The sequence below is a fragment of the Falco peregrinus genome, chromosome 5 (genome assembly GCF_023634155.1).
Source record: "Falco peregrinus isolate bFalPer1 chromosome 5, bFalPer1.pri, whole genome shotgun sequence".
In the NCBI taxonomy this organism is placed as follows: domain Eukaryota; kingdom Metazoa; phylum Chordata; class Aves; order Falconiformes; family Falconidae; genus Falco; species Falco peregrinus.
In genome coordinates this window covers 61546412-61783585 of record NC_073725.1, presented here as the reverse complement: position 1 = coordinate 61783585, position 237174 = coordinate 61546412, and the positions used below count along the sequence as shown (strand labels likewise).

Here is a 237174-nt window from a genome sequence, read left to right as displayed (position 1 = left end):
AGCTCCTCAGCATCCCAGCTTGTTCCTGTAGAAGAGTAAAGGGAAGGGAAAGCATTCAACCCTCCCACCTCATCAGAGAACACCGTCACCAACAGTGGAAAGTGCACTTACTCCATCCACTTTCTGCACCTCATGCAGGCTGCTTCCTCCTGGGCACTTAGCAAATGCCCTAGACCACAAGTCTGTTTGGAACATGACTCTGAAGGACTGCTTGTCACCCATTAATTTACATGATGGTGAACCAACCCACCACCACCACACCCCACAAGCTGGAACAGTTTCAAACTCGGGCCAAATTTTGTTCCACACCTAATTTCTACAGCCTTTCCCATGTCTAAAAGTGGCACAGATTAAAATGCACAAAACCCAGACTCGGAACCAGCCCAGAGCTTGGGCATGTTTGGACACAGAGCCAAATCCCAGCTTTGCAGTACTGGCCCATCTCTGCTGTTCACCTCTGACTCCCCATCTTTGCATGCTGCTTTACTTCTGGTTTCAGGTCAGGATTGCCAGTTTACAGAAACAGCTCTCACCTCCTCCGTGGGCATCAGGGCTTCCTTCAGCCGTGGGTATCAGGTGTGACTCTCAGCCCATCACCTTAGTATTTACAGCACTGTAACTCTGCTTGAGTTATTCCTGGTCAATACTGAGATAAATGAGTGGTTAATCAAGAACAGAGTGGCCTGATGAGCCTCAGATGCACTTGTCCTGTGTCCTCTTTGCCTTACCTGTACCTCCGAGTCCCTATCTTGGGAAAAGGACAATGGATTGGCATTTTTTCTTCCTCTTCAGTGCAGGAAGGGAAATGGGGCAAAAGATCTAACCCCCAAGGACCGGTAAGAGTGTTTTCATGGCAACGCAATCATGGCTGTTGCGTAGTTCATGCCTGGACATCTATGTAGAGGAAGCAGAGTGCTGTTCTCTCTCTGCACGTCAGCTTATTCCCGGGAACCAAAGGAGGGAGTATGCAGAAGAGGCAGGGAACAGAGCTTAATCCCATCAGAGAGAAAACAGGAGGAAATGATGCCTCCAAGGGTTGACTCTGAGTCATGGCGTCTCCTGGGACTACTCCTAGGCTGGTGCAGTTTATGCATCACCCATTTGTCTCAGGGCTGTGCCCAAGGGCACAAGCAAGCTTTGCTTATTGATGGAGGCACTTCTATCAATGCTCTGCAAAAAAAAAGCTGCAATGAAATGAGAGCAGAGACACAGAAGGGAGGGAAGGAGAGAGGAAGAGATCAAGAAGAGAGGCAAAGAAAAAAAGGGGGAGAAAACCAATCAATCTTACCTGTACATGTGAACATCGCACCCAATGGATGGCCATACACCAACAGGTTAGAAAGCAATAGATGAATAAAAACTGAGAGAAAGATGGACCAATTAATGAATGTGTGACTGATTTTTGTAATACAGTCTGGGAGAAAAGGAAAAACTGATCATTATGGCAAATAGAGAAGGAAGCCACTTCAGGGGGAAATTGCCACAATAGCACAAGCTGTCGAGAAAGCAAACGCTGAAGAAAATCACATATGCGGTGGAAGATATTGATGAATTGGAAAAGATGGGACAAGGGAAGATATATCTGATCTACTGAATGTGACACAGTGCTAGCAGTCACAGCCAGAGATGTTAGACATGTCCCACCAGGTACTTCTGTCAGTGAATTGTGCCCCAACAGCAAAGATGCAAATCATTGCAGGTCACAGTCCCTGTCAGTCCATTGACTTCAGCAGGGTCACACCCACAACTTACTTAACCCCAATATTTTTAAGCAAGGTGGTTTCAAACTCCTTTTACACCATACTGGTGAAGAAGTGGGTTGAAAGATTTGGCTTCCATGCATGGGCGCTAGACTTTGACCCCAGCCCATCCACAGCACGCTAATATCCACTGTTTCTGCTTTGGCACCAGAACCAAGCCCAATATCACTAACAGGTGAAGCTCTTTGGGAAACACGGGGGTGAAAAAAAACAAACTAGGCGTTTGCTGAGTAATTGCTTCTTGAGGTGAACAAACAGATTTTTGACTGCAGCAGTGGAATTTGTTTCATCTGGCCATGTCATCTACTCTAAGCTATTTATCTAGTTTTCTGCTGGGATCAATGGCAAGAAACAAACCAGTCCAGAAGGTGATGAATTATAGCCTAGGATGGTATCTAAACTATGCTGGGTAAATTGCCCTCTGGTGTACCTCTGTCTTTTTTCTGACTTTAGCTCATGAGCTCATACTAGATTATGAGCTCTTTGAAGGGTACAGTCTGATGATGTGAAGTTCACCATGAGTCAAGGAGGTGAAGCTACAATCTGATCATCAACTGAGATGGGCTGGAAGTTGTACTCCATTCAGAGCTGGGGTCAGGCTTGAAACAGCTGAGTTGATAGGGACTTCCACCCCATTCAAGGGATTTTTAATGAAGCCTATACATACTGTTCGGTTTTATTATGGGATTAGTCATCCACCATGACAATATAATGTAAGGGAATGAGCAGCTGTTACTAAAGTCAATGAAACATGCCTGTGTGAATTCTGTTAATCACCCCAAGAGCACCTGAAGGTCCTAGTCATGGGTCTGACTCTGGCCACCCATGAGGAGAGAATAGAGAGAGCCAGCCAAGGTTCTGGGAGCACGCTGAGTGCCCATGCCAGGCCCACAACTGACCCCATGGCTTTGGAGAAGGGACTTGGGCCATTGTACACAAATACATATGAATTCAGGAAGTGTCTCTGGGAAACCAAGATCCCATTCCACTGCCTATACTAGATGTATGTCTCAAGCCAGGATTGCCACAGTAGTGGTGTGAAAGATCAAGTGGATGATGAGCGAGGTGCCATCCCTTGCTCTGAATCGTCATGCCTATGTTGAGCCTCATTTAGAAGATGAACTAAACTTAGTTCTACAACCCAGAGCCGTCTTCTGCCTGAGGTTCTCCCATTCTGTGACAATGATAGGGCCTCCCTGACGGAGGGGACTTATGGTTTCACTCAATAATAGAAGCATCTGGTGACATTTTAGGTGCCCTACAATATCCTATTGGGATCCATCTGTTGCTTCAATGACATAGTATTCCCACAAGCCTTAAACCTGGGCAGATATGTCAGAGACTGTAGGGTGTCCAAAATGACATGAGGTGCCAATGTGTAGACAGTTGAATTGTGCACTTCTCTGGAAATGGTTTTCTGTCAAAGTTTCCCCTCCACCTCGGCTGAGCTGGGTAATGCACCAGTCTATGATCAAAAGGAAAAGATCATTTCCCACAAAAGGGAGCTGGCCAACTCAGCCTCCATGATCCATGGTGTCCTTCCCTTCAGTCTTCACTTCTGATGAGGTTTGTCCTCAGGCAGATGGTTTGTATCAGGGATGTGTCTGGCAGTACCAGGGAAAAGGGAGAAGATATTATCCAACCAAGTAACACAGATGTAAAAAATAAAAATAAAAAAGGAACATAACTCCATCCTCTTACATGCTGCTATCCAACCTTTCCTTTAGCTGAACAGATGGGTTTGATGGGCCCCATCAGTTCCACCTTCAACCTCATTAAAGACAGTGGAGTTACCTGCGAGGGGTGAATTTGGCCTCATCTCTTCTCTTTCTATGAAAGAAATGGAATGTTTAGAGGTTTGGGGTTTTTTTCTTGTTTTAGTTTAGTTTTAGAATTTGGGGCTTCTCTTTCTCAGAGAAAAGAAAAACACAGGGTGGGAAATGCATGAAAGTTTCTATTACTTGACCCCTGATGTATCTCTTATGGCTAAGTGTCATGCTCAGCACTGACAGTCTTCTCCAAAGCATTTTGAAGTTCCCAGAATTGTTTCCGCTCCTTATGAGCATCTCCATGTGCAGAACTAAAGCAGTCAGGATTTAATCATGGGAGGGGGCGGCAGCAACAACCACACCACAAAATGCAATATGGTGCAGAAGTCTCTGAGCCGGCACCAACCATATCAGCCCTGCAGACAGAGGTGCAGTAGCCTTAGCTGAGCACTGCAGGATTTCTGTATCAGCAAACCTCAGAGAGCAGTTTCTTCTGCCACTCAATCTAAAATATTTTTGGTGTTTTCAGTGCATTCAGATACATTGCCACAGAGATGTCCATGGATTATAATACATTTGTCATGTGTGTTCATACACTTGTCATGCCCCCATCCTTAAATTCTAATACAGGAGAAACGCTATGAGCTTTGGGTCACATTTTTAGCTTCAAAGAGGGGTTTCAGTGCTGAAAATCCAGAGTCTGATGTTCCTGGGGATATTCAAGGTTACATACAGCATGAGCACTCCGCAGGAGCTAGGAGTTGTGAATCCAGTCCTAGGTTCTGCACTATGAAAATTACTCTAGGCTTCCCTTGATGCCTTAATGATATTGCTTTGGGAAGATAAAACAGGGCCATGAAAAGGCACTGAATCAAACTGCCCTGCAGATACCAGCCGTTGCACCTGGTTAAATAGGTTGTCCATAGGAAACTGACAGCCAGCTCTTCCAGAGACCTGCTCCAGAGCTGACACTGCTGAGAAGGCAATGCTTTGCCATCACAGGTGTACTGAGTGGGACGTTCACTCAGGTCTGTCAGTCGTGTGCCCAAACAGCTGTTTGGATGAGAAGCTGTAGAGGGAGCATTAGATGATGGGAGAGAAGGTGGGCTGGGTGGGAGGAGATCCCATCTCTTCCTCATAGCTATATATCTCCTATTTCCTACCTCCCTCCAAGATAAATCTTGGCTGTTATAGTAGGGACTTCTTAGTATGGGAGCACGTCTTTTCTAGATTTTTCATCTCTCACTGGGCAGTAACAGTGGGATCTAGCTTGCTTTTTGCTGAATTGTTTTCTTCATGGCTAGTTCGCCCATGTTCCTGTTGCCTGCCCTCTCTTGTGTGCTCCAACAAGAGCTACTGATGTGCACTCAATCACTACTCAGCAAGGGCACAGGACACTCCTGCCTCAGGCCCCTGTTAACTGCTGTGGGGTGCAGATACTTCCATTTGGTGGGGAACAGAGGCTCCCATGGCCTCCATTTTTAGAAAAGGGTGTTTGGTCCTCGTTCCTGACATGTCTGGATCTTCATGGACTTAGACAAGTCATTCCTCTCCCACTTTGCTGCAGTTTGCAGAGGTGTCTTTGGTGCATTTCCACCTTGGAGAGAGAGACTTTCCAAAGCAAAACAAGAGTCCAAAACTCCCAGGCAGTGGTACCTAGGGTGGGATTCAGATTATAAAGTGAGATGCTTAAATGCAGGTATCTACATGTGAGTTAGGTGCTTTAACTCCCATACAAGCCCAGTGATGGGCTGGATCCATTTTACTAAACATAGCATCTAGGGCTGAACTAAATTATTGAAGATAGGTCTCTAAAGCCATTTGTGATGCTCCAGGGTACCCCACTGGCTTCTAGAAGCTACTCTGAAAGATTGTGGGCTTCCTTTAAGTCCCATGACCTATCTGCCAGCTTCAGAAACCCCAGCGTATCTCAGATGGCAGTAGATGCCTGAGGGTGAGCAACTCAGTCAAGCTCCTGGTCAATAAGCAGTGGAGGCTAGAGAGCAATTCAGCTGCCCAAATTGAAGTGTCTGCTGTAGGACAAGCTGAACCACTCTCTGGACTCCACTGCCCGTGCTGACCAGATCTCCATCAGGTATGGGTGCTTGGATGTCTAACTCACATGGAGGCACATGCTTGTGGGCTTCTATAAGTGTGTGTCTTAATCTATGAGCTGGATCCCACTCCAGATTCCTAACTCTCATGTCTTTAGAGACTTTAAGATGATTCAATTATGCTTTCACTAAAAACTGATATAAATCAGAAGCCATTATGTCCATAATGCCAGACTTACTACTTTATCAAAGGGAGCAGAGGGCAAACCTATTCTGTAAGAATAATTATTTGAATCTACACTACTGACTGGTATGTAATGGGTTTGACCCCCAAGGGAGCATCTCTGCTTTTGCTGTTGGTGAGCACCCAGTGAAAACGGACAAGTTCCACCAAGGCCAAATCCTGCTGTTATATAAATACCATCCAGATAGAGAAAGCTCCTGAAGCACAACAGTCACAAGGGTCTTTTCCACAGGACTTGGTCTCCTCCTCTGTTTCTGTAGACCTTTCTTTTCTCACACATGCTCTGTGGACCAAGGGATGTCTCGGACAGCCCTGCATGGGAGTGGAGAGTGGGGAAGGTGTGAGGAGATGCTTTCCTCATTTTCCTTTCTTTCCCAAGTTTCTTCTTATTATTTATTAGTATTTATTTATTTCTCACTATTCATTCCACTCCACCAAAAATACTGAAGGCACGTCTGCTACAGGCATAGGCTAGCAAACAGCTGAGTATCACTCATGGTTTTAAGGGAAGGCACCATCTTGTCAGATCTCCTTTCCAACATGCACTTGCAACCCACTGCTACCACTTGGAAAGCAGAGGAGGCCTGAGCCTTTCCAAGGCAGGCCCCCCCAAACCTCCAGAAATCCTCCTGTGGGTGATTAAATCCTCCCCACCGAAACCCTGGTTCCCATCGGTGTGTGCTACTCCAGCCCTGGTTGCCCCATTGCCCACCTGTCCCCAGCTGACTGCAGCTCAGCCTTACACCCCTTAATCTCAGTGGAGACCCACTTGATCTATCACTTATGGCATCACTTTCTGTCACTCCCAGGACAAAACCTGCCTGAACAAGACCTGTCGTAGCTTTGGACTATCTGACAAGCCCACCAGCAGTGTGGAAGACATAAAACACAGACCTGTAGCACCCCAGGGGATTCCCCCATGGTACAAAACATGTTTGTCCAGCAGTCATGGACAAGTATTTTCTTGTGGGTGGGTTTTTTCACTATTGCTTTCCCTTCCCACAGACTGTCTGCCTGATTACATCGCCTTCTTCAAAGCTACATCACTGTCTGTAACCCTTCCCCAGCCTGCCCCTGCCCTCACCCCACTTGAGCACCCCTTTGTACAGATTGCATGTATGATACAACTTGAAATTCCAAAGCTATTGTACAAAGTAGGATTGTCACCATTTTTTCCTCAGTATTTTGTTAAGTCTGATGATTTTTTTTATGATTATTTATTTTATGAATAAATGTATATATTAGTAAGAGTATATATTTGCGGAAATAACTCATCGGGACAGTGTTGTTGCTCTGCTGTTGTGCTTGTGACCTCATTGGCTTTTACCCTATTTTCTACTGACAGCACACTAGCGATGTCTTGTAACTGTTTTTTGTTACCAGTTAAGTTTGATAGATGTGTTAACTTTATAATGAAAATTAAAAAAAAAAAAAAAGCATTAATTTTAATCTGTGTTTGGGTATTTTTCCCACCATTCCACAGTTTTGATGGGATGGTGTTTCATATCATGGGCTGAAATACAGCTGGGGAGAAGTGGGGAACAAATGTGCCTTCCTCCTGTAGGCAGAAGTCATGATTTGGAAGAAGAGATGCCACCTGACTTGGCACCATTTAAGCCACGCCCAGCTGCTGTGGTAGGTGACAATCCAATTATGAGTAAACCATGTACACTTAAACAAGCCTATTTCTCCACTAAGCATCACTAGGACAGGGGCCCCAGTTTCCTTCCAAGAGTCCAGCTGTAATGTGAAGACAGGTGGCTGAAATATATGCATCTTGCTTCAAACATCGAGAGGACAAAGACCAGCCACATGGCTACTCATGGCTGAAAGCTGGTACGTGGTAAGCCACTACCACCTCAGCTCATGAGTACTGTAAATATTCCTTCTCTGGAGCAAGAAAAGCCCAACATGGGCAAGACATCACTTTGCACAATGCCCCTGGAAGGCTCTAAGAAATTTTATTTTGGTTCTGCCATTTCAGGCCATTTTCTTCCTCTATTGGCACACTGGGTTGAGAGCCCAATTTTTTAGTACCTTGGGCACAGTCAGGCTGGAAAAGTTAATAGTTCGCAGGGACCGAGCATCAGGATACACACAGGAGGAGACACTGTGACAACAGGATGGAGAACCCATGTTCCTTTCACTGGAGCCTACCATGACTGGCCTTTCATTGCACCTGCCATGGACTGCGTACGGAGAAATCTGTTCCCAAAAGAAACCCTGCAGCAGCCTTTCCCATTCCTCTGTCCTTAGTGAGGAATGGCATCCTCATGAAATGGGCTCATTTGATTCAGAAAGCAGCACAGCTTCAACTTCAAACTTTCCGTTTGACTGGGTTGGCTGCAGAGGAGATGGGTTGGCTACAGAGGTGATGGGCTGTGTTGCAGAGGTGATGGGCTGGTTGCAGAGGTGATGGGTTGGCTGCAGAGGAGACAGCTGTAGGCAGACAGGGCAGCATTTCCAGTGGCTCTGTACTTATTCACCTCCCACCCCACTCATACAAACAGAAACAGATCAGATCCCACAGGTCTTGTGGCACTGATTTAGGAGAAATTCAAGCCACCCAACTTTATCCCTCATAGAACAGGTATCTCCTCTAAGCTTGTCCTTGATGACTCCTTTATAGCCAATGGAGAGATTTGAGCACATCCAGAGATTGATCCCACTTATTTAAAACATAGAGAATATAGTTGGTATAAATCACCTTCTAGAGACATCTGCTTTTCTACAGAGACTCTAAATGAACACATCTATTAACAAAAAAAGACCTTTCCTATGACAAGGGACTGGAAGACAAGTAGCATACCGTGATGTCCCAGACAAAATATTCCCCCCCCCCCCCCAAACCCACACCCACACCTTGCTTTGAATGACACAGGTCAAACACCACAGAGAGCTTTCAGCATACCAGACTCAGCATATTTTCCAGAAATAAATGATAAACATTCTTATTATTAAGAGCCCTTGAGATAAGCTTATTTGTTAAGCTGTGTTGCCTGCTTCACCAGGTTTGAGCAAGAGCCTTTTTTTTTTATTTTTTTTCCAGCTTAAATAGGAAAAACTAAGAAATGAGTGGACATCTCAGTCACTTTTGCCTTATATGTGCTATTAACCCCTACAGACCCTTTCTTTTATGAACTAAAGAAAATCTGGTGTTGATAAAGCACTGCTACCCCATGACTTGGACTTTTCATCACTAGGAAACAGTAGAGGTCATATCTTTTGCAGAGCAATCTTCTTCCCCTCTATGGGTAGGTAGCACAGCCTAACTGTAGCCACATTTAACCATGGCAATGGGCTTTGCTTGTGACAACCTAGGTCACAGAAGTCGCCTAAAATTGTTCCACTGCCAAGTGGCAGCTATTTGATACACAGAGCCAAGGGTCTAACCTCATTCCCAAAAATAATTTAAGGATTGATGTGCACACAGGTCTGGGTGCAGAGAGGTAGTAGAGCATCCAACTTCCTGTAATCAGCAGTTGAGAGCTCCGCATTTCTTCATCAAGAAACAGTGCACTGAACTTGGCCAAAGGTTTGGTTCCAAGCAAAAAGTCAGTACTGACCACGCTGTTCCTAAGCAAAACCACGGCCAAGTTCACACATCACATTGCTGGTAGTACTACATCATCTCTCCCGACTGCTTTCCTTGCACAGGCTTCCTAGTTGCATATGAACAGTAACTCAAACCAGTCTGGGATGTGCCACATTCACCGCCCATGTACAAATTGGTCTGTGGATGCAGAATGAGCCCAAGGCTTCTGAGAGCCCCCTGAGTCCTTGTGCACCAGTCTGGTGGAAACAAACCACCCATAGTCAGACAAATCTGCATGTGAACAAGGCCTCCAAAGCCTCCATGAGCTTGCAGACTTGCCACACAGGCTTCACTGATGGCAAGGAGTGGGATTCAACTCACAGGTTCAAACACACAAATTTAGGTGCCCACAGAACAACAAATAGGCATATGATGCCCTCCAGGCATTTTAATGTCCTCCAGGGGCTGTTCCAGAGCCACCATGGGTGTCCTGCAGGTCTGAATCATGTCTGGCAGCTCCAGGAAGATGCCTCAGATACCCCAAGACATGTCAAAAGGCACTAGATGTTTTAGTCAAGTAAATTGAGACCAATTTGCCTAAATTTGAGGTCTGACTTTCAAATTCCCGTTAGTAAAGTCTAACGAGGGATTCATTTCACCATGAGGTCTGAGTGCTGCCTTCTGTCACTGAGGGTCTGCGATATCATATGGGCTTGGAACATATAATGCTACAGACTCTTCAGGAGATACATGTCCTTCTGGACTGGCAGGTGGATAACCGGGGGAATTACACTAAGATACCATAGATGGTACCAGACACCCGTGTTTAGACAAGCACGCTGAAAATTCAGTCTCCACTGGCTGTAATGGGAGCCGAGGCTCTCCGAGCACATGTAGGCAGTGCACTACTTATTGCTGCCTGAATTTAGATGTCTTAATCTGCAAGTTGAATCCCGCTTGAGCAATCGGTCCAATACAGCATCCTTTGAAGCTGCGAAAAACCAGCTGAAAGCAATTCCTGACCAGCAGCTAACCAGGCCATAAAGAAATAAGCTGTGACCCAAAATAATTTGAAAGCTTTGCCATCTCATTGCTACCCAGCCTGGCTTTGGAATTTGCTTACAGATCTCTTTTATTTGCAGGTGTGGATTTTTTTTTCCCCATCATATAGTCATTTGGAGGCACATAGCCAGATTTGCATTCCACAGGGCTACAATCCGGTCTGGGATTTGCCTGCGAGTGTCAACAGGTGAAGTGTTAACTAATGAACTTGGTGGTGTTAAGGTGAGGTCAGCTCAGTTTCTCTGCAAGTTGGTTTTGTGCAAGGACAGCAAGCTTAAAAAGACTCTAACAGTGATCTAAAAGAGATCTGTGCTCTGGACCTGACCCTTTGAAACCTTGTTCTATTCTCCCTGGCTCGTGCACATCCCAATACCCTGAATTTCATCTGCTCTTTTGTCAAAGGCAGTAGAGCAAGGCTGTGTTGAGTATCTCTTACCAAGCACCTGAGCTCTGAGGAATAAAGTGATTTTTTTCCCTATGATATTTTCCCCTGGGATATGTGAGGCCATAGTCATTCTCAATTCTGCAGCACCGGTGTGTGTGGGAAACAGTGGTGGTAGTGATGGGGTGCCAACTTGTTAGAATGAGAATTTCTTTCATGCAGGCATCCAAGGAGAGTCTTGAACCTGTTTTTTCTGTCCTAATCAATGCAGTTGGTTTATGCAGGCAGCATCTTTCATCCCCGGAATATCAAGGTCCTTATGCAAAATGGCATAGCTTCAGTGAGAAAAAGCATCTCATAACAGCCACACAGCAAGGACAACTGGCAGCGTATGGAAATCCAAGTGCAAGCCTCCCCTCCCTATCAGACAGAGACTTGAACCTACAGCCAGTATCCTGGGTGAGTCACCAGCTGTTTCTGAGTGACTGATAGCTCTAACCTAGTCTTGAGCAACCTCACTGGAATTCTGATTTCAACAAACTCCTGGTTTCCAGCGGAAAAATGCTTCCTCTGAAATTGCTGCTCCCTCTCTGTTCCTCATGCTGCTCCCTCTCAAGCCATACACCTGCATCCGAGTGCTCTCAACAATAAAAAAGCAACTTTGGTCCGACCCATTCTTTAGACCCAAGTTCACAGCAGAGATTACACAGTAGCCTTTGGCTAGTCAATGTGAATGAAAGATGGGTGAGTTTTTTGACAAAGACTTATCCCTTTGCACATAGACGTGATGAGATAGTGTTATTTTCCACATTGCTTACCCGGGCCAGAATAGCAGGCTGGACTTTGTAGGGGATTTCTCTCAGGCGTGCTTTCCACAGTGTCCATTGGGACAGTAGGGTGTCTCAATGAAGTGGAGAGGGCAGAACAAGTAAATAGTTCCTGAATTGGGTAAGGGAAGGACTTTGGCTGACATTAACAGCTAAATCAATAAGTACAGTTGTTACTGGTTCAGCCACAGAGTGGGAACACCATCCCCCAAGCACAGCAGTCACCCAGGAGTTTGGCACATGGAAGGCTGGCAAGGAGCTAACCTTTAGACTTGTTAATGAATGATAATTGAGTGGTCCTCAAGAGCTCTGAATAAGTTCCCCAGCTGCTGTTACGGGCTGGCAGGGACTGCTTGACACACCTCAACGTAGCAGCAGATGTTGTTCCTGCAGGGGAGAGGAAGGCTACACATTAAAAGGCAGCAGACATTCCAAATTCATATGGAATAAAATGCAACCAAAAGGCCGGCTGCGCAACTTTGTTGAATTTTTTTTCCCTCCCCTTTAATTAGGATGCTTCCATATCTGAGGAACACAATAAGATCCAGGTGCCATTGTTATTATGATACCCTCAATCATAATCTCCTTCTTGTGAGGGTGTCTCTGGGCTCATCATGGCTGAAGACCAACCCTAGTGCTGGGGGATGTACAAATGCAGAATGAAGTGGTGACCCTGCCCTAAAGAACTTCCAGTCCAAGTGACCAGGTTTTATATAACCCTGTTTACATTCATCAGTGATGCTGATAGATAAAAATAGCTCCTAGCCATGGCTGTAGGCTGCCTGAGCCCATTTGCCTGTAGACACAACCATACCCAAGGAGCCCACAAAGCTGTACATGTCAAGCACATGCCATGCAAGTCACCTGAACACAAGCATAGTGTCAAGTTAGTAACAGTAACAATGATGGCTTAACTACAGAAAAGCAACGTCCGCCTTTTAGCATCATTTATCAAACATGCCAAGGAAATTACTTTTTTTCACTTGTGGCTTACAATTAGTACAATCCAATAAAAAAGTTACAGTTCTGCTAGCTCACCAAGCATGTGGTTACACCTCGCTGGCATAAAGAGGTGGGAACTGCTCTGTAAGCAGAGGCCATAGGGTGCAAGCTGGCATGATCTGCAAAAGAAATCCTTGGAGCAGCCATGCCTGGGGAGACAATAGGGCTGAGAGGTGAATATAGAACAAATATCCACCGTTTCTCATCATATTAAAACTAGGAGCCATCTACTGTAATTAGCAGCTTGAAAACAATAGAAAAGAGTGTTTCTTCTCATGGGAGGTAGTTTGACAGCAGAAATCTCTGCTGCAGGGAGCTGTGGATATTTAAATCTACCTGAGTTTAAAAAGCGACCAGACAAAATTCACTAAAGAAAAATGCATGAGGAATTTTTACACTCCAAGATACAGCTCTTCAATCAGAAATCCCAGCCGGGGGTTGCTGGGAGTTGGGCATATGCCAGTGGAAATATCACCCTGTGTTTGTCCTGTTCTGCTCTTCCTCAGGCACCTACACTTGGCCTCTGTCAGAGACAGGAGACGGGGCCAACACAACTTTCTGTCTGATCCAGCACAGCTGATCGTATATTCATCGACATGTAAATGTCCATGAAACACACTTGGGAAGACTAATATTCTTTCTATGCATCAGCGGTGAATGACTTCCAGGAAAAAGCTGTTTTATTCTTTCAGTCTGGCTAGAAATCCTGAAGACACTGGTCATGTCACCTAACTTTGAAAAGATTAAAAGTCTAACAAACCTTTACAGCCAAGAGGGAGAACAGGACATGTCCAGCGAGTGATTGGCATGGCCAGCCTTGGCTGTGTGTTTTAAGAGATGAATCTCCCCCTAAGGGTGACTCTCCTCTCCCTTGACTACAAAGCAAACCTGGGCTGACTAACTTGGACCTGTGCATCTAACTTTTAGAGGTGTAAATTAGGGCTGATGAAACGATCCCAAAACTGCAAGCCTCACCTCAAATTTGCAGGAATCTCAGCTGTGAGGTGGAAGATGAAAAAAGTACCAAAAAAAGGTATTGAAGGCTAAAGAAAATGCACATATATTTCAATATTACTTTGTATGGGCTAACTCCATTTTGGCACCAAAATTTCCTTTAAACCCCCCAGGTTTACATGCCCGCTCCTGCCCCCCAAAATAGTCCTCCTTGAGAAGTTAAAATGCTTTCCATAAGTAGAAGTTTTTGATAATCACAGGGCCTGAAGAATGAAGGTCACTTCTAACTAGGGAGACACTTGTAACTGAGGACACCAAAGCAATTTCCATTTCTGACCCAAAAATGGCCTTAACGTCTGTCCAGACCATGAATCAATACATCCTTAGTGGGAGTAATCTGAACAGACTCTACTCAGCTGCTGAAGAAGCACAACAGGCTTGGGTTGAGTCAGCTGGATTTTGACCCTGTGGTTGCAAGGAATCTAGGCAGTTCAAACCTAGTGCGCATCTTGCTAAGCCTTCCTTAGCAAGGACACTTTCAGAGTGTGCCGAGTGATGAGTGGACTCCTCTTCCAGATCCAAAGTCATAAGAGCTGTTGTCTTTTCACTTCCACAAGAGAAGGGCTTCCTGGCAGATTCAGGAGCTGATTGTAAATCCAAATTGGGGGTGACTTTGAAAAGTAAATTTAAGGGGCTGTAACTCCACAAGTACCACAAACTCAGCTCATGCTGCAGTTTTTTAGGAAAGATGTGACTGTCCTGCAGAAGAAGAGAGAACATGCTTTGGGAAAAAAGATCTAACACATTAGGAACTGAAGTCACTCACAAATGGTGAGGACAGAGGAAGCTGCACTTACTTATTCCAGGGCCATGATCTCTTAGCGTCAGAAATGTGCAGTCTCCCCTTTTGTTTGCAATACCCTAAAATGTCAGGCTGACATGATGGTCTCTAACCATAAACTTCTCAAAATAAACAGCAGGCAAAAGTTGCTTCAGACTCCAGACTGAGTATAGGGTATCTGAAGGATGAAAAGCTTGAGAACCAGCAGTCAGCAGAAACAATGCATGTTGGAAATTAGTCCTCTCTAGTCTTGTTCTCCATGCTCTATATTCATGGCTGGATTTCTTCGACTACTACGTCTTAGTCCCCATTTTGAAGCCCTTCATTAAAGACCACCACTTCCATAAAGCTCCTCTGACCTCCTCAGCGACCTTCTTAGTACTAATCTTTCAACAGCGCTGTCATGTATAGTCATGGGCAGACAAAACCCTTTGATTTACAAAGCTACAGAGAATATCTATTCCAGTCTCCTCAACCCAAGGAGATGCATCAAACACCACCCCTGAAGCAGAGTATCTCCTGAGGTGGTGTAAAGCCAACTCCCGGCAGAAGGTGTTTAATAAAGACAAGCGTTAGAAACGGCAAATGAGGATTTTTTTCTGTATGACTTGGAGTTCCAGTTTTGTCTTCCTTGTTCACCAGGGTAGCATGGAGAGACATCTGGTGGCTGAATGATTCTTCGCAAGCAAGCACATCCTCCCGGGCTGTGCCTGCTGTGCTGGTGTCTCAAGAAGGATGTTTATCTTCCCGGACACAGGCTTCATGTGTATCTTCCCAGGCACAGTGCCGTTCAGTTTGCTGGAAGCACCGTCACACCTCCCACTTCAATCATAGATCTGCCATTCAATAAAAAAGAGCCCAAAATGTGTCTGACAAGACAACGGATGTCTTCTTGATGCCTCAGACACTGGATTTCACTGGAAACTGCTGACAGCACTGAAATGAACTGGGGATGGTTCTCACCGCTCACTCCACTGAGGCGATGAATGGTACAGTGACTGTAGACTGGAACAGGGACAAGTCTAGGTCTGTAACGCTTGTGTAAACCGCCTCTTATCACCAGCATATGCAATTCCTTCTGCTCTAAAAATTCTGTTGCCTACCATCCCTGTCCTGGGGAATGCACATGAGCAGTTGCATGACTATTGTCCGGGTAGAGGACAACAGCCAGCAGGTGTGTATTGTCCCCTACGCTGCAATGCTAGTCACAGTGTTCAGCTGTTACCTTCAAACAGAGCCTAGATTCTGCAATTATATTGTCTCCATTGTGCTCGGGGCTATACAAACACAAAAAAAGGCTCAAATCTCAGAGATATGTTGCACAGCTTTAGTGCAGCAAAGGCGTTCAACGCAGTTGGTACTAAGGTGTCTTTCTGCCACAATGGTCTCAAGAAAATTCTTTTTTTTATTTCTATTATGGCATAATCAAAGCTGGGCTACTGTGCATGTACATAATGATAGGCACTGTGTGCCCCATAGATGTTAAAAATAGATAGGAAAGATAAATAACACAAACCCTATCTACAAAGAATGAAAATATCTCGGGGGGGGGTGGTGGTGGTGCAGAGAAACAGGGAATACAAACAAAATCTTAAGAATTCCAGTCCTGGCTTCAAGCCCATCTCCCTCATCCCAGTCTTCTTTCTGCCCTCTCTCATTTCACTTCAGAGGACATCCAAGGAATGGTGATCAGTCAGGTCTTGATTTCTCCTTTCCTAACGAAAATATGGGAAAAAAGGGGTTTTTTCCCACCGGGCTTCATAAGAAGCTCCTCTGCACTCAGCAGCAGAGTTTCAGGTGGAGCAGAGGGTTGGTTAACCCCCGCAGTCCTCCAGAGCAAAAGCTGACTAAAGAGAAGAGTCACAGCATTCAAACCAGCAGCTGGAAAGTAATCCTACAGAAGCACTGCCAGTGATTCCTCCTAATCCTCCACTGTATGACTAGCGTAGAAACCTTCTCAAGATCTTTAGGTCTTAGACCTGCAGCACTGATGGAGAGGACACACCTTTACTGGTTCCAGTTAATCTGTCCAGACTCTAAAGCTGAAGAGTCACCAGTATATGATTTCTTTATGGAATTGTCTACTCGTGGAATGGAAAAAAAAAAAAAGGCAAGAAAAAAATGTACCACAATTAGCTTCGTTCTCAGCTGGTGGCCCACACTACATTGTTTTCCCGTGGTTCTTGGCACCCCAAGCACTGAAGTACAGCACAGCGCTGGCTGACTATCACTATCCCTATTTGCTAAGGGATTCACTAAGGTACACAGGTCTGTTAGTAGCTGTCGTAGGCTGTAAAGTACCCACCACCAAAAGCGTTCCCATAGCAACACACACTCTTTGTTCACCTGTGTTAGACAAGGGTTTTAGATCAGCACTTCAGCCTGGTTCAGAAGGCTAAAAGTGACAGCACAATGATGGACTGACCTACTCATGAGGTCATGTTAGGCATCAAAACTGTGACAACAGTTCTCCATGGTCTTCCACCACTATTTCTTGGATAGTGAATCAACACCTACAAAAATTCCCCAAGTCAACTTTGCTTTAGGCAAGCTGGAGCACTTCCTTATGCTAGGACCAGGTTGGTTTCTTCACCAGCTGTAGTCCAAACTCCTGAGCGTAACTGAACTCTCCTGCCAGTGATGCCTCCCAGTGGTGGCATTTGATTTTGGGTAGTGAGCCTGCAGAAACAGGGATGAGGTTTACTGTATAGGTTGCCTTCTCTGAACTGCATGCCTTCACCCGCTGTCCACCAAGGCAGTAGACAGCAGATGTCAGGATAATTAACCTACACTGCCCTTCCAGCTCTGTGACCACAGCAAACACAGTATTTCTATCCACACCTTCTCTGATGGAGTAGAGTGCACTTAACTTTATTTCACAAATGAGGAGCTGAAGCACAAAGACCCAAAAGACGAGTCATTTCACCTGACTTTGGTCTTCTCAAATTCAGGTATCAAGCCTCTTGCTACCCTCGGGAGAGACAGATGGGCATGCCTCACTCTGCAAAGCTTGCTGAAATGAGTCTTTGATTTGCCACACCTTGAGCTTACAGTCTTGGACTGCCTCTGACACCGACGGGATAAATCACTTGCTAGACAACTAGATCTCTCCAATTAACTGTAGAAGGTTCAAGACTAGCTTGGATTAGGCATTATTTTTTGATAGGCAATGTGAGGTAGGTCCTACATCAAATAATTTCCCCAATGTTGCGTTTGCGTCACAGGGATTGAATCCCCTTCATCCCAAGGGCCAGTCTTTCAACCTAACCCTTGTAAGATGCCTTCTGGCAACAAGGAGAAACATTTGATCCATGTATTGAGTAGGGAATCGGTCTTGCAACACACTAACCTTTCAGCCCATATTCTCCAGAGCCATCCATTGACATCCTTAGGAACTGTATTTCACATAAGGCCAACCTGTACAAATGCTTGTACCTGGAAAAGGCCCCTGAGGTTCATTCTGAGCATAGCTTGATGAGATAAGGCTCAGCCTACGTCACAGCTAGGAGGCTGAAAAACCATTTACCACCACAGGGCACAATCTAATCTACATACTTCATTTGTCTGATCTCTCCTAATTTTGACTAATCTAGATGAAAAGAAGATCTTGTGTACCCAGAAGCACATCTCTTTGCTCCAGTTGTATCAGATGGCCTAATAAAAAAATATTCTGCCTCCCCACAAACTCTGACTGGCCCATATCTATTCTAGCATTGATTTTCCTCAGCATTAATAAAGCATCTTTCACCACAAGGTCGAGGGTATGACCAGTTTCCCCAACAATACTTGACTAGAGGAGAACATCCTCACTCTCTTCTCTCCCCCCAAAGCTGCTATATTTACTCATTTTCCATCCAAGTGGTAGAAACCATGCAGGCATGCGTCCTCTGGGGTACTGTCCCGGGAGGTCCTGTGGCTCAGAGATGCTTTCTGATGCTGCCTGAAGGTAGCGTGTTATTTTGTTTTATCATTCCCCATGGGTCATACATGGTTAACGAAAAAGAAGCATCAACTCCATCATGGACAGGATGGATGCTTCTGCAGGCAGGTCACTACCAGGCAGCGGTGGCCAGCTTCCCAGCCGAAGGCAAGGGCCAGTTGATCCACTTAAACACACACTAAATCCAGCAGAGAACATGCAGGTGGTGGGAACTGAGCCACACAAAAGACACTGCTTGGCAAGAGGTAACGATGTAGGGAAATTCATGAGAAGGTGGTAACTTCTAAGAAGCTCAGATACACAACCGAACTCAGGTGCCAAGATTTTGTCTACAGGTGACCTGCTGGCATTTTAAACCTTTATCACAGGGACTGCAACAACTTTTACCTTAGGTGTGTTCAGCCCTGCAAAAGCAATGTGTACCCTGACCTGAACTGGGGAGGGTGAGTCCCACCCCCTGTCTGAGAACAGAAGTCACCTGAAGAAGGATTTGTTTCATCACCACTCTTGCAAATCTAGATTAAGCTCTGAATTTTGGCTTCCTTTGTAATCGGCAGAGAGGCAAATGTTAACACAAAGCGGTTTGCCCACCCTAGGATACCTGAGGGAGCTGAGACCAACAGCCTTCTGGAGCACCCTATCACCCCAACACCTGCAGAGAGACACGGTGTCCAGCCAGCTCACACTGGGCAGGGCATTTTAGGCAACTACATTTTACTGAGGAATACCCTATTTTTGCTGGGGGCATGTAACGACATGATGCTGCAGATCAGAGCATGATCTGAGCAGGGCATTAGTGCAGCCATGCTGGTTCTGACCCTCCTGATATCAGGGTTCCCCATACATCACCATGTGCTGTTCCACACATACGTGTTTCAGTTGCAAAATAACAAGTGCTTTCCTGAACAGGGTAATTCATCTGGAATAAAATCTCTTTCCTCTGGAATAGTGACACCATAGAAAGCTAATTCTAAAATAGCTATTCTGGTCACATTTGCCATGAAGACAAGTCCTAAGGAGATGTAAAACTGGCACCACAAACCTTAGCTTCGTATCCCCTGTAGTGAATTTCTCAAAGAATGTCTATTGTCTTGCTTGCCTCTGACTGAGAGATGATAAAACCAAGGAGCTGAGGGGAGCACAGAAAGGAAAAGCTCTGCTGTGTAGAGAGTATTGCACGTTGCATGGGAAATCTGGGCTCTTTTCTGGCAAATGTATTTTAATTACCTCCTTTTGTTTATAGGACCATTTCATGTAGCATACCACAGCACTGCCCTTGCCAAGCAGCCTAGCTTCTCCAGTCATTTCCCTGCTAAAATTACAAGATCTGTTTAAAAATCATGACATCTTAGAAATAGTTTGTGCTGGATTCATGCAATTTGTTTTCTATTTTCTGAGTCCTTGTGAGGTTCTTTGTCAAAGCTGATTCCAAGTACTAAAAATCCAGGGAAGAGGTTTTGTTTCTTTTCTACTTATCACACGGCTGAGAATGGGAATGCTATGGATAGTGTTCAGATATAAAAGGTCTGCAACATAATCATAAAGAACCATAAACAAGAAAGAAATCAGCCAAAAGGTAGTAAGAATTCAGCATTGCACACAAAGATATATACAAAAGGTGGCATATTAATAGTCACATTTGTTCATCCTGATGTTGATGTAGGTGGAGAAAGCACCTTTTATAATTCACATCCAGTGAACACTGTGAACAAACATATGTAAGAGCCCTTGAACGAAACTATTAAACTTTTTCTAAGGTTATACAGACCCTTTGTTTTTCACATTACAAAAAGTAATCTGTATGTGAATTATGTACCAAAACAGTGTCAGTGGAAGCTCTACAAACTCCCACTTTAATGAATACCCATTAAGGATGACATGATTTTCACCAGAAAAAAAATCATCTGTCAAAATCTCTTCTGCCAATTGTCACCCTTAACTGACGTGTGCTTCAGGGAGAGCAGGCAGAGGCTCTGTGCAAGAGGCACACACTGAAGTATAATTTATTTCAGCAAAATTCAGAAGGCATCCAAAATGAAAAACGTTTGCCTGAACAAACAGCTGAACAATTTCTGGCTGGGTGTTATTTGCTTGTGGACTACTCACAAGTGCAAAAGAAAGAGCTAGATTTGTCGGATTATTTTTTGCTGTGCTGGGTCTGCCAAGCATGTCTTACTCTCCTTGCAATTTTCCCATCATTTTTGCCGTTACATTCCGTTTATCCAGGATGGTCCTTGTGCATGTGAGCAGCTCTGTCGATTCTAGTCAGAACCTTGCATGAGTAAGGATTACTTATGGCAAGGCAGCCAGAAAAAGGTCTGATCCCCCAGCTATCTCCAGGCAGGGACCTTTCATTTTTAAATTGTTAATAAAGGGACGTGTGCACCACCAGCAACCACCACCCACCTATTTAACAAACTTAAGTGTGAAATTGGATCCTTCCCGTTTAGCCTGGATTTGCCTTTGATGCAGTTCCAGAGCTTAGGTTGCCTTATTTGCCTTTAATTTCTAATCCAGGCATATAGCCAAGTTTAGGACACATTGTCTCCTGTATTACAATATCTTCAGCACTGGCTGTAGCAGTTACAAGAGCATCCTACAGCTCAAGAACAGCTCAAATAGATCAGACCAAAAGGCTCCTGAGCCCCAAAACTAGTCTCCAAGAGCAGACAAAAGAGGACAGTTAGAGATGACCACAAGTAACAGGACACTTTGAGAAGGATCCCTTCTCCTGCTGACCCGACTTGTCCGATCTCCAAGCTTGTGAAGAGGCAGGCTGAGTGTTACCAGGATGAGACATGTCCTTGAGAAGGTTTTGCTGCATCAAACACCATTGCGGTGTTTCCGTAGCCCCATCCAGGTGTTCCTCCTTCATCCTAATCTCAGACGTCCCAAAAGGGGGTGTTGAGGAGTGGCTGTGGGGTCAGGAATGGGCATCACAGTGGGGAAAGTCACAGGGCACCTGATGGACAGTGCAGGGTGCTCTCTCCTGCATATCCATCCACAGGAGGTGGCCGTTCAGCAGGTATAGGTGATATTTCTGTCTGATGCTTGAAAACGGGCAGAGAAGGATGCAGGACACCAGCCACTCATTCATCGTAAACAAGGTGAGGTTTAGCTAACTAGGAAAGCGGGCGTAAGGCCACGAGCTAATGTCTGTGGGATTTCTACGATAGAGCAATGCTATTCCCTAGAAGGGAGTATTCTTATCATCTACCCTGAAAGATCTGAGGATGTTTTTTGACTTGAAAAGGGCCAGGAGCAACATTACACAAAGGCAGTGCAAGTGTTTTTCTGGGATGTTGCACCATGATCTCAGATGGAAAACATGATGATGCTCTGTCCTTCCCCAAAGCAGACAGCTGAAGAGGAAAGATCCTGGGGTGGGATGAGGAATAAACACCTTCTCTAAAGCAAGGTAATCAACAGCTTCTCTGTGTCTGGCTCATCACAAGATGTTTTAGTGTCTTGGGCTGTAGTGTAATATCCACCTACACTGGTGGTGACTCACCTGTGAGATCCCTCACCACCAGCAACCTCAGCTCCATTCTTCTCCCACCATTGTCGGTGATTCAAGCAAGCAGGGGTGGACTTGTCCTCCTGATGAGTGCCAGGAGAACAAAAAAAGTCCTTGCATACCTCCCTCCCAAGCCAGTGTTATGCCAGGGATAGAGACAACTCTATCCCTGGGAGTCCACAACAACAACAAAAAAGACCCAACTCGAGAAAATACCTAAATAATTCAACATCTCCCTCCTCCTAGCTGGCAAGGGAGCCCTGAATACCCACGCCTTTCCCCCAGTTTAAAACATCTCAGGCTTCCTGACTGAACTTGGCTGAGGTCTAAAAACATGAATAAGCTTCCCCTGTCTGAAAGCCAACTGGCAAGGACAGCTTGGATGGGACCCTCCGTTTGTTACGGGAAAAAATGGCTGGTCCAGTTCTCCTTGTTAAGCGGCGCACTGTTGGTCGGGAAATAAAGACAGAAGGTCTGTTTGTAACACTGAACACACAATCCCTTCCAGCCTCAAAGACACTGAGGCGGCAGAAAATCTACTCCATTCACCAAGATGACCTAGTTCTGTTGTTAATAGGTTAGACTGGAGCAAAGTTGAGGGAGAATATCCTGATTAGAGGGATCTCCCACAATGGGAGAGTGAGTACCCTTTTGTCCTTTAATTTTCACCCCATACCCTAATACTGGGCTTGCTATCAACATTATAACTCGGCAGGTTACAGGCTTGTCCAGTTTACCTCCGCCTAACTCAGCCAGTGTCAAGTTTACACCAGGAGCAGATCCGGCATTGCGCTTTGTCACCCCATCCCTGGTGCTGGCCGGCTGGCATGGAGGGGGGTTGTTTTGACAAGTTGTTGTGGGGGGTTATTTTATCCCTTCTCCTTCTTCTGTTCCATTCCTGAGAAAGCCTTGAAAAGGTGGCAGCAGCTTTGCCTTCCCCACACAAAGCAGCCATGGCCATGGGCTTTTGTCTACCCTGCAAAGATGGGGTGCAGCCCAGCTCCCCACAACCAGTTGCTCTGCAGGCTGGAGAGACCGGCAGCACAGCTGGGTTCCACGTCCACCCTGTGGCCGGGGCCCTTTTCCTCCCATCACCAACACAATGCTGCTCCTCAGCCCATTTAGAATCAGCGCATGCAGCAGAGAAAGAGCCCAGAAAAGATATCGCCCACAAATGGAAAGCTACTTGCTCCCTAGACACAAGAGGAGGAGAGTGATAAAATTGCTTGTCTGTATCTGCCTTAATGGATTGAGGATGGATGGAGAGACAGGCAGGGATTCCCTTCTTGTCCTTTCATGACATTAAAATGCCCCAATTAAATACCTTCTCTGAATTTAAAATGTACAGGCATTTAAAAACATGACACATATAGCCAGCCTGTTGAACAATGTCCTAACAATTTATTAACCACTAATAAATGTTAAAAATAAAAGCTTGAAAGCAAATATTTCCCTTTCCTCTTCCCTTCTCTATTGGTGACTGTTAATAAAGGATTTCATCACCCATTTTACATCCTGCTTAAAAAAGAAGGGGCTTTCCTGATAACAGATGCCCCTCTGGCCAACTGGCAAGGAAAAGGGGATTGTATGAGGTATATAAATGTATTTCAGAAGACAGCCAACAAAAACAGGGAGAGGGGGAGAGAGAAAGAGAGAGGGAGGGAGGAAGAGGAGGAGGAGAAGGGAAAAAAAAAAAAAAAAAAAGAACCTGAAAGGATTAGAAATTAAAAGGAAAGTATTTTGTGCTGAGCTAAATATTATTTTGTTTCCATTGAAAGGGTTAAGAAAACAAAGACAGAGTTGACAATTTCTCCCGACTGGAAGCTGGGAATGGCCCACGGTGGCACAATGCTATTATTCTTGCATGGGCCCATTCTCACTGGATTTTCCACAAAATCTTTAATAATTTGATTCTTTTCAGCCTCAGCAGCCAGCTGAGCTCTTTAAGAAACAGTAACAAAAACCCAGAGAAAAACCCACTACTGAGAGGGGAGCTTTGGCGGAGAGCTGAGCTGAAGCCGATTAGTTTGGCCTGAATAGAGCCAGCCGGGTCCTCGAGCTCTTGCTCAGCCTGGAGCCCTCTGTTTCATTCATTGCAGTACAATATCACCACCAGAGCCCAGGCCTAGACACTAAATTACACTATTATAAACTAGATTGATACACAAACTTTCCCTCCCAGGCTGAGTAGGGGACTTTTTCAACAATGTTGGTTTTTTTTTTTTTTTTGGGGGGGGGGGGGGGGGATGGTGGTGAGCTCAGGGTCTATTCAGGCGTTTTGAAGTATGGCCATTCATATCGAGCATATCAATTCTTAATGGTGCCACACACACAATTTGCAAACACGGGGGATACAATCCTGCGGGTTCCCCGGCGGGAGGGCTGCAGGCGCTCGGCGGAGGCTTGCGGGGGTTTTGGCGGGGTTATCTCCCCAAAGACCCAGCAGGACGGGAGCCTTTCACCGGCTGCGGACGGCTGGCATTGTCTCCAGGAATTCACATTGGAGCATGGACGGGTCGCCGGCATTAAGTGGGAAATGCAGGCGTTTGACCCTCATCTGGGCATCCCTGAGCATCACCTCTCGCCAGTCCTCACATCCCCCAGATGCACCCCTTGGGCAGGCGACAGGTGCACTTTCTAAATGTGTATTTTGGGGGGAAGGGAAGAAAAAAATAAACATCCCCAAGGTCCCTCTGAGGGACCCTCCTCTTTCATTTTGAAAGGCAAGTCTGGATTTGGCCACATGTTCCCAAAGACCATTGCAAATGCAGAATTTGCAAGGCTGACCCCGGGTGCAGGTGCACGGTGTGTCTTTCAACCACACCAAACCTCAGCAGCTCAGGATGGCAAAATCTGGTTAGATCACACAGCCTTTTGCTAGCCAGGGACAAGCCTTCCTACAGCTGCTTTTTCTTTCCCCTTCAAAAATACTAAATCCTTCTTTAGGAGAGACAAGGGTCCTCAGCAAGGAGTCCTCAGCTTTACCACCTCCTCCTTCAGCCAGGATGAAACCTCCTCCTTGTAACACATTGCTCATTTCAGGCTCTAAAACATGAAATTACAAATACTGCTTTGAAAAGAAGCAGGTCTGAGGAACTGATGGGAGAGGGAAGAAATGATCTTAAGGAAGAGTGGTTTATATATCAGAAAACATGCTGTGCATCCCCATCCCACAGCCCCTCATCCTTGCAGACAGTGCTTAGGTTGCAAAACGCCATCCGAACACACAAGACCCAACGCTGTGCGTGGAGAGCTCTGCGTAAGCCTCTCTGTATTAATTTCCCAGTATATTTTTGGCTAGGAGCTGCACATCTCCATTAATTCTTCTGATGAATTGTTCCTTAGGACCTATCTACCTTAATCCCTGCCTAGGCTGTTGTTTTCTTGCCATCACTGCAATTATTGTTATTAAAGCAGATGCCATTAAAAAAAAACAAAAAACCAAAAACAACAAAAACAAACAAAAGGAGTAAGGATGGTCTTTTTGCTGATTTTACCTGGGAAAAATGCAAGGAAAAAAAAAAATCCTCTGTTTCCTTGCCCATGCTGGCACTCATGGAACTTATTTTCCTCAACTTTTTCGTTTCTTTTCTGAAAGCCACATTCATCAATGGAAACAATCTCACTCTCCGCCACCTCCAAACCTCAGGCTCCCCAAATGATCTGAATATATTAAATGCAACACAAAAAGAGCAGCAACCCAACATGCAAATTAAATTAAAGCTCACTCTCCACAAGAGGGAAATAAACAAACAAACAAAACCCCCACAGCTTATATATACACAAAGAGGAGAAATTAAAAGAGATTTAACAGTTCTGAGGAATTTGGACTGTTTTCAATAGTTTTCCTGAATGGGAGTTGTTACATGACATCAGCACCGATTCTAATATTGGTCATTTCTGGAAGAGAGAGCTTTTCACCAATCATTCATTAACCGGAAAGTCTTTTGGGTAGTTTCCACTTAATATCTTTTGGATGCTGCGGACAGGCCATAATAAACATCAAGGAAGGGAGTCTTGGCAATGATTGTCAATGCTATTTTCATCATTCCAAAGACTTCATGGGGCAAATTTGGTACACGGCTGCACCAGATTTCTAGCTTTGGAAACCCTCTAATTAAGATGGCACGATTACGAAGCGATGGCAGCACGACAGAAACCGTGGGTTGCTCTCCGGCGTCAGGATCCTCTGGCTTTGTGTTGTCCTGCCTGTGTCTGTGGGGAGGTTTTATCATGTGAATGCAGAGAGCGTGCTTGTGTGCACTACGTGGCCCGTGTGGCTGGGAGCGATATGTAAAACTGAATTAGGGCAGAAGAAATAATTAGCATTGCAGCACATGGAGGAATGACCCTAAAACATCTGAAAGCTGTGGCTGCTTGCAGAGAGAAACAAAGGAGCCCAAGAAGAGAAGAAAGCAGCAATTAGAAAGGAGAGAATGAGCTGGGGTGTTGAACCACAGATCTGTAAATGGACACAAATTGTCCTGATTATTTTTTTTTCCTGCTTTCCTCACAGGAATGCCAGTTTCAGGAAAAGTCATATAGAAAGGATTATATGAGCCCTGCAAATCCAAGAGCTAGGGTCCAATCTCTGCATTTTAAGGCTAGTGCAAGGTGTTAATTAAATGAATTCCTGATACCCACTAAGGTCAATGAAATAGATGTCTGTGAAGTCACCAGATATTTTCTTTCTATTGCATGATTTTTGGACATGGTACAATTACAAATTTCTTCTCAAAATCAGACATCTCCCATGTTCCAACAACTTGCTGGTAGCAAGACAAAAATCATGCCAAGCAAAAGGCAGAGAAAGAGATGGCTGTGAAATGGCTCATCAGCTGTTTGGCAGTGTCACGAGCTTCTAGCCCGGCAGGAAAGCAGCATTGGTCCATGGGCTGGCTCCAAACCAGAAGCACGAGGCAGCTGCCTCCTCCGAGCGGGTGACAGACAAGGGAGTTGGGAGCAGCACCTTGGCTATCGAAACATATACCTTGACACCAGAAATGGCTGCATCAGTTCTCTGATAGCGGAGCTGACGCCCAGCCTGGGCCATTTCCAACCTGCCAAAGACAGATCTTGCACTTCAGGGGGGAAGAGGGTGGGAGAGAAAGCAGAAGACAGGCAGTAGATTGCATTGACGTTGTGGGCTTGCTTAATAACTAGGGTAGGTACCCCAAAAGCCTCTAAAAAGGGAGGGGGAAAAAAATGCCCTCAAAACTTCTGGACGTCCCTGCCATTACATGGTGCCCGTCGGGAAGTGCATGGCATGTCTCTTGTCTTTTGCTGCCAAAATACCGTTAGCAAGCAGGTCCCAGGCTAACGCAAGCCCCAGCTTAGGGAAAGCCAGTGGTGGGAACCAACAAGCACAAGGAGGGCAACGTGGGACTGATGCAAACCAAAGGGTTTCATTTCCCAAAGAAAAGAAACAGGGGACTAGGGATAGCCCCCGTGGGGGACAGGATGCCAAGCAGGAATGTCTCATCTTGCCGAGTCCCCCCCCACCCTCTGACACCCAACTTCCCTGGAAGGGCATTGTCATGGCAAGTTGGACGAGTGCCCAGAGGGGGAATAAGGGGACTATTGTGGAGGCACACTTAGGGCCTGGGGCAGCTGCGGGCTATCTGCATGTGTCCTGCCAAATCACTCAGCCACCTCCCTGCACCTCAGCATCCCTCTCTGTGCAGTGGGGTTTGCAGCACTGCCATCCCTCCGAGAGCATCCCTACGGTAGCAGGGACATTCAAGTTTCAGAGATGCTCCCACGCCAAGGTGGCTGTCTACATCTACCCTTAATGTACAAAGTTAGGGCTAGTTGTTAAACACTTCTGCTTCACCTCCCTATACCCTGAAACATGAGCATTTTTAAGAGCTCAGAGGTCCAAGCAGACCTTCAGATGCTTTTATCACTTTTCTAAAGTGCTTTATTTCTCTTTTTTTTTTTTTTTCTCTTTTCTTCTTTATGATAGCACAGTAGTGTCCTGCAGCAAGGAGTTCCCTAGATGGGGACATTCCGCTACAGCCGTGCATGGCTTGTGTGGGGCTTGCATCCCTCCCTTTCACCCTGACGGGAACCCAGATGATCTATCCTCGGCACAAATACCTGTCATACCACGGTTGTGCCTCTCCTTCCCAGCACAGACAGATGCTTTCTCCAGGCTCCTTTTACCTTTTACGGAACTGCAGCACCACAGCAAGCCAGGTCGTGCCCTGCATGAAAGCCCCTACAACCCTTTAGTCTCCAGGAGGCTGGTGGAGCTGAGCAAAGGGCAGAGTCAGGCCCTGGGGGTGCTGGGTGGCCCCCTCCAGCAGGCAATCAAACGTCTTGTGTGACTCCTGGAGCCAGCCCAGCCAAGGTTCCAGACTGCTTCCTCACACCACCACCACCACCCCACACCCACAATTTCTTTTTTTGCTGCATTTTTCTGGCACTTCCTAACGTGTCTTTTCTTGCATTACATTTCTCAAGGAAGGCTGCCTGATGAACAGCAAATCATTATTAATTCCTCAGGTATTCACTCTAATACAATTAACCCTCTGTACGCCACACCCCAGGTTGCACATCCCCAGGGGATGATCCCTCCAGTCCCCACCTGTCCCCACCACCTCCACAGTGGTGTTCAAAACCCAGTCCATGGACAAAAAAAATGCATGAGAGAGGGATCTGCTGTCCTCCAGGCAACAGTTAAGAAAGATCATTCATCTCTGCTGGACATGAGGGTTCAGAGACCCTGTTAAGAGTTCATCCTCATCCTTCCAAGGTTTTTAAATGACAGCGTCCCCAGCCTCATGTCCACAAAGGTGTTCTCTTGCATTGCCCTCAGCAGGAGGCACCTAAGGCGTTTGGAGGGTCTTCTAGTCTAAACGGTCAAGAGAAGTGAGGGCAAAGTGCCTGTTTCTTTTCTGGGGAAGCCAATGTGGTCAGAGAAGGAATGACACTGCCAAGCTTTTGTCTAAGCCCAGACTATCCCTTGCTGTCTTGAGACCTGCCTTATCCTGGTCAGAAAGGCACTCCTTTAGGGTCCCCTGATATAAGGATTTTTTTCATAGTTCTTCACCACTGTTGGACGGCCTCTTTTCTATAAGATCTAAGGCTTTCTGTAGGGAATGTCTCTGGGTGTCCCTCAAAAGCACATACTGATGGGATTTTTCTGAGCACTACACAGGAATTTTTTCCCCTGCCAACCCCTGCAAGGGGCTTTGGTGTTTCTGCCTACCACTGCACTGGGACAAGGAGGATGAATGATGCTGTCACGAGGGGAAGAGTTGACAAGTAGAAAAAGTCCTGGAGATGGTGGCTGGAAGAGACCTCTGGATGCCATCCTGTCATTCCCCCTTTCCAGTGTTAGAAACAGCACATGGAAGAGTTAAAAGTCAAGTCTGCAATGAAAAAAACTTACACTGAAATAGAAAATGTCTTGAGGTCTGAGTCCTCTCCTGCAGTGGGGTAAAAAAGACAGTGTAATGCAGGAGGGGAGAGAACTTAAAGCCCTTTCAAACAAAACTACATTGCAGCTCCCAAAGCTCAGCTCAGAGCTGTGGCTCACCATCCCTGGCTTGCCGGTGGAGAAACTGAGGGAGGGAGACTGGCTAAAAGAAGACACCAGATGAAATGGCACACGGACCTAATGGCTCACCTACCCTCTTTGGAAGTCACCCTCCACCCAGTGACCTGAGGGGCTGCTGGTAAGTATCTTTTTTATGGTGGTGGCTGGAGAAACCAAGACATTTACCTGGTGCATGGACCATCACATCCCTCTTTCCCATGGCCAGGGGTAAGGACATCAGAGCTACAGCTCTCCATCGTCCACAGAAAAGCAAAGAGGCAGAGCAGCCCCACTGCTCTCTAGCAGCCACAGCATCGAAATCAGGTCTTTCGAGAGCAGAGCCCAAACAACCTCTGAAGGAGAAGGTCTTTGCAAAGCTGGTTAGCAAATACCAACTTTTTCTCAACACCATCCAGCAATTCCTATAGGGAAAAGGTAACAGTAATTACTCCAGTGTTAACACTCTGAGAGGGGAGAAAACCATGTTCCAGGTCTGGGTCGTTCAAATTTTAAAAAACAGAAAAGGTTGGTGAGGGGAGCAACACCCGTGATCCAAGCCAAAACCACGGAATCAGCCTCAGATTTGGGCCCGATCCCTCCTTGCTCCTGCTGCACTGGGAAAACAGCTCACAGCCATTTTGCTCCAGTGGGAATAACCAGAGGAAGAGCAGAATCCAGCCCATGCCAGGCTGTCAACAGGACTCCTAATGCACTGGGTTTGCTGCTCTGGGTGCTTGGCTGGTGAATCGGGAGCTACAAGGCAAACTGGGATCCAGTTCAACCTCCAGTGGTCCAAGAGTGACCCAGGGCAGGAGGGGGAAACCCAGCTGCCAGTCCCTGCCCCTGCTCCAGCCAGGCTGTCCTCAGCTTAGCATCCCTGCAGCTCGTCATGCAGTATTTCTTGACCTGCACCACTGCCAAGGAAGGAAAACGCGGATTGCCAGCCTTGTCGGGCTGCAGTCTGCGTACCAAGGACCCTGCCCCAAGCCTGGCTATCATCTGCTGCAGCAAAAGGTGGGGAAAGTCCCAGTGAGGACTTGGAAAGCCCGAAAGGATGTGGGACTGCCACCTCCCCAGCAACGTGGATTTGCTCTAGCATCCCAGAAAAAAAAGCCAGCCCTGAGATACAGGGGCTTGTTGACTTTTAACACCACCTGGGGAGGGGTGGGGGGGTGGGGGGAGGAAACAGAGAAACAAACCCAGAGAAGGAGGGCGAAAACAAGAGGTTTATAGCCTGTCTTGAAAAGCCCTAAAAAAAAAAGAGTGAAATTCTTGGCTCCCCTCACACCTATTAGCCTAGGAAATGGTGCCTGGTCTCCGCTGGGACCTGACTGAGACCAAAGGCAAGTCGACCTGTTAGCAGGTACTTGAGAGAGGGGCTGCTGGCTGGATTGGGCTGGAGGCGTGAGAAGCTCCCCCCACCTCCCCCATTCAGGTCTCCTAATGACCATATAAAAGGGTTGGGGGCGGCTTTCAGGGCAATCAGCTCCCTCCCAAGCATCCAGCGCACAAAAAAACACGGCCATAACGCCCTCTCCCCCTGCCAAGGCGAACAGCCCAGAGGGACGGCGTTCCTGCATATCTATACATCCCTACCGCTGTGGTGGGGGCTATTTGAACCATTTTCCTAAACTGGGGATGTGTCACACTCCAGGTCGAATAATTCAGCCTTTGATGTTGGTGAGCACTGCAACATCGTGCAGGGGCTGTTTGGGCAGCAGCTGGCTGTGGCATCCCAGATGTTTGTCCCCACATAAAGCAAACCCAAGTACACAAGTTTTGTAGCAAAATTGCTTTTGCTTTCCTGCAGACAGGCATTGGTAACTCCTGCAGTGAAAACAAGAGCCTGGCAAAGTTATTTTTCTTCATCCATCATCTTTTTTTTTCACCACGTGCCCCTGGTCCTGAAATGCATTACAAGATTCTGACAGTTTAACTGGTGGGTTTGATTTTCTTTCATTTTGTTATGTAGGGGGAAAATCTGTCAGTGGAGGATCAGAGGAAAATGGAAATGTTTCATTTCAGCATTTCCAAAGGAAGAGGTATGGTTTCTGATCATCAACGTGCCTCAATGCCACTTTTGTTATTAAATTCTTTTTTTAACACTTTATTTTTTTTTTAAGAAATGGATGTTTAAAATGAGTGAAAAAACGGAACTGACTGTCTGTCAGCTCAGAGTAATTTTCTTTCCACTCATTTAGTTGATTAAGAACAACACTTTTGGTTTTCACAGCGTCACTGCCCTTTTTATTTTCTTTTACTTGTTTGGGGGGTGACCTTTTGCTGAATGAAGAAAAATCTGTTTCACCATAAGGCATCAAGTTTGCAACTGGATCACTCACACTTGCACAGTCTAGGAGGTCAGACCCAGCATCCAACCTCCTGGATCTGCCTAGGCCCTCCCTATGCTCCATGAGAAGACCCAGACATCCCATGTAACTTAGACACCTTCTTCCATCCCTTTCCCCATTCCCTACCTTCCAAATTTAGGCTAAACCTTGAACTTTGCTTCAAAGCTGAATGCTCTTTAGCATAAGATGTGCTTGTGAGGCTGAAGTACACAAATGCACCCCTGGTTTTCTCTTCCAGGGAGAGGTCAGGGTGGTCCCTGGTGATCTACAGATCCCTCCCAGATCCCAGAAGTCACTGGACCTGTGGAAAGGCCTGCCAAGTGGCTGAGTCACCAATCTCTCTCTTATCCCCTCCACCCTGTTCCTGTTCTTAAACCTTTCTCAGGTCAGAGTGTTTAACGTGGTGGGGGTTGATTTTGTATTTTTCTCTCTTTTCTCTTCTCTTCTCTTCTCTTCTCTTCTCTTCTCTTCTCTTCTCTTCTCTTCTCTTCTCTTCTCTTCTCTTCTCTTCTCTTCTCTTTCTCTTCTCTTCTCTTCTCTTCTCTTCTTTTTGCTTTGCTTTGCTTTTATTTTCTTTTATTTTCTTCTCTTTTCATTTTTCTTTTCTTCTTTCTCCTTTTTTTCTTTTTTATCTCTCCTCTCCTCTCCCCTCCTCTCCTCTCCTCTCCTCTCCTCTCCTCTCCTCTCCTCTCCTCTCCTCTCCTCTCCTCTCCTCTCCTCTCCTCTCCTCTCCTCTCCTCTCCTCTCCTCTCCTCTCCTCTCCTCTCCTCTCCTCTCTTCTCTTCTCCTTTCCCCCTTCCCCCGTCACTTCAGGCCTGGAACTGGGACGTTCTGCACAATCAGATCCTCCAACTTTCAAATCCCCTGGGTTTGTTTCTATTGATTGCCTGCAAGCAACACTTTCTCCTCCAGAAAATAGGAGGGGGTGGTGGTGGTGGTGGTGAAGAAAACAAAAGCAACCAAAAATGAAAACAGGCAGCTCATCTCTCCAGTCACAACCTGCAGGAAGTGTTTATTGAAGCTCTGATTTCAAAAGGAATGGATGCTGCTTGCTAAGTCGTTCCTACCTTACACCACGACAGCGTTAGCAATTATTTAAGCAACAGCCAGTTGTGCGTATTCCCCGTGATAAATCACACAACTCTGCTTTCCTAGCTGCCTGTATCAGTTTGCCTTCCCAAAAAAACCGCAAGCACCGAAGGCTCCGGAGCTGCAGCAAGCTCCCTGCAGGGGGAACACTGCCTGCACGCAGCGACCCACCAGGCGAGGTGGCTCCCGGCTGGCTCCGAGCCCCTGCACAGCCCTTCCACCGCCCTGCACAGCCCTTCCACCGCCCTGTAGCCCTTCCACCGCTCTGCACAGCCCTTCCACCGCCCTGCACAGCCCTTCCACCGCCCTGTAGCCCTTCCACCGCTCTGCACAGCCCTTCCACCGCCCTGCACAGCCCTTCCACCACCCTGTAGCCCTTCCACCACCCTGCACAGCCCTTCCACCGCCCATCTGAGCCCTATGGCCTCACCTGCTCATCTTCATTCAACCTTTCTGAGCTGAGGAAGCAATACCAGCTCTGATTTCTTTAAAAAGCAAGACTCCGGTTGAGGATAAGTGATTCACCCAAGGTCATCCAAGAAATCTGTGGCACGGGAGTCCCTTCCCCACTCTCTCTCTCACCCACAGGCAGTGCCCCAACTTCAGAGCCATCCTTTGGTTGCCTTTCTCAGCAATGAAATGGTTGCTGTTCAGTGTTTTGAAATGTTGTTATGAGACAGTTCAAGCAATTATGGAAAGACCGAGCAAAGGACCTTGCACAGTGCAATGTGGCTCTGCACACGGCTGGGAGGCGACCAGAACTGAGGTGCTGTGGGGCCTTGGAGAACAGTGACAGATGGAGAAGTTTTTCCAGTGAAGTTTGATGAAAAGGCCAGTCTATCACAAAACCCAGGAAATTCTCCTGAATTCCCAAGAGAAGCCACACCAGCCCTGTTCCAACCTGCAGCTGGATTGCTACCATGTTGCCATCTCTTGGGGTTTTCTGAGCATATCCTGATATTGCGGCTGGTTGCACAGCCCCATGCTCCTTCTGTCACCTTTCCAGGTATCATTTTCTTTTTGTTCTTCTTCTGTCTTGCCTTCTTGCTTTCTTCCTCTCTATTTCTCCCTCCCTTTCTTTTCTAACTGCTAACGGCCAACCTTGATGACTATGAGGAAGACTTAACTTACGAGCCCAAATCAGTATTCAACAAAAGACAATCTACTTTAGTCTTACGGATTTTAAACCAGCCTTCTTTTCCAGAGGGAGCCAATCTCATGGCTATGGAAAGCTTGTGCTGGTCAGCAACAACCAACGCCATCGTCACCCCGGGGACCACCCTGGAAATGAGCTGGATAAAGCGGAGGTGAGCTGGCCCAGGAGGACACATAGACCTGCCTGCATGACAAGCCTTGCCTACTACACCAGCCGCAGGAGCACATAGTGCCTCTGCTTTCTCCTGCTGCTGTCACCCAAGCTTCTCCTGATGGTTTCCATCTTTCCTGTATGCTCCTCCTCAACCAAGGCCACGACTCTTGCCTGCGGAGGTCTGTGCCTGTACCATATTGCTGTCCTCTTGCTGCTAGTTTGTAGTTACAGACTCAAAGGACTGGGGAACCACACTCTGTTGGGTGCACCCTGCACCAGGGAGGTGTTTCAGGGTACATCACCCTTCTACTTGGAGAGAGTCAAAATTTGCCCTAAGCAAGTAGATCTAATGTCCAAGTTGGATCCAACTCAGACACCAGTCCTGCTTTGAGCAGGAGGCTGGTCAGGGACCTCCCAACATCTCCCAGTTTAAATGGTTCTGTGAATGTGTCTAAACCATTGTCTGTAACCACTTTGGATATGAGTGAGACAGCTATTATTATAGCTTGAATATTTAAACATCTGGACCATGCTATAAAGATTTCTTACGTTATTAATTCACCCTTGTATTCCCTATTCACTTGTTTCATCATGTATTAAATCAGAATATTCCTCACATTTTGCAAAAACTTTAAAAAACATTTCTAAATGTATAATTCAGCCCTGTTAGGATGCATAGGAACTAAGCTGGTTCAAACATGCTTTGCCAAGCAAGTGTCTTACATTTAAGCACTTATATGCAAGGATATTAATTTTCTTTAGCACTTCATAAATGTACAAGAATTGAACACCAAAAAAGACCATGACGTTTTCAAGTGTGATGCCCTGCACATTGAATTTCAACCAAATACAGGAAGGACAAAAACCATCATGCACCTCAGGAAAAGCTCAGGAGAGATCATGGTTTTCCTACCACCCTATAAATCATTGCTTCAAACAAAACCCTGTAAATCCAGGATGAAACTGGCACCCCAGCCCCAGAGGGGAGAAGAGTCCCTAGGTAGCTTCGTGCAATCCCAGACACAACATTGTCTTCTTAATATGCACATTAATATTGCATTATATGAAGGTTCTTGGATGCATTTGGCTTTTTTGGTAGGGTTCCCTGTACTGGATTTTTGTCCCTCATTACTAAATTCAGACTTTCCCCCTCCCTGGTCCCCCTGCACAGTCTCATAGCAGCACTCCAGGAGAAGAACACAGCCCTGATCCACTCAGGTACACAAACAGCTGTCACAGAGATGCCTTTGATGTTCCTTTTCTTCCCAAGAACAGCTGGAAGTTCAAAGCATTTATCAAAAAGCCAAGGAAATTCCATCACCATGTAAATGTAAGATTTAAAAAAAAATAACTTTTTGGATAGAGGTTGCTGGGAAGGCTTAATCTAACCTCTCGTTCCCTCTTGAAACCCCAAGGTTTCAGACACATGAGGTTCAGATACAAACCAGATTGTATCCTGCTGGCAAAAGGGCAAAAGATGGCACTAAGCTAGGGAAAGTCTTCCCCTGGAAATCCCTGCTGTGTAAGGAGTAGTGATCAGATGGCTGTTTTGCAAGATTTTGCTTGTCCTCCAGAAAACTGGTACAGGAAAAAACCCTCTCAGATATGTCCAGGAGACTGTTGGCAAGGCCATTCCAGCTGTTGGCCACCTCCTTACTCTGGTGGGGTTTAAACTCTTGAGCTTAAGTTCACATACCTGACTTCCAAGTTTTGAGTTCCCACCACCCAGAAAAAAAAACACATTTCAGCGTGCCTGCTAGAAGCAATAATCCCATCACATAACACCATCTCGCCATCAGGACAGAACACAGTTTTGCTGAGATGAAGACCTGCATCTCCCACTGGAAAGGTGCAGAAGTCAATGCTAAGACTGAAATACTCAGCTCTGTATTTACTCCCGTCTCAGCAGTCCTGATGCGTCTACATGAGGTCAGCTTGTACTGGGCATGTACCAGTTCTTGCTTTGCATTGATTTATTTTGCCAGTGGTGGGTGCAGAGGAAGGCTCAGCATGTGTTGATGGGTAAGAGAAAGAAAACGACAGTTCAGAGAGGGACTGAGGGGCTGTAACAAACATTTGGTCTGCCCTACAGCACAGGCCAAAGGATTCCCCTTCCATCAGACTGTGACCCCAGGTTTTGCTTCAGCATCTTCTCCCTCCCTATTTAATGGCATCTTAAACATCACCTGTTTAAAAGTTGGATGTTTATCCCAGCTGGAAAGGCTTTCCCTAGCTTCTAGAGACAAACAGGGGGGCTGAAACACCCTCCTGGGGCAACTCTGCCTTATTTCTGCTTTGAATTAATCTGGGTTTTCATCTCCCCCTGCTTGTCTTCGGGTGGTTCCCTGGCAGATCGAAGAGCCCTTGAGCAGGCAGCGCTCACCCCCCAGGGAGGCTGCTGTGAAGGCACCTCTTAACACCCTCCTTTGGAAAACCAACAGGCACTTCCCCAGGGAAGGTAGTGAGAGCCTCTGCAGCAGAGGGAAGCGGGGAGGGGGGGGGGGCGGTGAAACCAGCACGCCTAAGGACGATGGCCATAAGGCTGGTACCACTGTTTATCTTTGCAAGACACAGGGTGCCAGGCTCAGACGGAGGGTCCCAGCTGAGTGTCTTCCTCCTTGCTGAGCCCAAATGATACTGCTCGTGCTGCTGCCTTCAGCTATTGTTCCTGGGTATGGTTTCTCACTTTGACCCCCCAAAAAGCACCTAGTAATGGGGGTCACTTTTTCCTTCCTGCTCTGCAGCTGCTGTTTGCTGCTCATCCAACAGTTCTGCAATCTGCCAGAGCAACAGCCAGCTGGTGGGTCTTGTGCAAGGAGAGGGAAAAAAAAATCCCCAGCCCATAAATAAAGAAGGAAATATAAAAGGCAAGAATTGCTCAAAGCGATGGCTTGCAAATAAGTATTTTCAGTCACCTCTACTGACCAGACAGGTTATTCAGAGTACTTCCAGCCCTAGAGATGACATTTGACATGACATGTACCTGAGATGTATCATTTAGGTCACTGTGCTAAAGCACAAGACACCCCCCCTTCCACCTCCTCCCCTCCTCTGTGCCCCTCAGGGAATCTAAGAAGTTCAGGGTCTTTAAAGCTGAATTCCCCTCACAAGAGTTCAGCACCTTTCAACCTTTTCAGACCTATTACAGGAAGAAAACTGAGTGGAAGGAGTGTGGAGGGCAGGAGGGAGGGTCAGGGGGGTTATTCCAAGGCAGGTTATTTACAGGCAGGTTTGGAAGCTGAAGAGAAAAGAGACTTTTTGCATTGGTTGGAAGAGAGATAAAAGTCATTAGAGTGGTTCATCTCCAGGGCCAGTGGCCAAGCATAGCCTCCTTCTAAAAGCCTTATAAATGCACCTTTAATTCTGCAATAATCCATGCATAATTAAGAGATAAAGTCAACAGAGCAGGCTGGATAATCACGAGATACCAACTTACTGGTTTAAAACTAAAACCAAAGAGCTCAGGAAACAAAGGCAGAGTACCCTACCCAGTCATGACCAACTGATTCGCTCCTCCAGATGTGCTCAGGGTTCAGTTTGTGTAATCTGCCTGACCTGGTGCTGAACAGCAGTTTGGGATGGGGAGGTCCTAGTTGAGTCCCAAACAACCCCATGTGCATGATCGGGTCAGCTCCTCTGACCACAGCCTACAATAGCAGGAGCATCCATCCATGAGGTTCAGTTCTCCAGTCAAAATCCTTTGGTATTCATATTTCTGCCTTGTTATTTCCTTCCTCTGCACACTTTTCCACAACTCCCTAAACCCCTCAGTTCAGAGCAATGCAATAAAGCCATCAGTATATGAGGGATATGGTCCTGAGCAGGACACAGAATCAAATAAGAATCTCATTCAGAAGCTGCAAGCAGGCAGATGGGACATTATGATGGTCAAACATTCCCTTATACCACTAGGAAAAGCTTTCTAGGTCCATCCGTAGTGATACTTACAATGAAGACAGGGCAAAATGACAGGCAAACGGAGCTGCAAGGAAGATGAAGATGTTTGGTCTATTGCCCACATGGTGTTCATGTTGTCTCCAGAGTATGGTCTGGCTGGGACCCGGCTGGGAGCCAGGAGAGGTGACAGTGATGGACTGGCTAGGAGCAGGAACCACAATATACCTCCTATTCCCACCTGTACTGTGGGTGACAAACAAGCCAGGGCCTTCAAAAAGCAATGTCTCCCAGCAGCAGGTCAAGCATGGCTCAATCCTAACATACTGGAGATGGAGCCAGGAGGGGCTGTTGAGGTTGGCATTGCTGCATCACAGGTACTCGCTGCTCCCCACTGCAGCCTGCCCACCATGGAGCAACAGTGCTCCTGGGATGCATCTTCTGGCTGTGAGTTACTCTGAAAGTTCCCCCTCCTCTGCCTGAAATGAGAAGAAAATAGTCTGTGGCCTGCAGGCACACCGTGAATCTCTGGGAAGTTGGACACTTTTCATACAACTAGTCCAGGGTGATATTTCTAAAAGGTCCCTTCACCTTGTCAGAGACCAATAAGGCAGAGGCAGTGGTAGACATGGTCCATACACATCTACGTTGCACCTCAGAGAGGCTCCCACTCAAGTGGCAAGTGTTTCCATCAGTGTCTTTCTTCACAAGGTTCCTCCAGCTCCATAGGGCTTAACCCAGAAAGCATTATCCTGTGGTTAGCTCACCCAGCCAGGTTCACTCCTCCAACACACCCAGCTGTAGGACACAGCCCTCCAACAACTCTGTCCTTTAACTTCCCATAAAATACAGAACATGCCCTACTCCACTGTATTACATGTCCTTTAGTTTGGCTACACAAATTGTTTTCACACTTGCCATTGCCTGTGCATTCAGTGTCACAAATATCTTGACTGATATTCAGAGCTCCTCCTCTATGCAAATATTTCAGTTAAAGCCTCAAGTCTTGTTTGGGCTATTTGGATCTCAAGTTCCATGTGCGCATTAGGTTGCTGTTTTTATTGCTCTGACTTGCTGAGTTATTCAGCATTTTAGCCTAGCATCATCCATGCAAAGTCTGGCTGTTTTCTGATTTGCACATAAATAATTTATGAACAACTGCAGCCTAACTGCATCTCCATAGTGGTTTACATTATGCTGTGTCCACCAGCCCTGACTACTCTCACTGGAAGGACAAGCAGAGATGACTGCAAGCAATCTGAGCCCAAACTCAGACCGTGGATGCTGAGTGTCATGGACCAAGTCTGGAGACTATCTCGTGACCTTACAGCACCATAGCAACATCGATGGACAGCCTACATCTTGAAAGGTCACCCAAGATCAGCAAAATTCCTCTTTAAGTCAGAGCTCATGCTCCATGGACAACATGCTTTGAAGGAGAACATCTTCCAATTTGTCAGAAGTTGGGAATGAATTAAAAACATCTGCGGTTGTTCTGCTGTAGTTTGAGATTTAATAGTGACAATTGGTCGCATTGGCTTCATTCATAGTCAATTAAGGGGAACAAATCTAAGTATTTCATCCCATCTAAATGTCAGAGAAGCATCCTTAGAGATGTCTACTTCTATCAATTAGACATGAAAGTAAGGAGTCTTATTTGGCATGGAATATTTTGATGCTTGAAGATGGGTAAAATTATTCAGTAGCAAAACTTCAGGAACAACAGGTCTCCCTTGTAAGACATTTGTTAATTTGTGGCTTTACCCCACATTTTTCTTGCTCCATCCTAGATGTATCTTCCACCTGTGTATTTTTCTGTCCCCACTGTTTCCAATGTCCTTAGGAGCAAAGTGCAGACTGCTTCTCCTCCTTACGTCCAGAAAGCCTTGGAAAAAAGGAGTTCTGAAGGTTAGGTGGACATTAAAAAAACATGTAAACATAAAGCTTTCAGTGAAGCTCTTTTCATGCTCTGCTAGAAACGGATACAGCTTCCTTCAGAAGTCATTCGTTGGGTACCAAAACTGTATTTTCCCATCATTTCACCTACACCTTCTACAAAAAAGAGAAAACCCTCATCCTGGTCATGTTGCATCTCACGTCTTACATTTCATATCTATTGTTTCTGCTGTCTTTGGGACCATGGACAGTTTCTCTCCATGACCTTCTGCAGCAGTCCTTTGCTCCAGCTTTGCTTTCCAAAGTCCACTCAGGCCCTTGGGAGGAGTTTTGCTGGCCACTGGGCTTTGCCACACACCAAACACCTGTGTTCATTAGAAAACAGCAGTACTGGGGAAAAAAAACCAAACCTTCACTCCCAGCCCCCCACCCCACCTTGTCCCAGCCCATCTGCCGAATATAAAAGAGCATTCTAATCTAATTAATCTAACCATTGCCTGTCACGGCTGGAAGGCAATTTTGAAAGGCTATCACCTTGTGTTTTACTTTGTCTTGAAAATTAATCTCCTCAAAGCAAAGGGACTTCCCACTCCCCCAAGCCCTGCAACCCTTCATCTTTCTTCTTAACCAGTTGCTGGCGCATGTGCCTCACGAGCTGGGTGTAAGGATGTGTAAGAGGGAGGTGTCCCCTCCTCCTCTCCTGCCATACAAAAGCAGACTTGTGAGAGGAGATGCTGCTCAACCAGCACTTCTCCCACCACAGAAGGACTCAGAAGGAGTTGCAGCTCCCCAGCCTCTCTGCAGTGAAGCAATTACCCTATCTCTTCCATCACCCAGAACTTTTCTCTGCCTTTTTCCCTCTCCTTTTTTTTTTTTTTTTTTTTTTTTTGCGGGGGTGTGGGTGGGTGACTAAGATTAAAAGATCTCACAGGCTCAGAGAGAAGAAAGAGCCTCCAGTCCATCTCCACCTCAGCAATTATAAACAAGGGAATAGGGTGGGTTGCACACTGTTATTGACTTAAGCACTTTGGAAAGGTCATCTTCAAGGTCTGAACCTTCCCTTTCCTACTCCAAGCTCACCTGGGCCCATTAAGAAGGAATTTCTGGTCCATCCTGTATTTCATTTTGGGCCCACTGGCACTTCTGAGGAGTAATAGACAAGGTGGAGAGGGAGGAGGTGGGATGGGGGGTACAGAGGGGAAAATGAAGACAGGTGGGGGGAAAGAGAAGTCATTGAGAGACTTCAAAGTAGAACAAAGGCCCATCCAGATGTGAATAATTGCTAGGTCAGCAAGTTAATCACAGGCGAGGGCTACACTGTGAGCCATCCCTGGTCACTTCACAGGGGCAAGAAGGGGAGGGGGGGGACAAACAAAAAGGGAGAGATATAGAAACACAGCTTTGATATGGCAAAGAAGAAGCCTGAGAAATACATTTTCCAGGTGATTATGTGAATAATGAGCCAACCTCTGTTTTATTAAGGGCATGCAGAGCCTGTAATTGCAGATGGGCTGCAGCTGGCAGGGTAGCGATGGAGGCACCAGCCTTGCATACGCCTCCTGCTCACTCCAGGTACCTGCAGCGCAGCAAATCCTCCACCTCACCACCTGCTGGAGGGCTTCTGGCCATGTCCACCACAACATCAAGGCTTTCAAATCTTAGCGTGGTGGGAGGGAACGATTAAGATTTTGTTCTTGTGTCTTCGAGTGAATGATGACTCCAACATCCTCTAACCAAGGGTTGAGAAGATGCTGGCTCGTCATCTTTGCCTTTTTTTTTTCCCCATCCCATGTTCTTGTGCTGCAGCACCAGCTGTGTTTATCTTGGTAATGTTTTTCTTCTAAAGAAGGCCACACTGTTTCACTAACTAGAGACAAAACAGCTTCCCACGTGGCTTTTCACTTTTCACTGTGTAAATAAACATCCAGCATCTAAATAGCTGGGGGTGATACAATGCTGCTGATGTCTGCATGTTCAGGTAATATAAAGGAAGTTTCTTATTGCAATTGCATGAGGTGCAGTGTTATTACAGAGCAGTAGCTGGTAGCTCTTCTTTCCTAAGTTCATTTTTAAACTGATGTTTCTCACAAAAATTTATATTTTTATCATATATTCTTCTTATAATATCGGACTCCCTTCCAGAATTAAATGACATACCTTTCCTAGGATCTGTGATTTGCTCCATAGGCATGCGTTTGGTGGGGTATTTTGTTTCGGTAGGGTTGTGACCCTGTTTTTAGTGCCATGCTGCACAGGGTCGGTGCTAATGAGGATGCAGGGGAGAAGTGGCTCTGCCTCTGGAGCAGGTGACACTCCAGTTTGCAGCAGGATTTCTGTCCAGGACTCAGGCAGGTTTCTGCCTCCTACAGCCTCCTCCTGATGACAGAGCATCCCCTCGGGCTGTGAAATGACATTTCTTCATCCACCCCATCAATCCCCTTCCACCCACCACCTCCAGCACCTGTGCCAGGATCTACCATTCCTAATTTGGAGATGTTTGGACATAGTCATTCCCCTATCAGCTCCTTCTTGGAGCTGCTCCAGCTGGGACCTCACCACTGCCACAAAAACTTACACAGGAAACCAGGATGAGGTTCCCCTTTTAGCAGTCGGATTCCCCACCTGCATCCCAGCCGGAGCAGTTTGTACCAGGGACCTTCCAGACTTGCATCTCACCTGCCCTGAAGACCACAGTGCAGATCTCAGACCTCTGATCCACAAATCCAGGCAAGTCAGGTGTTTGGATTTGTAAAGGACGGGCAGATACTCCATCCCCTGGACTCCCTCTGAAGTGATTCTCCTTTAATGTAATTTGTGGGATACTCACAGGGAATACAAAGGCAGTGGGCAGCTACAAAGGCTGGAGGTCATAGTAGAAGAGAGAGGAGTTCCTTACCTAAAAATTGTTTCCTGAGAAAAGCACATGCATAAGTGGACAGAGTTAATGGTCTATTTTTGGACACCCAACTAAGAAACTGTAGACAAGCTGGAAGATTCAGAGTAGAGAGAGGAAAATTGTAAGGTACTTAGAAAAAAATGAGCCATAAGGAAGCGTAGAAGGGTTTTGGTGGTCTGGAAAAGAGGAGGCTGAAAACTGGGAGCAGAGACTCTCACTCAGTGGAGGGTTTAAGAACAAAGGTTAAACAAGAGTCTGTCCAAAACATCTAAGCTTGTGATGAAAAGCAGCTATTGATAACAAGTATTTGTCCCATACAGCCTCTGATGGATCTCAGTCATGTTATTTTTGTGTCCAAGAACTTTGTGGGATCTCCACAGGACAATGAAGAATACGATACCTGTGGAGGTAAACAGCCCCAAATCATCATATTTAAAAAATAAATGTTGGAACCATAGCAGGCCTCAAATTACGAGAGGATAAGACCTCAGGTCTCGGTGCAGGGAAGGTCTGAAACAACACTGCAGATCCCACATGAGTCCAAGCTATAAGGACAGTCAAGAAATGGTGCTTTCAGGCTGTGCAGAGTGAGGAGCAAAGGACACCATGGCCATTGAGTCTCTGTAGGGCTCAGTACCACACTCGCTTTCTCACACCACTTTTGCCATCTTCTTTACAGAGTCTTTTGCTCCCAGCTGCCAGAACCCGGGGAGGGTTCATTTCTTCCCCATCCACTCTACTGCTGGGTTAATTGCAAAGAGCGCTTCATCAGAGGCACCCATGAATTCAATAAAGTCTCTATAGCTGAGCCTGAAGAGATGGTCCTGCGCCAGTCATCGCTTAGAGCTGCTATTTGACTTTGGCACTACCACTGCCTCATAAACACTTTTTTGGCCTCCACCTCATAAACATCTCATAAACAACTATTTGGCTTGGTGTGGGTCTCCAAATTAGTGTTTATAGCCATGCAGAGAGCAAGCTGTTTGCATAAGTAATCCTGAAACAAAACTTGCCTTCTCAGCCAAAAAAAACCACCAAACAAAGGTGGTGGCTGGGCTGCATCTGCTGACTTGCTGCACATGCACAAGGGACATCAGTGCCACCAGACCTCACATGGCATAACCCAAGGGAGAAGATCTGCTCCTACCAACTAGGCTCTTAATTTCTCAAGTTAAGGAATATATTTCATTTTCTAGAACTAGGATGATCTGTGGATTCCAGGTGCTTGGGAATAATGTAATCATACAGAGCTGAACAAGTCTGATATTCAAGCTAGCACAAGCCAGCAGAGTGCAGGCAGCAGGGATGGGGTTCATCTCAGCTCGCCTCAGATGCGAGCAGCTCACACAGGAATCCTCCCAGGGTCAGCAGGGGAAAATAAGCACCATTAGAGAGCAGCTTATCTGATTTATTTTAGACGGTTCTGCTTGGGCAGGCAAATCCTAACCCAGGCATTGTAGAAAGAGGACGAGAAATCCAGCAATGTGGAACAGGGATTTGCAACACGAAGGGGACAGAGTGAGAAAGTTTGAGATCCATTGCACTATTGCACAGTTGTTCAAGAAGGAGATAAATTTAGACTCTATGATTTCTAGTGTTTTCTTTCAGCAGGTCTCAGCTCCCTGAGTCCTGTGATTATAACAGCTTTATTAGAAGTCTTCAAGCTGCTGCCTTTTCTGGAGGAGAAGAAATTGGTTGAAGTCTCATGCTGGAAGTTCTGAGACCCCAAGGCAAGTGCAATGCCCTCAAAATATGCAGTTCTTTTCAAATTTTCATTATAGTCACCTGCACGTTGCCATTTGTGAGCCTGAAAACAATGCCCTGACAACTCATGGAACATCTATGTGTTCCAGGGCCAGGTACGCTCAGGGGTGATTTCATTTCCTTCCTCCCACTCTCCATCACCTTCACCACAAGCTCTTTAAGTAAGGTAGGAGCTGCCCCTCTTCAGCTGCCAAGCTAGCAAACCAGAAAAGGCATGGATCTGAGGATCGTTCAGCCATGATCAGCTGAATTTTTAGCACAGCCCCTGGCACTGATCAGCCCTGCACAGTGACTGCTTCAGTTCAGGAGACTGAGGAGGGCAGTTTGGGTGCAGTCACATCATTTTCAAAAGAAAGTGAGTATTGATGCAAGCCATGTTGTGCCAGTTGACCACACAACCAAAGAACAGCTCTTGACCCATGCACAAATGCGGAGTTTAAGCTCCTGCACTAAAACGAGCACAGTGGAGACTTCATTTCATTAAGGACTGAGATGTTACTATAAAAACAAAGCTTTAAAATGGGAATATAAATATCTGCCCTCTCAGCTTCCAGTCACCTGTAGTTCATCTTAGCCAATGGTGGTACCTTCGTCCATCATCCTCTTGCTCAGTTGTGCTCCAATATCAACACAAAATTTCTCAGAAATATTTCTCATTTTGGGGTTTCAAAAGGTTTACAAAGGTGAGCACCAGATGGAGAAACCAAGCAAGGGACTGAAAAAAATGTCAGCACTATCTCCCCTATAGCTCTTTCAGGGATATTGCTTAGTGAAACCTGAGTGAAATGGAAACTTTGGCTGGGTGCAAAGATTCCACCAGTGGAGTGAACATCAAATTCAGCACCAGGATCATGTTGAAAGAGCTGGAAGCAAGTGTCCCACCATGAGAAAAAAACAACCCTACTATTACCTTCAATGAAAGAGTCACTTGTTCAGCTCCAGTGGTTTGCTTTGAGTATGGAGGTCCTGGCATAGCAGTCTTCTGTGGCTCCTATTCTTCTTTAGGCAGGGTTATTTCGATTGCCCAGATGGCACAGAAATCCGCTCCACTCTTGCATCTTACAAACCAGTGCAGGCAGGACACAGAAGACCCAGTTCCATTTGCATAAAAGGCTGGGAATCACCACCAGCAGGAGAAACTATGGCTAAAGAGAGGGAGAGATCACATGCAGAGACCAGTCAAGGTAAGGAGGTATCACAACCCAACCCGTGTGTTTATTTATTCTTGTTCTATGGGAAAGTCAAGGAAAAGATCAGGAAGGCAATGAAATGAGATGATATTGTATATGACTCTGTGCGTTTGTGTGTGATGTAGGACAGGGTAGAAATGCTGCTCTTTTCCTATTAGCTTCTACTACAGTGGTCACTGTTTCATTAAGCTGATCAGCCAAATGAACACCTTTGCACTTTTTTTTTTTTTTTTCAAACCCAACAAACCAGCTAGCAGTATGGGCTGCAGTGTGGGCAGCAAGAAAAATCAGATATACACAAAATTATGAAAACCTACCACATATATCGTAATTCCTGACCTAAATAATCCAGAGACACTATAGGGTTACATTTTTGTGCTCTCCTTGGAGCTCTAAACATAGATAGAGGCACATATAATCCTGCTGGAAGGAATTTTGAGAAATCTACTCCATCTCTCCGCCCTAAGCAAGATCGACTCTACCTTAAATATAACATCCCTTCGAGGAGGTTCCTAATTGCCTTGTTCTTATCACAGTCGTCGAGCTGCTGCAATACAGCATGAAAAGGAGTTTTCATGCTTCTCACTGTCAGAGAGGAAATATGATTCACTGTGATGAATTATAGATTTGTGTAAGTAATTGCCCTTCTCAGACATTTGGTTGCTGTGACATCACTTTGTCTACTAATCATATCCTTTGTCGGAGGAGGTAGTGCTGCAGGCCCAATCTCTGAGAACCTCCAACTAATCTTGTAAATGGGATGAAGAAAAATATAGAAGGATGTGAGATTTTTCTTTGCAAATGGGGTGAAATGAAGATTTTATAAATATAGCTGTTCAGCTTTTCCTGCAGCAGTTTTGAAGTCTGACAGTTCACAGCCCACAAAAACAGTCCTATATAAATGCTAGTAATTCTTGTCTTCAGTTTTTCCATTGCAGGACCAAGTTAATTTTAATTGCCCCTTTGCTCTCAGGTTAGACAGAACTCCATAAGAAACCTAAGTGGAGGCAACATTTCCATGGGGCACTGCCCAGCCAAATTGAACGTATTTCTTGTACAGCTCTTGAGGAGTGGCAGAGGAAGATTGCATCCTTGGTGGGCCACAAGATGGGAGGAGCATCAGTTCCTGCAGAAAGCTGCCAAACCCACCCAGACCAGACTGACCCAACGTAAAGTCCAGGTACAGAAGGGACAGAAACTTACTGCTCTTGTGCTATCAAAGATCAGCTTGCATGGGGGAATAAAAGAAAAATTAATAAGGCCAAGTTTGGTGTGTTAGCAAGCCAGATAAAAAATTCACCTTTGGCTTACAGATTGTTCAAAACAGAGAAAATAGAGCCAATACCATGTTGCCTATCAGAATGCCCAGGGTTTGCCTCCATCAGATTTTCAGTGGCCCTTATTAGTGATATTTGCCAGTTACCATTTACTGCTTACGAACAACAACAAAAATCTGGAAGCCTTTCAAGCAAATTTTCATTTTCATTGCTTCAGTCCCTCCTTCCTAAGTTTGAATATGTATCATGATAAATAATTTTCCTCATTGACTATGAAATTTAAGTGCTGGTCTCATGATGCCAGGATCAGTTTTGATCAAGTCATCTTCTAAAAATTCCTGTCTTCAGCCATAGACTCATAGAACAACTGAGGTTAGAAGAGACAGAGTTGGCCATTTGACATGTCCTGCTAATTTAAGATGTGGAGACATTCACTCAGATGAGAAATACATTTGAAATCTTACCCTGGCACTAGCATGGGTGGGAAAGAAGATCAAGATAAGGACATTTGTCCCTTCAGACCAAGGCTGAAGCAGTCAGTGTCTTGAGTCTATGACCACACAGCAGCAATATTTAGTTGGTGCTGTACTTCGCATTTCTGCAGCCTCTTTCCATCAAGGTTCTCCGAGCACCATGTTAACCCTGAGCAGAAACTTTTGTCAGCATCTGGGGTGAAAGCAGGGATCATCATTCCCACAATACAGAAGAAAAGACAACGCCAAGGTGGCACAGAATGTCTTTGAATAGAACTCATACCTCTAGTGAGCAATTTCAGTTTTGATTAGCAAGACTACTAGTCTTCTCGTACCTTCTCATGTCACCATCTAGCTGAACTTCATGGAAAGGTACACTTACCCCTGAGGGAAAAATACCCTATATCCTATAGTCCTGCTCTTAGGATTGGGAACTGGGTTTAGGATTCACCACCTCTACTGAAATGCTTAGTCTTATCTGGTCATCCAGGGCTCGGTTCACTTGAGATGCCTTGGGATCCCTCCTGGCATCCCACCAGTGCAGGGTCTCCGATACATGTGCCATGGCTGCCAATGTTTTTGGTTGTTGTAGATAGTTCAAGGCACCTCAAAGGGCGCTGAAGTCTCATTTCAGACAAATTAACATGGCCCCAGACTTTGTGGTCCATGGGAAAAGGGTCCCACCTATGGAGGATGCAGTGAATCACCCTCTGAAGGTACTGACCTGTCTCCATTGACTACGGAGACAGCCTGAATGAGCAGCTTAGAGGAAAAGCCTAATTTTCAAGGGGCTAAAGTTAGGGGAACTCACTTCCCCCTTTTAAAGATATCCACCTTCAGGAGCGGCAGCTGACTAGATTAGGACTCTAACCACAAGCGTCTTATTCTTGCTTCTGTTGTAAACTTGCTCAGGGGTATTTGCACGCCCCTGCACGCTCCCCTTGCCTGGGGCAGGAACACTTCCTTTGTTGTCTTCTGTGTCTGTTTAGACTTCGAGGTCTTCGGGGCAGGGACTCTCCTTCCCTGCTTGTCTGTAGAGCACCTAACACCGCAGGACTCGGATCATGGTTGAGCCTCTAACTCAAAGAGTAAATAACAATAATATGCATTAGCTGTTAAATAGGGGAATTAGGGGTTAGCTTATATGTAAGCACCGTACATAGTGTAATGATATCCTCGTGCTTAAAGCAACTGGATCCTTCCATTATTAAAGCAGCAGGCGAACTGATGTTTGATCTACAGGGCTAATTCTAGTTTTTGGAGACATCAAACAGCTGCTTTTCTTTATTCTTGGCAAATGCGCATGTTATAAGCAAATCTGAAATTACCAGGTTCACAAGTTGAGTTTCATGCAGAGAAATGTTTACTTTGATGCCAGAGAACCTGGCTCATTTCCATTTACAGTAAATGAGGAAGAAAATTGATTTGCAGCAGCAGGAGGGGTGTCAAACCTTTATTGCTGCTCAGGACATGTATGCACTGCTAACCAGGAAGATAATTAACCTAAATTAACCTTCTGCCTTAAGATGAGTCATAGTTTGGGGAGGGGGGAAGGTGGGAAGTGAGGTTGGAGAGGGTGTAGGGAGGAGTATAGTGCTGTAGAGCTGTATGGACATGTCCTGTGCATTTCCAAGCAAAAACGATGGGCCCATGTAGCAACTGATTAGGTTTAAATGGAAATTCTGTATGGGCATTTTCACCTTGTGAAGGAAGAAAAAAAAAAAAAAAGTGCTTTCAATTAGGGATGGACTGTGAATTGTGTAAGTTGTGTCTGTAAAGTGGGGAAGAAAGCTGGATTTCCAGGTGCTGCTGACAGCTGTTGGGTTAGCCCAGCCAGAAGCAGCAAGCTGCAGTTAGTGTATTCGACCAGCCATTAACGCTGTCCCCTCTTCAACACGGACGAAAAGCTGTGCTTGCCACTGGAGAAGGGCTTTGGTGCTTTGGTCAACCAGCTGTGTTCATCATATTTTAAAAACAAAGGTTATCCATCTCCTAGAGCAATGGTGGCTCTGGGCGTAGCATCTCACAGGTGTTGTGGGCATCCCACAACACAGGCTGGCAGTTAGACCAGCCAAACAGGATTTGTGATGGCTGGTCATAGGGGTGGTCCTACACCCAGGAAAACAAGAGGAAGATCATGTCATTGCTCTGTGCCTCTGTTTTCCCCATTTGTATAATGAGGATTATTTACTAGCTGTATCTGCAGATCAATCTAAGAGCTCTTGTTGAAGGGCTACAGGGTGGGGAGGGGGGAAGGAGGAGAGCTGCCAGTGGTGGGACTCTCTGCTCTGGACCATGTGGATGAGGTGGTTCCCAGGCTGTGGGTATGAACTGTGCTGCTGTTACCCACCTGCCCAAAAGCTCTTCCATGATCACCCCAAGCTCCTCCAGGGCGAGCAGCAGGTGAGGCTGAAACCTCCGTTATCTGGGGTCCAGGCCCTGGATATCATTTGGGTCACGCCAGAGAAAAGTGAAATGTTACTATTTTTTACTATTTTGCACTTCCTTCACCATTAGGTGCTACTTGGACAAATCCAAGGCTGATTTTTAATATTTTTTTTTTCATTGCTTTTTTTGTTTGGGGAGTCTAAGGGCTTCAGATGCCCAAATGCCTTTGACCCAGCTGCTGTAGAAAATCCAAGTCCTGGGCTATCAGCAGAAAACTCCAGTGTGGCAAGCAGAGTCCCTCGGCCGGAGGGAGGCTGCCCCTGGCTCTGTAAAGATGGGTTCCCTGCTGACATCCCATGGGAACAGCCCTGGGTCTGTGCCCACAGCTTAGCACTCCCCAACACACATCCTCAGAGACACCCCACATTCACCAGAGCCCATCCCCATGCCCCACTTCCCAGCTGAAAGTGCAACCTTCATTTCAATGAGGCTGTGAGGAGCTCATACCCAGTTAATCCTCATTCCCACCAGCCATTTCACATACCAAGATTCCTCCCCTTTATAGATAACATCCAGGGTACTGGGGAGAAAACATCCATTTCAGGGAAACCAATCCCAGGCTAAAGGCACATGGGCTGAGAGAGGGACAGGCAAAGCTGATCGAAGAGCCTTGCCACTCAGCCTGGACCTCACAGGAGGTCTCAGCTTCCAGCTGAAGGACAGGTAACCTGTGTGAACCCTGTGTACCACCCATCCTCCCCTTTGAGCAGTGGAGATAACCCATCCTTCTTCACTAAAAGCAGGTGTGAAGATGCAGACACTGTTGTGGTGAGGAGTGGGTTGATACCTCGGTATGGTGAGCAATCAAGCAACCGCTTCTCTGGTGGCTCTGTTCCACCCTCTGTGAAGGGGGAGAAGTGCTCAGTGAGACAACACAGTTTTGATTCATCTAAGATGGTTTTGTGGGAGAACTCATGCTGATTTAAACAAAAGGGTTTTGGGAAAACAAGGGAACATCTCAAAAAGTGAAAACTTGATTCTTTTTTCACTTCTAATTTCTTGCCTTTAAATAATCCCACAAATATTAAGTAATTAAAATCACCCATGGAGAGCTTAGAAACAATACTAAACTTAGAAACAATACCAAAAAAAAAAAATAATGATCACTTTGGAGTCAAATACAGAATTCCATTCATCTCAAAGCAAAATGGTTTTGACATTTTTTTGGTTCTCTGAACACTTTGGAAGCCAGTGAACCAAAAACAGCAGTTGTGTGCACCACCTTCCACCTGCCCAGCAAAAACTCCAATAGCTGAGAAACCTGATGTCAGAGCAAACACATCCTGCACCTCTGGCTTTATCTACCTGGCCAAATGCATCCAAAGATGTTGGCTGTTAGGAGGACATTATCTGTGATTTTAAAGCACACAATCCACCCCCTCCTTCCCCCCATTAACTATTTAAGCTCACTGGCCACTTTCAGCTAAATCCACCAAGAGGTTAGCAGTCCTACAGATTAAGTCCCCTCCACGTCCTGGTAGACCTGTACAGGATCTGCAAGCAACATGCTGCATGCACTTTCCAAGCTCCCAACAGGGTCTCCCTCCTCTAAAACAAACAGGATTTCTTTTGAAGTCTGGCTGTCTGTTCCCGGGCCAATAAAGTTCTTCAATTTCCCAGCAAGAAGGTAAAGGTGGTGAAAGGTGTTAGCAAGCACGTCCTTGTGAACTGCAATTAGCAGCTGGGTGAAGGGGGAAAGTGTTGGCAGAACAAGGGGAGGCGATGGCTGTCTCACCTCACTTGGGATGGGCCAGATGGGCCAGGCATGAGCCCCAACACCAGGGCTGGAGACAGTCTGGCAAGTCAGCCCCAGGCCACCTGAGCCCTAAGGGAGGCAGAGGGGTTTCCTTACACCATATCTCATCCTACTGGTGACACTGGAAGAGGGTTGGATGATCGAAAGAGAATAGGACCTATTTGCAGACAGTTCAGCAAAGGATGTAGATACCTGGTCTGCTGTAGAAAATAGAGCCATGATAATCTTCTGTAGTCTCATGGGCTGTGTTTTGCATAAGAATGGCCACAGAACCAGCCCTAAGCCCATCTCACCCACCCTCCAGCCATTAACCAGGAAAAGACATCCATCACAGGCAGTAAGACCTGTAGTTTTTAGGGCTTTCTTGACTGCTCCGTTGTCCCCAAAGGATGTGGCTGTGGAGGGAAGCAGCTTTGCTTCAGAAATGGTGGGATGAGTTACATATAGAGGGAAGCAGTGTGGCCACTGTGAGAAAAAGGACGTGCCAATGTTGCTCTGTTAAAGGTATTCCAAGCAATTTCCCCAGGTAGTCATGCTTCTCTGCAAAGAAGAGGGAAGGAGGAGGGGGAAGAGTCATGAAACTCCTTAACATAGTTTTTGGTGTCTAATCCTCCAGAAATGATTCACACCGAGTTCTCACAGGAGCTGGTGGCAGTTTTGGTATAGACTTGGTGACAGACCCTAAGCAACACACCCTTCTGGGACTTGCCCAGTTGCCTCCACCTGATCCCACCTTTCAATGAAGTCAGTGTCAAGCAAACAGGACAACCAAGGACATCCACAGAGTCAAACTCTAATCACACCTTTAAACCTGCTGCAGAAGCAACCAGACAGGGCACTCTACAACAAACAGCATCACATTTATATAGTAGCTCTGATATCAGGCTGTCAGCTAGGGAGCATATGTCTTTTTTCAGGACTCATGTGGACCAAACATGCAAGAAACTGGGGGTTTGCACATCTGTTTTTATCAACAGACAGTTCACTTGTACGAACACATCCAGTCTAAGGGCAAGGCGAACCCTATTCAATATTAAGCCACTAAAAGACAGGGGAATAGTTTGAGGACTGGCTAGCAGCCAATGAGGTTTGCAAAACAGTGGAATCTAATAAAAATAATAGAAATATTTAAAGGCAGTTGCTTCATTTTATAAAGAAGCACCTGCAATGATTACCCAAAACATTTGCAGGTGGAAAAAGGGCTGAGCACGTCACTGGTGTTAATATTTTTGCTCAGAGGGCAAATTAGGCATTGTAATTGTGAAGAATCATTGGAGCTATTTCAGTAATGGGATGACTCTGATAATGAAGGATGATTCCTTTAGATCCCCTTTAGTGTGTTAGCCTGCAAAGCCAAGGCTTGGGTGTATTAAAAACCTAACATCAAGGTGAAAGGTGTTCTCTGCAGCCAGGAACCATATACCAAGGATCATTTACCTGCTTCAGCCTGTTAATGTCTTGAGAAAATAGAGGCTAATTCACCTAAAACCCCTACAGCCAATCCCTCAGCTGATACAACTCAGCCCATTTCCACTGACTTCAGTAGGAAGCTGCCATTCCATGCCAGCTGAGCATCTGGCCTGTTGGATTTTAGTTTGGGTGCTGATTCATCACCTCCTAATGTCTGGCTGGATCCCAGAGCGCTAAGGTGTAGCTTCAAAGCACAGCAAACAAAGAATAGAAACGCACAAGGAAAGAGAGATGTTAAGTCCACATCTTCGTCTGAGGGCAGCCTCCAAACAGAGCTACAGGAGCAGCCTGGCCTCCAGCCTATTACAAAAAGTATTGGGAGCAGAATCAAATGTTCTCTTTAAAATTAGGTGCATTTAAGCACACACCCCCAGTCCTTGCTCTCCTGGTTCCCAGCAGGACGTAGCCACCCTTCTGGACCTGACTCAAAGCCCACTCAGTGGAAAGTGGAGTGGAAAGACTCTATTTTCCATAAAATTTACACCGAGCACTACTAAAAATTATTTAAAGAGATGGCAAGGAGGAGTGATCCTCTGATTGTGTTTCACATGGTCATCACGCAGTTTCTTGGCATTGAAGAACAGATGCATTGAAGAGCCTGGGACACAGAAGATTGTAAACTCATTTGGGGCATCACGGACCCAAATAGCTTAGAAAGCTAAATATGGAAGAGATCAGGGATATAGTGTTCAACGTCTTGCTAGATGTGCAAGCAAATGAAGAGTATCCTGGAGAAACACAAGGCTCATCAGGGATGCTCACTCCTGAGCCCCACTGGCAGTGGCTGTATTGTCTCTTAACTACGCCAAAAAGTGACCTTGAAGGTGCAGTGTGGCTTGAGCTGTGACATCCGCACCGTCCCTGCGACAGGGCTCACGTTGGATCCAAGCTCCCCCTTTCACCTGATGTTCAGGAAGCCAGATGGGTCACTGCAGGTTCAAAGCCAGCAGTTAGCAGGTGGACCAGATGGGACACCAGGAAATCTGAAATGAGGGCAAGCTGTCTCGACACTGTGATGCACTGTGGAGAAGTTGGAGCTGTCTGTTCATGACAGCAGGAGAAATGCCACTATCAGGCATGAAGCTGAGACTCCCCATTAGAGTCCAATGAGACCTTTCAGCACACAACTGTCATTTCCCAAAGGAAGCCAGACCTATTTTTTCAACCTGTTCTACACATGGTCTCTTGGATAATTTCCATCCATGGAGAAAGATGAGTGGAGGGGAGTACTCCTTCAGTTGAGAACTTCAGCCTTAAGAGAGGATCCACAAATCCTCTGATGACAGACTTTTTGCAAGGGTCTATAACAACAGGACAAGGGGAAATGTTTTTAAACTGAAAGAGGGCAGATGTAGGTTATATATCAGGAAGAAATTCCTTACTGTGAGGGCGGTGAGGCACTGGAACAGGCTGCCCAGAGCAGCTGTGGATGATGCCCCAGCCCTGGCAGTGCCCAAGGCCAGGCTGGATGGGTCTCGGAGTCACCTGGGCTGGTGGAAGGTGTCCCTGCCTGTGGCAGGGGGCTGGAACGAGATGGTCTTTAAGGTCTCTTCCAACCCAAACCATCTGATGATTCTATGAAATTTAGAAAAGACTTTTGATATAGAAGGTGGAGAAGGTGTCATATAGGTATCATCTGGTGATGATGTGCGAACACATGAGATAAAGCCATCTGGTTCTGAGGTAGTCCTCATGGACTCCTTTTACAGACCATGGAAATCTGGTTAGTACCATCAGTGGAGCACAATTTTTCTCATCCCAAGGCAGACAGCTGAACCTCATCTTTAGTTCCCCTGGCTTTGGGACCTTCGGAGGGGTAAATTGTCCTGCAGAGAACACAACAAACATGAATTAAAGAGCAGTCTGATAATGTTGGTCCCAAAACTTAAAGACTTCTTTACAACTCTGGCAGAGGCTGATAGCCCTCCTCTGCTGAAGGAGCAGATTCCAGGACCACAGCCATCTGAGGGCTGCAACTTTCTTTGCAAAGAAGATAACTCATAAGTCCTTTAGGGCTTTGCACCATTGCTCATCAGTACAGCAAGTGAGTCAATAAGGGCTTCAGAGATGGCTTAGCTACAGTTCAGGGGACTAACATCTGCTGACTTTAACTGCCAAATAGTGAGTTTTTCTAAAGTAGTAGTTACACCTCTCATGCCTGTTGGTTGCCATCTGAGTGAAAAAGTTGGATGCACCTTTTCCTTTGAGGAGCTGAGCCTTGGTGCTGATAGATGGGCACAGACAGCTAACTAAGCCAAATATCCAGCCAGCTTTTGTGTATAGGCATCAAACTTTCTGAGAGGTCTGTAGATGCCTTCCAAAATGTGGTATTGCTGTATAGTACAAGGCTCTCTAACAGCAGATGCGTCCTTAATCTAACAAACAGAACTGAGCATTGAATGCTCTAGGAGCTAATAGATAAAGCTCCTATACTGGATTGCTTTCATGTGACTAAATGTGGTGGACGTCTGTCCGAGCTAACCTCATTCAACTGCCTTTACGGTCAGCATGGATTTCGCCAGCAAAGTCGTTGGAGCTATGGATGCATTCACTCCATCCTAAAGCAGATATCTAGAATAAAACAGATGACTCAGCTGGGGCTAGAAATACAGCATACCCTGTCAATCTGGAGTAGAATTTATTTACTAGCTAATGAGATAAATTCATTAAATCAAGGCCATCCTTTTTTTCTCCAAAATGTATTTTGGCTTGGGATTTAAATCTTGCCTCTGGAATCACTGGGTGGAGCCCTTTGTCTTGTGTGATGCCAGGGATCAGACCAGATGATAATTTGTGTTCTTACGTCCCAGTTTTAGAAGTCCAGGAATTTATTGTTTTATTCTTGAATCTTATGGCTCAGAGTCTGCAGTTGCCCAACAAGTGCAACCATGTGACTAGTTTGCAAAGATCAGTTGAAGGCTATTCCCCTGTAAGGTTTGTTCTGCATGTCTGTTCTCTTAGGTTCTGGGCATGACAGGAGACAGATGGGCCCTGCTACCTGCAGGAACTTTTGCATCTGAACGTTTTCCCTCATGACAGGACAGAGCACTAGAGCAGCCTGTCCTCAGGAGACACTTGCTTAATTGCACAGAGTCAGCAGGTTGAGGCCTTTGGAGGAGTTTTGGATAACATCCCGTGCCTCGCTGCCTCTCACCTTGCACAGCCATGCCAAGTGCCCTCCAAAGCCTACTGAAGCCTGCTGCTGCTGCTGCATCACCAAGGGGTGTTGGACCAGGTTCACAAACCTGAGCACCATTAAGAGAAAATACTACCAATATCAGCATTCTCCACTCACTTACACCTACTTTGCATTTTAAATACCAGTAAATGACTGCCCAAGGGAACAGAGAATCAGACCCATCAATGTGAGTATATTTCAGCAACCCAGATCCCAGGAATTCTGGAAGTTCACCAGCATTAGGGATTATTAATGCATATTGAAAAATAGCTGGAAATCTACCCAGCATTGTTAAAGAATCACTTAATTATTATTAATTGAGTCACAGAGGGCAGGCAGGCAAGTTTATGAAACTGATACACTGAATAACCATAGACTTTAGACGACGAGATCACTGGATGCCAAGGTTTGTAATTAAACTGTGGCCCAGGAATGGGTGCTGAGGCTGCTGCATTCAGCAAGTGCCCTCTGCTGGACTCGGGTCCCAGCTGGGATCATGCCTCCTGCATCCAGCCTGCAAACTTCTCTGCAAGGCTGGGTGCACCACGGCATCCTTCCAGCGTGACTTCCAGCTGACTGCCCTTTACAGCAATCACCTCCCATTAGATTTTTCAGTAAGAGCAATTATTCAGGAAAAAAAACCCAACCACCAAACTATTAAGTTACACCCCATGTCGCCACAGCTTGGTTAGACTTGAAAAGAGGGTGCAGCTCTGAAAAGTTCATTGCCCTTTCCGATCCCATTCCCACCCGCTCGCCTTGGTGACTGGGAAATGTCCATCTCTGCGGGTTAGCTCACAATGACTAAAGCAGGTGGGGTATGCATGGTGAGGAGATATGAAGTGAGAGAAATGAGCGCAATTAAATAACCGCTTTCAACACCCAGGTCCCAGGGCCTTATTTAGCTAATTAAGCCGTGCATTCCCCTGAGGTGTTCCTAGCACTCTCAAGAGCAGTGTCAAGGTCAAATTGCTGCTGACCGTTCATAATGGTCCATGCTGACCATTCTTAATTCATTCTGCCAAGTCACGAGAGCATTGGGGTTCCCTAGCTGGGGAGTGCTGCGACTAGGGTGCCAGGGTGCTCTCTCATAGTGTCTGTGAGGACACACTGCTGACCAAGCCCAAAGCTACCTGAACACCTCCTCTTCCCCAGTTTTGTCCCATCAACAAGCATATGCTATATAAAAGTCCTAGAACCCTAACAGGTCATCAGGGGACACAAGTATTCTGCTGGCCACCACCAAGTGACCCTGGGTAAGATGCTTTCTGTGCTTTTTGCTCCATTCATGTTTCCCATCTCCCTCACCCGTTTTGGCTGCCAGGTACTCAAGGCAGGAACCGTCTCTCATTAGGTCGACATGTAGAACCTAGCACAGCAAGGCCTCTAGGCATGCTTATAATGCAAACAGAAAGATTAGATCCAGTCTGGCCTCTCTTTCAATGCTGTAGGCAGCAGAAGAGTGTAGTGTTTGCCTCTTATCTGGAGTCTTGGGGGATTGGCCCAACATATTGACATAAACTGCTGCCAATGTCAGTTACACTAAGAAAAACGGGTTATAAAATGTGTTGGCTCAGGAGCAAGATCAGAGTCCTGGTAAGGCATCCCTCTGCGGAGCCGGTAACCTCCCATGGAGAGGAAGGGACCGTCCAAGCCAGTCACAGCTTTAGACCCCCAAAAGAACAGGGTGCCTAGGTAGGAGTCTGTAACTCAGCGAGGCTTCAAGCCAAAGACTGTGGGAGGGCTGGGGAGAGGTCCTCAGTGGGCTCAGGGTGCTGCAGGCACCTGCAGAGCTGTTCAGAGACATAGGTAAAGCAATTCTTGAAAATCTTGCTGGGAATCAAAAAGTTAGAGAGGCAAAAGGCATATGTCACAGTAATCTCAAATGAAAAACTGCATTTTCATATTAAGCAATGTCATAAGAAAATGAGAGTGCAAAAAATGCTTTACTGAGTCAGACATGCAGTTTGTGTAGCTCAGTAACCTGGCAGTGAACACAGCAATAGGAGACGTTCTCCATGGAGGCCACTTTCTGTGGTCATTGCCCTCATGTTGCCCCAGCATCCAAAACCATCACACAGGAATGCTGGAGGGTACACCTCTGCCTGCTCCTATACCTATCTATGGGTGGACCTGTTGTCCACAAATTTGTCTAGCCCTTTTTTGAACCTAATGATACTATCTGCCTCAACAACCTTCCCTAGCAACAGATTCCAGGAGTTCATCAATGGCTTTTGTGTGTTTATGAATTAAAATTCCAGAGAGTCATCTCCAGACTCAGACACCCACGTGCAGACTGTCTCCATGGACGCTGGGTGTCAGGGCTCCCACTGCAGTCCATTCTGTGGTGCCTCGCACCAAGTGAGATGCCCTCAGGCTATGGCTGCAAAGGGCCCTGGAGTTCCCAAAGCTCTTGTGCCACATTTGTCCACCCTGCTCAGGGATCTGCAATCCCACATGGCACCATGCATCCACCATGTGAGTAGCTCAGCTGAGCCTTTCAGCAGCAGATCCCGGAGATCCCTGTGCATCTCACCCACAGACTTTGTTGGCTGTATTGCTGTGGGCTCCAGTGACCAGATCTTTATTGATTATTGGGATATCTCAGGCACCAGCTTACATGGTGTAGACTTCTAAATGCAGGTACCTGAGTCTGGAACTGAAGCCTACCAGGAAACGTATTTTAATTAGAAGAGGGAACTTTGAAATTTAGCCAAAATTGAAAATTTTGTTTCTCAGATACTGTTTTCTATTTTTAAGTGAGGAGATTAACCAAAGACATCAGGCTCACAGCACAAAGGGACTTCAGACCTGCACTCCAACCTCCTGCTCAAAGCAGGGCCAGCTGTGAGGTCAAACCAGACTGCTTTAACTACAAAATCACAAAACCTTTCACTACAGAATTACAGAACGAGGTCCAGTGCTAAGAAGCCTGGTTTGATTGCCCAGGTCTCTGGCAAGTATTTCCTCCAGATGTGAGGGGCAGCTCTGAGTGTGTGCGTAATGGCAGCGTAACTGCCTGTCACCACAGTGATGATGTCTGCTGGTGAGGCATGAAAGGGAAGAAATCAGGAAACCTTCACAACTGCACAAGAAGGAAGTGCAGACCAGAAGCTGGCATGAACTGATGACCACCAGGATTCTACAAAGAACAAGACAACCATGTCCTCAAGCACCTTCCTGCTCTGTAGGGGAGGCTGGATCCATGCACGTGGAAGCTGCGACCTGAGCGATGTAGGCTGGACCGCACACCAGAGAAATCCCTTTAACAAGGATGGTAAGTTTGTACATCATGTGTAGCATCCCAAGGAGAGGAATTCCTTACGGGCCTCATCTTACAGCAAAGGAGGAACAGATTCAAATGGTCAAATAGCAGTAGCTTCAATAGGAGAGCCTTTACATGAGTCAATATGTGAACTATTCAAGAGTGTTTCTACTTACCGATTTAAAATCTACAATCCTTATCAACAAGGAGAGAGACCATACTAGCTTTTCTTTAAGCCAGATTAAGAAGGAAAGTAAAAGTAGGTATTTAAGATAAGGAATAAAACAGTGAATTGTTGTATTAAAATAAAAGCAGTGTAATGTGTGGAGAAAGAAAGACATTTTTGTCCTAACTAGAGCTCAGGAGTGGAGAAAATCAATAAGGCAAGTAAAGGACTTGAAGAAATATTTATAGTCAGCAGAGTCAAGGTTGAAGAGAAGGTGCTTTTCTTGTATGAGCAACAAAAGAAACCCTGACGAGAGCATTAATTCGTTACTCTAGGGGAATGGTGGAACCACGGATAATAACCAAGAAAAGCACTGTGTGTCCAATAAATACTTCAGTTCTGCATGTTGAGAAAAAGCTGCACAAGCTACTTCTACCACACACTGCTGATGATCACACTTACCATAAGTGTGGCTCTAACCATAAGCAAGGGAGATGGTAATCAGCATCTCCCACAGCTAGCCATTAATAAATCTGCAGATTTAGATCATTTACATCCAGGAGTTTTTAAAGAGTTGGCCAAGAAGGGATTGGAGCCTATTCAAAAGTCTTTGAACCCCAGGGAAGTTCTAGAGGACCAGAAGAAAATGAACATTCTGCCGGTGTTTTAAAAGAGGAGACAGGACAACACGGGTTCTAGATTGCCAGCCTGCCATTAATCCCAGAAAAAAAATAATGGAATAGCTCATATGAGATTTGTTTATTATGGAATCAAAGGAAGGTAATATAATTGCTGCCAATCAACTTGGGTTTATGAAAAATAGATCTTGTCAAATTAATTTGATGTATTTTCTGATAAGAGCACAAGCGTGGTTAATAAGGAGAAGAGTGCTGATGTAATTTTACTTAGATTTTCCTCAAGGCAACTGCCTGGGTACTGTATGATACTTTGATTAAGAAACTGGTGTACCAAACATGGCACACATTAAAGGGATTAAAAACTGGCTAACGTAGGTCTCGAAGCGTAACTCTAAACATGGGATCATTGCCAGATGGGTGTGTTCCTGGTCAGGTCCCACAGGGAATGGTTCCTCAGCACAGATTTTCACATTTTCTCTATGTCCTGGGGAAAAAAAAAATAATCAGAAAATTCTGGTGACAACACAGGGGCTACCAGATCAGCATCTAAGAAAGGGGCTGAGATCAGTGGTATGGAGCAAAGGTCTTGTTTGATAAGATGGGGGCAGGCAGATTGCAAGCAGATGAGGGCCAAATGTAAAGGCAGATGTGCAGAAGCAAAAATGTGGCCATATAACCCCTGCCATATACCCCCTGCTGGAAGAGACCTGGGCATCATAGCAGACAACCTGATCTGCTTGCAACTGGGATCCACTGCTGAAAAGTCTAGTGCTCTTGGATGCCAGAAAGGAGGAAATGTTGCATTTATGGGATGTCCTCATTACCCCACGTTGCAGGTAGCAGCAACCCCTGGGTTGCTTCTGCAGGCAGTGGAGGGAGGGAGATGCTTTTGCTGGGCAGGATCCAAAGCAAGCTACCAGAGCTGGTGAGGGAGATGCTGAATGGCCCATCACTCCCCCAAGGGAGCAAAAGGACATAAACCCGTTAAGCCCTCCTGACGCCCGAGCCAGGCTGCACATGGTAGGGGTGAAACCCCCCACCCCACACTCTTCCTCCCAGACTGCAAACCGGGCACTGCTGCTGAAACAGTAGGGAACACAACCCCCAAAGGATGTCATTGAATCAAAGAGGAGTTGGAGAGAAGTTCTAGGACTGGAGGCAAGGTAGGAAACCCTTGGAAAAGGGCTGGAAAAAAGATTGGAAAAGCTCCTTAGAGGAGCTCAGCCCACCAACTCAATGGACAGAAGGATGATAGTTTGTGAGCCCATGAGTCGTCTATTGAATGGATGTTCAGTAATAGCTCTTCAGTCTGTCACACAAAGGTATGAGAAGTTTTAAATGTCAAAAACCAGTGTTAGATATAATCAAAACCCAAACATGGCACATATCTTAATACTGAATTTGACTGATGAAACAATGTAACAGAAAAGACAATTCACATCACACAGATTAAAAGGATGGACAAATGTTTAATCAAAATATATTTTCTAGTTCAACCAGGAATTTATGCAGTGTCCTCCTCCGGCTTTTCTTACACAGAGGCCTGGGAGAGTAATCTCAGCCCTTCTCTCTGGCCCTTTAAACTCCGTCCCTAAACTGAGGCAGAGGATGGGGAGGAAGGCTGTCCTCTGAAGACCACAGAAGCATCATTACATGAGTCACTCCCAGTCCAGTCAGACATTTGCACAGCCACCGTCATATGGGAATGCAACGTGAGCTGCCTGAAAAAAGAATTACACCTGTGAAGACCACTATTTGCAGAAGTCTTCTCATCTCTTCTGTCAAGGGAGGGATTCCTTTGCATTTTTCTCATTTTCTTTCCTCCTCCTTTCCATATGTGCATGCACATACACTCACTCCATTGCACCTCTGCTGTGCAGACGGGCTGGGAGAGCTGGGGCTGTCCAACCCGGAGAAGGGAAGGCTGCAGGGAGACCTTATTGCAGCCTCCCAGCACCTAAAGGGGCCGACAGGAAAGCTGGAGAGGGGCTTACTACAAGGACCTGTAGTAACAGGACAAGGGGGAATGGCTTTAAACTGAAAGAGGGGAGATTTAGATGAGATATTAGGAAGAAATCCTTCCCTGTGAGGGGGATGAGGTGCCAGCGCAGGTTGCCCGGAGCAGCTGTGGGTACCCCAGCCCTGGCAGTGCCCAAGGCCAGGCTGGATGGGGCTGGGAGCCACTGGGGCTGGGGGAAGGGGGCCCTGCGCGTGGCAGGGGTGGGACTGGGGGGTCTCTTCCAACCCAAGCCATTCTAGGGTTCTATGATTCTACAAAATAGCAACATCTTCATAAAGCAGCACTAACAATGGCAGATTTGGCCATCTATCTCTGTTGAGAATGAGTCCCCACCCCCTCACCTTCCCATCTCGTCTGCCACCATGGCCCAGCCCGATTTTTAGGCTCATATAGCAGTTAGAGCAGCTGTGACTCAAACCCTTCAGTGGTAACTGGATTAAGGAATATTTTGTACTATCACTGTGTTATTTCGGAACCTTCTTATATTTATACCTAACACATAAATAACCAGCAGCTCCACAGGAATTCAGCTCTGGGACCAAATCTATTGGAGGGATAAACCCACCAAAATCAGATAAGTCTACAAAAGGGGAGGTCTCTGGGGCTGGGGATGCTCCCCACACTGCTGTGCACCATCGTAACCTCTTCCTATTTCTTGCCCATGGACCATTTCTTCTTTGCAGTTTGCACGTAGAGGACCTAGCACAAGTCAGGCCCTTTGCCTGGTCTGGACCTGGACTCTTTCATGGCCTCAGCAACATGGGAGGATGTCATCCCCACCAACCATCCCCTTCCAGGGAGAGCAGAAGGCCATTGAGCTGACTGTGATGATGGGCATCTAAAGCAAGAAGAGCCCACACTTTGTGTTGGACACTGAGCACACCAGCGGGATTACACCCTTCAGCCAAGGTACTAGACAGCATGGCATCAGGGAGCAGCATCACCCCATGACGATCCCTCAACCCACAACGCCCCATACCAGGTACAACCAATCCAAGGGGTGGTGGGGAGCCCCCTGCTCCTTCAGCAAGCCCTGGTGCTTACTGAGGGCTGCCTAATGAAATCTGCTCAGGAAAGCTATTTATAAAGATATTTATCATGCAGATATCATTCAAACTAATCAGTTCCTAAGACAGCACCATAATCTCTCCGCATGTCAGAGCAGTGCACAGATCATTCCAGGGAGAGGTCGGGGAGCAGGAGATTAGAGCCAAGCCCAGCTATTGGCCGTGGCAGCTCAAAGCCACAGTGGGCTCAGTGAAGCCAATTACACCACAGAAGTGCCTATAAATCAATCACAAATCAAATAAAGCAGAAAGCATTGCTTACATGCTGTGGTTTCTACCACCCACTGCTGTGAGGATCACAGCCTCCTCGGATTCACACAGTGCTCAGCATGCCGGAGACCTGCTCCGACCGACCACGTAAACTGTGCCAGGGATGGGGGTCCGCTTGTTCGTTTGGCTGATGGCACTTTTAGCAATGCAGGCAGCTGCCTGCGCTGCCATTGCTGCTCCAGAGTCAGGACCCAGACCCACCGTAGCCCTTTCCCCCTCCCATGCTGACTCCAGGTCATGTAATTGGGTTGCAAAGCTATATAAACCCTTTCCATACAGGCTGCATTTAACCCCGCGATATATCTGTATATGTTTTTCTTTGCTCTTCATGCTATTTGAAGACAGCTACATATGCAGACATTAGACACACATATACCGCATACATATACAATTTTGATTTTGTGTGTTTGTGTGGAGCCATATGCACATTATATGTAGCTTTATGTGCTATATGTGCATATGTGGGTTATTTATTTCTTCGCTTATTTCTATGCAGAGGAGCATGCACAAGGCACGACAGCAGGCTAACTGGCAGGTCTCAGACCATTCAGTCTTGCAGGCGTGGCTGCAGGTCAGAGGGTTTTCTCTAGGGCTCCTGAATTTTTCATGTTGCAAGAGTATCCCATTCATCTCCGCTCACTTTAACCTCTAAATGTGGGGCACACCTAGGCATTTGGGGCCTCTCTCCTATCAGTAGGCTATTTTCAGACGGCAAGTCATTCCCATCTGTCTGGGGGACCTATTTTAACCAGGATATGCCACTCTTGGGGATGCTCATCTCTATCCATTGACTCCAGAAAGGGCCAAGGGAGTGGCTTAAGCTACCTGTCTCCCTTCTGACAACATGAAATCAGTCCTACCCAGTGTAGGTACCACATCATCTCTCTGGCTGTGAACTGCAGTTTACTGTGATCACAGAAGGAATAAACAGGGAAACGGAGTCGGCAAGGACAATAATTATATAACCAATGTTAACAAATTGATGCAGATATTTAAGATAAAGGTTCATTTTTCAAAAGCACCTACTTATCCAGCACCCCGAACTCTACTTCCAAAGGTGGTGAGGCTGACATGGCAGTTGGAGTCAGGAATGTGCTTCTGATGGACCATCAGTTCTTTCTCAGGAGCCTTTGGAAATTTTCACCAAAATCCATCCGGGGAAGAAATACTTCAAAAGAATTTGTTCTTTGTCCCAAGTGTTTTAATCATTGCAAAGGCACCATCTTCCCAGGCAAGAACTGTACATCACGCTCAGCCTTGGCTCTAAAGAGATGCATTTACACAAGGAAGAGTTCTTATATGAGAGGCCATACCCTCGCAAGGCATTAAACATGTATTTAATGTGGTGGTGTTTACAAAAGAGGCAGAAGTTTGTTGAGTCATTTATGGCTGGCAACTGAGTCTGGTGAAAAAAAGATTGGGGCTTGGGGAGCCAAGGGAGGTAGAGAAGGGCCAGGTACACTCACCGTGTTAATTCCTATAGGGTCTTCATTCCAAGACCCAGTGCTCAGTGTCAGACACGGCAGGCAGTGACGGCTGGTGAGAAGCAGGGATGGGATTTTTGGGTAGGAAAATGCCACTATCAAGAAGTTGCAAAACATCGTTGCTTTGAGATGGGACACCATGGTGGGACCCCACCAAAACTTCACCACCTCGGCATGGAAAAATGCCACGCCGTCACAGAAAGCAAATTTGTTCCTTCAGACCCAAGCCAGCTGCTGAGGGAGGGCACAGGGTGTTTCACAATACCTGCAGCCTGGCTGTGCTAATGGCATAACCTGTTTTTCTACAGCTGTTGCCCAGCACAGTTTCTCCCTTGTGGTACCATTATGCTGGGCCACTCCAGGACAGCATCCCTGCTCCCCTCCAGCTGACAGCCCTTTGAAGGAGCTGAGCCCTGGGTTTATCTCTGGGATTTTTCTAATGAGCTCTTAAACCTTCTATCAATGACACATTCCATCAGTGGATCAAGGCACCTAAATAAAATTGACATAAGGCAAGGCCTTTTAATTATCCAATTATTTTGTTTCAAGCAGCAGCTGGTAAAAAGTAAAAAGACTTAGTGTTCTTCTTTCGTCTCTGTTGACATAAAATCAAGGATCAAAGCCCCTTAATTTTTGGTCTCTGATTTTTCTTTCCTTGATTTAAACATGCCTGTTATGAGTTCAGCGGCCTTCCTGCCCCCTTTCTTATTTAGCAGTGATTAGTGAGTGGTGAAGCTGCAAAGCCTCCGAGTTTGCTGTCATGAGACAAAGCCCTCACCGTGCTGGGTGCTGACGGGGTGCAGAATAGGCCAGCAGCTCATCATCAAAACAGTTTGCAATCTCAGGAGAGAGACAGGGAAGATTTGCTGATGGGGAGCTAACACAGGTAGAGATGCAGGGTTGCGTGGGAAGCATTTGGGAGACACGAGTGCCCGGTGTAGGTCACATTTCTCTGTTCAGGGACCTTCTGGAGGTGCTGGTTTGAACTTCCACGTGTGTTGGATCCCCTGTGACAAAGCAGACTGGAGATTTCAAGTCCTGCTTGCCAATTTTCTCCACCTTTACAGAGCAACCTAGATCCAGCTTGAATATCCCCCAGGTTTGTTCCACACTAAGAAGAACAGATACTCAGTGGATACTCACGATCAGACCCTTTTTGCAGCAGGCTTCATCTACAGCTGCAGAGAGAAAGAGAAACCTCCTCCCAGTGTGCAACTTCGGCCACCCCAGGTCTGACCTGCCACTGGAGAGGTCTGTCCCTCTCCAAGGGAATGGTGACTCCGGGTTTCAAGGAGGTGGGAGAGATCTGGGCATAAGTTCTACCCTAGTATAGCATAAAACATAATGCAACTCAGCTTCCTAATTTCTCTTTCCTGAGCCTGGACCTGCAGGTGTGCTGGACTGTGAGTCCCTAACATAGGACACAGAGAGTCCATATGCATGTGCATGCATGGACACGGACATGCATGCACGCATGGACACTTGTGAGGGGTAGCATGAGCCCCAGAGAAGGTTTCCAATGGTCTGACTTAACAGAAGAGGCTCTGCGTGAGTTGATATGGAGCAGAGAGGTGGTGGCAGAGCTCCATGCAGGACACCCCACCAGCATGAGCACAGATGCTTGCACAGACCAGAGCTTGTCAGCGTGGGCTCCTGCATGCATGAGCATGCCCCTGGGTCTGCACTCCCGGGCAGCACAGGGAAAAGTCTGTGTTAATGCAGGTGTCTCTATGGATGAGATCCAGCAGACACTAACACTGTGCAGGAGGAGGTCTCTTTAGAGAGCTCTACCAGCCAAGCAATCCCAGCAGCTCCTGCTGCTAGGTGGGCATACCACCCAAATCAGCAAGCAAGTGCTTTGGCTGATGCCAGGTACTCCCAGCTCCTCCTGTGACATTGGATGTCCTTCAATCAAAACCTTTTTGGCCTCTCTTTTGCAAGACTGGTATAAAAAGGATTTTACAGCCCTGCCAAGTTTGTCACACTGGCATGAGCTTTTTGCAGACAGACCTGGTCTGAAATTATTCTTGTCATTCAGTGCAGCCACGTTGGAGGACCTGCTTTCTCTTATCCAGTGTTCCCAAACCCATAGGAAAAGACTTCTCTTACTGGGGTAAGAGAGGTCTTTTGCAGACTCTAGGTTCCTGGCCACCAGGATAACCTTGCTCAGTTATACTCCATCTCCCTTTCCCTAGCTGCAGCTGTAAAGAAAAAAAAAAAAAAAAAAAGCCACAGACAAGGGATGCCAATGCCAAACCATCCTTTGGGTGGGAGGTGGGGCATGTTAGCCTCCCCAATCAATCCCTCCAACATGACACTTCATGAGTCCTTGTGAACACATGACGTGTTCTAAATCAGCTCGTGTGCCTGGTGTCTGGACATTAACACTGTGTGCAGTCCCTCCTAGGATGAAGCCCTGGTTGACCCCATGCTGGTTTTACGAGGGGGCTTTGCTTAGGATATTGGCTAATTGTAGGGCTCCTGCTGGCAAAGCCAAGAAAGCATTTGGTCATTCCTTCAGCTGTGAAATGTGATGTCCAGAGGAACTGGACAGTAAACATCACTTCTATCATCAACCACGCATTTCACTATCAATGCCTCCAAGGTGAAACTGTTGCCTCCACCAGCTCTTCTTCCTCAGCCTTGTCCTGTTGTGGGTCTGGCTCCTTCTATGTCCTTGGGCAAGTCCCTTTGCCTTGGGCTATTTAATTTTGCAACACAGAAAGGTGTATTTGGGTTCCAAAGGTCTAGATAACAATGCCAAAATGAGTGTGATAAACATGTGTGTCCATGTCTACAATACAAACCAGATTCAGCCTGGCTGAATCAGTTGCCCTGGCTCTACCAAGAACATGAGTACAACTGAGATGCTGTGTTCACTGTCAAAAATAGGTCCCCTTGGGACAGATGAAAAGCTCTGCTAGGAGATAAAAACCTTGGGAATGATCCAACCCTCCTAACTTTGAACATCCAGACAAGGTGCAACCTTCTCTGATGTGTCCTCAGTCCCCGTCTGACACAGACTGAACCTTTTCCTCAAGAGTTTCCCATTTCTTTTTATAGGCAACAAAGTGAGATGCAGGTGACTGCCTCAGACTCCCAAATAAACCCTGTGGGCACAAAGAGGCGGGTGAGAAGAATCCCACCCTTACTGAATTTGCTGGACTTCCATTCAAGCCAAGGCAGCTGAGATTCCTCTGTGTATTTTCTGAGTTGCTGCTGGTGGTGGCTTCAGGTTTCCCACAAGAGCCATGAGATCCAGGGTGCTATTTAGTAGGGACATGATCATGGGAGAACAGACACATCAGGAAGTCTGGGGCCAGGGTTTGAATCTGAAAAATCTTGGATGTGGACTGAGGATTCGAAGAAGCCTGAGAAGCAGTGGGCTGTTGGGCAAATTTAGACCTCAAAGTGAGTCTCCATCTCCAGGGATGGAGATTTCATCTTGGACTAAGAAGAACAACAGCTTTTGGGGAAAAGAGACCCAGAGCTGTGTATCGAGTGTTCCCACAAACCAGATTTTGAGGTGTGGTAGACTACTTGAAACAGGCTAGCTCACATCGAAGTGATATGAGAAGCTCAGATAGAAATGGGTGTTCCAGAGATTCTCCAGCTGCCTTCCCCATCTCAAAGGCAGCAACTAAAATCATATTAGTAATCCCAGGTTACTCCTTTCAAAATTAAAGAGTAATTAAAGAAGTGCTCCACAGGATGCCAAGGCAAAGGTTAGCACTGGGAGGAGGAAGGAGGAACATCTATTTTACACAGCAGATGGAGTGACAAACTGTAATGAACACCTGGGGGCAACAGGCAAGGATTTGGAAAGGCAAATATTTCTATTGTGAATTAAATATCAGTTTGGTCAGAGGATCATTAAAAATATGCTTTCACCTGCTCCTAATTATTTTCCCCACTACAATAGGTGTTTGTTTCCACTCACAGGAAGACGGGGCTGTAAGACCCAGCATGCAAAGGGTGGAATTTGCCTCTCTGAAATAGCTCTGACCTGCTCACACGCAGGGGCTTCATAGGGGCAAAAGTCCCCTGCATAAAGGTGCTTTTTACTCCCATGTGAAGCTCAGAGCACCTGAGAAATTGCCCAGGTGAAGGTGGGCCCTGGCCAGGCTGAGCCCCACGGTGCTGCCAGCTGGCTCTGCCTCCTGCCCCACTGCCCCAGAGGTGGCTGCAACCCTGCTGCAGGTCCAGCCCTCCCACCTCCTGGTGAGCAGGCAGCCTTGTTCATGCATCTCTGCAAACACAACTGTGCATGGAGAGCTCTTTGCAGTTCCTAATGCATTCAAAAATCATCACAAAAATAAAAAAAAAAAAAAAGAAAAAGAAAGAAATTAAAAAACATTTTTAAGCCTCCAAAACAAACGCTCTTTTCAACTCACTGGCAATTACAGAGAGGTCCTGATCCTTTCTGCATGTACTGTCAAACAAGTTTTCAGTAGGATTCAATAAAGTGATCTGACATTTCTTTGGAGATCTTTACACACGGTAGCTCAAGCCAGGAAAGAACTTTACTTCTGGCAGCTATGTGAATATTTTATTTTGCCCAAAGCTAGACAGGTGTGATCAAGAAGAACAGGGGGAAAAATATATTAGCAAAAGGCCTTTCAGTGGCAATACAGGTGTTTGCTGGAGTGCAGTTGGTTTGGGTTGTGTGTTGGTGTTGGTTTTTTGGGTTTTTTTTTAAGAAGAAAATGTTAGCAGGGCAAGATTAAAGGCACAGTACATTTATTTCTCATAGACTGAAAGTTAAGAAAGCATTTAACAAAGAGGTTACAGTGCTGGGTGATGAAGTTACTAATTCTGAATTTCTAACCACCAGCTGTCAGCCTTTGCCACTGAAAAGGGTATTTCGAACCAGATCTGCAGCAGGGATTAAGCTCCTCATTCCCATAAGCTTGATGAGACTTTGGCACATTAGATATGCCCTGGATCTGAGCCCTTCTCATCAAGCATTGGGCAGTCACTAAAGAGTTAATGGAGTTTATAATTCACAGAACAAGTCAATACACTTATTCAAATAGTTACAGAAAGGTCACAGGCTGAGATGCCTGAAACTCGCTTAAGCAACAATTTTTTTGCTCCTAGGGTAAGACGTAACACAGGACACATTTCCTGGAAGAAGTCGGAGATGCTGTTGAAGTACCAGGACTGGGGGAAGAAGCTGCACGAGTTGTTTGAGATCTAGGAAGCCAACTCCAAACTCAGAGGCTTAGGAATCATAGAATCAGAGTCATAGAATGTTTTTGGGTTGGAAGGGCCCTTAAAGACCCCCCAGTCCCACTCCTGCCACGCGCAGGGCCCCCTTCCCCCAGCCCCAGTGGCTCCCAGCCCCGTCCAGCCTGGCCTTGGGCACTGCCAGGGCTGGGGCACCCACAGCTGCTCTGGGCAGCCCGTGCCGGCGCCTCGCCGCCCTCACAGGGAAGGATTTCTCCCTCAGCTCTGATCTCCATCTGCCCTCTCTCAGCGCAAAGCCGTTCCCCCTTGTCCTGGCGCTGCAGGCCCTTGGGAAAAGCCCCTCCCCAGCTTCCTCGCCGGCCCCTTTGGGTGCTGGAAGGTGCTCCAGGGTCTCCAGGAGCCTTCCCTTCTCCGGGCTGAACAGCCCCAGCGCTCCCAGCCCGGCTGCGCAGCAGAGGGGCTCCAGCCCTCTGGCCATCTCCGTGGCCTCCTCTGGACTCATAGTGCTTTAAAGAGATGAAGAAGTGGCTTGAGCAAAATTTGTAATCAAGGGAATGTAGAAGGGTCTTTAATTCAGCATTAAGGACAAAGTGTAACAGAGTGGCTGGGACCAACCTTGACAGCCTTGAAGGGGTCTAGCAGGAGTGAGACCCCCTGAAACACACTTGCAGCCTCTGCCCTTGGAGATGCTGGACAGCCTGGGACCATGCCTGCAGCTCAGCTTTAGAAGACACCAAACAGCAAAGGTGGAGGACAGCTGGTCTGGAGGAAGGTAGCGGCTGGCCCGTGGGCCAGGTTCCTGTCATTGAGGAGGGAGAAGGCACACCTAACGTGCCTGACCACCTCCAGCAGGAATGGCCTGCTGAGGTCATGCACAATGTCAATGGCAAATACAGGGTGACAGACCCCTAAATCAGGTCACAAACACACACATACACAAATTTTAAGACTGGTCCCCAGTGATACCATGCTAATATTTAGTACCCAGCTATATTAATAAGTACTTTATTTGTACAATATAATAGACCTCTTAACATTACAGAATAGGTCCCCAAATACCTGACCTCACACCATTTAGTGTGAAATTCCATCTTTCCAGTTCATAACCTCCATGGTCTGTTTTATCCTCACACCCATGTACACAGGTTCCAGCAACAGCAGTGCCGCGTCCACTAAGGTCCCTGTCACACAGACGGACAAGGTGCCAGCCTACAGCCTGGGCTCTGACCTGGTGTTTCACAAGCATGAGTGAGAGCAGCCCTGTTGAACAGGGAGAAGGAGAAGGAGAAGGAGAAGGAGAAGGAGAAGGAGAAGGAGAAGGAGAAGGAGAAGGAGAAGGAGAAGGAGAAGGAGAAGGAGAAGGAGAAGGAGAAGGAGAAGGAGAAGGAGAAGGAGAAGGAGAAGGAGAAGGAGAAGGAGAAGGAGAAGGAGGAGAGAGAGAGGAAGAGGGAAAATAAAAATTAACAAAAGGAAAGAAGAAGAAAGAAAGAGAGAAGGAGAAAGAGAGAAAGAGAAGGAAAAATTAAAAAGGAAAGAGAAAAGGAAAAAAGGCATTTTAAGAAGTGGAATCACTACGATATAACTGGAAGGGACCTTGAGGGTGTCCCTCAGCCAGTGTAGTCTCTGTTGGGGGAATTGTTCCCCATTTGTTGGCTTCCTGAACTGCCCCACTCAGTGGCCACAGAAGTGCTGTGTGCAGCACAAGGCAAGATGCCTACGCAAAAATTAGCTGAGTAATTCCCACGCAGCCTTCAGCTGAATCTGTTCTTCAACTGAGCAAATGCAAGAATTATATATATCTCAGGGCCGGGACAGCCCACAGCTCTCCTAACCTTCCAAATACTCACACACTGAGTCAGGATTAAAGTAATAAATGTGATAGATGCTTTCTCTAATGTGTCATAGCAGTAGCTGGTGGATACTGTACCTTTAGGTGTCCACCCTTCACCAAGAAATGCAAAAGAGGAGGAAGAGGATTACGATGGGCACCTTGTCCCTTTGGCTTGGAAAAGCCAGTTGGCTAAATGGCTAAAAATCATCTGCACCTGACAAAGTATTTCTAAGTGCAAATATTTTATTCATTGAAAACACTGCTTTGTGTGGACCAAACCTATGCACCATGTTGTGTGTTTTCTACCTATGTTTTATAGGCAGCATGGTGTTCCACCAAAGGAGATAGCATTCTCCTTGCCGTGTAGAGGAAAAGAGTAAACAGGATAATAGACACCCTACCAGTCCAGCTTGGTATATAGTGTGGGGATGTCAGTCGCTGCTCTGGGTACCCCAGCACTGCTGGATCCTCTCCAGCTGGTAGTTTGGAAGGGGGAGAAGGCCAGGTTTGCTCAGTGCTCATGCACATGCCTACTTGCCCAGAGAACAGACCCTGGGCCCTGCACCTGACCCAGCCAGGTCTATACCATCAGTTCTAGCAGCAATGAAACAAAGTCAACTTGAGGGTCATGTGATGACCCAGGGCTACCCCTATATGGGTTCAAACCTTCACGAGATGTTTTGTGAAGAACCCCAGGCTCCCTGTGTAGTCACTGGAGGGAAAAGGTACATTTCATCTCTTCTTTAGGCTAAGGCAAGTCTCACTTTGGCTGTATCAATCACACACGCATGGCACCAGTGAGGCACGATGGATCCCAACTGCCGTAACTGAATAAGAAATATCTCTAAGAGCCTTCAGAAGAATTGCAAAATGATAGGTGCCTCTGGGAGGTGACTCAGGGCAAAACCCCAGCTTAGGAGCTCCAAATATCCTTCTGGAGGAAGCTCTCCCCTGAAGACAGAGGGACCCCAGGCAGATGAGACGGTAGTTCAACCATCTTACTGAGATGCCTTCATCTGGATAGTGCCTACTCTGTGACACCTGCTAAAGAGGGTTGGCCCACAGCATGTCCTCATGCTTTCTCAGGAGGAGATGGAAGCTTTGGAGCTGCTCAGCACAGACAGGATAGTACAGGATACAGAGTGCCAAGGTCGTTACTCAAACACAGGGAGTACTGGAGGTATCTGGCATGGGTTCAGTAATGCCTTGGGCTGTAGAGAAGGTTAGGGACCAACAGCCCTGGTGTGACATGCCACCTGTACATGCTGCAGGGACTGTGCTTCCACAGAGAGCCCTGCTTTCTTGCAAGATGAATTGTAGATTGGACCACACCAATATCGTCTCTCAGCCACAGGGAGAGCATGACCTGCAAGTGTATAAATCACTGGTTGGAGGTCAACCTGAGGTGAGCTCAGCACCTTCAGTTAAAGGAAAAAAGAAAGGTGATTCGTGTCAAACACTACCTATTATGGGAGAGTGACAACAACCTGGGAAACCCGGAGAGAAGCCACATGGCAATAAGAACCCAAAGTCTCACCTTGCATTGACGTGGCACTCCCCAGGAAGTCACTTCTCTGAGTCACGAACCCTGAGCAACTAAGTCACCAAACTTTACTGCTTGTGATTCCCCAGGCCACAGAGAAATATTACCTATGTGCCAGTAAAAGCGATGACTGGACAGCACGTGGTACATTTTGCATCTGGGAAACTGAGGCAGGAGGCTTTGCCTGCACTGCCAGCCAAGCAGGGGGCCGAGTTGCCTCCAGCCTCACGACTGGCCCAAGTTCCTCATAGGAAAACCCACCCTCCACATTTCCAAAGGGGATTTACAGTCCCAAGAATGAGGTTTTTTGCAGCCATGTGCCTTACACCCATGGTTGAGAAGGTGCCACCCCGCATTACTAAAAATACCTGGTTTTATTTTGGGGAGGGCAGTAAGATAAAGCCACTTTCCTTGCTGTTTAGGGAACAGCCCCTTACTGAAGAGAGGGCTCCTTGCTCAGAAAGCTGCAGGATCTAAGGAGCCTCTCAAGAGCCTTTTAATTATGTTTGAAATAGAACAGGTCTCTCTCTTTGGGGAACATCATGAGACCCGAGAGCAGAAAAAAGCTGAGAGAGCTGGTCCCCACCGACTCCCAGCTCCAAGCCAAACAGGTTTGGCCAGCTCTAATTAAGGTAATTAATATCCTCAAGCCTGTTATTAAGCAAGAAGCAGTAAAAGGGAGTCTCCTCTTTACCTTGGGGTCCTGCTGAACGCCTCAGCCCTACAAGCAGCCCATTGTCAGCTGTGGGGCCAGATCCTGCCACCCAGGTAATGGTAGGAAGTCACCGGACAAGCACCCATCCCCTTCTCGGTACTGAGAAGCCAATTGCACACTATGTCCCAACACCTGTATGGGCCACAGTGATGGTTGGTGAGATATTTAGGTAGTGGGAGGTGTGGCTTAAAAGGTGGCCCAGCTTCTTCACTGTTCCCCAACAAACAGGGTAGGTCAGGTGGGACCATCCATAGAGCAGGGTCAGGTCTGCATATCACCCCCAGAGACTTGGAGGCTGAATTTGGAGTTGAATTTGGACCTTTGGCCAGCAGACTGATGAACACAAAGGAGCACTGAAAAGGAGGCTTATTTCAAAGACCCTGGTGGACCTTCAAAATAAAATAATTAAAAGGACACAAACTGAAATACAAGAGATTCCATTTAAATGTAAGAAAAAGCTTTTTCACTGTGAAAGTGGTCAGTGGACTGGGTTGCCCAGAGAGGCTGTGGAGCCCCCAGCCTTGGAGATATGCAAAACCCAATGGGACGTGGTCCTGTGCAGTCTGCTTCAGATGGCCCTGCTTGAGCAGAGGTTTGAACTAGACTATCTCCAAAGATCTCTGTCAACCTCAGCTCTTCCATGATTCTGTGAAATCATATGGATAGTCAACAACCATATGCAGCAAATTAAATGATTGCATAACATATACCATGGCAGAACACAATGTATTCCAGTCCTTCCTTGGCTGCTGGGACACCAGCCAGCCAGCCCTGCTGATGCAGAAGGAAAACACAAGAAGCTCAAAGCAAGGTGCAGTGCCTGTCCCTGGTGCACAGCATGTGCAGAAGAGATGCCCTGCCACCAACCTCCCCTTTTGCTGGTGCAAAACAAGGACCTGACAATACTTTTTAACCTCATACCTGTCCGTTCAAGCCCTTCCTCCCCCCGCTCCCCGCCCCCAGGTAGGAAAATTCCTCCCAGAGGAAAGCACTGTTGCAATCTATTTTGGTTCTCAGTCAAGTGCAAAAGTTTGGTATTTTTCCACTGGAAATTATTCTCTGATGCCTTCTTTCAAACATGCCTAGAAGGAAAATTTGCTTTGCCACTGCTGGCCTGTGAGAGCCCAAGATGTCAAGCTGCCCACCGGAATGTGGGGTCTGATACTGGCGAGTGAGTGACCTTGCAGGAGATGAGCAGCCCCTGGAGCAGCATGCCTACAGAATGGCTCAAAGAAAGCCCCTTAAAGAAGGGGAAAAAAAAGAAAGAAAAAGAGTGTTAGGGCTCAGAAAAGCAAGCAGCAATGTGGTCCTGGACAGGTTCCCAGCTCTGAATGAGACAGAGGTAAGTCCCTGTGATACCTGCACAAAGCAGGTGGTTGCAGCTGGCTCTGTTCAGCTGTTTCATCGAGAAACCACTTTGAGTCCAGAAATGGCACGACTGACAGACATTAGCCACAGCAGCTGCTATTCTGAGCTTGAGAAACCCCATCCCCATAATCTGCAGGTACCGTCTCGATCAAAATTTATACTTCCACAGGGTTTGTCAAGTTTTGCTAATCTATGGGGCTTCCTTGAGCTGCCAGTGATGGTCACTGCAATGGAAAGCTTCAAAGACAAACCAGCCACATCTCAGGCGCAAGGCAGGACATGGCAGTGGTTGTGTGCTTGGTGGGTTATCCGTGAAGATGGGCTGTTACAGGATTTGGCTTCTGCACTTCAACTGGTTTCTCCATGTGCGAACAGCAGGGGTTCCTCCCTGGAGGAATACACTTCTGTTTTGCTTTTGCAGGAGGACAAAATCCTCAACGCTAACACCATTGCTAATGTTCTTGCCCCCAACATGCGTCAGCTGACACCAGCAAAACCAGCATCTGCTCCTGGGAGGGACAGACCACTGTGGTCTCAGCTTTCAGCTGTGGCAAACACACCGATGTGGGCCTGGAAAATTTCATCCCAAGTACTTAACATTTGACAGTTTGAAGAAACTGGAAATACCAACTTCTAATAGGAAGTGTCAGACCACCCTCCATCAGAGACAGAGAGAAACCACGACACAGTGCAAGCTACAGCCTGCTGCTCTCCCAACCATCTGCTGCTTGTGACCCCCCTCACAAAACAGAAACGGGCATGTGATCTCCACACGAGGACTCACATCGGCAGGAAGATGCTCCTCACACTTGGAGAGATTGAAGGCACTTGGTGGGACCTCAGGGCCATGTCTGTGTCCTGGGGCACTCAGGAAAGCATGCTGCCATGGTGGGGGCAGAGACCTGCCCAGATCCAGCTGTGCCAGCCCCAGGGCAGGCACTGAGTGAGACTCAGGCTGGCCACGGTCCCCCAGGCAGGTCATCTCTTTGGGTGGTCAGCAGGGCTCCATGCTGCAGCCCTAACTGCTGCCTGCTGACATATCTCATGTTGCCAACACACTGCCCTGGGATTGCAGCTGTTTGCAAGATGCAGCCCTTCTTTGTGCAGCCCTGCCTGCTCTTGCCGGAGCCAGTCTGCCCCCCTGCCCTCTTCCACCTCCTTCCTCCCATTTGCCAGTGCCCCCTCTTTGCTCCCAGACCTCCCTGACACCAGAGCTCTGTCCTCTGACACTGCCTACACGACGTGAATGCCACCCAATGCACTCTTGCAGTGCAGTGTGTTCACATAACATGGCTCTCGGTGGGTTCCCAAGCTTGGCTGCTCCTAGGGCCATTTCATACATCACCACCCCCCTTTCTCCTGCTCTCCTGGAAGATGCCACCACCTCCTGTCCCTTCTTCTCTTGCTCCCAGGTCTTTAGGGTCACCCTGGTTGTGCGCCACCTCCACTCTAGAGCAAGATAACACCTTTCCCCAAGCAAAACTGGCTCTTGGCAAAGGCAGCACGGGCACTGACTGCACCAGGTTAGCTCTATGCTATCCCTAAAAGCCTCACATCATGACACCAAGAACATAGCACCCACTCCTTGGCGCTAAGGCAGCCAAAACCCATCCATCTGGGAACTGGGGGCTGAGCAAACAGCCCTGACTCTGTGCCATCCAGCCCTCCAACCCTCCAGCAAAGGGGGCTGCATCTAAACTGCCTCCTAGGGCGAGCCTGTGGTCTGTAGTCCTCTCCCTGCTTCATGGAGATTGCCTGGGAGAGCTCTGGCTGGCCCAGGTCCAAACCACATCGATGACAAACTCAAACGAATTTCAGATCATGGACAATTGAGTTCCCGTGAACTGCAAAGGAGTCCCATCCATGCCGCCTGCGGGAACAGTCACCACCCTGTCCTCAAGTCCTGCTAGCTGGCACAGGTCAAGTTAATGGCTTAGACCACACCATGGGTTGGAGCAGATGACCTCTGCAGGTCCCCTCCCACCCAAATAATTATTCTATAGGTCTAGGGCAGTCACAAGAAAGAGAAGAGTCCTCCTACAAAGGACTTCAAAGCCCTTCAGCAGTCAACTTCTCCATCCTGATCAGGCACCAATCTTCACTTGCACCAGCTTCACACCCTAGCAGTGCTGGAGAAGAAAGGCACATTCATTACTTAGAACACAACCTGCTGAAGCTATACAGGTAAAGATAAAACATTTATGTATCAGTGGAAAAGATAATAAAGAAATCATTTTAAAAAAAATCAACCTTTGCATAAGATGGGTGTTGCTCTGTAGAACAAAGGACAAAATTTCAGCAGGTTTCGAAAGCAAACTGGACATCGATACAGGTGAAGATGCAGAAGGGTAACCTCTGCGGTGTCCAGCAGGGGGAGCAGAACCAGCCCTCCAGTGACTGGCATCTCAGGGTGGGATTCTGGACACGAGATCTTTCTTCATTTGGAGATATCTGCTGCCTTTTTTCCTTCCTTTCCTACTCACGTATGAGTTTGTGGGCTCAGAGCCTGATTCAAAGTCTGCGATAGCTTTGCATTGACTTCAAGAAGCTTTAGATCATGAACAGAGTGAAATCAAAACCAACATCTCTGAGCTTCCTAAAGAGAAATTCCCTCTCTTAACATTTCTGAACCAAGCAAACACTTTAGCACAGTGGCTGCTTTCAAGGGTGGGCTCAGGTACACCTTCAATGCCGTCAAGTACATTTGCCACAGCAGAGGAGGAAGCTCTTCACATGAGTATGGGCTTTTTTGGTTGGTGGAGGACAAATCTCTTTAACAAAAAGTGTCTGAATGGATAAACATCCTTCCTCAACATAGTCCTGACCCGATAAGGTCCCAGCACTAGACAGGCAGAATCTCTCCAGAAAGTTTCTCTCATGCCCTCTTGGGCAGACGCCAGTTACTCAACCTGGGTAATAATTTGCTTCGCGAGTAAGTACGCCCAGATCCCTCATGTCTGACCTGTGTCCTTGCTAGAAAATTTATACGATCAGGGAACCACGCCGGCACCAAGAGTGGCCATTTGACAGAGCCCTGCTCCCACGGGGATGTCCACATTAGCTTGTCCATCACCTGCTGCCAGGTTAGCAATGGGGGCTCGCAGCATCCCCAGGATGCTAATATGCGCTACAACTGGTGTAGAAAGTGAGGAAATCGATGCGTAGTGTCATTCCCATGAAGATGATCATACCGCCGGGGAAAGTCTGATTATATCATACATTTCTGGCTAGAGGAAAATGGGAGGTAAGTGTGCCAGCAGAGGGAGTTTGCCGGCTCATGAGCCTGCTGGAGCAGAGAGCCAACAATCTGTCAAGAGAGATGGAGAGGAAATGTACAAACACCAGATCTATATTTTTTTAAACGGATTAATTAAATCAAACCAATTCACATCACTTCATGCATTCAGCAGCCCATCACGAAGCAAAACAAAGGGGGGGGGGGGGGGAAAGGAGAAAAATAGAGACAGGCCAACTCCACTACCTCCGATTAAGCCAATGCAAATTCTGCACCCTGTGAAGCCCGAGGCTGCCAGCCTCCCCTCCGTGCCCTACCGAAGGATGCACAACGTGCTAGGGAAGCCCATCCAGATGCCTGCAGGGAGAGACAAGTGGCTAATTAGAGTCCTGACCATGAAGGGCGCTCACCAGCTCTCTGAGGGACTCTCCCAAAAAACAAAAATACACTGCCAAAGAAAAAGCATGCCAAGCACAAGCTGGGAGCTCCAGTCATGCCATTCTTCTCCCCTTTTTTTTTTGTTGTTTGGGTTTTTTGGTGTTTTGTTGTTTTTTTTTTTTATTTTCCTGGTGGTGCGATAATTTTTTACTAATTATCATCTTCAGTTGCCAGGTCTTAACCAAGTCATAGCAGCACAGGGCTGGCAACTCAAATATTCAGCAGCTGACAAGCGAGGGAGCCCTGAGAAAGATGAGCGGATCGGGAACAGAGAGGATTTCAAACACGTGTAATCGTTTTAGCCATCTAGACTTTGGAGGCAGCCTTTTTCTTTCAGTCAACTTTGAATTTGTAGCATCCAGGTTTTCCAAGGTCTTCCATGCTTCTTTACGAGATAAAAGCTGCTGGTTTCTCAAAAGGAAAGTCATGATTTCTCCTGAATTCCAGAGCTGGCACGGCAAGAGGAGAAATACCAAGAGCCCCAAGAACGACACAGTGGTTGGCAATGCTGAAACCATATTCCCCAGAAAAAAAAAATTGTGGGGAAAAAAAAATGCTGAAAAAAATTACTGGGTAGACAGCCCTCCTGAGGTTTTCCCTGAATCAATGGTATTTATTTTGAGGTTCAAAATAACTGAGAAGCTTTGAATCTGCTCCTAGCATTTTTTGCAAGTGAGAAACCGGGGCCCAGGATGATCAAATCTTTTTTGTTTGTGAGCACAGCTATGAATTTTTTTATCCCTGTTTGGGGCTCTCTGGCTGCTTTCATTTGGACTTGCCTTGTGAGAGGTTCCTAAACTCAGCTTTAGTGATGGGCCTAAAACCAGCAGCCAATTTTCAACTGCAGAATTAGGCTTCAAAATGCAGTCATTTAGCAGCAATAGTTAAAACAACCCCTGAATTTCTCATTCTTATCTTGACCACCTTTCATCCTGCCATACAGGAACCAAATGTACTATGAACTGTTTTCATAGACGACACTCCACCTTTTGTCACCTTTCAAAGTCTTTTTGGAAGAGGTTCCTATCTCCATTTCACTTCTTATCCTCAATTAACTTTATCCCCCTGAAGTCCCCACTGAAATATTTTTGCCATGGGCTAAATCAAACCTTTATTTGCAGAAATCCAGAAAGGACAAAGGCTTTCTGCAATATTTTTATACTTTCCTTTGCTAGTTTATTCCACTTGGGCTTACCAGGCAAAATTATCATCCAGTATAGGCCACCAAAAATTTTATTCAGAGAGCAGCTGAGCGTGAGGTTGTGTTTTGAACAATTTTTTGAGTGTTTTTCCTTTTCATAAAGAAAGAGCGCTTTCCTAGGCACATCTCAGTTCATACCAAACTTGCAAGGAAATATTCTTTTGTCCCAGGATATCTAATAAAGCAAAGGAGAAATGTCCATCCCCAGAGTAGTTCGTACCCGTTCCAATGAGTAATTAAGTGCTTGCACAATCAAATCTCTCCCTTCCTTGAAGAGTTTACGACAAGGGCAAGACAGAGGGTAGAAAGAGTCTTGAACTTGGATCTCTGACCTTAGGATGGGTTGATCCGTTCACCAGTCATCCTCCCATAATGCTGCTCATTGCTCTTTACTTGGCAGCCTGGAGCTCACCTTGCTGAGGAATGAGAAAATTTCTACTGTTACAATTTCCCAGCCTGGAATATAATTATTTCCCACCTCTCAAGCTGGAAGGCACCGATGCACCCCACACAACCCACTGGCTCCTGAAAGGGATGGGAATAAAAACCCATTCTCGTTCTTGTGGAGGATCCTCCCAGGGCACTGGGGTAAGGGACATGGGAACAGGAGCCTGGGTGGCCCTGCTAGTGTCAAGCCAAGCTTTTCAGAAGTCTTTAAACAGTATTTAGGGCTGGATTTGCTGGCAGATTTTTTATTATTTTAATGTGGAGTATTTCTTTCTTGGCACTCAAAAGGCTTCAAATCAATTACTTAATCTGGCAGATTTGCATCAGTAAATCATCCAAGTGTATTGGCCAAAAGGGGTGGGCAAGAAAAAAAAAAAAGGGGGGGGGGGGGGGGGAATAAACTCCTGGTTTCGAATCTAAATAACCATGTTGCTTGACAGCTAGAGGAGTGGGCTTGCAATTCACCCATTGACTAATAACCCCAGACCACACATCTGGTGTAATATTTTCCACCCCACACAGAGCCCACGTGGCCAGGCTGCATCTGTGCAAGAAGAAAATGAGTGCATATGCTCTAGTGAGGGCCTAGAGTATGGTCCCACCACTACTAGTTGCAACTGAGGTGGGATTCATCCCACCTAACATTAGGGATGAAAGTCACTCATCCAAATTGAGGTGCCCACGGTAAATGTCTTTTTAGGCACTTGGCATCTGAGCTCCCATTGAAACCAGTGGAGGTGCTGGACTTTGTCCAGGCACCTAAACTTCAGAAAACTCAATGTGAAGGACTATTTCCATAATGACCTGAGCTCCTGAGCAAAGACATGTTGAAAACCTTTGCCCTACTTTCAACTGTCCTTTCCAACCATCATCCAAGGAGGCAGCAGCCTGCAGAGGTAGACTCAAGCATCGCCAGTGTTTGGGATTACCTGTCTGCCTGGATCGGCTCCATACGATACAAACACAAGCACGCTGAAAATGCCAGGAATTGCCCCATTTTGCTTCAGGGAGGGCCGTAATTAGATAATGTCTGTACCGCGCTGGGAGACGATGACATGAGAGAAGCCACAGCACTGCAAAGCATTAGAAGCATTTCAGAGCTGGGTTTGTCACTCAAGAGGTAAACGATCCGGGGGGAAGATGGCAGCTTGCCACAAAAATGTTCCCGATCTCCACATGGCATTCAGAGCCTAATGCCTCAGACATGTCCCAACACGGAACATGAAGCCTGACACACTTTGCAGTGTTTAACACCATGTCTGGGGGCTGGAAAGGCCTGGAGTGGGCAGGCGTCCGTTCAAACCCACGGCAGCATCTCCCCGGGGAGTTCCAGTGGAGAAACCAAATGCTGCATGAAAAAAAGGATCCAATGGCTCAACCCAGAATCAGCCAATCCTGCGTAGTTCAAGGGCTTAAAGGACCACGTTGGCTGGGAACACCATTGCCCAAGATAGAAATAACTGTAAGAGGGAAGCCACAGATTTGGTGGGATGAGTTCTCTCAGGAAGGTGCCTCTCTCCATTGATGGTGGTGGTCGCCCAAATGGGAACATCTTCAGAAGGGAAGTTGGAGATTTGGTGGGACAAATTGCCTTGGGAAAGTCCCTCTTTCCATTGGCCATGTCCAGGGAGAGGGTTTGTTTTTATCTCAGGGCATGAATCTGGTGCTCAGTGGGGGCACCCTGGAGCAGAGGAGAGGCTGTAAAATGGACCTTATGTCAGGTAAAAAAGACAAAATAAAAGAAAGCAATCCTTCAAGCATGGAAGCATTTTGGGTTTGGAAATAATGATTTGTTAACCCCAAGGTAGACCAAGTGAATACCACAGAATAAGGTGGAGCAGGCTGCTGGGTGGAGGAGAAATATGGGGTAGGATGTGGGTCAGTGCTCTATTTGGGACACACGCTACCCCTTACTCGGGGGACCCTCTCAACCACGTGTCATGTGTAACAGGAGTAGATCCAGCACCTTGGGAGATTTCAGGCTGTAGCCCAGGTGCAGCTGTACAAAAGTGTTGCTCATTCAGAAATAACCATCTCCACTCCATCGGCATAGAGGAGGCACAGAGAGATGGGGATGCAAAATCAGAAGAACCAACAGGATCGTCTTTTCTCAAGTGCCAAAGGATTCATGCCAGGGAATTGCACTAAAGGCAGTTTATGCTACAGTCTTGCTGGCCGGGGTCAAGATAAGCACATCCAGCACTCCCACAGAGACAAAGACAAAGCACAAGCCAAATCAAAATGGGACTTAAACACCAGCTCACGGGAAACAGGTTTGGAGGGCTTTTCCAAACCAAGAGACAGGGAATTCACTTGTTGCTCAATTAATGTGCAGGAGGTAAAGCAAACCCTCCCTCCTTTCCCACACATCACCTCCTGCCTTTCAGCCAGGTGGGTAACATGCTTTGGCACCAGCAGAGCTCCCCAGCTCATCTGGAAAGACCACAGCTCCTCAAGTGTGTCCATGCACATATTAAAAGCACCTGTGCATTGCTCCTGCAAAGTCATCCCAGAAAGGAGATCTCCTCCCCTGATGATGTGTTGGATCAAGCAGAGGTGAGAGGGCACACTGGGCTCAACAGATCAGTGTGATCCTGGTCTTCAAGTGATTTAATGTCAACTCCACTTTGGACCACGCAAGGGTTTCTCCAGGGCAGACCCCAGGCATATTTGAACATGGGGACAGGTGACTCCAGGGTACATGCCCAGCATGAACTGGAAAGCAGTTTCAATCCTTCCCCCATGCTTGGTTCACCAACATTGTCCCAACAGGCTTTACACCTTTGAGCACCCCAAACACAGGCTTAAGCAGAACCCCAGCGCTGCAACAGGCACTCATTCCCACCTGAGTAGCACCCGGTCCTGGATCCTGGTCTACAGCCCCATAACGCAACCATTATTTTGGATGGTGGTGGTAGCATTGGAAGTCCTGGGGTCTGTCCCACTTGTAGCCAAAGGAGCTGCTCCAAAATGGACATCCTGGTCTCCCTTGCTGCACCCGCAGACCCCTGGAGCAAGTTTCCTGCCCTTGGCTGAGCTGACATGCATGAGCTGAAGAACCCACCGCACTGAAAGAGCTTTCTGAAGGCTCAGGCATGGTGGCAGCCACATTGGAAAAAACTCCTGGGCTTTACAGAGCTGACGAGTGGGGTAAAAAGCCCCATTTTACCACACAAAAATCCCAGCTGCTCTGAGAGGGACTCAGTGGGCCGGGAGACATCTCCTGGGAAGCAACAGCAGGGGAAAAAAAGGAGGATTATTCCCCATTTGCTAAAATAAACAGATTATCTGGGCAGCCTGGGAGATTATCCTGCACACCAAGTGTAGCTGCCACAAAGTGCCTCTCTGGCACCTTCAGCTCATCAATACCTTTAGGGTTTGGGCCACTGAAGAGGAACATGTCAGAATTCAACTTTTCCTTGCAAAACCAGCAATATTCCCAAATAAACAACTCTCAGTCCCTTTGTGCCCAGCTTTCCCTAGGAAGTCTAAAGTGCCACAGGTCACTTTTTTCAAGGTGGAAAGGTGGGGATGGTCCCAACTGGCTTTATCAAGGAGGTGCCAACATCCTCTGCTGGCCTCCCGGCCCTGTTGACCACCAGAGCCCTCAGTCTGGCACATCATGGATAAGCCCAGGGAGCCACACTGGCACCATCCCAGGACATGGCGGGTCCGTACAGAGCAATGGTAGTACTGAGACATTCCATCAGCATCATGCTTACAGGGAGGATTTTTTCCACTGGCTTCACAAGACAAATTTAAAGAGTGGGAAAGGCCGGACAATGCACATGCAGCAAAGGTGATTGATGCAGTTTGAGTTACAGTGGTCAGGAAATAACACAACACAAACTAGCAAGCAGCAAAAATCTTTACCACTGGTCAAACTCTACTGTCCACATGGTTTCTCCATCCTCCAGAGGCCAGACCACACTCCTCCTTGTCTCTACTTCATCCAGGCTTTTCTCCCACACTCTTCAGAGCTATTTAACCACTTTGCTGTAGGATCACAGCTGCACATCGTCAAAGCAAGGCCACAGCTGTATATTATCAATGTCAATCAACCCACTGTCTTCATTGCCCTACAGGTGATGAAACTGCAAGTGGAGTACGGAGCCAGGGAAATGTGCAGGACACAAAGGGAGAGGAGGAGAAGGTGACCTCCCCGCTCAGGGTGAAGTCAGGGTGAGCCTGACCATGGAAAATGCATGCAGGTGGTCCAGGGGGTCTTGACAGAAAAGATGATGGGGCTGTTACTCCTAATTGCTACAAGCAAGCTGCCTTTGGCTGTCTCACTTTCCCTACCTGTTCATATAGGGTAAACACCAGCCTTGCACCATTTGAGGCAGAAGGTGCCTTTTCACGTGTCTGTCTTCACCTGCACAGCTTCAGCTAAAACGCTCTTTGGGCGGATGTGATAAGGTGATGCCAAGGCTGTCTGCCAGCCTGCCCAGCAGCAACAAGCCAGTTTGACAGCCAGGCAGGACAGGGAAAGAGGAGAAGTATGGCTGGCTGGCTGTCTTGGAGCAAGGCAAGACAGTGAGGACATCCATGGATTTTTTCTGAAACATCTGGTCACATATAAGAGGTGGCCAAGAAGCAAGGGTGGTCCACAGCTCCTTACCATGCCTAGCATCATTCTGCAAAACCCAGTCCCCTGTTCCAGGAACTGTTTTAGTGGGTAAAACCCTGGAAACTTGCCTCCCTCCGGGTGTGCAGGGTGATGGGTGAGAGGGGACATTTTGGGGTCCTTGCACATCACTTAGAGAGGGGCTTATTCTTCAGGGACTCACTGGCATCTCCTGGGAGAATGAAATTTCCAGGGATGTTGTAATTGACCACAGATCATAATCATCATAATTGTAATTAATATTATTGTTTTTAATAACAATAATTGGTCTAATAACAATAATTGGTCTAATACTACTTGTTATCTAAGATATTGCTGCCAATAACTGCTCTAAGATGTAACTGAAGGAGGCAGTGGCGGGGGTGATAGTGACTTTCTCAGGCCAAAACCAGTGGGTTTTGTTCTCTGAACTGCCTCACAGAGACCTCTCAGAGCTCTGCATCAGCGGTGGAAATAAAAGATGTTCCTCCTGGGACAGCAGCAGGGCCAGGCGGAGTGTCCTCCTGCAGCTGAGCAAGTCCCTCACCTAGCAGGGACGCTGGCACCCACCAGCCTTCAGGGTCCACATTGCTAGGTTTTATAGTGAATTATCAGTAGCTTTGTGGTCTGCTCCAGAGTTCTTTGCTGTGGCTTGGACACAGGAACTGAGGAGCTCTTCATTGCCACCTGGACATGCAAAAAGGGTCAGCTGCAGTCACCTGAGATTTTCCTGACGGAAAACCATCTCATTAAGAAACTCCCAGTTAGGGATGTCCAGATGGTTGCAGAGGAGACAGGTGGGAAGAGATATGGACATGAAGGTGGTGGGCAGTGTTGGAAGGAGCTCTTGTTCACCACCCATCACTTCGGGGGGGAAAAAGAGCTTTTATTATTCTCAGTGATTAATATTATTAATTATTCTCATCACCAACCACCATGCTCCCCCCCTCCCGTGCTGGCACCCATGTGCTCTGAAAGTAAATTTGCTTTGCAAGGAGGCTTAAAAATGTGCACTTTGAGTGGAAGGGAATAGACCCAACTCGTTTACACAAACAAGCAGGAGAACAGGCTTGTCACATTCCAGGCGTGTTTCCCCCGGCCACCAGCCCCCTCCCACTCCAGTAAAGGAAAAGCTCTTTTTTCAAAAGAAATCCAGCACAGAAAGCTCTCCATCTGCAATAATCCGGAGGGAAATCTATTTGCAGCGAGATTTGTACACACATACAGGTTATATTTGAGCTCCCAGGGCGATTTTTACATCCTTGCCTCACCTGGCAGCGCAAAGCGGAGGAGATGAATGTTCGACCCCCCAAATAGCAGCTGCTCGGCGGGGGGGGGCTGTCATCATGTCATTCCCTTCCCTGAGCAAGGTGGGATGGCCCCAGTCCAGGCTGGGAAAGCATTTAGTGTCCAAAAGACAGGAGCTACCCACTGTTAGGGAATGGTTCTGGGCCCACGTTTGCCAGGAAGGCTCCAGTGAATCCCACCAGCATCCTAGTGATGCTCTCTTGGGACATCTCTGTCTATGAGCCCGGAGGGGAGCCACAGCCTTGGTTTGCAGGACTGGGAAAGAAGAAAATCCAGGAGGAAAATCAGATAAGGCGCATTCCTGGGTGCACATTACTGAAATGATTTCACAGTGCAGCGCTAATGCCCATACTTGACCGGGGAGCCACACAAATCTACTTGATTTATAGAGATGGAGGTGCAGGCAGAGGGAGGCCAAGAAGGGTGGTTCCCCCCACCTCCGTGCCCCCTGGCTGGTAGCTCGAGGAACAGTGACAATGTCTCTCTTGTGCTTGAAGTGCTGCACAAGAAAAAATGGGAAATGCCAGGAGAGCGATAAGCAGCGTTCCAGCCAGGAAGGCAAACTCAGCACGCGCCCATCACTCCTCGGCTGTTTGCTGGCCAGCCGGGTGCCCTCCACAAAGCCATTCTGGGATGGAAAAGCAGCCCATGGTTCAACTGCACCCCACACTTCAGGTTGTCCCTGCTTCGACCCAGAGAGACCAGGCACCAGTAACTATCGATTTTCATCAGTCCTCCCACCTCCCCAGGTGCACCAGGTCCCCTCCATCCACCTCCTGACACCAAACTGATTTTCCCTCTCTTTTTTGGATACTCAGCAGAGAAAAATTCAGACTGTCATAACTATGTTCAGAGCATCCCTGTGGGAGGACAGTTTGATAGGTCTCATTTTGCATAAGGGGAAACTGAGGCACAAAAGTGCCAGGAGGACTTCCATCTTCAGGGCCTGTAGCCATGCCTGAGCATGGGCTGGAAGCTCCTGGGGTGATGCCTGACCTCCCCTGGGAGAAATTTCTTTGCCTTCACGCTTCAAGCTGGCGGGGGAATTCAGAGGGGTGGGACACGAACAGCCCCTGGGATCCAGCCCGAACAGCTGGGACTTGGGGCTGTTTGTTCTCTGCGCTGGTCTGGCAGAGAGAAGAGAAACTGGGGTCACAGCAAGGGCTTCAAAACATGAGCTACCACCTCCCGCATGCTCCCTGCCTCAGTTTCCCCCAGTTTACCTCCTGGGGGATGAACTTTGCTTTGATACCCACCCCCACCCCCACCCCAGAAATCCCATGGGAACGCAGTGATTTCACCTGCCACCCTGGCCGGCAATGCCACTCTGGCAGCCTGGGTGTTCCTCAGCAGTGCTGCCTCAATCTGCCCTGGCTTCGCCCGCAGGAGCACAGCCTGGGGTGCTGTGATTATCAGCTAAAACCTGCTGCCCTGGGTTTTGCTGCTATCGTGCAGACATACCAAGCCACTGACTTCTACCTTTGTCCATCGCAGTGGTGGAGTTTCCTGGCTTGCTGCTTGTTTATGCATGTTTCCTTCTCCAGCCATGACTCAAGCCTCAGGTATTTGAGAATTTGGTCATTACGGAGCTAACCCACCTTCCCAGCACTGGGAGTGAGTTTTGAAGCCCTCAGTTAAGGCGAGCACCCAAGCTCCCACCAGCCAGGGCTACGGCATGGCTTCTCCTGCCCCGGGCTTTGCACCCCAGCATGCTGGAGAAGCCTGCAGGGTCTAGTTGCCCAGACATGGGCCTTGACCCCAGAGGAAGGTTTTGGGTGGTGGGGCCAGGACAGAGAAGTCAGACCCACATCTGCCTTCATGGAGAGGTCCAGTCTGAGGAGGAACAAGCAGCTCCATCTCCTGTAGGGGCTGGCAGATGCCCTCTTGGTTGGGGGTCAAAGGTATGTGGTCTTGGGGCTCAGTATAGGGATGGTGCAGGACATAGGCACAAGATCCTACACTTGATTGCTTGCTCCTTGATATGCTCCTATAATGACTTCCTATGAAAACCACTCAAAGCCACACTGATGCCCAGATCCACCCATCAAAGAGCAGGAGTTTGGCTGAGCTGCCCCAGTTGGGAGCTGGACGCTTTCTGGAGTCCAGGCACCTCCAGGAACCAAACAGCCCATCTCAGCTGCAGAACTCCACCAATTGTCAAGGACAAATAGGAGCTGAATACAGGCACAGCTGCCAAGGGCCCAAAATCCAGGAGGGTGGATTCAAAACTGTGCCAATGAGATGAAGAGAGCTGTTGCGGTTCACCTTGCACAAGATTCAAGGCCAGGTCAGGTCTTGACCCTTGGCTTTCCAACCTGGTGAAGATGATACTTTCATTGGCCCGTTAGGGACCACTCAGCTCTTGGTCCTGCTCTTTCCAAGATGGTGAGGATGATGGGCCCATGGGGTAGAGGAGGTGCGGGTGGACTGTGTAAAGCTACTTAGGGCCATTAAAATCTATTAGTGTCCTCACAGAGATGACAAGGATGATCACTATCATCAGGGTCATGTGTCCTGCTGCACCATGGAGAGGAGAGTCTCTGGGTACCAACCACGTCTGGGTAGATCCCTGGCATGCCAGCCCCACAAAAGGCTGATGTAAAGGCTCTCCTGTAATTCACATCAGCACATCACACCACGGAGATACAACCTAGGTGAGATACAGCCCACAGGTGGCACAGCATCCATGGGAGGAGAAGGAAAGTCACACAAGTAAGACATCAACCATTCCTAACACAGAAGTAGCCTTGTAATAATACCCCAGGGAGCTCCAAACACTTTGTCAGCACGTCCTGTAGCTCACAGCACCTTTGAAGAACTGGGGTGTCTGCTGACAGCTTTCACACTCAGAGGGAAACTGAGGCACCAACTTGCAGGGAGCCCCATCCTGGAGGCTCCTGCTCACTGGCTGAAGAAGGTAGTTCTTACAGACACGACCAGGGCTGAGGGACCAGACCACAGCATGTGTGTCCTCTTGAATCACCAGGGAAAAAGCATTTTGCTCATTAAATCTGTCCCATTAGGTCCAACAACAAATGTGGCACATGGATGAGAGGTGGGAAATGTGTCAGAGAAGAAGGAATATGCAGAAGTGCTTACCCCTTTGCTCTGCATATTCAGAGCACCTATGGCAGGTAGGGACAAGCCAGCATGGCCATGCCCTGTGCCACCCCAGCGGCCTCCAATGCGAGAACCAAGGATCCCCCTTAGCCCTGGAGAGCCCCACCACCACCACCTCCTTGCAGCCAGCTCATCCATAAAGCAGGACGGCCACCGCCACCAGACACCCAGGCACGAACGCCCTGTGTTTCGGCCACAGATATCCATCCGTCACCTCTTAATCCCCAGCCTTTGACCTTCTGCCTTTGTGCAGCCCAGGAAAACCGCACGTGTTAAGGCAACAAGGAAATGACCCGGAGCCTGATCCCCCTGATCCATGCTTCACCGCCGGCATGGGCAATGTCCCCCGGCGCCAGGACCCTAATCCCTCGGCCACCGCAGCTGGGCAGCTGATGGAGGGACTGTGTCCACTGCAGGACACTGAGCACCACCAGGGGTGGCAACCTGCGGAATGCTGGAAAAAAAAACCAGTTGTTCTGCCCCAAATTCCCTTCGGGGCCCAGATGCAAGGCAAGGAAGGAGTGAATTAAAGATCAAGCTATTTTTGCTTCTTCAAGTCTAGGGTCACTGCTCCATCTAGTGTCGGAAACGTCCCTCCGGCTGGCAGTGTCACTGATGGGCAGGGACAGGCCAGCAGCCTGGCCAACAGGTCACCAAAGCCTTCCTGGAGGAACACAAAGCCCTGGTGATTTTATTCTGCTTGGGTTTTGGCTTGGGGGGTGGGGGTGGGGTGTCTTTTCTTTGTTGTTGTTGTTGTTGTTGTATTACTAGGAGGAGCTTTTCTCTCTCATATACCCCACAAGCTTTGCCAGGTCATCTGCAAAGGGGCTGTGGAAGGAGCCTGAGTGTGTGACCACATCTGAGCGCTCAAGCATGGGCAGTCCGTTTATTCCCACCTGGCATCTCGTAGGTGACACCCCGCTCTCCAAACGAAGCTGCTGTGGTTCAGGGGCAGTCGGGAAAACCCTCCAGCAAAGCACCTCGAGGGGAAGCTGCTGCCACAATGTGGAGGAGTTTGCAGTGCCCATGACAAGCAGCAATGCCATCAGTTGCGTTCAGATTTAACGCTTTTTCCTTGTGAGAAGGCAGCGATGCCTCTCTCCAAGGCATTTGAGCAGGAAGGATTATTTCAATTTCTACAGCAAAATAAGGAAAATCTCCACGTGTCCATTAAACCTGCACCCTTGGGCCAGGCTGGGCAGCAGACATCTCAGACTAGCCTGGGATGAAGATTTTCTGAAGTTTTGGGGTGAAACAGAGGAAACAGACTCCTTTTTCTAAAATAGCCCAAACTGACCATTTTGGGGCCACCTGTGTCTATGGGTCACCATCTCTGCAAAAAACCCTGGGTCATGGGAAAGGGAGGAGAAAAGACCCCACCCAGCACCTTCAGAGAGCTGGAGTGTTTTGATCCTGCTTCAGGAGAAACAGGAGCAGGTCATACCACCCACCATGTGGCACCCAAAAATTGCAGAGCTGATGTTGGGAACGAAAGTGTCTTCTCTAGTTAGCAGGGTGAGACGGGCTGTTGGGGCAACTCTGGGCACAGTTCTAGTTTGCATCCCCTGGAGAAACCTGATGTTGCAGAGCATTTCTGAAAAATAAAATATTTTTAAGAAATAGAAAATAACTCTCTAAAACAGTCACACTACCAAAATAAACTGGATTTGTTTAGCTTACAAATAATACAAACCACTTGCAAATTGTTTTGATAAAATGACTGTGACAGGAAATCGAACATTTCACAGAATTTTTAAAAATGCTGGAACGGGAGTGAAATTTTAATTATTTAGGAAGCACAGCCCATAGGTCTGGGTTGTTGCCAGAACAGGACCTCCTCCAAAACCTGCAGCAGTATTCCAGCTGCCAGGAGAGCTGAGATGATGACTCCTTGCTTTGATAAAACCTTCCAGCTATTATAGAAACAGTAAGAACCTCCAAACCCAGGGACAGATAGGATAAGACAAGAGATTCCTCATGTCATAGGATAACTCAGGTGGGAAGGGACCTCAGGAGGTCTCCAGTGGAACCTCTTGCCCAAAGCACAGTGCGTGATCGGGTCAGACCAAGTTGTGCAGGACTTTACCCAGTTGGGGCCTGAAAGCCTTCAAGGATGGAGATGTCCCAGCTCTCTGGGCAATTGACTGTTGCTGGACTGGGCAGTGCTTCACTCCTGGTGCTTGGGACAACAGTGTAAGAACACTGGAGGTAACCTGCCCCCAAACAGTAGCCCTGATTGCTATTAATGAAGTACATGGCTTAATCCCTACTAAAACTACTGGTGTTAACCGTTTTTGCTGCTAACCACAGCCTGTCTTTGAGTCTCCCTTCCACCCAGAGCCTCAACAGCCCTCCAGCAGCAGCAGTCTCCATCATCTGCTGAGATGGCATTATCAGGGCATTTCCCCTCCCCCTCTCTGATTTAGCCTGGGTTTCTCACCCCCCATTGCTCACATTGCTGGGATGCCTCAGGGCCCCCCAAGGAGGGACCAAGCAACATCAAACTCCCTACCTGACTGCTGATCTTGGACAGTTTGCCCAAGCCAAGTTCTACCCCAGTTCTCCTTCTGTTTGTCCCTGCCTTTTTCTGCCCATGCATTTCCAGTTGTTTTGGTGTTGTTCTTTTTCCTCAAGGTGTTTATCTCTCTTGATGCTCTTAAAAAAGGCTTTTCCTGATGTTAAACGCAGTGATGGACACCACGGGGCAGTGAGAGCCCACTTTGGACACATCACTGGCCAACACACAATCTTTGAGACATTTTCTCTACTGTCAAATACCACTGAAACTTATCAAGTATGAAACAAAAGCTACTTGGGAAGAAACAGGGTGGTAGACACCAGACAGCCAGCAATAAACACGGGGGTTTTACTTTCCCCACAAAAGCAGAGTAAATAGCCATCATATTCAGCTGCAGATCTGGTTTCCCTGGAGGTTGGTGGGAAGTGGGATAATGTGGTGGATGTGTTATGGGAGGGCTCTGGAGCAGGCAGGAGGCATGGGAGGCAGCTGTGGTCAAGGCAGCCCCGGCCCTGTGCTGGTGTTGCAGGTAAAAAAATTATTGCCCACAAATGGGGTGAGGCACCAGCACAGGCTGCCCAGAGCAGCTGTGGGTGCCCCAGCCCTGGCAGTGCCCAAGGCCAGGCTGAACGGGGCTGGGAGCCACCGGGGCTGGGGGAAGGGGTCCCTGCCCGTGGCAGGGGGGTGGAACTAGATGGTCTTTAATTGGTTTGGAACTAGATTGGTCCCTTCCAACCTAAACCGTTCTATGATTAACAGATTTGGGGTCTGCTGGATTTTTTAATGAGTTAGATGTATATCCCACAGGTGAAACGTGTCTCACCCCCTCCCCTTGTTCCTACAGCCTCCCTCATGGCAATATCTTGACTATGCCGTCTCCTCTTCCTCTTTTCCTGGATGTCATATGAGCATCAGGTCTCCTGGAGAAAATACATGGGCCACCACCTCCTGGCAGGCTGGTGGGCATCAGCCACCAAGTTTGTGGGCTTTGACAGGGACCAATAGACAAGGTGATGTGGTCACACGTATCTAATTTATTTTAGGAAACCAAATCAACAAAAATATTGGTGCCCCCTTTGGCCAACCAAGTTGGCTTTTCAGGGATGGCTGAGACATAGTAAGAGCTTTTGGGGCAAAAAGAGACAGGGAGCCTGGGCTTGGCTTGAACTGGGTGCAGAAGATACCCTGGCCGTACCCCTCAGCATGGAGGTGGCTCAAGGTGAAACCAACCACCCCAGTCTTAGAAAGCCATCAGGTATTGGAACTCCAGTCTTTGCTAGCCCAACTCTCCATCCAGCTTTGACACCCTGATGGCCTCGCACAGATGAGAGCGTGGTCTCTGCTGTCACCTCCCCAGAGCTGCTCCCCATGGGATGCTGGGTGCCACCTGTGCCAATCCTCCCTCCTGTCCTCATCTCTGGTCCAGCACATCCCTTTGGCATGGGTAAACTTCTGGTGGGGATGAAGTGACAAGATAAGAGAGCCCAGCAGGGCCACCCATCCCCAGATAGTGATGGCAGAGGATGCCAGTGCTGTGTTAGGGGGGCAGATGACACCTGACATCAACTCCTTTAAAATGCTGCTGACTCCTCCTCTGCTGCTTCTCTGGCCAGATGCACAGACATACGTATAGCTGTACCCTCACACCATAGGGTCACAGTCCTGGCTGAAGTCTGCACCATCGGGGGGGACATAGGGATAAGACAAACCAATTCATAGGGTAACCCGAGGGGATGTCAATGCACCCACTGCAGACATGAATCTGCCAGATTTCTGCACACAGGCGAAGCAAAAAGCCCAAATGAAGAAAAGCAGATCTGTTTCCTTTGCTTACTCCATTTTCAGAGCTGTAAGTGTACACCATGAGAAATTCGGGAGCCTGTGGGTTAATAATCCCACAAGTGTTTGCCAAATGATGATTTCACCCAGCAGAGCTCCACTGCTCCCCAAATAATTCATCCTCTTGATTTGTCCCAGCTAGCGGTGGGGTGGTGGTGGAGGATGCTGTACGGGCAGTGGGTTTGGCTTCCCATAGAGCATGTCCCAAGCCCCAAAACACAGTCCAGAGCTCACAGAGGGAAACTGAGGCACAGAGAGCTGCAATGACTTCCTGGGGTCTGTTTAGCTTCTGACTGTCACTGAGCTGTCACCCAGGTCACCCCCTGCCTTGTGACCTCCTCTGGGGATGGCATGGCCTTGCGAAGGAGGTGATGGGGTAACCAGGGGGATGGAAGCATCACTCCCATGTGGCAGGTGGTCCTCAGCCACTGGTGTCTTAGGGTCAGGAGAGGGGTAGGGAATTTTGGGGTCCAGGCGTTTAGCAGCATGTGATGCATCATCCCTTCTTGCTCTACAAACAGTAAGAAAGGGAGGAAAAGCTGCAGGAACAGGGGCTGACAGGGTCCCAGACCATTGCACAAGCCCCTCTGCGCATCCCATCTCCTCGGCCCAGCCTCGCACACCTCCTCTCTGCCTTGGTGCCACCAAGGATTTTAACCAGATCATACCTTAAAGATGGGGCATCCAGCCAGGGCTGTATCAGGAAGGGCTGAATGTGCTTTTGGCCTCCCCCCCTCCCAAATACAATTCCCCAGCCAATGGTTATTTTGAATGGGGGGGGTTGCCCACAACATAAGATAGCCTAGCCCTGGGGTATTTATATCGGCATTACATACTATGAATGCTTTGAGACAAGAAGTTACATAGAAAATGCCTTTTGTCCAGCCACACAATCTCCTTTTTTGTTCCGAGGGGCCAAGATAATTGGAGCTGCGAAGCGCTACCTTAACACCCTTCCACCGGTCATGGACTTAATTCTAGGGAGAATAACTCCCCGCAGTTATTGCTATAAAGCAACGCAGTGATTCAGAGAAACCTTTTCACTTGCCGATGCCGGGGGGGACCACCCAGGCACTGGGAGGACAAAGCCACCCTCGCGCCCGCTGCGAGGGGCAGAGCGGACCTGGCTCGGTGGGGATGGATGGTCTTGCAGTGGTCCCCCCCATCTCGGGGCAGGGATCCAGCTTGGAGCCCCAGCCTGGTGATGTGTATGCCCCGTGCATTGCACGAGGATAAGGCACGTGCAGAAGAGGAAGCCGGCCTGGCTGGAGGCTTTGCTGGCTCTGCGACCAGTGTGTGTGCAAAGGTTGAAAGATTCATTTTTTAGGGGTCACACACAGGCAACCACCCACTCACTGCCACCTCTCCCCCGACTGCTGCGCTCATGCACCAGCTGCAGAGGCATTTGCCAGCTAATGCATGCAAATCTATGCATATAAATACATAGAAATGTATGTTAAGAAAAAAGGAAAAAAAAAATCCACCCTTTCTTTTGCAGCCTTCATCTGGTTTCTACCCACACGGAACAGGGCTGGAGAGCTTCCCCTTCTCCCATCCCCTTGTCCCCTGGCACACGTTATTCTCAGACATCAGCTCCCTGACCCTCTCGAAGAGCAACTGTCCAGAAACATAAATTAACTTCAGCAGAAAAAAAACCATCCCATAGGAGGGCTGAGATGCATCCTCTTTCCCAGCTGGCTGGCTGTGTTGTGCCTGGTCCCCAAGGGATGCTTGACATGAAAGTACCAGCATCCCTCACCTTGATGGAGAGAAAAGATTCATCCCTCCCATGTCGGGGTCCGGAGGGCTTCTCTGCCACTGACGTCTTGCCTGTATGGCCTTGGTCCCATCACTTGTCCCTGTCGCCCTTTGGTCCCATATTTGCACAAGACACAGGTCTGGACTGAGGGTGTAAGCAAAGGATGGATGGCTGCTCCCATAGAGATTTCGCTCAGTGTTTGGGAAAGGCATTTTTCCATCTGCTGCTGAACTGGGCTGAAGTGAACCTATAGACTAACAATCCTGTGGAGGGGACACACACCAGCCAGCCACGTGAGAGCCCTCCCTTAAAAAGTAAGCTAGAAAAAGAAAGAAAGAAAGAAAGAAAGAAAGAAACAAACAAACAAACAAACAGAAAACGAGGGGGAAATATGTTAATTAGGAAGCACAGACTATTAAGAGACTGTCTAAGGTTCCACAGGGAATCACCACTGCACAGAAATAAGGATAAAGCAGTCAGGCTGTGGCTGGCTGCTCATCTGCCCCAGCTCCATAACGTCGCAGCGATCCAGCTTCAGCATCAAACACGTGGAGGTCTCTGGGGTCGTTTGAGCCCTATAGACCTTCCAAAATTTAATATCTGCGGGGAGGAGAGATGTTCTTAGCAGGGCCACAGGGAAGGGGAAGGCTGCTCCACCCCTCTATTAGACACTGGAGAAACCCTACAGGTTAACATGTCCGGGCAATTGTTTTTTGACGTTTTCCTGCTGAATGCAACGTCTGCTGGTTCATCGATAGGACATTTTGTGCAAGCTCATCTCAGCGACACCCCAGGGTGCTCAGGCTGGGTATGGGTGCTGCCGAGCACCCAGTGCATCCCAGCCACGGCGTCTTTGCAAAGCCGCTGCTGCCATCTGCTGCAAGAGATCTCTCTGTGAGCCAGCAGGGGGAAAAAAGGCTGAAAAACTTCTTTGGAGCCAACCTTTCCACCGCTGCAGTTCGGGCAGGCCTCTGTGCCTCAGTTTACCTGCGGTGGGGTGGCCGTCTGTCCAGATTCGAGTGCAAATTCACAGAATTTTAGATTTCAGCATCAGCTGTGTCTTGAAATGGCTGGCACAGTTATGTTGTCAAAGGTTTGTTCTTTTTAATGCACGAAAATAGCACGGGCAGCTCATCCGTTCCCCCTCCAGGAGGAAATACAGACACTTTCCAACGGGACAAGTCCTTCCCTGTGAGCACGTTTGCTCACTAAAAGCAAAATGAGCAGAAAAAGGCCACGTCTGATGCTGTTTCTCCCTGGAGAAGAGTGGTCAAAACATTCAGCTTTAGCAGTTTTTGAACTGGCTGTTTTTTCTTTTTTTCCCCTCTTTTTCTCCCAATTTTCCACGGTCTCCTACTTGATCTCAAGCCAGCCATGGCCAGAATCCACCCTCTGGGCTGGTATTGCCAAGAGCTGCCAGGCATTACTATTTGGTTACAAATTTTAATTTTCTCAGAAGCTGTGCTTTTGCTTTCATTTCAGTTTGGAAAAGGTATGAAAGGGAAAAAAAAAAAAAAAAAAAAGAAATGAAAGTGCAAAAACTTCCTTCTCACAGAAGAGCAAGTCCTTCCCTTGCCCTGCTCTAATGCAAAGAGCAACCCTGGCTGCATCGAGCATTTAAAAAAAAATGTTAGGGAGGTCCCTAATGGCTGAAACCAGGGGAGCAGCCAGCATCACCCCAGCACAGCCTCCAGTCCCCTGCAAACAGGATCAGACCCTGTGGGAGCTCAACACTGAACTCAAGGGGCTGCCTTGAGTACCAGGGGAAAAGTCAGGATGATGGTTTCTGGTTTAGGAGATGCCGTGAGGACAAATGTTCTGGAAAGATCTTTATTTCAGGACATCTTGGAGGAGCTGGCGGAGGGATTTCAAGCCAAGGAAACTCAATGCTGTAGTTTGTTCCCTGGAAAAAAAGGATTTAGGTCCAGACTCCTCCCGGGAGGTATCAAACGGAGTGGCTGAAGTCAGATGTGACCAGTCCAAGCTCCTCCACAGGAGCCAGCGGGGTGGAGGAGCTTCCAGGGTGACTCAGGCTCGGGATCTCATGGATGAATGGCTGCTCATGTGATGGCCAGCTGGGACTTTCCTCCACCAAAAGGCACAGTCTACACCCTAGGAGAAAGACCTTTCAGAAGACAAGGGTCTAGAAGAGTAGCATTTCACAGCTAAAGGAATTCCAAGTGACACATCCCAAACCCACGCCTTCCCCTCTGCTGAAGCCACCAGCCAACCTTCCTACCTGGACCAGGGGAAAAAGATCTCTACAAAAAGACATATTCCCACCTGACCTTCATCTCCCTGCATCAACCAAGCGACCCATCCCAAAGCTACATCCCCACCACACTCATGCCATGGCCAAGAGCCAAGCCCGTGATGGGCTTTGCTGGCCCCCAGCTCTACATAGTCCACCTGGCAAGCATATGTTCCTTAGTTGTTTTATAATTACGGATTTCACACCTCCAGAGGTACGTGGCTTCAGGTCCTGGATGCTGGCTGCAAGTGGGTTAGGAGAACTGCCCGGCATCCAGCACCTGCCCCACCAAGGGCCCCAAATCTCCATTTTTTTCCCCCATTTTCCCATGCCTGCCTCTCACACAGTGATGGGAAGAGGTGGATGGTCCCACCCAGCCTCTCCATCTCACGTCACCAGGACCTAACCCAGGAAGCCCCCCATGGCCAGCTCATATGTGTCTTTGAAAAATAAAATAGGGAACCAACCTCTATTTTGGCTGCAGAGGCAGACGTTTATTTTCACAGCATCAGCTCTAATTAGTGACCAGCAGTGCCCCTCGGACCCTGTCAGAGGATCAGGGAAGGGTGGAGCAATTTCAACAGCACCAGCATCAGTGATAACATTATCTTCTGGGTACCCCGCTCTCACCCGGGTGAGTTTTCAAAGGTTACAGAGTTTATTATTAAAAGACTGATTCATTATATTTGCCTTTGTAACTGCATCACAGTATGGGCTTAAATGTTAATTGTAATCTATTTCTTGAGGAAAAATCACAGCTGTTTCCCTAGAGATAAGCATGGCGCACACGCTGCAAATGTACAGGAGTAATGTAAAGTAAATGGGTGTTTGTCCGAGGGACTGCAGAGGACAGACTGTAGCACAGGGTGGGCACAGGTTTTCCGCTGCATCCTGGAGGGGGATAAAAAAAGACACCCCAGGATCTCAACCACCTGGCCAGTCCTTGCTTGGGAGCTGGTAGATCAAGTCCTTCCTCTGTTGCCATGTGGTCTTGGGCAAGGAGATGTCCTTGCAGATGATGTCCTAGCTAAGGAGACCTCTCAGGGTTCTTGTTTGTGACGGTTAGGTACCACATAGGGCTACTGATGGATGTTATGGCCAGCCCATGGCAGATCTCCTACTTCCGCCAGGGATGCTCCGAGTCACAGCTGGATTAAGAGTCCTTGAGGGTTTTTTTCTCTCGTGAACTCCGGTGGACCTCTGTGAGTTTTTAGCACTGACAGCATTCCCCAGGAAGGATGCCCTCATCTGCGGTTAAATGGGAGGATGCTCAGGCCTTACTGCACCATTCAAGCCAGGGGCCTAGGTTAACTTACACTTGAATTTCAGCAGATGGGACCTTGAGATCAATGCTTTGATCACTTTCTTCTCTGAATTGCATGCCCAGTCCTGCTGCTGAGGTCAAACTGCCTTTGACTTCAGCAGATTTGCCTTGGGTCAGAGAAAAATCTCATGATCCATCTCACGGGAGCCCACAAGCAAGATCTGCTAAGCCCCAAGAAGTGGTGGAAGCTGCTGTAGGAGCCCGTCACGTGCATTCCATCCTTACAGATCTTGCTCAGGGCAAGAAGGGGGAAATTTCTCAGATGTGGGTTTGTGGGACAGTGTAGCAGCTTTAAAACAGAGGGGTCTCTGATTCGGGGAATAGCTCTGAGACCACTCAAATCTCACTTGCGCTCTGCATAAAGTGCAGAATGTCAGCCCAGGACCTCTCTCATCCCTCTAGCCCTGCTCTTTTTTCTCCTGCCACATAGATCTGATTAAATGAAGACACAACACCCAATTGACACTGAAGGCTCCTCTGAAGGTCTCTGGTCCAACACTGCTCACAGCAGGGCTGAATTCGGCACTGGCTCAGGTTGCTCAGGCCCTCATCTCCTAGGAAGAAGAGATCTCCACTGGAGCCAGACCCCTGGGGAGATCGAGTCAGTCCTGCTGCTGGAGATTAAAGCCCAGCTCATCTCAGGTATCTAGGAAAGGGTGGTTGAATCACATCTTCAGGTCCCTGCTTCTCTGAAATGACTGTAAAAGGAGGTGGTAGATGTCCCAACCCTGCAAACATCCAAGACCAGGTTAGACGGGGCTCTGAGCAACCTGGTCTAGTTGAAGATGTCCCTGCTCATGGCAGGAGGTTTGGACTAGATGACCTTCAAAGGTCCTTTCCAACACAAACCATTCTACAATTCTATGATAAAAGGAAGTAGGGAATGATCTTGGTGGGGGATCACTACCTTGTAGAGATGCAAAATGAAATTATATGATCCCGTCCTGCAATGACTTAGGCATTCATCACCTTTTTACCTTCTTTCTGTACCATACTTTTCTCCTAACCCCAAAGCCTTCTCTATGGTCCTTCCTCCAGCAGCCCCCTGACTCCAACTCCTGCCTTGCACACCTTGGTGCAAACAGCCCAGGGTTTCCCTTGCACATTGGCAGTTCTCGCTACTGCCGTTACCAGCTGCAGTTTTGTTGCAATGTGCATCTTCAGATTTCCAGAAAAATTACACTGGAAGAGCAAAGCTCTTTAAGGTGACGTTTTTCCAGCCTGGACAACCCAGAGCAGCCATGACATCTCAGGCAGTTTCACAGAAGCTGGACCCCAATAGCCACCGTCTGGGTTTCTTTCTTCCCCCATCATGCAGGTGTCCAGTGAGCGTATGTGACCTGACAGTGATGTTTTAATTAGGCTGGTTTCCATCTTTCTTCTTGCAAGTGAAACAATCGCTGTCATTCTTGCAGGCGGTCAAAGTTCACCATGGGCCTGGGACAGCTGTGACATTGATGGGCGGGTCCCAGGGCAACCGCCGTCTTCTCCTCTGACACAAGTTGTCAGGTTTGGGCATATCAATTAGTGTCTGCACAACTTAATGAGGTTTCGATGATGGAGAACAGCCAAGATTTCATTCCCATCCGGGAAAACACCGATAATAACCTCGATACCTCTGGTGTGACATTTTCTTCTAGATCTCTGTAGCCAAGTGACTTCACATGGAAAGCTGGAGCGCTCTCCACTTTTACAGCTCATTTGCTGGGAATTCTGGCTGGAAAAGGCCAGGGGTGACAGGACACAATATTAGTGTTTCAGAGGTAGCAGCTTCTTTAGAAAACCAAGGCATTTCAGAGCACTCTGCCACTAGAGGTGAAGTATTTCAGCTGAGCATCTAAATTCCAGGTTTTCTGTGCATGGTCATTAAAGGCAGAGGGGTATGTGCCACATCACAACCTACATGGTAGTGTGGTACCCTGGTGATGGACAGACAGCTTTCTGTGATGGAGCTCCATAAAATTGCACAAAGCTCTCCAAATGGGATATTGTAATGCTCCTACCTTTTGCCTTTACACTTGGAGAGCATCTCTCCTCCAGGAGACACCTTGGAATAGCTCTGGCAGTGTCCGGTGGGCTGCGGGTAGGACCAGGCGAGGGAATATGCTCTGGCATTGCTGCACTGCCCGTCCCAGAGACGAAACTGGTCCCAGAGACCAGACCCAATCCAGCACACCCCACAAGACTTCACTGGAAGGGAAGTGCTGCCCATTGAACTCAGTTGCATTGACCCAGGCTGGCCCACAAAGTTAGTCTGAGCAGGCTGAGCCCCAGCAGAGTTGGATCATCGGTTCACAGCCCTGAAAGGGATCCCAGAATCTTCTGAAGGTCTTCATAAACGCCAGTGGACAAGGACTAACATCTGACTCCTGTGCTTGTGCCGGGTTTCTCTGCAGGCTGAATTCCAGCCCTGCGATGGCTGCAGAGGAAAGCAGTGCACCATCCATGCAAAGTCACAGTGCATCAGATACCCCTCTGCAAAGCTGTACCAACACCAGCCTAGAAACGTGCTGTTAAAACAAGGCCTGTGACCTCCCAAAATGGTTGCAAATCTTCCTTTCTTCAAAGCCTTAGGAAGCCCTTGTCCCAAACAAATGCTGTGAGGTTGCACCATGGCCTCCTTGCTCTTCTGGGACCTGTGGTGCCTGGAGGGATGTCTCCAGCTTTGGGACACAGTGCCCAAGTGGTGGGCACAGTGGATCAGTCTATCACAAATCAAGCAACCAGCTGCCTCCAGCACATAGCCACTGAACAGGAGGGACTGTGGGACCTTTAGATGACTCCCCAGTTGATGGCATTTCTAATCCTCACAGCAGCTAAAGTTTCCCAGGTCACAGAAGTGAATATATTTGTGCATGAGCATCGAGGATCCAAGAAAGACCAGGAGGACCTGATCTCACCAAATACTTCAAGCTGCAGGTAGGCACATGCACCTGCCATGAAGACGTGGAAACACCAGTGAGGAATGGTTGGTGTCCTTTGGGGATGCTCAAAGACAGGGGACAATGGTGCTTGTTCATATCTCCACCCCACGTAGATGTGAGCCCCATGGAGACACTCCATGAAGCTGCACTTCCAGCTGCAGCACCGTCAGTGCAGATCTGATCGCAGCTCTGCCACGTTACCTCCAACATTAAAATGCTGCCACAGAATAAACCCAAAATCACAGAAGGTGGAGGGAGAGACCAACTATTTACACTAACAACCAATGCCACTATCAGGTTGTGAGTCTTGAACTGCTCAGCTCCCCAGACAAGAGGCCCTCATGGGTCAAATACCAACACTCCTAAAACACAAGCATCCTCCTGGCTCAAAGCTGTGAGCCATCAGGAGCTGCTGCAAGTCGGTGGGCACAGTATCTCCCCACACATGCTTGTGGATTTGGCTCATCATCCCCTTTGTGGGGAGGCCTGGCTGCTTCAAAAGGAGGGGAAAAGAGGACAGCAGCACTTTGTGAAGATATCCCAGGTGCACGCACAGGAATGTTTTTCTGCTGCTGCTGCAGATGGCAAAAATGCTGTCAGGTGTAGTCAGTGCTGGTGGTAACACCACTACATTTTAAGTGCTCTGCAGAGAAGACACAGGCAGTGAGCACTCCTTGACCACAGATGTTTGAGTTACAGAGGCAGGCTGAGCAGGTCACAGGGTGTTTTTCAGGCAAAGCATCCTGCCAGCATGCATTTTCCAACCTAAATGCAGGGTAAATCAAGCGCTTGGGGTCGAAACAATGTGGGGGGCATGGTGAATCCTTGCCCGTCATCTCAGGAGGGATCCCACTGGCTGAATGTGGACATCTCCCCTGGAGCCCCCCCTCAACAGGCGATGGAGATGATGTCTGGGGCAGGATGGGTGAATGGTCCTCTTTATCTCCATGACCTGAGGAACAATTCTCCAGCAGGGACAACTGCCCTGGAGAAGATGAAGGGAAGAAGGATAGATAGATGACAGTGGAGGAACCAACTTGTCCTTCCCCATCTGTCTCCCCTGGGTACCAAAAGACACCACCAAGACTGCTCAGAGAGGGCATCATCCCCCTGCAGATGCAGCCAAGCTTTATCCAGAGGTGTCAGCAATTAGCAACGCTGATGTTAGACAAAGCTCTTCTCACCAGCAGGTTACACAGCACGTCACCGAGTCATGAAGTGCAGCTATTTCCAAATTAAGGAGAAAAAAGTGAGGCGGAGAGAGCTGCAGCAATTTGCCCAACATCCCTGGGGAGCTGGTGTCACCAGCAGAGAGCTGATCTGCTTTGTTCGCTTTCCAGGCTTCAGTCCCACACCTGAGATGCTCTCAAAAATGTTCTGACCACCACCTAAGTCAGCTCTGAGGGGAGAAACCATGGCGAAATAAAAGCTCTTGCTGCAAATACACTCACTTTGCTGCCTCTCGGGGAAGCCATTTAGCATTTAGCTTGCTTTTCTCTCCGCTTCCACCTTCCTTTTGCTGCCAGGATGGTAAAATATGAGCAGCAAGATTAGATCTGTTGGCTTTTCAACAGCCCAGACCCACATATAGGTGATCACAGGACCACAAATCCAAGGAATAATTGCTATTTTTTTGGTATATGAGGTAGCAAATTGCTGGGGGAGGTGGGGAGTAATTTCTCAGTTCCTGTGAGTAACTGCAACTCCCACCCCAATGCGAGAGGCTCAAAGGTGAGAAAACCCTGATGCAACAACACGGCTTCACAGAGCAGGAGCTGCAGATCAGTGATCAACCCTGGTGTCCTTCAGCCCCTTCCACGTGGGTGCCCAGCCTGGCGTCACCCCAAAATGACTTCACCATCGCCACCAGGAGGGATTCAGTGGCCAGACATTGCTGCCACCAGCTCAGAGGTCTCCACCACCCCATGACACCAGACACCAGCAGGTTACCATCAAGCAGTATCCCTGTGCTAAAGAGAACTTGCCCACGCTGAGGGAAAAGATTATTTTTGGGGTCCCTGGAGTTAGAACAAAACCAGCCCGTGGTATTTTTTCCTGGGGCAGATGCAAAAGGAAAAGCATCGCTTGGGCAAGCATTTTGTGACTCCAGATGGTATTTTTATAACCTCAGAATATCGCCTTGCACATACACTTTTTTTTTTTTTTTTTTTCAAAAGGCAGCAAGAACAGGGTGTAGTTCAGCCAGATTTGTCATCCGAGGCTCCCGTCAGGGGAGGAAACTCTCAAGCTCTAAAGGAGCCATCCAGGAAAAGCCAAAAGGGCCTTCTGCAACTCTGGGAGCACCCGGCAAAGGAGCCAAGCTACCCTGAGGGGGATCCCTACCTGTTTCATCTTTCTCCCACATCAGCTTTTCACAGAAAAGAGAAAGCAAGCGACACAACTGCTCTCCCAGCTGCAAAAAAAAGGAGGCCTCTTTCTTCCCATAAATGTCATGAGTCACCAGGCAAAGTGTTCGTCTCGCATCACGGCAGCCGCCACTAATGAATCCGATGGACAGGGCCAAATTTCTACCAGTTTCTCATGCACAGCCTCAACTTGGGTCTCCACTGGGATGATAATGAAATCATATATCATGAATGATATATCACAGATAACAATACTGAAATTAACGCCCCTCAACTCGCTTTGCATCCCAGCTGGCACCTCCATTAGCTGGATTTTCACTGGGGAGGGTAAGTGATGGGATGGTGGGATGAGCATCTTCTCCCCCCAGCCCTGTGAGCTAAAGCAAGGAACTTCTCTGGGTTAAAAATAAAGCAAGAAGGGGGGGGGGGGGGGGGGGGGGGGAGAAAAAAGGAAAAGAAAAAGAAAAAAAAGAGAGAGAAGGGTTATTTTTAACCCAGAGCAGTGCCCTGATCTGGTTCACCGTCCAGGCATGGAGACAGGCCTGTAGAGCAAGCGGTGGCTTGGCTTGGTGATGGCCAGGAGGGGACTGGGGATGGGGGATAAATGTATTAACAGGGTTTTGCTGTCGCCTTGAGAGCAGCTTCCCATCATCAGCCCAACACAAACACCCAGAGCACGGCCTCTCAGCACAGCTCCTGCTCCAGGGCTCCCCCAAAATATCCCTAGCCAGCAAGGACAGAGGCAGATAAATATTCCCCAGAAGCCCTAAGCAAGTGCAAAATCTCCTTTCCTTAATTTTAGGATTTAATTTGCATTTTAGGTTCAGCTCTCTTAAACCAGATCCTGAAGGGTGCCATGCCCTAATGGCTCACAAACCCAGCGTTGCCCAAAGAGCCCGCACCAAAGGGATGGGGACATCTGCGATCCCAGTGGTAGTTGTCCATGCTGCTGGAGGTGGGCAGCAATCTGTTCACTGCAACAGTTATTCTCTTCCTGAAATCCCATGTTTGAGACAGGTCGGCTTTTGCAGTAAGTGAAAAAATAATAAATTTGCTTTCTCGGTGTCTTTGCCATTGCTTTCTTAGACTGTCGGTGCTCTGGCTGCTTTTTGACTGTCTGGGGAGATTGTAATGCAATTTAGATGCTTCCTTCAGTAAAATATTAATAATATTAATCACACCCGCCTCATGCACAGGCACAGGGCAGGTTTCGCCTCCAGCCTAGGCTCCCTCCTGGCTTTTCTCAGCCCTGTTGCTGCCATTTCTCTGGCATGTGACCCAATTTTTTAGGAAAAGAAGCTTCTGGGCTCACGTCCATCTGTCTGTCTGCCTTCTCTCACCTCTGTGTAGTGTTTTCAGCCTCATTTGACAGGGGAATGGAGGTCTTTGAGGTACACATTTCCTATAATCCCCCCCCCATCAAGGGGGAAATCTAGAGATCAGCAGTTTCTGTGGCTTCCCGTTGACTTCCAAAACTCCTCTTCCCGTCTTTAATATTAGCCCAATGCAGCACATGACAGCTATTTACTTTAGTTACCCCCAAAACAGAAAGGAAACGATCCTAAATTTACCCTACACACATGCTAACAGTTGTTTCTACATCGACCTCTTCAGCTTTCAAACCATGTGTTTATTTATATATATATATTTTTTTTTCTATGTGTAGTTAAAAAATTGCTCTGTGCTGACCTACTCCCTCCCACCCATCTCAGTATTGTTAAGGCGGAAAAATTAAAAAGGTTTTTCCCTGTGTAAGGAAACTGAGGCATGGAGGGGCTGGAGCAGCACCCAGTACTCTCCATCCTGTGCATCCTCTCCATCCGTTTTGTGTTTTCCAGTACCAAAAACAGTGAAAATTTTACCAAATCTTTTTGTCCCAAAAGTGAACCCATTTTTGAGCCACCCAGCAAAGGGGACCCCCCTGTAGCCCCATTTTGGATCAAAGGCCCTTAAGGATTTTATTTGACTATGGAGCAAAACCAGGGATAACCAGCGGCTGCTGCTGAAGGTGAGGAGCACCCCGGCACCACCGCACGTGCACGAACCCCGCTATAGGGTGCACGGCCAGCTCTCTAACATATAGATATATGGCGCGCACATCCCAACGCGTGCAGGCCCCGGGAAGGCGTGTGTGCGCTGCAGCGCATCCAACGAGGCACACACGCATCCCCACGCATGCAGCGCTGCGGGCCATGTGCACGCGGCACAGCACCCATGCACCCATCCTGCAAGGCAGGCGCCCACCCCAGCACACGGCCGGGCGCGGAGCGGCGCTGCGCGGGCCGGGCGTGACGCCACTGCGGGTTTCTGCTCATTCTGCCAGGCGACAGGCTGCGCGGCGCGGATCAGCCCCCCCGTCCCCGCCGCCGCACACGGTGCGCAGTGTCCCCGGCCCCGCGCGCGCCCCGCCCCGCCCCGCATCCGGTCACGCGCCAGCTGGGAGGAGGGAGGCTGGCCGGGTGCGTGGCCAGGCGGGAGGGCACGCCCCGCTCCCTCGCGCACGCCTTCCCCGAGCGGCCGCTCCCTACCTCGGCCCCGCCCATTCCCCGCTCGGCTCCGCCCTCCCCCGGTGCCCTCCTCGGTTACCCGTGGTGCCGCGCGCGGGGCTGGCACTGACGTGGCCGCGGAGCGCCGCCATCTTGTGTGCCTGGGCGGAGAGCGGCCGAGAGGCGCAGGGGGGAGCCGGCTCCGAGCGGGACAGACCGAGGACAAGCCAGACCTACTGCCCGGGGCAGCAGCTCGACGCCGGTGGGTTCACCGACACCTTCGCCCTCCCTCCTTCCAGCCCCTTCCCCGCCGGCCCGCTCCCCCGCCCACACCCTGCGGGAGGCGGCGGCCCGCGGCCGGCTGTGAGGCGCCGAGGCCTTGTCGCTGAGGGGAGGAGGCGGCGTGCCCGGGGTGAGCGGGCCCGGTCGTTTCTTTCCAGCCGTCCTTCTCCCCCCACCGCCGCCCTGGTTCGGCGGCTGCCGGCGGAGGAGCGAGCCGCAGGCAGGCCGCAGCGCAGGCCTTGGGGAGCGCGGGCCTGGTAGCGTGGCAGCCCTGTCTGCACACACACACACCGCCTGTGGGGCAGGGTGGCTGGGCCGGGTTAGGGGGGTACCAGCCTTTTTGGGCCCTGCTGGGGAGGCGTGGGCACGGCGGGAGGGGGCACCGCTCCGGCTTCCCGACAGCTGCCCAGGGCCCGGCGCCGCTCCCCCTACCGGAGGCATTGGGCGGGATGGGCTTCTCCTCCCTCCGTTCCCCAACTCGCACATTCCGGCCTCAGCCCTGCCCGTGAACGGGTCGGAGGAGAGGCGTTTCCTCGTTTTCCTCCCCCCGAAAACCCTCATCGTAGCGGAGACCTAGTAGCCCCGTTGGGGAAATGGGGCTTGGATGAAACTCGTAGGAGAGGGGTTCTTTTCCTTTAAGCCGTCGGGTGCTGAGTAGGGCTTTCAACTAGTTGGACTGAGGCGGGTGGTGGTAAGGAGTTGAGCTTTAGCCTGGAGCAAACTGCGTTTGCCATCCATGGCTTGGGTTTGATGGTCTAACGAGATCAGTTTTCCTTGGCGTAGCAGCTCCCGGTGGTAGGATATTATATGCTGTCTGAAAATACTATATCTTGTCTCTGTGAGTAGTTAACATGATACTTCGGGCTGATAACCTCTGTCTGATAAAATGATAGGCCAGCTATGCGAACCTTTTCACGGAGGAGTCCATTTGCCCCAGTGCAGCATGACTAAAACTCTGCTGGGTCATAAAACTGCCTAAATGCTGTGTTTGACATTGACCTTGTTGCTTTGCTGCTAGGCTCTTGCCAAACCGAATTCCACAGGTTGATTAGAGTTGCATCCAGAGGTCTTGTTTTGAAATGTAGCTTTGTCAATAACTAAAATGCAAACTATTTATATAACACTTTGAACTTTGTTTTGCAAGCAGCAAGGCTAACAGCACCCCTTTGCAGGATATTCTATTAACCTTATTTTTCAGGCAAAGAAATTGAGTCAAAGTAAATTGTCCAAGGTCATTTAGCAGTATCGTTATTACTATTTTTGCTACTGATTTGGAGCGAGCACTTTGCTAGGAAAAAGGAACTGCAGCTGAACTAGAGGATTGCTACTTGGTTTTTGTTTATGGGTTTTGTAATCAAATCGTTGGTATAAGCACGCATAGCCTTACAGATATAGAAGGGGATACTCTGAAAGGAAAGTTTATGTGCTCGGTATGATGCCACTGATTTCCTCTGTTAAAAACATCTGCAGTGCTGGAGAACCCTGTTGGACTGCTTTCCCTGTTGTAGTAATTACGTTGGGTGAAAGGGTGAGGAAACTCGCCTCACTTGAACCTCTTAAACTCAGTTGCTTTGCCAAGTTTATTGATGCTTCTACTGTGGTAGAGCTTCAGGAGTAAAAATGGCTCAAACAGATGTCATCTCCACTCAGAACAGCCTTTGCTGCTGCTGTGGTCTGTGATATACGTAATAGTTGCTGGATCATGTTTAAAAGGCAAACACCTGAGCGTAAATCGGTCCCCGGTGGTCTGAGGCATTTGCTGAATGTTGAGGACTGCCTAGTTGCGAAATACAGTTGGAATCTGAAAAGGGACTGGGCAGGAGTGGTGCATTTTCGCTCAGTGCGCATAGTTCCCTGTGTGTTAGTCATGCTGACTGAGTCGGGGGCAGGACTGGTCACAGCTTTTCAAGGCAAACAACATGTGTGTGGGAGTAGGGGGCTGGATTGTAGTCCTTATAATTGACCAAATTGTATTGTGCTCCGGTTACACCTGTTTGAAAGCCAGCTTTAAGCAGTAGCATTTCTACTTCTTGCTGAGGTATATTTATCAGATAAACTATTGATTACGTTAACTGCTGGAATTAGGAAAAGCTCACAGCCCAAGATTCCAGCCCAAGATTCCAGCTGAATTTGCAGTGGTGAAGTTTAAAGAACCACTTTTCTTGAAAATTAAGTTTGCTTTAGAAGTAAGAGCTGCTGAGATGTGTAAAGAAGGACTTTCAAGCAATATTTTTTTTTAATGGATTTCAGCAGCTTTCAGAAGGATCTAGATTGCCTTACAGTGGATAAATTTGGTGAACATAAGTTAACTTTTTCTGGAAAGGAATAGTTCCGATTCTTTTTTTAGAAGTCTTTTGAAAGTTTGCTGCTGGAATGTTATAGAGCTTGTATTAGAGCTAGCACTGTCCTCAGCCATTATTCCCTTTCTTTAACTGATGAGTAAAGAAGTTTATAATCAGCTTCCTACTACAGCAGCTGTTTTTCTGTGTTATTCAGCATTTTTTTCTTTCTGCTTGTGAGTATCCAATTTTATTTCTTGTTTCTAACACATGCAAACATTGAAGGACTATGGTGCTGCTTCTGCTGATACTTCAATTCTATTAAAACTCTCATGTCTAATATAGCTCTTTTTCATACACTGATCTTGTACCTAACAACTAGCTGCGTAGGCTCTGCTTTGATGTTTCCCCAAACCCAATTTCATTACCCAAGCTCTCATGTGAGTTCTTGCCATTTCTACTATGAGTGTAAATGTTGACTTACTGCCCAGTTACTGGGAATGAATGACAGGTTATTTGGCTTAAAATTTAAGATTTTGAATTTGTGAATTGTTCAGTCTCAAAAAAACCCTGTGCAACACTTACCTGAAAAGAAATGCTTTGTAATAACCAGTTCTCACAGCAGTATGCTGGCTGTTTAACAGGTGATTGTGAAGTTGCAGTCCAAACTTGGGTGTCACAACTGCATTGTCGGCACCACTTTATTTCCTGAGCAGCTACAGGCAGTTCGCAGGGAGGTGATGGATGTGCTTTATCTAAAAGCATGAACAGTGGTCTCCTGTACTTTTCCACCTGTCAACCTGTTCTTTAAATAAAATATTTTTCAGACCAGATATGTGTTTTTCCTCTATGTTAGCTTGCATGCAGTTGGGTTACATGTGGTAGTGTATAACTGCTTAAAACAGTTAGAGATTTTGCTGTGAAACAGAAGTACCTTGCTTCCTGTGCCCAAAGGTGAGAATAAGGGAGTAACTGATCTGGGTTTTGAGTGTCAGGTCAAGTAACTGCCCTCTTTGCTAGATGCTGACTTTTTTTTTTCTTCTGACCAGTATTTTAGTTGCTCTTGTGCCTGAGAAATAGGCATGACGCCAAAGGAAGTTTTCAGTCTTTTGCCCTTGTGATCTTGTAAGTGGAAATATTTTGTTTTCCTGCCACTCTGAGTCCAGTACTCTCAAGAGAATGTCACAGCATGTGGAAAATGCGCTATCTGGGTAATGTGTATAGACAGCAAGATGTTCAACCTACTTAAAGGTTGAACAGAGGTGCTGCATAACAAGCAGCTCTGTGTTGGGTTTTTTCACCCAGCTTCTCGTTTGCGGTCGACTTGTCCTCAGTCTGTCTTGAACCATGCAGTGTGCATCTAGGTGCTCTTTAGTTGGTCACTGGAAGCCTTCAGTGGCGAAGTCCAACTACACCTCTTTAGATGCAAGTACAGTTATATATCTTTAACTTTGATTTCACATGAAGCTTCAATGCCAGTACCATTCCTCTAACTTCTCGCAAAAGACAAATAACAAGGTTATGATTGTTTAGGACACCATTTCCATCTCACACTTGGCAGAAGCACCCCCAGTGTGAAGTGGGGAAAATTATTGCAGTGGTGGGTTTTGATCTCCACAGTTAACACTCCCCTAGTTTTAATGGGTACAACTATACAGGAGTTGGGACTTACTGTTAATGAAGAGCTCTGAGAAGAGGTTCTTGAGGAGGCCTTTTATTACAAGGGTATATAAATCCAAGATAATCCCTGCGGTGAAGAAAGAACCTGGCCGCCTTGTTAGCTACTCTAACAAGTTTATGTCTAGTGATGTTAGTATGGTCTAAAGTCTCAGTTAATTCAAACCAAAATTATTTGAGTTAAATTCCAGGTTTAAGGCCCCAAAGTTAAAGGGCTTGAGTTGATAAGTAGTCGTCTTTCACTCAGGTTATCAGATGTGGAAGGCCAGTAAACAACTCCTAAAAATAGTTGAATGTAACTGTACTGAAATAGTTCTGTATTGGGCCACCCTGGCTATATATAAAGAAGTGTTTTGATCAGGAGTGTTTTTCGAAATTTGCTGTAACAGAACACTTTACTCTGTAAAGAAATTACTTCAAGTTCAAAACAATGCAGATGTACTTAACAGACTGTGCCTGCTGAGTGGTGATGTGACATACTGTGGTGATAGATTAATCCTAAATTTTAGCAGTGTTCTATTCTTGTTGAATCACTTCTCACATTCGCTTCTAAATAGTGCTTTATACTGTAAAGAACAGGCTGCCAAGTTAGATTTGCACTTTATTTGCCAGTTGTTCTTGTATGTAACACCAGTAACAGTTGTTGAACTTGATGGTGTTTGTGGTTTTTTTAAAGGCATTCTCACCTCTTGTTTACACACAGATTTGATCTTTTGTGTGAATATTTTGTTCTCTTGACGACTTAAAACCTTCTAAAATGCTATAAATTAGAAACATGATACAGGCTGACTGGTGGTATTGGACTGGATTTCAAATCAGTACTTCTGTTAAATAAAAAATTGATCAATTTTTGTTCTCCTGTGACTGATGCAACTAGTATATTAATAACAGGTTAGGAATTACGGGTTTGGGGTTTTCCTAATTGTGTTAGAGGTGGAGTTACTGCTTAGGCCAATGTCAAGTAGACTTTCCTTTAAACGAAAGTCAGTTGTCTTGATAAGCGCACCAGTTTTACTTGCCATAGGCATCTAAGCAAATAGAACAAGGTGCAGAAAGCCACTGGGAAGAAGCTTTTTGGTAAACATGCAACTGTTAGGGGTTTTAGCTTGTGATTTAGCATTAGTATTTTGACTGATGATAGCAGTGTTAATGCAGTATGTCATTGGTAGCGCCACCATGTTTCTCTCTCCTTGAAACGGGCATTTAAAACAAGATATGAACGCTCTAGGGAGATGTGATAGTTCCCAGAGACAACAGATGCCCTCTGTACCTCTCCATCCAGTGTGCTGTGCAGAGAAGGGGCAAAAAATTAAGCCTGTCTTGACTGATGTTAATTGCTGCTGGTATTTTTCAGCTATATAGAACAGATTGCCGAAATGATTGTGCCCAGCAAGTTTAGTTATGCCATTGAAAAGTTTTGAGCATTATTTTTTCACTGTGGGAGCCTTACGTGGTAAGTGCTGGTATGTAACAGTGAAATAAATGTATTTCTATACTGTGGGCATAATATGACTCAATAATGCATATGGCATTCTCAGTCTTAGCCTCTATGGGATCTTAGCCTTTTGTCTACTATGGGATGTGTAAAGGAATGGTGTAAACCTGAATGAAACAGTGGCATTTACCACAACTTGTGGCTCAGTGAAGTTTAAACACTATGTGGTCAGAAAGAATTTTTCCAGAGGTACGAAATTAAGGTTATGCAGAGATTTCAAGATGTAGCTATACTTTCTTTGATGTGCAGCATACCTTCTGGTCACACTTCTGTGGGATGGCTTGTTAACTAACAGCTCATGCAAGAAGTTTGGAGGTCAAGAAGTGTTTGACTTCTCAAGATAAGCAGCCTGAATGAAATGACATTAAAATGCATTAACGTACGGTTAAATATAAAATGCTGCAGAAGATTGTGTTCAATGATCTTTGGCCTTGAGATATTCCTCAGAGCTCTTACTCTAACCACCTACAATTAATAAAAGCAAATTCATGTTCTTACTCAAGGGCCATATTGCTTTAACAGACACTGTGCTGTCTGCAATTGCAGACATTCATTCGTTTCTAACTCATTACATAGAACCTTTCTGAAAAAGGCTGCCTGTTCTCCTAATTGCTTATCTAAATGTATCACTTACTAGAAAACAGGCAGCTGAAAATACCTTGTTTCCTGAAACAAAACTATAGTCTTACCCAGTTGAATGTCCTTCTTGCTGTTTACCAGTGGCAAGTTATATCTTACCTGAACCTGCCTAACAGGTTTTTACTGCTGTGAGGATCTTGAGGTGGAGTAGACTACTGTAGGGCTGTGCTTCAGGGCTGCGATGGGCAGGGAGAAACAAGAGTCATACAGGCAGTTCAGTTTTGGGGTGATCTGGGTTTGTTGAAGGGGTGGTGAGCTTCCATTTCTAGAAGCTGAAGTCACGCTGTGGGAGCGTGCATGCTAAGTGCTGCAAAAATAGTCTGTGCTATTTATTCAAATTGTTCCATTTCATACACAGATCTTCCTGCTTAGCCTGATAGATGCCCCTTTTGAAGACGTGCTGAAGTACTATGGGCAGTACTACAGCAAGCCATATTATTTTAAGTTTTCAGGCATTTTATTGAAGTTGTGCTTCTAAAATGATCGGTGCAGCCATTACTGAAAACATTTGGGTTGAGGAAAAGAAAAGGTTAAGCTTCAGTATAGAATATAGGCAATGTATTGGTAAGTCTTGATACAGATCGTGAATGTTGAAGATGCCTGAAAAGTGCTGGGATTGCTTGGTTAACCTAAAAGGGTCTTAAGCTTCGTCATATTTTCAGACTGTATGTTAGTTCTCGTGGTCCAACTAATGGACTGAAATGGGAATTAAAGTAAACAGATTCAGCTCTGAAGTACAGTGGAAGTAATCGCATGATCCCTCAGCTGAGTTGTATTAATGGGTGGCAGCGAAGTCCTGGGAAGCAGCTCTAAACTGTCCCAGCAGATTCTGCTGTTGTAGTGTCTGTGCTGCTTGACAGCAGGAATGGTCTGAAAAGCAGAGACCTGATGGCTGGTCACAGTTGTGATGATGATTTGGTTGAGGATTTTAATGATACCAAGGAAGGAAATTTAGGTGTCATTTGGGGTTTTATTTTTTGGTTTTGGGTTGTTCTGTTGGGTTTTTTTTAGATAATATAAGGGAATGAAATAATGGCAGGGGCAGTGTAGGGAGAGGAGTATAATGTACCAAACCATGGGAGTAGGGTTTCTTTTTCTGTGGCAGGAGACGAATGTGATTCTAGCTGCAGGTCAGAGGATGGTCCTGCTGATGGTGAAGACAGAGACCCTGTCTTTTGCCTCAGCAGTATCAGAGTCACTGGGGAACCACAACAGCTTGTGGGAGTCCTGCAGATGGGTTTCTCCTAGTATTTTTCTTTTAGACAGCAATGATTCAGCTGCTTTCTAGTCAACACCTGGACATGCTTGTCTTGCAGGTGTGGGCTGTAAACTACATTTCACTGCCTATAAAAAAAAAATTAGGGCTTTCTGCAATGTCACCTACCCTGAACTACCGAATAAGTAACAGAAGTGGTTTGCATGGTAAGAATGTGGAAGAGAGTAAGAAGGAAATGGAGACCAAGTGCTTAAATGCATCTCAACTTACTGTCATTCATTTAAAAACAAAAAAGTAAAAATATGGAGGATCAGGGGTGGAGGGCAGACCTGACCGGAAAATAGCTGCCAGGAAAACAAGGATCTAATGGGGTTCGCTACTGTTAGCGCCAAGTGTAACTTGTTCAGCAGACTGCGACTTCTCCAGGGTGGGGAAGGATGTCGTGCACCTAAATGCTAAGATTTTGCTGTGTTACTTAATTACTGCTATTGATCCAAGCATTTAATAACCTGTTCTACTTTCAAATGTGCAGAAAGGAAAGAAATGCATTCTTCCGCAGGGCTTCTAAGGTCTTCTTGCTACGAAAGTTCTTACACTCATTTTGGAGGGTTACAAGAGCTCTGATGAAAGGTTCAACCCTGACTTGCTTTTCAGGTGAAGTAGAAGATAGAGGTAGCAGGAGCAGCCAGACAAAGGAAAGCTTTGCAGCCTCCCTCCCCTCCAGCCCAGTAAGAGTTGCTGTTGTGGCCTGGGAAGTGAGATTTCCTGCTGTGTGAGTGATTTGGATAAATAGGAACTCTAGCAAAACTGTTTTCTCTACTTCCTAATTAACTTTCCTGTTTATACAGCTTTCGTATGTTCAAGTGGGAGTTGAATATTCATGGTCATGCTACAGAAATGTGAAGGAAATGGTGGAATAATGGAACTTTTAAACCTTCTGTTTGGTTTCAATTCACAAGCTGCTCTGTCAGGTTTATAGACAGGCTTAATTTTAAAGTTTTGGTAAAAATAAATTTATCTTTCACTCAAGTTACTTCAGCAAGTTGATGTGGTCGCTGATGTCATTCAGGAACTCTGGAGTGGACTTTGAACTTCACTGTGGAGTTCCTTGTGTTAAGACATGTGACTTAGTTAACGTTACAGTGCTTAACTTCTGGGTTAAAAATTGTCTCCAGCAAAACTTCCTGAGAAGAGCAGAACTGCTTAGAGCTCTCGCACTGCTGAGTGAGGAAACCAGACTTCATACGTCCCTAGCATAGAGCTAAACAGAGTGGGACAAGATTTTTGTTGTGGTGTGCTTTTTCAGTTCAAAGGTTGGTTTAATGGTCTTAAATAGATACTCTGTAAAGTCTGTTTCCATCGAGAATTTTGCTTCAAGCACACAGCTTCATCATGAAATACAGAATATCATAGAATCCCAGAATGGTTTGGGTTGGAAGGGATCATAAAGACCATCTAGTTCCAACCCCCTGCCACATGCAGGGCCCCCAGCTCCCAGCCCCGTCCAGCCTGGCCTTGGGCACTGCCAGGGCTGGGGCACCCACAGCTGCTCTGGGCAGCCCGTGCCGGCGCCTCGCCGCCCTCACAGGGAAGGATTTCTCCCTCAGCTCTGATCTCCATCTGCCCTCTCTCAGCGCAAAGCCGTTCCCCCTTGTCCTGGCGCTGCAGGCCCTTGGGAAAAGCCCCTCCCCAGCTTCCTCGCCGGCCCCTTTGGGTGCTGGAAGGTGCTCCAGGGTCTCCAGGAGCCTTCCCTTCTCCGGGCTGAACAGCCCCAGCGCTCCCAGCCCGGCTGCACAGCAGAGGGGCTCCAGCCCTCTGAGTGTGTTCGTCGCCTCCGCTGGGCCTGCTCCAACAGGTCCGTGTCCTCCTTGTGCTGAGGACCCCAGAGCTGGATGCAGTATGCCAAGTAGGGACCATATATATCTTCAAAAGAAGATTCAAACTTCCTGTTGTACTTTATGTGGTGTGACTTGGTTTACAGGAGACCCATCCTTTGAATGTTACACACCTTGGATACATGTGCTTCTGTTGCTCTAAGCTTGTATTTTCAGTTGGGCTTGGTGTTGTCTTTTTAAACTGACATCCGAGAGCTTCTAGACAAAGCAGTGGTAGATGTGTGAACTGTCACTATCACCATGTAACATCCTCATCAACGCTTCACTGTAAAGCTTTCAGGCTGCTTTTTTCATGCCTTATGTGAACAGAATAATAGTGCTCTTGGTTTTTTTTATACTTGGTCTGGTTTTTAACTTGCTGTAAACTACATAGCAGTAAGTTTGGAAAGGGGGGAAACTTGTGGTGAGGTAGATGCTGTCCCAAGGGCACAGAGAGTGTCTGTTAGGGTTGGAGTGGAGAGGCAGTTCCTCCAGTTCCTCAACAGGAAGCTCCTGGTGATGTTAATCACTTCCAAGGTCCAAGCAGAAATGTTTGCAGTGAAGGAAGAAGCATTCATTTCTAAACCTGCCTCTCAATGTGGCTATTAATTTTCTATAGTTAAATTTCAGTAAATGTGGTTCTGCTTCCTACAGAGGGTCTCCCTGCAACGTTAATTACAGTAATACTGCTTTGTGTTTACATTGTGTTTGCAGGCTGTTTCAACCTCAAATACCTCTCAGGGTTGAGAGGAAGGAAACTGTTTTGAGTAGGAGAGAATCCAACCTGTATTCTGAGCTTCCTTTGCAAAAGAAGGTCCAGCTATTGGTACGCTAAGCAGCAGAGAGATGAGCACACATCTAAAACTTTAACTGCAGGTTGATTAGAAAAATTACATTTTGTGGTTCACTTTTAGGCTGCAGATACTTTGTCCCCTGTTGTTATGGGATAATTTATCTGAAGTGGTCGGTTGCCTTGAAAGCAAACCATGAATTTTGCAAACAAAAGTTTGAGAACAGGGTTTAATACTGACATCTCTAAAAGGATATTTGAATGATATAAAGCACTCAAAGCAGTGTCATTTTTATGGACACCATTTTGGCATGACTGTTCATCTTTGTATTGCTGAAGTATGGGGAAAAATCATGTGTGGTGGTGGCTGGGGTGACTATAAAGGATTCATATTAACTGATAATTTGTTTGGTTGTTGATTATGCCATGGTAACCGATGAGTGATACTGTGATCTTTCTCCTCTAGACTTCAGTGGCCAGTGAGAACATATCTCAAACATGGGAAATATTTTTGCTAACCTCTTCAAAGGCCTTTTTGGCAAAAAAGAAATGCGTATTCTAATGGTCGGTCTGGATGCTGCGGGAAAGACTACTATTTTGTACAAACTTAAACTTGGTGAAATAGTAACTACTATTCCTACTATAGGTAAGATTTTTTACACTTTCGTAACTGCTTGCTTTGAGATTTGGGTCTTATTGTTCATAGCAGTATCTTATCTCAGCAGTCACTCTGTTGATTTAAGTGACTTGACTCTCAGAACAAACAATTGATAAAACCATGGTATGAAGATGGCACAGCCAAATGTTCCAGCATGAGAGGAGATTATATGACTGTTGTTTTTTCACTCCATTCCTTCTCTTCAGTCACTTGTGGAACAAGCTTTTATGGGCCACAGAAGGGCAGTCCACACTCTTAAGCGTGTTGTGGTGTCAGGCAGATTAGACTGAGAAGCAGTGGGTGTCACGTTTTTTGAGGATGACTGTGAGAATAGTGTGACCGGAGACATACCTTATTTGCAGTCCTTAAAGCCCAGGGGTTTTTAGATGCAACATAGTTTGCTCTGTATAAAATACTGCTGCTCAGGTAGCAATTACAGCTGCTGTTCATTAGTTTGATTGGGGTGGGAGCAGGAGTTCCAGAGAACCCATGTTTGGCTGCTTTGAGGGTTTCAGTGTAGACTCTGTATTTAAAGTGGATTTAAATTCTAAGATAACTTTTTTTAATGGTAACATTCTGAATATGACTTGGTCAATACAATAGGTCCAGGGCCAGCTATGTTTAACTGAGATTTTTGCCACAATTTCTGTTTTAGGTTTCAATGTGGAAACAGTAGAATACAAGAACATTAGCTTCACAGTCTGGGATGTAGGCGGTCAGGATAAGATCAGACCACTCTGGCGCCATTATTTTCAGAACACACAAGGTGAGTCCAAACACTTAAAATCACAGCTTTCCAGAATCTAAAAGGTTCTTTTTAATGTCCTTACTAAGTTGGGGTTTTTTTTTTGCAAATGGACGGAGTGGGGTGGGGAATTACTGATTATTATTATAAAAGGATGTGTTTATATGCTGCTCTGGCTCTTCTGTTAAGCTAGTGCAGGTTCAAAGAGAGATGGGATGGGAAGAAATCTAGAAACCAGTCTTCCTTGTCCATCAGACTTGAAGTGAGATCAGAATTTTGCTTTTCTTCTGTAAGCATCACAGGGCTCTGTCTTCATTTCAAAGCCAAGTCTTTACTACAAGCTCTAACAGCCCCATGAACTGAGAGTCTGTCATTTCTTCCACTGCTGTGCCTTTATAAATGCATGCATTTGAGTCCTGTCACAGGATTTCAAGAATTGCTACTCACTGGAAAATATCAAGTGGTTTGTGTAGATGAAGCACACAAGTTCCTAAAACACGAATGCAAACTAACACTCGCTTTCAGCAAGAACAGACTTTCTTTCAATCATGAGATGACAGTAATAATTCAGTATATATCAGAAAAATACCATTTCCTTGTTTTGCATTATTTTCTCTTTAATGCTTAGTTCTGACCTCCATAGGTATTTATCATTTGTAAATAACTTCTGGTGTATGCTTATTTTGATTGTTTGCTTATTTTTAGGTCTGATTTTTGTGGTTGACAGTAATGACAGAGAACGAGTGAATGAGGCCAGAGAAGAGCTTATGAGAATGTTGGCAGAAGATGAGCTTAGAGATGCTGTTTTACTAGTGTTTGCTAACAAACAGGTATGTCCAAGATAGGTGTCTTTCTGTAAGAACTTTTGAAAACTTACAACATATTTGTGAGTGCTAGATACTGAACTTGACATTCATGTTTTCAGTGTAATAATAGATAAGATCACAGTAAATGTCCAGAGTTATTGAGGACAACAAACCCATAGATTAAATTAGCCTGTTCTCATCTGAAAGGAGCATCCTTCTAAATAGTCTTGGCTAATAGAAATCCTTGTATTTTCAGTTTTAAGGAAGAATTCTACCAGCTTGATTTTTAAATTTTTTTTAAGGTTCGCTTGGCTCAAGTATGGCACCCTGCCCAAGCTTCCTCCAAACAGAGAGGAAGGCAAGAAGAATGCCAGAACCTCCCTGAATTCTTCAGTTGGAGTGTTTGAAGGCACTGCTGGTGTTGGTGAAAGCACTGGGCTGACTTTTAATGTACTTGTATTGCCTCTAGGCCCAGCTGATAGTTCTGCCTTTTATTGCTTGTAAAGGCCTTGGCAGCTTAAACCCAAATGTTGAGGGTCTTAACTATGACTTGTGAATTTACAGAAGGATTGGCATCCTTTGTCAATTGCACAGGCTCTATTGGGAAGGGTAAAGAAGCTGTAAGTCTTGTCTAGGAACAGGAAAGGTAGACTATAAACAGAAGCAGTACTAAGCCAAGTACTGCTTTGTGACAAAAGTTGATCTTAAATCGTAACTGCAGTTGCAGAAAAACATTTCCTGAGTGGAAAGTGAATGAAACAGACCTTGAATTGTAAGCAGTTTGGGGTCAACACTGAGGTGCTTGATGACTTGATCCAAATGTCAGCTGCCTGGCTTCTGCTTTCTGAAGAGGAATATTCCATAATACGTGCTTTTTGATCGTGTTGTTAAATCTTTGAGACTTTGTCAGTTTAGGGAAAATAGCTTGAATATAGAAGTAATCCAGTGAGTTTTTCTGAGAGAAGTTCTAAGAGCTTTTGACTTTCTTTTAATGGTTTTAAAGCTGATGATCAAAAACTGTTTAGGGAGGCAGGCATTTCTTGTCAGCAACTGGGGGAGAAAATGACTCTTCTTCCTTCCCTCAGGACCTGCCGAATGCGATGAATGCAGCAGAAATCACAGACAAACTTGGACTGCATTCTCTTCGTCACAGGAACTGGTATATCCAGGCAACCTGTGCCACTAGTGGAGATGGTCTCTATGAAGGACTGGACTGGTTGTCCAATCAGCTCCGAAACCAGAAATGAAACCATAAACCTTCCTCTTCCCTCTTTTTCCACCCCTCCCTCTTATTTCCTCCTATTCGCCCTTTGCTTTACTCTAATGTGGCAAACTGTGCTACTTTGTGGTATTGAGTGCCGGAAGCTGTTTTCATTTCTTTTGTCACAGTATATATTGCATCATGCTGTAAATGTGGCAAATACAAGCCTGAAAACAGTTAGGTTTCTTATTTAATGTAAATAGTTTTTGTTTCCAATGAGGCAGTTTCTGGTACTCCTATGCAATATTACTCAGCTTTTTTATTGTAAAGAATCAACTCACTGTTAGTACTTGGAAGGGATTTAAGTGGGTTAACATAAGGGTTGCCAGTGGTCCTTGTGCAGTAGAGCTGAATACTATCTCAGTTGGGTTGTGAGATCTGTGAGATCCATTTTGGCGGTTGGTTTTTAACCTGAATTCTGTATTTTTTTTAAATAGTCAAGGAAAAGTAAAAACACTTCAACATACAAACGTTTGACATAGCTTCTGCTGTTCTAGTTCTAATGTGGTGATTTTTGATTCTTTTGAAATGCTGAAGCAATGATCGACACTCAATTAGCTTCATCCGGTTAAAAAACAGGTCACAGTTAATAGATCTCTGGCTCTTTCTGTAGCTCATAGTATGTGCTCATATTTGTTCATACTTGTTAAAAGGTTTGTCAGACCTGGTTTAGATGAGCTTGCAGACTCATGCTAAACATCTGACTTTTGGTTCAGGTGGGATTTATTGCTTCCATTGAACTTGAATAATTTCCAGAAGTTTAGCCTGTCGTATTTGTCAAAAGTGTTTTGTACTTTTCTTGTGTGTAAACCACTCCAGAAGGCAAACTTTTCCACAGAAAGCACAGCCTGTACTAGACCTAAGCTCTATAGGCAGAAAGTACTGTACTTTAACGTAAGAATTGCCATGAAAAACACCAAACATCTATGTATAGTGTCTAGGAAAAAAAAGCATGAGAGTTTGGAGAGTCATTCCACTCTAGAAGTATTCAATCCCATTTTGGAACAATCCCATATCTGTATATGTGTGAAAACCCTTGGCATCCCTCATACTGCAAGGTTCAGATTTGCCATCAGAAAAAAAGACCTCTTTACTTTTCTTTTGTATTTTGATAAACACTGAAGAAGCTGGAGCTGTTAAACTTTAACTTGAGGAACTATCAGAACTGGTTTATTTAGTGTTGTGGAAACCTTTATTGCTTTCAATACACAATTAGTAATCAACTGTTTTGTATACTTGTTTTCAGTTTTCATTTCGACAAACAAGCACTGTAATTAAAGCTATTAGAATAAAATCTCTTAACTATTTCATGTTTTTTATGCCTTGCTGTTCATTTGATCATCTTGGCAGAATCATAAAGAAATACTTGTTGAATAAAAAGTTTCATGAAACTTGCACTGGTATCATGTTGTTTTGTATCATCTTTGTTACAGTACCGTGTCCTTAGATGAACACAAATCCAACCAGGATTTTGCCACATGACAATTTCAGGACATCGCCTGTATTTTCCAAATAATGTGTGGTCCCTAGCTGGGACTGCTGTGGTGAGGAGGTGGGCAGCAGTTCTTCGGTGCTGTTGGCCGGGGGTAGTTGGCTTCTGCTGCAGTCCCTTCATTGCCTCAGGGGCATCTGTTGAACTTCTTGAGTAGTCCCATCACTTCCCAGAACAGATTGCTTTACCTGCTGATCCCACTTGATAATAGGATTGGTGGACTAGCAGTTTTGGAGGGGGGTGGGGTGGGTGGGGAATGGAAGTCTGCCTTCCTAAACATTTTGTTTTGCGTTTATTCTGTTCTGCAGTCCTCTCTGGACCTGGCACAGAGCTCCTCCCAGCTGATCACCCTGCCTTCCCCTGTCAGCTACAGCTTCTCTTCACTGAAGGGCACGCTTGGGCTGCTGGCCAGCTACTTGGCTGCTTTCCTGGCCGGAGTTGCAGCAGATTCCCCATTACACAGGCTGGAAAACTGTCAGATGAAAGGTGCATTGTGCAGGTTAGAGAGCGATCTCCCTGGTGCGGAAACCTGGGGCTTCGGATGGGTATCAGAGGGGGACGGTGGCTGTGCCAGGAGGAGACAGGCTGTTAACCTGGCATCTGCTTTCTTGGTGTCAAATGAGAGCTGGCCTGTTGGATGATCTCATGATCTCTGTTCAACAGATTACACTTCTCTTCGCTCCCCAGGTTTTTGTTTCCTCTCGGAATCCTTCAAGCAACATGGCAGCTGCTTAACGTGTACGCACAGGCCAGCCCTCGGGCCGAGCCTCAGCGCGTGAAGCTGTCTCTGCCCTTCTGTCTTCAGCTGCGACAGCTGCAGGGGGCTCAGCTTTTTCCAGGATTCCCAGCAAGGGCTGCCTGAGCCCCGTGTCTGTCGTTGGCGCTTGTCTCTGTAGTAGAGGGTAAAGAGTATTGAGCAAACAGGGGGATTACAAAACTCCTGTAAGTCAGGTTATTCTTGCCTTGAATTTCAAGCTCTGAATCAGGATGTGTGTGTGCCTAATAGGGCAGGACATCTATTTATTCCTGTTCTGGGTGGGAATTGAAGGGCCAGCTCTTCTGCTGGAGTCGCTTTGTGCCACTGAAATAAGCAGAGCCCCCCACTCATCTTTTGTCCCCCACCCCTAAAAAGGTGGAAGATCGGTGGTGACACGGCACCCTGACCCCAGTGGCAGCAGAGATGCTCCTCTGAAGCAAAACCTGGTTTTTACCTGAGGCGTGTCGGCACAGTGTCCAGCTGCACTGCAGATCCAGCTCCTCTGCACAGAATTTGCTGCTGGCCAGGGCTGGAAGGAGGAGAAGATGGGGAGTGTGCTGATGTTATCTGAGATCAGCATGCGTCTGCTGGGGCGGCACAGGCTTTGCTCTGTTCTGGGCTCTGCCAGGCCCCCGGGGATTTTAGCCACACATCCAGCGGGCAGAAGGCAGCTTGGGCCTGGGAGAAGGGGTGAGCAGAAGCACTCGCTCCTTTCGGCTGGGCCAAATGCTGCAGCTGGCATGGTTCTTCCTCAGTTCACTCAGGAACTGGTGCAGCAGCTCGGTGGTGAGGTAGCTGGGGTGGGTTGGGGCCAGGCTCCTTCACCTCCACTCAGCTCATTTTTATCTCGTCTGTATTTCTCAGACTTGCTCAGATGGCAGTTCTGAGTATGAAATAGGCACAGGCACCCCCTTCAGACAGCGCGGGGTGTAGGACCTGCTGCCCGGTTCCTCCGTGTGGGGTCACAAGTGGGGGCTGAAGGAGAGGATGCAGCCAGAGTGACACAGACCACTGGGGGGGTTAATCGCTGGCCCTCCCTGTGCTCATTCACAAGCTGGGGGGACAAACCCGGAGCCCTCTCTGTCCCCCCCTTATCCCCATGAGCTGTGCTGCTCCATCCATCCTGTGTTCCTGGGGTGGGTGAAGCTCCTGTGGTCCCATGAATGGTTTCACAGGGCTTGTGGAAAGCAAGGGGAGGAGAGGCTGAGCTGTGGGGTCGGGGAGGTGGCTCACAGCGTGAAGCATGGCTGTGCAGCCAGGCGGTAAATGGGGGGTGAATTCTTTGCAGGTCCAGGAGCAGAGAACAGAGGCACAGCCTTCCCGGGAGGCAAGGGCAAAGCTGGGGAGGGGCAGCTCTCCAGGCCAGGCTGAACCATGCCAGGACAGCCATGCCACAGCCCCTCTGGCACCCGGCCTGACATGTCAACGCCCTCTGGCACCAGCTGCCCCTTCATGACATGTGCTTAGAGCTGGGAGTGCGAATCATCCCAGCAGAGCCCAGCCCACTGGGAGACATAGGCAGGGGAAGTGGGAGCCCGTGGAGGGAGCATGACAGAGCAGGATGCTGGTTTCTTTGCTTCTTGTGGTGTTTCAGCTCTCCTTAGTTCCCTTTTCAGCCTGGAGCTGCCAGCACTGAGTCCCCGTTAAGCACAAGCCTGCTCCACTATCCCCACCGCTGACCTGCACTGGGACACTCCCAGTAAGCACTAGTGGCAGCCTGGACCCCCAAAATCCCCAGGAGGGTGACCCCGAGTTCAGTCTGATGAGTGCCAGCAGTGTCAGAGCCTCCAGCCAGGGAACACCTGGGCTCGGGGCTATCCCAATTGTGCCACGTGGGTTGCACGTGGACAGTCACTCAGTGGGTCCCTGGGCTGCATCTGGGGTGCAGCTGCTCAGACCAAGAGAAATGACCCTGTGACCTTGCCAAGAGGGTTGTCAACCCCCCAAAAAATCTGGGGGGGGCGGAGGTCACCAAAGCTTGCAGTTGCTCTGCAGCATCTCCTGCTGCCTGCATCGGTGGGGTTAAGCACGTGCTTGCAGCCCGGGCGGGGAGCGGGACAGAAGGGCTTTATTGCAGCTCATCACCCCGATCCCGCTGCATCCCCCCCATGAATGCTGCCCTTGTTGGACAGGGCAAGCCTGGTCCCACCCTGCACTGCAGCACGGCTCCGCACCCTGTCCCTCCTGCCCGGCTGCGGGCAGGGCAGTGGTACAGCCGGCGAGATGGCAGAAGACACCCCCAACGCTGCCAAAGCGCAAACCAAGGCCAGTTGCCAGCCCGAGGCTTTTGTCTGCCAAGACACACAAAACCGCCCTGTCTTAAGCAGGAGAAATTGCATCATTAATTACACAAACGAGGCCCTTGTGCTTGGCACGGCCACTCTGTCAGTCGGCGATGCTCCAGCCCAGAGTTGCTTGGGACAACCCCTTCCCATTTGGATCAATATTTCTATTTATTGATGTAGAATTCCCCTTTCTCTGTGCACCAAGTACATAAATACTCATGTTTTGAGGTTTAAAATCCTGGATGGGAATGGAGCTTGCTGCTCCCTGCCACAGGGTGGACACGACCAGGGCAAATGTCTACGGAAAACGCCCCAGTCCCATCCATCTTCCCCTCAACAGCTGAGGAATTATTTCAGAGGTTCTCTTTGCAGCCACTGATTAGGGCAGTTTACTTTTTTTAATCCAAAAAAAGTTGGGTTTTGACCAAAAGGAACATTCCATCACCCTTGCCCACAGCTGCCCGAGTCACAAAGCCCCTGATTTTCCCTGATCTTGGGCTGGGACAGCACTCATCCCTAGGGGAGGGGCTGCTCTGTCCCCACACAGGGGATACTGCCGGAGGACCCCATGGCATGGACATCCTGATTTATGCCACCCCACAGGAATTTGGGGAGATGGACCCACCTCTGCTTCATGTCCCACCAGGGAGACAGCAGCTTCTACTTGGGTCTCCTAAATTAAAAGCTTTTGGGGATGGGAGGGGTGAATGTCACCTCAGGGCAGCCTGGCCAGGGCTCTGCCCTCTCCTGGGAGTTCCAGGTGGGGTGTCCTGAGTGCTCCCCTGCTTGTGTGTGTGCCCTATGGAGAGTATGTGATGTCCCATGTGGAGCACCCATCACCCCATGGAGAGGACATCAACCTACAGAGAAGACCCATGACCCTTGAAGAGCACCCATCACCCATGGAGGGCATCACCGCTCCATGGAAAGCACATGTGGCCCCATGGGGAGCACCCATCACCCCATGGGGAGCACCCTTGTGACATGAAGAGCACCCGTCACCCCATGGGGAGCAGAGGTGGCCCTGTGGAGAGCCCCACAGCCTGGCCATTGTAAAGCCATCGGCTCCAAGATGCAAAACCCTCCCAGTAGTGAGCGAGTCCCTGCTTTTATTTTGCAGCTAATGAACATAAGGGAGGGTTTAAGGAAAAAAACTTCAGCTGCTTCACTGGCAGTTACTTGAGGCCATGGAAAGAAGGTATTAAAAATACTAAAATAATAATAATAGCATCCAAATTCTCTTCACATAAACACGAAGCATCTGCAGCATTCCCAGCATCGCAGCCAGAACCATCCCAGCACCAGCACCCACTCACGGCATCCTCCGTGCTAAATCACACCTGGATAGATGGATCCAGGGAGCGAGGAGAAGGGCGCCTGGGCACCTGCTGCCCCCCCCCCCACACCCCGGTCGGGGGCAACAGCGAAGGGAGCAACGGCGAGGGGAGCTGCGGTGCTGCCCCAGGTTGGAGGCAGGAGCTGCGGGCAGGGAAGGGGCAGCTGGCATCACAAAACAAAATGCCTTGTGCCAGGCTCAGCCCTGCAACTGCAGAGCTGCAGCTTTTTTAATTTAATAACCTTAAAAAAATAGATAGCTTATGTGAAACCCTGGAAAAACACCGGGTTCCCTCTCAGTCCTCCGCATCAGCGTTGCCTGACCCCATGGGACGAAGGGGACCTGCTCCTGCTCCTCTTCCTCCCCTTGCGCCGCGGGGACGGGTCCCGACCACGGCCGTCCCTGCTCCGGCTCCACCGACGGGCAGGACGGTGCTCGGGGCTCCTGCCCAGGTCCCTGCTGCTGGCAGAGGAATCTGTGTCATGCCGACGCCGGCAGCCATGCCGCGATGTCTCGGGGCACTGCTGGGTTTTCCTTCGGTGGTGCCTACGGGGATGGAGCGATAAGTGACAGCAGGGACATCAGGGAAAGGCTAATTCCAGGGATGAAAAAGGGATTTTGAGAGCCAGGAGAAGCTGACAGGGCATCCTGATGCCAGCCATCACCGTGTGGCTCTCCTGAATCCTTCATCCCATTTTCCAGTGATGATGGTTCATGTCTAGGGTTCAGCCCCCAGCCCAACCCAGCTACCTCTCATCCTGGTCCGGAGAAGAATCAGAGGACGTGGGGGCAGCATCCCTCTTGTGATGCTTGTCCTTCTTCTTCTCTTTCTTATGTTTCTTCTTTTTCTTCTTCTTTTTCTCCTTTTTGGATTTCTTGCCACTCTCTGGACTGCGAGGAAAAGAGCAAGCAGTGAGGATCCCTATACTGCACATCCCTCTGGCTCCTCCAAAAACACATCCCCATCCTTCCTTCCAGCTGCATCCCACCATGTCCCTCCCTGATGAAAGAGAAGCTCCCAGGAAAAAAAAAAAAAAAAAAAAAAAAAAGGAAGGAAAGAAAGGAAGGCAAAGCAGGCAGAAAAGAAAGGAATGCTGAGAAGAAGGGGAAAGAAGAGGGAACAGTGAAAGACCAAAGAGAAACAAACAAAAAGACACAAAAAAACAGAGAAACAAAAAAGAAACAAAGTTGAAACAAAAAAGAAACAAAGTTGAAACAAAAAAGAAACAAAGTTGAAACAAAAAAGAAACAAAGTTGAAACAAAAAAGAAACAAAGTTGAAACAAAGTTACAACAGTCAAAACAAAATTGAAACAAAAAGAAACAAAGTCGAAAAAAAAGAAACAAAGTCAAAAAAAAAAAGACGGCAAAAGCAGGGGCGGTGGGGGCATGGGAGGGGGCACAGGCAGGCACCCCCCAGCCCGCTGCCACACGCAGGTTCCACAAACCGTTCCCCCCTCACCGGCCATCCCTGGCGGTTTCCCACCAGCAGGGTCCCCTCACCATTTCTCCTCCACCTTCTCCTCCTTCTCCTGTTTCTTCTTGGAGCCAGACATCTCGGGGCTGCTGGAGACTTTCTGGTGCTGGGGTTGGGGGAAGGGGAAATACGGAGTCAGTCTGTGAGCCAGCAGCTCTGAGTTACAAAAAAAGAGGCTTTCTCCCATTACAAATTAAATTTGAAAAAAATAAATAAAATTGGAAAAATCCAAATTAAAAATTACAGCTGGGAAAAAATAAATAAAAATTATTTTTGGTAAAAATAAATAAATTTAAATGTGGAGAAACTAAAAATTAAATTACATTTGGAAAAATAAAAATAAACACAAATTTAATTTGGAATAAAATAAGAGTAAATAAAAAATAAATCAAATTTGGAAAAAAACCTAAAATACCCACAAGAGCTGCTTTCAAGTTAACAAATTATCTCTGTGCACACAGGGAACGGGGAGCTTTTGCAGGTCTCTGTGCTACAACCACCAGCTTTGTTTTTAAATAAAATCTCCTGAGTGAGGGGCAGGGCTTTCTGCCCTTCCTGTCTTTTATGAAACTTCAGGAGGTTTAAAAATTTTGTTTCTTAAAAGAATTAAAATTAAATTTCTGAAAATAATTACATTTCTTAAAATCATTCAACTAAAATTTATTGAAGTAAACCTATTAAAAGAATTAAAATTAAATTTATTTAAAATAATTACATTTATTAAAACATTTTAAATTAAATTTATCTAAAACATTAAATAAATAAAAATATTTATTAGGCTGGCACCGTACTGTGAAGACAGAGAGCCCCATCTTGGCTGCCTCCTTGTCCTCCTTGGAGAGCATCACCCGGCCAGCGCTGCCGCTGGGGAGAGACATTGCCACGGTGAACCACAAAAATAAAAGAAAACCACAGAAAAAACAGAGAGAAATGGCAAAATTAAATCTAATTGCCCCGAAACAGGGTGGTTTGGTGCAGGACCCCCCCCCACCCCGTGAGCCGTACCTGGAGCTGCCCAAGCCCACCACCCGGTCCACATCCTTCTCGTCGCGCTCGGCGCCGTCCCGCTTGCACACCTCAGCCAGGTCCTGCAGGGGGGAGAGCAGCCCGTGTCCCCCAAACCAGCGAAATGGGGGGGGACACTGGGAGGGGCTGAAGGGGGGGGGGCAAGGAACCTCGTGAAGCCGAGCCAAGGCAGGGGCAGGGTCCTGCTGGGGAGGGGAGCCCCCGGCACCAGCACAGGCTGGGGGTCACTGCTGAGAGCCGACCTGGGGCTGCTGGTGGGCAGCAGGTTGCCCCTGGGTCAGCTGTGTGCCCTGGTGGCCAAGGGGCCAGTGGGGTCCTGGGGGGGTGTTGGGAGAAGCGTGGCTGGCAGGTGGAGGGAGGTGGTCCCCCTCCTCTGCTCTGCCCTGGGGAGGCTGTGTCTGGAGTGCTGTGTCTAGTGCTGGGCTGCCCAATTTGAGACTGGGAGCTACTGGACAGGGGCCAGCAGAGGCTGTGAGGATGATGAAGAACGGAGGATGGAGCATCTCCCTGCTGAGGGCAGGCTGGGAGCGCTGGGGCTGCTCAGCTGAAGAGCAGACTGAGGGGACCTCACCAATGTCTACAAGGATCTTCAGGGCGAGTGTCAAGGGGACAGGGACAGGCCCTTCCCAGCAGCAGGACAAGGGACAACGGGCACAGGCTGCACCATGAGAAGTTCCTTCTGAACATGAGAAAGAACTTTGAGGGTGACAAACGCTGGCACAGGCTGCCCAGAGAAGCTGTGGGGTCTCCTCTGGAAGCATCCCAACCTGCCCGGATGCGACCTGCTGCAGCCTGCCCCAGGAGAACCTCCTTGAGCAGGGGGTTGGACTAAGTGGTCTCCAGAGGTCCCCTCCCACCCCCACCACACCATGATGCCCTGACACCACACAGCAAAGCCAGGGGGACACATGGCTCCCCCCTTACCTCCTTGCTGAGGCCGGTAGGCTGTCTCTTCACATTCTTGTAGCCCCTATAGAAACAAAAGTGGGTGATGCAGGGTAGTGGGGGATGATGCCTCCCACCCCTTATTTTTCGGGGGTTGGGGGGGGTGTGTGCAGACTCACAGGGCTGCCATCATGGCTTCCTGCTCAGCCAGGCGGACGGCGGCCAGCTCTTCCTCGCGGGACACCGGGGGGGCTGTCTCCTTCTTGCCCTTGGTGTACCAGGTCAGGTCCTTCCCCTTCTGCCACCGGCCCACCGGTGCCATCAGGGAGTTCCCTGTGGGGGACAAGACACCCCCCCAGCACCATCACACCCAAACCCCTCCATCTGCATCCCAAAACCATGTCAGGTGGACAGGGAGGATGGGGATGGGAGGGACGGGGGGGAGGGGACACGGCCAAGGTCAGCCCTTACCCAGGTAGTTTTCGCGCTGTTTGTCTGTCTTGACATCCTCCCAGCTGAACTGGTCCTGGCCCCCCCGGACCCCTCCTCGGGATGAGCCGAACATGGTGCCAGACCCAACGGTGCTGTCGGGGAGGGGCTGGTGACCTGCAAAGGGATCAGCCCTTGGTTTGCCCCCCCCTCCAGCTCCTCTGTTTGACCCTGGGGGGGCTGATGGAGGGGGGGAAATGTGCACCCCCTGCCCGCGGGGCGGGGGGGTGTGTGGTAAGCAAAGCGCAGGGGGCGTTGCACAGCCGGGGAGGGGGGTTTGTACCCAGAGGGGCGTATGGCTTGGGGGGCGCACAGCCTGGGGTGGGGGAAATTGCCCAAGGGGAGGTGTCAGCGTGGGCGTGGGGTACGGGGGCTGGGGTGGGGTGTCATTCCCCGGGGGAAATTGCACGACCTGGAGGAGGCGGAGCGGTGGGGGGGAATTGCACAGCTGGAAGGTGGGTATTGCACGGCCCGGGGGCGATGGGGGGGTGCGTGGTCATGGGGAAAGAGTTACACGGTCGCGGGTTGCATGGCCTGGGGTGGGGGCAGCTACTGCCCGGTCGGGGAGAGTTGCAGGGGCTGGCGGGGGGTTACGCAGCCCCCGGGGGTGCTGCACGGCCTGAGCGAGGAATTGCATTGCCCGGGGGGGTGTTGCATGGCCGGGGGCGGGGGAGGGAAAGCACGGTCGGCGGGTGGTTTGCGCTGTCTGGGGGGGAATTGCACGGCTCGGGGGGCGGAGGGGGGATTTGCATGGCCCAAGGGGGAAGGAGTTGCAGGGTCGGAGGGGGGTGTTGTCGCACGGCCCGGGGGCGGCGGGGGTTGCACGGTCGGAGGGGGCAGTTGCAGGGCCCGGGGGGTGTTGCATAGCCTGGGGGGAGCTGCATAGCCCGGATAGGTGGGGGGGCTGCTGCATGGCCAGGGGACGGACGGACACCCCACCCCCCCCAGCACGCACCTCCCGCGCCGCTCCGGGCCCCGCGCGCCCGGCCGCTACCACCGCGCACAGCAGGGCGGGGGGGAGGCAGGCCAGTCCGGTTTGCGAAGCGGGCTGTACCACCGCACCACCGAGCGCGGGGGGGGAGAGGGAGGAGCCGTGGCGCTCCCAGCGGTGCCACCCCAGCTACGACCTGAGGCAACCCCTCGCCACAGAAGCGCACAACGACGACTCGTTTCCCAGCTTTATTTCTTTTTTTATTTCAGACCCTCACTTCTTCCAGAACCGCTTATAGGTTTCCATGTCGATGGCCTCAAAGGTCTCCTCCGGCTTGGCCTTCGCCCTGCTGGGGAACTGCCTCCGCAGCCGGGCCTTGCGCTCCGCCTCGGGCAGCGTGCTGCTGTCCAGGGGCAGCTGAGGGGATCGGCGTGAAATCCTCAGGGCCTCGCCTCACCCCCAGCCTCCCCCCTCTTCCCTCCCCTCCTGCCTTACCATTAGGATCTTCTTTGGCTCTTTGTAGCGCAGGTGGATGGTGGAACCGTCAGTCTTGACCAGGAGGACAGGATAGAGCCGGCCGTAGAGCTGCCTGCGGAGGTGGGAGACCGAGGTGCGATTGGAGTTGTGGCGGCAGGAGGTGGCGAGCCCCGGCAGCAGCCTGGGGCCAGCAGCGAGGCGCAGGGCGCTGGTGGGAAGGCAAAGGGGACAGCGTCAGTCAGGGCTGTGGCAGCGGGAGATGTCGCCGTGGCGGGTGACAGGATGGAGAACACCAACCTCCATCACCTCAAGAAACCTGGCCCCATGGAGGCTCCTGCAGAAGGAGCCAGCTGCCCTCCTGGGGCCTCATGGCCGCTGCCACCATGCTCACCTCAGTGCCTGGCTGGCGGCTGCCATCTCGGCGCAGGTGAGCAAAGGCAGATCCTCCGTGTAGGCCCCTGGCAGGTAGAGCACGAGGTGCGGCAGCCTCCTGGGGGACACTGAGCTCTCCTGGGCTGCCCATGAGGCGATGGTCCCATGTCCCCCTCGCAGCACACCCCCCTCAGGGCCCCCCTCCATCACGTATCAGCCCCATGATGGCTCCCTCTGCCATGGCTCGGCCCCATAACGGCTCCCCCCGCCCGCGCCATGGTTCAGCCCCAGGATGACTCCCCCCGCCCGCGCCATGGTTCACCCCCACAATGGCTCCCCCCACCCCCATCGTGGTTCGGCCCAAGACAGCTCCCGCCCCGCTCCCCGCAGTGGTTCAGCGCAGGGTGACGCCCCCATCGGCTCTCCCCACCGCGCTGTGGTTCGGCCCAACGCGCCCCCGCTCCCCGCCGCGGCCTGGCCCAGACCTGCCCGTGCCCCCCCCGCAGCCACCATCACGAGTGCGCCCCCCCCGCCCCGCACTGACCGCTCGCTCGCCCCCCCCGCCCGGCCGCGCTCGTGGGCTGTCCCGCCGCCCTCCGCTCACGTGTCAGCGCCCTCCGGTGACGTCAGGGCGCGCGGCGGGAGCGCGGGGGCTGCTGGGATCGGCACCCCCTCACACACGCCCCCCGCCCCCCCCACCCCCATGAGCTGGCGGCGGCTGCGCGGCGCCATCGCCTGGGCGGCGGGTGAGCGCGCGGCCGGGCGGCCGCGGGGTGCGGAGCTCCCGCCCGCCCGCCCTGAGGGCCCGGCCCGGGGGGAGCCCGGCCGCCCGGGGCGCCGAGTGCCGGGGGGGAGCCCTCGGCTGGGGGGGACTGGAACCCCCTGTCGGGGGGGCCTTGGCTGAGGGGGGCGGGGTGCTGTGCCTTTGGGGTCCCTCTGCTGAGGGGGGGCGGGGGTGCTGAGCCTGAGGGGTTCCTTGGCTGAGGGGGGCTGGAACCCTCTGAAGGGGTGCCTCGGTTGAGGGAGGCCAGGACACCGAACCTCTGGGGGGGGCCTCAGCTGAGGGGGGTCCCTTGGCTGAGGGTGGCTGGAACCCCCTGAGGGGGGTCCCTCGGCTGAAGGGGGCCAAGGCTGCAGAGTCCCTCATGCAGGTTGCTAGTCTGAGGGTGCTGTGCCTGCCACAGAGGCCCCTGGCTGGAGGAGGGAGCTGAGCCCCAGCAGGCCTGGGGATGCTGGGCTCCTCCATCACCCCTCTGAGTACTGCATGTGCCACTCTGTCCGCATGCGGTGGCAGTGGGACAGACTTGAACCCCACCGGGCTGTCCCTGGGCTGTTGGTGTCCCTTCTCTCTAGCCACACCAGGTCCCCATCATAGCGCTGCTTGGTGGTGGCTCTTGAGATGTCCAGTCCCCCCTCCCTGCTTAGATAATCTGAACAAGGATTTGTGCGCCGTACCGGCTGGGGTTTGTGGGTACCGTGCAAGATGATGAGGTAACACCAGGCTTTGGGGTAAGCACCCTTCAGGTATCCAAGAATAAATCTCTGTGTGGTGAAACCCAATGTACATGTGGGAAAGCAAATGGCAAAACCACACTTGCCTGAGCTTCCCCCCCTGTAGAAATTTACCCAGGTGGGTAAGATGGCCAGTGGGTTGGTTAAACTGGTCCAGTTTTGCAGTAGGACACAGTCTTGGAGTGGCTCTTGGCTTCATCTGTGGCCTGGCCCTAGATGATTTCTGCAGGGACCTTGAGCAAGCGGTTCTTGTTCTTTCAGCCGCATCATTGCTTCCTGCAAAGAGCGCAGTGCAAATCAGTGGAGGGTCTAATTAATGCTTTTTAGGTAATTGTTTGCAGGGAGAAGGTGGCTGATTGTTCCTGCCAGCTCTGCTTAATGTAGTGGGGATGCTCTGCATCTTTTTCAGTACTGCGAATAATTCCCTTTATTTAAGCAACCCGCTGGCTGTCAAGCTAGGACCTCTGAGCCCAGCTGTCCTGAGGGACATCCTGCTCCTTGCAGACGTAGAGATGTTTGTTGAGTGTTTGCCTGTTCTCAGATAATACTAAATTGCCTTGTGTTGCTGCAGCTGGCCAGGCCGGGTTTTCGGAAAGCATCCCTAAACAGAAAGGTGGGAGTGGTGGCTTTATAAGGAACCTGCTAAAAATAGGGAATGGGATTATAATCCTAATCTGTGAGACCTTTCTTGGGGCTGCAGGGAAACTGTCCTTTAATCTTCTTTTGTACTCTGTAAGGGGGGTTTACCTTCTCTGTAAAGCCTCTGCTAATCGGCATTAACTTTCTTTAACTCTTGTGGTGTCTGTCCTTTGCTTTACTGGTTGCATTGCCACCTCCCAGTTAAAATCCAGGGCAAATTTAGCAGACAGGAGCAGACCAAGAAATGTTCCTCACCCTACTGGCAATCTCCTGCATCCTCCTTCAGTGAGCACCTTGTCTTTTTGCAGCCCAGCAGGGTTTATGTGGCTGTTTGTCCTCTGTCCCAGGTGTGACACCTCCCCAAATATCTGGCTGGTTGACTCCAGGCCACTGTGGTTTTGGTGATACGTGGTGGTTTGGCTGGATCCAAAACCATTTTAGGAGTAACCCAGTGGAAGTGAGAGATGCTCTGGGCTAGGTGTTTGCGGATTGGCTGCTCTGAAAATGCCAAAATCAGAGCAAGAGAGAAAAAAAATTGAGCTTCTGCTCAAAATAAGTATGTACTTACAATGTTACTGTTGCAGGCAGTTTGAAAATGTGACACATGGGTGTCTTGCTGGGCTGGGAACAAAACAGGAGATCTGTATCCGCCAGATCTGGTTTCTCAGGCTTTTTTTGTGTGCTTTACTTGTGGTTTTTGAGGGCTTCATGTTGCCAGAGGGAGAGGATCTGTGTTTGACAGGGCTGGGGGAGCACAGAGAGAAGCCTGGTGAGGGCTGTAATATCAGTGTGCAGACTGGCTCGTTGTTAGGAGTGATTCCTCGGGGTCAGGGTGTATGTTTAACTAAATCTGGTGGAGGTGAGGGCACCTGCTCCCACATCTGTGCTGCTCACGGCTTGAGGCAGTGATCATCTCTGTTCATGCTCCCAGGACATGTTCTTCCTTCCCCCCTCCAACCCTGAGCAGCCACCGCCAAAATCCCACAACATGCCAGGTAGTGGGTGCCTTCTAAAAATGCTCTGTGGAAGCTGGTTTTTGCACTGCGTTGGCACAGATTCCCAGTATGCCAGCTGGGTGTTTGCTGTCTACCACTCACGAGGGCCCAGCCCCTGCATCTGGTAGTGGAAATGGCTTTTTTTTTTTTTTTCCCTTACAAGTTTTGTTTTCCTCTGCAGCTCTCCAGCAAAGGAGAAGGGACACATTTGGACGGAAGCAAGAGGAAGTATCTGCAGGCCTCTTGGTTTATTTTTAGCTTGTTTCCCAAAGAAGTGAGACCTGTGGTGGCAACCTGCGTGTCTTTTCTTACTTTAGTTCCGAGTATTTGGGGGGGGGGGGGAAGGGAGTAAGGCATCTCCATCTTGCCCTGATGCCCCACCAATGCTTTTTCAGGCAGAAAAGCAGCAGCACCCCCCAGCCAGGGTGGCACAAACCCTGAAGGGTCCCACCACAGAGCTTGTGGGATGTGATCCGTGGAGGCTTGGGTGCAGATCCATGTGGGCAAGGGAAGGGACCACCCTGTCGTCTTTGTGGTGGATAAGTAGCCTAATAGTTGACCTGAGGCGAAGCAGTGGCTGCAGAGACAGGTTGTGCCTTTTGCCAAAGCACCAGGCTGGCATGTGCCAGCACCAGTCAGCCTGTTAGGGATGTTTGATGCAGCTTTACTGGCTGGGGAGAGCAGGGAGCGGAGAAGAAACCACGAGAGCAGATTAAAGACCATTGGATGATTTTCATTGGCCATTTTAAAATTACGGCTCAGTAATTAAGGCTTTAGGCAGCTCACAAATAGCCCAGCTTCCTACCGGCTCACTCGTGTTGTCAGCTGTCGCTGCTGTGAGGAGCTGGACTTTATATAGCTTGGCTGAAAGGGAGTAAAAGCAAAAGGTAAGGATGCATTGGAGCTTGCTCCCATCCAGCGTTCTGCCCATTCCTCTTACCCCTTCTGACTTTGTCCGGGGTGGAATGAAGTGATTATAAGTTATTTCAGCAGCTTTAAATTCTCCTTTTCCTATCGGTGCCTGGTAAAGCACAGATGAAATTTTGAAGGGGAAGAGAGCAAAGCTCTTTTCCCTCCAGCTGGGATGTGAGCATCCTGGCTGGGATCTGCAGGCAGGGCCGGAACTTGTGCATGTGGAACCTGTTGGCACAGCTGGATCATGGTGGAGGGGAAACTGTGGAACACCAGGACACAGTCTGTGCAGGCATCCAGATGTCACGGGCGGAGGCTTTCAGTGGCAGCTGAGGAAGCCAGCGTGTGATGAAAGAGTAGCGTTTGGGAGCAGGCTTGTTGTGAACGTGTTGATAAATAACTGGGGGTGTTTAGTCTGGAGAACAGGAGGCTCAGGGGGACCCTCTTGCTCTCTACAACTACCTGAAAGGAGTTTGTAGCGAGGTGGGGGGTCAGTCTCTTCTCCCAGATGACAAGCGATAGCATGAGAGGAAATGGCCTCAAGTTGCACCAGGAAAGGTTTAGTTTGGATATTAGGAAAAATTTCTTCAATGAAGGGGTTGTCAAGCACTGGAACAGGCTGCCCAGGGAGGTGGTAGAATCACCATCCCTGGAGGCAGATGTGGTGGTTAGGGACATGGTTTAGTGGTGGGGTGGGCTTGGCAGTGCTGGGTTAACAGTTGGATTTGATGATCTTAAAGGTCTTTTCCAACCTTGACCATGTTTCCAACAAAAGACCATGTTTCTATGATCCTGTTGAAGTGTGCTGGGATGACTGGAGGGTACTGAACTTTGTGTAGCTCCTCTTTCTCCTCTGGCGTGGTTTGCAAACAATGGTTAGGGCTCACCCGGTTTATTTCTGTGGGCAAGAGGAACTGGTGGGGGCAGGAGAAAGGGAGATGCTTTGGACAACTTGGCAAGGGCTTTTCTGCTTCCTTGCCGCAAGTGCTAAACAGCATTTCACTGGTGAGGAGCTGCAGGAGGGCGTGCTTTCTTCTCGGTATTGAACATATAGGCAAGCCCTGTGTTATTTGGAAATTATCAAAGCTCGAGGACTAAGGGAAAGGCAGGACAGGTCCCTAAGAGGACTTTCTAGTGTCCTCGCTGTGTTTTTTGGATGATGGAGCCTAATCCAGCAACGTGGCCATGCACATGTGATGGGACTGGTCCTCCGAGGGCTCTGAAGAATGTCTGATCTGGTGGATCTCTGGGGCTGCAGCACCTGGAGGTCATAACAGCAAAAAAAAAAGTTTCCTTTTGGGTGGTTGAATGTGAGTGGTTTTATGCCCATGTTAGCTGATGCTGGCATCTACTTAGACTTTGTGGTGTTTATCCTTTGTACGGGCTTGGATAAACTTGGTCAAGCAAGTATAAAGGATCCTAGGGGAACTGAGGGAAAACTCATAGCTGTAGTACTGCCTGATAGATGTCTGCGTGATCACGGAGCTCTGCAGGAGGGATTTAGGGATAAGGAGGTATCCAGTCACGCAGGCTGGGGTCAGGGAGGCAGCCCGGCTAGATTAGCCTGCTGCACGATGCACGGCTGATTTTGTAAGAGATGGCATTTGGCTTAAGGCTGTTTAAAAAGTGCTTTGTAAGGTCGGAGTGACATTGCTATGATCTAATTTAAAATGGAAAGGTGTTATACTGTCTGTTGGCTGATTGCTCCTGAGGCCACACCCAGACTATGAGGTTAAAAAAAATATGCATTTCCAGAGGCTTTACTGCTTGCAGAAAGTAACTGTTTTTAAATAGGAAGAGTAGGTTTGTTTGGTTTGTCCCGCTCTTGTCATCACCTCTGGTTTAGAAGCTGCTGAATTTCTGTTGATGGATGAGGCTCCCCAGTGATACCCCCTGCCCTGTTGTACAGGATTTTCTTCTTTATTCACATGTTGATAATTAACCTTTCTTCCTCTCCAGAGAGGCAGGCATATGAAAACACCCGTATTTTTTCTTTCTGGCTGAAGAAACAACTGCAGAAAGGTCTGTGTGGCCCTAGGCTGCCTTTTTTTTTTTTCCTGTACGAGGAAACAACCCCTTCTCTGTTGCCAGGAGACACCTTGAGCTGGAGCTAGTGCTCCAGGAAATATGGAAATAAACCCCAAAACAAGTTTGTGTCCCAGATCACACCCGTGTTCAGACCACTGTTGCAAGGCTTTGGGGTTTAGTGGTGGAGGACATGCTGGGCTTCTGGGTCCAGACTTCAGTGCGTTGTTTGCTTATGGTAAATAAAGGCTTTGTGTGTGCATATTTGTCACAGGAATGACAGGAAATATTTAACTGTCCATCATAGGCTTGTAGTTGTACTTGTTAGGATGCAAATGGGCAACACAAGAGCTGTGGTGGTCTCGTGGGCATCCTATCCCTTGCTTGGCACTGCACGTGGATAACACTGGCTGACTGCTGCCCTGTTTTCTTGCCAGCATCTCCTGCAAACTGTCCTTGAGGCCTCTCCCTGTGAGAGGCAAGTGGCTCTGACTATACCTTTGTCAGTAAGGGCAAGTATTAAGCTGGCATTGCTCAGCATGTGTGGATGTCCCATGATGTTCCCAGATGCCACCAGGCACAGACAGCATTTTCCTTCTGTTAGGAAAATTTTTCCCTAGGATTCCCTAGTTCTCTGTCCCAACCGTGGTGACAGAAAACAGAGCTAGGACAGATCTGTCTTGAGTTATCCCAGTTTAGTGGCAGCTGGAGCCCAGTTTCCTCCTCCTTTGGGTTTGTGTCCTATGAGTTTAACCTTGGTCCCTTGAGAACATGTCCCTTGAGAATGAGTGTTCATGCTGCAGTGATAATGTCCTCTATTTGTCTGAGGTATTTGCTCCCCAGGTAAGCATTCGGGCCAGCAGCAGGGCAAGGTGAAGCTGTCCTGCTGCCTTGCTGGTGGCCTCTGCTGTCTGCTTTCCAAAACTATAATCCGATTCCTCAGGGCTCCTAATGCAGATCTTTTGCAGTGGTGCTGAGGTGACAGCTCTCGCTGTTTGCTGACAGTTTGCTAATTTAACAATTGTTTGAATTTCCCTGGTATTTCCTGCACCCCCAGTTAATTTTTATCAGCCCTAGGCTTGTCATTGCTCATAATTTCAGATTTGCCTGCAGAAACTTGTATCCGAGGGTAAAGAATAGATGCTTGTTTTGTGGGGCTGAGCACCCCTGGGAATCCATAGCTGTTTTTTCATGGGTGTTTCTAACCAGATCCGTATTTTTCTGTCTCTCTAGCCATGCAGGGCCCGAGACCAGTGGTTCTGAGTGGCCCGTCGGGTGCAGGGAAGAGCACTTTGTTAAAGAAGTTGCTCAAAGATTATGAGAACATCTTCGGCTTCAGCGTCTCCCGTGAGTATCCGTATGTCTCTGGGGAAGGGCAGCGGGAGGAGTTCAGGACTGCTAGCTCAGAGCCTGCTTCTGTAGCTGTATTCTTGCCCCAAGTAATGGGCTTCCATGGCTTGTCTGTGTCCTAATCTGTCTGTGGGCTCTTTGGGATGTTTAAATAAGTCAAGACACCGTTTGCTACTGGTACTGAGTGGCAAGTCTTAAGATTTGTACCTCTAAACACAGCTCAGAGAAGTAATGAGATATTCCTGAGTGATTCTTGACCCTGAAAGTAACAAAATCTCCCACACAGCTGTACTTCAAAAGCCAAGTCTTTCCATCCACCTGTGGGAGCTGAGAAGGATTTTAATAGCCCAGGGGCTGCACACCAGAGCCTCAGATTTTAAAATTAAAGAGTTTTGTGAAGCCCATCTCATTACTGTGTCAGTCAGTGAAACAGTTTGCCTCATCACCTGCATGCATTCCTCCTCCTGCCTTTGCTCTGGTGGTTTGTTGACTACTTCTATGTTGGCCACGAAGGACTGGCCAAGGGTGCTTTTTTTTTTCTGCCTGGGATGGTTCCCTGTAATGTGAAAATAACCCTTGGCCAGCTGGCTCAGTTCGCTCATGCTGGGCTTCAGGCAGTGCTGAAATCTTCCTGTGTCCACAACAGAGTTAAGTGCAAGGAATTTTCTTTGGGCAGCTTGCCTGCTACAATACTAATTTTGTTTCCTTTTTCTTGAGTGACTTTAAAGGTCACCCTCAGAGTCTGGGCTGTGTCCACCATGCATTGGCCTGATTTTCCTTGGAGCTCTGCAAAATGTTTTTAAGTATATCACCAAAATGTTTTTTACTGTCCTAATGCTTTGGATACTGCAGGTGAAATCCTTGCTTTGAGATCTGGATTCATTCCACAATGAAAAAGCAAATACTGGATGCTTAAAAAATTAAGGTTACTGGAGATGAAAAAAAATTGTCTTTCCTTTTGTGTGTTCCATCCTATGCTCTTGATTCAACTGAACCTCTCATCTCACTCCAAACTAAATGTTATGATTTTCCCCAAGGTTGCATCTTAGTAGATGTTTTTTTCTTAAATTTCCATAGGCCTCTTAGACTTTAGCAAATGATGCTTTATAAAAACTTACAGGTGATCAGAACCTTGTTGTGTTAGGTTAACTCCTGCCAGTCCCAAATGAAATAATTGGCGTTGCCCTCCGTGATGATTGTCAGCTCCTTTCTGGTTTGCAGAGCATGTCTTTAACTTCCTGCAGGGTTCGAAGGCTGTCTGATTTATTCACCTACCTCATGCAGGTGTGTGCCCTTATTCATTAAATCTGGCTATTTTAAGCACCTATGTAGGTGCTGCATGATCTTTTGAAATGAAGATAACTCTGTGAAGTAGGGCACTGCTAATTCCCCTGAACTGAGGCAGAGGCCTGAATAACATGTCTGGGGTTACACAGGAAGGCTGTACCAGAGCTGAAAACTTAAGCCCAGCCTTGTAAATCCCAGACTGGCTGCTCAGCCTCTAACAATCTTAATTGATTGTTTTCAGATGATCTAGGATTCTTGGATTAAAGACCAATCCTGCATGCCATCATGTGTTAGACACTAGCTGATTCTGGAAGCTTTGATCATTTTAAACAGAGGATCAGTTTACTGTGTGATTGCCTTAATCTGCTGCATATGTGCTTTTATTTCTTTGATACTATTACTTCCTTGGGTCATCTACAAAATTTACAAGGCTGGTTTTTTGCTTACAGATACCACAAGGCAGCCAAGACCTGGGGAAGAAAATGGCAAAGGTGAGAGTGTTGCAGTTGAGCCTGTCTCATTGGACTCTGCAAATAATTCCTCTGAAAAATTTAAAGTTCTTATGTGAAGGGCATGCACAAATCCCTTTTAGCAGATAAGTTAATCCTGTGTTTATAGGGTGCATTTCCTTAGGCAGACATTCAGTAATGACATACTTGAAAGCATGTATGTATATATGTATATAAATATGCATACATACACGTACTTTTGTGCTTCAGAGTGCCATGCATTGGAAAGAAGATAATGGAGCTGGATGGACTTGGTGGAACAAACCCAAAATTTAATTAAGCGGTGAAATGTAAACAGAGGCAGAGCATGTGCTGCCAGTTTTCTTTTCTAGACACCGTCCCTGTGACTTGCTGGCTGAGATTTTCAAAGCAGGGCTCTTGGTTTAAGGGCCCTGGGCCATACCTGGGCATTGAGTGGCTTGATTATCTGAAGTGTCAGGTAGCTCTGGTGAGGTACCTCAAACGCACACTGCTTTGGGAAATGCAGCTACTTAATGAGATGCCTTTATCTGTATTAACAGCTTCTGGCCAGCTGCTGTTTTTTTTTTTTTGTGGTTTGTTTGGATATTTTGGAAGGAATCAAATGAGGTTTGTTCTTAATTTCCAATGGCAGTTTTCACACTGAGGTGAAAGGGAGGTATTTTAACAACAGATAAACATTCTTCTTCATTTCATTTTGATGTTCCCTTTTATCTCCCTCTCTCTCTCTCTCTCATGTCCCATTCTAGTCTTTAATGCTTTCAAATTAAGGGCCTTGGTAGTCCTGCTGTAATGTGTACCACACCTGTGGGGAGTGGGAGGAGTTTCCCACTGCACCGGAAAGGGTATGAAAAAGTGGGTACAGCAGCATTTTTGGCCACACAGAAAGCTCCAAAACATTTTGAGCAGGTGTCTGGGCTACTGGTGTGGAGAGGAGTTGCTGTACACAGTAATTAGGAAGTAGATATCTGCAGTCTGCCAATGTTGTCCAAAGCAGATTTTAAGTTGCTTCTCCCCTCAGCACCCATGGGTGTCATTTTGATCATGAACTGTACCTTCAACGCTGTTAATTTCTGGCTATTTTTCCCATTTTCCCTATCCAGATTACCACTTTGTGACCAGAGAGGAAATGCAGAAAGAAATTGATGCTGGTGAATTCATCGAACATGCAGAGTTCTCTGGAAATATGTACGGGACGAGGTATGCAGTTCAGGTGCTGTCGCTGCTGAACCCAGGTGGCGCTGGGACCTGAGATGATGGTGAAGGAAAAAAAATATTTAAACATAGCGACACTGCTTTCCCCCAAACACACAGATTCTTGCCATAAGCAAAGCGTTTCATTTTTACAGCAGGGTCCGTGTCAGCTTTCTTAAGATGGCAAAATTAACTTCTGCAGAGAGTTAAATCCTCATTGTGTTATGAGATTCTTTATAGCCTCCGGTGTTTGAGGGCCGCTGAAGTAGTTCATATGCTTAACGCTTTTCTTGCACAGGGGTGATTTTCACAGACTGTTTGTACTCCTTAATATTTTGCAAGTGCTTGCAGAGAGTAGTGGGCAGAATGGAGGCTACCCTCATTGTCCCTGTGTTACCTGATGGTCTGAACACAGTGAATTCAGGAGCAGAAGCCATAACTGTATTGGCTGGTGCGAAATAAGTACGTGTGCTGCTTTGGTAAAGTGGCTGCTTACAAACAGATAAATTGCATGGCACCCTTGACTGGGGTTAAAGAGTTAGGTGGATTTTAAAATAGCATTGCCCTCGGCGTTGGAGCTGATGATCAATAAAACATTAAGCTGCAATGTTAATTAGAAGTCAGATATCTTACATAATTATTGTGAGAAAATTGTGGTGCTATAGTGTAGGACCTGCTAAGGAGGGAAGTTAAATGTTTCTTGAGATATTGAATTAGTTATGTTAAAAAAATTTGCCTGAAATGGTTTTCAGGAAGACTTATATTTCTTAAAGAGCTGAATGTGCTTTTTTGAGATTTTTTTAGAGACAGCAAAGTTTCTGAGGGTGGTTTCCTTATGGAAGGTGCCAGCATAAGGCCGCCCCAGTCTGAACATGCTGTAGGTATAAAACTCTGAAGGAGCAGTTGGTGATTTTGCATTTCAGTAACGTAACTGTTTCAATGTGTCGCTCACTGCGGTCACCACAGCTAAGGGCAGCCTTGCAGGGGTCTGGCTGTGCTCCCTCAGAGGCTGATGGAGGAGCACAATCCCCTGCCCTGGCCTTGATGCTTGCAGTATTGCTGGTTTGGCAAGAGAAGGGAAACCTGACAGCTCATCTTCCAAATACCCAGCACCAAGGAGACAACTGAGTTCAGGCTCTTTAAGCCCTGGCTTCATCCTGTGTAGGACAGGCTTCCTTCCTTCATGTGTGTCCTGCTTAATCCAGCTGGCTGCAGTGTGGAGGAGACAGCTGCTCTCTGATGCCTGATGTGTAGGTGGGGTTGATTTTGGTACCTTTTCCTGAGAGTGGGTGCTGAAAAGACATCTTAAGCCAATTAACTTGAAAACTGCAGGAATGTGATACTTCAACCAAATTAAATTATGAGCTCAGGTTTGTTTCTGTCATCTTTGGTCCCCTCTGCATATTAATGCTGTGTGTGCTCTGCCTGTGGTGGTGGCCATGTGAGGTTGGAGGCTGAAATCAACTCAAAGCATCTCAGCAGTAAATTCCCCTACGTTAGGGGAAGAGATACCATCTTTAATGACATACAAGAACCACCACTTAAAACATATTTTCTTGATTTTGCATCTTGTGACTGAGGCAAGTGCATCTCCATCGAGCATCCTTCAGGAGAGTGCATGGGTACAGAAGTTGGTGGATCTCTGCAGGAGGAAAGTTCTCAGTGTTTTTGCTCTTTGGTGAAGGTTGCTCCTGTCTTTGTCAAAGGCAGGAGCTGCACAGACTGTACCCAAGCCACACTGCCCATGGGATAGTCATCCATTTCCACACCTTCTTTCATGGTTTTGCCAGTCTGTCTAGCAGGAGGCAGCAGGTCCCTGCTTCACCCTGGGAACCCAGAGGACACCTGGGGAAAGAGAAATTGTTTAGCAAGAGCAGGGCAGGTGCTTTCTTCTCTTCTGCCACAATTTGGACATGGGAACCCTGTGAGGTGAAGACCTGCTGCTGGAGGGGGATAGGCCAAGCCACCACTGCTGTGGCTGTATACTCTGACCCCTTCCCTCTTTGCTCTGTTCTCAGTAAAGGTGCAGTGCAGGCTGTTCAGGCCCAGAACCAGATCTGCGTCCTTGACATTGACATCCAGGGTGTGAAGAACATCAAGAAGACAGACCTGAACCCCATCTACATCTCTGTGCAGCCTCCGTCCATAGACATCTTGGTGAGCGACCGCCTTCCTTTGCCGTTAGGCAGTTAGAGGTAATCAGCGTCTTGCTCTGAAGCGATGGGGGTTCTCCCCTCATTGATTCATCTGTATGTTTTTAAGGGCCGTAGAACAGGCGGGGAGGACATTTCTGAGCACACTGTTACCTCTGCCCAGCCCAGCTCCCCAGTCTCTGGCTCCCAGGGATAAATCTTCCTCTGCTGTTTTTTTGAGTCCCTCCTGTACAGTTCCCACACCTTGATGTGTTTGCCTGTATTGGGTTATTGATTCCATTGCAGCGTGCCCAGCCTTTAAATGCATAAGTTATGCTTAATACTGGGGAGAGAAGGAGATATTTGTGCTGAAATTTGGCTCCAGCAATTAAAGTTAAACTGAGGGAGGTTGTTTCTCTGCAGCACCAAAAATCCTATACCCCTCTGATCTTGCAGGACCCTGTATAATGACTGCAGTGTGCAGAAGTTAAATGACTGTCATGATTCAGAGAGGGATGTGAACACAGACACGCAAGTTGCTGAGGCTGTGCAAGGAGTATGTGGCAGGGAAGACCATGACTCCTGGCTCGCCCTTCACACTCTCAGTAGATCAGTTAGTCTGTATTTCTTGCTGAGTTTGTGGAGGAGGAAGCCAACAGCACCAGGTGCCAGAGCCCAACAGAGAGATTTTGTCTCCCAGCAGTACTGGCAAAAAAAACCCAGACCACAGGATAGGGGGATAAGAGACTGGGAACCTTAGCTCCGGGTAGGAGATCCTGAGCCCAAACTGAGCTTGGCTTCTGGTTTGCTCTGGGCTTTAAATGAGGCCCGTTGCCCTTTACAGTGTTCCCTCGCATGCCCGTGGTCGCTGGCAGTAGTTAACAGCAGCCAGCGCTGGCTTTGTGGGTTAGGGGGTGGTTTCTGTGTGCAGCATTTTGAACACGTTTCTTTAATATATTTGTCATTGGGTTTAGGAAAAAAGACTACGTGACCGAAAGACTGAGACAGAAGAAACTTTACTGAAGCGTTTGGCTGCAGCCCGTGTAGATTTGGAACTTAGTAAGTCCAGGGGACTTTGAGTGATGCGTGCAGGGAGAGGGGATGCGTTGGTGATTTAGGAACTGGTTTTTGCATGAATATCTGACTTGTGTTCTCCAAGGGGTGTGTGTGGCAGGGCTTTGGACATTAGCTGAGTTTGATCTAAGCACCATTGTATATCATTTCCCGCTGCAGTTACTTGTGGATAGTTGGCAGAGAAGCGCATTAGCAGTGGCAGAAATCGTAATATTATAATGCCACAGGATCTCGGGCACGCACTGGAGATGACACAGGGAAGAAACGTGGTTTTTTAACTCCACTGTCCTTGTCTCCTTCCCCAGGTAAAGAGCCTGGCCTTTTCGACTTGGTCATTATTAATGATGATTTAGAAAAAGCCTATTCCGAATTGAAGGAGGTACTCCTGGAGGTGAGTCATTCAGGGCTTTTCTGCCTTGCTTCCCAGGCAGGCATGACCTCTGGGCTGAGCAGGTGAGGGTTTGTCTATAGGTAACCACCGAAATGTGACCTCATATCCATACTTGATCTGGTTTGAGCTGCCGAGTGGCATAGCTGAGCACAGATCACGTGTGAGTGATGATGAATCAAGTGGCCTAAGAGTGGGAAAGGGATCCAGCATAATACTGGATTAGGGGCAAAATAAAAATACATCCCTGGACAGTATGGAAGGAGTGTGCTATTTTTTTAAGAGCCTTTTAAGTCAAATTTGCCTTGTCCCTAAAGGTTTGGGTGCAAGCTCTGGGCTTGCTCCCATGATGCTGTGGAGCTGGGCTGAGGAGATGATTGTTTGTGAAGCTGTGAAAACTAGTGAGTTGTAACCAAGGAGTGGGAGATGCTCAGTTGTTTTACTGATCTCCTTGCAGGAAATCAAGAAGACCCAAGAATCCAGGAAGTCCTGAGCTGAGCCTGCTTGGACCTTTTAACTTTGCACATCATTCCTGAAGCACGTCACACTATTTTATTCTGAGAGACATTCCCTTTAGGCTGATCCTCCTCCCTGGTTACTCTAGGATATTTCTATTAAAAGGAAAGAAAATGAAACCTGGTTGCGCTTGTGTTTCTGTTTGCCACACACTCAGCGTGTGCTCTCCCAGGTTTGTACCTCAGGCAGGTGCTCTGGAAGCGATTGCACAGCATCTGCTGCCAAAGGGCAGAGCTGTTCTGCGAGGCTGTAGAGGAGCTGTCTGGGCAGCTGTGGCTCCAGCACATGGCTTAGGAGCCCACTGGCAGTATTTTTGGAGGTCCATGTTGTGCCAGTGAATGCTGCTCAATAACAGGGAGCTGTTTAGATTGATGTGACCCCCCCATTTCCACCTGCAGACAAAGGGACTCCTGCCTTTACCGGCACCTGACGTCACAAGTGTTGGCATCCTCTTGTCCCTCTGGTTCCCACTTCCTTTTGCAGATCTGGGTACAGCTCCTCCAGGCGTTTCTGATCGTATGTGCCTGCCACCCTCAGCCTCTGCAGTGTGGTGGTGTGTTGCTGTGGCAGAGCGGTATGTCAGTGCAGCTCGGCTGCTCTAACCACAGTCCTTGTGAACAGATGGGTTTGTTTAGTAAGCCAAGAGAAGGGAATGGTTGTGGGATATGATCTATCTGCTGCCTTTTTTTCTGAGGGAAAAGTACGGTGAGCTTCTCCTCTGCCATCCTGGCAGCAATCTTGTAATTCACATGTGCTTGTTGTTCCACTCAAGTTTAGGTGCAGGTAGATTTTTTTAGATGCTCTTATATTAAGATTTCCTTCCTGAGCTGTGCAGCCTTTTTGGTTGATGTGCTTGAGGGCAGCAATAAATCCCTTTTCCTAGGAGGGATCCAGCTGATGTGTAGCCACTGTCCCTTGTACTGGTCTCTGGCTTGAGACGTGGAGAGCTTTGCCTGACAAGGGCTGGGAGGATGCTTTGCACTTCACTTCCCCAGCTTTCTTCAGCCTTAATATTGATGTTTTCATGTAACTTCTGAGCCCTTTGGTCCCTCCAGCAGGTCGTATCCTGAGTCTCCTTGGAGGGGCTGGTTCCTCACTGCGCCCCTGTGTTCAAAGCACCCCAGCCTTCGCCAGAGGTGAGTGTAGGGGAGAGATGAGGGATGTTGCTTCTGGTTATTAACCATCATTAACCATCACCAGGTGGTTAACCTGGTTTTGGGCCGCAGGGAGGGAACAGTTGCGGCAAACAGCTGTGTGTGGGACAGCCACTTGCAGGGTCACTTGTGCCAGAGCCTGTTGTCCTGGCGGATGCAGGCACTGTGTGTTTGATCCTGGACAAATGGCAAATCCATCAGAGAGAGCTGCCATCCCACAGGTGGTGGCTTCCAGCTGACTCCCCCCGCACCAAACCCAGATCAAGCTGGTGTCGTGCAGGCCACCAACGGCTGGACCATACAATGCCAGGCTCCGGTATTTTCTCGCCAAAACCATGTCTTACTACAGCAGGTTTGTACCTTACACCCAACTGCTGGGTTTCATCCTCTTCATATCCCATCTTGCCAGTTTACCCAGCTGCTCTGCTCCAGTACGCTTACAGTACTTCTTGGTCCAGGCCACCTCCTAATTTGCTGAGCTCCATCTTCCACGTTATGGACAGCAGTAAGCAGAACCAGACCTTGGGCAACCCTTTTAGTATCTCGCATTCAGGAAGATGATTATTTTGATCATTCACCTCTCTTGAGCCATTATAAATATATTCCTAGATTAGACTGAAATACTCCTTTCTGTTGTCATGAGTTTCATGTTGTGAGGTTCTAGCTTTGGTTAAACGAGCAAGAAAATGCTCCCCAAAACTTTTCCAGGAATGGCCCTGCTTGACAGCATCTGGCTTTCCCCATCCTGATGGTGTGAACCGCTGTGGCCAGGCTGTTCCTGTGGTGGTGAGTGATAGACTTGATTTTATTTTCTTTTTCTGAATTGTGGGGTTTCATCATGTTTTGAGGGATGCATTTGCAATGGGGAAACATCCCCTCTAGATGGCAGAAATGACAGCAGGAAAGCGCAGGGGGCCTGCGCTGCCGAGCAGCAAGACACGGAGGTGCAGGACACGGCGCTGACCTCAGTCCGGTGGTCTCCAGCCACTGCATGGGACCTGCAGAGCTGTCAGATGGAAATGCCCAGCCGCTGCCGGCTCAGCCCTCCTGCCGACGCCCCGAGAGGTGCACGGCTGCCAGCCCCCAGCCCAGCCTTCCAGCATCCCTCTGGGAGAGGTGAGTGGTGCCTGGGAACAGGAAGGGACGATGCTTCAGCTGTGTGGCCACGCTGCCAGCACTTGGAAAATGGGGGGGGGGGGGGGGGGGGGAGGAAGTCATTTAGCTGATTGTCCCCCTTCCCTGGTAGGGAAGTCCTAAATAACCCACCCTATATCGGGTGACCTGCTTTTAGCGGCTGCTGCTGTGTCTGCCAGACCAAAGCAGCGAACGCCTGGATGCCCAGCACTAATGTGAGGTGACGGGGTGGCCACTGGCATGGCAATGGGTAGCGGAAGGACCAGGAGTGGGTTGCTGGAGCTGGGCTGGTCGCCGAATGGGTGATGTAGCTGTTGAGTCTCTCTCGCGAGTTGTTTTTGGGTGCTGTCAGCAGTGCCCCTCTCAGGGTTTGATGTTTTGGAGGAGCCACACTGCTCATGGAATCTCGTAACCAGGTGGGTGAAGCACCTGTTGAAATGAGTTTCATTTCTGTATCCTCAGAAATGAGATGTCTATTTTATTGCATTTGCAAACATAAATACCTTTCTGGATCCATTGTTTTGGTACCGGCTCATGGGGGATGCAGCCATGCAGGCATCTTTGGGGCAGGCAGGGACAGTCCTGAGCATTGCAGTTGTGGCGGCCACTGAACTTGGCATCCTACACAGCTGTGAGCGGCAGCTCCTGGTGCTCGATGTGGGGCTGGCGATGGGATCGAGGGATCACTGGCAAAGGGAGGCTGCAGGAGTATCCCTGCCCCGGGGTTTTCTGTGATTCAAGATGCCAGTCCTGAGGGACCCTCTTTCCCACCCAGGAGATCTTCCAGGCAGGAAGGGGCTGAACATACCAACCAACAGGTTTGGAGCATTTTGGGGTGAAGGTGGGTGAGGTGAAGGACAAGAGGAAGCTCACGCAATCCAGTGTGGTTTTATTTACATGTCCCAACAGCCATTAAAAATCTCATCACCTGGCCCCATGGGACAACAGGGATGAATTTCTCTCCCCAGGCATGGCCCTGAGTCTGGCTGAGATGTCAGTTGCTCCATCTCAGGCTACACCCAAGTGAAAGAACGGGCTTGCTCCTGGGTTGCTTGCAGAAATGTCAGAAAAAAGGATTTTTTTAATATATATATATATATATGAGGCACACATACATAGATACGTATTTTCACTGTTCCATCAGACTGGGATAAAACTGGACAGATTTCGGCTCTGTGAGATGCTTTGGGAAGTGCGGTAGCGCTTTACCCTGCCTCCCTGCAAGAGGAAGAAGCTGGAGGAGGAAGGCTTATCCGCACAAGAAGGGTGCGTGGGATGGTATGAGGAGCCACACCGGGGAAAAGCTGGCATAAAACCTTCCTCCAGGGCTCTCCCCAGCTGGGGTTGAGGGTATTTTGGAACTCAAAAACCAATAAACCCCTGTAGCACTTTTACTTCAAAGTAGTTGCTTTGCAGTCTCGCTTTTGTGTTTTTTGCTGAATCCAGGCTGACACACAGCTTCTGGGGCAGGAGCTGATCACTTCTTCCAACCTCCTGCTCATCCAAGGTCTTTGGCAATAGAAATACCCCTTCAAGGGGCAAACGTGGCATTGGTGACTTTAGACGCAGAGGTGACCTCTGCTCCAACTCAATGGCACCAAGATACAGCCTGGGAAGGACCAGTGGTGCGTGAGGGCAGGCAGTCCCTGAAGCTGGTGCCCACATCCTCCTGGGGGAAGCCAAGAAAGGCTGGAGCCTCACTCCAGGAGAGCTCCAAGCAGCCAAAATTAGCCCAAAGCCCATCTGCCTGGGGCTCCTTCCAGCATCACATCCCTCTCTGATGATCCCACGGTCCACAGGCTTGTCCTTGCCATGGCTTTTCTTGGTATCTCAGTGCTTTTAGAGGCAGCCCTGATTTTCAAGCTTGCTTTTGTGCCATTGCAAAAAGGCACCGCAGGGCAGAGCCAGCCTGGGAAATAATTGGGCAGCCAGCGTATAAAATAAGCAATGAGGGGGAAAAAAGAAGTAGGAATAACGGTGGATTTCTTGCTTGTCCATCAGTGCCTGGCTCAGTCTGCGTGTGTGCTTCCGATCGCAAGCACGGGGATTTAGCATCCCAGGTGCAAAAGTGCGATGGGATGTGCTCCCATTGGTGCGTGGGGATGGCATGGATGGGTAGGGCTGTGGCTACAGCGCCCCAAGTGCTGTCAGAAGTAGTTACTGGGGGAGATAAACCTTACTGCAAGCCAGCCTGGGCTCCTTAAATGCATTTAGGACCTTCTGGAGAGGTTGTTCAGCATATCAGTGGTGTTAGTGCTGGCTGGGGGGTCTCAGCCCACCAGCTTTTCTGGCAAAAAACTTTTTTTTTTTTTCCTACTATATCCAGCACCTGTGTTTCTGTTGGTATGCAGCAAACCTCTTCTAGGAAATCTTCTAGCAGCCTGCATGCCTCAAACCAGGGCCGAGAGCCTTACTGCAGGGGGGTCAGGGTGTCAGCCCTCACTCAGGGGTCACCCCTCCGCAGTGGAGCTGTGGGATGAGACACGCTGGCGCTCCCCAACCTGCCACAGTGCAAAACCCTCTGGCTTCTTGCATGCCACGTGAAGCCACCTGACTTTGTGCTGGAGCAGATGAGGAGCATGCCCGTGGGAGGTGGGCTTGGTGGGCTGGGGGTAGCTTTCCCCACCTGGGGAATCCAGCCATGCTGGATTGTGGGATTTTTTCCAGGGGGCTCTAGCTGAGATTGGTCTGATGCCAGGTGATGTGGTCCCTGCCCGGGGATGCTGATGCCCTTTTCATGTTTTCCCACAGGACACTGAGGTGACAGTCACGTGCCAGCTGCTGCTGCCTCACACTGAGACAGGCTTGTCCTTGCCGTGGCTTGACTGAGACACCCACCAGCACCACCAACACCGACAACAGGTAGGTCTCATATAACAACAACAGCTAATAACTCTCACTGGGGCTAATTGACCCTGGTGGGACCTGTGCTAGCACCCCTTGGCCAAGACGCTGCTCCTTGGGGACTCATTTTCCCTGACCGTGATGCTGCTGGAAAGCAAGTTGTGGGGGAGGACACAGTTTTCTTTCTAGCACAGGGTATCGAGGAGCATCCCGTCGGTACCTCATGATCCAAGGTGCTTGTAGGAATCGTGCTGTCTCCAGCTCCATCAGCTCCATGAGGATAAAAGCTGCCCTGGCAGCCAGACCAGGAGCCAGGATGTGCCTGCCTTGCTGGGCACTGTATTTGGGTCAGCCTCATCGACTGGGTGTGCAACAGTGTTGTCCCTGGAGAGTGCGGGATGCTGATCCATAAACCTGACTGGCTCTGGATGGGGGGAACATGCTACAAGGAGCACCAGCTGGGGCAGAACGCCGGCATCAACACCATGCTCCCTGTTTCTCAAGCTCAGCCCTGCTCTCAGGCTTCAAAAATGGGAAGAAAAAAAGGCTCAGCTTTTTCCAACAATAGCAGCTGTGATTCCCCTTGTCCTGGATGTGGCTCCAGCCCCATAAATAGCCAGAAGCCATCTGCAATTCAGATTGTGTGCGAGGCAACTGGTACAACCGGATGCTTGTGAAGTAAGGGGCACATCCCCCTCCTGATGCCTGATTTATCACTCCCCAGGCACCAAAGGAGGGAGGAACAGGATGTTTTCCTGGATTTTACTTACCCCATTCTGGCTGCCAGAGATGTGAGGAGGTGATAAAAAGAAGGGAGGCAGGGAAGGCAAAATGCTGGTACCCAGGTGGAGCTTGGTGAATACTTATAATATATATGATTTTTTAATTATTATTTCTCTTGTAGAGAGAATTGTTTTATTGAACCCATGTTGGGAGCAGACCCCTGAGAGCCAGATCCAGTGGATGCAGGGAAGGACAGGGCGGCTGTCCCCTCGCAGTGGCCAATGCCTTTTTCAATTTACATTAATTTGCAGATCTTCCCTTGAAGCTCGGGGAGGGAGGGGGGGGGGGGGCGTGGTGTTACTGCTCCTGTTTGCTATGAAGCAAGTCTTGCTGATGGAAAGCAATGTGCCTTCGTGGTGGGCATCCAGTTGCCCTCCTGGAACAGCCTTTTCAATGATCACTGACTTTGGTCTTGCAGCCGTGGCATGGGGATGTTTGATCACGTCCAAAGCCAGAAAGGAAGAGCTAGGGAGCTTTTGCTGAATTCAGTGGTTTTTAAGTGGATCCAGCCAAAGCCCAGCTGATAGCAGAGATGAGTTAATGTCCCTGGCTCCCTAACACAAAGCCAGCACGGAGCTGATGGGGACTGAGCCCTGCTGGGAAAACACTCCAAAAAGCCAAGTGCAGTGCTCCCCACTATTCCAACTAGCAATGTGCTGACCTGGATGTACTAGGTATAGGGTGGGGACGAAACAAAAAAACGCTTGTAAATTTTCGTTGGAAGTGCAGGATACTCGAGCTGCATGCCTTGTTTTTGAACATTGTGGTGGTCCCACGGATGCCTCCCGGACATGGTAGCATGGACTGGAGAGAGAAAACAGCACCCTGAATCAGGTGGAGAGGGGAGACTGGTGTCACTGCCCACACCAGTGGATTAATCGTCCTGCCTGAGGTGCCACGGCCAGTACCCGTTGGGGGAGAGAGCTTGTCGGGCTGCTCCTCTGGATGATGAGGATGACCTCACATGTTTCATTGATTGGGTATCTGATTGCTAATTATTACTGTAGCTTGACCTGTGGAGGCTAGCAAGCCATAATGTCTGCAGTCAGCCAGCATGAACATCTTCGTGGCTTCAAACCTGGGCTGAACATCCCTTCTGCTCCCTCCCCCTGCTCCTGGGCTCCCACGTGCTGCCTCTGCCAGCATCCCTGGGGAGCAGCCCAGCTCCCTCACAGCAGCTCTTCCACACTTTGTTTGCCTTTATGGACCATGGGTTTTTTCACCCCTTTCTCCCCTGAAGCCTGGATGCTGTTCCTGGGGGCCATCCCCCTGCAGCTTCACCCCAGCAGCTTTAGGACCTGCTCCTAACCTGCAGACACCAGGGCTGGCAGGTAGGAGCAAGAATAAAGCAGATGGCACTGCTGTGGTAGCATCTCTGGGCTCTTTGCTGTTTTTATTGCTGAAATCCAACCTGATCACCCTTGTCCTATCCACTGTGATGGGGAAGAAATTTCACTGGTCTTTTTACAGCAGCTCCTGGTGTTTCTAAAGACAGGCAGGATTTTTCCTTCGTGCCTTCCTATCATCCTAGCTGCAGCCAATGTAGCGCCTCTGAGAAGAGTTTGGCTCTGTTTTCTTGCCACTTTCCCATTTAATAGTTGTATTTATCAATAAGGTCTCCTCTGCTGTTCTCCAGTCTGACCAGAGCCAGCTTAGCCTCCCCTCACGCATCCCATCCTCCAGCCCTGACCGTCTCGGTGGCCACCACCAGACCCTCTCCAGTTCCTCAGTGTGCTCCTCCACTGGATGCAGCACCCAGATGTGAAGTCCCTGGAAGGATCCCTGCAAATTACCACCTGCAGCATCCCTCTGTTTTATCAGTGCGCTGTTAACACCTGTTCTCAATCCAATCTTGCCATTGTCTTTGTACCCCTGATGATGTATTTTTATCTAAGATCCTATTTCCTTCCTGCAGGAACCTCACACCAAGCAATAGCGCAATGGCGTTGGCAAGGCACAACTGAGATGTCTCCTGTCCCTAGGTCTGTTATCTTGCCCTAGGAGCAAGCCAGTCTCCTGGTCCTCTCCAGCAGTGGGACAAAGCTTTATGGGAGGTTGCAGAGGAGCAGAAGCTTCACCCCGTGCCACCGCATGCAGGAGCCTCAGCTCTGGAGGGGACAATGACAGCATTGAGCGCGGGCGCTGAAACGCTGCCGTATTGTGCCTGGCAGAGAGATGCCCGGGAATAATCGCCTCCTCCTTGGCTTTGTTGCAGGGCTGTGGCTGGTCATGCTGTAGGGCTTTCTCCTGCCCCGAAGGCCTCCGGTTATGCGGTGAAGACCTACAGCTCAGACGCACCTTTTTTTCCTGGCTGTGAAAGGTATGGCTCGTCTCATTCCCTCCTTCCTGAGGCACAACTCTGGGGATATAACTGATGGGGAGGAAAAGGGGGATTTGGGGGAAAAAGGATGCTCTGTTCTTCATGCTGGGGGGCCATGTCACTCTTTCATTGATCCTTGTAATATATTTTGCAGATATTTATATATAATACAATTTTAATGTAACATATTTATGTAGTATACGTAAAGTTGATGTAGAGCGCCATGCAAATTGTCTTGCTACTTTTTATGCCTGTAAAATGTTTTGTTTTAAATACATGCTTAAGCTACACGAAATCCAACTCCGCTTGGGGTCTGGGCAATCCCTTAAAATTTGGATCCAGGGTTTTGCCTGAAACTGTTTTAAACAAGGCTGAATGTGACTTTGCTCTGGGTCCAAAACAGATCAAGGCGGGGGTTTTTTTTAGAAGCATATTTAAGGTTGTTTTCAGGTTGGGCACCTACAAAAGGATTCTCCTCAACAGTTTCTAGTAAGGGTGTTTTCCTTGCCCAAAATCTGCTTGAAAACCTCTCGTTTGGGCTGACATTTTGGCTTGTGACTGTGTCAAGGGCAGCACCAGCTGCAGGAGCAAGCACTGCGGCGATGCCTCCCTTCTCTCTCTTCCTCCTCCACCCCCAGAGCAACCTATGAGCTAATTTTCTCTTGAAAACCCCTCCTGGGAACAGATACCCCCTGCACAGTCAGCCAGGCTGTTTCCCAACTTGTTCTTCCTCTAAAGCAGCTGGAGAGAAGAAACACACTTGAAAAATCAGAGGATGAAAAACTTGGCTGCCCTATCCCAGCTGTGCCGGGGAGCAAGGACATCCCTTCTCCTTAAAACTGGGAAAAACAAGTTATTTTGAGTAGTTTCACATGGTGGGTGCTACTTAAGAAATGCCGAGGGACATGCTTTGGGTCCCTGTAGGATTAGGATGTTGAAGAACCACCAGACTGTAAAGGTTTAGAGCCATCTTCATGCTGGATTTGTGAAGTCTGGGGGAGGTTCTTTAACTGCACCAAGCAAAACCTTGCTGATTCGGACTCCCAGAAGCCAAATCTCGCCTCGCAGCACGGGGCCTTTAAAGAAAACATCAATTATTGTGAGATCAATCATAAAGTCACGCAAGCTGGCAACACGAAGGAACAGATAACAATGCACCAAAGGTTGGGTTGTAGCCTCTGGATGGGGGCAATGATTTGATCTCTGCTTGTTGTGTTCAAGTTTGGGGTAACCTCACTGCCCTCTTTGGAGACCTGCATGGGGGCGGGGGGGGAGGGAAGAAAAACCCTCTGGCAGAGGAGGAGGGGCTGGAGCAGGAGGAAATTGTCCCCTCTATTCCATTCCAGCTGTTATCCACAGAACAGGGCGATGCTTCCAGCCACCCCCCCAGCCCTGCAAAATGGGGCTGGGAAGGGAGCAGAGTGATGAGAAAGCTCTGGAATGGGGCTGGCAGGGAGCCCCTGGCCAACATAAAATACCAAAATTGTAAAATTTGAGCAACAGGCACAGCTTTGGGCTGTTCAGTTTGATGTAAGTCACAGGGGGGGAAAAAGAGGGTTTTGATGTTGGCACCGTGTGTCACTGCAGCTGTAAGGACAGATCGAGTTTGCAGCCGACTTTCCTTTCTGTTTCACCCCTGCTTGAACAGAAAGGAAAAGTTCAGACAAGAAGGAAGCATTTCTTATCCCGTGGCAGCACCTCCGCTTCCCACCTCCCCTCCTGCACCAAGGAGCTCTCTTTTTGCTGTTACTAGCCCTAAACCTTTAGACGATTTGATTTATTTGAATTTTTCCCCAGGCATTGCTCTTGGCTCCTGAAAACATCGCCACATTCTCATTTTTTCTGGACTTTTTTTGGGTGCTTAGAAAGAAAAAATAGAAGGAAGGGGAAGAAATCCTTGGCGTCCCAGGGAACGATGGGTTTGCAGCGTCAGACTTGGAGGAGCTCTCCCGTCTCAGAAAGCTTCCCCAGTGGAGGTCTCCACGTCATCGTCTCCCGGCTGGTGCAGCGGGAAGAGAGCTGGGTTCGAAGGGGTGGGAGGGAGGAAAAGCAGCGGCCAGGGAGCTCGGGACAGGGCGCTGCCTGCAGCTCTGCACACCACAGCGTGGAAGGATGGGATGGTTTTGCAAAGGACTGAGCCCAGCGCTTCTCCGTATGTTACTTTTTGGTTTGTTTTATTTTGGTTTTTCTTCCCCTCTGCTTTATTTTGATATTTTACTGGATGGTTTTAGCTTGGCTGATTATAGGCGTTTTGCAGACTCCCTTCCTCTGCTTCGATCTACCTCTGTTCCCACCCTGCTCTCCCCAGCTCTTCGTTTTCTGCCCTTTCCCCATCACTTGGGTGGGGAATGCGTTTGCCATGACCTAACGTTCGCATATTGCTTTTCCTGCTGGTGGTAAGAGACATAACACCCCTATTTGGCATCACTTTGTGTGCACTTTGTGGGCATAAATCATCCCTGTCACACAGGGCAGTGCAAATCCATCTCCAGGGAGTCTGGGATTAAACAGTCGGTTTATTTAATTTAAATAAACCAGTTTCTTTAAATACATCTGTTTAATTTGAAAACTTTTTGCTGATGGAAACCCCAACATGCTCTGGGACCTTCTGACCGGTCCCCATCCCAAACCTCCTGTTTATCTTAGGCCACCAGAGGTGGGGAGAGGAAGATGCTTCAGGGTCTGGTTTTCCTGCTAGTCCTTCTCTCTGTCCCTTGGGTTATATTTCTGAGACTCCTGGTTGCACAGTAGATTTTGGGGTCTGCAGCCTGCTTGCTTTGGAGCGTCAGCTTAGGTGGTACCTGTTCATGCATCATGAGCTGCTGTTTGGAGACCGGCACCCCTAGGAGCTCAGCCCAGCAGAAGATATGGTTTTGCAGCTGGTGTCTCTAACCTATCGACAAAAGATCCATTGATAAGTGTATGTTCTCTGTAAGGTGCTTTGTATTGTTTGGTTTCTTAAAATAATGTCTGAGGATGTGAGCACACTTTCCATCCTCACATCTCAAAGCACCCCATAAAGGATGTCTGGGGAAACTGAGGCACGGGGAGGGCAGTGGCTCGGCAGCATCACCACCAGCAGGAGCTGAACCTGCTCCTTGGTGGCCTTATCTTTTTGGCTAACCAGCCTTCCTTGAGAGAAAAGTCTCCTGTTGGCTACCAAACACACAGGATGCTCCTTTGGGGTGGGATCTCCTCCAACTTGTATCCATCGTCAACACCTCTCGGTCTTTAGGTGAGGCTCGTGTAGAGATGCTGTTGTGTTCCTGTAGCCTTTATTGGTTCCATCCTCATTAGAACCCTAAGACCTTCCTTGTGGTTGATGGGTGACCCTTGGCTACATCCTTCCTACTCCAGGTTGATGGTACATTTGTAGCAAACGGTAGCTTTTGTCTAAAGGGATCCTTGGAGAGTGGGGCTGGAAGGATGCCCTGAGCCCTCCTGGTCCCTGCTGTGTCCTGTGCATGGTAGGGAGGCACTTCACATGCTGGGGGCTGTATCACTTCCCATCACAAAATGCCCTTTCCATCTATACCAAGCACAGGGGCTTGGCTTAATAAATTTATTTAAGCTGTGCTTAATGGGAGAGCACCATGTCCTCTCCTAGCAGGGGTTGAGTGAATACCCCCATATCCCAACCAGAGGGAAACAGAGTCCCTTGGATTTTAGGGGCCCACAGACACCACCTCCTTTCACCCAGATTACTTTGAAATGCCACAGGAGGGCAACCTGTCCTCTGTCCAAAGCCTCCTTAGAAAGTCAGAGGAAGGAAATTTGATGTAACCCAGCGCAAGTGAGTCACGAGAGGGTGGTGGTGGGAGAAAGGGGCATGTCACAGACAGGGACTCTGTGCCTTGTACTCCTGCAAGCTGTGAGAGCTATTTCTGAGACAATCCTTGGGTGTTGTCCAAGACCAAAATACCAGAAGATTTTTTTTTTTTTTTGGTGTGTGTAATAAGGAAACCCCTCCTTCCCCAGTAATGCACTGTGGAGGTGGACTGCGGCATGCGGCATCCACCGTATTTCTGCAGGTCCAAGCGCTTGCAGAGGATTCTCCTTTGCCATAACTTACGGCTTCTTTGGAACTCTTCCACCCCAAGCTCATCAAACCAGTCCAAGAGTCATTTTTAAGGCTGTGCAGCTTCCTTTGACCCACTCTGTTTCTTGGAGATCTTGGTGATCGGCCACATAAACAGCTGGTGTTTCTGCTTCTTGATGTCAGGGGAAAAAAAAACAACTTTGTGCGGGCTTACTGCACGCTATCAGTGCAACCTGGGGCCATAGGAATAGAGATAGGGGAAATGGATAGCAAACAAGGAGCCCCATCCTATAAATTAAGGCATAAGGGGTAAATTGCTATTTCACTTACTTCAATTTTGCTAGAGTGCTTTGTTTATCTCCCTGCCTCTGCCTTTTTTTCGGTGCTGTGGGGTGTCCCATCAGCTCTCTGGTTGCCTCCCCAGAAGGTGGGAACCCCAGGGCTGCCTGCCAGCCCCATGTCCCGACCTCAGGTGCCCTGGGCTGTCCCTAGAGCATAGGTGGCTCTAGAAGGGCAAGTCAAGCCCTTGAGCAGGGTCTCAGAAGAGCTTCTCCAAGAGCTGCACACTTTCTTCTGTGGTCTGCCTTCTTGCTCACCCTGGGGGCAGAGCAGTCTCCTGGGTAGGATGCCATCTTCTCCTGGTCACCAGTGGGTGCAGAGATGTGGGAGATATTGAGCAAGCGGGGACTGATGGGGATCCAGAGGGTGAGTTGTGCAATCACAGGACAACAGAGGCTGAAGGTACCTCAGGATGTCAAGGCGCAAGGACAACTTTTGACATTGAATGAAGCTGCTCAGGGCCCTGTCCAGTTGAGTTATCTCAAAGGGTGGAGATCCCACCAGCTCCCTGTGCCAATTTTTTCATGGAGAATTTTTTTATTTCATATCCAGCTGAAATTTTTTGGCTTCATCTTGTTGTTTCATTGTGTACTCTTGAGATGCATCCGGCCCACCTTCTCTATAACCTCCCACAAGGCAGCTGCACACACCCGTAAGATCTTCCCTTTCTCTTCACCAGGCTGATCTGACACAGCTCGCTCAGTCTCTCCTTGGACATCCCATTCTCCCACCCACAACCAATTCAGAAGCCTCTGCAGGACTCACTCCAGTACCCTTCTTGCACTGGGGAGCCCCAAACAGGACAGAGTATCCAGTTGTGGCCTTACAAGGGCAGAACCCAGGGGATGATAGCAGCGCTCAGCCCGGCGGCTACAGTCTTGCTGTGACAGCCCAACATCGGGGCAGCCTTCTCTGCTGCAAGGACATGCTGCTGGTTCATGCCCCACTGGACCACCAAGACCCCTGGTCCTTGCCTGCAGAGCTGCTCCCCAGCCAGTCATTTCCCACTGTCCTGTGTCCCGTCCCCAGCCAGGGCCACCGTTCTGCTGTTGCCTCTGCTGAACTTCACCTGGGTGCCACCAGCCTGTTTCTCCAGCTTTGCTGAGGTCTCCCCAGCTGGGACTGGCCCCAAACTGGCTCCCATCATGCTGATCATTAATGACACTCAACAAGCCTTGGCCCCGCTTGTCATCCGTCAGGGATGCCACCACCACCTGGCCTCTGCTGGGAGGGGACCAGCAGCACCAGGGGGTGACAGGGTAGCACCAGTTGCTTCACGGGGCTGGGGTGGTGTTGGAGTCATGAAGCCCTTTTTTCTTCTGAGTGAATTTACATGCAGCAGCCTCACTTCCACAGATAAGACCTAATTCAACACAGCAAGGACTGAGGGATCTCTGCATCTCCTGAGGCTGTTTCTGCTTTGCTTTGTTATTTCTGACCCTTTTTAATACCCTCTTGCACACACACTCAGTCGAGAGCCTTGTCTGCTTTGTGCAGGGTGCCGTTCAAGCATGGTGGCCAGCAGTCAGCCACAGACTGCACGTGTGAGCCCACCAGAGGGCTGCTGGGGGGATGTAAATAGGTAAAATCATGGGGAAACAGCCCAGAAACACGGCTTGTCTCCCACTGCGGCCGAGCCGCCAGGCTGAAGCATCACTGCCAGCTCCAGCCCAGCCCTCAGCATCTTTGGGTGCTTGAATCCCTTCTCCTTCTGCCCCTCTGCATCAATGCAGAGTTAATCCAACCCACGACTCAAAGTGATGCTCCCCACCAGTTTCCGTCCCGGAGAACGCCCTACTGTGCATCTGGAAGCCTCTGCTTTGGAAACATGATGCCAGTTCAAACATGAGCCTGTGCCAAATTCCTCCAGGCACATTTTTATCATCCCCCTTTTTTTTTTCCTGCTGGGGACAATGGTATTGCTCTCTGCTCTGCCCAGCCCTTTCCTCTGTGCTCCCAGACAGAAATAGTTAACCAGGTTCACTAAGAAGTTTATGTCCTGGTTTCCTTTCCAGGGCAGGCAGCTCCCCCCTCCCTCCCCCCTGCCCTTCTCTCTGCTCCGAGCCCTGGGGAGGAGCTGCTATCTAGTGACATGATGCAAGAGCAGACGATGTCTCCCTGGCTCTGGCAGTGTTTTGGTGACCTGGTGGCCTGTGCAAGCACTGCCAGGTCCCCTGGGGCTTTCTGCAGCAGGAGAGCAGCCCTTTGCTCTCCTCTCGTGATCGGTGGGATGGGAGCACCTCGTGGCTCTGGGGAAGATGTGAGCCAGCCCCAGCTCTGCAGAGTTTCAAGTCAAACTAGATCAAGCTAATAAGAAGGAAGCAATGCTGGAGAAGAAGAGGGGAGGAGAGAGAGAAAAGATGACACCACGGGCATTGCAAAGCAATCCTTCCTGTAGCAAGAACCTCATTTGCCAGCGCGGCTTCTCCTGGGGTTGTGGTTGGGTCCCCTGGGAAAGGGGAGACTGCCGGGGCCAGGACCCTGTGCTGACCCCAGCACCCAGACTCTATGGGCTGTATACGGGACACCCCGGGCCCGTTTTGGTTGCCCCCACATAGGTGTTTAGGGTCATCCGAGATGCCACAACCCATTAGCGTTGCTGGGGCTGCAGGGAAGGCTGCTGGCTCGCGGGATGCTCCAGCTGCTGGAGCAGCAATAGGGAGGAGCTGCTCAGTGCTCATGTAGCCGCTTCTCCAAGGGCACCCAGAGGAAAGCTGCTATTCAATGGAGCTTTGTTACGTGCTTGGCTTGGCTTTGCAGGAGGTGGTCATTTTCAGGCTGCAAATTCCCCAGACAAAGCATTTTTCATGCTGCAGGACCAGGGGGAGATGGGCGAGAAGAGATCAGCCTTAGCTTCAGCTCCTGGTTGAATGGATGCACAGGTTTGCACAGGACGGACACAGATCGGTGGGGAATGTTGGTTTGGTGGAGCATGAGACATCCCGCCACCCTGGCTGGGGTGTGGAGACCTGCCCGGCATTCCCATGTGAGCAGAGAGGTGAGGAGCTCCAGCAAAGCTGTCCTGGGCATCCCCAGGCTGGTGAGACAGACTGCGTGCCGCCGTGATTTTGGGAGAGGGGGAGGATCCCTGTGCCTTCTCCTTTGGCTCCAGCCTGGGAGACGGCCAGGGGCTGCAGCACTGTGGGGCTTTCATCAGGCAGGACCCGCAGCAAAGAGACCAGAGGTGGGTCTGCCCCCGGTGTGGGGGCCGCCCCAGACCTCCCCCTTCTTGGCTCTCCAGGTTGCTGTAGGGTTTGACTGAGGCTGTTTCTGCCTGGAGATCAGAGAAAGCTCCGCTGCCAAACACAGGAGGTTTTGATCTCCTGCTTTAGCCCTCAAGGTCAGCGTGAGCTGTGAGGGTCCGTGGGGTACCTCTGAAGCTGCTTTGCAAGATAACTTTACTCCTGGCTGTTAAGAGTGGAGATGGATGCAGCCAAGCCAAAAAAGCAGGCAGCTTTCTGGAAGAAATACTGTGTCTAACAGCAAACACGTGCAAGGTTCCGCATGCTGGCCTGGACATGTGTGGGTGTGGAGCTCATTTATTTAGTTCTCGGTGAGCAGAGCTTGCCCAGAGATCCCGAGGTGGGAGGATGAGAAGGAAGCTCTGCTCCCAGAAGCTGATTTCTTGCAAGCTTTTGCACTGCATGTCTCTCTTTCTCCCCAGTTCCGTGGCTGCAGAGCCTCCTGGCAGCCCACAGCACTTTTTTTAGCCATTCCAGAAAATGTTAATAGAGCTAGTAAGGGTGAACTCTGGTGCGTGATTTACAGGGAGTGTTTTTATAGTGTTTATGTTGGCAGGCTGTTGTTTATGTACAATTTGAAACATTCACCGAAGCCTCTTATCGCTGAAGCTTAAAAACAACAGAGCACTGATGAAAGTCCTGCACTAATTGAAGAAGGGTTGATTTAGGGCTCGGGCTGCCCAGCAGCTGTGCAAAACGCCTGGCTCCTGCCTGGTTCAAAGAGGTTGCTGCAGCCTGCAGTCCCCATGGGGAAGGAGAGGTGATTTCACCCATCAGTGTGGTGGGGATCCATCCAGACTTAGCTGTTACGCCAATGAAGGCCATATCTGGCACCAAGAGAGCCAGACTGTGGTGTCCGGGGCTCCCGTCCGTGTGCTCACAGCCTCCTTGGCCTGGCAGAACAAGGTGATCAGCAGATGCAGGAGGCATCAGCTTGAGAAACCTCCAAAAGGGATTCATAGATCTTGGAATGGTTTGGATGCCATGGGCATCAGCTTGAGAAACCTCCAAAAGGGATTCATAGATCTTGGAATGGTTTGGATGCCATGGGCAGGGCCCCCTTCCCCCAGCCCCGGTGGCTCCCAGCCCCGTCCAGCCTGGCCTTGGGCACTGCCAGGGCTGGGGCACCCACAGCTGCTCTGGGCAGCCCGTGCCGGTGCCTCGCCGCCCTCACAGGGAAGGATTTCTTCATAATATCTCATCTAAATCTCCCCCTTTTCAGTTTAACACCATTCCCCCTTGTCCTATCGCTACAGGTTGCTTAAATGTGCTTTTTTTATAACCCAGACCCGCTCACCCATGCACTCAGATAGGGGCCAATACCTTGTACTGGCATTAATAATGCAGCTGGCTTCCATTCCTGTCACTCCTCTCCTTATGCCTTTGCTAGGAGCTCAGTGGCACAACTCATGTTTTAGTAAAATCAGTGCCTTTGAGTGAGATCCCATCAGCACTTGTGGGATTTAGAGTAATCTAACCTCACAGGCGTCTCACAAAAACACTCTGCTGCTCTTCTAGCATATTCCCCTGAAGGGCAGGACTGTCCCTCTCCCATTAGACCTGCAGTCAACGTCTGGGAGTGAAACTTCTTCAGGTGCCAGCAGTGGGTCATCCTGGAGCATAAGGAAGCGATTTATCCACCTGCTGCAAGGCACCTACGTTACAGTCAGTTCCTGACCCTCCAGTCGTGTCCCCCTTCCCTCCTTCATCACCACGGGTGCTACGGAGAAGTGGGTGAACAGTGGGGTGCAAGCAGCACCTTTGTGCGGGATGGATAATATTAAGGGTAGTTAAAAATGTAAACTATTGGGACAGAGTTGCAGGAGGATACCACATGTTGGACAGGGTGTGTTTCTGCTCCCCTGGTTCCTGAGAGCACATAGTGAAATCCGGAGGAGCAGAGAGAAGAGCTGGAAACTGAGCTCTGTCCCACACCAGCCCTCGGAGGTCAAGCAGATGTTAAGCTCAGCTCCAGGGAGGGTTGAACACCTAGGGTTAGGCAACTAAATCCCATCCAAGTGCCTTAAAAACAGTCTTGGAGGGTACCACGAGGGATCTTTTCCTTTTGAGGAGAAGCCACCATGCTGCACGTGGTCCTGCCTCCACGTTACCCCACAATTGCTCCACACCTCTGCAACCCTTTTCCTAGAAACGTCTACTGGGACTCCCCTTCCAGGCAAAAGGGCACCTTATTCCAGGCCAGTTGGTTAGGAAAGATCCAGAGTTGCTTTAGGCATCCTAGTAGATGTATCCTACTAGGTGTGACCTACTAGAAAGGGAGGGAGAGAAAGCCATAGGATTAGAGGCACACCTACATGCCTCCAGCACAGATGCACATACGAGAAAATAGAGCAAATTCGGTTGAAAGTGGTTTAGTGGAGCAGGCAGCCTTCTATTTTAAGAGATTTCTGATACCTCTCAGTCTGGGCTGCACCACACAAGTTTTGGTTTTTTTTTTTTAATAAAAAAAACACAATCAAAAAACCAACTACCACACACATACACACTTCCGCTACTGGCAGTAAAATTTTGGCTGGCATGTGTGAACCTCTATTAACCTGTGGCCCGTGTTAATGTACTGGTACAGAGACAAGCCTTACAGTAGGAGAGTCCATCCTGCTGTTATTCCTTGTAATGGGAAGCTTCCAAAAAACAAGCCAAAACAAATATTTGTAGCAAAGGCAGGGGCTGGCTGGAGGGAGCCGCTGCAGGCAGGAATGCTGCTGCCACCAGGCAGGAGGTGATATCATCTGGATTCCTTCGCTGAGGAATGCAGGATTTGCCTTCTTCCCTGCCAGTAATTGCTTTTCAAAAACAGACCTGCCCAGGGATGCGCGGTTCACCCGTCCCCTTCCACTGCACAGCAGAGAGGCTGGAGGTCCCCCCTGTCCCCTTCTTTTCCATCGCGTTAATGGGGCTATTGCATGGACAGGCTTGAAAAAGGATGAAATTGGTCATTCTCCGAATTGCAGGTAAAAGCCTCCCAAAATTCCATAAGCAGGAGCTAGACAGAAGTCTGGGCAGGGACTGGAGCTGGTGGAGGAGTGATGGCATCTCCTCAGGGCTGGCCAGGATGGGGCAGGTGACGGGTTGAGTATGTGTGTGACTTCTCTGCTGGGCAGACTTGGCTGAGAGCTGCAAGAGGAGGCGCTGTGCACTGCTCCGTGATGACCCATTTCTTGGTCCCGTGAAGCCCACTGACCACGTCATGTGGTTTTGAATGCAGGACTTTGGTGTGTTGGCTAAAGTGTGTTGGACCTGAAGGTCTTTATAGGTCCCTTCCAACTTGAGATATGCGGTGATACTATGATTCCATGACTGGAATGGATATCCTGACATGCAGAGCATCCTGGCTAACCAGCCTACACCTTGCTCAGTCTGGAAGGGCTAACTCTTAATCAAAGCCATAATTCCCCCCCTCCATGCAGTCCTTGGCTTCTCCTTTGGGTGGAGTACCCCCACATCCCATCTCCAGCCCCTTGAGCTTACACCCCTCCACCCCTGCCTCTGCATTGGCTCCAACTTCAGCAAACACTGCTGGAAATTAATAACGGTCACTAACGTTCATATGTCATCAGCACTTCCACCAGCATCGGCGACAGTAAAGGGGTCAGTTCCTGTGGGATGGAGGCTGTTGCCGTCATTTCAATAGGTGGAACTAGGTGTAGTTCAGCTGCCCCCATAATGAGTCCAACGGGGTGATTTAGTGGTTGGAAAAGCCTGAAGTTTTTGCTCTCAGCGCCTGAGAGAGGATGGCTGGCAGGAAACGAAAACGCCATTCTCCAAGGCAGGGGTGGTTTTGCTCTTGGACTGATTCTTTAATTTTCCACCAGGTTTTGGAAATTCTTGGCTATTACAACTGGACAATTAAATCAAGGGCAGACAAGAAGGGCTCCAGCCAAAGGAGAAAACCCACTTGGTCAGCTGAATTTTTGAAACAGGGGCGGAGTGAGGACCTTTGAATGGATAGTGGCAGAGCAAGGGCTGTCTGGGGTCTGGATCTGCAGTCCTAAAGATGGTGAGATGTGACATTAGGTGTGCCAGGAGAAGGCCTGTTCATTTTTGGAGCCAGCAGCGTAGAAAAAACCCGTGGGGATGGACACAAAGGGGAGCCTGGGATGATGGTAGGGCGGTGCAATGACGTTTTCTCAAGGCTACAAGCAGAAGAGACGCATCTAAGCAGGAGGCAATGATGTAGCTTGTTGGGGTCAAGTCCCACACGGGACAGCATGGCAGTGTCATGGGAGAGACCCTCTATGGGACCTCCTGGGCTTGGTTTGGATACTAACTCCTACCAGGCAAGTCCCGTTGCACATCATGTGTCGGCCACCCTCCGTCACAGGGCTGTGGCTGGTGCTAGCGGTCGGGGCTGTGGCTCATGGTTTGCAGGACTCTTACTGCTTGAGAGAAGGCAAAACTGTATCTCCCTTGTGCTGTTGCCTTTGGGAGAGGTGGAAATAAGGGTGCCTTCATCAGTTCTGCCTGGAGCCACCCTAGAGACAGCAGAGAGCTGGACGAGCAGCGCTGACATGGGCTCCAGTGGGTTGAGATGCAGGCTCCCAGGCTTTGAGGCCAGTAGCGACTCAAAATGCAGTTAGAGGAAAAAGATGACGATGGATGAAGATCTGTTTTCAGATGGTGCAAGTAAGCTCCCAGGCCCTGTATTCATCATGGGGCAGTGAGCTGGGTACCACCAGTGGGACTCTGCTCCTCTGGCTCCAGCTCCTCGTGGCTGCACACATGGCCCACAGGGCTCTGACCTGTCCATCTGTGTGCAGGCTGACCCGTCCTAGTAGCAATAAGCTAGGGGTTTGGTTCATGTCCTTTCAGTTGTTGCTTCTTAGTCTTTCTCAGAAACACAGATGTTGTTGTGGTTTCTCATTTATTTCTGTCTGGAGGCTAAAGGGAGGATGATTTGGAGAGGAAGGGAGGGAAAGAACCAGAGATGGAAAGAGTGACTTTTCAAGAAGAGCCTCCTACAACTTCTTCTTTCCTCAGCTTCTGGTAATGGTCAGGTCACTGACTGCAGCTATTCAGTCCAGAAACCTTCCAGGGGGTTTCCTGGAATACCAAATTGTGGTGGGCTGGGTGCCCAGCCCATGATCCACAGCGAAGAGGATGGACCTCAGCTGGCCAGCAGCAAACCTAGATGTGTCCCAGCCGCTGCCTGTAGGTCAGAGGCCTTGAGTTGGCATTTCTAAGGGCTACTTCTTGCAAAGTGGAGGAGGGTCAGGGTATTTTCCTTTTGCACCCTCTTTTCATAGTTTTCCATGCTGTTTACCCCTCTAAACTTAGCAATGGTCAAATGAGCAGAGGAGGCTGAACCTGCTCTGGGCTGGCAGAGGGCATGGAAGAAAAGAATTGTGAGCACGAGACTGGGAGACTAGGAAGGGTCTTGCTGCGTGTCTGGGAGGGGTTTAGTATTATTGCGGGCTGAACTGTGACAGTAGCATCCTCTATGTCCCATCCCCAGCCTCACAGTGGAGCTTCACACATCCCTGCTTGGGCACCAGCCAAGAACCTGTTATGGAGGTGTTTGACCCCTGTGCAAGCCCTGGTGATGCCAGGGGTATCTGCTCTGGCAGCAGGAGCCTACCGCATCCCAGTGGGTGGTGGAGGGTTTGCTGCGAGCAGGGTAGCATGCACCTGAGCTGCTCACTTCTCTAGCAAAACCTGCCCCCATGCCCCCATGTGCCTGGTGCTGTCTTGGGAAGATCTCTACCTTCACGACCAGCCTGTTGTGTAAGCAAAAGGAGAAAATCCTCAGCGCGCTGCCCACCTGGCTCAGGATGTGGATCAGCCCCAAGCACTGGAGCATCGTTGGCTCAGACCCACGGCCCTGCCTGTCCATGAACTGCAGAGGTTCCCCTGTGTAAAAGGCGTGGAAGGGCTGTCCATCTCCTCCTCCTCCTGCATCTCCCTTCCTTCCCCTTCTGCTTCAACATGCTCATTCATGAAAAAATATCTGTTGGATGGACATGGGGAAAGGAATTAATGTTGGCGCATTGCTTCCCGCACGTTGGCCAAGGGATGCTGTAGGCTCAGAGGGTTTTAATCTTTGTTTTCACAGCTGGATTTGACCTTATCCTTTATTCTCTCTAGCCTTTTGTTGGTGCTCGCTCCCTGGAGCAACCTATTGCAAAGCAGTGTGCGCACTCACGTTGGAGCACAACCTGCTGCTGGCTTCCTGAGGGGCAGCGAGCGTGGCTGTTCACCTCGGGACTGACAACCTGCACAGCCCTGTGTGTTCATTAAAGGCTGAGAGACCGTAAGAGATTATGCTGTCCTACAGCAGGGGCCATGCAGCATGTCCTGGAGGGCAATGCCACAGGGAGAAAGGTGCCATCCCATGGTGGTCCTCTGAGAACACTTGGCTGCAGCCCAGATCTGCTGGCTCCTTCCACCCTGACACTGCATGGGGTGAAGGCAGCTGGGTAGCAGGGACCAGTTTGGTCCATCCTTTGCTAGGAGGGGCAGGCAGCAAGGGTGCGGGGTGTCTGCCTTAGCCCTGTGCATGAAGCGTGATGGGACCATGGCAAACCCTCAGGCTCATGGTCCCGACCTAAGGACACCATGAGTTGCAGGGGTGGTGGTGTAGGGTTTGTTGGAGGTGGTGCACAGACTGGTAGTGGTGGTGTAGGGTTTGGTGGAGGTTGTGTATGTTTTGATGGAGGTGGTGTATGGTGTAGTGGTGGTGTAAGGCTAGGTGGTGCTGGTGTAGGGTTTGGTGGGGCTGGTGTAGGCTTTGGTGGGGCTGGTCTAGGTTTTGTGGTGCTGGTGTAGGATTTTGTGGTGCTCGTGTAGGGTTTTGTGGGGCTGGTGTAGGGTTTTGTGGGGCTGGTGTAGGGTTTTGTGGGGCTGGTGTAGGGTTTGGTGGGGCTGGTGTAGGTTTTGTGGTGCTGATGTAGGGTTTTGTGGTGCTGGTGTAGGCTTTGGTGGGGCTGGTCTAGGTTTTGTGGGGCTGGTGTAGGATTTTGTGGTGCTGGTGTAGGGTTTTGTGGGGCTGGTGTAGGGTTTTGTGGGGCTGGTGTAGGGATTGGTGGGGCTGGTGTAGGTTTTGGATAGCTGGATGCCCAGCACGGCAGATAGGCAGGAGTGTGCTCACGCCTGGTGTGGTGAAGATGCTACCACCACCCCATTGGATGCCCAAGGGCTTAGACTTCTTGTGCTGCAGATCTCCAAGTCAACCTTTGCTTTGAGCATCAGCACAGCCCAGTGCCAGAGGGGCCTGGCTCCATTCCCACCTGGATGCCCGCTTGAGGGCACCTTCTCCACCCCACTGTCTACCTTTGGAGAGGAAGGAGGGACACTGATTCAACACCCCTCCAGTCCTGCCAGCTTTGGGGATGAAGAGACATGTGGTCTCCTTTCTTGGCACCGGGGACCCAGTGGCGTCCAGATGTGAGGCATGAGCTGCTGACATTGGCGTCAGCGGGTGGGGACCCACCTATGTAAACACGTCCAGGAAGGCTCCCGTCCCTTTCCCACCCCGCGCTCACCTTCGGATCAGACCGGCCAGCCTTCGCTGATGCTCCGTCCCCAGGGCTCCCGGGGAAGGTACCGTACCGCTTGGCCAGTGCCGGGCACTCCTCTGGGCATTTCTCTCTCATTCTCCTCTTTTCTGCATGTAAACATGACTGTATAATTATCTCTGTGTAGAATTACCTAAGTAGTTATTTAAATATTTACTGATGTAATGATAGATCTCGGTGAGCAGAATGAAACCTGTCCCGGTCATGCTGGGAACCCAGCCAGAAGGATAGGAAAGCACTTGCAGTAATAACGCTTCCTTTTTTTCTTTATTTTCTGTTTTGTCTGTTATCTAAGAACAGTTGGCAAGAACGTGTCCAACCCGTTTGTTTCCTTATTTATCATGTTCGACTCTCTCTTCCCTTTTAACTATGTTTAGATCTTATTAGTAATAGAAAAACGGGCCATAAAGTCACATCCAAGCGTGGTATTTTTGCTTTGCAATTTGCTTTCTTGTCTTTGATATCCTTGTTTAGTTGATGTTGAGGTTGTTTTACCCTGGGGAGGGGTCTGGTGTCCAGGCAGCCAGGGCTGAGCTCAGCAGGACGCTTTAGTGATTTGGGGTGGCAGGTCTGCAGCACCGAGTTTATCTGGGGGGGGAGCTGGGATGGGTTTACACGGCGGAGGGAAGGGTTTGGCAGCAGTCCGTGGCCCTTCTCCCCGTTTGCACAACACTTGGGTCATGAAGTGGCCTCACTGTTATGGCTTTATCTGACCTGGCAAGTCAGAGGATCATCCAAAGCCAGGAGATTAGGAAATAGATGTGCCAGAGATGAGGGCTGGGATCTTCAGAGAGGTTTGGTGTCTTAGATGTCCTGGTTCAGATAAAGCGTCTTGTAAAGTCCTCGCTGAGCTTCACCCCAGCTCCTGCAAGCTAACCACTTGTCGAGATGCTGGATGGTGGGTTTAGGAGACTAGCGTTGCGTCCCTGGTAGAGCAGAGTGCAGAGTGGGAATCAGCACCCTGAGCAGATGCCACACCAAAGCTAAAGGACCTTAAATCTGCTCACAAACATAGCAGCTCTTCCAGATCACCCACACATGGAATTAGCCACATGGTGGTTTAACGCAGTAAGGCATGACTTCTGCCCCAAGGCCAGTGTAGGACAGGGCAGTCTCTCCATGGTCATAGTGTATGGCCAAGGCTGTATGATGGAGCATCTTGAGAACCAGATAGAGTGTGGACCTGATTCAGGTACTTGGGCTGGATCCTGTGGGTCTCATTCCTGCAGCAATTTGTGGGGCATTTGCTCACTGCAAGCTCCTCATTAGGGTTGAGACATGGCTCCTCTAACCTGCACTTTGGCGGGCATATTACAGATATTTTTGGGGTGGTAAAGAAATGAAGATAACTTTGGACCCAGTTCTCGTGCTGGGCTTCTCCTGCACCCTTCAGCCAGAGCCAAGGGCAGTGGCAGAGCCTCCCTGGATTGCTCCAACCCACGTAAAGCTCATTTAAATCCTGGTGGGAGACTCCATCCTGGGGCTTGCTATGTGTAATGGAGCTGGCTGAACATCACCCTCCTGGCCAGGTATGCGCAGGTTGTCCCACCTATTGCGGTGGCTGTCCCTGTGTCTGACAGACGAGGTGTGTGGTGACAGAGGTGAAACCGTCATTTTTCTTATTGCAATTGCTGCAAGAACAGTAAGAGTCAAACTCTGAGTCAGCAGCCTGTCTGTGCAGTTGCAAGGCATTTTCCACAAGAAAACCAAAAAACTATGTGCATTTGCAGGTATTTGCAAGAGGGGTTCGGTGGGGAAAGCTGGAAGAGGTGCTGAGCATGTCCTGCTTTGCTTGGGTGGAGCCACAGAGGACACAACTGCTCCACCTTTGCTTTGGGGGGCTGCTGTCTTTAACCTCAAGCTGTGTCTAAGATGTTCGTCCCTGTGCAGAGTTGCTGGCTGCTCCCACCCCCTTCCATCTCCCCCCACTGACACTGTGAATAGGGTTTTCATGCAGCTGAAGAGTAGGGGAAAACGTTCCTCTCTGCTGCTCACTGCAAGCCAGGGACCTCACCCAGCAGCTCCCGAATGGAGCCCAGAAGCCGTGGCTGAGCTTCCAACCTCTGTTCCCGCTCCCCTCGCTCCTGCCTCCTTTTCTTGGGGCTCTTTCCAGGCTCCCTCCTAATACACCATCTCTGGCCATCCACAGGTGTTAGGGAAAAAGAGGGGAAAAAACAACCAACCAACTAACCCACACCTGGAGCAGCCAAAAACGTGGCCACTTGACTTTTTTTCCAGCATTCCCCAAACTTTCCCATGCACCCCGACCTTTTTCCTCCACCTCTGCCTGCATTAGCATGCCGCTGCTCGGTGAACTGCAGATGGAGGAGCAGCCGCAGGGGCAACAGCGGGAGGAGGTTATGTGCCGTGAACTTTTGCATAGCCATTTTTGCCAGGGGACGGATTTCCTTTGATTTTTATTGGATTTTTTTTTTTTTTCATTCTTTTGTACAAGTACAGGAAGGTCTATGGCAAGTCAAGCCTGGCGTGGCTTCACAGGGTTGTGCTGCAGGCCAGCCGGGGCTGGCAACGCCAGCTGGAAAGTTTATTGCTTCCTGTTATGAGAGCTCCGGGAGCCGCGGTGGCTTCGCAGGAGAGACGTGGGTAGCACCACCGCCAGGTACAGCCCCAACGGGTGATGGAGATGGCCTTTTATTCCCATTGCTTCTCCGGCCACTTCAGGAAAGGGAAGCAAATAGAGAAGGGAATAATTGCTCAATCTGACCTCTGACTATGGAGGCAGATGCTTTCTTTGGAGGAGGAACAGACGCAGGGGGAAAATGCTATAAAGGGCTTTGCTGAGCCGTGTCCCCAGGGCTCTCCGTGAGCCCCTGCTTGCCACCTTTTGGTATGTCAGCCTGTGTTATCTCACCAGCCTTGAAAACTTGGGCAGAAAGGTTCCTATCAGAAAAAATAGGTGGTTTTGCAAATACTGACATTTATCTTGAGAATGTGTCCCTCACAGTGAAATTTTCAGCTGGGAAGGGCTGGAATAAATCGCTTCTGCTCTCCAGCCTGGGTTTAAACACTTCCTCTGGGCTTTCGTACTTGGGTATTTAAATCTTTTTGTTATTTAACCATATTAGATTTTTTTTCTTTTTTATCATTTTCAAAGTGAAGTGCTTTTACCTTTCCGTGGTCATCACTCAGTGATATCCAAAGGAAACATTTCAGTGTTTTTCAGCAGAAATATTATTCATCCTGCTAACAGCACTGGCTTTTTGCTCTGCGAACCAATGCAAACTTAAGAGAAATTCTGTTTTCTGACTTATCTTCTAGGCTAACTGAGCTACAAGCGTCGTCCAAATTTCATGGCAATTCAGAGCCAGAGTTTATATTTTCAGAGTGCATGAAAGAAAGCAGCCTTTACCTTGTTTTCAAACATCCTTACATTATGCAGCCAAAATCCCCACGGGCTTTGGAAAAATGTGTGAGACCAGATTTTCTCCATTTGCTCCTTGCAAGAGCCAGAGACCAACCACAATGTCCTGATCCAGATCAAAAACCTTCTTGGGTTCACCCAACAAGCAGAGCTGGATGCAGAAAAAACCCCAACCCGCTGCCTAATAGTTATGAGACCTTGTCTCTGTCATTCAAATGACATGTTTGCGCTGGGGTTGTCATCACCACTGTCCTGAAAAGTCCATGCAGAGGTTTGTGATGAAGCAGATTTTGGCAACAGACACTGACACAGCTTTTTCTGCTGCCTGTAATATTTTTTTTTAAAGAGAGTTAAGGTTTTGGCTGAGTTCTTATGATGCGAGCCCTGATTAGTCACAAGCCTTGGAAAACGCCTAAAGCTCTGGGTGACAGAGGGAAGAGGCGTCGAGAGGTGACCTGAAGAGGTGACTCCCAGCAGCAACCAGAATCATACAAGGTTTCACCACATCCATTCCCCCTCTGTCACCACCCTCTTTTTTTATTCCCTTTTCTCAATGCAAGTGTTAAATCCAGGACATGGGACGGTGCAGGGGTGGGGAGTGAAAAGGTGCCTATTACTGGTTTAGCCTGTACATTCATTTATGGCTAGAAAAGCTCTGTTTGCTCTCCAGTGTCTTCCCTGGGAGGAAGAAAACACAAACTGTTCATAACTGTGTGCATCCTCCTGCCATCCTCCATTATTTCCCACACAGCAGTGGATTTAGCATTCACACAAGCTGTTCGGACAGTGAAACCCCCCCGCCCCTAAAGCATGCAGGAGAAAATGTACGTTTCTGGCTCTGCCTCCAGTCTTCTGCCTCCTTCCCCGGGTGATGGTTTGATGATGGGAACCACTCGATCCCTGCCCGTGTGATGGCCAGACCTGCTGGGCAGGAGGCTGGAGCAGGAGCAGACGTTGCTTGCCTCGCCTGGAGCACGGATGCCCCAAAAAAACTTCTACCAAACGAGATTGCGTGTGTATAAATAACCTGCACAGTTAGAAAGCGAAGGGCCTGGAAGGGCTGCATGACCTGTGGGACAGGGACCGTGCTGAGCTGCCTTTTATCTTCAAGTTGCTGCCCGCAGTCCTGCAGAGCCTGGAAGTTGTTCTCAGCTAGTTATTTTTAAATAACTAATAATACTTCTCTGCAGCTCCATCCTGCACCCGCTGGAGTGGGTGGAAGTCTCACCACAGTTCTTTGATGGGAATGAGATCTTGGTGGCCGTCCCTCAGGTCTGATGGATCTCACAGGGCTTTTCTTTTACAAATAGGTGGTGTGACGTGCTAGAAGCTGTGGGGTCCCCGCTTGAGGGGGGGATGCACCCAAGGACCACGCAGTGGCCCCTGCAGAGGTGTCCACAAGGTGACCCACTGCAGTGTCTCCAGGCTTGAAGGACCATGTGGGCAAGGAGGTCACTGCCCTGGTGTGCTGGAGGCCAAACCCAGCCCCGGGAACACACAGGGGTAACATGGCCTCAGCTTGCTGCACGTTTTCTCCCCCTCAGAGAGGTCCCAATAGGAGATCTCCAGGGAGGGTGGGCTGTTGCTGGAGGAGATCTCCAGCCATGGTGGTCTCCTTCAAAATGAGCTCCCTATTTCCCTGTGTCCTTTGAGAGTCTTGTCAATGTGGTATGTGCTTGAGTTGAAGCATGCAGCCAGGGTTGTGATAATCTAACTTCTTTAGAGGCTTATTCCCCAAAAATGCCTCCCAAAGCCTGGTTTCCCCAGTGTGGCATTTTCCCCTAAGGGTGTGTACATCCCTACGCCAGACTTAGCTGATAGGGCTTTTCCACTTCCTATCATAGCTGGCTACTTCTGAACAGTGAATTAACTTATCACCGTGTATGAGTAGTTTACAACTTAAAACCTTGAGGAAAGTTACTGCAATAGATCCAGAAATGCTACCGCAGCCGGAGACCCCATTAGATGTAATGAGGCTGTGTCACACAGCCGAGCTGTGGGCTCAGCAGAGGCCCATGTGCTCCTTGGCTCTCGCAGAGCAACTTTCAGCAGTACGGCTGAAGTGTTAGCCGGTGTGGAGTAGGGCAGTAGATGCTGCTGCTTGCAAAAGCGTTGGCGTGAGATGCTCCAGTGAGCCAGAATGGTCCCTCTACATGCCTTCAGCCACTTGGGGAAACCAGAGGTCTGACGGCAGGGTGAATATCCTGCTTTGTCAGGACCAGGGATGAAATTTCCTGATAAACCATACAGTTTCAAGCTTCCCCCTCTTGATCAAAATGTACATATTCCTGTGCCTTCTCCCCTCAGAGTCTGCATCTGGTTATTTTTGTGACTTCTTGGCTGCTGCTGTTGCTTCCTTCTCCTCCTTGCTGGCCCTTGGGGAGACTTTTGGCCTTGGCTGTCTATTTCCATCTCAGCAGATATCTGGAGCCCTGATCCCGCTGGGACGGCAATGCCAAAGGCTCCCCACAGATGGAGAAGGGATGAGAGGCAACCCTTGGACCATCAGGGTGGAGGTTTCCTTCTCCACTTGCCTTAGGCTTCGTGTACACTCCCATACTACTTCTTATTTCTTCTTGCTTCTGCAAAGGAGCCAAAAAGTCCCCGTGTGTGCTCAAAACCCTTCCCCATCCTTCATCCGCTCTCTGCTCCCATCCAGCAGCTTGGAGAGAGGTGCATCACCTCTTCAGAGAAAGCCTTGCCTGGGAGCGCAGCAAAGCAGGAGCTCCAGAGCGGGTTTTCTTGCTCGTGAGCCTTGCCTCTTTTTTTTAATTATTTTTCTTTTTCCCCAAGCAACCAAGGCACTTTTGACAAAATGTGTTTTCCACATGTTCCCTATTAGTCATGCTCTCTGTCTGACAAATCTGTTACCACTGCCACTAGCTGATGCTATTAATTTACTTCCAACCAGCTCAAGAGCTCAGCAGCTAAATTCCAGGCAGCGTTCCTCAAACCAGACCCGGCGTCTTGTTTGGATTTAAAACCAATGCCTCTTTCTTCCCCGGTAGATATACATAGCACCGTCCCTCCTTCTCCCAAGGTTGGGGAGGGAAAGAGGGGCCGGGAGCGGTGGTGGGATGGTGGCAGGGGTGCTGGCAGCTCGGGGGGGACCTCCCAGCGGTGGGTGCCGCAGAGGCGGGGTTTGACAGCACGTTAAATACTTCCCTTGAGCCCTGCTCTCTAACCGCTGGGGCATGGCTGGGCCGAGGCAGCAGGAGTTTATCTAGGGCAAGGCAGAGGGCTGGTGGCACAGGAATGTCGCCGGAGGAGGGAAAGCCTCTGCGAGAAGCACCATGTCTCTGTAAGTAGATTTTTTTCCATTGTTTTCCCTGCAGCTTAAGCAACGGTGCGGGAACCGTGCAGAAAGGACATCCAGCTAGCACAGACAGGTTTATTTATTTGTTCATTTCCTTTTGCTTATTTTAGACTCAGGTTTTAAAGTTTCCTCCGTTCCAACAGTTGTGCCTGCGATTGCACAGAGGGGCCAGCGGGTTTCGGGAAGTAACCGTGATGAGAACGTGGAGCCAACAGCTCATTCCTGTGCCTGGCTCTGCGCAATTTTCATCACTCTAAGTGCTGCTGGTGGGTTGAGTGCTCCAACTCCTCCTTTGTAGCTCTTTCAAAGTGAAACTTGTACCCCACGTGCGTTTCATACGCTGCATGTCAGCTAGTCTGGAGGTGACGTGTGAAGCTAGATGAATGAATGAATGGATTTCAAAGCCAGAGGGATGGTGGGTCCTCTCATGCAACCTCTCCGGCAGGCAATTTAGCTACGTGAACTACCTAATCTACTCCGCCTACCTGCTGCAGATCCACACAGGCTGTTTTCCCCAGGGAGCTGGACTGTGTCACTTTCCCACTGCACAGAGGAATTAAGTCAGAAGCACACAGAAGATGTAAAAATCCCTTTTCTGTGCTTTGGCAGTTGGTGTGGTGAGGAGATGAGACAGTCTTTTCCCAGTACCATCTTATTCATGAACAAAAGCGATGTGAACAGATCCCTCCTTGGAAGCTTGTTTGCCTTATAATTGATTCCAAAATAGAACGATGTACTACACCCCCCACGCCCCACCCCACCCCCCCAAGCAATCAGAGGCATTGACATCTCATAGCATAATCTTTCTAGCCAGTGAGTCACAAAAAAGCACTGGAAGTTACCAAACTGATTGTGGGAAGGTTTTTAAACTCATTTTCTTCAGCTCCTGCTTTCAGATACAGTGCCAGGAGAGTGGGTGGACACACAGGAGTGTAATGTCAAGGTGTGATCATACACAGAGGCAACAGCGGGGTCCCAGGGATGCAGAAACAGGTTGAGGCTGTTTCCGGCAGATGTTCCGGCAGATCCAGATGTGCATGGGGGGCTGAGCCGCAGTGTTAATGGCAGGACTGACAGCTCAGGCTAGTGGCTGGTAACCAGATATCGTCTTCTCAAAGGAATAACCCGCCACTTCTGTTGTTATGCATTTTCTTTCCATTTCCTTGACTCAGGAGGTTTGTGAGTCTTTTGAACCAGTGCTGCCAGGTGCTCCTTTCAAAAATGTATCTCCCAGAGGAGACAGTGGGTGCTTTGTTAACAGTCCTGACTAATAGCAGATCAAAACTTGAATATTTACTCAAAAAGCCATCATTACCTTGGTCACACCTTCCCTGCTGCAGCAAACAGCTGTTGGGAGGTGAGTCTGAGCTTTGGGAATTGTGTCCTTGAGTTACAATTGCAAAATGGAAAATTATCCTCAGTATAGAGCTCATAAACCCTTTGGGTGAGCCCTGAAGTTATAGATGAACTGCTCTACAGGGCACTTGAAGCCCCTGTTTCAGAACAATCTGGGGCTTGTGTCTAATTGGGAATGCTCACGGGAGGTGGTAGGCAGCTGAACACCCGCATGGGACCAGCCAGGCTGGGGCTGATGTGTGCTTGACCCAAGCCCCAGCCCTGCCTTGGCTGGACCCGGATGCTCCACAGACAGATGCACCGTGTCCCACAGTGGGCCATCGCTGCGCACAGCGGGGTCTTCCCTTCCCAGCCCCCTGTCAGCTGGAGCTTGGCTGAGTGCCCAGATGAATCCTGCAAATCATTTAACGCCCCATTTTGCCCATATCAGAATGGGGACACAAAGCAGAAGAAGGGTTAAAGACACTTTAGAGTGTATCCACTTTAAAGAAGCAAAAAAGCTGCTCAAAGGGGATGCTTTCCCATCTCACCCCTGAATAAACCCAATTTCCTTAATAAATAAAGGTCTATGGGGACCGCTTTCCACGTTCTGTAGTGGCTGAATTGTCCTATCTGCAGCAGCATTTCTGTACTGACCATAGGGTCCGAGGCACTGCTTTTGCGGCAGGAGATGGGGGTTCTGGTCCCAGCAGCTTTGAGGGCTGTTGTTTTTCGCCAGGTGAGTTAAGGGCAGAGACGAGAAGTTCCACGCCTCTTCTTCTGGCTCATTACCCAGCCTGGAGTAAGCTGTTTCTTTGCTCTCTGCCTCAGTTTCTCCAGCTACAGGACAAGAATAACACCATCTGCAGAGTGCTCCCACAGTCTGTCTGGCGTGTGAAGACTTGGGGGTTTGGGTTCGCAGAGGATTTGTTTGATCTGGAAATAGCAGGGTTAGAAAATTCCATCTGCCTGCTCTTGAGAGCCCTCAACAGCGGAAGAATTTCGCTGTATCTTGAGCCTTGGACCATGCTGCTACCTCCTGGGTCAGTGTGAAGGCAAGCACGGAGCAAACCAGCATTGTTTGGCTCCTGTCCTAAGAAGCAGTGTGAGCAAAATCACATTCCAGAAAGGCTTGATACGGAGAACAGAGCAAGGCACACTTCCCTGCTTGCTCCCATGTGGGGCTGTGCCCATGGCTGGTGCTGGTGGCTGCTCCCACCCTGCACCTGGCACAGGTGACAGGCTCAAAGCCCAGCTTGTGCCATAGAAACCCTAGGGCATAATTTTGTGTCTCCATATAAAAGCGGTGCAAAGCCAGGTTAGGACCAGGCTCGTGTCTCATGGCATCATTTTCCCTCCTGGATATCTACCTCCACACAGCCATGCTCACCTGAGCATCATGGAGGGGTAGCTTTGATGTCCATACTCTTTCAACATATGGAAAACAGCTCCTTTCTTTTCCTCTGCGTGATCATGGAGGATCGGGGAGGACCACAGGGGAGTAGCCTGTGCTGGGCCAGCTCCTGCTGAGCCATGACACCCCATTGCCATGTGCTACCCCACACTAACTCGCTCCTGTCCATGCTCATGTGCTTGGCTCCTGCGTCTGCCACCAACACCTCCACTCTTTGCTTCTGGGTGCAGTGGTTGGCATCAGTTCATGGGTGAGATTTAGGCTTGCAGATGCCTAATTTACTGCCTGCCATCAGGTGTCTGCGGGGAAACAAGATGGGTAAACTCCACAATGAGATGGAGGCTGATTCAGAGGAGGGATGCAGGGCAGCAGAAAGGATGAGCCCGTTCTCTGCTGCCCTGGGGTGAGACCCCCACTGTTCTCCACCGCAGTGCTCTGTGGGTCTGGGTTCTTTCCCTGTTCCTCTCATCTCCAGGTATCTGTCAGGGCTGCTGCCAGTCAAGCAGTGAAATTGGCTCCTGCCTTTAACGATGCATGGGGTCACCCAGGGAGCTCAGGATGAGGCCCCGTTGCCAGTTAAGCTAAACACCAAATGGTTATTACAAGCTCTTCCTCCCCAGCTGTCCAGGTCTTCTAATAAATGCATGGTTCTCTCTGAAAGCTTTTCAAGGTTTATTTTTAAAGCAGTCTGCATTTGATTAAACATTTGTTTTGTTTTGTTTTTTTCAAAAGGAACTTAAAAGGGCCATCGGCCTGTAAACATAAATATTCCCATTCTTTTGCTGATTCTTTGCATTTTTCTGGGTTTGCTAATGAAAGATATTTCAGCAGTGCAAGTCTCTGCGATGGGGGCAGCATCCTCTACTCCCGCTTGCAGCTCAGGCACTGAAGCCCATGGCGTGCAAGCAAGTTAAGCACCTTTTTGTGCTCAGGTGGCTTTCATGGTGCCTTGCATTCACTTATACAGTCACCCAAACCCTTCTTGCAGCTGAGCAATGTCTTGAAACAGGCAACAAAGTGGGTAACAGCGAATCTAGTAGGTGCTGTGGCTTGTTGTGTTATTGATCTGTGTTTATCTAGTGCCACCAGGTATCCCTGCCTCCGATTATGGTGGTGTGGCGCGTCCCCACACTGGCCGTGGCATGTCCCCGATGCTCCACTCTCCTGGGCAGCCCTGTGTCATGGTCCCTTACAAGTCCTGGGGAGATGGGTGGCAGCCTCTTGGAGATAAAGTGACTTCATCTGTCACAGATGTGCCAGTGTCACAGCTGTGTCGCTGACTGCAGCCACCGACGTTGACTCACGGCTATGTTTTTTATTTCCCTGTCATCCTGCAGGTTATAACTGAGTAGCCCTTATGACCAACATGAGCTGGAGCTTTCTAACCCGCCTGCTAGAAGAGATTCACAATCACTCCACCTTCGTGGGGAAGGTCTGGCTCACCGTGCTCATCGTCTTCCGCATTGTCTTGACAGCGGTGGGGGGAGAGTCCATCTACTCTGATGAGCAGAGCAAGTTCACCTGTAACACCAAGCAGCCTGGCTGCGACAACGTCTGTTACGATGCCTTTGCGCCGCTGTCACACGTTAGGTTCTGGGTCTTCCAGATCATCATGATATCCACCCCTTCAGTCATGTACCTGGGCTATGCCATCCACAGGATCGCCCGGTCAGCGGAGGAGGAGAAGAAGTTCAAGGGATTCAAGAAGAAGAAGCAGTTTGCTTTGAACTGGCAGGCAGTGCGCAACATGGAGGACCCGATGGAGGCTGACGAAGAGGAGCCCATGATCTCTGACGACACAGCAGAACAGGATAAAGCCAAAGCCAAGCCCAAGAGCAAAGAGCCACAAAAGCACGATGGGAGGAGGCGCATCCAGCAAGAAGGACTGATGAAAATCTACGTCTTCCAGCTACTTACCAGAGCTTCGTTTGAAATTTGCTTTTTGATAGGGCAGTATTTACTCTACGGTTTTGAGGTAGAAGCCTATTATGTCTGCAACAGAGTCCCCTGCCCTCATACTGTGGACTGCTTTGTGTCCCGGCCAACTGAGAAGACCATCTTTCTCCTGGTGATGTACGTTGTGAGCTGCCTGTGCTTATTGCTGAACATGTGTGAGATGTTTCACCTGGGGTTTGGGACCATCCGAGATGCCATTCGCAGCCGGAAAATCAACAGCTTTAGGCAGCCTCCCTACAATTATGCCTACCCAAAGAACATCTCCTGCCCTCCTGAGTACAACCTGGTAGTGAAATCGGAGAAGTCCACCAAGATCCCCAACAGCTTGATGGCTCACGAGCAGAACTTGGCTAATGTTGCTCAGGAGCAGCAGTGCACCAGCCCGGATGAGAACCTCCCGGCAGATTTGTCCACACTTCACAAACACTTGCGAGTGGCCCAGGAGCAGTTAGACATAGCGTTTCAGAGCTATGGCAGCACCCAGGGCAACACGCAACCTTCTCGAACCAGCAGTCCCGCCTCAGGTGGCACGATGGTAGAGCAGAACAGGGCCAACACCGCCCAGGAGAAACAAGGTGCTAAACCCAAGGCCTGCTTAGAGAAAGGGAGCTCAAGCAGTAAAGATGGAAAGACCTCTGTATGGATATAGCTTCGTCTAAAAGGAGAAAGGGCATCGTAAGCGGGGTTTTTATTTTGGTTCGTTTCTGTTTTCGGTATCGTCTTGCATTTGTTTCACAGGGCACAGGCGCAATTCTTATACGCAAGTCAAAAGAGAAAAGGAGTTTCAGACCAATTTAGTGTTGTCTTCCAGTGCATTTACAAAAGCCATTTCTTCCCTGTTTCCAACACGTTCTCCAGCTGGAAACCTCCACTGAGCAGTAGCAAACCCCCCTGCATCTCCCACCCCTATGGTCACCACTGGAACCCCCAGCAGAGACTGGACAATGTGCTGTGATGGGAAGCGGAGCTGCTGGTGGCTCAGGAAAGAAGTCAGGCTGACAGCAAGCAGCTCCCCTCCTGCGTGACAAGGCTAGAGGTCTGACAGTGTTTAATTACTAAATATCCTTAATCAAAATTAATTTCTGATCCCTTGATAAGAAGAGGAAACAACTGACATATTGCATGAACCTTCAGGACACACTTACAGCTGATGTCCTGCCTGAATTGTTAGATGCTCTAGCAGGCATTGCTGGAAACAAAGGCATCATTTGATGCCACAAGCCACGAGCCGGCACCCACATCAGGTTATGGGGCAGAAACATAGTGACTGTGTTACATGGAGAGACCTAAAAGCATAGCACAGTGCTGAAGAAGGTTTTCATCTTTTATTCCTCTGCTTCGAAGCAAAAAGCAAATACATCCAAACATTATGCAGCAGGAGCAAGCAGTGACACTGCATCATACCAGTGCCTGTGTAGCGCTTGCTACAGATGCACTGGGAATTGTTGCAGTTAGTGTTTTTAACAAACTACTGTTTCACAGCATCAGAAAGTGCCTTTATGCAACCAGGAAAACAAAATCATAAAGGGTTTAGACTTCTTTATTCGCTGAATTCTAGTAGAGATTGGAAGATCAGCATCGGCAAATTTGTTTTTCTGTTTAATCAAACCCTTATAAATAGTGGCAGATGGCAGATCTATGCATAGTGTGTCTGTGATGTGTGTGTGTACATGTATGTATATATACAGACACATATGAACATGTGTGTGTGAATATAGACCTAGGAAAAAATATATAAATGTAATATCAACCCTCTGGTAATTTTACAGCCTTTCACCTCTCCTGGAAAAACCCAGCTGGCCCAGGACTGTGGCTGATCTCTTCCTGGAGCAGTCTGTAGGCTTCTGGCCTACAGCCTCACCTGGGGAACTGGCCGTTTTCACACACTTGCTTGTCTGGCTTCAGTGGGGACAGGACCAGGACAGTAGCAGGAAGCTTTTCCCTAGTTTATGGGGAGCTTTTTTCAGCTTGGCTTGGTTTTAGGGTGGTTTTCATGCAGCTACAGGAGTCTGGGGGCATTTTAAAATTGAGCTGCAGAGCTCCAAGGGTCCTGCTAGTGTTGAGGATGTGCTTTGTTGGGTGGTTTCATCCCATGTCTCTTGCACATCTGCAGAGCTGTGGCTTTGTTCCCCTCCCAGTAACACAAAATAGAAAGAATACATCATCACTGGGAGCAGAGGGAGCATCTCCTGCCAAATGGTAGAGGCTGAAACCAGTAACTGCCCCATTCTGCCATGTATCAGAGCAGGTCTGATCCCTGAGATGTTCCCAAGATGCTTGTGGCTTGGCAGGTGCTCTCACGACCTCTGAAGAGTCCAATGGTTGATTCACCACCATGGAGAACCCAAACAGGCAGAGCCTTGAAGATCAAGCCTAACACAAAAGAGGTAAATCCTCACTGAACACAGCGCTGTCCCTGTGCCAAGCTGTTCCTTTGGGGCTGTGCCAGCCACCCAAAGTCACATGCAGGTCCCTGTGCCAGTATTTCTTATCCATTGGATCTACGTGACTTCCTGCTGGGCATCTTTCTCATGTCCTTAAGATCAGTCCCTGAAAGCCTTGAGGCTGCCCGTTCTCCAGGTGGCCAGGCCCTTTGGTCATTCTGGGGAACACACAAAGAACTTGGGTATGGCCTTGACGGAGCTGTGCCATGCCATTAGAAAACAGCGCTGGCAGCGAAAAAGTAGGTTTAAAAAGAAAGCAAAGAAACATTGTACGAGGTATTCAGCTGCAAATATTCAGTACAGCTTCGTGTAACAGCCTAGGGAACACCTTCAGGCTTGTTCCTGGTCCTGCTGAAGGCATTGGTAAAATGCCTGGAGTGCCACCTGCTCTTGCTGCTAGAGATCTTCCCCTCAAAAATGGACAACAACATCCAGGAGGAGGATCAGTGCATCCCCCACAGCAGCAACGGTCAGTAGTAACACACACACACACGGCATGTTACTGCCGTGAATTTTGCACAAAAGGCTCAGAAAGTTCACACCACAGTGGTGGGGAGGCAAACATATCCAGCTGCGCTGTTTGTCCTTGTCCCACATGCGGGAACGTGTTCTCCTGAGCTGGGGCTGTGCCAGGCAGTGCAGGAGAGGCTGGTTGCTGATGGTGCTGCTGTCACGAAGATGATTGCATGCAGGTCCACAGCCCAGGGCTGCTGTGGAGGAGAGCAGAGAGCAGAGGTGCTGGTGGGTGGAAATTTGTGCCCTATTAATTACAAGGCACAAGCTTGTTCTCCACACCAGTGTGACTTCTCTTTTACTGCCAGTCCTGTGTCCCATGGGAAACAGTGTGTATTTACAAGGAAGGATGGAAACTCTGAGGAGAGTGATGGTTGGATGCTGCCTGGGTTTTTCTGATTCCTTTTTGATGAGCAGCAATTCTTCCCATGCAATGCTGGAAGGCACTATCCTGTGCAGTCCATATTTCAGATTTCTCCTGCCCGTACCAGTGATACCTCCCTCAGCCCCAGACATGGCCTGAGCGTTTCCTGATGACTCAGACCAGCCCCTCGGCTCCTGCTGACCTGCAGATTCACCAGTGAGCCAACAAACACAGGGATGTGCCTCCCTTGCTCTTGCTTCAGGAAACCATCTTGGCAAACACCTCACTGTGGGGAAAGCGCAGGGCGATTTTAAGCCAGAAGCCCCAGAACCTGGTCACAGAGACCTGATGGACTCATTAAATCCATTTTATACTCCCTGCCCCAGTGATACAGCTGGTCAGTGCCCAGTAAGAGATCCCAGGGCTCCACGGCTGCAGGTTCAGAGACAGAGCAAGAGGGCTGGAAAGGACCACGATCCTCTTGCCAAATTGCCACCATCAAATGACTCCTTAATGGCCAACATGAACTCCTCTTGCTGCAGCCCCTGGTGTCTCCTCTCCTCAACAGACAGAGAAGATCTTATGCCTTTAACATCTGCAGAAGCTTTTGGGTCTTTGAAGACTGTTTTCCTCAAGTCTGCTTTAAACTATACAACTCCAGCCTCATCAACCTTTCTCCAAGGGCTGCTTTTCTAGTATGGTTTTCCTTGGTGTCTTTGAACTACCACCAGCCAGTCCACATCTTCCCAGCAGTGTGGCAGTGCTGGTCCTTGGGCCACCTTCCCCTTCTGCTCCTCCTCATGTGCCCATCTGCCACTCTGGTCCTCCCCCAAAACCCATCTTCTGCAGGCATGGCAATTGCTCCCCTCTTCAGATGTCTGCTTGTACAGTTGGGATCTTCCTGCCCTCCTCCAAACTGCCTTTTTATTTTCTTGCCACAGACCCGGTGCACCAAGGGGGTCTTGAATGATGTCAGTCCTGCAGCAGATTTGCAGCCTCCTCCTGGCTGGTGTCACCATCACATTTAATATACACACACCGTTTTCCGTAGTGAGAGTCAATAATCGCAATATTGACGACTACTCCAACCAGGGCAGACTCTTGGGTGATCAATACAACCTCCTCGTCAGGCAGGGAGACAGGGTAACCACTCTCTCAGCTGTCCTAGCCAGCCCCGCTCATCTATCATGCTTGCAATACTTCCTTGCATAAAATGCTTTCTGAATGGGAGCTGATCTTGCTTTCCCATGTTTTCCAACCATTTTGATAGGGACAGAAGCACAAGGGAACATTCCCAGTGGCACTGCTCCGGTGTCAAGGGCTGCCTGGGAGAGATGCAAAGTTGCCTGCAAGATCCCAGCCAGCCTGGAGGACACCACTGACTCCTCTGATCCTGGGGAACAGGAGCCGCACACAGGAGCCAGCCTGAGTCAGACAGCCCTAGAAATAAAAAGGGTTATTATTATTATTACACATACTGAGTTGCTCATTTCTCCTCTTCCTCCTCCACTCCCTGGCCTCTAAAGCCTTTGTATGATATCATGTCTTTCCATCAAGTCACTGCCACAAAGGCGACCAACATACAATAATATCTCTGCAGGAGTGACTCCTTTCAGGACAGGAGCAAAATTCTTCTTTTATTGTGTCAGTTTGGGAAGGAAAAGGATAGAGAGGCAAAACATGCATAACCACAAGCAAAATCCCCATCACAATCATTACAAACTAAACTGACAGCTTGCTGAATTTCAATTAGATGACAGGCAATGTCGGCCACGGAAGAAATGCCAGTAGTATAATTAATGCTTTGCTTTTTTTTTTTACAGGTTAGTAGTTTTGTTCACACACAAGACGGGTTTAGCTTTGTAGCTGAACTAATCCTAAATGTTGACTCTCCCACTAAACTTGGTTGGATGAAGTGCCCACACTTATATTTCTATTCTTACCATTCAGGGCCAGGAATGCCCCACGTAAAAGCCAGATTACCTTGTTGCTTGCATTGCATTCCACTGGGAAATACTTGAACTTAACTCAAGGCCATAACCAGTTTGTGCTGTTACAAAGTTTCTGGGATTGTTATTTTTTTGTTGTTCATTTTTTTATGTACTAACTGTATTTGTACTAGAAATTTTTTGAGGTTGAATCTGTAAGTATTCTTCAGTGTAAATGTTACATCTGGACTGTAGTTAGAACATTAAACACTGGTCAAAAGAGAAAGATACATCAGTCCAACTCCTCAACTGGCTATTCCACATCCATTACTAATAAAACAGAATAAAACTTAGGTTTTGTTACAGTATGTAAAGCGTGTGACATTTCCATGAGAAGGGTGCTGAGTGTTGATAAAAAGGAATTCTTCTCAACCTATTATTTGCCTGTTTTAGCCATGTAAGAGTTCTATTTTCCCGGATATGGCTATAAATCACTGCAAAATATTTTTGCCTTAAGAAGTAGTTGACCTTCTAGTTGTTTGGGACGTGTTGTCTCTCTGATGAATCACTGCCTAGAATTCCTTCAGGCATGGAGCTGAAACTGCTTAGGAAAGCCTGCACTTTTAGAAGCAAGAAACCTTTGCAGAATCTGGGAGAAACTGATGATTCAAGCTGAGCAAACGATGGGAAAGCACTTGTGAGAAAGCCTGCCTTTCCGAAAAACTTCAGTCTTTGCTCCTCCCATTAAGCAACAGTATCCCTGTCCAGTTTTCAGGAAACAAATCCTGGACAGAAACGTGGTTTTTCTGTTTTTCTGGCAGTTGTGGTATCTTTACAACTTTTTTGGCATGAGCAGGACCAGCTCCCACCAAGAGATGGAGAAGAGCAGGATCCTCTAACAAGCCCACAAGGAAAGTCAATAGTAAGAAGCACTTTAGCCTTGTAGGTCACATCCTTTGCAATGCTACGTAAAACACCCAAGAGAAAGGAAAACTTTGCTAAATAGCAAGGTGTCCTTCAAATCAGCAAGGGCTGAAGAATAAGGTGAACTTATTATTGCTGTTGGCTGTTGGGTTGGTACCGTACTTGGTCATGCAGGCACCCATGGGTGGCTGACCTTAGCTTCATGTGGGTGCTAGCCACAGTCATACAGAAACAAACCTTGTAGCAAGTCTTCCTCACCAGCAGCCTTCATCCCTCACTGTCAGGCTAGAGGTCTCTTCCCCAACCCACAGGCAGCCACATCCTGCCCCAATGGCTCAGGGGACTGGCATCAGCAGGGAGTTGGTGAGTGAGGAGGTGAGGAGCAGCCTCATCTTTTGTCCCCAGGTGACCTCCAAATTGCTGCTGCTGGAGAGTGTGGGGGGGACAGTGTCCATGAGGGAAGGCACAGCCAGAGAGTGATAGGGCCCCTGAGTCTGATGCTCAGTAGAAGGAATGGCAAAAGCAGCCTCCATCGGTCTGTGTTTTGGGAACACACAGCAATTGCAGAACTCCTCGTTTCTTTAGAAAGCCAGGCTAAAAATACCAGTGACTCTCCAGTGTCCCATTCTCTCTGGGATCTCAAGACTCATCTTTTTCATTAGCGGCTCCACACTGCAGACAGTATTCCTGTCAACAGCAGCCCACTAGCTCCTAATCACTCTCCCTAGGGAAATGTTATTAACAGCTCTACCTTCATTTTCAGCCCCGCTAGTACAGAACTGCCCCTTTGATGCACAGACTCACTCCTTGCAAACTCAGCTGCCACTTATCTTTATTTCTGCATCCAGCCAGTTGTCCTTGCAATTTTCCCCTTTTCACAGGTCTTTGCATTGCCCAGGCCAGCCACAATCCATGGTTTTCTCTCAAAGATTGTGGGATATTGTCCCTGTGCCAGAAGTGCTGCTATGTTTTACCACAACCCCACATCTCAGCGGCTGGCTGCCTGCAACTGACCTCTTGGAGCGGCTCAGCTTGGGGAGCATTTAATGTGCAGGGTTACGGCTGAATAACTGCAGCTCATGTGGGTTCATAGATGAGAGTTCATGCTTTGCACCCTGAAAACAAGCCGGAGAAAATGAATTTTATTATCCCAGCATTATCCCACAGGGCTGGCTGCAGAGAGACAGCAGGTACCCTCACGTTAAGCTACTGCAGATGAGCTATGGATGACTAAATGCCAAGGATGAGCACTCGAAGGTGACAGCCTCAGGCTGTCCTGCTGCCGCAGCAGCCAGCAAGCCCCAGACATGGCAGGGTTTCAGGCAGTGCAAGAGCAGAGAGTGGAAAGTTGATGGAGCAAGAGGCTGCCATCAGCTTGTGCAACTGCCCAGGGACTGGTGAGGAACAGACAGAGAATCTCTGTCCTTTTTCACCAGTTTCTTAGCTGTGAGAAGTTTCTGAGTTGCCCTACCGCACTTGCCTGGATGAAAAATGTTCCACCAAGAGGGGATTTCGGGGGATGTCCCCTTTGGGATAGGGCTTAGCCAGGGGTGTTGCATCTTGTCACCCTGCCACCCTGTGCTGCCAGCTCTTCTTCCACAAACACTGCTAGAAACGGCAAAGGTCTGGGGGGACAATTCATCAGGCTGACATGGGTGCAGTATCAGGAATAAGAGGAAGCTGTAGCTTTCACGGTCTCACCATGACGTGGAGAGGTACAGAGGAAAGACTGGTCTCCATCAGCTCTCTGTATCTTCAGCCCTGGTTTAAAGGAAGGCAGGCTTCCTCAGCCCGGTTTTTTACACACAGCACATGCCAACAGCTGGGCAGAGCATGTTCACATGCCAAGGTCACCTTGAATCACATTCGTTGCCTGTCTTCATTTCTTCACCTGCTCTGCCTGTGCAGCTGCTTGACAAGCATCACCTCCAGAGCAGGGCCAGTGCTGAATTCAGGGGTGAACACACCGCATTGTTCACCGTCACCGGGAGTTGATCTGTCCCCCTTGCAAACAGGGATATGTGATAAGGTTATCACTGCCAGAGCATGGGGGAAAGCCCAAGGGCCAGCTTGCTGTCTGCTGCCACCGCATTTGTGGCTTCTGATAATTGAGATCCTTCGCTCAGGGCTCTGCCTGTCCGGATGAACACTGATAGCTCCTTTTTGCAGGGTTCATTCTGGGCCAGCTGAGGCCCTTCTCTGTAGAGATGCACATGTGCTGGTGTTGGCAGCAGCAAGGGGCAGAATGGCTGTAAACTGAATTGTGGCAACTGGAGAAAAGCAATCACAAATGACAGGCATGACTCACAGTCATTTCTTGAACTGTGGGATGAATTCCAGCCTAATGAGCTGCAGCCATACCCCAGGCTACCCAGGCCCTTCAGAGTCCACATCCCATAGCACTAGTGAATGTGCAAGAGACAAGCGGACAGCACCTTCAGCTCCATGCTTCTAATGTGATTTTGTTTCTGTGCAATGCTGCTTAGTAGAAATCCCCACTGTCAAACACTATCATTTATTCTAAAACAGAGCTACTGACAGATTTTCTAAGAGTATTAGAAGAAGATGGGGGCAGCTGATGGGTGCTACAGAAACAGAAGTTACGGGGTGTTAAAAAGGAGTGGAAAACGGGAACCTTTGGAGAAGTACTTTCCAGCACACTAGCCAAAACATCACCGGAGGAGAATGGGTATGTACCCTAGCTGTCTGAGGCTTCCAGGGGATTAAAGGCTCAGCGGGGGAAGGATGATTAAGGGGGCAGGAACGCTGAGAGCAGCCAGGACAGCAGGGAAGAGGTGGCCTGGAGGACTCATACAACAAAACTGCAGTAGGTGGGTTTGGTTTAGGCCATTTCCCGCACTCCCTCCATGGCAGGGGAAGCCGGGGACCAGTGAAGTGCTGCTGGCCCTCCGTACAGCCACAGGGCAGAGCTGGCGGGGGCTGGGACCAGCTTCTGCATTGCTGCCAACGTCCTCCGACCCTACGGCTGCCAGGCCCCTGCCTGACGGCTGCCTGGGGGCTGCCAGACCCCTGCCCAGGGGCTACCCACTTGCTGCCAGGCCCATGCCCGGTGGCTACCTGATCGCCGCCAGGCCCATGCCCACCCGGGACCGGGCGGGGAGGGGGCGGAGCCGGTGGGAGGGGCGGAGCCCGCGGTGCCCCCTCCCCGCCAGCAGGTGGCGCCGTCCCCCGCGGACACACACAAGATGGCGGCGGCGGCATCGAACGGCGGCGGGACCCCCTGACAACCTTCGGCCTGTCCGCCGCCATGTTGGTGAGGGCGGGAACGGCAGCGGCGGTAACAGCCCTACCCGGGCTGCGCCGATTGTGGCGGGGCGGGGGGGAACGGGGGCCGCCGCCTGCTTCCCACTGGGCCGGGCGCTGCTGGACGTGCGGGGAGCCGAGGCCGCCCTCTTCCTCCAGGGGCTGCTCACTAACGACGTGACGCGACTGGCAGCGGGCAGCGCCCCCCCCGCCGCGGCGCTCTATGCGCATGCGCTGAACGTCCAGGGCCGCTGCCTCTATGACGTCATTCTCTACAGGTGAGACCAAGCGGAGGGGCGGGGAGGGGCTGGGTGAGACCACTGCCAGGGGAGGGGGGGGGGCGCGTCCTGTTGCTATGGAAACGTGAACGCGCGGCCTTGGCGGGTTTCTCCGTGCTCGCAGGTGGTTCCTGCGGCCATGTCACACATACTGTACGGTATTTCTGGCATAGCTTTATAAATTAACGTGCAAAAAAGCGCTTACCCTGTATATTTTCCATCGCTAGCTGCAGTCTCTGAGTTTCGCCAACAGAAAAGCATAATGAGCTTAATAATTATATAGCGGCCCCCAGGGCAGGCCCCAGACCTGTGGGAACATTTGGGCCCTATCCAAAACAAGGTGTTTGCGCTATCTCACAGGTGCCCAGTCACTGTCACCACCGTATGGCATGTGACATAATTACACTGTACAGCCACCTCACACGGATATGGTGTCAACTAATGAAAAATCAGGCTTGCACACACTGTCAGGTCAGGTTAACGGTGTAACTGATGGAAGGCACAGCTGAACGAAGCTTTTCCTTCTGCTGAAAATCCCCTCGCTTCAGATAAGCATAGGGAAGACTGCGTGGCCAGACTGGGTTCTGTCCCCAGGACAGGTGAGGGCAGTATTTGCTAGAAAGGAGTAGAATGGATGGCTGAAAACATTCAGCATTTCACTATGGAGAGATGAGTGTTGCTCTTGCGTGCAGTCTTTGGTGAAATTCCCCAGATATCTAGATTTGCACCAGGATCAAGATACAGCATGTTGGCTTCCGCTGCTGCAGGGTTTGGTTTTCTGACCTTGTAGGTGTTACTTTTTTAGGCTTCATAAGAGTCCAGAAGAAGAGCCGCACATCCTGCTGGAGTGTGACAGCAGCGTGCTGGATGCCATACAAAAACATCTGAAACTGTACAAGATCCGGAGGAAAGTAAACATTACCCCCTGCCTTGACCTCTCTTTGTGGGCCGTCATCCCCGGGGAGTGGACTGGAGACATTGCCAGTTCCCTCGCTAAATGTGCAGACCAGGCTCTGATTTTAACTCCTGACCCCAGAACAGAAGTCATGGGCTGGAGACTGATCACAAAGAAAGGAGCAAATCTATCGGAGATTATCCCCGGGAGTCATATTGGAAACATTCAGGATTACCACAGGCACAGGTATAAACAAGGTAAAGCCAAGTTCTGTTTTCAGTCAGTGTCACTGGATTTTGGGAAACTTATTTTTTATCACAGTTTCATGTTATTATCAGAGTCCGTACACTGATAGAGGAATAAATTATAAAAGCCTCATTGGTATGTCTCAGTGTGTTTAGCTTGTTAATAATACAGGTATTATTTGCTACTTTGAGGAAAAAAGTGATCTGGTAGTTATAATTCTGTCTGGCGGCTGAGTCAGTATTTGGGTACAGTTTCCTGTTACTAAGATTATGAGGCAGTGGGTCGGGAAGGCTCACAGCGAAAGAAAAGCAGGATTATTCATTTTCTTAGAGGGAAACTTCTGTGGTTTGAGTCATTTTGTTATTTGGGGATTACGCACAGTCTGCGTGTTTTCCTTGTTGCTAAGGAAGGGAAAGAAACACCCTAACTGACTTTCCTAAAAATGTATGACTGGATTTGCAGAGTTAACTCAGAGGCCAAGGGGCAGACAGTTGATTTGAGAGGGAACTCACTCCTAGGAGCCCCTGTGCCTGCACAGAGCTGCCGTTGATTTTACTGTGTCCATGCAGATAGTAGATTAAATTAATGGGCGGACTGGAAGACAATAGTCCTTTGCTTAAACCTGAGTCCATCTGGTTCGGAAAAGCTAGCTGCTAACGGGTCAGACTGGTCTGGACTGTGGTGGTGTGCTGCCTCCCTGAAACACCAGCTGCTGTGGAAGGCTGGGTCCAACACTCTGCTTCAAAAAAATACTATTTTTGTGTCATTGGTCACAAAAAGAAGGGCTCATTATACAGACATTCAGCATTTGTGCTTTAGCAAAGACCTTTGGCCAACTCACGTTCTTTAGCTCTGAAGAAAATAGCTCTTATTGAGTCAATTAAAGTCTGCTTGTGGGGGAGTGTGGGTGAAAAGGATCTTGCCATTGGCATTACATGTACATTGATGCCTTTGTATGGGAGTCTGCATTGTTCCAGGTGCTTTGAATTTCCACCAGTATGCTTATGAGGTGCTGTAAGCTTTGTGAAGTTAGGTTCTAGTGTGGTTCTGTTTACCCTTAAGAGTAATCTTTGCTAACCGTTTATGGCTAATGATTTCACTCAGGCCCAAACCAGAGTACTCAGAAGTTCATTATTTCACGTTGCTTCTTATGGGTTCTCTTGGTTTTACAACCTACAGAGGAAGCATACTCCAGAAATCTTAAATACTGAAAATTTTTCCACATTTACCTGTGGAAAAATTTACATTTACTCTTTTCCTAGGAATTCCTGAAGGTGTGAAAGATCTTCCTCCTGGCATAGCCCTCCCGCTGGAATCAAACCTGGCCTACATGAATGGCATCAGCTTTACTAAAGGCTGTTACATTGGACAGGAGTTGACAGCCAGGACCCACCACATGGGCGTCATTCGCAAACGTCTGCTGCCAGTCTGCTTTTCAGCTCCGCTTCCCAAGGATGGCATTCCTGAGGGCGCTGAGATCTTAACTGAATCGGGAAAGTCGGCTGGCAAGCTGCGGGTTGGAGGAGGTGAACTTGGTATAGCTTTGCTGAGGTTAGCTAATATAAATGAACCACTCTACCTAAATATAGGAGGTGATAAAGTGAAGCTCACTGCAGGTATACCCGAGTGGTGGCCAAAACCGGCTAGTAAATAAATGATGAATCACTGTTTGCCTTATTGAGAATATATTTGGTGTGTTAAGTTTGGGAAGGTGCCTCTGCCTTCAGCTGTTGTTTGTGGTGTTTGATGGGTGTGGGTATTACGCATTGTTCAAATTGGGACTAAACAGCAGGAACCCAACCCAGCAGTGGGTCGCTGGGACAGGAGGATAATCTGTTAAGCGCTATGGGAAGACCTGTAGAGCATATGCAGGGCAGCGCAGCTCCTCCTGAGATTATCCCACATTTATTTTGGGGGTGCCATGTGTGGTTGGGTTGGATTCCTGCTAAATTTTCAGTTCAGTGCTTGCTCAGACTGTGCTCCACATAGGACGCAGTGTGCATTCAGGCTGAAGCGAGCAGGAGTTTTCTCGTTGTTTGCACTGAATGTTTCTGTTTGGAATAACCATTCTGTGGTATTATAATCTTACTTTTAATGGAGACCATGCTGCTCTTGTGTAAGAGATACTCAGGCTAAAGTGTTCACTGCAAATTAGTCCTTGCATTGAGCTTCGTCTTAAACTTGCTGATTGGGTGGGTGTTTTTTCCCACCACTCTAACTGCTAATTATGTTCAGGAAGAGGAATACCTTGTACTTGATATTTCAGACCTTGATTTTTAAGGCATCCCTGGTGGGAAAGCTCTCCAACATCCTGGTCCCATCCCCTGCCTCGGTGCCGACAGAGGGAGCACAGCCAGCAGCAGCCAGCTCCTCTGCCACTCCTGACCTCAGTCATGCATGCTTCCTTGACTGAAAACAACTGTTTTGAAGAGGAAAGTGGTATTCTACAGAAATGACGTGCATAGTGCATGCCCTGGAGTGGCTATTGTGTTGGTGTACTGGTGCTTGGCAGAATAATCCCTTACTAGAAGCACGTGCCCTCCAGTTGCCAGCAACAGTTGAGGGGTGGATTTTTTTTTTTGCATGTGTCTTTTTGCTGTCATCTTGTAGAAAAACTCTCCAAACTTTCCTGCAGCCTTTGGCAGGGTTTTCCTCACTCCCTCCATAAAGTTGGTGAAGGGACAGTGTGTCCCAGTCTCTGACCTTTGCTCCTTCCCTCAGCATTAAGCTGCAGTCCCTGGAGAAAGAGTTAATGCCACATGTTCTCTTGGCTTAGCCTGATGTACCCCAGTGAGGATTTTCACCATATCCTCTTCTCTGACTGCTTCACCACCACGCTTGTTCTGAGACCTCTCTGTAACCCCCATACAAAACCCCATTCCTGCTGCTGTCTCTAGCTGAGTTTTTTTCCACCTACCATCCATCCCCTCTGGGTTTTCAGAGCAGCCCAGTACTTCAGCATTTCTTTGCTGTGTTTTTCTGTCTCCTGTTGCTCTTCTGCCTTCACACTTTTTCTTGCTTCTGCAGTCAATGTATTCCTCTTTGCTTCCCCAAAGCCAACCAGCTCTGTGCCTCCTAACCCCATCAACCTGCAGTAATTTATAGGAGCCCTATGTATTTTTGTATTACAATAAATCCATTACGTGCGCGCTCTTGGAATGACGTGTGTGTGGAAGGGCGTGATGAAAGAGATGAACAGGTGACATCCCATTCTGACCAAAAACCTCCTCTTGCATGCACGTTTGTAACAAAAACCGTCCAAAGCATGTTCTGCCACTGTTGCAGTGTCACTGTTACTGTGAAGGAAATTTGCCTGTGAAAAATGCTCATATTGGTTAAAATTCTTTATGCTTGCTGTAAAATGAATCTGTAGAATATCTCATTAAAATTTTACTGTGGCAGTAATTTATATGTGACTCGTCTGAAAGAGGTGCTACCTTTTTTTTGCCTTACGTGAGTATACACAACAATATTTTTTTCAGTTGCTTGCTGACAAGAAACACGTCTTACATTGTTCGTCACCCCTTTGTCAGGTTTGAGTCTTAAAGTCTTTCTGCTGAAAAAATGAAACTGCAGTGCTTCACCCCTGCTGGATCCTGTGAATGTGACAAAGGCGAGACTGTGCTGCCCATGTTGATGCCGCTTTGCCAGAAGCAGCTTTTCCTCTGCCACCCATTGTGCAAAGTCTCCTCAGAATAGTTTTATTGTATCGGTATGCGCCCAGCCTGAATAAACACTACTTTTCTTCTGTTTGGGGAAGCCATGAATCTTTTCTGGCTCACACACGTTTCTTTTGTCTTCTTAATGTTATAGTTAAATTGAAATAAATTGAGTCCAAATAAATTCACTAAATCTTTATTAAGGCAGGAAAGCAAAAGCAGCGCGCTGGGTGGCCGGGGAGTCGCAGCTCCACCTAAGGCTCGCAAATTCAAGCAAGCTGAGCAGCTCTTTTATCTTCACCAAGGTCGCTTCTGACATCTTCGGTAGGCCCCTCTGCTGCTTCTGTTATCGTGGTTTCTTGTCAAACAGGACGTTCCCATGTTTGGTGTAGCAAGATAACATTGTGGACATGTCTCTTCTTGTTAAACAGGAAGTTCTTAAGACCACCACAATGGGTTCGTTCCTCTTGCTTAACTTGATTGATCAGCAAATTACCCTTAGCTACTTATTACATTTAACGTATTTGAAAGCCTTTTTGACAGCTGCAGGTTACAAGTGTGGGGGATTAGGGTGCAAAATAAGGTGGTACTAAAAATAAAGAGGTACTAGATTCTGGAGAAAGGACGTGGCAGGAACTGGGCAGCCCCAATCCACGTCAACCTCTCAGGTTTGTAATTCTCCCTCACTGCCTGCTCCATCGTCGGCTGGGGCTGGGAGGCCGGGTTGTTAGCCGTGCGGGCGCAGGATCGATTCTGCAGCGGTGTTTGCCTGGCTGATGATCCATGGCAGAGCAAATCTCCCCCAGCACAGGTGGGGCCAAACGAAGAACAGAGAGGAACCCCACTGGGGAACCCCACCGAAGCCATGGTGGGGCCAGCCAAAAAAGGGGTTACCAACAACCCACCGCTTCCTCACGTCAGCCAAAGGGCCGCAGCCTCCTCAGCAGCATGTTTAGTAACTTATTTCTGCAGGAATGAGGGAATGATGAGAAACAAGCCCCCAGCAGCAAGCCCACACGGCCCCTCCACCTCCTCGGGAAAGAAACCAGGCGCTGCTGTGATGCAGTTCTGTCAGGTTTTCACGCTTCCCTCAGCATGGCGGCTGCTCAGGTCTCAGCCTAAATAGAGCTGGAAAACAGGGACCCGCTGTCCGAGGGGCCAACCCCTTCTCAGTCCCCATTTTCTAAGTGTGTGTCCCCCCCCGCTGCCTCAGTTACCCCCTCCCACTGCACAATGATTCGCGCCTCCCCTTTCCAACCTCCCCCCCCCCCTTTCCCCCGCGCAGTGGTTGCTCCCACCGGCGGCCGCTGACCTCCCGCTCCCGCCCTTGCCGCTCCCGCCCGATCGCCGCGCGGCTGTTGGGGCGGCTGTAACGGCGGGGGGGGCGGTGCTGGCGGCACGCGCCGGCCCGGCCCCTCACGGCGGGAGGGAGGATAGAGATGGTGATGGGTAGCACGCAGCCTGCGGCCGCTCGGCCTGACGGGGCTTCCCGGGCAGAGGTGAGGCGTCGTGGCTGCCCTCCTGCTGCCGGGCTGGGCCCGGGGCCCCGGAGCTGAGGGGGTGTGCGGCGGCCGGGGAGGTGGCGAGGCGCTGCGCTTGTGTGAGGGGAGGAACCCGGCCTGTGCCCTGTGAGGAGCTGCCGCGCGGCTGGTGGGCTCCCCTGGAGGGAGGGGACCCCCTGTGGCTGCCGGTAGAGCAGAACAAGGTGATTAAAGCACGTATCTGCGAAAGTACAAGGCTGTTTTCCTCGTCCGCTTGCCTGTCACACGTACCCTGACGGGTATGTGCGTGCTCGGGAGCTACAGAGCCGTGAGCCCTGCTGGCACCAAACCCCAGTGACGTTTCTGCACGGAGATAAAGAGAGCTGTGAAATAAGCAAGTAGTATAGCTCGAAATCCCAATGGAGCAAGGCAGGAGTCCCTTTCAGAAACTGCGGAGGGGCTGATATTTTGGTTTCAGGAAATTTTTTTTTTGTTGTTTTGTTTTGTTTTGTTTTTTTCTCCCTCCTGGTTATTTCCCCCACCCCCGGAAGCAGTGTCTGATTTAATTGTTATGGTTTTTTACATTTCCTGTCACAGTAAAAAGCCAAAAAAGTTGTCTCGGTATGGTAAGGGGTCGGGAAGAATGACTGCTACTATTTAAGTCTGCTGTATAAATAGATGTTCGACTGAGTTACTAAAATCATTGCGGTCTGCTCTTTTAAATGGATCATTACCGGAATGCATTCACGCTGCTGGGGCCAGGCTGATGTTAGGAGATTGTGTGTGAGCAACACCTTCACACTGAGTTACTTGAAGATAACAAGTTTAAAAAGCCCTTACAAATGCTTCTAGCTTAATATTAGTATTTTTAGTATGTTTGCCCCCTGTTAACGCATTGCTGAAACCTTTGAAATTTTCAGGGGGTGTCTGAATGCTGCCCAGATGAGAGTCACAGATATGATTTATTCTTCACAGCCTGTGGTGATCCTCCTTTTCCATCAGGCTTGTTTTCTCCAGTGTTTTCAGGGCAGGGGAATTTGGCAGCTTTTGTCCTGTTGTTCCCAACCATTGCTACTGAAGCCATGTGCTGTTTACATGGTTCTGCGTGGGCACTAGGGGCATTTTACATGTTACTTTGAGAGGACAGTGTACCTACTACTGCTTGTAGGTACTTTCTAAGACTATTACTGGGTGTACAGTTTCAGCTGGATGGTAGCAAAGAGGTATGCTACATTTTGACATCAAACGTTTCTCTCAACCATGTTTGCCTGTGCGGTATTTTGCTTTTACAGAGACTGTGAGCCCTTCAGAAAAGGCTGTCTTGATTTTTCTGTAACATGCTGTTCTCAAGCTAGCAGAAATAATTTATGTCTGAAGTGTTTTTGTGGATTCATGTCTGGATTTATTTCCCCCCCCCTGTCTTGCCCAGGCCAAATGTGTGTGAAATTCTGCTGTCAGTCTTAATTTGAAGCTACTGGGGTCTACTCACGTCACTAAAATCAGTGCATGTACTTTAGTACTGTGCTGCCATAACACTGTCGATGTTTGTGGTTTCTCAGTTTTCTTTAATCCCTTGTCAATGTGGCTTGAGATTTTTGATCTTTTTTTCTTGAAACACATTAATTCAGTGTGTACTATTGGCAGCATTGGTGCAAGTATGCTATTCCAAAAACCTAAATGTGGAAAAGGGTCTAAAAGCTTCCTGTGTCGTGTTTATATATGTTATCATTCTAAAATTGTGCTTATATCAGGCAGTTGGAGAAACTGGAGGAGGACAGCCACAGTCTGCCCACCATTACAGCTTTGTGGAAACTGGAGGGAGAACAGCAATAATGTAAACAAGGGCTGAGGTTTTTAGGGAGGGGTAACCATTTCCTATTTACTCCTGTGTCTGAAAAGCTATATGGAATACCCTTAAACAACATTTTGGGAAGGTTATGTGCTTTCAGTGGTAAGTGCTACAGTGACAGCAGTGAGGGAAGGACTTCACAGAACAAGGTGCTGTTACCGTAACTTAGTGAAAATGCCTTGGGAACAGAAGAAAAACTCTAGGGAAAGTGGTGTGTGTGTGTGCATTTTGGGTTGGGTTTTGTTTCCCCCCCCCCCCCCCCCCCCCCCCCTCCCTTTTAGGATCTTCTGTCTAGTTTACCTGCATTAAGTTGTTGAAGAGCTTAAGACCAAATGGTTTTCTGATTTCCACTGTAACACTTCTAGTTGTCATAGGAGTTTTCTCATCTTCTGTAAGATGCATTTAGGGGCAGTTGTATTGTTCAGGGTGAACATTGTGTTTTTAGGTTTAACTCAGATGACTTAAGTGTATATTGAAGGGCAGCTTGAGGTTTGCTTTTAAAAAAGTTAGCCAAACTTGTTAGCCCTCTACTTTCTCTTTTTTTCTAGTCTTAAGACTAATGCTTGACTGATGATGGACTACACTTCCGAGCAACTAAACTGTATAATATAATATAATATATATTTTGTAGGGTTTCTGGTGTTTTCTTCAAAAAGATGAAAATTACTCTGTTAGCCTTTTCCATTGTCTCTGGATTTTTTTGTTTGCTTAAATTAAATTTTCATTCTTTTTATAGTACTAAAAATACGGTGATGTGTGGGAAGGATGAAATTTCATCATCTGAGTTAAGGCAAAGAGTTGTGGGAAAATAATTATCTTTGTAAGGAAAAATATGTAAAACCTGATAACGTAACTGTCAACAATATGTTTGGAAGTGGGGAGAAGGTGAGTGAGGTACAGCACTTTAGCATGAAAGCAAGCTGTCAATTAAAATAAAGGTTATTTTAAATTTTTGTTACAGGAAGCATAGGGCTTGTTTTGCTCTCCCTGCAAGCCTTTCGTAGTTACGTAGCTGGGGTGAGCCGAATGATGGTTTTCAGTGGGGAGCTTGGAACAGGAGTGGCAAGTGCTTCATCACTGCTGACAAAAAACATTAATTCCAGTGAATTATTTTTTCATGTGGAAATATCAAAACCCCAGAGGCAGAAGAGATGATGAACTTGTCATAAGAACTCTTGTACTGTTAAGCAGAATGTTTATACATATATTGCTTATTATATGTGTATTATAGCAATTAAAATTTCCTCACTGGGTCGTGGTTGCTGATTACAGCTTAAATGGTTTTGGAAGTATGTGATCACTTGAGAGTAATTGCTTAGAAATTATTTCTTGTGTGGGAAGGAGGAGAAGATGCATTTCAAAACCTCCCACATACTTTTCTTCTTTCCCAGCTGAGAAGCGTGTCCAGGCTAGGTACCCCAGTTCAGCTGTATTTCTTGGGCAGTCCCTGTAAGCCTCTGTGTGAAGGGGACAGTTCCTAAGGCTCACAGTTGCAGTCCTGGATCCTGTACCTTGTAGTTATTGCACAACAGAGGAAAGACTACAATTCCCATAGTACTTCCACATACTGGTACTCCAGTGACATCAGACATTACATGGCTGAGACTGGTTGTAAAGCAAGAAGACCAAAAATGTAAGCTTGGTGTTTCTTTCACTTCTGTAGCAGGGCCTTTGGCAGTGTGGAATCTTTGCTTACTAGGGGAGGATTTCAGTTGCTGCAGAGGTATTTGAAAGGGTGTGTATCTGAAGAAAACAAGAGGTGACATTTAAGGGCACGCAATTTGCACTGTTTATTGTAGTGTTGGTGCAGCTTGGAGATTCCTCTGTTGGAATAGCGATGTGGAGTAATTGCTTAATGCAAGTGCTGTTAGTTTGTCTCTAGGGGCTGTTTCCTTGCCCACAGCCCCAAATCCGCTTGCTGCTTTTCTGCTGTTTTTGTCCTGCAGTTTCAAGGGGTGGAGGAGAGACGCTATCATAGCTTGGCAACAGTTTCCGTGTGCGAGTAGTAACCGAGGTGTGTAGCGTGGGTCCCATGGCAGCAGTGTTAGGGAAGGTAAAGGAGGTGCGGCAGCAGCACCGGTTCAGCACCGTGTGGGCTACGCCACCGGGCTGGAAAGCACCGGGATCAGCTGCTGCTGCAGTGTTCTGGTGTGTGCAACTGGCATGTTTGAGTGCCTGCGCTGCCTTTGCTTCCCCAGTGGCCTGTGTCGGCGGGAGGAATGCGGGCAGGGAACGGCTGGTGGTAACATCTGTGCAGGTTTGTCTCCGTGGAAGTTGATTCTTGCGAGGGGATGAGGTCTATGTGTGTTCTGTTCTTCAGGACAGATGCTAGGTGTCTGGAGTGACACTGATATTTTAGAAAGCTGGAAAACAATCCAGCAAAGTGATGTCTGCAGTGTAATATTTGCTTGTGTTGCTGTAGTTCAGAGTGAGTGTAATGATTTATTCGCCTGAATGGTGCCAGCCTTTCAAGTGATCGCGTATTGCAAGCATCTGATAAAAACATAATTCTCCAAACACAAATGTCTTGTGTTGACCACCAGAGTCTTCTAACAGGGACAATGAGGAAAGACTTAGGAAGTGGATGGGAAACTTGGAAATACTTAACTGTCATCCTTTCTCTGAGAAATGTAATAACTTCTCAAGCAGGTAATAGATCCCCTTTCATTTCTCTGTAGAAATAGTTTAGATCTGTTAAATTATATTGTAACAGTGTTTGCTCAAGTCTGCAGTCTTGAAGACATCTACTTAGTACTTGAATTTCAGAAAGTGAGGAGTAGGTCAAAAAGTAGCTTTATATCTAATCTTGGTAGTTTAATGAAATTAAGATACAAATCTCTATATAACTATATATCGCGTGTACAGATCCTTATGCAACAGATTAAAAAAATCCTATCTTTTTGGCCACATATGCCAGTTAGTAACTCCAAAAAGTTTGGTTTTACACATTCAGTAGTTGATAATTTCAGTATTTTTGTTTGAAAGTATATTTGCAGAGACACTTTGATTTTTATGGTGTTTAAATTGTACAAGGTAGTCCATGTGTCAAAACGAATCTGGGAAAATACCTTGTAATTTCAGATTATATTCCTAACCAGAAAAGTTTATACTGAGGGTGTATTAATACTAATAATCCTGTTTTACAGCAATGTGTATTTGAAAGGACATGATCTACAAATCATGCATTTAAGCTGCCTTTGGATTGGTTGGCTCACAAGTGAGTGAAGTTCAGTTAAAAACTCTGTACCTCTTTGTTTAATAGTCCCTTGTGCTTCCCTGGTCTACCAGGAGATAGTGGAGTGTGGCACGTGGTAAGAATCATAACTGAAGGTGAATATATATAGAGAGGTGGCTGGCATTAAGTTCCCTTATATTTCCATGGAGCCTGCAGTGCACTTGAATTACATGATTCAAATCCTTAAATGTGTATTTGCTGACTAGGTATTTTGAATGTTGTAGGCTGTTTAGTGATAGATGCATTAAAGGAGCTGTCTTTTGCCAGCTTTGTAAAACTGTCCCTTAGCAGTCCCAAATTTGAGCTTTTGGCTAGTGACATTGCAGCTGAGTTCTGTTCGCTGTTTTTAAAACTGGCAACTTGATGTTAATGTTTCATGAAGGTTTACTTTTTTATTTGGGAATTAGGGTCTTATGGATTTCATAAACAAAAAACATCCTCTGAAACTCCAGAGTAAGGGCAGAAAGCTTCAGTCATTTTTGCGAGCAAAAGTACTTGGAAGTAGTAGGACTCTGATGTTCAAACTACTTGTGGCTTTGGACCACAGCTAGAGTGATAGATGTATAAAAATCTATCATTAAAACCAACATCAGTAACTTTTTATTTTAATACTTTAAATGAATGGCAGATCAGGGCTTTATTTCTAAGCTACCTGCTGGCAATTTATTTTCTCAAATTAATAAAGCAAGTATTGCAGTAAGTGGGGAGGTTACAAATTTGAATTTCTGAAATTACTGACTTTAGGTAGGCTGAAGTTATAATAATTGCACATACATAGGCACAGTTCCCAGTGGATAAATCTGTATCACATGGTGTCCTGAGTGCTTACTATGCTTAATTTCTTGTAATTGACATTTGAAGTTTTAATATAAATGTTGTAGAAATGTTCTGTGCATTTGGATTGTGGGTTGTTGTTTTTTTGGCTCAGGAAGAACCTCACAGAGATACTGGTATACTGGTTCAAGGGTAAGGCTTCATAAAAGTGGAACTGAGGATTGGAATCTCTTCCCCAACAAACTTTCTGCTGTGTGGCTTTGTAAAGCAGATAGGCCTAAATATAAAAGTTAAACCCAGGTGTGTTAGAGAAGTGTGGGTCTTTAGACTTAACAGAAGTTTTCCCATGTAACCTGATTCTGGTACTTGTAAATCCTCAGGTAGTGTAATTAGGCCTTCCTCACAATCTCCCTATGATATTAAGGTAATGTTTCATATAGATTTTTAATTTTTTTTTCTGGAGGATTAGGTCATAGAATCCTAGAATGGTTTGGGTTGGAAGGGACATAAAAGATCATCTAGTTCCCACCCCCTCGCCACGCGCAGGGCCCCCTTCCCCCAGCCCCGGTGGCTCCCAGCCCCGTTCAGCCTGGCCTTGGGCACTGCCAGGGCTGGGGCACCCACAGCTGCTCTGGGCAGCCCGTGCCAGCGCCTCGCCGCCCTCACAGGGAAGGATTTCTTCATAATAGCTAATCTTAATCTCCCTTCTTTCAGTTTAAAGCCATCCCCCCTTGTGCTATCACTACACACCCTTGTAAGAAGCCCCTCTCCAGCTTTCTTGTCAGCCCCTTTAGGTACTGGGAGGCTGCAATAAGAGGTCTCCGGAGCTTTCCCTTCTCCGGGCTGAACAGCCCCAGCGCTCCCAGCCTGTCTGCACAGCAGAGGGGCTCCAGCCCTCTGAGCATCTCTATGGTCTCCTCTGGACTTGCTCCAACAGGTCTGTGCCCTCCTTATGTTGGTGCCCCAGAGCTGGATGCAGCACTGCGGGGGGGGGGGGGTGGGGGGGGGTGGTGTGTCTCATGAGAGTGGAGTAGAGGGGGAGGAGAATCCCCTTCCTTCACCTGCTGGCCATGCTTCTTGTGATGCAGCCCTGGATTTAGTTGGCTTTCTGGGCTCTGAGCACACGTTGCTGGGTCATGTTGAGCTTCTCATCCACCAACACCCCAGCTCCTAGCTGGTTGCCATTGGGATGGGTAGGGAAGGACTGGGGAAACTTGGGGAGACCAAGAGGATGTGGTGGGGACACGGCTGCTGTTACAATGAGCTTGGGATGGGGCATGAATGTGTAGGAAGCCAGTCATCACTTTTCCCTGCAGATAAAACAACTTTCCTTCTGATGGTGTGCTGTGGACATTTGTCTTTTTGCGTAGAGTTCTTTTTGTTTGAACAATGTCGAAAGAAAATAAACTTAAAACTATTTACAGATTCAGGATTTGATATTAAAGTACTCAATGAGTATTTTTTCTTTGTCAGTTTTACAAAAAGCAAACTGGCAGTGCTGCTTTAGTTAAAGCAGTGGTTTCTACCAAAGCTGTAACGTAGCAGCCCCATATCCTGAAGATACTCCCAAATGCTTTTCTAGGACAGAATTATTTACCAGTAGTGCAGTAAATATGCCTTTGTATCAGCCCCTAAAAGCTAAGTGAAAGCCACAGAAAGTTACCATGGAAAATCCATTTCTCTGAAAGAGGGTGTATGGGCTGGAGCACAGCGGTAGCACTCTTTACCTTTTTTGAACAGCTGTGTAAATTCTAAGCTTTGGTTGGACTCTTACATAGGTTGTGAAGCCTAATGCAGCACCTGCAATGCTCTGAAAGTTTCCCATGATTTGAAGTCATTCCTATTTCAAGATATAAACAGGTTGGGTTTTTGGGCTTTCCAGTATCAACTAATGCTTTGGTGAAACCCACTTTTAAAGCTTTGAATGGTTGCACTGTGTCACAGAGGGAGTGCTTAGCTGAATCATTAACATGCATGATGAAGTCTGCTTTGACGGAAGAAAGCTAAAAAATCACAAGTCGTTGAAAGATCAGTTAAGGTTGGTGGTTTAGAAGCAAGTTGACTGAACATCATGAGTGGTATAAAGATATTACCAGTCATCTTTTCTGCAAGGAAACTGTGTGTAACTAACTTAGCACCTAGGAGCAACTGTGCACACCTGAGTCATTTCAGTGCAAAGCCTGCTGCCTTAGCTTAAATACAGGGAGCCTCATCTTCCCGTCTGTGCGCCATGGAGCTTGCTGTAGCGTGGAGGGTGGTACGGCTGCAGCTCTTCCCTTGAAATACAGCTGGTGTATTGTACTGAAGATCAACAGGCACAAGAGCAGCAAGCTGAGTGCTTCCCAGAAGCACTGAGGTATCTACATGGACATTTCACTGAACTGTTCTACAACCCATTCCTGGATGCAGAGTTTCCTTTTCCTTTTGGTCTGAGTGTGTTTCTCTGCAGCATGGTGATGGAAATGCTGTAGGAAACCTGAAAAATGAGCTATCAAGAATGGGTTAACTATTTCATCCTGCTCTTGACCTGTTTCCAGCAGCTCCTTGGAAAAGAGAAGAGTGGAAACTTGACTGGGGGTTGAACAAATCATTGTGGCAGAATTCAGATTGAACATCAGATTAGGTAAATGCTTAGTTCTACCATTCAGCAGGTCAGGGTAGGTCAGCCACAGCTGGATGTGGGTATAGTCTGGCATCATGTTATTACTTTTAGGAGAGGAGCAGGTGCTTTGTTAAGAATTTATCATAATAAAGCTTCACCTTATTTATATCAATCATAAAGGCAGCCCTTCCCCCATTCGCTGCTTCTACCTATTAAAGCTTTGTGTCAGTGAAGATGAAGCCTTACGTTTGTGTAGCGCATTGACTTGCTAATCTGGGACGTTGTTTTGCTGTGTCATGTAATGCAAATGGCTGAATCTGGAGGAATGGCACGTGTGCAGAGTGTGAGCATGACAGGCAGCAGCAATTTGATAATCTGCTTTTCAATAGGGGAGGTGTAGGAGGTTATACTGTAATGGGTTCGAGTGGATGTGCGGAGAGCACGGGGCAGGATTTTAGAATCAGCATGTTACACTTAGAGCGCTCTTGGGAACATGCTTTTATCACACCTGGTTTTGGATAGCAATGTGTCACAGGAGCCAACCTTGCCTTTGCTGTTGACAGAAGCTATGAGCCTGAAGATGGAGTGGAACCCTTAAATGGGTGCAGTCCTAGGTACTTGAGGATGTGATGGGGATGGATGTTCAGTTCTGTGTCAGATGTGTGCTGTTGAGCAGAATCGTGGGGTGAGCTTATGTACTGGTGTGATAGATGTGGACTTGTGTGATTTATCTGTCTGTGTGACAGGATAAAGCTGAAGAGATGAGCTTTGTCAGGCAGTGTGCCTCTGCCTGTGTGATCCGAGGTGCATCTTGCATCTTGGTGCAGCTGGCTTAGCCATTCCGGGACTCCATGTGACCTGTGGTCAGCAACTTTCGTATCTGCTGAGCTGTTCTGTCATGTGGAATCTCACAGCAATAAAGCAACATCGTTATTGTTCTGCAAATGTGTAAGATGTAGGTGTACTGGAAGAGCTGTGGGTGGTGTGACATGGAGAGATGGCGGGGGGAGCAATGTGGGTAGCTAGAAATGAGTTTCATGCGTAAAGTACAACTTTGGCAGACCTGATAATTATAGCACTTTTTTTTCCCTTCCTTTTTAATTGCTTTTAAATAGGCTAAGTCTGTCTGTAAGATTCTAAATTTCTGCTTGCACGGCAATGCTGCATACTTCAGAGAAGAGAACTTGTATACTGGTAACAAGGACATGGTCAGACGAAGTGCCACCCCTGGTCATTACAAGTCACAGGTGAGTCAAAAAAGTGAAGTTGCTTAGGTAAACAGAAATAAATACTTGTATCATATGTTGGTTTTTCTAACTACGTGTATTGGATAACCACATAACAAAAAAACCCAAAACCCTCAGCACCTGAAAAGGATGCTACATTACAGCTGGAGCGGCTTTCACTGTGTCAGTACAGGGGAGTAAACTTCGGTTCATGGGAGTCAGCAGTTCCTCATTCAGTCTGGCTTTGCGTGCCTCTTGTCAAGGGCATTGGTGAGATTTACCACAAAATTACCATGGACAAAAAGAATCTTTGATTGTGTTAAATGAATGCATTTAGATGCTAGTGTTTAAAACAAAAAGGCCCATTAGCTCATGAGTGTTCTTAACAGCAGTTGGGCTATAGAACCCATATATTGAACAAACATCCCATAAATGTAATGCTTCTTCCCTGCCGTCCCACCTTAAGTGGTGCTTTTTTATATGATTTTGACCCAACTGTCTGAGATGTCAGATTCCTTTCTCAGGAAAAGAGTTTCTTAATTCTTTGACAGCTGATAAAGAGTTATTCCCCTTTGCTGCTGTAACGCACCTTTTTGATGATACGAAATTGGGATTTAGAAAAAAGTCTCCACTAATCTGCCATTTTCATGGGTTTGTCCCTGATATTAAGAGATACCTGAATAAATTACTTTCTCCCCTGGTTTTAGTTTTTTACATATCCCTGTCACATCTGTACTTCTGCAGGTTAGTTTCCCAGGTAACCCAAGAAGGCAAGTTATAATTTTATTTTATTTTTTTTTACCCACTAGTTTTGGCCAATTAATAGCAGTGCATCCTGAGGTTACCAGTTAATTACCACTGAATTAACCAGTTTCAGTGTGCTATGGATTAAGATGGCTGTAAGTAGGAGTTATTAAAGTCTGAAGTCAACCCCCCCCCGAACAGTGCTTTTTCTTGTTTGCTTTGTCTTGCCAAGAAAAACAAGCAATAAAAAGGAAATATTTATCCTGCCAAGAAGTCAGAGAAGAAGAAACTCAGTGTAGAAGTAATAATACTGTGCAGTGCTGTCATTTACTGTTTTTACGATAGGTGTTTGTAAAAAGCATCTGTGTGCAATGCTCTGTAGCATAGAGTTCCTGCTGTTTTGGGAAGACTGACTGTAAAAAGATTTTTCCTAATCTAGCTCAAATGCTTTTTGGAAGATCAAGATCTTTGTCAGATAGGTCTTTAGGCCAATAAAAATAATGTATTCTAATTATATAATGAAGAAAATATTTAGCTCTGATTACATTATTTTGTAGCTTATAATATATCCTTTCAGAGAATTGTTAATCTGATATAAGTCATAGACTGTTGTCACCACCAAACAGGAGGAGAGTGAAGCCCTGTTGAATTTTTTTAGGCTGTGTCCTCTAACACTGCAGTTCAGCAAGGTACCCCAGACATACATAACGTCACTGCCAATGTTTCATACAATTGGCGTAATGTAGTAGTCTCTATGAAAGTCCTGAGAACTTCTTCCAGTCTGCTTGAGTAGCCTTCACTGCTCTGTCAGCAGCTATTACCATCTCAGAATAGACAGTTACCGTCTTGAACTGTTTCCAGTACTTAGCTGGGCAGCACAGGAAACAAAACATTTCTAGTAATAACAAGTAATACGTGAGTCTTCTGCTGTATTCACAGCACTGTTAAATTCTTGGACAGAGGATTTTCACATCACAGATCTCTGTCTCCTAGCGGCCCAACTCAAGCAGTGGTGGTGAGACAGAATCACAGAATGCTTGAGGTTGGAAGGGACCTCTGGAGATAATCTAGTCCAACCCCCTGCTAAAGCAGATTCTCCTGGAGCAGGTTGCACAGAATTGCATCCAGGTGGTTTTTGAATCTCACCAAAGAAGGTGACTCTCTGTGGGAAATCAGTCTCATACTTGTGTCCAAAGGCACTAGCAGGGCACACTGGCACTTCTGTGCAGCTTCTGGCCTGTTCACCCTTGGTAATGCTCCAGACCTGACTGTACAAGGTGCTGAGCAACCTGCTCTGAGTAGGAGCCTTGAGTCCAAAGGTCCCTTCCAGCCTCAGCTGTTCCAAGGTCTTTGCCATGCAGGATTCTGTGTTCCTAATACAATTTACTGTTTATCAAGTCCTTTACTAAGATTTGTAGGTTTCGTCTGCCTCTCGATGCTTGGCAGCTGTGCTAGCTTGACACTTCATTGGGGAATGGGAGAATAGCAGGAAGAGGAGTGAGAGAGTAACAGCCTTTTTCAAGGTCTTTGCCCTTGCTGCTGGAGCAGTGAAACCACCTACAGAATAACAGCAAGTCCTTAGCACGCAGCCTGGATGAAGCAGAAGCACAAAGGAGCCAGGCAGCAAATGGGTCTGTGTGTCGTGGAGCGCAGGACTGATGTCACATAGTGGTATCAGTACCAAATAGCTTTGATACTATTTAATTTCATATATGTTTATAGTTGAAATATTAACATTATACTGATGTTCTACTCTTTTATTTCTCCTCAAATAAAAGAAACTTGGAATTTCTTCTAAATACAAAGAACTGCATGAGGCTTTTGAAAATAGGCAATGTTTTTGGTAAATGCTTCCGTTTGCTTGTTCCTCAGTTGTAATGAGCTTCTTGCAGAAGTTAAAAGCCCTCTGCATGTATTTGAAGATAAGATGTGACTCAGTAACAGTGTTAGATGCTTTGGAAAAAAGCATGTTCAGTTTCATACACAGGGAGAGAGATTAGTATATGCACATTTCCATTTTACGGGAAAGAACAGAAACTGTGTCTTGTTATGCTTTAAAAGAAAAAAAAAAATCCATCGAGATACCACATCTAAAAAAAACCTAGGTAGGTTAAGTTTTTTATTGTTGTTTTGAGAGGTAATTTAGTGATATCAGCGGCTTTCACATGATTTGCAGGGTAGAAAGAATGAAGTAAAAGCCCTACTGAATACTGTAGGAGTTGTCCTTTGATCTATTTTTTATTTCTAATTTTTTTGGAGACAGAATTTCATTCATTGGTTTTTATTTATATTTTTTTAAGTCGAAAATCTGAGCAAAACACATCTGTGCCTCTGCAGGCAGTCCTTTCTCTGCAAAGCCAGTTATGGATTTTATGACTATCTGAAATTTAATGAAGAATTTTGAAACTAAAACAAGCTTAGGAGACTACACGCTGTTTCATCCTTTTTTTTTTTTTTTTGGTTTTTTTTTACTGTAACTTCTTCAAAGTTCAAATGTAAAGTGCAGACAAGAGTTTCTCAGTTTATTTTGAAATTCTGTTTAACTAGATAGAATGCCAGACTCCAGTATTTTGGAAGTGCTGAGTTACGAGGCTGTATCTAGGGTGCATGAAGTACCTCCTCTGCTGATCTTCAGTCACATTGTCCTGCATAACTCACATTAGCAGTGATTAATGTCTCTGAAAATAAAAAGAGAAATCCAGTAGTTATGGATCCTATTTTTAATCTATGCACAAGTATTTTATATATTTATATATAAATATAAGCCACAGAGCATAATTTCTCTCTGTGTTGCTTCCTAGTGGACTAAACAAGACCAGGGCTTCAGCATTGGCTTGTGCTTGTTGATACTGCCTGATTGTGGCCAAAATTTTGGCCTTGCTACTGCTTTCCAAAATGATGCTTGTGTGTGGTTCAGGAGTAATTTGTAGCAGATACCACCCTTCTGTTCTGTAGGGTAAGAGTTCATCTGTATCACACAAGCAAGCACTGTTGTGCCATTTAGGTTTTGGGCCAGGAATTTGTTCTTGTCTCTTATTTAATGATATAGATATTGATGGTGTGTTTGTACAGAATGTTACACAATATGTATCTAGCCTCTGCAGGGTTATAGTACTTCTAATTCAATTACTTAATAGCGATTTGTTTGGATGTGTAAGACAAGTTTATAGGAAGTGATAAGCCCTCAGTGTAAACTTTTTTTTTTTTAATTCAAAAAATTCACTAAAGGGTTGCCCTGTCCTGCTCATGGCAGGAGCACACTTGGCCAGGTATTTACTACTTCCTCAGACAAGACCCAGGAGGGTTCTGCTGAGTCTGTGGCAGTTTTCACTAAACCAGATTCTGGCTGAGGATTTGTAGTAAGCAGGATTTTGCTGTTCTACTTGCAAGAAAAGAGGGGAGAGAGAAAAATTAATTTAGCATTTTCTTTTTTTGAAGGGATGGGGTGTGAGATAGTGAAATGATCAACGTTGAAGTTTTTAGTCTTTTAGTTTATGAATAACTTTTTAAAAGTTCTAGCTATGAAAAGCTTTTCAAATGGCTCTAGACAGACTGACTGCATAAGGCTGTATTCAGACAGTGGAAATTTCCCTTAAACCTTCCATTTTCCGTTGGCTTGTTTAGGGCTTCAGAGGTATTTCTCCATTAGTAAGCACCAGTCTCATGGAGCTGCCAATACAGTTCCCACTGACAGTGCCATTTTTATCTTGGAAGCAATAAAATGGGAGATGAGTAGATCGGTTTAAATGTTTTCTAAGTATGAGGACCCAGTTGTTCTGTAGCACCATTTTTTCTTTCATGTTGTTTTTCTTTTAGCCCTTTCAGGAATTTAATAAGTACAGGGTTGAGACCTTTCTGCAGTTATTCAATAAGGCAATAAGGATTTAGCAAATGGTTTCATTTGGTGGATCCAAGGCTAGTTTGACCATCCTGATTAAGGGGGGGGGGGGGGGGGTAGCTGTGTTTTGTACCTATTCCAGCTGTATTTATAATGAACAGTGTGACAGAAGTTAATTTTATCCTCATAGTCCTAAAAAAAAAATCATTGTTCTCTGTCTTCAGCAGCCAGGTATCCAGAGTTCATGTATAGGGTAACCTAATTATGCTTTTTTTCTCACACTCTTCCTGCTGCCAGCTTGTACACAGAGGGTGTCCGCCTGCCACAGCTCTGCAAATTCCTGCTTAACTTCCTAGCACAGCACCCTTCCGTATCTCTTGTCTCTAATGAGGCTGGGACAGATGGATAAACCTGCTTAGCAGGAGCGGTTTGCTAAAGGAGTGACATGCACAACATCACTTTTTCTTTAACCTGTTGCTTTTGTTAGATACCTTTATGACTAACGCATCCAAGTGAAGCTGGGGATTGTCGAACAATCTCCAGGTTGTCTCATGGCCTCAGAAGTGATCTTAATTATGTGTAAATGTATTGGAACCTGCAGTCATTTAATCTGCAGTTTCTTTCCATTCTCCCAGGCATTACTGTTCGTATGTTATGGGCACTGTGGTGACAACTTAATTCATTAAATATATTAGTATTTGTAAAGGCAGAGATTCCTTCTCTGGAATTTTGTTACTGGTCTCCTCAGGAAGGTGTAAAGCACAGGGCTGGATGCTCCAGTCAGTTTCAGTCTGCATCCCGTCCCATGGTCTCTTGCAGCTACTGATATATCTGGGGTTCTGGGGGGGTTGGATTTTTTTTGTTGCTGTTAGGGTTTTTTTTGTGGGGTTTTTTGGTTGATTTTTGGTATTTTTGGTTTGTGGGTTTTGGTCTGTGGATTGTTGTTTTGGGTTTGGGGTTTTTCTTTTTTTAAGTCTCCCTAATGTTCTTTTCAGAACAAGTACTCCATCTTGCCTGGATGTCTGCTTATGAAAATTAAGGGGCAGCTAGTTCAGTTCTCTTATTATAGAATTTTTTTGTGTGTGTTTTTTTTGTTGGGTTTTTTTTTTTTTTTTTTCCAAGAAAGCTTGAGGTCTTTCTCCTAGAGTCAAAACTTGGGAAAGTTAATCAACAAGGATCAAGAGTGCTGCTGGTAGAGTTGGACATGAACCAGCAGCATGTCCTTGCAGCAGAGAAGGCTGCCCCGATGTTGGGCTGTCACAGCAAGACTGTAGCCGCCGGGCTGAGCGCTGCTATCATCCCCTGGGTTCTGCCCTTGTAAGGCCACAACTGGATACTCTGTCCTGTTTGGGGCTCCCCGGTGCAAGAAGGGTACTGGAGTGAGTCCTGCAGAGGCTTCTGAATTGGTTGTGGGTGGGAGAATGGGATGTCCAAGGAGAGACTGAGCGAGCTGTGTCAGATCAGCCTGGTGAAGAGAAAGGGAAGATCTTACGGGTGTGTGCAGCTGCCTTGTGGGAGGTTATAGAGAAGGTGGGCCGGACTATTTTCAAAATTTGCCCATAGAGGAAGTGGTGGGAAAACTCAAAATTCAAGTGCACAAGTTTTTGAGTAGCCTGATCTAACAGGGTCTGTTCTGAGCAGGGGAACTATATCTACCCTGGTTCTATATCAACCCAGAGGTTCCTTCCAACTCAAAGTAGGTTGTATTCTGCTTAAACCTTTGTCAGTCACAGGTTCTGTTGTGCCAGTTCCTAGCTGAGATACTTTGTGAAGGCACAGTTCCCTACGTTGCTTAGATCTCCTATTATTTATTCTTCAAATTAATGATTTATAATAGTCCTTTCTGGACCAGTACTTAGTTTACTTTTCTTATCCACACTTTGCTCTGTCAAGTTTACAAATGTTCCTCCCTGCTTACCATGGGCTCTTGGTTGGAACATTTTGTGTTTTCAGGGATATAGCAGGAATAATTGCTCTTCCCTTTGTTTTCTCAGAAGGGTTGCGTATGCCTGTGACACGTGCATTTCCAGTCATATAGGCTAGAAGATTCTGAGCTTGTGGACGTGACACGCAAACACCTACAATGTGAGATCTGTTGAGAAATCCTATTATTGTAGAGTAAGTAATATTTATTATTTAATTATTTATTTTTCGTAGATGCATACATTTGTCAGATTTGGACTACTTGAAGGCAGGGGAGGGAATGAGTTTTAGACTGTATCCTTTTGTCATAGCTACATTTTTTCTGAAAAATTACTTAGCTCAAGATAAAAAGAAGGGATTGCTTCATTGCCTTTACTGCTTTTTTATGTAAACATGTAATATTCAAAATGTTTCTTTCTCTTTTCAACATAGGTAAATAGCAAGAAACAAAAAATGGACACTCAGTTATTTTCCCCATTATTAGGAGCAATTACTAGTACACCACCTCCGCTAGAATCTTCCCGGCTCTGTAGTGACTGGTCAGCATGTGGAGAGGATATTAGCTCAAAAACATCTTTTCAAGACTACACAAAGAAACGGTATGAGCATTCTTGGTATAATCTTATGATGGTGTTCTGGAATGCTGATATTATGGAGCAGAACAAATGGGATTCCAGATCTTTTTAGGAAGAGTTTATGGGATATCTAGAAACTCAGTAAATTTTCTTTGCTGTATGATAGTTACTGTAGAAGTTGTAAAAAAAGGTAGGCAGTCTGTGTGTGTATAATGTGTGTGTGTTTATGTGTAAGCACATTTTAAAATTTGGAAGGAATACTACATTTGGGGAATGAAATGGTAAACTGACATGTAACTGAAAATTCCTTAAGTAAAAAGACCCACTCTCCTTCCATGCCTCTCATCCCTCAGGACCATGGCTTATAACTATCCTGCTTGATAAAGTAGTGTATTTCCTGGAACATGAACAATACACTCTACCTGTATCTAACACTCTCTGTAAGAGGTGACTCTGCTGCTGAAAGCGTAAATGTGCATATAGCTGCTCCTGAAAATATGCCAGCCTACTGTCTTATTGTGGCCTTGGTATAGTGCACTTCAAGTTTGATTTTCAAGAAAAAAAAATAATTTTGCAGTTTGGATGCTGAACAAATGCAAAGAGTCTTTGTTATTTGAATCATGAAACATCTTTTTTCCCCTGCAGAAATCCACTCTGTCCAAGTCTGGACTCTTATAGGCACTTCTGATCATCCAGTCTTAATAATGCAGTAAAGTTATTAAAGGTACAGAAAAGGGCAGCAAGGCTGGACAGGGGTTTGAAAGCTTCCATGTCAGTGGAGAGTAAATAAAACTCCTCTTTGATTTTGATTCCACTCTGCAGAGGAATGATTTTTATAAAATCATGAGTGATACCAAGGAGTAGGGAATGATTACAGAAACTGGGGGTACCGATGGAAATATTTGGTTCTCTCCTTCATATTGGTCATTTTATGGCTTGTGTACAGCAATTGAAATTGTAACATTAAAACTATTCCAGCCTGATAAATGTGTAAAAAATGATTTCTTATTAGGCTTCCCACTCGTTTTTTTTTCATCTTGGTGCCAAGTCCTGGTAACGTAATATTGCTTGTTCTTGGGGGGGGGTGGGGTGCGGGCGAGATGGGTTGGTACAGACTGGCATAGCAGCTTTTGACACTATGATGATGCTGTTAGTGTTTCTAATATCAACCTCACTGCATTTTTTTAATCACTTGCCTAATAAGAAAGAGGAAGTTTGTGGTGGGGAGAAAGGGGAGTCCACTGGTTCACAAGATGCCAAAAGGTAACAGTTAAGGAAGACACATGCATTGCAAAGAAGCTACTGTTACTTTATCTTTTTTGCTAGTCTTCCCTGGGTAGTGTTACGGAGATGTTTATTTTAATTATTTTTTTTTAATAAATAGCGTTAGTATTAACTGTAATTCTAAATTTCAGCTCTGAGTGGCAATCCACTAAATATGATATATCATCTGTTCTTAAAAGCAACTTTCAGATTATTGCAAAATAGCTTTTTTTAAAAAAAAAAAGCAGTATTTTTTACCACAAGTGCAGTACTTGTCTGTTAATGAAAATCCATGTCTACACCCATTCTGACACTGCAGATATGCAGTATACCTTGAGGTTAAATAAACTTTAAGGGTTTTTTTCTTGTAATATTTTAGGGTACTTGGTGCCTAACTGTATTAGGTGCAGTGCGCCTGTATCATTTTAGTTCCTCTAAGCTGCTTAATGAGACCAACTGATCCATCATTGGAGATTTCTTTGCAGCATAATTTTGCTTATGCTTTTGTCCTTTTAATTCTCAAATGTTTGGCCATTGAAATTATCTCACAATCAATCCTAGGAGCCCCAGAACCTCAAACCTATGCATAGGCCTTTCAATAGACTGATATCCTGGTGCCATGAACTTCTCTTGAGACACGTCCATTTGAAAATCCCTCCGTGTTCAGCACTAGGTTGGATGAAGTTATTGACACCTTCAAAGAAGTCAGGCATATTCTTAAATGCAGTATCTCCCCAAGGGAAGACAATAGTTCCATCTAATTTGCATCCTCAGAGGCTATGTACATGTCCCTAGCTTTGGTTCTAGGGCTAATCACAAAAGCCTGAACAGCACGCAGATGCAGCAAAGGTACCATTTCCATTCATCTGTTGCGTTTCCATCTGCAGCCGTCCTTCTCCCACCAGTGCCTTGGAAGTTTTGCTGAGGAGCTGTAGGTCTTTGTTCTTTTGTCCTGTTTCTTGTTCTTTCTCTGTCTGCAGGGGCAGGTTGCTCACTGCCGCAGACTTGGTGTCAGGCTGGACATCTGTATTCTGTGTGGTATAGTTGCAAGCAGTTTGGTATGGTTTTACCTTTCCTGTGTGCTGGTTATTTTCATGGATTCTTTTTGTGTTGCTCTGACTTGGTAGGTAGTTTGTTGTCTTATTGCAGTAGGAGCTAAAGATTTGATTCCTGGATGCTGCAAAATTGAGGGATTTTACAGCAAATGTTTTCTTGTACCAAGCCAGAAAGGATAACTGCCTACCTTGGACTTGAGAAAACTGAATGCCAGCAATTTATTTTTTTTAATTTCCATGCCACATTGTAAATGAACCTGTCCATTGCTGAAAATCATCATTTAGATGCAAATTTCATCTATGCTCTCCAGTTGGTTGCAACAATTGGAAGTAAATAGGCATCTTGGAAAAAAAAAAAGTAAAAAGTTTGCCATCTGACAGACACAGAAGAGATCCGGTTATCAGATATCCGTGACAGTTCTACGTTCATAAAACATGTTAAAGAATCTTTGCACTTGCGTTTCTCTGAAACAAAACCACATAGACCAGATTGATTACAGAGGAGACTGAATGGTCATAAAGTAAATGGTAGAGGTAGTTAGAAGTCAAAATGTGGTGAGGTCTTAAAGCCAGCAAAACGTAAGTGGCTAATTTTCATTGTGACAAGAGATTAACAAGGTGATAGTCTTAATAGTTTATCCCGCGTTTTATAGTCTTTATTAATTGGCAAAATCAGCCTGAGTAATTATGTGGCAGCATTAGCAGATGATGTAGTTGTTTGGATAAGCTGACAGCAGGGAAGACAGATCTTCAGGGACACAGAAATGAATCAGCTGAATGATAATAGGATGATGAGTGAAATTTATTGAAGCAAAACAATGTGTGTTAGAAGGAAGGAGATCTTAAGTGTTATGTTTTAATTAGCTTCTCAGTAAGAGTTAGGTGTCATTACAGACAGCTCTGTAAAGATCTTGTTTTGCACCTGAAGTAAAAGATTAAAGTTGGGCTTGTGTAAGACTAATAATGGTTAAACACCTTTGGTATTTATCAGGAATATTTAATCAAGTTTTGACCAAATCCTTTCTAAATGGGGATTAAAAAGTCAACTTAAGTATATTTTTTTTATTTTGGATTAAAATAAAAGTTCTTGAATTATGGAAGTAGATAAATCAGAATCCTCAAAATTTTGAGAAGATTGATCATATTTGTCCTCTAAAGGAGAAGTCAAGATTTGAAGAAATGTCTATAAAATAGTTATATTGACTGAAAAGAGTGAAGAATCTTTGCTGCTCCTGTCTCTTCACATAACCGCTTGAGAAGTCTCTGGTGAAGCCAGAAGTTAGGAAAATTGTTTTAATTCTACTAGGCTATAGAATTCATGAATGCAGGAAGAGAATTTTTGTGGGTGCTGAGGATACCTTAAATTCAGAACACTTAGCAGATGCTGCTAAAATAAATCAAAGGTGTAATGCTTTACTTTTCCTTTTGCCTGTTTTGTCTAGGAGAAAAAGACTTGTATTTATCTAGGCTCTTTTGCTGTTTTTTTTTTCAGAGCACCAATAAATCTTTCTTATTCTGGCAGTGGCCCTGATATGTTTGGGCTAGTGTCAAGCATTTTAGAGGAGCCAAGCAAGCCAGAACCAGTTACAGATTGGTAAGCTTGTTTGTGTTTTCGTATGTTACATGTTGGTTTTTACATCCTTTGTCACACAGATATGATACACATTTCGACTTATTTCATGAAGTTGAATAACAAAGGTCTTATAAATCCGCTTGAAATGTAGAAGTGTTTTTCTTCAATAGCTAGTAAAAAATCCAACCGACAACCTGTTAGAAATACACATTTTCTAAAGTCTTCCATCAGTCTACAGCATTTGGGGGATAGGGGGAAGAAATCATCTCATTTTAACCAGTAGGGAGTTGACTGAATACAGTAGAATCTAAAATCCAAATAAACTCTGCAGTTCCAAATATACATATTGTAAACATTAGAGAGTAGTATTGGTAGTCAGATTTTACATAGCATTTACTCAACTGCAGTGGGAATATCCCCACGCCGCCTTATATTTTGGAGGAGACCTGTATATGGTTAGCAAAGAATGTAATGGGGGAAATGTATCATGATTATTCCCACACACATTAACTGATGTAATGTAAGGAATGTTTTAAATGATTACAGGAGGTTTGTTTAACTTTGTTACAGGAATTCTCTTTCAAGATTGTTTCCACCTATGTGGGCACCTGATCTTAGAAGCAACGGTGAATTCTCAGGGCTCTCATCTAAGCACTCTGTTGAAAGTAAGGATTTTTCCAACCTGGTAGGCACACAGAACTACTATCAGGAACACTTGCAAAAGTCTCATGATGTGGCGATATTACACAGAGGTTTGGAAGATCTTCATCTTATAGAGTCTTGGCTTTCTCCATCTGGCCCTTGCACTCTGCCTGATAATATTCTGCAGAACAGTTATCCTGAAAATTCTTCTTTGCAAAATAATAATACAGTTCACCAAGAAGGGTTTTCATTTCAAAATGTAGACTATAATCAGCATTTGTGCAGTTATGACCACATGAGGTTAAATGGAGACTCTGAAAAAATCGGTTCCAATTTTAGCACTTTTTCTTCTCAGAACAGAATGAAGGAAGGCACTAGCATTCAGAAAGAGTATTGGAAAAGTGAAAGGGCAAGAGGCAAGGCTCTGAAAAATTATGCTCAAGATCAAACAAAGTATTCCCCTGGTCTTTCCAATCAGCCTGTTGATGACTCCTGGGATAAAGGGCCCCAGGAAAACCACTTGTTTTCTAAAAGGTATGAAAGCTTTACAGGTCCTCATAAATTGCAGTCGCCTGTTCATCCATCGCTATATTTTTTCAACCAACCCCTTAAAGAAAATAATTATTCTGGAGGGACAAACAGAAAACCACAGGAAACCCACGTGCAAAATGGTCATCGTAGGTTTACTTTGGGAGATGCTTTTAATAATAATGAATTGAAGATTCATATTAGTCCTAAAGAATGCTCTCATAAAGTATCTGAATATGATTTATCTGTAAAAAATGTTATGCAAAATGGAAGTTACTCATTGTACCATGGACGTACGTGGCTGGATGGGAAAACTGCAAGTCTGACCGCTACATCAGATACTACGTATGAAAAGCAAGTGGTAACAAGTCCACAGTCTTCTTCAGGGGTTTCAACCATGTCTGGTGGTTCTCCCACCCATCAGTCTATAACACAGTCCTCTTACTACTCACAGATCTTACCTGCCCTCCCTTCAAGGAAAGATGGAAGGTTGCAAATATCAAATGGTGTTTCTAATAATTTGGTAGTTTCTAATTTCAACTCAGAAAATCAGAAGCAAATGAAACCCATTGGGCGATCACAGCATGATTCATTGACTAATAAGGAGGGGCAATACCGTAAATTCCCCATCAATTTTTCATCTGACTGGTTAACGCAGCAGAATGCTGCAGGTGAAGACCCTGAGAAGTACCACAGATTTCCCAAAAAGCAGACCCAAGAAAATAGTAATAAAGATGATAGAAGAGGTAGAAAGAATTGGATTCCTCATTTTGGATATACAGCCCCAAACCGTCAGCAGTTCAACGTGTTCCGAAAAAAACACGAGCAGAATGGTGGTATCATGTCAGATTTCATCAATTCTTCTTTTATTCCTTCTTTCCAATTAATGTCTGATTTTAAGCAAAATCCCAGCTTTCCTCCATTTAATCACCACCTGTTTTCATCGGCAAATAATTTCAGTTTTCCTCCGTCACCATTTCCATTTTCAGAACTTGTTGATCTTTTTCATTATGATGACTTTAACCACTTGAATCCCTTCATCAACGACCTCTTTTGTGGGGAACTACCTGCACCGTACTTTGCCTTTCCAACACCATTTAACAAGTACAGACCTCCAAGAAATCGCAGTGGGCCTGCTAATGAGCTTCATATCCGACTGGAGGAGTGTTATGAGCAGTGGAGAGCTTTGGAGAAAGAGAGAAAGAAGGTAAAACACAACTGACAATAACTTCCTGTCAAAGCAGGTGATTGCATGAAACAATTTATATATCTATAAAGTAAATTATATAGCAATATAAATAATTTATAGATATATAGAGAGTAGATACTCTGGGCTGTCACTTGTTTTGAGGAGGCAAGGGTTCTGTTGTCATGTTGTTGGTGTTCTAGGTATTTAAAACTACATCATCTGCTTTGACTGTGGCATGACTGGTTTTAGATTGTGTGCTGCTTTGAGCTTCAATTTCTAAGTCTTTTCTCCTTAGGGCTGCTAACACAACATTTCTCTCTGTTAACCCACAATATTTGCTACAGCAAATGTCATAATGATGTTACTGGCCAAAGCACTGAATTGTCTTTAGCTTGGATGTTTTTTCTTTATATGGTTAATGAAAGATCATGAGATAGTCATTATTAACACGGTAGTCCTCTGTTATGGCTCTAGAGCCACCAGCCATATATGATGATACCGCAGGGCCCTCACTGCCACAGGATGTTCTTAAAGTACTGGCATTTTATGCACCTCATATTGCACAGTTTCATTAGATGGATCTCTTTCCTTTTCTTGTCTTGTACTCATTCCCTCCAATTAAGTCTTTAACTCAAGTATTATAAACCCAGGCTCTGCTTTTCCCTGCACAGTCATTTAAGGAGAGAAGCTTCTGTGGTGTGGGTTCTTTTGTTTGTTTTGGGTTTTTTGTGTTTTTTTTTTTTCTCCTGTCAGTGATATTGTGGTGTCTTTCCCTTATCTTTTTGTCTCTTGTTTTACTAAATCTTTGATTTAGTAAAAATAAAAGTAATCCTGGGCACACTGTACATGGCTGTAGAGAAAACCTACAGTGTTTTGAATGTCTGCAGTTGGATATTAGGATGAATTTCTTCACCAAAAGGGTGGTCAAGCGCTGGAACAGGCTGCCGAGGGAAGTGGTTGAGTCACCATCCCTGGAGGTATTTAAAAGGCGCTTAGGGACATGGTTCAGTGGTGGACTTGGCAGTATTAGATTTACAGTTGGACTCAATGATCTTAAAGGTCTTTTTCAACCTAAATGATCTTCCGATTCTATGACTTCTCCCAAAGGAAGTTTCCGTTTATCCTCTTCTTGTTACAGTCACTTTCCTGCCTCAGACTCTTGCAAAGAACTGTTGGCAGGGGGAGCTTACCTTTGGGTGTGAAAGCTCTGCACTCAAAAGGAGCAGGAAGTGCTGACCCAAGAGGAGTCAAATTTCTGAACTCCATGCCAGGTCTTGGAAGCTATATTATCAATAATCCATGGTCTTAATTATACACTGAGTGCCTCTTTACTGCTTCTGTGTTGGAGAATGCACCTGGTTGTTGGATAAAGAGATGGGTATCTGACCAGACTGGATCTCTGGAGAGCACCTTCATCTTTTCAGCATCAGTTATGAGACTTTGCTAATAGACTTTCGGAAATGTAAATAGGGCTGCCTGTATTGCTTGCTCACCGATGCCTTTAAACAAGGCTCCTTTCTGCCTGTCTAGTATTCTAGAAATTCTCTACAAGTGAGAAAGAGTGATGATGATTTTTGCGCCAGTGTGTCTGAGACAGCAATGTTTTCAGAAACTCTTCTGCTTTCTGTTGTGGCAAAGACAGCTGTTCCAAATCTGTTCATGTCGGATTTGGGTCAAAGTCATTTGGGAAGACTGAGTCATAGTTTTTGTCTCATAATATTTAGGTTTTGTGTTTTTCTCTTTAAAGGAGGATTGCATATCCTTATATCGTGTTCTTAATAATGAAAGGGATTTGAGTAACTTGATCTGGTCCATTCTAATTGGTCCAGTTTTTTCCTAGTGATCTACTCAGACTTTCTCAGTCCCTTTTTTGTAGTTGCAGGCTATACCTGCAGACAGCTTTAAGATATAAACTATTCTTGGTCCCACAAGCCATCTACCATAGTGTGGCTCACATTCCCACAACCAAAATACTTATTCCTCAAAAGGAGATGGCTTCCATACTGCCTGACAAGAGTGTGCCTGGGCTGTGTTTGTAAGTACAGTCTGGGAGAATGCTACTGCTCACCTGTACATATGTACGTAGGAAGGGACTTCCTTTTGACATTCTCACCTTTTTGATGTTCTTACCCTATGAGCATAGACAGAAACTCCCCCCAGCAGAACTTGCATTTAATTCTGTCTAGCTTGTCTAATTAGTCCTTTCAGCTCTTGGAAACCTGTTCGTTGGCACTGCTTTGGAGTTCATGGTGATGGTGAGCTTACCCGTTTCCTTCTATAAATATCACTTTTCCAGTGATCTCACATTTTTTTAAAAAATTCTACAAATTGTCTGTTTGGAATTTCCTGCAATATTAAATGTGCATATAGATGATAAGCAATGTGAATTGCTTATTAGTTGTGATTCTTAAATACCTACTGTCTTTATATGAATTCATGACCCTTTCTTTATCCATTTCTTTTTCTGAATGTCTCTCAAACGGCAGTGGAGTCAGCTCTTGTAATTCATGTTAGGTGAGGGCAGAGACTAATATGGATGTGTCATTAAACCAGAAAAGAAAGGACTTCACATATTTTCAGTGTGAATGTGGACTTAACCTTGCTTTGAATGGCCATGCAGTACCTAATCTTTCTCTCCTAAGTCCATTGTATGCTGAAGAAGGAACAAGATCGAGAATGAGCTGCTAGTTGTGTCTTTTTTACTCAAAGTATAAGAAGTTCCTGTCCAAAAAGAGGTTTGGTGATATTTGGTTACTCACTGCCTGAGTTGTATATTGGTTTGGCCAGTTCCTTTCTCAATGGGGAGTTTGGCAGCTGTGTTGATGACTTAAGAGCTGATACCAGTTTATGTTAGATCTGGCTTAATCTTGATGCACTTCAGATACAGCTTAAGCTGGTGGTGTTTTTTTTTAGTAATTATAATATGTGACATTTGAGAGATGCAGTGTGAGGCATACAATTTAAATTTCTGGGGTACTTTATAAAAATTTCTTTGCTAGATCTATGTCCAAGATCGGTTAAAATAAAGTTGCACAGCTTTCGTTCTAAAAGCTGCAGCTAAGCATTAAATGCTGAGGTGGAGCTGAATTAGAGGACTATTCTTATTCTTACAACAGCTGGCAGTACATCTAGACAGGTATTTGGAAACGTTTTTCTGTAAATGCAGTCAGAAGTAAAGAGAGGAATTGCACTTGTCATGTATTTGAAAAGTCTAAACAGACCTAAAAATGTGGATTGTACTTATTTCAAACACTTACAATGGCTATGTTTTTCCCTTTCAGACTGAAGCTGACCTTGCAAGAAACTTTCCAGGAAAGCGCATGTCTAGCTCAAATAACACTCCTGTCCCCCGACTTCCTGCTAACCCATCCCGTGTTGATCGTTTGATTGTCGACCAGTTACGAGAACAAGCCAGGGTATGCCTTCTAGAGCTATAATTCCTGCATTTCTTTTTGGTTTTAAGTTTGTTTAATGGAGGCTCATAAATGCTTAGCCATTTTCGTTTTTTCAATGTATCTGGCAGGTGCTCACATTAATAGGAAAAATGGAAAGGCTTCGTGGTACCCCTGTGCATGTTAACATACCCACTACGTTGGAACACCATATGGAAGCTATTCATGTAACACAGGCAAGGCGTAAGGATGAGATTATTAATGCTGCTAATCCACAGAGACAAGGAGCACCACGCTATAGTAATGAGAAAGGTAACTGCTTTCCATTCCTGTAGTTTTAAAAGCTTTTTCAAAGATTTAATTGGGAAAATATGCCATTTGAGATATGCAGTGATTATTGTAACCTTAGCAAAAAAACCTTTGAGCTCTTTTTTCCTTTCTTTTTTTCTGTTGCTAGTTTAAACACTTTGAAACATTTTCCTCTTGACTAAAAGAGAACTGTAAAAACTGTTCAGTGGTATAATATGACCATGAGTAGTCCTAAAAGTAAAAATGTACTGGTTTTTAAACAAGTTGAATTTCTTTTTTTTTAGTGGTATTGTAGTCTGCCTTTTCACTTCAGCTTATAAAGTAAAAAAACAAATGTGTTGATGCTGTGTTAATGACTCTGTGTGTCTACCTTATCTAAAACAGCCAGAAATTACATTTCACGATTCCCAACTTCTATTGAAGTAAAGCCAGAATAATTTGCAGCAGCAGTATGTACTTCAGTAAATGCAAGGCAAAAGTAGGACAGATTGCATTCCCTTCCAATAGCATTGTGTAAGTGATAACTTGCTATTCAGTATAATGATCATATAGTTGATACAGAATTTGGGGTCTGGAGGTAAAGTTTGTATCCTTCTTCTTCAGAAAGTACCTGCATCTCAGAAAATTTTTGTGATTTTTAAAGGAGGAATGGACTTCCCCTGCCTCACGCCCATCCTCTTTTGGATCCTTACTCAGCACTGTCCTATATTGTCTTATTTTCTGTTGCTGCAGTGAAGATGTCAGTGTGGATCCATTGACTTCTAGCAATGTGTATGGGATAGTTCTTCCTTCTAAGAAGGGAAAGATAAACTGTAAAGAGAGTCAGAATGTTTTGCTTTCACAACTTACGCGTCAAGCATGATGTCATATCCTTAAAAGTAATAGTCCTATATGCAAACCAACTTCTAAAATGAATCATAAAATTGTGTGATGTGATATTAGCCCCAAGCATAAGTCAGGAAGCAAGGAGTCATCGTACTAAACCCAAAATAAATAAAAAAATCGCCAAATCTGTTTTTGCTAATGCTTTATAGTAAAGGTATATGGAATTATTATTTGAACCATCCTGTACTACACTTGTAGTCAGAAAATTTGCAATTAGTCTTTTACAGTTAATGGTAACCTCTGCAGCGTAGTTATGGTTCTGAAGGGCTGTGCTGCTGTTGGGTGTCTAAGCATGATCTAAATCACATCTAGAAAAGCCTTTAGTCTGTTTTTCACTGTGAAAGACATGTTTCTTTTGAGTTCTGCTGGTGGTGATCATGTATCCAAAGGGTGGCAGTGAGCCTTTTCTCACTGTGAGGCTGGGAGGTGTCAGTGCCACTGCAAGGAAGGCAGAGGATGAAAAAATGATTGTGTTAGGCTCATCTGGCTAGATCTGAGTAGGTAGTTTTACCAGTCATACTTGTGAGTATCATTGTAGACAGTCCTCTCTGATAACATTAATTAAATAGACTTAATTATTGTATGGTAGGTGTGATGATTATGCCACTGAGTTTTGGATATAATTATGATTGCTATTAGTGTGAGATGTTACAGCTATCATTTGCAAGAGAAGAATACAAGCTGGTGGAATTCAACCAATGCAGTACTGTGGTGCAATGTTAGGTTTTTCTTGAGCACACTTTGCATGCCTCTGGTGAGGTGAACTAATTTACAGAATTTTTTTTAATGTATTAATCTTACCAGGCTTGTATGCTAGTTTAACCTATAATGTGTTTTTCTGTTGTAGATATTCTGGCTCTGGCAGCTGCCATTAGAGATTTGGCTGCTTCCACGCGCAAGGCTCGTACCGCTTTATGGTGTGCGTTACAGATGACGTTGCCAAAAAATTCTTCAAGCGGTCCCGTAAAACAAGTTGTTGTTGAAAGGGCATTGCAAGAGCTTTGTCCTCCGAACAGAAGCACACAAGAAAAAAGCAGCATGGAGCATGAAAACAAAGGAGGAAGCAAAAAAGAAAAACCTGAGGAACCTGTGAGGATTCTGGAGTAATAGCAAATAATAATAATAATAATAATGATCACAAAAGGGAGGCAGAAGGCTGAGGACGGGGAAGGAAGGGCTAAGTGTCCTGCACAGTACCGTGGAAGGTGGTTTTGACAGGTTATAAAAAAGCGAAGGGGTTAACATGATTGATCAGTGCTGCAATTCTATTACTGTGATTCTGGTGTTGAGAGACACATCTTGTAATAGTGTTAATGCAATTTTAATATTGCTGGTATTGCAATGTCTGCTACATAAGAATTTTATTATTAAGGGGAACTAAATAATAGCTGAGCATTTCCTTGTGTGCTTATTCACAGCTATGTATCAGCTATGAGTCAAGCCATGACCTGAGAAACCAGTGTGTGGTAGAACTTAATTCTCCTTTTTTTTTGGTTAATGATACAGTTTAGCATACTTAAAATGCATTTGAAACGTATTTCACAATTGTTCAGGGTTTTTTTTTCCACCATTATGTAGTTTTTTTAAGTGCCAAAGTGATCACTTCAGTAGTTTGTATCCCATCACTGTACAGAACAAACCATACTCCTGTGTTGTTTTTGTAGCAGGGAGTCAGGTCGTTCAGGTTATTGCTCACAGTTTGACAAGAATAATCGGTGTTTAATGTTGGTTTTGTGAGATGCTTCAGCAGTTGTGCTGCCAATTCAGTTTCAAGCTAAACCAATGTAAACCGAGCTTTTCTATAGCATAGTCCATTTAAAATTTTCCATTAAAAAAAAAAGGAAAAAAAAGGGTTTTTTAGATTTGCAGTAAGTACTGCATTGAAGTACACATTAGCAGGTGATATAAAATTGTCACTCAGGATTAGAAATTAGATTTATTGATTCCTCAGTGGGTTAAAATCCAGTAACTATATAACATAGTATGTAACTTAATTAAAACTTATGATTTGTTATCAGTGTAAGTTCATGGTACTATAATTTTCAGAAACATTCCATATTTATTTTAACGTGTTCATTGAATGTTTATTTAAAATTCTATTTTAGTAATGTAAAGTTGGATATTTTGCCAAATCTTCCAAATAATCAGATTTAACGATTTACTCAGGAAATATGTATATTATTATATAAATATACACATGGTATATAGGGATTTTTTGGGGAAGGGATGTTTGCAAAATATTTACACAAAGCTAATTATATACTAGGTTACCAAAGCTGTTTAAATGATTAATTTTTCGCATGGAAGATTTAATATATTTAATTGCTGTTAACTAGTCTCCATTCTGTGGCTTAGACAATCGGAGTGTCATGTATCGGTGTGAATGTTCAGGGCGAGAATTAGAAAAGATTAAGTAATTCAAGTTTTGTTCTTAGGGCACTTATAAATAATGCTTTAACAACTGTCTTACTGTTACATGATCTCTTAACGTGTACTAATAACCAACAAAGGTTCTTGGGTATCAGTATATTAATGAATGGTTTGGGAGAGCAGCTCTTATTTTAAAAGTGAATTAAGTTGGGGATATAAGCAAAGTTTGAAAGATGAAAATGAAATTTTTATGTTCCATAGTGTTTGATGTTGAATTTGACATTTTGTGGATAAATATGTAATTGTTTCCATGTACGTACTTTGCAAAATGTTCCAAATGCAGTTCTGTGGTTTTGGATCTGTGGATGTTTCTAGAGCAAATGTAGTCTCAATAGTACTGTCATTAACTGTAATGAGGCAGTAGCTGCATAACTTTGTAGAAAAATGTTACGCAAGCCTCATTGTAATCCACTGAGTAAAGTTTAAAAGCAAGAGTCAATAGAAATCAGAATCTTAGCATAGCAAGACTGTGGGTTTTTTTCCCTAAAGAAAGTGAATTCAACTTAAAAGAATATTTTTCAGCCTTAGCCTAAACAACAGGTAGTGGAGAGAGTTATTTTAGTGTGAATGTTTCCTCTGTGTGCAGTTTATCTAATGTGCAATTTATCTGCACAAACTAATTTAAGAAGGCTAAATTTGTGTTTGTGGAACTAATTAACTATACTCCACAGTTTAAAATGTGGTCTGCAGTATTTCAGTTACTGAATAATTTAGGTTTTTAATTATGATTACTGTGTTGACAGGAAATCAGAATTTGAAAGTCTTGATCAGCTTTTCTGTTTACAGAACAATTGTAGTCCTGCAGGATTGTTTTGTAGTGGTGAATGTATGGGGCGTAGTAGGTCCTTATTGTATTGCTCGTGTGTTAATTATTGTTGTGAAGGAATGTGGTCTTAATTGGTTCCTAATATAGTCAATGTGCCTTTAACAGTCTCATTTTTCAAAAATGATAAATAGCTGTATGCTCACTTCTGTTTTCAATTGCAGTTTAAAAATGCATTTAAAAAGGGTTACAGTGTGGCTGCATTTGCCTGTAGCCAACAGTTGGCATACGCCGTTCATGTTGTTCTCGCATACTGTCGGGCTGTCCCGTTTATGGGCTCTTTAACAAGCATAAAGCACCATGACTGTGGAGAGTCGCCACAGGTCAGATGTGTTAGTGTCAGGTTTTCCTTGTCATGCCCTACAAATGCGACCAGCATGTGCTCACATTTCATTTTGCCTTGCTGTGTTAACTCGGGGTCTTCGTATCAAAGCAATTTTGTGCCCATTTCTTGAAACGATTTGATTATGGGCAGCATTAGACCTATAAAAACAAAAGTCCTTTCAGAGTGCTTCAGTTCTGTTGCTTTATTGCACACCCTTTTATATTTCCGGGGGAAAAACACTGTATTTTGTAAAATAATCACCTGGAGTTGCAGCAGCTCTGTTACACTCATAAATTGTTTTTTTAGCTGACTGGTGTTTAATTTAGCAACAGTGTGCAAACCTTTTAAGTATTGCACTACATTTTTGGTATGAATAAGTGTAAGTATAACATTTCTAGTTTTAGGGACTAATTGTATTCACCTTTTACTGACTTCAGTGGAAGCAGAGGCAAGGTATTAGGTGACAGCTACACCAGAGAGGTGGTTTTGGGTTGGAGTTAGGTTTGATTTTTGAAAAATGTCACCCCACCCCAACTTGTGGAACAATCAGGTAAAATTAAGTTTATTCCCACCGTCCCCCACCCCCAGGTTTGTTGGGATTCATTCTTTTATTTATTTTCTGGTTTGATTTATGCAGTTTACATTTTTGAATGAGGTGACGATGACAGCAGAGTTATAGCTGGTAATGGTAGCAGTACTAGATTGTTCCAGCTTAAAGAAAACAAGATACTTGAGTCCCTTCTGCAGTCAAGATTATTATCAGGGTGTATGTCTTAATAGTTGGCTGTGAATCTTTAATGCTTTAAACCCCCAATTTGATAGTCCAATACAATGTAGATTTAAGAATTAGTTATTTCTGTATAAATAACTGGAGGCTTCTGGTGGTTCAACCTTACCGATTCCCAGAAGAGGTCAGCATCAGAGTAAGAACTTCTTTTTCTTGATTTTAGGTTTGGTATCTGCTTTTTTCTGTATCTGCAGGGTCCTTCTGGCAATGAAATTATTCTGATGGTATCTATATAGACTAAAACTAAGACATTGGTATTTTTCATTATTTTTATTAGAACAGCATACAGGGAGGTTGTCAAGTTTGTGATGCTTGTTTTGCTGTGGCTTTTCAAGAGTGTGCTGTTGTGGCTTGAGTTGTTGTTTTTTTTCCCCCAGACTGAATATTTTTCTTTGCTCCTGGTATTTACCACCACTACTAGTCTTGTTGTCTGTACCTGGATACAAATAATTTGGAATCTGCCTTACAGCTTGGAAAGTGATGCTGTAGTCTTCATGAGAAGTCTCTTATTATTCCTGGTACCTTTTTTCTTTGCTGAAGTAAATGAATAATAGAAGATTATGTGAGTGGGACGTTTGTTGAGGTACTTACCTATTCAGAGAAGTGTGGACATACTCCCAAACTGTATGGAAAGCTTCCAAGCTTTCCCATGCACTTTTCCAGAAGTGACAGTGAGCATGTTTTCCTGGGATTGTTTGATCTGCTATTCAGGCCTTTTCCCGCTCTGTTTAGGGAAATAAAGAAGGAAAGAGGGAGCTACAAGAAGGAAGGAAACCCTGACCCACGGGAAACCCTACTTCCAGTGGGCAGGACCCCTCCTCTTTGTGGCTCCAGTGGTCGGAAGGGTGTGAGCCTGAGGGGCAGGAGTCTGTTGCTTAAACTGCGATTCCCTTTTCCCCGTCTGCTGCCCACAGATGCTGTCAGGGTTCAACTGCTGAGGCCCGTGGCAGAGTTGGCTTGTTCTTGTGTTGCTCTGGTAGCCATCCTTTTCACCCCTGTATGTTTTAGTCATATGGAATCAAGCCGTGTACTGGCTTGAGGGCCTAGAAAAGGGCTTGGGAACAGCCAGTTCAAACCTACGGCGTATGGTCCTCCCTCTTGGATCAAGATCACCACCTCTCGCCTCTCAACTGCTGTCTGTAAGGGAAGAAGATGAAGTAGAATTGAAGCTCAGCTTTTCTGGACTTAGAAAATGAGAAATGCCACGAGTACTTAGCATAAAACTTCCATTGACCTATGTGATTTTTTAAAACCTGTTCTTCCTTAAGTGACAGCATCTAGCTTTGCTCACTATGATGCTCTCACACATTTTTATATTGGGTCATAGCTCTAATTCTGTGGGAAGCTGGGTTGTTTTTTTCATTTAAATGCTGTGAAGATTGTGCAACAGACAGACATTAAGCCTATATGTATTTCTTTTAAAAGTATTATTGTTACCTATGCTGAAAGCTGGGTTGGTGGGGTTTTTTTTCCATTCTCTGCTTGGGAGCCATAATGTCAAAGTGCTGCATGTTGGAGCAACCCAAAGGAGTAGGGCTTGGGTTTGGTTTTTTTTTTAACTTTGTATCTTTATTTCTTTGACAGTGTACATGATCATAGTTGTAAAACTAAGTGTTAAATTCTACTTTGCGGCCACAGTGTTCTATAGATTATTTTTTTTTCCTATTAGTCATTAAAGTGGAAACACTTGAGTTCCTGATTATTTAACTCCTCACAACTGTAGATTATATTGAATAAGAACAGGGAATACTGCATATGAATATGCATGAGAGCAGTTGACTTTGGAATACATATTTTTATTATTATTTTTAAACAGGTGTGTTTGCAGTTAGACTACTGAAGAGATGGGTGTAGACCTGCTTCCACTGAAGCCAGCAGCTTTAACAGATTTTTGTCTTTGTCTGGCTTTGTTGCTTTACTGGCATGGCATCTGGAGTTAAGTAGGCTCTTTGTAAACAGAAGCTTAGCAATTCACCTTGAACATTTGATATTAAGAAACTTGAGAAGGAACTGTTCCTAACCTTTTTTATAAGGTTTCTCACTACACTGACAACTTGGAATTAGCAGGATAAATTTTGCTTTCTTTTAAAGCTGAGGAATGTACCTACTGCAGAAACTTTGGCTGAATTGAACTTGTGGGTTTTTTGAGAATTTTGCACCTTTTTTAATCCTGATCTGCTTCAATGGAAATATAACCTTAACCATATTAAGACCTTGATTTATTTCCTGTGCGGCTTATCCATCTCAGTCACCAGCACTTTTTTGTTTTGCAGAACATTATATAAAAACCAGGCATCTCTTATTTGTAGTAGATAGTGCTTTCTAATTTTTTTTAAATAATAGGAATGTTGCAAATAAATTTTATCAGTTAGATAGAAAGGAAGGTTCTTATTTTTCGTCATTAGCAATACTTTAATCAAAGGTGCAAAAAAAAAAAGATGCATTTAATGTATGTACTGTGTGCTGTTACAGACTGAAAATGTATCAGGTTAGGAGCAACTGTTTAAAAAATTGAGGAACTGGAGCTATAAATCCTTTTTGCCAAATGAGTTTTAAAAAGGAAAATATTTGCATATGGTGTTTAAAAAGTTTGTTAGAGAGAAAGAATAAATCAGAGTCCACTTAAAGCAATCTTTGTCTGGCAATGATTTTATGTTTTTTACTGTATAAAATACAACCAATTTAAAAGTTTATGCACAGTAATAATGAGCATAGGTTTTTTTTTCACAGAATTAGGCTATTTCCAATATATATGGGAAAAATAAGTTTCCTTTTATTTTTTATGACAGATATACAAATATTAATAGTGTCTCTATTTTAATATACTATTTGCTGTCTGAAGTATCTCTTTTACATGTTTGTTGGTCAAACCCATACGCTTAAAATGGCAAATTTTACATGGCTAGTGAGATATTAACTGAAGGAGGATTTTGTGAGTTGATCCATTCAGTAGGCCCAACAGAAATATGTGAAAGTATAATTTAGCTTAAAAAACAAAAAGTCAATGGCTGATTATACTAGATTTTAACCATTAATCAGTTTAGGCTTGTTTAAGTATTTCTGTAAAACAACTGTGGATGTTTGAATGAACGCTACGAAAATCTCACTTCTACCTCTTGTGTAATGTTCTTAAAATTATATTTCACAGATCTCTTTGGGATGTACTTTGATACTACAGGGTGTTGGTACACCATAACTTGTGAATTTCATCTGCTTTTCCTTTTTTTTCCCCCCCTCTGTTTAGTTGTTTTCTGTGGAACATGGGGATGCCTTGCGGGCTGGGTTGTGTGTTCACTTGTGTTAAGTAGCACCAGGCAAGCTGTGCACAACTAGCACATCATTTCTATTAAGCATAAGGTACAATGGTCAAAAGAGATTATTAAGTTTTGTGTTACATATATGAAAGTCTCAGAAGTATGAGAGTTCTGTAATAAATCATGGCCAGTGTAATTTTCTAGTATTTTTATGTATGTGATTTGATACCTGATACCTTTTATTTAAATAATCAACTGTGTTGCCTCTATGTCCCTAATAACTAGTTACAGCTTCTTGTTTTCTTTAGTTTAACTCACACTATTTATCAGCTGCTGTTCTCCATGTGAGATGAATTTGGTTTTGGTAATTCTGCCTTGAAAAGACATGTTATGTGTTCTGCTTTAATGCAGTTACAAAAATTAAAGTTCTTCATGTTTTATGTGACTGGTTTTATTACTTCAGCAAATTCTGTGGAAGAAGAACGGGCAGTTTTGGGTGACATTTGTTGTGCTTGGGTCTGAGGAATATCTTTTGACCTGGATGCAAGATCAAATATCACCCAGAGAGATGACTGAAGATATTAGATTGCATCCATTAGTTGAAAATAATGGACAATCTTTAGTAAGTAATTCATGGAACATTGTGGGGTTGGGGGGTGGAAGTTATGGTGAATTTAGCATTTCTCAATTAGTTTCTCAAACTGATTCACTTCACTTTACTGAGTGTCACAATCAGGTTTTGTTGGCATGGAGGCTGGAGGCAGGAACATATAACTCCTTTAGGCTGAATGTTCTAAAAGACATTGAAAGACAACAGTTTTCAGATCACTGATGTGCAGATCTTAATGCCCCTCCTCTTTCCTCAATGAGCTGAACTCCGGTGTGTGGAATCTCTTTTGTATTCTGGAGTTGCATGTGGTGTGTCTATATGTGCACAGCAGGTAGGTATAGATGGCCATATAGAAAATGAAATGTACTGTTGATATATTGTGAACGCTTGGTGTATTTGCAGTGTCAGCAGCTCCTTACAGACTTTTGAGGATCCCTTCTGTTTGGCAGGCAATAGCCAGCACTTCTTTAGCACTGAGGGAAATTCCTCTTGCTAGCATTTGGGGACCTTGTGCCAGTCGGTCAGGTCACATGGGCCGGGATTGCCCTTTTTTTCTTTCACTAGTAACAGATGGAGCACGAGCTGACTATCTCAGTTGTTGCTTACATAGTCGATAGGATTAATCCTGTCCTGCATAGTTTGTGAATGTATTTCTGGTTGCAAGTCAAGCATTGCACAGCTAATACAAGAATTCGGCTTGTTTGTCTTGTGGAGTCTAGTGTGAAATTTCAGACCTTGCAGGGATAAAAAAAAAGGTTCCTCAGTTTAGAGTTTAAAATTTCTAAGCGGTTTCTTTTCTGGTGACATGCATAAAAAATAATTGATGCAATTGTTTTTCATTAGTGGAAAACTTATTTCCATGGTGCTTTGAATAATTTAAATGTGTAATTTGCAGGCAAGGCATTTCCATATTCAATGGATCTATACGTATCAGTGTCTCAATACGAAGTTGCTTGTGCTCTTTTTCCATAGCTCGCTTTTGGAAGAGTTCCTCCCAAATTTACACCCCACAAACATTTTTGGTTCCCTTTGTCCTGTCACCCCCATCCCAGCTCCACAAGTTTTTGCATTTCCTATGTTGTGTAGGTGACAGAGGAAGAACGTACTGAAATTTTAGTGTGGCACCACAGGGCACAGGTGTTCTGCCTTGGGAGACCCAAGGGCAGGAGTGTCAGGAGTGGTTCAGGGGAGCAGGTGGCAGTGGCTCCCCAGGGCATCCATCACATCGCTCCTCTGAGGGTTTGGGTTGGGTGCTCTTTGGTTTAGGAATGATCAAGGGCTGTCACTTATGGCAAGCCACAGGAATTTTGGTTACCAAACAGCCTCGGTGCTGTCCCAGCCCTGATGCGTTGCATCATAACTTAAGGACCAAATTTGAAGTCTTTCTGTAAAAATGCCTAATTAGGATAGTGGGAGCAGACCAGATTTGTTTGTTGGTTTCTGGATTTGAGCTGTTGTCTTCTACTCTTAGTGGGTTCCTGTTGTTGCTGTTTTGGACTCATGTTTTTGATGTTAATTTTGGGGACGCTGCAAGAAGCTTCCCCCCACCCCTCCTTTTTTTTTTATTTTACATAGAGAAGAGGATTTCCAAAGCACTGTAATTTAGAAGATCATTAGAAAAACATCCGCCCACTGAGTGGTATTTCTGGTTTTATTCAAACGCAGCTTGGTTGCTTTGATACTTGTTCCAAAACACCTGTAATGGAATAGTTGCAACTATTTTAGTGTAACTATGTTGGCAACTTCCCTGCAGAGATACTTTGGAAAACAGTCGCAGTGAAATGTTTTCCTCGTAGCCTGTTACCCCTGAATTAGTCTGATAACATTTGGTATTTTATGCTGATTTTTAAATAATATTAACTGAAAGTATTTGAAATACATATTAGGCTGACCTTTGTTTAGTTGTTTAGTTTAATTGTACTGCTCTGATTTGAATAATAGTCTCATATAAAGATGAAAACACTGTGTTTCCACGGTGCTAACTCATTAAACTTACTGAGGAGATCTTTGATTTCTAGCCGATGAATCATGCTGCGTATAGATCAATACATAGTTCAAGAGTGTTGGGTTGCAAAAGATACACAGCCTCAGTAAGTAGTGAGCTCATTTAAATACTCTTGAATTAGTAGTCCTAAAAGAAGCAGCATTCTTTTGCACTGTTTAAAGAACAAATTTTGCTGCATTGTATTTGTCTGAAAAATCAGTGCTACTGCAAATGGATTATAAACAAATGTAAAACTAAAATGTTTATTTGCTTAGGATCAGTGTGAAATGCAGAAGATAGACATCCAAATTGGAGAAAAGAGCTTTAGTATAAAGATCTCAGTCTGACTGCTAAAAGGGAAGCAATGAACAATTGACATTGTTCATAAGGTGTGTTTCAGAAGTGACAAGTGTTTATGTTTGTCATCTCAGTTTGCTCTTTCATGTGTTGTCCCAGAAGTGGATCTCTTTCAACACTGGTGATACAAGGAGTGCTACTTCACCAGCTGTTGCAATTTTCTTCCTTGTAGCAGAGCCATCGCCTGCCTTCTAGATTTTACTAAAAACCACTATTTTATATTATATATGTGAGTAACTTCAGATTATATTACTTCTGCAGTTGCTTGTGGTATAGATTTCCCAGATCCTTGTGGCTTGGGTAAGTCATTACCGATGATAACAGGTAACTCAAATGCAGTTTCTCTCCCCACTCCCTGTGTTTATGACCTTCCTAGTCTGTGATGGTGGCTGAAAAATGTCTCTGACAGCAAACCATTAATGTTGCAGGGTAAAAAAAGCTGGAGATCTCGAACAAACTGCAAACTTGAATGTGAGGTTGGTAGATTTTTTTTCTTCTTCTTTTAGCATAGAAGACATCAACATGAAGTCTTAACTCACTGCCATGGGTTTATTGTTTTGCTTTGGGTGGTTTTAGGAAAATTTAAAAAATAGCAGTACAATATTTAATAGTTGTTTATTCTTTTTTTTTGCAGATCTGTGTACAAATCAGGACCC

The 237174-nt window shown here is 47.1% G+C and overlaps 7 protein-coding genes across 20 annotated transcripts; 5 read left to right on the top strand and 2 right to left on the bottom strand.

Moving 5' to 3' along the window:
- The first annotated feature begins 107923 nt into the window (after window positions 1-107923).
- Window positions 107924-122917, top strand: ARF1 (ADP ribosylation factor 1). Of its 2 annotated transcripts, none has more exons than XM_055805271.1 (5): window positions 107924-108062; window positions 118519-118698; window positions 119366-119476; window positions 120161-120285; window positions 121347-122917. In XM_055805271.1, the coding sequence occupies exons 2-5, from the start codon at window positions 118551-118553 to the stop codon at window positions 121506-121508; spliced, it is 546 nt and encodes a 181-aa protein (XP_055661246.1). In that variant the 5' UTR covers window positions 107924-108062; window positions 118519-118550; the 3' UTR covers window positions 121509-122917. The 2 variants fall into 2 exon arrangements, with proteins under 2 accessions (XP_055661246.1, XP_005229603.1); XM_005229546.4 differs by lacking the exon at window positions 107924-108062 and adding an exon at window positions 116063-116160.
- Window positions 122918-127145: 4228 nt separating this feature from the next.
- Window positions 127146-132362, bottom strand: C5H1orf35 (chromosome 5 C1orf35 homolog). 2 transcript variants are annotated; one of them, XM_055805261.1, is made up of 9 exons: window positions 132224-132362; window positions 131251-131385; window positions 130959-131112; window positions 130819-130864; window positions 129874-129956; window positions 129655-129732; window positions 128895-128974; window positions 128143-128283; window positions 127146-127938 (listed from the first exon to the last, which is right to left on the bottom strand). In XM_055805261.1, the coding sequence occupies exons 2-9, from the start codon at window positions 131342-131344 to the stop codon at window positions 127688-127690; spliced, it is 927 nt and encodes a 308-aa protein (XP_055661236.1). In that variant the 5' UTR covers window positions 131345-131385; window positions 132224-132362; the 3' UTR covers window positions 127146-127687. The 2 variants fall into 2 exon arrangements, with proteins under 2 accessions (XP_055661236.1, XP_055661237.1); XM_055805262.1 differs by having other exon boundaries at window positions 129660-129732; window positions 132224-132359.
- Window positions 132363-132434: 72 nt separating this feature from the next.
- MRPL55 (mitochondrial ribosomal protein L55) lies at window positions 132435-133780 on the bottom strand. 5 transcript variants are annotated; one of them, XM_055805266.1, is made up of 4 exons: window positions 133653-133780; window positions 133068-133166; window positions 132695-132884; window positions 132435-132616 (listed from the first exon to the last, which is right to left on the bottom strand). In XM_055805266.1, the coding sequence occupies exons 1-4, from the start codon at window positions 133778-133780 to the stop codon at window positions 132473-132475; spliced, it is 561 nt and encodes a 186-aa protein (XP_055661241.1). In that variant the 3' UTR covers window positions 132435-132472. The 5 variants fall into 5 exon arrangements, with proteins under 5 accessions (XP_055661241.1, XP_055661242.1, XP_055661243.1 ...); XM_055805267.1 differs by having other exon boundaries at window positions 132695-132788; XM_055805268.1 differs by having other exon boundaries at window positions 133068-133163; window positions 133593-133674.
- On the top strand, window positions 133700-147683 carry GUK1 (guanylate kinase 1). Of its 3 annotated transcripts, none has more exons than XM_055805265.1 (8): window positions 133700-133794; window positions 140365-140478; window positions 142218-142259; window positions 143360-143456; window positions 145469-145607; window positions 146557-146641; window positions 146962-147047; window positions 147502-147683. In XM_055805265.1, the coding sequence occupies exons 1-8, from the start codon at window positions 133752-133754 to the stop codon at window positions 147535-147537; spliced, it is 642 nt and encodes a 213-aa protein (XP_055661240.1). In that variant the 5' UTR covers window positions 133700-133751; the 3' UTR covers window positions 147538-147683. The 3 variants fall into 3 exon arrangements, with proteins under 3 accessions (XP_055661240.1, XP_005229602.1, XP_055661239.1); XM_005229545.4 differs by lacking the exon at window positions 133700-133794 and adding an exon at window positions 136555-137081; XM_055805264.1 differs by lacking the exon at window positions 133700-133794 and adding an exon at window positions 137159-139128.
- A 1875-nt stretch (window positions 147684-149558) lies between these two features.
- GJC2 (gap junction protein gamma 2) lies at window positions 149559-187967 on the top strand. Of its 5 annotated transcripts, XM_027786861.2 has the most exons (4): window positions 149559-149830; window positions 152600-152710; window positions 155691-155795; window positions 181732-187967. In XM_027786861.2, exon 4 carries the CDS (start codon window positions 181752-181754, stop codon window positions 182997-182999), a length of 1248 nt encoding a protein of 415 aa, XP_027642662.1. In that variant the 5' UTR covers window positions 149559-149830; window positions 152600-152710; window positions 155691-155795; window positions 181732-181751; the 3' UTR covers window positions 183000-187967. The 5 variants fall into 5 exon arrangements, with proteins under 5 accessions (XP_027642662.1, XP_055661233.1, XP_027642650.1 ...); XM_055805258.1 differs by lacking the exons at window positions 149559-149830; window positions 152600-152710; window positions 155691-155795 and adding an exon at window positions 157363-157962; XM_027786849.2 differs by lacking the exons at window positions 149559-149830; window positions 152600-152710; window positions 155691-155795 and adding an exon at window positions 157366-157947.
- A 3750-nt stretch (window positions 187968-191717) lies between these two features.
- IBA57 (iron-sulfur cluster assembly factor IBA57) lies at window positions 191718-196615 on the top strand. Its single transcript, XM_055805263.1, has 4 exons — window positions 191718-191797; window positions 191947-192065; window positions 192871-193217; window positions 194469-196615. The coding sequence occupies exons 1-4, from the start codon at window positions 191792-191794 to the stop codon at window positions 194858-194860; spliced, it is 864 nt and encodes a 287-aa protein (XP_055661238.1). The 5' UTR covers window positions 191718-191791; the 3' UTR covers window positions 194861-196615.
- Window positions 196616-198158: 1543 nt separating this feature from the next.
- LOC101924243 (meiosis-specific coiled-coil domain-containing protein MEIOC-like) lies at window positions 198159-234007 on the top strand. 2 transcript variants are annotated; one of them, XM_055805257.1, is made up of 9 exons: window positions 198159-198364; window positions 207922-208053; window positions 214609-214732; window positions 214970-215136; window positions 218923-219024; window positions 219574-221380; window positions 224644-224778; window positions 224886-225066; window positions 226796-234007. In XM_055805257.1, the coding sequence occupies exons 4-9, from the start codon at window positions 214991-214993 to the stop codon at window positions 227053-227055; spliced, it is 2631 nt and encodes an 876-aa protein (XP_055661232.1). In that variant the 5' UTR covers window positions 198159-198364; window positions 207922-208053; window positions 214609-214732; window positions 214970-214990; the 3' UTR covers window positions 227056-234007. The 2 variants fall into 2 exon arrangements, with proteins under 2 accessions (XP_055661232.1, XP_013155081.1); XM_013299627.3 differs by lacking the exon at window positions 198159-198364 and adding an exon at window positions 201588-201828.
- Window positions 234008-237174: the final 3167 nt, after the last annotated feature.

Coding starts and splice junctions, on each gene's coding strand:
- GUK1 (XM_055805264.1), top strand. CDS start 139,035: ATGTTGATAATTAACCTTTCTTCCTCTCCAGAGAGGCAGGCATATGAA. Junction 143,457..145,468: donor GGAAATATGTACGGGACGAG/GTATGCAGTTCA, acceptor CTCTGTTCTCAG/TAAAGGTGCAGTGCAGGCTG. Junction 147,048..147,501: donor TGAAGGAGGTACTCCTGGAG/GTGAGTCATTCA, acceptor ATCTCCTTGCAG/GAAATCAAGAAGACCCAAGA.
- MRPL55 (XM_055805266.1), bottom strand. CDS start 133,780: ATGGCGCCGCGCAGCCGCCGCCAGCTCATGGGGGTGGGGGGGGCGGGG. Junction 132,885..133,067: donor GCCGCCAGCCAGGCACTGAG/GTGAGCATGGTG, acceptor CCTTCCCACCAG/CGCCCTGCGCCTCGCTGCTG. Junction 132,617..132,694: donor AGCCAAAGAAGATCCTAATG/GTAAGGCAGGAG, acceptor CGATCCCCTCAG/CTGCCCCTGGACAGCAGCAC.
- GJC2 (XM_027786861.2), top strand. CDS start 181,752: ATGACCAACATGAGCTGGAGCTTTCTAACCCGCCTGCTAGAAGAGATT.
- ARF1 (XM_055805271.1), top strand. CDS start 118,551: ATGGGAAATATTTTTGCTAACCTCTTCAAAGGCCTTTTTGGCAAAAAA. Junction 118,699..119,365: donor AACTACTATTCCTACTATAG/GTAAGATTTTTT, acceptor TTTCTGTTTTAG/GTTTCAATGTGGAAACAGTA. Junction 120,286..121,346: donor TAGTGTTTGCTAACAAACAG/GTATGTCCAAGA, acceptor TCCTTCCCTCAG/GACCTGCCGAATGCGATGAA.
- C5H1orf35 (XM_055805261.1), bottom strand. CDS start 131,344: ATGTTCGGCTCATCCCGAGGAGGGGTCCGGGGGGGCCAGGACCAGTTC. Junction 131,113..131,250: donor ACAGCGCGAAAACTACCTGG/GTAAGGGCTGAC, acceptor TGTCCCCCACAG/GGAACTCCCTGATGGCACCG. Junction 128,975..129,654: donor CTCTCTGTCTTCACAGTACG/GTGCCAGCCTAA, acceptor CCCCAACCCCAG/CACCAGAAAGTCTCCAGCAG.
- LOC101924243 (XM_055805257.1), top strand. CDS start 214,991: ATGGACACTCAGTTATTTTCCCCATTATTAGGAGCAATTACTAGTACA. Junction 215,137..218,922: donor CAAGACTACACAAAGAAACG/GTATGAGCATTC, acceptor TTTTTTTTTCAG/AGCACCAATAAATCTTTCTT. Junction 219,025..219,573: donor CCAGAACCAGTTACAGATTG/GTAAGCTTGTTT, acceptor ACTTTGTTACAG/GAATTCTCTTTCAAGATTGT.
- IBA57 (XM_055805263.1), top strand. Junction 192,066..192,870: donor TATGACGTCATTCTCTACAG/GTGAGACCAAGC, acceptor TTACTTTTTTAG/GCTTCATAAGAGTCCAGAAG. Junction 193,218..194,468: donor CAGGCACAGGTATAAACAAG/GTAAAGCCAAGT, acceptor CTCTTTTCCTAG/GAATTCCTGAAGGTGTGAAA.